General features: G+C 35.2%; 1 protein-coding gene and 1 long non-coding RNA gene across 5 annotated transcripts; one reads left to right on the top strand and one right to left on the bottom strand.

Annotated features, from left to right (window-relative positions):
* Window positions 1–146,554: 146,554 nt before the first annotated feature.
* LOC139076976 (uncharacterized) lies at window positions 146,555–221,974 on the bottom strand. Of its 2 annotated transcripts, XR_011529063.1 has the most exons (5): window positions 221,840–221,974; window positions 219,885–219,982; window positions 176,821–176,892; window positions 150,334–150,437; window positions 146,555–147,326 (listed from the first exon to the last, which is right to left on the bottom strand). It is a non-coding gene; the product is annotated as an uncharacterized lncRNA (long non-coding RNA). The 2 variants fall into 2 exon arrangements; XR_011529064.1 differs by lacking the exon at window positions 176,821–176,892.
* BCHE (butyrylcholinesterase) lies at window positions 221,927–287,510 on the top strand. Of its 3 annotated transcripts, XM_008521813.2 has the most exons (5): window positions 221,927–222,055; window positions 227,697–229,221; window positions 272,969–273,135; window positions 279,065–279,181; window positions 287,187–287,510. In XM_008521813.2, the coding sequence occupies exons 1-5, from the start codon at window positions 221,941–221,943 to the stop codon at window positions 287,192–287,194; spliced, it is 1,932 nt and encodes a 643-aa protein (XP_008520035.1). In that variant the 5' UTR covers window positions 221,927–221,940; the 3' UTR covers window positions 287,195–287,510. The 3 variants fall into 3 exon arrangements, with proteins under 3 accessions (XP_008520035.1, XP_008520036.1, XP_008520037.1); XM_008521814.2 differs by lacking the exon at window positions 287,187–287,510 and having other exon boundaries at window positions 279,065–279,975; XM_008521815.2 differs by lacking the exons at window positions 272,969–273,135; window positions 279,065–279,181; window positions 287,187–287,510 and adding an exon at window positions 241,831–244,378.
* The last annotated feature ends 848 nt before the right edge of the window (window positions 287,511–288,358 follow it).

The following is a 288,358-nucleotide window of genomic DNA, read 5'->3' as shown; positions in this document are numbered from 1 at the left end:
CACTTTAATAAGATTACTAAAAAATTGCACTAATGCTGGAATCAGAATGATAGAGAATGATAAGTGATAATCAACTGTGTCATATAAATAAAGGTTGTTGATAAAAAAGAGAACTGTTGGGTGAGGGAGAGGCTTCATCTCAGTCTTAATTTTCTTGCGTTGCTCAAGTTCATTAGCATTCAGTGCACCAGTAACTACTTCTCTGATAATTTGACAACACTTGAAGTGTTGCTGTTGAAGTTGTCTTAGAATCATTGATCCTGATATCAAAGTGTAGATGGATTTGAAGGGTTGTCATATGAAAGAAGAAGTAGACTTCTCTTTTTACTCTAGAGCACAAAAGTAGAATAAATGGTTGGATAAATCAAGGAGATAGATTTTTATCTCCATATATTGAATAATTATCTAACAAATAAGCCCATTACCAGTAATATTTCAGCAAAGGCTACATACAAAACTGATACTGAACCTCTTAATCTCAAGTTTGCATGCTCAATGCACAGTAAGCCAAACACTGAGACATCAGTTCTTGGAGATGGAGAAAGGTTTATCCAAGTTGGCCAGAATGAGGAGGTGAGAGCATATGTTCTCTCAAATTCACCTTAACAAAGGAAGAAAATGGGTTTTTATAGAGCTAAGGGGTGTGGCAGGAGGAGTTTTCCAGAACAAAGGGCTAATCTGTGTTTTTTCCCTTCGAATAAGCCCCTGGGCAATCTGACTTCTGGGATCAACAGCAGCTAGGGGCTGTTTAGCTGGTGATCCTTGAAGCCATACTCTTTCTTCTGTAAAACAAGCTCATAAATCCTTGTGACCCTTGAGTTAACTCTCATGTTAAACAGGAAAACAGTAAATTGACAAGATTAACTTTTCATAGCGAAGTAGATAGGTAACCTTATTGGATATTTACAATAACCCTCAGATAGCTGTCTTCATGACCATTTTCAACCACATTATATAAAGTAGGTTCTCGTTTTACACAAGAAGTCTCGCTAGCAATCATTAGTGTCCATTCAAATCTAAGACTGTAATATTTTGATATTTGGTAGGGAGAAGCCATTTATCAAACAATTTTTTAATGTACATTTAATTATTTCATTAATCAATTAATCACAATAATAGGCTTTTTGGTAAAACCTGAATCCATTGACTCTTTAGTCTCTTTATTTTCTGTTTCTTCTCTTTTCTTCTGTACTACATTCAGCAAGTGGCTACTGTTAGAATTGATGTTATTTTTCTCTACATGGCCAATACCTGGCACATAGTATTTACTGACTCAGATCACTCTGTTGAATCAGAGATGACAAAAGAAACTTTGAACCCTCAAAATAAATCTATACTCTTAAAATTTTTACCACCAGCATCATTTTGGATAAGATAGTTCCTGAACAATAATGATAAAGTACCTATTTGACTCATTAAAAAAACACATGAACTCATTATTCATGGGTTAATTCACTCATGCAGCAGAAATTGGGCCCTGATCTTGTTAAATTTGAGGGTTGTAGAGTAGAATTCATTCCCTAAGGAAGGCAAGGGCAGTCATGGTAACAGTGTTGGGGCCTTTCTTTGGCTAGGGTGCTGTTAAAAGTTACGTATCTAGTTAAAGTTACTGATCTAGTAGGGAAAATTGAGGAAAACTTAGTTTGCTTTATAATTTTGATGCAACCTTGTTTAGAAAAATTAGCAAAAGTGGTAATTTTTCTTACTGTGGTAAGAACAATTAACATGAAATCTACTATCTTAAACTTTAAGTGCAAAAACAGTATTGCTAACTGTACACACAGTGCTGTACAGTAGATATCTAAAAGTTATCCACCTTGTATAACTGATATATTATACCTGTTGAACAGCAACTCTCATTTCCCCCTTCCTCCAGCCCTATTCACCACCATTCTACTCTCTATTTCTATGAATTTGACTGTTATAGGTGCATCGTGTGAATGGAATCATGCTACATCAATCCTTCTGTGACTGGCTTATTTTACTTAGCATAATATCCTCCAGATTATCCAAGTTGTGACATATGACAAGCTTTTACCCTTTTTAAAGTCTGAATAAGATTCCATTGTATATATACAGCACATTTTCTTTATCCATTCATTTATTGATGGGCATGTACATTGTTCACATATGTTGGTTATTGTAAATAATGCCGCAATGAGCAAGGGAATGCAGACATTGCTTTGAGATCATGATTTCAATTCTTTTGGATATATATCCAAAAGTGGAATTGCTGGATCATATAGCAGTTATATTTTTATTTCTCAATTCTTTTGGATATATATCCAAAAGTGGAATTGCTGGATCATATAGCAGTTATATTTTTATTTTTTTGAGAAACTTTCATAGTGTTCTCCATAGAAGCTGCACCATTTAGCATTCCCACCAACAGTGTATAAGGGTTCTAACTTCTCCACATCTTCACCAACTCTTATCTTTTGTTTTTTGAAATAAATACACATGTATACAGTTAACTAATCTTCAACAAGAGTGACAGAAATAAACAATGGGGAAAGGACAATCTCTTCAATAAGTGGTATTGAGAAAAATAGATATCCATATGTGAAAGAAAGAAATTGGATCCTTATCTTATCCATACACAAAAATTAAGTCAAAATAAATTAAAAAATGTAAACATAAGACCAAAACCTGAAAAACTCCTAGAAGAAAACATGGGGGAACGTTCCTGACATTGGCCAAGGAAATAATTTCTTGGCTATGAGACTAAAAGCACAAGGAATAAAAGTGAAAATAGACAAGTGGGACTGCATCAAACTAAGAAGTTTTGCACAGCAAAGGAAACAATCAACAGAGTGAAATGGCAGAAAGTAATTGGAGAAAATCCATATATTTGATAAGAGGTTAATATTCAAAATATATAAGGAAATCCTAGCACCCAATAGCAAAAAATCAAATAACCCCATTAAAGAAAAGGCAAAGAATTTGAATAGACATTTCTCTAAAGAAGACATCCAAATTGTCAACAGGTATATGAAAAGATGCTCAACATAACTAATCACCAGGGAACTGCAAATCAAACCACTATGTTATATCGCCTCACATCTGTAAGGAATGAAATTATCAAAAAAAATTTCTTTTCACTTAGGATTTTTTAGTCACTGATATTTAATGGAAAGAATTTGGACACTTTCCCTTTCTAGTAATTTATCCCTCTGTAATTGTTGCCTTTGCATTCTGTTTGCTCTACACACACAAAACTTATGTAAGTATTAATATTTTCTCTATGTCAAAAAGGATTTGAAAGTGCTTACAATAAAGGGAGCATGGCATGGTAGTTACAAGCATATGATCTGGAGCCAGAGTGCCCCTTTGTCAATGATTGCTAAATATCACTTCTGTTAGTCAAACTTTTGCTAACAGCTGACTGAAAGATAATTCAAGTGTAGAGTTTTTGTATATGTTACCAATGGAGGGAATCAACATAAACTTTGAAAATAAGACAATCAAAACCTATGTTACAAGATCTCTGAAAAAACAAATAACTATTCTTACGACAAAAAGTATTATTGGTTTTTCACATAAAAATATGCATGGCTTGATAAGACTCAACATACTACTCACTCAGGGTTTTATTTTTAAATATTTTATTTTATCTAAAAATAGCTGCTAACTTGCATTGAACATATTTATAGCAGGCACTATTCAGAGAAATTATCTTTAACATAACATACATAACAACAAAACAAATGAAGCATTAACCTATGGTTAAAGAGCGAGTAAGTCACAGGGTGAGTAAGTGGAGGAGTCAGGGTTTGAAACCAGGCAGATTCTCCCCCTAGCCATTGCCGCTCATCACAAACTTTGTAAAATAACCCAGATGCTTCTCAAGACACGGGCATCTAAAAACTAGAGCATCATAAAATCTTTAAAAAAAAAAAGGGGGGCTGGCCCCGTGGCCAAGTGGTTAAGTTCGCGCGCTCCGCTGCAGGCGGCCCAGTGTTTCGTTGGTTCGAATCCTGGGCATGGACATGGCACCGCTCGTCAGGCCACGCTGAGGCAGCGTCCCACATGCCACAACTAGAAGGACCCACAACAAAGAATATACAACTATGTGCCGGGGGGCTTTGGGGAGAAAAAGGAAAAAAAATGAAATCTTTAAAAAAAAAAAAAAAAAACTAGAGCATCATGTCCCAAAGTGTTCTTTGCATATTAATCCCTCAGAATATTCCATGAGTAAAAGATTGTGTGATCAAACATATTTGGGATCCAACAGAGCCTATGTTCCACATGCCCTTGGAAAGTCACAAGACACATTACATGTAAAAGGGTCTGAGAAGTCCTGAAGGAGAGAAATCCTTTAAATGTGTTTATCCATGCGTATCCCAAACTTTATTCAATAAAGTCCCTAGAATCATATCTACTAACCTGCTGAAAAATTAGCCACAATATCCAAGACACATTGTAGCATTTTCATCTATGAAAGAGTTGGGAAAATCTTTTGGAGTGAAGTCAGAACGTTTCATGTAACACTGCATAGGCAAAAGCCTTTGCAACCTGTAAAATAATCTCATTTGAATAGCAATTTATAATCTTGATGATCTTCAAGAAAATGTTCCTCATTCCAAACCTAAGAGGAAAATACTTTCCTCTATTTTTAGGTGAGACAATAATCTCGGCAAAATAGAGTGATACAACAAAAATCCCATAGCCTGTACTGCTCGTTCCTCCATGTTATTATAATGGGTAGTGTATCATCTATAGAATTGCTATATTTCTAACTTATGTAAGGTGAGAAATTTTTTTTCTTTTTTAACCAAACCCTCCCCTGCAGAAGTGTTGACATTTTAAAGCTGCTCTAGTTCAATCCCATTTACTGCAACAGTGCCAATTTCTCCAATTAGTCTGACAACACATGTAGTCTCAGTAGTCAAGTTGTCTTGCAATCATTGATCCCAAGACCAAGGATAAGTACAGCTGATCTTTGTATCAGTGATCAGAATGGCCTTCCTAATTATGGCTGTCCTCTCTCCTGTTTATCTGTAGGACATGAACATTCTTAACAGACTTGAGTCATCTGCCTAGAAGCAGTTGTCATTACTCATCAGAATTTCACATGCAAAAGGTGTAAACAAGTCTCCTGGTTTCCATTTTTATACTAAAAATCCTTAGGAACAATTTCTTTTTTCATATTGCTAGAATTAAAATTGTCTTTGTCATTTTATTTAATTTTACAACTTGCTTTGTTTCAAAGTGGAAATTAAATTCTTTTACTTTAATTTTCATCTTTCTCTACAAGTTTTCTGAGCATATTTTGATCCCTCATCTAAGTATCATGACACAGTCATTTAGGAATGATGATAATTTAACAATTAAATTAATCTGCCAATAGGTATGTAATCTAAGTACACCATTGCAATACAATTTTTCTAGAGTTCTAAGTAAATAGATATTGAAGAAAAGTGCTGAAGTGGTACACTTCTTTTGTTTCTGTGCCCAGATTTACTTACTTAATTAGACGTGATATAACCATTCAGATACTAGTTATGTTAAAATCCAAACTCTAGGCATGGCTTTCTTTCAGAATGAGGTAACTTGCATGTATCTGCTTCTAAGATATTCAGAGTTCTCCAGTTCAGTGGATTATCAGGATATTATTATTTCTCTCTCTTGTTGCCTTACTTTTGGCCTTGGTAATGCTCTTTCACACCACCAATAAAGGATGAACAGAAGAAGTATTAAACTTAAATTAGTCTACTTGTTAGTCAGTCACTGAGTCAGCAAGGACCTGCTGGGAGTCCACAGCATACAAATTATAGCAATTTTCTCTTTGGTAATCGCTTAGTGAGAGGGAAGTTGAAATTTCTTCCTCTTTTGTTTTTTAACTATACTGAATTTACTATGGCTTTTATGAATTTAAACTATATATACTCTCTCTGTTCCAGTGTTTATTGGTTGTTATTAATTTTTATTTATATCACTATGTTTAAGTATAATTTTATCCTATAAAAAATGTCATCCTATGGAATTTGAAAAATAATAATTTAAGTTCTGTATAAAGATAGCATCAGACTAGCATTACTTTATAATATCTCGCACTATTTTCTTTTAAAATACTGATAAAAAGTTTTTTTGAAAAGCTTAAAATTTCACCAGAATATAAATAAAATAGTCAATAATTTACACGAATATTGTAGGACTTCTTGTAACTACTGCAACCAGCAGTACCATGATTCAAAACACATAATTGTTGACATATTCTTCATTCTGGGGCACAAGAGTTTGCATTGCTGGGAAATGTATGGGAAATGTCTGTTCATTACCTTACCCAACCCACGCTCCACCTCCAGTGTTCAAAGTCTCTAGAGGCATAATTCTGATTCACTGACCAGAGAATCAACCTCTGTGACTTGTGAGGTTCCAGAGTCACACTTCATTCATTCTGTCAAATGTGAATGGCTTTATTTCTACATTTATTCAAAGACAGTATAGTAGGGCTCGGTGGAACAGGCAGTTCCCTAATATAAGGGAGAAAAAGAGCCCATGGAACAGAGTACACATTTCTAAGTCCTATATTTGGTAAAAGAAGAAATTCCCCTTGACCAACTGCAACTGGAGCAAAAACTACCCTTCATGTAGCCAGATACCAGGCAGGAAACAGGATCTGAGAAAACCTTATTTCAGTCCAGCAAAGCCTCACTAGTTAGTCATATATCGGACACTGGAAAATGCAACAGGACATCTTCTGGCAGCTGCCTTTCAACTTTTATTCACAAAGAAAAATTCTTCCTCTACCCACATAAACAGTAAATAAGGGCAAGAAATCTTCAAAGTGTATTTGTTTACAAAGGTCAAGTTTGGATGGAGTTCACCTTGATGGAAATACTAAATATATTTTTAAGACAAATAAAAATAACATTAGCCTATGTGTAAAAAAATAAAAATTTTCTTCCTCCTTTCTCTTTCTGAATTTTCTATAAGATCTGTGTCTACAGAATACAACTTGTGGAACCCCCTGAAGTGCTCAGGAAAACAAAAAAATTCTTACACTATTAAAAACCTCTGTCTTATGACCCCTATAGGAAAGAAGATAATATTTCTTCTATGACTCAAGAATCGAAGGTCTGAAAAAGAAGGTTTAGATGTTTCGGAAAGTGTGTCTACAAGTCAATCTGAGGTGGGTGAAAGTGGTAAAGGAGCACATATGTATGGTGATGGATAAAAATTAGATAATTGGTGGTGAGCACCATGCAGTCTACACAGAAATTGATAATAGTGTACACCTGAAATTACACAACCTTATAACCCATTATGACTTCAATAAAATAACTGAAAGAACAATCACACACACACAAATCTGAGGAAGTCTGAAAACAATAAAAGGATTAATCAAGTAGTCTAAGGTAGGCTTTCCTTTATTGTCATTTGTTTGTAAGAGGAAGAAGTCATAAGATAATTTTGGACATATGACTTCGAAATATAGGTTGAAACATTATATTCTTAAAACTTCACTTACAAGCACCACAACATAGATTACATCCCATCGATGGTAAACAGTTCATTAAGCCAGTTATTACTACCAGGTGCCTTAGAGGAAGATGCACGCCTGCTGAAGTGTACAGTTTTTTTGTTTGGTCAACCTATAAAAAAGGGAAGACTTCATTTAAACATCCAGATTTTCCATCTCTCTTGAATAATGAGAGTTTCTGACAGTCTCAATACTGGATTCACATTGCCACAAGGCGGCCATCTAGTTGAGCTGACTGGTATGGGCCTGTAGATGACTCACACCCACTCTCTACTCACAACCTTTCTCAGAAGTCTCTTACACTCTAATGGGTTTCGCTCATTAGAAACCCACTTAAATTTAAATTTCTAGTCTCAGTTCTATTTTAGCATAACGTAGTTTCACGGCAATTGTGTATATATTAAATCTGTAGGTCTTATTGTTTCTATCATATTGCCATGTACCTTCAAGTCATAAAATGAATCAATGATTTAAATAGTTTCTTGAGGCGTAAACTCTTGAAGAACTTCTAAGGTACAAGTTCTGTTAAGCAAAAATTAAAATATCTAGGCATTTATTTTGATTTCCTCCAAGATTTGGTCTGAACGTGACACCAGTTCATGCTGGAGGGAGTCCTCTTGCCTCTGATGGATTTTTATAGAGAGATAAGGAATTTAACGGTAGTTTACAACCATACGGCAAATCCTAAGTCCTCTGTTCTTGTCCAGTTGAACATTGAGCTAAGGAAACACGATTTGCACTTTGTTAAGGATTAAATGTCCCATAGGGGCCAGCCCCGTGGCCAAGTGGTTAAATTCGCAAGCTCCACCTTCCGTGGTCCAGGTTTTCACTGGTTCAGGTCCTGGGTGTGGATATGGCACCACTCATCAGGCCACATTGAGAGGGCATCCCACATGCCACAACTAGGAGGACGCACAACTAAAAATATACAACTATGTAATGAGGGGTTTGGGTGAGAAAAAGCAGGGGGAAAAAAAATATGTCTCATAAATCAACTGGTCGCATTACACTATGCACACTGGTAATCTTGATGTGCTAGATTTTGGGCGATTTTGCTTCCTTAGAAATTTCTGCACTTCGCCAATTTTGACAATGAATATGTATTCATTATGTAATCATACAAAATAAACATTATTTCTCAATTTTATCACTATATACCATATGTTGAAATATTTTTGTGTAATTGCCTAATCAAATTTTATCATCTAAAAAGGCAGTTGTATTTGCTTGATATTTTTTGAAATTAGATAAACTTAAAGTCAGATGATCTCACTTGTGCAAAATAATGTGATTAATCTGAAATTTCCTATTTTTTTAATCAGTGAAGGAGAATAACTAAATAGAATTTTCTGAAAGTTTTTTTAAATCTTGCCATCAACGTCAGAAAGAGCCTAAAAACGCTTGGGACGCTATCTGTTCTTCTGCTTTTATAATTTCATTTAATGGTGTAAAAAATATTTCTTTGTTAATAGTGTGATTCAATATAAGCTCTTTCTTTATCACTGAATCATCATTTTCAAGAGAAATTGTTTGGTTTCCACTTATTGAGTGATTGGTTTAACTTAAAAGTTTAAAAAAATAATTTTACTATTTATAAATAACAATATATTTAATTGTCTTAATGTTCAGCATGAATAAACAGAAAAAAAATTTCTAATCCCTACATAATATAACAAATGTGTTTTGTGGTTTTACTTACTTAAAATATCAAGTTTTAAATATATGTAAGCTATCGACATGCTATCAAATTTATCATTATAAAGCATACACATTTTATAAATATATAAATGTGTACTTTATAAATATGAAACATTTAGAACATTGAGGAATACATCATAAATAATGCAAACACTCACTCCTAAATGTATTGATAGAATTTTATTACAGTAAATCAATACTGAATACAGAGATACACCCTCCTTCACAACAGACAATTGATTGGATTTGTGCTTACTTAACAATGACATTCCGTGGCCTTTCCAGCAATAACCATTTGTGCTAATGTGGCAGCATGTGAGGACAGAAAGCCAGGTCATCCTGAAATAACACCTGCCAGGATAACAGGGTTGTAGCAGAGATAAGGTCACTCTCTCTTCCATCCATCTTTGCTTGCTCCATTCTCAGTGTCCATAACTTGTGAAGAAATGTCTTTCTTTTCCCCTTTTCTCTTAATGGTCCTTACTGTCATTAGCCCTAACATTTCACTCTTTAATAGGCTTTAAAAGGCTGACAGCCTTTACTCTTGGATAAAAACCCTCTAATTTTATTTTTAAACCCGTTTAGACTTAAAAAATGGTTGAGAACAATACAGAATCTTCTTGGCTTGAATAGGTTTTCCACTGATAATATCCTAGAAATTATAACAGAAATTTATAAATGTATTTATTAATTCACTTTCAACAATAATGTGTTAACATAAAGAATATAGTTTATGAAAAATAATTATATTTTGAAAGAAAAATGGAAGAGTTGCATTGCTTTGCATTTCTGCAAATCTCCTCAATGTCTGACTTCACAAATGACAGCTGGAATCTCACACTTGCTTATTTCATCAATTGCCGTCTCTTACATCTTGTGGTCCCCGGAAAACACCACTGTACACTCATGAGAAAACAAGAGTGACAAGTTTACACAACATCTGGGTAGCATTATGAAAACCATCTGAGCTTACAAACCTCCTGAAAGAGTCTTGGGCACTCCTAGGCATATCCACACCACATTTGAGAACCACTAGCTTAGATAAATCTGGCTCAATAACTTTCAAAGGATCAAATTATACATATTAAATTATACCTATACAAGTTAGACTCTTGAAGGTTCAACTCCATAAAATAAACTCATCTGCATTCCTATGAGTAACACGAGGACTGAATAGAAAAAGAGGGCTCCCCAATTCTTCCAATATTCCCTAGGGCCATTTTTACCACCATCAAAAGGACACAAGAAGCTGGCCCAGTGCTGTAGTGGTTAAGTTCATGCACTGCACTTCAGTGGCCCGGGGTTTACAGGTTTGGATCCGGGATAAAGACATACACACTGCTCATCAAGCCATGCTGTGATGGCAACCCACATACAAAACAGAGGAAAAGTGGCATGGATGTTATCTCAGGGCCAATCTTCCTGGCACACACACAAAAAAGTACACGAAATCAGCTACCTGTTTTACAGTAACGTAAACAGGATACATGAATTAACTGATAAATAAATAACAGCCACTACTAATTGTTGGATTTGAGAGACAAGGGCTTAAGCACTTTAAAAATAGCAGCTTATTGTCAACAAGGCAATGTTTTTAAAGGCAAAGATGCTAAGAATCAAAGAGACTATTACTGAAGGTGATATGGCTAATAAATGGCAGACCTGAGAATTGAACCTCAGATCTTCCTGATTCCGAACCTTGCCTTTCATTTTCATTGTTGTAAGTGCCTGCAGTCCAGTCCGACTCCTAGTGGCTCTGTGTACAGAGATGCTGAACCCTGCCCAGTCTTTTGCTCCATCCTCTCACCTTCCCATGCTGTATCAGACAATGCTCCACTGCTATTCATAGGGTTTTCATGGCCAATGTTTTTGGAAGTGAGTGGCCAGGTCCTTCTTCCCAGTCTGTCTGAGTCTGGAAGCTTAGCTGAGATCTGTCCCCCATTAGAAACCCTGATATTTGATATACCAGTGGCATAGCTTACACAGCCACCACCGTATGACAACCACAGCCTGGAAAACGACTGGAGCTGCGGTGGCGAGTGTGGAATCCTAACCGCTAAAACACCAGAGCTGGCTGCCTTCCATTTAGGGGAGACCTATCTATCACTTAGTCACATTCCAAACAGGACTGTCTGATGCCAGCCAAAGTGTTGTAATGACATAACTAATGAATATTCACTTACTGTAAAATACATTAACATGTCGGAGTCTTAAGGAAGAAATGTAATTGTACTTAACAAGTACTCACAGGCTGTCAAAAGAAGCTCACCATCTTTTTTTTTTTCTGATGGTGTATAGATTTCTGCAGAAAATGGGGAAAAACTCTAATCCTGAATCTAGGCCTTGGCTTGAGAACTTCCTCTTCTTTCCCATCAGGTTTTGGGAAAACAGCACAATTACAACCTGTGGTGTTTTGCTCAGGTCTTACAAACCTGGTTTTTGTGTAAAATCACATTTGATTTCATCTCTGGAACTAGAGATTCCATTTTTAATCAGAGAAATATACAAATATCAGGCAAATAGATTAATACAGCTCAGGTAATAGTATGCATGTTTAGAAAGTCTAATTCTTCAATTATAATAATTTAAAAATTCACAACAGGTATTTTTACCTTTTGCAAATAAATTGGAAAGGATAGACTATGTTCTTTTCTTCACTTCATCTTAAATTTATTTTTCAATTTCATATTAATTCTGTGACTATAAGTATATTACAGTATTTGGCAACCTCATAATCTTTTTGAGAAGGTCTGAAAATTAGTGATGTACATTTTACAATTATAGCTTTTTGAAAATTTCCATGTAAAATTCAAAACAAGAAAAACACAATAACGTAAAACAAAATACTTTTCTTGGTAGCATTATTGCATTTATATTGTTCTACAAAATGCTTACATTAAACAGTTTTATAGTTTGTTTTGAGTAACAATCTTTATAATTCGAATCATTAACAGTATATAGATTAATTTTTTAATTAATATTTATAACTGTTTATAAGATCTGTTTGCCTCTGGTCCCCCATCCACTCCTATGTACATACTTACCTTATTTCAACACCATGGATAATAAAACAGATCTGTGTTCCCATATCTGCTTTACTTTTTTCTCTAAAAATAGTTTTTTAAAAGAAAAACAAAGTAGTTAATTCATGAGATAGTCTGTAAGCTTCACAATGTAAAGATTGCGATTCATTCTTTATTATATTTATTTTTGTTTTTGAGATTCCCTTTGATTTGACATTCAAAGCTTGCTTGAAAATAAATAATTGCATATGTTAGCCTATTTTTTAAAAAGTGGTCTATTTATGGTGGACAATGTTGAAATATAAATTTCTTTACAAATTCAATTTCAGTGGATTAAATTTTTATATTCACTACTTAAAACATTTTAATTTTTTTCTCAATCAGCTAACTATAATCCTACAGCTAAAAATAATTGATATTTTGAAATGTAAAACCATTAAGAACACAATGATTTAAGCCACAAGGAAAAGAAATGATACCCAAATATGAAATATTGGTCTGGACAACTATTGTAATGCAAAATAAAATTAGAAACCATTCACAGGATTGCTGTTGAGTAGATCACTACTAACATCTTTTGTCACACAAATTATTAGATAAGGCAAGTGGTCTGCAAATCACCCTTGGAAAAAAGTAGCATTTGTAGACTGAGTCCAGAACTATGGGAGAATGCAGGCCAGAGACCTACAGAAAGTGGACACTGAAACCTGGGGGCAGTTCATTCTCCATGGTTTCAGCATGTATATCACTCCCTTCACTAGCAGAATGAGGAATAGTTCTGTAGATTATGATGAGGAAGCCCATATTAATATTTATCATAGCACTTATGAAAAGAGTATGACCAGAAAAACTGAATACACAAAATATTTTTTCCACTGAATCATAACTTGTATTTAAACAACAGGAGACCTTAGTATACAATATTAAAAAAGAATTTACTATACTAGCATTCTAAAACAATAAATTTAACTAATAAAACAAGGATTACAAGAGAGAAGACAGATATCTTAAAATATATTCACAGTCCAAAGATAGTTTATGAGTCAATGTTAACATCCTACAAATTATACTTCAAAGTGAAAAACAGTTATTTAGGACAAAGAATTTTATTGCCTAATACCCACTTACTAAGAAGATATAAAAATCCTTGATTGTTATGAATTTAACAATACAGTTCCAAAATATACTTCTTATTGCATTATGCAAAGTAAACATAAAAGTATATAAATAATATTACATTTTTATGAACATATACATATGCCCGTACATATAAATATGTTTAAATATTGAAATTTAATGAAGAAAAAGTAATGTAGGGAGTAGATTTTCGTGAAGACATTAAACTTTATTTAGTCTTGAAACTTAGATCTGGCTATGATTTTTAAAAAATGAGTAGAAAGGAAACTTATTTATCAATGTCTACATCATGGTAGGTGGTTAATTTAATTAATAACCTTTATAATATGCATTCTCATCACTGATGAAATTGTTCAAAGTGCTCTTTATGGATGAGTTGCAATAATCTTCAAGACAATGTTTCTCATAATTTTACTGATGAGAAAACTGACATCTAGCTAGGATAAAATGACCACATTTCATACAATCATCATTGAAGATCTTCAGGATGAATATTATTGGTCAGAGAGTTCAAGCAAGTTGGCCAAGGACACACGGCTGGTAGGTTGTAGAGCCAAAATTTATTTCAGACTTTACTCATTGCAACATCTTGCGCGTTTTTCAGAATGTTGTGCTACGTGCACAAGCAACACAGCCTGAGTAAAAATGAGTGCAATGTGTGAGGTCTAGGGAGAGAATCATTTGTCGGAAAAAGGACCTTTCCTGGGGGGACATTGAAGTAACACTGTGCTTGTGAATAGGAAATAAAACATTTTGGAACCTAAGCTGAATTTGTGTCTGTGTGTACTTTCAATTTTATTTTATTTTTAAAACACTTAAATTTTGATCTTAAAGCTCTGATGTTCCTCGTTAAAATTAATATTTAAACAGAGAGATAAAATAATAATCCTCCATTAAAGAGTATAATTAACCCCTAAATTGTAATTAATTTATGAGATGACTTAATCCCCAAACAAGTGTCAAAGGCAGTGATTCCCAAATGTTTTGGTTTCAGGACCTCTTTACACACTTCAAACTTAAAAACTTCAATGAAGTTTTGTTTACAGGGAATATATGTATTATAGATATATATATACATATTTATATAAATATATATTCTACAGTAGACATTAATAATGAGAAATACTCAAAATATTTATTAATAATTACTTAAAATAATAGTAAACTTATTACTTATTAATATAATATTTCTTTATAAAAATAACTTTATTTCCAAAACAAAAATGCAATAATAAGAGTGGCATTGTTTTACATTTTGCCAAAACTCTTTATTATTTGGCTTAAGAGAAAACAGTTGAATTCTCTGCTTCTACTATCAATCTGCTCAAAGAAAGTGACAAGATCATAATTAAAATAGCTGAGTGAATGATACAAATACAACTAGTTGACATGTGATACACTGGAAATGGGTGTCCTGGAAATGTTTTCAGACCCAATTCATCCTTGGGCCATGTCCTGTGTTAGCAAAATAAGAATTTTATCTTCACTAGTCCACTGTAAATACATCTTCATTCATTTGAATTAAATAACATTGACAACAGAAACTCATTTGCATGAGGTCTGGTATAATAAGCCCATTTTTTGTTTAATTTCAAGGATTCCCTGAAAAATGTTCAATCTTCTAGAAAGTTTTCTAGCAAAAAATTAAAAGACAAAATTTGGCTTTATTTTCTTATAAATAAGAAACCGTATTTTCTTAGCACCCATAGAGAGATAAATTAATAAAACTTCCTATTTCAAGTTTTCTGATGCCCAACCCCCTACTTTTTATGTACCTCAGTTGAAAGTACCTTTTTGTGCCTTAGTATTCTCACAGTACTTTATCTCACCATTTTTTGGTGTGGCATGCTGCCCTTAAACAAATAGACAGCTAGTTATTTCTCCAGGAAAAATAAGTTTATTTGAGATCAGCAAAGAACTGCAATTTGAGTTCTGCAGGCGTGGCAAGCCACGTGCAAGTCTCCTAACAAAGAGGTAGAAGCAACTCTTTTACAGAGGCAAGAGGAAGCTGGGAGGGCTATTGTAAACAAAGAGTTAAGAGGTGGTGTAGTGGCTTTTCATTGGCTGAGCTGTGACAGTCTCTCATTGTCCGAGCTTCTTGATGGTTAGTAAGAGGAAGTCTTTCTTCTTCCTATTGGTCTCTACTACATGAGAGGTCCCCCGTTTGGCCTCCTGACTCCAATTTAATGAGCTGTCTGTTTATTAATTTGACAAGCATTTATTTTCTACCTTGTAATAAAGTGTTTCAATGTAAAAATGATCTATATATCTTCTATCACAAGGAATCATGAAGGTGTAGAACGAGCATCTGCTGCAGGCCTCAGGCAGTGCTATGACCAAAGTGGGCACTTAGTCTATTTGCAACAAGTGAATTAAAACATTTATTTTAAAATAACTTTTACAAAGCTCTTTGATCTAGTATTTGAGCAGTAGTCATCATACTGTTCTCTAAGGAACATTTTGTTGAGTACAGAGGAAAAAAATCTTAAGTTTACAGATAAATGTATTTTTCTCAGTTTTGATGTGATCTTTCCTTTCCTTTTGGAACTTCACATATTGTATATAATGAAAAACAGACTTCATAATGGAGAATAGATTTATTCTTCCAAGTTTATTTCATATATATGAGATTATGTTTGTTTTTGAAAATATGTAATCATAGAAAGTTTCAATGTGATTTTCTTTTTCTTTGAACATTTTTTCCTACAAGAAACTAAATCCTATTTCAAAATATAAGCTCATAAAAAGGATTTTATAGATCAGCAATAAAATGTGTTTTTTTGTTATAAAAATATTAGGTAACAATCTAGTCTATGCGAATCATTATACCTAACATGGAAAAGAAACATACAAGTAAAAGGCTATATATTATTGAAATTTTTTGAAAATATTCTGTTTATTTTTGTTATAGTACTTAAATATCAAGCATCCCAATGACAAATAACTTTGCATTTTAATTAGAAAAAGGTAATTTTAAAATGTACATAGTGATATAAAGGATGTATACAAGAGCCTGTTCTCTAAGCCTGTTTTTTCATCCCTCCCCTCACCAAAAGCTGTATTCTTAGAGATAATGTTCTAATTAAACAGAATGAATCTTACATATTGAGCTCTGAGTTTGAATGCAAAGTGTCATGACAACCAGCTGAAGAGATTGTGTGGTTTAGTGTGTGCTGAGGTTGGTTAAAAACAAACTCATTGAGAAGAAAATAAAATAGTGAGTTCTCTTAAAAAGGTAAAGTTTGAACTAAATTTTTTTCTTCTGCCTGAATTGATGATAAAAAAATAGTTTGAGTGCCAGCCCTGGAGGTCTAGTGGTTAAGTTCAGCGCGTTCCACTTTGGCAGCCTGGGTTTGGTTCCTGGGCATGGACCCACACCCCTTTCTGTCAGTGGCCATGCTGTGGTGGTGGCTCACATAAAAAAAAATAGGAAGATTGGCAGTGGATGTTAACTCAGGATGAATCTGTTTCAGCAGAAAAAAAAATAGTTTGAGCATTTCTGTTTCACTCTTGTTAGCAGAAGTGATAATAATGATATAACCTATGTGTTTCTTGCTTTCTTTGCCAGAAGCAATACTCCTACATGTGAGAAATTTACAGTAAATCATTGAACATTATTATATTTTATTTTTGTTGAAATACTCTTTATATGGCTATCTTATTATTTAAAAGAATCGTTGTCTTACTCATACATGATTAATAATATATAACACTTTACTTACTTATTTATTTATTTATTTATTTTTGAGGAAGATTAGCCCTGAGCTAGCATCTGCTTCCAATCCCCCTCTTTTTGCTGAGGAAGACTGTCCCTGAGCTAACATCCATGACCATCTTCCTTTTATGTGGGATGCCTGTCACAGCATGGCCTGAAAAAAGGTACATAGGTCTGCACCCGGGATCCAAACCTGCAAACCCCAGGGTGCCAATGCAGAACATGCAAACTTAACCACTGTGCCACCAGGCCAGACCCTATAACACTTTAATGTAAATGCAAAAGAACTTGCCAAACCCTTTCTCAGCATAACATTGTAAATAAATTCGTCAATTGATAAATAAGAAATAAAAGGAATATGTTTACTGAAACTTTCAATGATAGTTCCTGAAGCAATTTTAAATAAAATATAACAGCTTGCATTTTAATGGAAATGCAATTGGTTGTTTTATGAGTCCCCGAGAATATGACTCTAAAAATATAACACATTTGTAAATGTAAGTATGATGATACTTCTATTTTTATTCTAACTTCTACTGGAATAAGCTAAGTAATACTGTGTAAAACATGGCAGCTAAAAAATAAGAATAAATTAATTTTCACATAGTTTCCATTTACCAATATAGAAAAGTGCATATTTGTCAAATATAATGTGCATTTACCTATGTTTATTCAGGTGAAAAAGTTTGGTTTAAAATGCTATTTAAAGTCCTATACGACTAGAGTTTGTTAAGTTATTGCCAATCGATGAGGAATTATTTGCTAGGGATGTTTATTCATTGATTTAATATAAAAGCTCTCGAAGCATCATTCCAGAAGTCTATGAGTTGTTATGCCTCTAGTGAAAGAAAGAGTTGAAGAAAAGGAACAAAACACCAAGGCTGCTGTCAACCTTCTTGGTTGGTGTAGGGCCTGGAAGTCACCGTGTTCTCTGAAAAAGCAATAAATAACAATATATTAACAAAATGACTCTCCAGCATTTTGTATTAATCACCAGCAGTGTGAGTTATCATTAAAAATTTGGCTTCTGTTGTCGGCTTGCCTATTTGATTCCTAGCTCATGACTTTTGAGCTATGTAAGAAAAGCCAAATGTTTACCCTTCTAAGTCTTAGCCTTTTTCATTCTCAAAGTGACGATAAGAACAGAACTACCCTGATGGAGGATTTCATGTCACAATGCATGCAAAGCATTTAGAACATTGTCTGTATATTAAAAGCCCATAAAAAGTGTTAGCTATGATCACTAATTAGATATCTCATGTGAGTCCAATATGGAAGAAAATGTATAGACAGATTGAGGGAAAAAATAAAGCAGAAAACCTCAAACATGGTTAAATTCTATCTGGTAATTTCATTTGGCTATGGATGAGTGAAATGCCACTTGTATTTTAGTGGCAAATCTTTTTCAGATAAGCACAGGTGATTTGAATGCAAATGCATCCTTCCATTTATGAGTGGCTCCTTTATAGTGACTTTACATTTCATAATGGTAAAAGGATTTATCCCACATTAATATAAAGTATACTCATGTGTTGCTTAACAATGGGGATATATTCTGAGAAATGTGTCCTTAGGCCATTTTGTCGTTGTGCAAATGTCATAGAGTGTATTTACACAAACCTAGATGGCATAGCTTAATACACATCTGGGCTATGTGGTACTAATCTCATGGGGCCACCATCCTATATGTTATCCATTACCGATCAAAATATTGTTATGCAGCACATGACTGTGCACAGAAAAATCAGAGCTAAGGGGTATAAAAATTCGATAGTGATTCTGAATATTTTCAAAGTAATTTTTGTTGCAAAAAATTTTCTGAATCCTTAGGTAATAGGTGTTTAATTCTTATTATTCATGAAGACAAAAATCAGGGGCCAGCCCGGTGGCGTGGCAGTTAAGTGCACATGTTCTGCTTCGGTAGCCTGGGGTTCACCAGTTCAGATCCCAGGTGTGGACATGGCACGGCTTGGCACGCCATGCTGTGGGAGGCGTCCCACATATAAAGTAGAGGAAGACAGGCACGGATATTAACTCAGGGCCAGTCTTCCTCAGCAAAGAGGAGGATTCGCAGTAGATAGCTCAGGGCTGACCTTCTGCAACAAAAACAAAAAAGACAAAAATCAGATACAATAATATCAACATTTTAAAATTAAGGCATTATATTAATTACAACAGCATCTACATGTGTTTCAAAAATAGTCAATGAAACATTTGTGAAGCAGCATTAATTAAGGCAATATTTGGTACATACAGGAACTTACAGGTCCCTCTCAGAAGTCCTCATGACTCTAGCTTAAAATATAGGAGTATCAATAAAAATTTTAGTGATGGAGGCTATCTCTCTTTTGTTATAAATTAACTCATCTCTCAAGGAGCACTCCTGAACACCCACACTCTTGTCTATGCTTCCTCTTGGGACAACATACAAACATCTTAGTGCTTTTTTGAGAAATAAATCCACTTTAAGACAATTAAGTAATTCATTTTAAAACATTATATTACAGGCAAAAGTCATTTCAATCGTAAATTAATTTGGTATCCTCTTTGTGGCAGAAGGATCATTGCATCATTGCCTCTTACTAACAGTTTGCTCATCTTAAAGCCCACCGTGAATTGTAACGACAGTCTTCTCCTTTGTCATTTGTTATGTCAATGGCAATGTCATCTATTTCAAAGGTTCTTTTCTTTATCATCCAACTTCTTTTTGATCTGACTTCCTTTTAATAATCAAAAAAATTTCTAGAAAATGTTAATCGTTTTATTTCACTTAGAAATGGTGTTAGTCATTTAGAAATTTTGTTTGCTTCATTCTAATGTTATCAGCAATATCCAAGACCAAAACAGCTTACTTCTACCACAAACCATCAACCAACACTAGTTGTCTAATCATTATATGCAAAGATTTTTTTTTATTTATTCAAAAATTTTAAATCTTGGGGCCAGCCCGGTGGCACTAAGTTCACCCATTCTTCTTTGGCGGCCCAGTGTTCACTGGCTCAGATCGTGGGTGCAGACATGGAACCACTTGTCAAGCCATACTGTGGCAGATGTCCTACGTATAAAGTAGAGGAAGATGGGCATGGATGTTAGCACAGGGCCAGTCTTCCTCAGCAAAAAGAGGAGGATTGGCAGCAGATGTTAGCTCAAGGCTAATCTTCCTCAAAAAAAAAATTAAATCTTATTCTTATATTAAATTTCATGCCCTATTTTCTTGAGCTTTAGATTTCAGTGTTCCCCTTTTTTTTCCAATTAATCATGTAGTTTCTTGCCAAATATAAAATATTCTTTATTTACCCAGAAAACAAAGTATTTTACCTCTTGAATTCTTTTAATATTAAAATGTTTCTTTAGGATGCTTCTCATTTAAACTAGCATGTACTGTTTCCACATATGTACAGCAAAATATTAACAACTTTCACTTCTTAAGAGTGTGTGCAGGCACACATACACACATAAACATACATTTTGTACTAGTTGGTAGCCAATCTCTGATTCATTCTTGCAGCAATGATTTTTTTCAGGATTAAAAAAAGAGGAAGAAAAACCAGCCTAAGAGCAGAATTTGTGGTGCTTCTCATCTTCTCTCATTAAGTCCTGTGATTATTTCGTTGGTGAGAAGTGTCTTGTGAGAATGGTAGAAAGGATTGCTGCCAAGAGTAGCAGAAAGAAGTAAAAATCTCCATACAGATAGAACCAAGTGTTCAGAATTTTCAGGTTTTAAGGGACAACTTAACTTTTCATGGGAGCACTACAGGTAGGTCATAAGGCTCCAGAAGGGAGAGCCAAAAACTGTAAAATACAAAGTGAGCCCCAACAAATACTCCCATTCCCCTGCACGTCCTGTACAGCCAGAGCTGCTCAACTGTAAAGACCATGCAGGTTGGAACATGCAGGTGACCCGGAGGTGACCCACCAAAAAGAAGATCCCTATTTTTGTAGTTGCAAATACTCTGGGCTTTTGCATAGTCCCAGGGCTCAGGAATTACCACTGCTGTGGCTGCTACTACTGCTATTAGCTAGAAATTAGACAATATTTGCTGAGAACTATTTTAAGCACTCACCATTAACTCATTATTTCTTTATCTAACTTATTTAATCCTTAAAATAGCCTAATACAGTAATGTAATATAAACTTGTCCAAGACTGAGATCCTGCAAGTTGACTTCATACGAAATTGAATGGGAACTGGCCATCACCAAGTGTTCAAGGCATTCATTGTCAGCAGAGTTCTGAGGTGGCAAATCCAGTTGCCCTTTTACCACGCTGTGTAAGCTGCAAGAGCAAATTTTGGACCCACATCCCCTCATTATGCCAGAAAAAGAGCTTGCACTCTCCTAATCGTGAATGTTGAACTGAAGCCTAATTTTGTCATTTCATACAGTTCTTGGGGCAGGGGATGGTGCTTCTTAAAACATTCAATTTAAAAGCATCAGAGCCTAATGGAATCCATCTCCTGGAGTCTGACACCTGTTGAGCAAGATCGCTGCCTGCTGCAATAGAAAGTGACAAGAGACTTGCACACTGGGTGTTCCCTCTGTCTCCAAGAATTTCCACAAGCAGCTCAACTGTATCAAGTTTGCTGTGTGCTACCCAGTATCCACCCGGTTTGCCTCAGAGGCAACTGCTATTATAACCTCTGTTTTCAGAGGAGGAAACTGAGCTCTAAGGAGCATAAATATTTGCTTAAGTTCATAGATATTGTAAGTGATCAAGCTAGGATTCATACTGAAAAGTCTGGCTTTAAAATTTATGCCTTAATTGCTTCACATACTGTCTTGCAATTTTCCAGAGTGGAATAGGACAGGAGTTATGGAGCTTCACAGCTCTAGGGCCAAAATGGATTTTGTTACCAGCCTAATGAAAATGTTCTTCAGAGTCAAATTTACACCGGTTTTTAAAAGATAATGAAACGTGGATTTTCATGAACACCTAAGTTTGTGGACTGAGATTCATATCCACCCTAAAAATTATTTTATGTAACTCTAAACTATTAAAGGAATTTTTATTCTGATTCATCCCAACGAGGAAGTTAAAACTCAGAGGTATTCTGTAATTTCCCTTAGTTATTTGAGGTGGGAGGATTCTAAGTTATGTCTGATTCAACTTTTCACAGAGACAAGATAAATATGACTTTTCAAAAAAATTTAAGAAAACTAGTTTACTCATACTCTTTATCAGTGTACCAGATTAAAATGTTCCCCGTCGTCATCTCCCATATAAATCTTTCTAGTACTTATTATATATTAAGTAGCTTCTTTTGTGTATATGTATCATCTCTCCAAACACACAGTTATTTATTCATAGGCAGAGATTGTATTTTGAAAAAATTTGAGTTTCTTTTATGATTTTTAAGGCATATAGTCATTTATTAATTGTGTGAATGTGGCAAGTACCGAGTTGCACACAGAAAAATACAAGGATGAATACCATATAGCTTTTTCCAATAAGAAAGATTATAAGAAAACTCTAATAAAAAAACTAAAGAAGTTAAAAATGAGAGTAATGCAATATAAAAGATCTTTTGAACTAAGAGATATAAATATGTGTAGTTGTTAAAGGAAGGGTGGGATGAAATACATTTGAATAGTTCAATAAAGGACAAATAGTTTCTTAAGAAAAACATCAGGATAGTGTTCTAGGAAAATAGAAGAAGGAAGAAGAAGAGAAGAAGAAACAAAAAAGGAGGAGAAAGAGAAGGAAGAGGAAGAGGAGGAGAAGAAGAAAAAAGAAGGAAAACAAGTGAGCTTCTGAAGACATCAAAGATGCCCAGGAAAATTTAAAGTTTTGAAATTTAGGATACTAAAAATTTGTTCATTATTTCATAATATTTTCTGCTAAGATGTTTCCCTATTTTAAATTAAAATATTTAATATTGCAAAATACATTTCACTTTTTTTGTGTGTGTGAGGAAGACTGGCCCTCAGCTGACATCTGTTGCCAAGGTTCCTCCTTTTGCTTGAGGAAGATTGTTGCTGAGCTAACATCTGTGTCAATTTTCCTGTTTCATGTGGGATGCTGCCACAATGTTACTGGACGAGTGGTGCTAGGTTGGCGCCTGGGATCTGAACCTTTGAACCCCAGGCCACCAAAGCAGAGTGCATGAACTCAACCACTACACCACTGGGCAGGTTCCATACATTTCACTTTTTGAAATAAAAAAGCACAATATTATCATTAGCAGGGATTTTAACCCAAAATAACAGTGTTGTTTTTAGAAAGTGAAATTGGTTCTTTTACATGTGGTGAAATGTCTGATACACTTTGATTTTATTTTTTATCTTCTTTGATTATTAATTTTTAAAATTAATAGACTTTATTTTTGAGCAATTTTAAGTTGACAGAAAAACATGTGAAATGTACAGAGAATTCCAATATATCCTCTCACCTACCTGCCACTCTCATTTTTCACTATTATTGAAATCTTGTATCAGGTGGTACATTTATCACAATCAATGAGCCAATATTGACACAGTATTAACTAAAATCCATAGCTACTTTAGACTTACTCTTTGTGTTGTAGGTACTATGGATTTTGACAAGTGTATAATGACATGTAATCCCCATTACAGTACTGTACAGAATAACTTTACTGTCTTAAAAATCCCTTGTGCTTCACCTCTTCATCTCCTCTCCTTCCCCGAGACCCCTTAAAACCACCCATCTTTTTACTCTCTCCATAGTTTTGTCTTTTCCAGAACATCGTAGAGTGGGAATCATAGAGTAGGTATGCTTTTCACATTGTCTTCTTTCACTAAATTGCATATATTTAAAGCACCTCAAATTTTTTTGTGGGTTAATGGCTCATTTCTTTCTATCACTGAATAAATATATGGATGTACCACAATTTGCTTATGTGTTCACCTATATTGAAGGACATTTTGATTGCTTCCTGGTTTCAGCAATTCTGAATAAAGCTGCCACAAATGTCCATGTGTAGATTTTGCGTGGACATGTTTTCAACTATTTTGGATAAGTCCCCCAGAGGACAATTGCTAGATCATATGGTAAGAGTATGTTTAGTATTTTAAGAAACTGCCAAACTGTCTTCAAATGATTACAAATTTTAAATTATTATTGTGACCCTTCCTTTTCTTTTTTTGTTTAACAAATTTCTGTCACCCTCTTTTCACATTAATCCAAAGGAGATGCATATATTGTTTATAAAAATAAAATTCTTTTCCACTAAGATACGCTACTTTCCCACCACAGTGCTCTTATTTGTCCACAATTCTCTGCTACATTTCTCTTGGTAGTGCAAGACTTTACAGCACTTCTATCTCCTATACCACTCCATTCCCCGCAAACCTAGGTCCTAAATTTTATTGGTATTTTAGTACTGATTATAATCCCCCCTATGCTATTTCTCTTTTGGCTCAATAATTCTACTTTGAAATCATATTATACGTTCCCATAAAGAGAGCCTTTGACTATTCTATAGTTGTATATCAGTATTTGCTCTAATATCCATTTCTCCCATCTCTCAAATGTAAGTCAAAATTGTAAGTTATCTGTAGATATCCTCAGCTATCTTCCTTTCACCTTGAATGATGATGTGTGTGGATAGAGGATCCCACTGTGTTCAAGCTCCAGTGTCACATATCACAAGTCCAAGGACCAGTTGGACATCTTTGTTCTTTCCATCTGGAAATTTGCAATATTTTTATCTTATTTATAGTGGAGCAATCTTACCAGAATTTGTTGTCTCTGCATGTTTTCTCATTAATTTACCCTGAATAATGATGACACTTTTCAAAGTATAAACTCAGATCTTTCCTACTAAGGGGAAACTTTCTTCTGTAAATTAAGTGTTGCCTCTCTCACATCTGTTCCATTTTCTCCTTTCAGATCAATCTTTCAAAGTTTATTTAAAATTGTTTCCTTCACGATTCCTTCACTTCAATGTTCTATTTCAAATATATGTTTAAGCCCCAGGGAATATTGTTTTTGTTGTAGATGGATCACTGTGTGTGCGTGTGTATGATCAATTGCTTTTTCCTTCAAATGTTGCATTTCATTTGGCATGCATTTTTATTGTAATACTTCTCTCTCTCGTAGTTTGAACCCATAGATCGGCATTATCTCTTTCAGTGGGCTCCTTGTGAGCTCTCTGGTCCAGTTGTCTAAATATTTTCAACGGTGAGCTCCTGGAGTAGGCAGGCGGAAGCAAGTAAGGGTCTCACCCTATCCTGTACTCTCTGGAAGTACATACACAATGTCTATCTGCTTGTTGGTCTCCTTCACTATTCCACCTCAAAAGTCTAGAAGATTCAGACCATTAGTTCAATTCTTTCCTGAACTTTAAATGTCTGGAAAGGGGGCTGGCCTGGTGGCACAGCGGTCAAGTTCGCACGTTCAGCTTCTCGGAGGCCCGCGGTTCACCGTTCGGATCCTGGGTGCAGACATGGCACCGCTTGGCACACCATGCTGTGGTAGGCGTCCCACATATAAAGTAGAGGAAGATGGGCACAATGTTAGCTCAGGGCCAGGCTTCTTCAGCAAAAAAGAGGAGGACTGGCAGTAGTTAGCTCAGGGCTAATCTTCCTCACAAACTAAATAAATGTCTGGAAAAAGTCACACGTTTGTGTGGCACTGATACTGAGTTCCCCTCAGATCTCTGTGAGGGGGACAAGTTCCCCGCCGGATTCTTCCGCCCTCCTGCTGTCCTGCGTGGTTCAGCTCATCTGTATGTATGTCATGTACATGGGGAAAGGAGTCAAGACCGTCAATAGAGCCAGAGGCCTATTTTCACCCATTTGTTCCAGCAGCTGCCTGCCTCAAAAACGGCTTGGAGTTTGAAATGAAAGCAGTATCTCAAAGAGAGTCAAGCATCAGGACATGAATGACATGGGACATGTGTTTGCTCCCCGGGCTGGTTTGTGCTCTGGGGAGATTTGGTCTGGAGTAAGATAAAATATTGATTTAGTGGAATAATTATGGATAAGTATTTCATTTTGGATCTGTATAATACCATTGTTTCATTTATATGAAATAAAAATGTTAGTGCACAATGTAGAAAATAAAAATCACAATATTTATGTAGTGGATGCTACTCTGCACTCAACATTTCCCAAAGATGTATTTTTGGGAAATATATTATGATCTCAATTTTACAGATTAAGAATTGAGATTAAAAATCTTTAAATAACTCCAAAGTCACACAGGTGATCATTTCTGTGCCCCTCCTCTTTATTCACTGACACACTGCCCCATATCTCATACATGTAAAGCAGCTTAACAAAAATCTGACATAATAGATACTCGATAAATATTCTCTTTCCCACATATGCCTATAATGCAAAGTCTACATTCCATTGGTTTCTCTGGTTGTTGGCTTGTTTAATTCGATTGATGTTTGCAAAAATTATTTTCAATGGACAGAACTAAAGCAATTGAAGCTTATATTGACTGTCAAAATAAAAAAAATCCAGATGCTTGAGAGGTAAGAGACTTATTTGCAGATGCTTTTATGTAGGAAATGCCTCATATTATTCCTGCACTATGGGTCAACAAATAAATGTAACTTTTGCAAAAAAGAAAAGTATTTTCTGTCATTGGCACCTTTAGCATCCACAAAGAAGTCTCAAAAGAGGAAATTTTGCGCAGATTTCAGAAGCATGGACTTTTGCACTTATTTTTGGTAATAAGAATATACTGACACCTGTGTGAGGATTTTCTTCTTTGTTTCCTTTGAATATACAAGTCAGTACTAAATTTTTGTTCTTTACTGACAAAGCTATAGAAATGTAAGCATCATCTATGCTCCATTTTCTTATTCACATACTGATTTTGATATATATATTGCTTTTGGGATACTATTGAAGTTTATATAATTATATGACTCACTTAAATCAATTTAGAAAGTAAGCAGACAAATCCTAGATAGGTGTCTGCTGGATAAGAAGCATGGAAAATACACATGATGAGGCCCAGTTGATAGAGAAAAAAAAGACTTTTCTCTCTCTTTTGAACAAGGGAAAGATGATTGTACTTTAAAGCAACCCAGCTGAATCTGTTTTAATTGTTATTAATTTAGGGATTTTATTACAGAAAAGACATTTTTGGGAGTGTGAGCCTGAGAGGTGAGAAGAATAACCTTCATTCACTCATGAATTTAATAATTCAGTAATATTTGAGTATCTACCATTTTCGAGCCTTTGTTTAGGTGATACGGATGAAAAGGACAGGAAAACAGCTCCCTGATCTCATATGAGTGAAAAAATAAACCTTATAGGGGCTGCCCGAGGGGCCAAGTGGTTAAGTTCCAGCTCAGAGGCCCAGGGTTTCACCAGTTGGAATCCTGGGCGCAGACAGTGGCACCGCTCATTAGGCAATGCTGAGGCAGCGTCTCACATGCCACAACTAGAAGGACCCACAACTAAAATATGCAACTATGTACTGGGGGGATTTGTGGAGAAAAAGCAGAAAAAAAAAAAAAAAAAAGATTGGTAACAGTTGTTAGCTCAGGTGCTAATCTTAAAAAAACAAAATCAACCTTATAGTCAGAAAGGAGGTTTTTGTTTTTCCTTTGTTTTCTCTTTCTCTCTTAAATTCTATTTTTGATCATGAATGTGGAAATTAAAAATTATTCATTTGTTTTTCTTTAAAAATGTTAAAATGAGAATTTCCTCAGGTTTTCATTAACTAATATCCAAAACAGAAGTGGTACTTAAATTTAACAAAAATTCAAATAATTAACTTGCAATTCAAATAAATATTAGAATCATCTCATTTGTAGAATTTTTGTAACACAGTGAGATAAAAAAAAATTTTTAAGATCGTATAAAAAGTGAAAGATAACCTTGATTAGAAAATCAAAACTGATATTTCTCACCCAATTGTAGTAGTTTCTTGGTTATCTTAATATATTATGTGCTATTTTTAGTCTTTTGAACCTTTTCCATTGTTGCAGTTATATGTAATATTTAAGAAAAAACAACTATTGCTTGAAAAACATAAACACACACTAGCCATCAGCAGTTTTAAAAATCCCATCATTTCACACTCGTAAAACCTGAGTACAGACTTCTGAGATTTAGGAAATTCAAAACAATCCTTCTAAATCTAAACCGTGGTTCAAAGTTATGTTTTAATTAACCTTTAAATAATAGGTGTTATTAACATGCAAACAGCTAAATAACTGTGTGTACTATTTATTGGCTTAAACTTTTGCTCTATCATCGCCTGATTACATTTCATGTTGAAATAGGAAACTTAGAAACAATACTGTGAAAAACTTCTAGTTTTCTTTAAACACACACACATGCATGTGCATAGACACACTCAAGTGAGAACAATATTAGCAAATTCACATAATTTCAGAGATTAAGGATCTCATTTACCTCCTTACTTTTATATATAAGGTAAATAACGCCTCTCCTCCCCTCCTTAGCTTTCTTGCCAAAGTTATACTTATCAGTAAACCATTCCATGAAGGTCAGACCAACTGACTCTCACGCATTCCTCTCATTAAAACATTGGCACACAGGCTGTACATTTTTATCAACACCAATGTTGCCAGGTACGTGTAGGAATGTGTGGCAAAGCAGCATGATGATTAGAAAAATACTAATTTTTTTAATCAACTTAACATTAAAAAAAACTGTATGACTAAATCACAGGCTACTTTGGAATAAAAATAGATTTGCTGTAAATTTTTCAATTGAAGTGTAGTTTGATGAAATAAAGAAAAGCAATATAAAACTGTCTCTAGTGATGTATTTTTCTCACTGTTTGATATAAAAAATGCTATGCCCACTGCTGTGAAATCATATTTTAATAGGCATCATTTTCTTAATTAAAAATATCCATATTGATTTTTGTTTAAATGACTGGTCATAAACACATATCATAAAGCAGTTAACAAATTATGATCAAAAAGAGTAAAGCCTAGAATTGTAATTAAATATCTTAAATAAAATATTATAGGCATTAGATAAATAAGGTGACTAAAATATAATGTATCATGATACTAGAATTTAGATGTATCCCACTAAGGAACAGATAATGAATGTGTTTGTAGTGAAAGATTGTTTTTTAAAACCTTCTTAGTCAGTGATTTTGTAAATATAAATCCTCAGTAGCATTAGACCTATGGAATAATATAAGTTGAACATATTTAATCAGATCAAACAATGTCTAATTAATGAACATTTTTTGAGTATGCAGAATCCTGTATCAGAAGCTGTAGAGATATAAAAAGAAATAAAAGAATGTGAATTTCGATTAGCTCAGATTTTAGCAGGAGAGTCAGAAATAGACATAAGCATGCACAGAGCACCTTGAATATAAGAAAACAGTAATAAATATCTGTTCCCTAACTGTGACTTGATCAAACACTGACAAATTAATGCGCTGCAGCTTTTGGTGCCACTAGGCTTGGTGTCAGTTACTGGCAGTCTGGTTAGATCAATTAACAACCTCTGTAAACCTGGGTTTACTCTTAGTGATATTAGAATAATAATGCCCTGGTCCTAAGATTGTTTTGAGGATTAAATGATATAAGACATGAAAGATTATGTCTGTTCAGGTCCATAGTTAGACACTCAAACCATGGTAGCAATTATTATTATTTTATATAGACCTATGTAAAATATTTTCTAACGACTGCATTCCTAGGTGCATAGCAAAGAAGTTACCCATTGGAGAGCATATCTTAGGAGAAGTGAGTTTTCATCCAGAATATCGTAAGGTCCTGGGGAATCTCAAATTTGTCAAAAGGAGGAAAATCCCGGTTGCAAAAGTGGCGTATACTTAGACGTAATAGTAATAAGTTATGTTTCTGGAATTGCAGGAATTTTGTATGAGCATTTTGTTTAGGTTGATGTAATTTTGTTGTCTCAGTTGTATACTTTGGAAATTCCTCTTTTATTATTCCCATATTCGTGTCATCTTCAATGAATCCACATAAGTAATATTTTAAGATCAACACTTTTATTCACTGTGGCTCAAATGCTGATCTAAAAGAAGTCATGTCATCATAACTGAAAGCCAATTATTTCTCCAAAATTTTGTCCACAATTTGAGACTAATTGGTCAATGTTTTTACTGCAAAAATGGAGCTTTCATTCTATCTCAATACAATGTCTCAGAATTCCATTAAAAACTAAATTCTCTTTAATCCTGAAAATGTTTTGAGTTGCTCTTTTGGATTATGACTTTGATGTGATTGCGTCATCTACTTTAAGTGGATTTTATTTAATTTTGGAGAATTTTGACCATCCTGTGAGTTTTCTGGTTTCAGGAAAAGATCTCATTCATCTCTACGTCCTGAGGGCATACAGTAGCTATAAAATATTTTAATAAATACATTAATTAAAATGATCATGAATGTTATTCTGTTGTTTTACCCAAATTTAATATCTCCATTCAACTTTTGACTCCAACACGTGTCTTAAAGGCAGACAATCAGACAATTGCTTTCAAATTCTTTGTCTTTTACCAATTAATGTATAGATATCCACATGGTCTAACATACTGCATATTTTACCTTTGTTGTTGACCTTGTGGCGGAGAAAGTTGAAAACAAAATACATTATCTTTCACAGTAGGACAATTGTAGCTAGACATATAGTTGCTCAAGTGGAGATATATTTCAGCCATGTTTACAACTAAATGTGGCCATGGGACTAAGGCTTTGCTAATAGAATGAAGGAACATGATGGGCGCCACTTCAGGTTTGGGCATTAAAACATTGCGTGGTCTTCCTCCATGTTCTCTTTCTTCTCCCTTACACAGGAAAATGAATATGCATGTGAACCATGCATATCAGGTCAACACCTTAGAAGAGGACAGAACAACCAGAAAGAAAACAGTTTCCCAGAATGACCACAAGGAACAGAGTCAATCACCAACCAAGATTGTCACCCTAGATTTGTTACATGGTAAGTCAATAACATTTATTTTCTTTAAGCCACTAAATTTTGGAACCTCTGTTAACTCATTTGCATTTTAGCATTTGCCTTAACTAATATAAATGATTTGCACACACTCAGAAGAAAACAAATATTATCAATTTCTTAGTATTTTACCAAGATGCCGTACTTCCACACCACTGTTCGTGAAGTAATCTCACAGAAGATGGGGCATAGTTACAGTGGATACTGTCATTTTTATCTCCAAAGGAAAAGTTATATGTTTAGCCTGTTAGCAAGCAAATAAACTTGACTTAAACAATATACATTCTTGCTTTTCAGTCTAGCATATAGAGTGTAAGGATAATTTTCTGATAAGAATAATCAGGCAACTGATTTTCTGCTTATAGATTAAATTATAGGTGCTTCAACTAAAAAACTATGTAAATAGAATCATTTTCCCTTTGTATGACCTGCATTAATTCATATATTGCAACAAAAGCATGTTTATTTGTATCTGTAGCTGCTAAATATGTTCACATACTCTGTCATCCTAATTAAGAACATAATTTGAATGGAAAGCGGTAGTAGGCTGAATAGTGCTCCACAAAAGATATCCACGCCCTAATGTCTGGAGCCTGTGAAAGTTACCTTTTATGACAAAAAAAGGACGTTGCATTGTGATTAGATTTAAGGTCTTGAGATAGGAGCTTATTCTGAATTATCTGAGTGGGCCCTAAATGCAATCATATATATCCTTATAGAGAGGAAGAAATGGAGATTTGACACACAGAAGGGAAAAAGCAATGGAACCCCATAAGCAAATATTAGAGGTATGTGGCCACAAGCCAAAGAATGCTGGCAGCCACAGAAACTGGAAGAGGTAAAGGAATTAGTTCTCTAGAGAGAGTATTGACCTGCTGAGTTCTTGTCTCCAGAACTTAAGATAATATTATATCTAATACATTTATATGTTATATATTTTATACTATATATTTAATAAAAGTGACATGAAAATACTAATTATAATTGTAAAATTGGAAATATAATGTCAGCAAATTTAGACCTGATCAAATTAATTTTAGAAGTTACTGTGTTTGTGAATTTTCATAATTTTCCATTACAATCTCTTAGAATATATATATATATTTTTTTTGCAAGGAAAGATTTGCTCTGAGCTAACATCTGTTACCATTCTTCCTCTTTCTTTTTCCCCTCCCCAGTGTATGGTTGTATATTCTAATTGTAAGTCCTTCTAGTTCTTCTATGAGAGCTTCTGCCACAGTGTGGCTACTGTAAGACAGATGCTATAGTTCCACTTTGGGGAAGTGAACCCGGACAAGTGAAGGGGTGAGAGCAGTGAACTTTAACCACTAGGCCATCATGGCTGGCTCAGAATATTCTTGATATTAGAAACTCTAAATAGGTATTATCCTAATTTTTGGCAGACCTAAAGTAGGTTAATTATAGGATACTGAATATTTTCAGGGCATTTGCTGTTAGAATGCACGAGAAGTGGTGCCTGAAGGTTGTAAGTTCTCAGAATCAATTAGCCAAATATAACAAGTAAAGGATTATATAAATTTTGGGATTGCTGAAATGTTTACCCCTTTATATAAACTATTTTGAATATGGTGCCTGCTTACTTAAATTTATTACATACTGAAGGAACGATTGATTGGATTCGTCTCCCAAGTCAGCAAATTCACTTTTTTAGTCCTACCTAGGCATGGAAATTAATGGTGCTCATTAGTGAATTGTATTTGAATTGAGTGTTTCAGCCCAGTACTTACTTACTGGAAACGTTTCTAAATAAAATATCCTGTTCCATGTGAAATTCTTCTTATGGTTTTCATATAAAAAAACAATTTATAATGCATTTTGCAGAGATCTAGAGATAGAATAATTATAAAACCAGTATCATGGGAAATATTTTATAATCCATTGGACATGATGAAACAAATACATGAACAACACTAATTTAAAGTAACATTGACTAAGTATTGTGTGAAGTACAACCAAACTGTTTGGAGTAGGAGAATGCTAGTTATGGCTGAGATGTAGCAATTTTAAGTGACTAGAACTAGGTAGAGTGTAACCAAATTGTAGACAAGGTAAAGAGAGTACTTACCTAGCAAAAGACCTAAGTTACCTGTATGAAAAGAAAAAAAATAAAGTTTCCAAAATAGAAAGAACATATTACATCAAAAAAGGTGAAGAGCTAAAAGCTTTTCCTCTAAGATCAGGAATAAGACAAGGATGCCCACTCTTGCCACTTTTATTCAACATAGCATTGAACATCCTAGCTAGAGTAATTAGGCAAGAAAAAGAAATAAAAGGCATCCAAATTGGCAAGAAAGAAGTAAAACTGTCACTATTTGTAGATAGTATATTAGATATAGAAAACCCTAAAGACTGTTAGATCTAGTAAACAAATTCAGTAAAGCTGCAGCATACAAAATTAATACACAAAAATCTGTTGCATTTCTTTACACTAATAATCAACTATCAGAAAGAAAAATTAATAAAACAATTCCATTTACAATTACATCCAAATGAATAAAATACTTAAGAATAAATTTAACCAAGAGTTGAAAGACCTATATATAGAAAACTACAAGACATTAATGAAAGAAATTAAAGAAGAAATAAATAAATAGAAAGATATTCTGTGTTCCAGGATTGGAAGAATCCATAGTGTTAAAGTGTCCATACTCCCCCAAGCAACCTACAGATTCAGTGCAATCCCTATCAAAATTCCAATGGCACTTTTCACAGAAGTAGAACAAATATTCCTAAAATTTGTATGTAATGGAATATTATTCAGCCATAAAAAAGTATGACATCTTGCAATTTATGACAACATGGATGGATCTCAAGGGCATTATGCTAAGCAAAATAAGTCAGACAAAGAAAGACAAATACCATATAATCTCTCTTATATGTGGAATCTAAAAAAAAACAAGTTCATAGATAAAGAGAATAGATTAGAGGTTGCCAGAAGTGGGGGGTGAGGAGTAGGAGAAATGGGTGAAGGGATCAAAGGATGAAAAAAGGGGGAGATTAAAGAAAGAATAGTCTGATGTAATAAAACTTTTTACCTGTAAAACTGGAAACTAGAAACTAAAGAGATATAGACACTTATTTTGGGTCAATGGTTTTTAAACATATTTGCACTTTAGAATCATCTCAGAGTTTTAAAGACAATAGCAATGTATTCAACCCAGAATTTCTATGAGTAGATTAGCACAAAATACTATTTAGAATATCTCTGAGTGATTCTAATGTGCAATTGTTTCAAAGTAACTTCCCAAAGACTATTTGAGAAAGAACTGCAAACTAACAATTCCATACCCAGCAAAGGTACATTTCATGAGAAAGGATTCTAACTAAACAATACTTTTCAAGCTATTTCTTATGATGGGGAGAGCCTAACTGGAGGGGGACCTGGTGTGCAATGAGGCTTGCATAGATACAGTTATATGTGAGCAGAAAGGATGAGGAATGTGAAATATAAGTGGTAAATAATGACTCAGAATAAAAGAGACAGTAAGAGAATGCTCAATTATTTAAAAAAGGAGATGAAAGCATAAAATGCCAGAAAAATCTGGAACTTATGCCAGGGAGAATGAATAAGTAAAATTGAACTTTCTATCTTACTGGATGTAGGCTAAAGTAGTTTTGGAAGTAAAGATGGGAGATTATGTTTAATATTTCCTGAATTATTTCAGAAGACAAATAAAGATGAAGTTTTCAGCAACCAAGCAAATAATTTATCAGACAGTACATTATTTATAGATTTAAACTTTTGTAATTGACATATTACTTTACATTTTATAAAAAGTATTAAAAGATTCATGTGATGATGATGCACGAATATTCTGACAGGAAAGACTCATATGTCTTAATTTAGTTCTGGGGCTGCTTGTCCCATAATCAAATTTCCATTTTTATATGCAAAAGGCTAGACCTTTAAAGATTACTACCCACCCCAAATCCCATATGATGCTCAGTTTTTTCTATCTTGGAACCAACAGATTAGCAAATAAAAACCCCAATCCTTTTTTTTCTTCCTCTTGTTATTATTTCTCTGCAGTGAAATATTTTAGACCTTTCACCTACATTTGCCACTTAAGCCATTCTCATATTGAAGTGTTCCCATCTTGTGTCAATTCACGTTACAGATATTTCTTATCCAAAGCCCTTTTGAATATTCCCGAATCAGTTTTCATTATTAAGTAGCTTATAGGTAATATCTTCTACACTGAAATCCAAAAAGTGCCAAGCAACTCTCATGCAAGACGCTTTCATTTTCCTCCCTTCCTTCCTTCCCTCCTTCTCTCCTCTCTCTGTGCCTACCTGCTTCCTTCCTTATTTACTTCCTTCCCTTCTTCATTTCTTTCCTCCTCCTCCTCCTCTTTCTCCTCCTTATGCTCTCCATCCCCTCGTTCTCTGCCTCCTTCTTCTGTCTTATTATTGTCCACCTTCCCTGAGACAATTTCTAAAAATATTATAAAAATACTGATTAACTTTCTCCATAAGGAAAAGCAAAATGAGGAAATAATACTGTTATATCCATTGAGAAAACGACCTGACAAGCTAAAAACTAAAAACACTAAACTATTATAACATTAAAAGCTTCCTGTTGCAAAGAATAATCTCTGACCTTATACGGTTAAGTCATTTTATGAGGCTACCTACTGCCAGCAACTGTAGCATAAGGAGGGACAATTCTAGTAAATGAACATGTGACACAGGCCATGCCAAATTCAAAAAAATTTATTAACTATATTTGAAAGTCACCTAAATAAAAATTTAGTAGTATTAAAAGACCCTTTTAACAACCACAACAAAAAATTTAATCTACAACTGGTTTTAAATCATGGGCATTAGCATTTCAATCTGGGAGTGTTAATTTTCTAATCAATAAAATAAGAAAACTTTCTTTCCAGAGATAATGTTTGTGTCAGTCTCAACAATTACAAAATAAAACTGAACTTATCTTCTGAAACAAGCATATTCCTTTTTATATATTGCTTTAATTTTCTTCCCAAGAATCTAAGCTGCAATTTTTTTGTTTTTACTTTTGCTTTACTTGTTTAATTAGATAAGGAGCATAAAAAGGAGTCATTATAGGTTTGTTCCATCACAAAGCTCATCCAGAGAGAGGTATTACCTAAAGTAGAAAAAACAGCACACCCTTTTTTTCCCCCACAAATAATTGGTATATTGTGCCTATGGGGCTTATAGTATCAGTAATTAAGATGTTAACTTAATTCATTTTGGTTCATCACAAATTTTAATGTGATGTGCATAAAATATATAGAGAGAATTTCTGGAATAATGAAAAGCAAGCATTGATGTATTGATCACTCATTTTAAGGAATAAATTATTGCCATTACAGCAGAAGCCCCACAAGTAACCCTTTCTGAACATGAATCCTGACATTTCCCATAGGAACTATTCAGCTAATTTCTATCACAATCATACCATGCTTTTAATTCTAAATGTATACATTTATAAACTATGTATTCATACTGTTTTATATGAGTTTACATAAATTTAATATATAAATTTAATTATATTGCATGTATTTTTGCTAAATATTGTTTGTTCCATGCATATTGCCTATAGCTGTATTTCATTTATTTTAATTGCTATGTTTTATTTCTGTTTATACTCTACCAAAATCTATTTATCACTGTTACAGTTGTTTCTAATTTGTGTTAAATTTTGGCAATAATAATGTGTCTGTGAACCTTCTTGCACATGATCCTGGCACACATGTGCAAGAAATTTTCTAAGAGTGGAATTACTGATGTGCGGAATTTGTGCATCTTCCATTCTACTGGACAACACCAAATAGTTTTCCAAAATTCTTGGACTATTATACCCCCACAGTCAGTGTTTATGAGTGCATGTGCCCTGCTCTGCTCTTATGTTTAGGATTTTTATAATTAAAAGCTTTTGCCAATACATAGGGAGTGTAAGATACCTAACTGTGGCTTTAGTAGACTTGTCTCTTAAGACTAACATACTTTCAGATCTTTACCAGGTATCTGTATTTTCTCTTCGTAATATGATGACATCTCTACTAAATTATTTGATGGTGTGGTATGTGTGTTTTTCCTAGTTATTTTGATTAATTTTTAGGAAGTTACTTTTTTTGGTAGTTATATTTCCTATAAGTACGTTCTCCCATTTTGTGCCTTGTCTTTTCACTCTCATAATGTTATTTGAGGAACAGAAGTCTTCCTTTTTTTATGTAGTTAAATTTATAAATCTATTTTAGTGTTTATGCTTTTAGTGTCTTGTTTAATATGTTTTACCTGTCTCAAGGTATTTTAAAAATTACCTATATTTTGTCCTAAAATTTAGTAGTTTTTGTTTCACATTCCTTAAGCTATTTGCATTTTTTATGGTGAAAAGTGATAGTTGAATTTTATACTTTTTTATATAGCTATTTGATTTTCCCAGAACTCTTATGAAAGCAAAAAAAATTAACTCACTGATCTGAAAAATATTCCTTGTATATCAAATTAACATATATGTGTGGACCTTCTGGGTTTTTTTTATTCTGTTAATATATCTATATTGATTCTTGCAAAGCAAATCCTACTTTTTTTTCTTTTCATCCAGGAAGATTTGGCTAGTCTTCACACATAAACATGGACACACAACACACATGCAAGCACATGAGCCCACATGCAGCTGGCAAGACCTTGATTTAAATGCCACTGGAAGATAAATTGGCAATATTGTGTATCTGTATATTTGATTCTTGCAATCTATGAATATAGTGAATTTGGTATGTCTCTCCACTTATTTAGCCTTCTTTAATGTGTCTCAATAAAGTCACATAATCTTCCTTAGCAAAAAGAAGAGGATAGGTGGCAGATGTTAGCTCAGGGCTAATCTTCCTGAAAAAAAGGGATAATGACTGGAAATTTATACCTTTTGTACAAACTTTCAGCTATAAAATAAATAAGTCATGGAAATGTATTGCACAGCATGGTGACTATAGTTTCATAATACTGTATCATATAATTGAGAGTTGCTAAGAGAGTAGATCCTAAAAGTTCTCAGCACAAGAAAAAAATTTTTGTAATTATGTATTGTGATAGATGTTGACTAGACTTATTGTGGTGATCATATTATCAATGTATACAATTATAAAATCATTATGTTGTACACCTGAAACTAATATAATGTTACCTGTCAATTATATTTCAATAAAAAACAAAAACACCATAAGAAAAATTACCCAATATTTTAATTGCCAACTAGGTATGAATTAATGTGCATGTAAATAGCCTTAATATTGTCCTAATCAGGAAAATGTGCAGACAATAGTGTCTGCCCAGTTGTCCTATTGGAAGAGTGAATGAAATTGATTTTGCAGCATCATCCTCCACCTAAAAAAAAAATAGATAATGACTTTTAGGACACATACTTTCTACATCTATTGAAATAAATATATGAAATAAATAAATATATGAAATAAATATATTTTTTTCCTCCTTTGATCTGTTGATGTGGTGGTTTACATAGTTTTTATGTGACCCAATCTTGAATCCCAGGGGCAAATCCTATTAGTTGATAATATATTATCCACTTTTTACATTGCTGGGATTGATTTGATAGTATTTGTTTAGAATTTTTGGACCTTTGCTCATGAACAATAACATCCTATAATTTTCCTTTCTCAAGCTGCCCAAGATGTTAGTATCAAATTTTTCTAGTGTCATCAAATGTGCTGAGAAATGTTCTCTCATTAGTATTTTGTTTAAGAATTTGTGTTAGATTGGTGTTATTTTTTCTTGAATTTTTGGTTTAATTCATTTGTGAAGCCATATGTTACTATAATTTTATATGTGGAGGAAATGTTATTGCTGTGATGGAATTTGGTAAGTTTGGTAAGTTATATTTTCTTATATTTATATATTAATCTTCAAATTAGTTACTCTGTGCTTTCTCTTTTTTTTCATTTTTACTCTCTTTGGAGGTTTATTGACATTATTAATATTTTTAAAACTCTTTGGGTTTGGTTGATCCTCTTTACTTTTTGATATTTTCTTATTATACTAATTTCTATTCACACGTGTTTTTTCCTTTTTTCTCTTCTCTTCAAGTTTATTATGCTGATTTTTATGCGCCTTTGTTGGATAGATATCAAGCTCTTCAATTTTAACCCTTCTTTTATAACGTTTGCATTTGAGGGTAGATATTTCTCTCTGATAACTTTTAGATATAAACTACAATTTAAAATATGTATTATCTACCATATAAAATGATTCAGATGGAAACTTTCATAATGGGCTTGGCATGTCGATTCTCACAGGCAGAATGCGTTTCACAGATGCCTTTACCTCTAGATGTGGCCATGTGATTACGTTTTGACCAATAGATTGTGATGATGAGTGATGCACACAGCTTTTGGAGTATTGCTTCAAAAAGCTTCCATTCTACATTCCCACATTATTTAAGAAGCTCCCTCTATGTTCTTGGATGGACATTGGAGGCCTGCTAAATGGTAAAAATGAGATTAAGAGGACTATATTTCCATCCAACCTTATTTTATCAAATGGCCTTAATCAGCCAAGTGAAAAGATAATGTGAAGGGTACAGAAGGCAGTAACCAAAAGGTCAGTGTTTTCTTAAAAAATAAAAATAAAAATAAAAAATCTGTCATAATCTGACCCCTAGCTGTGCTTATTAGCATTGGGAGCTTTCTGCCAACAAATTGGTAGTCCTCTCATATTTTTGGGTAATTTATTACCAGTGTTTGACTCTTACAGGTCCCTGAAGCCCAAATTTGCCTGCAGGAAAGATGGGCTGCAATATTGTACAACCTTAGGAACCATATTCTCCAAGACTCACATTACATTCCTCCAGAATTGCTGCAGGAGATCATATCAGCATTCTTGCTAGGCTTTAAGCCTAGGAAAAATAAATTCCAAATGGGTGGCTGGGAGATATGTGACCTGCTGACTCTCATAATTATTATAACAGATTGCTTGTGCTTTGGAATCCAAGGCCAGAGGGGAGTATGTTATCGAGCGTGAAGGCAAGGGGCTCAGGAACTCCGGGCCCTTGCAGGAATGGAACACCACCTGCATACCTTGCTGATTGTTCTTAAGATACTCCCCAAGGGAATGACCTGGGATAGGACTGGTGTGCTTTGGGGGGATGAAGAATAGAACCTTTGGGCTTTGGCTTGTGTGTCCCTGCAGGCATGAGTTCCTGTTATTGTACATGCTTGTGATTCTTTACCCATAAATAAATATGTGGCGATCAGAAGGACCTCACCTCAGTCCATGAGGCTAAAGGTCCCCTGTCCTATTAAATATATAGATTGTGTTCTGTCTGTTAATTCTGTCTACTCCTTCAGCTCGCTGTCTAGCTGGTCTTGGCAGCACATAATAGACAATGGGCAAGAAATACCCTTCAGAGGTCAAAGCCAGGGACCACTGAGAACAATGGACAAGGACAAGATCCAGACTGCCACATAGGCCAATCTATTTTCAATGTTTAGACCAAGAAATTCCCATAATTCCTCTAACTTAATCATTATCATGGGCTAATGTTTGATTTATGTTTCCCATTATCTCCTCTATAGAGGAAGATTTTAATGGTCATCATCTGTTTGCTAATCCATCATTTTATATCTGGTTTTGAAGGCAGATAATCTTCTTTATGTAGGGGATTCCCCATAAGCCAAAGATCCTGACTTTGAGGAGGATAAAGTAACTCATTAGGACATGTCATTGTCACTGTCTCATTTGGAGAGTGAGGGAGTGATAGAGAGTGAGGGAATGAGAAAAAGTTTATTTGACTGACCCAACTGGTAAACCTTGGAAGAGACTGCAAGTTCTCCTCCAATACTCATTTTCACCTTATCATTTTAAATAAAAGAGCTTCTGTGAGTTTAAATGATGTCATAGTAGCTGAGACAAATACTGCATGTTGTAGCCTCCTTTGCAGATATATAATATATATATATATATATATATAACTATGTTCTCACTGACAGAATGTGAGTGATGTGCACACCTTCTTGACTCAGATTTAAGAAAAGAGATTATGATGTCCATTCATTTTCTCTCTCCTTCCTGCTACCAGGAATGCCGGTATTGTGGGAGATATAACATCTATTTCATGCAAAGGGATAACAACCCTATGTGAAGAATGGCAGAGCAACAATATACAAAGTACCTGTGTCCCTTATATAGTACGACCAAGATAACAGCCCTGGACCACCCATGATAAAACTCTTAATTGACAGAGACAAACTTCTATCTTGTTTAAACCACTGTGGCCCTTTATTACAGCAACTGAGCTTGTATCATAACTAATAAAGTTTAGTAACTTTATATGGGTGCTGCTACAATGAATACACAACATGTATATTATTGCCTTAAGCTGTATCCTAAGTAATACACCCTTGCCAATCAAATTTTCTTCTGTAAGCTGCTATTTTATAACCATTGTAAAGTAGCCTCTGTATATCTCCTAAATATCTTTCAACATGATTCTCCCTGCCATCGACACTACAAAAGCTCGGCATTGTACTTAATCTTTTATATGTATTATTTTAATTAATTTCCACAAGAGACCATTATGAAAATACCATTTCATCCCATTTTACAGGTTAGGTAAAATGTGTAGGAAACTTTCCCAACATGTATAGGTAAACCTAGTAAGTGCAGAGTCAGAATCCTCTTGAGATAGCTGACTGCAAAGCTCACATTCTTAATCAACACACTATCATCTGCTAGGATATGTTACTTCTTTTCTAAATGTTAGACTGTAAGTAGAAAGAAACTTATACTTTGCTACTAACTCAGAAATAAAGATTTCTTCTTTTCCACTTGTAAGAAAGTAAACTGACCTATTGAAGTTGGCTGTTCTATCCAAAAACTCTCTAGTGAATTGTTATCCTTAGAAGTGTATTTTTAGCTATGTCCATGTATAGTTCCAAGTCACTCACTATAACATTTTCCTGAAAAAAGACAAAAATAACAAAAATCAATGGATTCTATATATTATCTCAGCAACTAGAGCAAGTGGGGAATGAAATGAGCAGTTAATATGTATAGTTTGCTGCCGAATAGAAGCAGATGGATAACCATCTGTCAAAAATATTATAAGAAGAATTACATCACACAGTGATAAATCGGACTGCAAAATATACAGGAATGTAGGGTCATTTCATGTCCTTACATTTTGTGATATCTATATCTACATCCATATCCATATGTATCTATTTAAAGAGATAGATTTGAATTGTGGATTCCTGTGGTTGTGGTTACCATCCTGGTAATCTATAACTTTAGTTTTAACATCTATGTGAGCATAGTAGACTAAATCCCTGGGCTATTGTCAGGCAGAGATTTCAACTGGAATCCTACTTAAAAGTGGAAACTTGAAATTGTACCCAGAATAAGACATTAAACTAAGAAAACTATTCCTTATCACTATAAAGAGACAATTTAAAATTATAACTGATCTCTGTTTGGGCTCTGAGTAGAAAGTATTCTCTCAGAAGTAAATGTAATCAAAACCTGTACTTCCTCTGAGATTTGGTTTGAATTCCCACTGCCTCAGTAGAGAAACTTCAAAGTTGCCTTAGTTATATAATATAAGGAGGAAATGTAAATAAAGAATATTTAAAAACACAAAAACATTATTTGTGATGATATTCCCCCATTCAAACTAACAAGGGGATCACAGAGTCAAAATCTGTCCTTCTCAAAGAAGCTTACTTCTTAATAATAATAATAATAAATATTTATATTCTTAATAATAATAATATATAATATATTTTAATAATAATTAACAATTGTATAGCTTAATAATTACTATTTTAATTGAAGTGTAATTGACATCACATTATATTAGTTTCAGGCTTGCAAAATAATTATTCAATATTTGTATATATTGCAAAATGATCACCATGCTAAGTCTAGTTAATGTCTGTCCCCATACATAGTTATGAAACAATTATCAATTATTAAATACCCACATAATGAATTAACCACAAGTAGTTCCATGCCCTATTGTATTATAAATTAAGTGTGAGGTAAATATGTATATTTTCATATTATCAAAATTGAAAATATATTATTCACAGCTATTCATAAAATTCAAAGGAAGGATGTATTTCTAAAAGAAGAAATTGGAAACCAGAAGGAGGAGATGATGAAACAATCATTTTATTTTTAGAAAAATATTAAATCTGTTGGCAAATATTTTTAAGAAATTAAAAAAACTTGAAATCTTAATAAGATTTTGGTTTTAGAGTTTAAAAACTTGTTAAAATAAGATAACCAGCACTATAGCGTGTAACTAGAGAGGAGATGAAATCAATGTTAAAATACTCAGTCTCTTATTATTTAAGAGTAAGGTAGAACTCTTTATTAACTTCAGACCTTTCTAAGGCAATCATGCATGCTACAATACTAAAGGAAACTATCCAAATTATATCCTTAAATATATACCTTCTAAGGGGGAGGGGTAATAAGAACTTTAAAATACAAACAGAAGAAGGAGTAAAAGAGAATACTTTTTCTTTATAAACAAAGGATAAAGCACAGTAAATACAAATCAAAAAGAAAAAATAAAATAAAAAATAAATTTAACAGGTTCAAATATAAAAATAACCACATTATACTTTTGCTTTTCATTATGATGGAATAGCTTGAAACAATCCAACTCTCCTACTGAGAATAATTAGAAAAACCAGAAAAAAAAATTTAGCATCCATTTAAGGACACAAGTGAACTTCCAGGGAAACTAGGACCAGAGTGGCCAAGAATCAGGACCCAGGAAAATCATGTGGAAGTGAGCTGATATTCTGCAGCCATTTTATTCATCTTGTGTGCAAGACATGGGGCTGAGAATAGGAGGCTTTGATGAGCACAGGGAGATTTCTCAAGGAGACAAAAGCAGTTGAGCTTTTAGTGGCCTCATTGGTTCAGGGAGACAAAATTAAAGACTTTGAAGAATACAGGCTCAGCAAGAAGAGTGAGATGAAGAACTGAACACGATACATGCTTCATTTTCAAAAAGACATCTGTTAAATTCTGAAACTGCATGGACAGAAGCTGAAACATTTAATAACCACACAAAAAACACAATATGAAATATCCTACAATCTCACCATGCTGAGTAGACAAGAATTAGAGTTCAGAATTTGCAAGAGGGTGAGGCTCAGTGAACATACCAGGATCTCAGTTGGACAGTCTGGAGTGGGGAAGATTCAGGAGCTGAGACTTTCCAAAGCTGAAAATAAGATTTGACTACATAATTTGTATTCAATAAATAGTCCTCGAAAAATACTTAATCAATATAGAAAAAAAAAAGTGATCTGATCCCTACCTCACACTATAAAGAAAATAAATTTGAGACAGATCAAAGTCCACATTGTGAACATAAGAAGAGTAAAATAATTAGAATCCAATAGAGGAGAACATCTAATGATATAAATTTCTTAAGAAACTAAGAGGATAACACTTAAAAAGAAAAAAAATAACATGATCTGTTATAAAATTAATATTTATCAATAACAAAAGCCACTAAGCAAAGTGAGTAGACAAATGTACCACTAGGAAAACATATCTCCAGGCAAATAACAAACAAATTTAGCAGTCATGACAAGAGCTATTACAAGTTAATAAAAAATAATAAACAATCAAATAGAAAGAGTTCGATGTCTGTGAACAGACAAGTAGTCACCATGAAGCAAACCAAAAGACTAATAAAAATTTGAGAAAATGTTTAAATTCCAGCGATCAGGTAAGTGCACATTAAAACAATATATTACCATTTCACAACCATCACTCAAGCAAAAGTTAAATAATAATACATAGCCATTGTATAAAACCTTAGTAAGATTATTGAGTAAGAGACCATTTAAATTTTTCCAGAGATAGTTCAAAATTGGCACAATTACCTAAGAAAAGCATGTTAGCAATTCCAGAACTGTTGATAATATAGCCCAGTGTTGCTTGATCAAAGTTTCTACTCTAGAGGGAAGTATGACATGTGCACAAGGAAATGTGTACAACAATACTCATTTTGAGTAATATAATAATATTGGAAATGATATTTTTTCTGAAAAAGAATAGTGCCTAAACAGGAGAATAACTAAAGTATGCTTTAATCTTTCAATAAACTCTCATATTATAAATGAATGGATTGACATGGATAAATCCCAGAATATAATGGTGAGCCTAAAGCAAACTGAAAATGACAGTTTCACCATGATGCCACCATTTATGTAAATTATTAAAATGCAAAAAATCATTATTTATTTATTGGCTATATATAAATATATATGTAGACAAAATGCAATTACTATTGCAAAATTTTTATATAAATAAAATAAGTATATAAGATAATGTGTAGGTAATGCATTTAAGTAAGACATAACGTACCATTAAAGAGATTATATAGATTTATTTGACTTACTATTCAATATATACATATGTTATGAAACTATAGTGAATATATTTGCATAAAATGTTGATAGGTTTTATAGCAACATATTAACTTTTTATAATTGTTTTATATATAAAATATACACTGTATTATAAAATTATATATTTATATAAATTATATATGTATTATTAATTTATACTTATGGGTAAAATTACTTTCTGCCTTATATTCTTCTATAGTGTGGTTGTGTTAGTTTTAGATCAGACAAAATAATAAACTAGAATAAAGAACCATAGAAGGTGTATAAATATATCAAGAGGATATTTATAGGGAATAGGGTTGCATCTAAGTCTTAGATTACTTTCTTTTTTTTTTGGACAAAGAGAGTCAGTGTTTGCTCTCCATGATTTTTTTCTTCCCAATTGAGTCCTCTTGTTGTTATAACTTATAGGTAGGCTGTGTGTGAGTTTATAAGATGAATTTAGAAAAGCTACTTTAAGATGTCAACATAATCTCAGATTTTGTTAAAGTGTAGAAGTTTTCTGCTGTTGTCACTTTTCTTGTATGTGTACCATTGGCTTATGACAAAAAACAGAAAGAGAAAAAGAAAAACCACTGTGGAATGTATAGATTATTAGGTTAGTAACATATTACAGTATGAACTAGAAAAGCTTAAAAATTTTGTGAAATTTACTAAGTCAGAACCAACATGGGTGGAGATCCAGCAATGTCATTTGAAAAAGGTCTCCAAGTGATTCTACCCCATTACCGGGTTCTAAACCATTGTACTGGAGTAATTGTTCTCAAACTTTAGTGCCTTCAGAACTCTTGGAGAAGTTAAAACACAGCTTGCTGGGCCCTACCCCACCCCTGAGGTTCTAACTGTTTAGGTCTGGTATGAGGCCTGAGAGTTTGTATTTCTAACAAATTCCCAAGTGACACTGATGCTGCTGGTACAAGGACCACACTTCGGAAACCACTGTATTTGAGGTTTCCTTAAAACATTAAAATGATTATGATAGAGTAAATTTGTATAACACTTTTGTTTGGTCTAATATGCTTTAATTTATGGTGCGTATTTCCCAATCAAAAGTAAATTTTTGAGTTATTGTCATCAATGTTAAAATTCAAAATTTGTGATTCCAGTAAACCAATCCATGCACACAAATGTCCTTTGTTCTCCCCCTTCTATAGAAAGCTCATAGACCACATTTTGATTAGAAAAACAAATCAACTGACTATGTTAACTCCGCTAAATAGCTATAAACAGTCTACTGAACATTGTTCTGGGAAAAATAAATGAATTCCAAATAAAACTGCTTGGATCTTTTTCATTTTTTCCAACAAAATTAAAATAATGCCAATGACAGAGAAAAATCACATTATGAAAACAAACAAAATTTTATTTTCAAGTACCCATAGGCCTTTTAAATCCTGATGACATGTACATTTCCTTAGCTAATTCTCTTAACTTGTCATGCTGACATTGTCTTTGTATGTCAACGTCCTATCATACTTCATGGCACTCTTCAAGATCTTTTATAGTTTCTCAATTCTGAATAAGTATAAGGAACCATTAACATTTATTTTCCTTTTAGTAACTACTTCAATTAATATCTGGTCCATTGATTCAATAAGCTAAGTGAATTTGATTTATTTTATACTATAATATTGGCACAAAAATACTTTAGAATACATATATATCTATAAATTATGTCTATTCAAAAAAGCCAATAATATTTTTAAATAAATTATGTTTATATATACATATATAAATAAGCATAATAATATTAGAAAATTTTCAAGTTGTATTGTTTAAAAAGGCCATGTTTTGAAGAAATCATATATATAAATTATATTTATCAATTATGTTTATATATATTCTATAAATAATTTATATAAAAACAGTAATTAAAAAATATCTTTATTGATTTTCTTATATTTATTATGCTATTTTATCATTTCTACAAATAATTTCTTGATGTAGTCTATACATATTATTGAATGTCTGCATAGGTGGTATCACATTTCTTTACATTTGAAAAATGATTCCCTTTAAATGAAATGGTACCCCCCTCCAACTGCTATGACCAAAATAGTCTATTGAACATTTAGCAAATTGAAGTAACACTGCCATCTGTTGGATAGCTTTATCAAATTCTTATTTGTTGGTAATGAATGTGAGCATTATTTGCACTTAAAATTGAACAAAATCATGCAATATCTTACATTCGTTGATATACACATATCTAGAGTTCCTTTTAAATTAATAAAGTACAAATTCAAAGTAAAATCAGGCACATTAATTTCCATGAAACAAAGTGATTCTACAACAGAGTGTTCTTCTGCCAAAGAAGAAAGTCTAAACTGTTTTAGAAATCATTGGACAACAGTGACATGACTCACAAGCAACATAAACATGAGTATTCACCTTTTTTATCCCACCAGCCATGAGATTTATGACTGAATAAATAAAAGTTAGATGAAACCCGCATCACTGCTTTAAACTTGAGAGGATGTCTTACCAGACCTGTCACCACACATTTCTGCTAAGTGCACTTAAAACGGTAACAGACACCTGACAGAGAAGGAAGACACCTGACTTCTTTTGCTTTGAAAATAGAATGTTCTATTTTGAAAAAGAACACTATACATTCATGGAGGGATCCTGATAAAGCCAAAGGGTGAGGGCAGTGTTCAGGCACATCCTTAGCTCCGTGAGGGCAGTGAACATCTCCTTCAAAACACTATATCCTAGTTTCTAGCTATATTCCTCACATGATATAGGATATTACTGATTGCTAATGAATGATCAAAAAGTGACCGTAAGAGGCAGAATGTTTGGGCAATAGGAATTCCTCTTAGACTGAGTATCCACAACCGATTGAAAGCCCTTTGGTGTTTGGGTGTCACAAACATAAAGAACATCAGTGGAGGTCGTTTTCCAGAGAGGAGTTACTACAGCAAAGAATTATTTTTAGGGCTTTTACCTAAAAGAGCACAAAAATGAAACATGTTGAAGTTATGTAAAGACATAATAGGTCAAAAGCCAGGGTGTTCTATTGTTAATAAAGGAGATGTTTCCACAAAAACACCTCCACTGCATAAACCCAACAAAATTTTAGAATATTTTTTATTTTGTCCTCCAGATTCAAGAGGATGTAGCTTGGCTATAAAGCCAGAGCAAGTGGTCATAAAGAGAAAGCAGTCTGAAAAGATGGGAAGAATTTTCTTTTAAGTTTGATGAACACGATTTTGTCAAGTAAGCATCAATCTACTGAAAATCGCAGAAAAATCAACTCATGGCAATTGACAAATTAATGAAAAAAGATAATTACAAGAAAATATAAAGCATTTGACAGGTGAAGAAAATTCAATCTAAGAACAAGACAAAGCAGAAGAGGAAATTCACTTCACAGCTGAGCTCTGTTTCTCCTGCTTGGGCAAAATCTAAAGTAATGCCTTTCTGGCTCTCTTTCATGAGTTGATTCTTATGACCCGGAAGACATACTCTCAAATACTTGCCTTACAAACTGTGGAAATGCAAAATACCAAAGAGCCACCTTTATTCCACTTTGATAAATCACTTCATCAGTCTCTCACCCTTTCTTAGTTGTCAATCAAACCATAGCTCAAGGTGTCTCCCAAAGTTCAGAGAAACACAAATTAAGCTCTCCATGTGGTCTACTTAGAGACTCTTTTGGTTCAATTAGGGTTGGAATATCCCACCACCACTCACTGCTCCCCATTCCCTCCAAGGGACTCACAGCACAAGCAACACAAGCCCCAAAGATACCTACAAATAACTAAATCTCACCCTGGGGAAACTCTCGATGTGAGTGTGGTGAGGCGCTCCGGTCATTTATATTAGGTGCACTACTACTTTTAAAAATCATAATCTACCATATCATTATAACTTTTCATCTAATTTGTTTCAGCAAATATTTTTAAAATTGAGTACACATACCACTAGACAGAATGTTCTGCATTCTACACTGATTATAAGTTGGAATCTTTATAATTCTAGAATTTTTAAATTGAATAAATGGAGCCGAGTTCACTAGAGCAAAGAAGACAACAAAGAAAACCTAGAGCTCAGATTAGAAAGCAAAAAATAATACTGCATTAATGATGACTATAGTAACATAAAAGCAAGAATCTAAAAAAATAAAAGATGATTGTCGTAGGACCAAGCTTGTGATGCATCTCTCTCTGCATCCTACTTCACTCTGCCCGCTGGTATCCTTGCTGATTCTCAGACATATAAGCCATGCACTAGTGTTCCCTTTGGCTGAAACAACGGAAAGCTGTACATTTTCCAAGCCTTTGCTCAAATGCTCTCCTTTCAATGAGATGTTGTACTGTACCACTCTCTTTGAAATTTCAACCAAGTGTCATCCCCTACATTTCCAATTTCCCTCACGCTGGTCTGTTCAATTTGTTATCTTTGGGACTTACCCCTCTGACAAAGTGCATATTTTACTCACTACTATGTTAATTCTTTATGGTGTGATTCTTGCCACTAAAATCTAAGAGCCATGTGGCAGATTTTTTGTAAATTTTCTCATGGTTATTTTCATTGTGGTTAAAGTGGTAAGTGCCATTTAATAGACAATATTTATTTGTTTGTTTGTTTGTTTTTGAATGGATGTGAAATAGAAAGATACCTGGCAAGCAATTTGTGTTACTGTCCCTTTGGTATATGCCATATAAGCAGTGATCTTTAGTGAAACTTCGAGTACATAAAATACTTTTGTTAAATAGAATTTATTTTTTTAGAACAGTTCTAGGTTCACAGCAGTACTGAGCAGAAGGTACAGAGATTGCCCAAACACTTCCTGCCCGCACACATGCATAGCTTCCTTCAAGTCAACATCTCTCATCAGAGTGGTACATTTGTTACAATTAATAAACCTACATTGATTGACACATCATTATTACTTAAAGTCCATAGTTTACATTAGGGTTCACTCTTGGTGTTGTACATTCTACGGGTTTGGACAAGTGTATCCATCATTATAGTATCATACAGAGTAGTTTCACTGCCTTAAAAATCCTGTGTGCTCTGCCTGTTTATCCCTCTTTCTCCCCTAAACTCTGTAACCACTTATCTTTTTACTGTCTCTACAGTTTGCCTTCTCCAGAATGTCATACAGTAGGAATCATATAATATGTAGCTTTTTTAGATTGGCTTGTTTCACTTAGTAACGTGCATTTAAATTTCCTCCATGTCTTTTCATGGTTTGATAGCTCATTTCTTTTTAGCACTGAATAATATCCCATTGTCTGATGTTATAAAATACTTTTTTATTCAAGTGATTCAAGTGATAGTATCTTTAATATCTACTTTTTGTTCATTCACTTCCTAATAAATATGTGCTCATAACACTAAAATGTATGTAACACAAAAACGTACATGCACCACCTAAACTTTTTTTTAAATCTTGAGTTTTTTGAAAAAATCCATATGGATTTTCAAATAAATAGTCTAATACATATCTACAAATGAATTAAAAGTTCTTCACTCTGTGTCAAACCTCTTCTTGTTTTTATAGGTCAACAAAGAACCCACCACACATGAAGTTATCAAACACACAGGCAAGAGCATCAACCATGATCTCTGTCTCCCACACTCCCCAAACAAAGAATTTACTAAGTCATGTCAATTTTGGTTCCTCTATATTACTAGCACCTAACTACTTGGTTCTGGATCCACTGGCACTTAGTTTATGTCACTATCATTACTAAACTAGACTAAAGCTATAGTTTTATTTTTATATTTAAATTTTTTATATTTTTATATTTACTTGTAAATTTATTTATATAAAGCTCTAATTTATTCATTTCTCTGGAGCTTAAAGTAATCTTTGAAATATTCAACATCGATCCTTATGAATTCCTGTAATGGCTTCTTTTTGACCATTTCCATTCTCTTAATAAAAAATATAAATCTTTTGGCAAAGTCGACAAGACACAGCAAGAGCTGATTTCTGCTTACCTTTCCAGATGTATTTGTGAACACTACCTCCTCCTATAATATACTCAAGCCAAAGTGAGAGTCTTCTGGCATCCAGCTCTTCTTTTAAAGTTTTTGCATGTGCTATCACCAATGCTTGAAACATTCTTCCTTCTGCCTACCACAACTTAAACTTGCTAAGAGCTGCTCACCATTCATGTCTTAATGCAGAGTTTATTTTCTCCCAAGAGCCTTCCCAGGTCTTCCTTTGATTATACTGGATGGTAATTAGCAGTGTTCCAGTGCTATACATATTACCTTACTTGATCCTCATATATAAAATTCCCGTGAGGTCGGTGGGTTGGGTTCATCCACAAGGAAGCTGACTTTGAGATGCAGATTAGCATGCAGGAGGTTTATTAATGATTGCTTCTGTGAATAATACCTGTAGAAGGGAAAAGAAGGAAGTCAGATTGGGCAGAGGGAGGAATCAAGTTGTAATGTAATCTCAAGAGACCCATTAGCCTACCACACGGGGAGTTCTGAAAATAAAATGACTGTGAGAACTGTGTGAGTTGAGGTGACAGAGACTTGGGACTTTATTTCCCTGTGTTGATCAACCATTGGGTGCCAGACACATCAGGGAAGGGAATGAGTGAGGCAGCTCTCTGCAGCTGCATCCCTCCCTGAAACAGACTGACACCTAAGGACTATCTGTTGACACACTTCTAGCAGCTAGTGTAATGTGTTACATAGTATTATTGTCCCAACTTTACAGAGGAATAAATGAATAAACTTTACAGATGAATAGGGACAAACATGTTGAGTAACTCACCCTGCTTACACAGCAAATTAAAGGGTCGAGGATTCAAACCAGGGAGTCTGGTTCTCTACTTCACAATGTACACAAAATCAATTCCTGATGGATTAGAGGTATAAATACAAAAAGTAAAAAAATAATGTTTTAAAATAAAATTTAGGAGAAGAACTTAAGGTTTTCCTAAAACCTTAGGAAAACCTAAGGGGCATTCTAATATTTTTAAAAACAAGACTCTAAAGCAGTAATCATAAAGAAAATACTTGCTAATTGGACTACATTATATAAGACATCATCAAAAGAAACATAAAGGGATTGAAAAGACAAGCCACAGAGTGGGACATAATATTTACAACAAATAACTTACCAGAGTCCTTGCATCCAGAATACAAAAAGAATGCTTAAAAAAATACTGAAAAATCAATTTTTAAATAACTGACAAAATATTTGAACAGGTACTTCACAAAAATGGAAATCCAAATGGTCTATAAACATCTGAAAAGGGCTATACCTTCATAGTCATCAGAAAAATGCAAAATAAAAATTCACTGAAATGCCATAAAATACTCTTCAGAATGGTTCAAATGGAAACCAAACAACTAAGACAAAACACAACAAGGCAGAGATAAAACAAATAAGTTGTGGTAAGGATGTGGAGCAACGGCAAGTTTCATCCACTGCTGGCGGAGAGTGAAAATCAGCACAGCCGCTTGGGAAATCTTGTTGGCAGTGTCTACTAAAGATTAGCATATTAATATCAGCAGTTTCCCTTCAAATAACCCAAAAGAAATGCATATATGTTCATCAAAAAACATGTACAGGAATGCTTATAGCAGCATTATTAGAAATGGACCCAACCTGAAACCTATCCAATTGCTAATGAACAGTCAAGTGGATGGATAAATCATGACATATTTACACAATGAGATACTATTTATCTATGAGAAAGAATGAGTCACTATTATATTCAACAATATGAATTGAGCAATAAAATCTAGGCACAAGAAAGTACATGTTCTATGATTCCAATACTATATAATTTATAAATGGGCAAAACTAATCTATGGGATTAGAAGACAGCAATTACTGTGGGGGGCTGGGAGAGTAATACTGGATAAGAACATGGGGAGAGCCTCACAGAGGCTGGTGATGTTTGGGTTCTGATCCAGGTGCTGGTCACAAAGGTAGGTTCAACTGATGAGAAGTCATCATGCTGTACACTTATGATTTGTTCACTTTTCTTAGTGTACTTCAATTGTGCGCTTCAATTCAAAGGAAAAGTAATCCCAGGCAGTCTGGCTCCAATGTTCATGATCTTAAGGACAATTTTCATTTGTCATTTTATATATTGCTGGCAGGAGGGTAAGTTGTTATAATCACTGTGGATCACAAAGTGAAATCATATGATAAAGTTGAAGGTTCAAATATGATGCATTCATTCTGTTCGCAGGTATGTATCGCAGAGAAATTCTTGCACATATCCAACAACACACAAGTATAAAGATGCCTAGACCTGAATTATTTGTTAAAAAAAAGAAGACAAAGAAAGACAGAAAATATGCCAACTATTCATCAACAAGTCAACAAATTGTGGCATAGTAAAACAGTGGAATACTATACATCAGTGAATACAAATAAGCCAGAATCACCCACAACAACATGGAATGATTTTAGAAATAAAATGTTTAGGGAAAAAAGACGTCTTAAAAGATTATAGAAAGTATAATAAAATTTTAATGAATTCTCAAACAATAAAAACTAAACAATGTAACATTTTGTCATGTATATAAATATAAGTATTGTTTTAAATTCAAGGTACTAATAAACACTAATTCTAGAGAGGTTATACTTGCAGGGGAGAGCAAGGGTGTAGGACATGAAAGGAACACATAGTAGGGGTGAAATATTGGTAATGTTGTAGCTCATGGGTTATGGGATGGATTTACAATTGTTCATCTCATTATGATTATAACACACATATGTTTCATATAGTTTTGTATGTATTTAATATCATATTTTAAAGATCTTGAAGTAAAAATAATGTGGACTATCCCAAAACATCTTGGCTGTGATGGGAAGGAGAGAGATAAAATGAGAAAAGACGGAAAAGAGAGTATAAGGAGATTTGTCTGCATCCATATGCTTAAAAGGAAGAGCCAATATAAAGATAAAGTAATAAAAGATTCTTTCATAAAAGAATGTAAGTAGTCATCATGAGAGATTTCTGGGGTCATCAGAGTGGGCTGCCAAGGATCTCACCTAAGCCAGACCAGGCAGGCACATTAGATTCTTTCTTCCTGAGCCCCACTTGCAGGCTCCTTTGATTTGCCTATAAATTATCCTTTACCTCTCTTGTGATAGATCTGAATATGTACATGGTTATAAAAATATTAAAAATAAACTAAAAACATTTTAGCATTATAATTCTGCTTATAGAACCATGTTCTCTCATTGTCAGATGATTTTATTTACTGTGATATTCTTAGTATCCAGCATAAATCTCGGCACGTACTACATATTTTAAAAAATCTGTTAAACTGATGAGCTCATAGAAATAGAGAGTAGAATGGTGGTTTCCAGGTGCAGTGGGGTAGGGAACCTGGGAGAGGTTGGTAGAAGGGTACAAACTTTCAATTATAAAGTGAATAAGTTCTGAGGATCTGATGTATAACATGGTGACTATAGTTGATAACACTGTATTGTATAAGTGAAATTTGCTAAGAGAACCTAAATGTTCTCACTAAAAAAAAGATAAAGACAAATATATGAGGTTGTTAGATGATGGATGTGTTAATTAACTCAATGGGGGGAATCCTTTCACAATGTATATCAAATCATCATGTTGTACACTTTAAATATCTTACAATTTTATTTGTCAATTATATCTCAAAAAAACTGAAAATATCTGTTAAACTGTTATCAGTTTAACTGGTAAATCTCATGTTATCATTAGGTTAAACCACAAGAAATTATCATGTTCAATAATTTCTGATCTACGTAATGGCAACTTCATATGAATCATCCTTTTATTAAGAGAATACCATCTCTTCCTAAAAGACTTGCATTAGCTTCCAAGGCAATGACTTCAAGTTCTATTACAACAAAGAAGAGGAGAACTGCTGATAATAGTAGTTAGGGCTAGAAGACGGTCTGAGGTTGAAAATATCAGCTGTAGGGCTATCTTACATTTTGGAATAATACAAAGTAATCCTTCAAACACAATCTTGAACTCCGAACACTTGTCTTATATTGATGCTATTTCTTAGAGGGAAATTTTTTGGTGTAGTCTAGAAATAGATTACCCAAAGAAGTCAAGATCTGACCAGAATTTAAATAATATAAAAAAATGGAGGGAGTATTTGAAACATAACTTGCTGGAAGAAAATATAGAAAGTGAAGTTACTTTATTAATACATAGACATAAACATAGACAACCTTTAGATTTGAGGTCAAATTTCTACTTTTTTTTACTATTAAACTGTGAGTAGAAAGGTCAGTTGACAATCAATCAATCAACAGATACAGTAACGAATCTTTTATTTCAAAAATGTTAAAAGATAGGCACTAAAACTAAAATCTCCATATAAAATGGCATCTATTTTTTGCATCTCTGTAACATTCTCATAAGTAAAGTGATTAACATAAGAGAAAAAAGTGAACATAACTTAATGAGTATCTTCTTTGTTTTAATAAATAAAAATTATTATGAAATAGAATGACTTTATTAAGTATTTTCCTCTTCTTCAGATGCCTTTGAATATTGTAATTTCTATTTTGTGTAGAATTCAAATCACTATCCAGGGTTTGTGAAAAGAAACTGAAATCTTTTCACAAAGATATATAGTTTAGTAACAGTACACCAAATTCTGATTAACATTCAACTACTAAGCAAGGGACTCCAGCCGCACATCAATTCCCATGTTTTAATTGCAAGGTCTGTACCTAAATAGCTGCTTAATGATCTGCGACCCTGGCTTCCAAACAGACAACATTTCACTGATAACTGATTTCTTGGTACTCATGAAATTTTCATGGGTTCATGACTACAAGTCAAGTAAAACTTTGCGTATTCTTCTATGCTATGAGATTGATGCTACATCTGAATTTTATTGAGAAAGTGTATGTAGTGCTAGGCAATCACATTTAAGTAAATGGATCATTTCTCTCTGATTGTATTAACTTGATCCCCTGCTATAACTTCAGGCATTTCACTTTAATTCATGACAGTTGGTAGTAGGATACTCTGTATTTTGTGTGTTTATTACCTTTCATTACATTAGAGAGATTCTTTTCTCCATTCCTTTTAAAGTAAAGATTCACTCCCTCACACGTCAGTGTTTGAATGATTGATTTTTTCTATTTTATCTTGTGTCCAAATCAATGACTAATGATCTGGAAGTCTGTCAGGAGTTCTTTTTTAAACTTTAGGAACTACATCAAGATCTCTATGGAAATGTGCTACTCAAATGCCAACAAAAATTAGATTCCTCCCTCTTTCTCTTCCTTTCCTCTTGTCAGTGCATGATTATCAAACTAAAGTAGAAACCAACAGCATGAAAGTTACTCAAATTTTGTTGATACCGTTCCTACATGGGATACAATTAATTAAATGCAACTCAATAAACAATTACGTATCACATAGCATGAAAAGCACTATGAATTCAATAGCTCTTCATTGTTCATCAGTAACGTACCTGACAAGTTGCTATACGGCAAAAAAAAAAAAAAAGGAGAGACAGGTAGGGTCTCTGGAGGTTTCTTTTATCTTTTATACGAGTAGATCTTAAAAGTTAGTATGCATCAGAATTATTTGGAGAACTCGTTAACATTCAGATGGCTGGGACCCACCCCCAGAGTTTACTATTCAGTAGGTCTGGGTGTGTTACCAGATGGTGCGGATGCTGCTGGCTTAGGAACAGTGTTTGGAAAACCACTGATTTAGATGAGAGCCTGTATTCCAAATGTGTCCATGGAATCCAGTGGCAACTTTGTCTGTCAAAGTATTCATTTATTTTTGACTTTTGTAGCTGCATTACCTGTATTCATACCAGTAAGCACATGGTTCACTTGTTGAAATGATAAGGAGGTGAGAGAATTCATTCTGGGTCAGAATGTTCCTTGAGGCATCACCCGTAACCATTTAAGATTGTTAAGAATGCTTGCAAATTCTGATAATGCTACTGTGGAATAAAGTGAAATCAAAAAGACTCCTCTCTTGCTGAGCTCCACTACTTTGACTCCTCGGAAATCCCTGCCCCATCTCCTTTCCTGAACCCAATTCACTTCCCTCACTAATAGCACCATTCAAGGTTCAAACTAACACTGCAGTAAACACTGATGGACAGGTCATTTATTCTCCTTGTACTAAACCTGAATTGCTAGCCTTAGTTAAAGATGTCCACAATCCTAAAGTTGATTCCTTTGAATTCCAACACCACTTTAGCCTTATGTTTAACACTTACCAACCTGGCTTCTCCAACCTTTACTGATCAGTTCACCTGCTTGTTGGAAACGTCCTTACCCAAGAATGGATAAAAGCAGCCTAATGGGAGAACTCCTTAGACTATTTTAATCTAACTATGGTCCCAGGCCTCAAACAGGCCCAGAAACACACAGCTAGATTGATCAAATCCATTCCTTTAATCTTTCCCCCCTAAGTAAACTGGAAGGCCATCCACTGCTGCATCCAGAAAAAGGATGAACCGGTCCTGGGTTTTTAGGATAATTCAGCAAAACGTTCCAGCAGAACTCTGGTTTAAAGGGCCTCACTGATGAAATCTTAAACCTGTTTAACTCTCTTTTTGTTGCTGGCCTGCAAGACACCCTGGCCAATCTTTTAAAGGAACATGAACTTAATTGGCTTGCTAAATGTCCACATGAACTTGCTTCCTTGGCAAACCAATTATCTAAGACTTTAGAAAAAGATAAAGAGTAAAGAGGCTTACATGCCCCCAGTTGCCAAGAAAAAGCAGCAAAATTAATGGCTTTATAATTGCAGCAGTTCCAAAAACGCTGCTAGGTACCCACCACCCAATTAAGGAAAGACTTATTTTTCTGGTAAAAGACCAGAGCGTTTCAAAAGGGAGCGCTGGATATACAATGGATGGCTCCAACAGAGCCCCCACAAGTCCACCTGTTCTTCAGCCCTTCCATGACATCAAGATTAGGGGGGCTCCAGGGACTTAAGAGGGGCATTCCTTCTTCTCACTGCCAGCCCCCTAGGAGAGATCAATCCAAGAATAGGGGAAGACTTGATCATAGCTCTCATTGATGCAGAGCTCCCTTGTCTTTCCTCAATCACGATAATTTATCTGTGCCCCCTCCCTGGAGTACTCAGAAAATCTGAATCTTTGGGGTCTCAAATCAGCCTATCACAGTTTTTAAGTCCCTATGCCCTTCCAATTGGGTTCCCTCTCCAGACAACACTATTTCTTTTAGTAACTTGAGCCTTGATTCACCTATTGAGAAAAGACTTCCTCCGAGAGCATGAGGCACATATTTCCTTTTCAGAAAAGGGGTAACTAATGCTTCAAGTCTCCAGCTGTTCCTCCAGCATATCTGACCCCTAGATACTCCCAGACCCGTAGGTAGTCTGATTGATTTCATATTCTCAGCCCTCCAGAATGGAGGACATAGTAGATAGTCTTTGGGCCAAATCCAACACAGCCGTGGGGTGCATACTCTTAGCCCTGTCCATAAGGATTCAGATAGATAATAATAACAGCCCTCTCCCAAACACGGAACAATATCCCCTAAGTCTTGAAGCCCTTGAAGGCATCCAATCCATCATGGAAGACTTCATGCATAACGGGGCTAATCATTCCCCACACCAGCCCTCATAACACCCCCATCCTTCCTCTGAGCAGATCTAGCCAATGCAACTTTCTCTCAAGGTCCCACCCTACTCCAATATGTAGATGATCTACTTCTCTGTTCTTCTTCTCAGGAAACCTGCCTCACTGACTCCCTACGCATTCTTTGAAGTCTAGCCTCTAAGGGCCACAAGACATCTAAAGACAAGTTACAATTTTGCAAGCCCTCCATTAAGTTTCTAGGATATCTTTTGACTCCTGAGGGACTTAACATAGGTCCCTCTTGGGTCACAGGAACACTTACCTTCCCCCTCCCCAAAACTGAAAGATGTCTCTGAGGGTTCATGGGACTCATCGTATACTGCTGTAACTGGATACCAAATTTCCCATTACAAACTCAGCCTCTCTACAAAATGCTAAGAAATTCCTCTTCTGATCCACTCATTTAGGACACCCCTAATAAAGAAAGCTCTAAAAAATGTTAAAGCTCAACTGATGCAGCCACCAACCCTAAAATATCCCCATTATGACCTTCTCTCTCAGCTTTTTGTTCACCAACATGAGGAAAATGCCCTTGGAGTTCTCACCCATCCCCATGGGGATGTTGTTGCCCCTCTAGGGTACAATAGCACCCGATTAGACCTGGTGATTCAAGGCTCGCCCCCTTGCCTACATGCACCTGCTGCTGCCTCTGCCCTTACCAAAGCCACTGAAAAGATAATGTTGGACTCACTTCTGACTGTTATCATTCCTCATTCTGTTAAGGCTCTCCTGGATTGTTACCACATCCAGCATGTTCCAGCTAGCTGTTTTACAACCTATGAACTGTAATTCTTCTATCCATACTGCTGTTGCCTGCTACAACCTCCTCAGTCCTGCTACCCTGTTATCCTTACCTGACCCAGAGGATGCACCCCATGACTGCATTTCACTAACCATCTCCTGACACCTTGCACTGACTTACATGAGATCCCCTTGTCCAATGCTGATTTCAACTGGTTTACTCATGGGTCTTATCTCAAGGACTCTGAGGGCTGATACTGTGCAGGTTGTGCAAAGTCCTTAGAACAAATTTATTGAATCTGCCCCCTTACTGGAGGCCACTTCCACCAAACAGACCAAAGTACATGCTCTCACTCGATCATGTGTACTGGCCACAGGGAAGAACACCACATTTTCACTGATAATCACTACACCTTCAGAGTAGCCCATGATTTTGGCATGCTCTGGAAACAAAGAGGGTTCCTGACCTCATCAGGGCAATAAATTAAAAATAAAGACCATGCGCTAGAACTCATGGACACCATACAAGCCCCTAAGGCTTTGTCTATAATTATAGTCCAAGGAGCTCTTCTGCTGATACACAAGAGACCAAAGGAAATCAATTGGCAGACACAATGGTAAAATCAGTCACCCTCCAAACTCCTTTCCTCATTATGTCACAATCCTAATCTGCCTTTCTTCATAGGGAAACACCTCATAGAGGCACAAACTAATATGTCAGAATCTGAAAGGGAGAAACGGAGTCAACAAAACTATCAGGTAGACCCCCAAGTCAGGCCTTGGATAGGGCCAAACTCCTGCCTGGGACTTCCTGATAGCCCTCAAAGACCATTTTTAACCTTCCTCCACGACCTAACCCACTGGGACAGGTGAAATGATGCAATGAGGAGAACAATACTGTTGGAAACTCTCCAACAACTGCTCACCAGGTTTACAAACGTTGTAGGATTTGTCCTCAGTTTAACACTGGAAAACCCTTACATAATGCTATCGGAAAATTCCCTCTTCTTGGTGCCCCCTTTGAAGTCTGACAAATGGATTTTACCTAACTTCCTCCATCTCAAGGTTATAAATATATGTGAGTACTGATCTGTTTGTTTTCCATCTGAGTAGCGGCTTTCCCCTGTGGACAGGCAATAGCCGGGAGGGTGGCTAAATTTCTGTTAGAGAGAATCATTCCGACTTGGGGGATGCCTCTGGGACTTCACAGCCATCGAGGAACCTATTTCACAGGGTAAATTGTCCAAAATATCCACAAAGTTTCTGGCTGCTCTAAACACTTGCCAACAGTATTTTTAGCCTATTCGTTTTGCTTTGTTTGTTTTTCGCTTTAGCCATTCTGGTCGGTTTGTATAAAGTTTAGTTCCTTTCAGATGTGTACTGCAATGTAGGTAGTAGATATCCTTATTTGTACAAAGCCTTCCAAAGTCTTTTTCTTATATATTGTGTTCTTTTTCTTATTTATTTATCCAAAGGAGCCTTCAAGATATTAAAAAAAAGTCTTCTCCCTCTCTACCTTACTTATCTTATCTTATCTCTATCTTATCTTGATCTCCTTTTCTATCTTACTTCTCTCTTGTGAAATATGAAGGTTCTTAATTTCAGTGTATTCTATATTAATTTTTGTCTCGGTTTACTGCTGTTTAGGGATCCGTTAAGAAAGTTTTGCCTAATCCAGGATCATGAATCTATTCAGTCAATTTTTTTCTAAAAGATTTATCATTTAACTTTTGGATTTAGATCTGTAATTCATATATAAAGTGTTTGTGTGTAGGTGTAAAGGAGTAAATGATTTATTATTTTTCCAAAATAACATTTCTTGAAAACGCTATATTTTACCCCCCACACAATTATTTCTTTGGTCATAAATCAAGCGACTATGTGTGATCCGCTTCTGGACATTTCATTCTATTCTATGGGTGTATTTTTATACCCTTGTGATAATATCATACTATTATGATTGCTATAACTTGATAATAATCTACATTTATTAGTATAAATCTTCCGTCTTGGTTCTCCTTCAAGACTGCTTAGGCAGTCCTAAGTCCACTGAATTTCCATAAGTATTTTAGGATCATCATATCCATTTCCAGAAAAACAAATACAAACAACAACAAAAAACTGCTGTGGTATTATTGAACAGGTAAAATTGCAGTTGGTCTATTTTCAAAGTTGTTGTTCAATTTTTCAAGATTAATAGTTTGCCATCAGATTCTCTTGCTCTTTATTTATACACAACCAGGCTGTAGTTTTATTTATGTTTATAGTTTAGATATTAATCCTTTTATATATATTTTTTCTTGTTGCACTGGCTAGGAAATACAGTAAAACACTGAAAAATATGATCAGAGCAGGTATCATTTTGTATTTTCTATTTCAAAGGTAAAATTTCAAAATTTCACTATTAAGTACATTTTAGATATTTTTGAGAAGTTAAGGATACAATTCCCACTTTAAGTTCCTGATGTTTGTATTGTGAATAAAATGTTAACACTAATCAACTACTTTTTCTGCATCTGCTGAAATTATCATAAAAATATAATACTTTTTTCTGCTAATATCTCAATTTATTTCCAAGAGTTAAACTAAACTTGTTTTCTTTTTCTGTGTACATTTTTAGAGTTTTTTCCCATAATTTGTTCATTCTCTTACAATTCTTGTCAGTTGTTACTGCGAAGTATGTGATGAATCAGTAAAATTTGTCTGTTTCATTTAACTTCTCAAAATATGGGTGTAATGTTATTTAAAATATTTTACAATTATCTTTTCGATGTTTGCAGGACCTATAGTAATGGATGCTTCTTTTGTTCTTAATATTGATTTTTTTCTCTTAATCACTCTTACGAGAGGGTGATTAATGTTATTCACCTTTTCAAATAAGAAATTTGATTGATTTAGTTAATTGTATATTTGTTTTCGATTTTGTTGATTTCTGCACGGCTTTTTTCTTGTATTCTAACTTGAGGGGAGTCTCATTTGCTGTCCTTTTTCTAGCTTCTTGAGATGGAAACATATATTCTTGGGCTTTCTTCTTTTCTAATGAATGCGTTTAAAATTATACATTTCCTTCTAAGACTTTCTTTAGCCCTATCTGATAAGTTTTGACTTGTTGCATCTTCAGAACCATTCAGTTCAAAATGTTTTCCAATATTAGGCTATAAATTTTTTGTTTTACTATGATTTATTTTAAATTAGAAGTGGTAATATATATTTTTGTCTTAATTTTGTTCTTTATTTCTGTGTGAACTGAGGGAACACTTTGGATAATTTCAATCCTATTTCCTGAGGCTTTATTATCCAGCATATAACAAATATTATTAAATGTTCTATGAGCACCTGAAAAAAAATTTTCTTTGTCTTTGTGGGCAATGCAGTATTCTATACGTATATCAATTAGGTCAAATTTGTTAAGTAATTCATATCTTATGTATTCTCCCTGAATTTTTTCTACTTTTTCTATCAGCTAAACCATAATCGTAATTAGATTATTCTCTACTTTCATCAAATTTTCTCTCATTTGTTTTTGAAATTATGTTACTTGGCACATGGAGACTTATGATTATTATATTCTTTTTAAGACTGCCCAATTATCATCATGAAATATCCTTTCTATCTCTAGCTATGGTTCTTTCCTTCCAGTCTTTTCTTGTCTGATTTTGGTGTCCCTACAACAGTTTCTTTTGTTTCCTGTTACCTAACATATTATTTCTTTCCCTTTATTCTAAATTTCGTATATCCTTATGTATAGTATGGCTTTGTAAACAGTATAGACCTGTGTTTTGGTTTTTATGCAATCTAACAATCTGATACATAACTGGGTTTATAGTTGCCCCATCAGTTTTATTTTCCTTTGTTTCTCCTCTCTTACCTCATTAGCTTTAATCACATATTTTTAGATACAGGCATAACTTGTTTTATTGTGCTTGACTTTATTGTGCTTTGCAGATATTGCATTTTTTACAAGACCCTCCACCAGCTAACAGATTAGGACTACTGAAGGTTCAGATGATGGTTAGCAATAAAGTAGTTTTCAATTAAACTGTGTTCATTGTTTTCTAGACACAATGCTATTGAACACTTAGTAGACTACAGTGTAGTGTAAACATAAGTTTTATGTGCACTGGGAAACCAAAAGATTTGTGTGACTCATTTTCTTGACATATTCGCTTTATTTCGGTGATCTGGAAACGAATCCTTAGTATCTCCGAGGTGGCCTGTATTACATTGTCTCACTCTATAATCTTTCAATATTTTTAGTGGTTACCCTAGAAATTACAATGTTCATTCTTGACTTTTTATATTTTAATACATAGTATTATTTCAATCGCTTTCTTGAAAATATTAGAATCTTAGAACCCTTCACGTTCACCCCCATCCTAGTTAGTTACACTGTTGCCATATATTTTAATTATAATATATTTGAAATCCCCAAAGTACTATTACTGTTGTTCTGTATAGTCAGCGGTATCTCAGAGTCAGCTTTTGCTAGCTCACAGGAAGAAATTTCGTACATTTTTTTAAAACTCTGCATTCATGACATTACCTTGGTAGCTTGAAGTTGATCATGACAGTAATAATTATATCAGGAAAATGCACAAATGTGACAAATCAGGATTTTTTAAGAGAGATTATTGTTAAACATTTACCAGCATACATTTACGTACAGCCTATTCAATGAAATTTGTCCACATCTTTACTTTTCCAATTCTTGCCTTTCATCCCTGCTTCCTATGTTTCTCTGGATTCATTTTCCTACTGCCTTAGAATTCCTTTTACTATTTTAGCATAGTCATGCCAGTGAGGCTTTCCCACATTTGTAAGCTATCTTTATTTTACTTGCATTTGTAGAAATTATTTTGACTGGCTATAGAATTTTAATATTTTTCTTTTGGCAATTTAAAGATGTCAGTTTTTTGGATCCTTGCCTTCTTCTTTGTTAGTGAGAAGGCAATTGTCTATACTTTTGTGTAGTTTTGGGGGGAGGTCTTCTTTATCTTCCATTCTTTTTTGTTAAAACCACTTCATTGATGTATGACTGACATACAATAATCCGTGCATATTTAATGAACATAACTTGATGAGTTTGGAGATGAGCATACACTTGTGAAACCATCACCACAATCTATGTCATAAACATGCCCATCATATCGAAAAGTTTCTTTTTCCCCCTCTTTATTTATTATGTTTTTTATGATAAGGACACAATATAAGATCTAACCTCTTAGAAAATTTTAAAGTATTTAATACAGTATTGTTAACTATAGGCACTATGCTGTAAGTAGCTCTCTAGGACTTAATTACATTGTATAATTCAAACTTTGCATTCCTTGACAACACCTCCCTGTTTCGCCCTCTCTCCTACCCCCTGGCAACCACCATTTTCCTCTCTGCTTCTATGAGTTTGACTAATTTAGATTCTTGATGTAAGTGTTATCATATAGTGTGTGTCCTTTTGTGTCTGGCTTATTTCACTTAGTATAACGTCCTCCGAGTTCATCCACATTGTCACAAAAAGCAGGATTTCCTTCATTTTAAATGCTGGATCATATTCCGTTATATGCATGTGTCACATTTTCTTTATCATTCATCCATAGATAGACATATAGATTGCTTCTGTGCCTTGACTACTGTGAATAATGCTGCAGTGAACATGGCAGTGCAGATATCTCTTTGAGATCCTGATTTCAATTCCTTTGAATATATACATAGAAGTGAGATTGCTGGATTGTATGGTAGTTCCATTTGCAAACCATATATCTAATAAAGGGTTAATATCCAGAATATATAAAGAACTTCTCAATTCAATAGCAAAAGCACAAATAACGTGATTAATAAATGGGTGAAGAAGTGAATAGGGATTTCTCCAATGATGATATGCAACATATGAAAACTTGCTCAATATCATTAATCATCAGGAAAATGCAAATCAAAACTACAATGAAATATCACCTGATACCTCTTAGGATGGCTATTATCAAAAAAAAGAAAAGAAAAGAAAGTAAGACAGAAAAGAATTGGCAAGGCAAGGATGTGGAGTAAAGGGAACTGGAGGGAATATAAATTAATCCAGCCATTATGAAAACCAGCACGCAAGTTCTTCAAAAATTCTTTTTATTTCTTTATTTCTTTCTTTATGTTGCTTAAATCTCAGAATTTTAAAATAATTTCTGATTGTCCTTGTTTTCACAGGAGCTTTATTATAAAGTGCCCAATTTTTTCCTTTACTTATTTGCTTGATAGTCACTTCACTTCTTAAATATGGATTGTGATTTTTCATGGACCTTAAAAATGTTTGGTCATTATATCTTCAAATATTATTCTTCCATCTCACTCTCATCTCCTTCTGGAAATCCAATTACATTATTCAAACTCATTGCCTGTATCTCCCGTGTTTCTTTTGCTTTATTCTCTATGTCCTATTCATTTCCATCTGTGTGCTTCAGTTTAGATGTTTCTAGTGACCTAGCTTCCCACTCACTAATCTTGTCCTCTGCTGGTAAACTCATCTATCGAATTGTTGATTTCAGTTATTATGTTTCATTTCTGGAATTTTTATTTGATTCTTTTTAATTTATTCCAATACTCTGATGCAATTTTCCATATTTTACTTATTTTTTTCATTTTAAACATTTTATTAAATAAGTGACTTTTAATTAAAGTGTTTGTCAGTTAACCTCAATACCTAGAGAGCCTGTGGTCCTTTATTGTTTGTACGTCTGATTTTGTTTTTGTTTTGTTTTTCATCAAATAGCCTTGTCACTGGACTTGCCAATTCATCTTTAACTAAATGTTGGAAATTGTGTATTAAAAACATGGTAGAGGCTATAGATAATGTTGCTGTTCTTCAAAGAGAGTTGATCCCTTCTTCAGGTGGTCATGTGGTAGGGAGACTGATCATACTGATTCAATCAGGAATAAAACTAAATCAAGTCTGGTTTCAGTTGTGATTGGTCGCTAATCATCCCTCTCCAGTCTAGGGTCCAACCCTCCAGGGCTTTTAGTTTAGAGGTGGCACACTCACAGAGTTCCCTCTGGGAGTTCAGAATCCTGGTCCTTATCTCCTCAGCACCACAAGGCTGCCAGAAATCTCTCCTCTCCTTGTTATTGGCATTCTGATCCATTTTCTCAGCCTCCATTCCACACAGCTTCAAAATTCAGTGAAAACATTTTGAAAGGAAAATATACTTGTGGCCTCTAAAGTCCTAAATTTCTAGTTTACTTTAGCAGATTTTTATAGCAAGATAACATATTGAAGAAGAAGAAGAAAAAGCAACAGTATCTGGTTTCTGTCCCTCAGTCCTAAGAATTGGCCAGTGCCCCAGGGAGAAAGTGGCTTACCGTTGTCAGCACTCATCTCTGTCTCCCAAAATCCTGGACCCTCTCCTCCTTCAAGCAGTACCGCAATGTCTTTAAACTGATGATTTTCAGTTTTGATACAGCTTTTCTAATGGCTTTTGGTTAAAGAGTTGCTTTTGGCTTTTAGTGAGAGTCTGCAGTTATTTTAACCTACGCATTTCTCCAACTTTCTTGAAAAGTTAACTATCACAATACTTTTCTTTTACAAAAAACTGTTCTATACTCAGGTAAAATATAAAGAAGAAAGTGAATAAGGAATACCCGAATCTATTAGAGTGATATTTATGTCATGGTATTAAGACAAATAAAAATAATATTTTAACATTATCAATGTTAAATATATTTCTAAGTCATATTATTTTTCTGTCAGTTTAAGGTAACAATGAACTAATTAAAAAATAGTGAACAAAATAGTAAGGAGCAATGAACTACTTTAAGTAGTAAACAAATATTCATAAATAATACTAATAATATATGAATTAATTCAAATTATAAACTACACAGCTACATATTTGAATCTTCTGTATTAGCTTAGAAAGTGATGGCCATTGCTAACACAATCTCCTTTCTGGAGGCAATTTCTAAAAACCTAAAAAGACAAAATTATTCATTTTTTTAGTTGAAAAAATCCTATCATTTTCACGTCTTCTCAGTTTGATTTACTGTAACTATTTGCAATTATATAAAAATTGGGAAGAGAAGAAATCACATTTTAAAGGTAGGTATATGAGTTTGAAAGGAAAATATAAATGTTTCAGTATACTTGCTCAGATATAATGCCATTCTTTGGAAGATTCACAATGGGTTTCAGTGTATATTTTGAATTATATATTATCTTTTTTTCAGTATTATTTTCATCTAATAAAATATTAAGCTTAAAATATAGTACTCAGAGATACAATATTCTTTTGTATTTAGTCTGAACTACTGTTAATATGAAGATTTTCTTTCTAAATAAGTCTTAGAGTGTAGCCCTTTATTGCATCCATGATATTTTAAAAATCTGTTTTATTGGAAAGAAGAGTTATTGAATTTTTCCTGTTATAAAGTTTTATGGCCCATTTTTGAAAATGAAAATGTATCATTATTGAACCATAGTAGAAAAGAAGACTTTACGAGTTAAATTACCTGTGACTCAGTGCTGTTTTTTTTTTCCCTCCAAATTAGTTTTTGGCCTGCCTTTTAAAATAATTATCCACTGCCAAAGCAGCTACAGAAACTTTACTCTGTTTTTTTCTAAAAAGTGACTTTGTATAAAAAAGGAAAGTTTTCCAAGTTTTCTAAGATCATATCATTAATTGTTAAATGTTTGATATTAGTTTTATGTCCTGAATTACTTATAGTTTCCATTCTATAATTCCTATTAATGTCTTAATTTGTCACACTTTATTATTTAATACTTAGCTTTGAAATTTCATTAAGTACTAACATTTCTTTCAGATAAAATAAGAATGAAGTTTAAAAACTATACTGATTTTTTAAAGTTATCTATGATAAAAATTAGTGAAACAAAGTGATTGCACTATTTTATGCAAAATGCAATGTACACATTTCTAAAATCTAGTGTTTCAGAAAAATTAAGAGAGAAGAAATTATTCAATTCCACTCCACTGAATAACACGTACAGAAAATAAAGTTATTTTCCGTTATCCTTACCACTCAGATGTTTATTACTTTCTTTTAATGGATTATCTAGTTCTACAAAAGAATCACATTATTCAATATGTTTTTCTTATTTAAAGGGTGGTCACAGTGCAGAGTAAAGTGTCAGACAATTTATTTCTCAGGATGACAATTTACACTATGAGAGCAGAAATGCATTATGAATGTTTAAATGTGGACCTGTGCATATTAAGTTTATGAACACTTGGGTATCCACCATGAACAAATAACAGTTGATTTTTTTATGCAAGAAAAACTTTGTAACCAGGAATATATTTACTCAGGTGTGTTTATATGTAAGTATGTCCTGAAAGTATATAAGTATGTGGGAGGGGAACTTTACTCCAATATAAAAGTGATATCATTCACCAGTTTCTTCACTGTTGTTTAAAGAAAACTTTTAAATAATCGTAAATATGGAGTGTGTGTAATAAATGCATAGCTTAATCAGGTATCATCAGATAAGAAAGAAGTCAGTGAAACTTTGCTTTCATAGTAAAGAAAAGTAGTGGCATGACTGAGAACTCAGTTTATGTTATTTCTATTCCATTTTATATATGGGGTGCTTTAGTTTCAAAACCTCTGCTTTTTTGGAATTTTCTTCTGGAACTCTCCTCCTTATTTTGACTAAAAAATGATATTGAATTTCAAGGTTACAAAAGCTTACTTTGTGCTGGCCCGGTGGAATAATTGTTAAGTTCCTGTGCTCTCCTTCGGTGGCCCCGAGGTTTGCAGCTTCACATCCCGGGCACAGACGCAAGCACAGCTTATCAGCCATACTGTGGCGACATCCCACATAAAATAGAGGAAGATCGGCATACATGTTAGCTTAGTGACAATCTTCCCCAAGAAAAAAAGAGCTTATTTAATGAGGAGTTATACTGCTTCTTAAAATATATGTGTGGTTTTGATATCAGTTGGTCTCCAGTATATATACTTCATTTTTTACTGTAAGTTCCATTGAAATCACATTCAAATTAGAAAAGTTCAATATTAATGATTTTAATACTCTATGAAAAATATTTGGGTAGAAATATAAATTCATATGATCTGGTTGAAGAATAAAAGATAATGTGTTCTATTGTGTTCATTCCAGCTGCTTCCTGTGGAATACTTAACAATGAAATATGTGAGTCAAGGTTCTCTGGAAATGGAACCAATAGGATATATAGAGATATAAATATAGGAGGAGATTTAGTTTTGGAATTATCTCATCTGATTCTAGATGCTGAGAAGTCCCATGATCAGCCGTCTGCAAGGTGAAGACCCAGGAAAGCCAGAGGTGTAGTTCTATATGAGTCTGAAGGCCTGAGAACAGTCAGTGCCAGTGTCAAGAGTAGAAGATGGATGTCTCAGCTCAAGCAAAGAGAGCAAATGTGCCTTCCCTCCACCATTTTGTTCTAGTCAGTCCTCAGCTGAAAGGATGGTGTCCACCCACATTGGTGAGAGCTGTCTTCTTTACTCAGTTTACTGATTCAAATGCTAGTGTCTTTAATAGACACCCTTACAAACACAGCCAGCAATAATGTTTTACCAGCTATCTGGGCATCCCTTAGCCCAGTCAAGCTGACACATAAAATTAATCATCACATCAATTAAAACTCTGAAAAACAAGTTTAACCCACTTTATATTAAATGCATTTACCAGGAAGCATGTGAGATTTGTACGAGGAGTTAGGAAAATGTATGATAGTCACACCAAAACCTTGAAAATTCACATAAGACTAAATTCCATCATCACTTTTTGTCCTATAATTATGCATGATGATAGTTTCTACACGACTTGCAGGCTCTGAGAGTTCCAATGGGATATAAGGTATATAGGTATACTACCTTATTCAGAGCACCACAACTCAGTGACACAGTCATTCCTTGTGTGTGGTTTCACAGGCAAGTGTGGCTTTCCCCAATTTAGCCGTAGTTGATACTCTTTGCTTCGGGTTTGATTTTAACTTGCAAATTTATATTTTCCCCCCTTTTTGTCCAAGATAGGTTAGTGGCTTATGCTAAATATCAGATGTCCTTTGCCTCCCTCTTTTCCTATTTTTCAGGACACAGGAAACAAAAGGAAAAAAGAGAGGAGGACAAACCACTGTTGCCACTCCACTGCTGTTCTTTTCTGGCTTCTTACCTTGACTCTTGTCCTGGCTTAGTGATAGAAAAACCCCGCTACAGATAGTGGGACAGTCCTTGTTTACGCCCCGTTTCCACTCCAGAGATCTGAGATTGGACAACACACTCTGTGGTCACCTTACCTATGGAGAGAGACTGTGCCCAGGAAATCTTTTGAATTCTTGGTAAATAGATGAAGAGTAAGTTGACCCCTTCTGCGTTTTGTACTCACTTATTCCAACTGCAGATTGAAACCCATTAAAGAGTTATAAAATCAGTTATTTGGTCACAACTATATGCTATTTTTATTTATTCATTTGTTCATTCATTTATTATTACTTTTAAGAAATAGAGCCAGAAAAGCTAGAGGCAAAAGCTTGGATTATTTTTTCCAACTACTAGACACCTAGAGTAAGCGTCTTAAGTCCTTATCTGACTGAATGACCCTAACTTTTTTCTGTAATTTAGATCCTTGTCTTGGGTAAATGTTTAAAGTTTGGTATTAAATGTCACTACTGTCAAACAAGAGGTAATTATACTACAAAGTGTTCTGTATATTTATAAGGGAGTGGAGAATCTAATAAGTAAAAATTATCTCTCTAAGAACTTTCCTAACATTATCTTTTATCTGACAGTCTTTCTTCAAGAATGGCCCTTAGCTGAAAGATGTTTCCTTGAACAATGTTACACTCACTCCCTGGGCAGCCTATATCCAATGGCTGAGTAGTAACGAGATAGATAGTTCTACCAAGCTTGTCTCACTTGTGATAATTTTTTTTTCTGAGGAAGATTGGCCCTGAGCCAACATCTATGCCAATCCTCCTCTATGTTGTATCTGAGATGCTGCCACAGTATGGCTTGGTGAGTGATGTGTAGGTCCACACTTTGGATCCAAACATGTGAACCCCTGGCAGCCAAAGTGGAGCGCATGAACTTAACCACTACACCACTGCTGCAGGCTCTCACTTACGACAATTTTCAAGGCACATTCTAAACTCCCTGTGGGATTAATTGCGTCTTTGATTGGAAGTACATCACAATTCAACGACCCCCATTCCCAGGTCTACTTCTCCAGAAATATTCCCAATAAACCTTCTTTTATGCAGATCTTGGAATCCATTTCCCAGGCAACTAAAATAGTTTTTTCTCTCCATGTTTAGTGCAAAAACAGGTCTTAGGAGGACAAGAATATCAAGAAAATCAAACATGCAAGGTCATTCCTGTGATATGAATTCACCATTCATATGAACTCTGTGAGTTCACGAGTTCATTTATATGAATGTCTTTTAATAGGAGTTTAAGCATTTTTTAATTTATTTATCATATCTTTAATATTGACTTCTTCTGAGTTAGGTGCCTTACTAGACTTTGAGGAATGTGCCAAAACTGATGTCACATGAAATTCAAGTCCACAAACCTTAAGTGGATCCTTGGCTCTCCTTGCAATTATAGTATATTACAGTATATTTTATTGGTTCATTCATTCTTCTTCTTTCTTAGCCTGTTTCACATTGTCTCTTCTCAGATCAAATTTCCAACATCTCTCTCCCACCTTCATTTTTTTCTTACATATTTCCCATCTCATACAAATTTAATGTAATATTTTCTCCCGTAAAAAAGAACCTCACTTGCATTGTATCCCCATTTTGTCTCCAAATACTTTCCCACTGTTTTCTCTCAAACTCATTCCATACACGTTTTCACCCATCAAATTATCTAAACCAGTCTTGTTAAGGTCATCAATGTATTCCATGTCACTAAATCCACTATTCAGTTCTCAGCCACTCTGGAGCTATCATTGATATTTGCATACCTTTTTACTCTCTTCTACTGAAAATAAAATAAAAATAAAATAAAATAAATCAAACAAAATAATTCACTTGGTGCCCAGGACACCACACTCTCTGTCTTGCTTTTATCTCTGTCTTGGTCACTTTCGCTCAGTCTCATGGTGGTTCTTCTGCATCTCTCTAACCTTTTAATGTTGGAGTTCTGAGACTTAGTCGTTTGCCTCTCTTCTTAAAAAGTCTTTAATTGATTCATTTCCTTGGAAAATGTATACTCTCGTATGACTTTAAACACATCTAAATACATCTAATGGCTCAAACCCAGCTATATCTCCCAAACTCCAGTTTAGGATGCTTAGCTGCTTTTGTGACTTTCCACTTAGATGTTTAAAAAGCAACTCAAACTGAACATGTGCAAATTTAGACTTGTGACTCCCCCTCCCTCAAATCTGTTCCAGCTCAAGTTCACTCCATCTCAGTTGGTGACAATTCCATAGTTCCACTTTATCAGACCAAAACCCCTGTACTCATTCTTCCCTCCTCTTTCACATCACATTAAATCAATAAGGAAATTCCTACCTTCAAAACATATACAAAATCCTGTGATTTCTCACCATCACCACTTTGATCAACTAGATTTGAGCTGTCATCACCTGTCATCTGAATTATTACAATCCGAGATATAGTCCATTCTCAAAAATGCAGACAGAGTAATTCTATTAAAAGTAACTCAGACATATCATTCCTCTGCTCCCAAAATTCCATTGGATCCCTGTTTTAATAAAGGGCATGCCTAATTCTTTAAAATACCTATAGGCCCCATGTGATCATCTCCCCCATCGCCCCACCGTCACTACCTCCAACTTCATTTCTTACCACCATTTCTCATTTCATTCTACACATAATGCCCTCCTTGCTTTTCCATGGACAGGCCAAGGTCATTCTCACCTGGGGAATTTTACACCAGTTTTCCCTGCAATGTACATTCCCTAGGAATCTTCATGGTAACTTCTTCCCAGACCCCACTTTCCAGCCTACTCTATTTGTCTTCTCTTTGTACTCACTACCTTCTAACAAATTACAACATTTTAGAACTATACTTATGTGCATAGATTGTCTCCACTACTAGAAGATTATCTCTTCTATGGAATTTTCATAATTTTTACTCACAGATGCATACTAGAATAATACCTGTAACTTAGTAGGCACTCAATAAATACTATTGAACAAATTATTGAAACAAAGAGATCATTATCTTACAGTAAGTAAGATTTCCATAAAATATCTCCATTCTCAAGGTTAACACATAATAAATAACACCTGGCCTGTGAATAGAGGATATGCTGTTTACTAAATATTTTACAATTGAATATATTAGAATATTCTTGATTATTGTAACCTATTACATTTTCCACACATGAATATAAGACTGTCATAGCATTTAAACATAATACAGTTTTGTTAATGTCTTTAGACTAAAGGTCAAAGTGTGGAATAGTCAAAAGATGATTTCCAAGATTAGAATAAACATCAGTAAGTGATATTACAAAGATCCGTATAATTTAAATTTATAGAGTAAAGAAAATAATCCTAAAAATGTTAACATATAAAAGAAATTTTCCTCTAGTGGAGGACAGTTTTCATTCAAAATTTTAAAATTCACTTTTAGTTGAATGTTAAGAAAGAAGAGGACTTTCTTTTTAAAGGGTTCCTGTAAGACATGTGGATTATTTAAATTGAGCTCCCATTTCCTAGGTAAATCTGTTTTCCAGGACGTTTAATGAAGCCACTGAGGCTAAGCCCCCCAGACGATGTTAAATCAGCTGGGGAAATGTAAACTTTCAGTAAGAACAGATCTCATGCATATTTCATTTGTAGAAGAAAACTATGCGAGGTAATCACTTGCCCTTTCCCTGATATTTCAAGCAGCAGAAAATAAAAGTGGAGAAAGCATAAAAGACGGGCCCAAACAGCCTTTTGAAAGCACAGCTGGTGAGGTTGGAAGAATGCTGCAGTTTTTGAATATTGTTTACATATTTATAAGCTGAGTGTTTCTCAAGATGGTAAAAGATACAAGATTCTACTTTTTTATTATTCAGATATTGTCTTTGGGGTCTAAACATTTCATACCTTGTAAAATAAATCAATTTTAAAACAAAACCAAAATGCCTTTCAACCTCTTCAAACAAGCTGTGAATGTTTCCATGGCAAACTATGATGGCTGTCAATCTTGGCATCTGTACCCCCAACCTGCCAATACTACAGTCCAAAACACACGCAGGAGCAAGGAAAGTACCTAATTGTTAAACCCATTAAAGATCATCATTGTGACCCAAGAACATATCACAATAAATGTTTTTCTTTCAGGACAGGCAGGTGGAGGATTTGCTCCCCAAATAACTAGATGAGTTCTGTGTACTTGGTAAATATATGTTTAATTGAATTAAATGAAAATGTGTATTTGGTATAAGCTTGATGACCAAAACAGAGTGATACTTTGTGAGAAAATTCTGAAAATCACCCTGTTAATCAGGGACTGGGACAAGTAAGCTGAGTTTCACCCAGACTGGTAGCACTAATTGCCATAAAACTAGGAGGCAGCCATGTTGCATTTTGTAATATCTTTAGATCCAATTTCATTTCTTTTTCTTTTTTTTTTTTTTTGAGGAAGATTAGCTCTGAGCTGCTGCCAATCTCCCTCCTTTTGCTGAGGAAGACTGACCCTGAGCCAACATCCACGCCTGTCTTCTTCTACTTTATATGTGTGATGCCTACCACAGCATGGCTTGCCAAGCGGTGCCATGTCCACGCCCAGGATCGAACAAGCGAATCCCGGGCCGCCGAAGCGGAATGTGCGCACTTAACTGCTGAGCCACCGGGCCGGACTCAGAGTTCAGAAGTGATATATAAATTTCCTCTAGAATGAGTTTTATTTAGTTTAAACTCACCAGAGGTGTAATTTCATTTTTATACTTGACCTATCTCTATAGGTAACAGCCTATACGTATCCCACTATTAATCTTATAGTATTTCTTGATTATTTATTATCATATATATTCAGTTATCAATTACTGTTTTCTCAATACTGGCATATAAATACTCATCAAATTCTCAGTCATTTCTTTCTCTCCCTCTCTGTTGCAAGCTTCCATTTACTGTTTTCAAATGTGAGAGCTGAAAGGACCTTTGAGGTCATGTAAAACATCTACTCTTTCCTAGAAAGTATTTAGTGTTCAATGAGTATTACTACCAGCTCTACCAAAATCAATTGTTCAAATTCATATCTAGGAGTTGGGAAACTAGGATGAGACTGTGAGTAAATGATTCTCACAACCTAGCTTTTTCTCCTAGGCTAGATTTGATTTTCTACTTATTTCAGTCACTTTAATGTAATAGATATTAACCTGTTTGCTACTGCTTTTATAGTGTCTTATACTCCCAGTAAAATTTTAAAGTGAAATTTACCTGTATATATTTAATTCAATTCAGTCCTACATTTCCCGTAAATACATTTCCTTCCTATTTTCTAGCGTAATTGAAGCTTCTCTACATCCCAGCTCCAGAGCCCTTCCTACACTCTTCTATATTCATGCTGTATTTCTAAGTCAAATCTCCTTGGGGCATCATCTCCCATCTTTCGTCTCCTCTGAGACATCATAAGATTAAGTGTCATGCAAAGAGAAAACGGCCATTGATGCAACTAAACTGAGGTGGATTTTAGCGTATATTCTGTCTTAGAAAAGCCAGAAAGCTAGCTCTCAATTTGAAATGAGAAGGCAAACATTTTACATGATGCCCAATTTGGCTATGGAGTAAACTGTCAGCACAGATAGATTTCTTGTTATACTTCCTTGAGCTGAAAGCAGCAACAATACAGGTCAATGTAATCTATGCCATTCAGCTATAATTGTAAATGTGCACACATATATGCTTATGACTGAGGAAACACTTGGACACAGAAGTCAAATAAATCAATATATATGGTTTAAGGCTTTATCTAAATTTAATAGCATAAATTATTAGAAATATATGTATATGCATACATATATATTTGTAAGTATCAATTTTTTATAAACATGATAAAGATGTATAGTACAAGTGACTTGAATTATATATTTGTAATACTCTATTTTTAAAATAAAACATTATAAAAAGAAAATGCAAAAGAATATTAACTTATATATAATGCTTAGCAATCAAATTGGCATGTTAAAAGGAGGATGTCAATAGGATCTCTTCTCTGAATCCATATAATAGATATAATTTATCTCAATTATTATATTTATGTCTTCAAGTGATTCAATTAAGAAACTCATCACCAAGGCAATTTATCTCTATTTTCAACTGCTATCTCTGTTATTCTAGGAAGTATTTCCAGAAATAAGTCCAAAATAATAAACGAGCAATAACTAAGACGTGAAATCTGTGTACTTAACTACTAAGAACAAGTAAATGTAATTGCTTTCCTTTTAGCAATAGAAAAATGCAGTGAAGAGGCCGGCCCGGTGGTGCAGTGGTTAAATGCGCACATTCTGCTTCAGCGGCCCAGGGCCGAAGTTTGCCAGTTCGGATCCTGGGTGCAGACATGGCACCGCTTGGCACGCCATGCTGTGGTAGGCGTCCCACATAGAAAGTGGAGGAGGATGGACACGATGTTAGCTCAAGACCAGTCTTCCTCAGCAAAAAGAGGAGGATTGGCAGCAGTTAGCTCAGGGCTAATCTTCCTCAAAAAAAAAAAAAAAAAATGCAGTGAAATATGAGACATTATGTACCTATATAGAATATATGTTGGTGTGCATAAACCTTGTCAATTATTAGATATTCTTTCATGTGGATCATTAATAGTATATCCTTACTAACTCTAAAGGGAAAAAGACTCTCTTTAGATTACACAAAGTTCCTCCCTTATATTATTGGACTGGTGGTTCCATAGCTTCAAATTAAACCTTCTTTAACCCTTTTTCTCTTTTCTCACAAGAACTTCTCTGAAAATCCATTAAATCTGCAGCAAAGCTGGACTTCATCAACCTTAGAGAAGTTTCTTGGGCTACACTGTCCTAAAAGCCAGTATTGTCTGGAGACATAAAGTGTTTCTGACAATAAGTTTCAGCTATGAAGTGATTGGTATTAATTTTTTATGTAATACACATACTCAATATTTTACATTTATGAATAAATAACTAAAAATTACTTTAAAATTTTATCTAGCATTCTTCTTGCCCTTCTATTTATTACTACAAAAATCCAAATATTCAAACTACAAGTATTAAGAACTTTGGCTACCCTATAATGCTTTCTTTATATACAAGTAATCTCCCAAATTTCAGCTATAACGTACGAGTGTTTTCAGATTTTAATGTAATCTAGAATCTGGAATCTCATTGTAGTAACTCTGATTTATCATTTGGCATTAAATATGGTCCATAGAGAAATACAAGGAGACTTGGAATTTATTATAAAATAATAGTCAATATCCTTGGTAAGTCAGTGTCTCAAAGCTATATATTAACTTTCCTTGTTATCCAGAATGATACATGGTGCTCACTCCCTCCCACTCATGCACCATTTTCAGTGTTGCACAAGTTAATGACCACGCTCATTTCTGTCTCGTCAAAAAAAGCACCCTAGAGATTCTCAGGAGTTGGAGAAACCATCTAAATCTCGAGGCCAAAATTCATAGTTCTGCACTATTTCTGAAATATAATTTTTGTTTCCTTATATATGTATCTTTTCCACTCTTATGTAGCAACCTATGGTTAAAGCATTTTTGTTCAAATTCCTACTAATATTCTTTCCACAGGGGTGGATTCTGGCCCCTAAGCTTTATTTCATGGTCTTGACTCCATGAAAACAGAAGAGCAGAGCTCAAAATCAAGAATCACTATACCTTAATAAATTGAAATGACTAACATTTTTTTCTCTCTTTCTGTAAGAAATGTTGATATGCTGACTGGAGCAGCGATATCCTAGAAATTGAACTGACATATCTGGAAACAGCCAAGTCGTGTTTTGAACCCTCAACTCTTCGGTCTCTCTCTCCAAAGCACATCCAGTTGCATTTCTCCTTTGTGAAAGTAATTGTAACTGCAATTTTATAACTGATTCCACCATTAGAAATAAACTACAGAATAGACACAGAAGCATTCTTTAAAATATTTGAATTGATACTCTACAGGCAATTCAGAACAGCAGCAAATTATGTACAAATCAGTAAATAGAATTCAAATTTTCTTCCCTACCCATTCTGAGGAAGTGATATTTATTGGAAAAGAATATTTTAAGTTTAAAAAGGTTATTTATTTATTTTCCTAACCTTGAATCAAATTGTTCAATCAAAGGTAATATACTTGAAGTATATGATTTTGGCTGCTTAACAATAGTCTTTGATTAATTGTATTTTGCATCAATCATATCATCTATTAGCACAAAGTGCTATGAGAAGTAGATGTTAATTTGGATTCCATGGAGAGAACCCAGATTCTGAAACATCAAACTCTTAATTTCTACTGAATATGTTGAGAGTTACCCAAATCTGGTTTAAGAAGAATATTTGTAGAAGAGAAATTCCATGAAATGTGAAAACTATAATAATTAAAACTAATATATATTGCATATTGGCTATTTGATATTTACTTTAAGTTATTTTCACATAATATTTTTTTTTCAATTAAGGAGAGGATACAAGCTCAGAAAGCTTATGCAAATTTGCCAAGGACATGTAATATTTGAACCAAGTCTTTAGTCATGATATAAAACTACACACATCTGATCCCAGAGACCAATCTCTTATCTCTTATACCGTACTGCTTGTCATCTTTAACATGTGTTTTTACTAGCTAAGATTGATTCCAAATATCTATGTAGGCACTATCCTGGTGGCACTTTATGTGAAATGAAAGATTCTTTTCTTTCTTCTTCTTCTGAGCTCCATCGTGACTCACATTTAGTAGTCTAAGTGGAGAAAGAGAAAGGAGGGAGAAATGGTATATCACTCTTTCAAATATTAGGAGATCTCAGCTCAGTTATCAGATCTTCCATATGGACAATTAAATCCAAAGAGAAGTTATACAGATAAGAAAACCTCAGAAAATAATTGCTCCAGAATAACGGCTTAATAATTTTTTTGTCACTTCTATTTCCTCCTAGTAGACACTACAGGCCCTAGTTTCACACACACACACACACACACTTTAGCTAACAGCAATTTAACTGAAATAAATTGTAATAAATAATGTTCTTAATAGTAGCAAATACAGTATTTATTTTAAGACTCACTTATCATGTGCCAACCACTCACTTATTAACTCACGGTGTTTGTGATTCAATAAGGTATGCAATGGTGTACCCATGGTGGGACAGTAGCAACAGAAGTTCCCTTATGCAGGCAGTAAAGGAGTGTATTGTCAGTAGAGAATTTTAAAACAACAATAATATCAACAAAAGACAGTTTGCATTTTATCACTATACACTGGCAACTCTAAACACTGTCAGTGAAAAAACACTCCTCCTGCAGAAGCAAACTTCCTACTGACACCCAACCCCTACTTCCCATGCTCCATCTCAAAAATAAAGAAACTGGAGAGAAGAGATGTCAGCATCACACAGGCATAAGAGGTCCCTCAGTTTTGTCCCCACTTTGACATCTGAAATGTATTTGTATTTGGCATTCCTCACAGAATCTATCAAATGCTGCTACTCTCCCAAGTGTGTACTTAAATTAATAACTGACAGACCTGGTGAAGGCCCTTATACAGTCACTTAACGATGGGGACACATTTTGAGAAATGCATCATTAGGAGATTGTGCGAACATCAGAGAGTGCACTTGCACAAACCTAGACGGCATTGTCAACTACACACCTAGGCCACACGGTACTAATCTTACAGGACCACGGTCTATCCATAGTCGGTCCTTGATCAAAGTCTTTCTGTACCACATGTGACTGTATACAATTGTTTTGGGGGACTGTCATTGGAACAGAGGAGCACATTGTGGACTCTCAAAAAATGCTTGTTACTTTGTCACCTGTTATATTGAAAAAGGATTATTAAAATGGAGTGCAACATTTGCTTCCAAATTGTTTTGCTATACTTGAAAGGATATATTGAAAAAAGATTCTATCTACAGCAAAGTATGCCTTACTGTTGAGGGGGAATGTAGATGTGGGTTATCACCATAATTATCTTTCTGATGGTAGACTTAGGTCATTTTTCAGATTGTACTGAGGAAATCTGCTTAACATGTGGCCACATTCAATGCCGTAAACGTGTTCAGCTCATTTCCACCTCACTTGTTCAGCCCCATCAAGAAGGATCGTCCCTCAGATCTTCACAGGTTCACTTTTCCTTCAGCTCTCAGCTCTCATGTGATGTCCTGAGAAATACATTCTCTTGAGAAATTCCCTGTACCAATACTGTACCTCCTGCAACTCCTTTGTATTCTCTTAGCTGGTTTTATTTACTCCATAATACTTATTAAGATCTAAAATTACTACATTCAGTTGTCAGTCACCACATCTGTGATGTAAGCTCTCTGAGGGCAGGGAGTTTACTGCTGCATTTACAGCACTTAGAAAGATGCTCAGTGTGGAGTAGAGTTTACCAAATATTTGTAAATGAAGGAATGAACTGAGGAGAATAACCTATGAGCCGCACCTCTGTAGTAATACAAATTGTTTCATGTTGACCCGGGATGCCCACCGCCCTTGAGTTCATGTGATGTAAACATAGCAGAAAGAGTACATTTGAGAGAACACAAGTTCATATTATCAAAAAGTATGTTTAATACTTGTAAGAAAATTAGACTGTTAGCTCCTAATTTAGATTAGAAAATTAGCTCCTAAAAGACAAGTCTTCTTACTCCATAGACCGATGTTCATAAAATTCTGTAGAGAAAATTTTAAATTTTCCATTAACGTTCATCTTAAGGTTAACAAAATAAAGATCAATTTTCTTGCATCTCTTTCTAAATTGTTTCCTGTGCTTACCTTCTTAACAATAATAACAAAGAAACTAGAAATAGTCTTTCAGATTTTTTTCTGTTTTTGTCACTGCATTTTGCTCATTCCTAAATAACACTGTTTATTCTGTTGTAGGACATCTCGTATCTCAAGTTCTCAATTAAGCCCCCAGAGCAACCCTTTCTTTACTCTGAAAGCATTTGGTAAAGTGCAGGTCTCTGTTCACAATGCTGTCTGCAGATGCCAGAAAAGGATCCTAATACGAAAAGATCTATCACAATAAATCAAATTAAAATTTCCCCAATTCACAATCTTGACCCTGTGTGCCTCTCATGTTTGCTCACTGCAAGGTACATAAATATTTGTGCACAGTGAACTGCCATCAAAAAGAAGGTACAAGAAGCACAAAACCGTGGTTCACTCCTAGGTCTCTGCTGTCACTTTGAAGCACTGCATCACAGCATCTGATTAGTTCACTAGAAAATGGCACTGTTCTACCATTAAAAATTACAAGAGGTGGAAATATATTTTTTTCTCTCAAATATTCACATATGTGATTATGTGACATAATTTCCCCTATCTAAAGATCTCTTTCAAATGTCAACACAATATACCAGTTTTTGTTTTATTTGAGAATCACCAAATTGTGCAGTTAGCCAAATATAAATGGGAAAAAATATATATAAACTAAATCAGAAACTAATGTTCAAAATCATTAAGTAAAGATTTCATTTTAATCACTAATTAGTATCTGAATTAAAACTTTAAAGAGAAGCATTCATGTTTGAATATAGCAAAACTGCTGGGCATACAAGTCACTTCTGAGATAAACTGAATACTGTAGGTTTTTGGTTTCCATTTTTTATTTAAGACAAATATTGCTGAAAGTAAGAACATAAAATAGGAATTATTTTAACCATTGTGGAGTGGAAGAGACTCTATGCTAATTAAATTCATTGATATGATACCGGTACTCCAAAATATAAATTATAGATTTCCTGAGGTAGAGTAAATAATAAAGGCAGAACCACATCCACCACAACTAAGGAGCAAATTCCAAGTCATATTTCTTCTCCACCAAAGTCACCTTATCTTGGGGCCTGCTGCTGGCGCAGTGGTCAAGTTCGCACACTGTGCTTCCATGGCTGGGGTTCGTCAGTTCAGATCCTGGGCACGGATCTATGCATTGCTTATCAAGCTATGCTGTGGCAGGCATCCCACATATAAAATAGAGGAAGATGGGCACAGATGTTAGCTCAGGGCCAGTCTTCCTCAAAAAAAAGAATACCCTGCCTTTAAACGGTCTAATAGTACTGTTAATACTTGAGCCAACAATGCAGGTATTCATTTACTGTATAGCCAAATGTCACAAGAGGCGCTTTATTTGTTGTCTCTCAAAATATCTTCCAGAGGCCTATCCTTTTCAACAATAAAATGGTTTTTCCTTACCCAAAAAGCATAACAAAATATTTCACTATTGATTTTTTCTCTAGAGTTTATTCACCAGCTATTAGCTTCATAGTTTCCTTGAACCTGGTGAAAGAAAACAAATCTTGGTTACATCTCTCCTGAATTGAAAAAATAAGAATACGTGGCATTTAAATAGAGCTTTACAATTTTCCAAATGCCTGTAAAGAAAAGTATGAGCTGTTCTAGGATTTTAATAAGGAAACTAAGATAATAAGAGAAAATGAAACTGAGTTTTGTGGCAACAAATAAGAAATAAAAAGAAAATTCTGATATTTTTGGTTGCAGAATGAGTTTTCAAATAGTGGCATTATCTTCAAGAAACAGAAGAAATAACCTAGAGTAAAAGTTAAGAAAATTTGTCCTTATTCTGTTAAGCTTTTAATGAAGGTTTAAAGTGACTCAAGAGGCAATCAAACACGGATGAAGTGATAAGACAGATTCACATTTTAAGAACTAAATGCATTCTTTATGGAATAAGAACTGATGATTTAAGAAGATGGTTGATTTTCCTATAATAACTTTGCTATGTGGTCCCTGAAGCTTTTGTTTATTAGAATTGTAACTAAATTAACAACAAAACTCAAAGCATATTTCCACAATATCTTAATTATAAAGAAACTGGTACATGTTTGCCAAGGAAATATTTAAAGTTATAATTAAAGCTGATGAAAATGAATAAATTATTATAGCAAATCAAATTAATATTTTAATGAGCACTCGTTTTATTTGAAGACAGGGTAACCATTAAGAAACTGGTATTTTCTTAGATATATTTTATAAGTTTATTGCCTATGTTGGTTCATCTGGAAGTTGAATTTCAGTTACTCTTCAATTCATTTTCTTATTTGGTTTTACCATTAATAACAGTAACAACATTAGGAAACCATACACTCTTCTTAGATCAAATTGAAACATTTGTGTAACTAATTTAATAACTTGGAAGAGATTCCACTCACTCTGATATAATTAAAAAATAATGTCTCAGATTTAAATTCAGTTATCTTCTGTAATTCAAGTTTGTGTTGATAAATGATACATGCTACAGAAGCCAAGATCTGAAAAGCTGAAGTAAGATTCAATGGTAATGATATTCCTGGCCAGTTTTTTAAGGAAACAATTTCTCTCCCCGGAGAATAAAATGCCAATCCAAAGAGAGAGTCATTAAGATCAAGAGATCTAGCAGTTTTAGATACTTGAAATACCTGTGAATCGTGCTAAAATTTGAGATAACTTAGTAAGATCCTAGTTAGTCCAGCTAGTCCCTCTCCTTAAATGTTAATGCTTTATCTGGGTCTCCTAATTCTAGATACTAAGCATGAATGTTCCAAACTTCCGAATTTGGACATGATGGAGTACCTGTTAGCAAACAAATGACTTCTGAGAACTAGAGAAGCTGGATAATATGAAAAACAACCACTTTGAGTGCACCAATGAACTCCCAAGCCAGCCACGACTTGAGGGGCCAAGACTTCAGAGAGAGGGGCGCCTCATTGACAATGAGTCAATATCATGTGCCTCACCTTTGCCCTCAGATGATTACAAAACACTATAAATTTTAGCTACATCTCACAAATTTTGTGTTTTATTTTCGCTAACATTTACTTTGAAATATTTTTAAATTTCCCTTGAGATTCTTCTTTGACTTATGGGTTATTTAAAAGTATGTTATTGTAGTTCTAGATAGTTGAAAGTTTCCTTGGAAAAATTGGTATTGTTCTGTATCTATATCTATTATCAATCTATCTATCTATTGAATTGGTGTCAAATAGATAGGTGTTGTTATGGTTCTAATTCAATGACCTCCTTGTCTGAGGTCATATTTTGCATGATTTAAATCATTTAAAATATATTAAGACTTGTTTTTGTCTTATGAGCCAGCATATGGTCTATCACGGTGAATATACCATGTGAATTTGGAAAGAACGTATATTCTGCAGCTGTAGGGTGAAGTGTTCTAAAGTATCTATTAGCTCAAGGTGGTTGATAGCATTATTCAAATCATCTAAGATAACTGACTTTTTTCTCTAGTTTAATCAATTGCTAAGAGATTTATTCAAACTTAATAGTTGCCTTTTTTTGTCTGTTTAGTACTAATATACGTAACATTTATTTATGTAATAGGCTTCAGTATTAGGGCTTAAGGGAAGGGAAAACAAGGAAACAGAGAAATAGCCAAATTGGCTCATACAAACATATTGGATTAATAGTGGTGATGCCTCATAATCTGCAGCAACGGAAGAATATGACTCACCCTATGTAAACTACCTATAGATAATAGGGGTGGCAACCCTATTTTATATAAAATTAGAAACTGAGAGTTTAGGAGAGATATTTTACAATTCAATTTTAGGAGAGAATAAAAGAGCTAAACATTTTACAGAGCTTTGGTGTTATATTGCTTTACCTCTGCTGGAGGAGCGGAAAAAATGTTACAGGAAATATAAGTTGGTTACTTCTGTCTGTGTCTGGTTCAAGGATTTGAAGAAACTACCATTCGCACTAATGTTTCACTTGAATTGTGACAAATTCAACTATACGATAAGGTTTTTGATATATAATAAACATCTTTTCCTTTGAGGGAAATCAAACACCTTACCTGTTCTGTTTACTCTGACTTCTCAGAGAGCTGAGCTAAGAGAATAGAACTGCTTTTAGATGAGTGTGCCTAACATTTTTTTTAACTCATTAATGAAGGAACCAGTCATATGGAGTTGAATCAATGTGAATTTGAGAAGCTGAGCATATATGGAGACTGAAAGAGTCCTAGAGTAAAATTTCTAGGTCAGATACTAAGCTGGTAAAGAAAAGTAGGACTTTTGATGGGCCACTGGACACCTATAAATTGGGGAATGAAAATGAATTCTCATTCACATTTATCTCTTCTATTTAACCTGCTATGTTATGGTTTTATCTTTCCTTCTGAGGAAACTGCCGTTTCCTCCTAGCCTTTGCACACCTGGAGCAAAGACTTCCCAGTAATGCTCACTCCCTTCTAGGGGAGAGAGAGGTCTGGTCTTCCAAAAGCTCATATAAAAGTTCTTAATTAGAACCTTTATTTGAAAGGCACTGATAGACTAATTTCATAACATGATGTACATGTGTCATAATGGCTCCTAAGTGCTATCCTTGGTAGAATCTTAAAAATTAATAATATTTCCAACCTTCTTATCAATATGTAAGGTGTTCTATTTAGCAACAATTAATTTCCTAATTTGTAAAGACCAGAGCAGTCTAGATAAGGATTATCACACTCGTACGAATTACATGTGTATGCACGCACATACATACACATTCACATATATATATATATATACACACGTAAAGTTTCTTAATACCTAAAAGCTACAAAAGTTACAGACCTAAGACTATCTAAATTATGTAACCACTATCTAGAAAGAAGCTATTCCAGTAGGCACACCAATTGGTTTAAATGGTGAAAATAATGGTACCAACACTGACTAGGTTTGCAGAGTGAAACCGTGGAGCTTTGCACCGTTATTATTCTCAGATGCATTTTATTTTCAAAAAAGCAACACACAAACACACAGTTTATGAAGTTTGATGAGCTCCGCTTAACATGATCTCTCACATGTTGAGCCTTAGTCTAGGAGGTTAATTTTCCGTAATCAATATCATCTGTGTTTCATCGCCAGCGTGCTCTGTAACAGACTTTAAGCTGTCGCGATGCAAGATATAATACAAAAGCTCACATGCTAGGAACTAAAAGCAGAAGAACTCATTTAAAGTCATTCCTAGCTCCTCTGCAGGGAGGACTGGTAACAGAAATATCTACTTTTATCCAACTTTCTTTTAACACATTTTTGGGCCTGCTGATTCCATCTGCTAAAAGGAGTACTATTTTCAAAATTATGTTCTAATTTAAACGTACTGTGTGGCTATTTTTATGATGGTAAGCTTCCACCCTATTCTTTTATAACAGTGTATTCACATCTGAAATAGCAAATCAGACTTAATATGAACGTTCACAGTGATGACCTGCCCAACAAGATCACTTACTGACCTCGCTGCAATCATTGGCAGCACATCTTATAGCAGGATTTGGAATATTTTGCCCTGTAATCCTCCACAAATGTTCATTCAAATCTAGAGATTTCTCCAGAAGTGGGTAACATCTGGAAGATAGAAGACAGGAGCAACACGATAGCTCTTGAAATACCGTTCAGTGTGAGCAAATAGTATGAACAAATAGTGTGGCTCTGGAGAGTCAAACTAGGATTGTGGGTTAGAAATTACTGTGAAGAGGATTCAATTCTAAATTAGGGAAACTTATTGGCAATTAGATTAGTCAACAACTGTGAAATAGGATGTCTGCAATGGCCGCTGCAGGGGGAAACCTGCATTGCTAGTGCGTTCTGGCAGTAGCAATGCACAGACAGGGCTGAAACCTGAAATTTCGATTAGAGATTTAGGTCTGCCTTTGTGAATTGTGTGATCTTTAGGAAGTCTCTTAGCAACTCTTGGATATAATGTCCTCGGATAGTAAATGATGACCAATACACGATTCTCTACATCAAAGGGATTATCATCTAATAATGATTTTCATAAAAGATTGTGAAAACAGGATTTTATTATTAAACTCCCAAGTTCTATTTCCTGTTTTAGACACTAGGCCTCTAATATGCTTATGTTCAAGTAATTGTGAAATGGTTTGTACCAACCGATTCTCATGAATTATCTTAAATTAATCTCCTCTAAAATACTGTAACCAATTAATTGCCGTCTTCATTTAGACATTTGAAAGAGAAGTTCATAGAGATTTTACCATTTGCTCAACATTGCTAAGCCAGCAAATTATTGAACTGGAGTTTGAATCTATTCCTGTTTGATCTCAAAGTTGATGCCTATATTTCTTTTCAAGGTAAATCTTCTAAGGTTAAAAGTAGGGAACAGAAAAGGACACACACTATTTTGTTGAAGAAAGTGTATTTATTGCTCTGAAAAACTTATGCCCGTTAGAGATGGGAAACTCACAGTGAAGTCTGAAATTTCAGAGTGTGTTTGTAATAAAGTCATTGTAATGGCAAACACAGCTCTCTCAGTGGCCTTCCCATCACTCCGGTGCTTCTAAGCACTAAGCATAGATAATTATAGCATTGCAAAATGTTGGTGAAGAAACGGAGAAGGTATGGGAGGAATAGCAGCCAGGGCTATCGTCATTAATTTCATATTATTAGCTAAAACTAGATTTTTCAGTCATTAGGTAGTTCAGTTAATTATGGCACAGAGATAGCAAGGTGGATTTATATTAGTGACATTTGCAAGTAATACAAGGAAATCAGAATCATGCTGTGATTAATTATGTTTTACTTTTTATCTCAAATAAAATTAACTGCTGTTCACTAGTCAATGATATTTAACTCTTTCCCAAACTTAAACCCACACCTAAGTATGACCATTTCACAAGTGACTTTACAAATCAAGATTCAAGGCATATGCATATAAAACCTGTGCTTTAGGCAATAATGGAGACATTGAGAAAGTTGAATTAGACACAGGCAAGACAGGAAATTAGGAAACCAATGAAAAATTTACTGTGGGAATTTACACAGGAGGAAATGAAGGCTCAAACTGAAGCATTGGTAGTAAGAGTAAAGAGGAAAAAATAATTAAGCGGAAGATACAATAGAAGTCAGTGATCTATTTGGTAAAAGGGGATATCAAGTTAATAATAAATGTTAGGTTTGAGAATTTGACATTTAATGAAAAAAAAAAATTGTGCCATCAGCAAAAAAGCAAAGAAGAGAGAGAGATAGAAATAAAGAGAACATTGTAAGGAGGGAATTTGTATGTGTATGTGAGGACGTGTTGATGAAATAATGACATCAAATATGCATATGGTATATTTAAGTACTTAGGGGAAACTCAGATAGAAATTAAAAATGGTGTATGTGTGTGTGTCCAGGAGCACAGTAGACAAGTATTGGCTAGAGATACGTTTTTGAAATAAGAAGATCTAAACCAGCTTTCAAGTATTTTTTAATCAATCAATTAATTAATTTTGTGTGAGGAAGATTAGCCCTGAGCTAACATCTGTGCTAATCTTCCTCTACTTTATATGTGGGATGCCTCCACAGCATGGCCGATGAGTGGAGTAGGTCAGCACCACACCCAGGATCCAAACCTGAGAACCCAAGCTGGCGAAGTGGAACACACGGAATTTTAACCACTCAACCACCAGGCCAGCCCCGCTTCCAAGTATTTCTAAATAATAAGTGCATCACTATAATTAATGATGTAATCTAATAAGGTCACTATTTTTTTTAACATTTAAAGATTGGCACCTCAGCTAGCATCTGTTGCCAATCATTTTTCTTCCTCTTCCTCTCCTTCTTCTTCTTCTCCCCAAAGCACCCCAGTATATAGCTGTATATTCTAGTTGTGAGTGCCTCTGGCTGTGCTATGTGGGACGTTGCCTCAGCATGGCCTGATGAGTGGTGCCGTGACCGCGCTCAGGATCCAAACCGGGGAAACCATGGGCCACCCAAGCAGAGCTCGTGAACTTAACCACACGGCCACAAGGCCAGCCGCCTACGGTCACTATTTTGAATTGGTAGCAAACGTTTGGGTTTGAGTTCTGTGATTTTGTTATTAAAATATGGTTCTGATGACCATATATTCTTTTTCTTTTCTTTTCTTTTTTGAGGAAGATTAACCCTGAGCTAACTGCTACCAATCCTCCTCTTTTTGTTGAGGAAGACTGGACCTGAGCTAACATCCATGCCCATCTTCCTCTACTTTGTATGTGGGACGCCTACCACATCATGGCTTGCCAAGCAGTGCCATGTCCGCACCCGGGATCTGAACCAGTGAACCCTGGGTTGCCAAAGTGGAACATGTGCACTTAACCGCTGCACCACAGGGCTGGCCCAAGACCATATATTCTTATTTGAGAGACAGATACACATTTTCTCTACATTTGTCCCCCAAATGTTTTTCTCTCCCTTCGTCTTATACACTTATTTTATTTTTATATTTTAATGTTTTTAAAAGATATCATAAATTGAGTTAAAAAGAAAGCACTTCACATTAGCCTCTAAAGATAATCTAAAAGTAAATATAACAAGATAATTTCAAGAGCTCTATAGAAAACAACTATACAGTTTTTTATCAGATATGAAGAAGACAAAAGGAGACTAATTGCATGATGAGACAGAGGAAAACTATATCATAAGATAGTATGGTTTTTCTCCAATTAAACTACAGATTGAAAGAATTACAATCAAAATAACAACAGAGATTTATGGCAATTGATAAAATGATTCTAATTTTTTTGTGGGAGAGTCGAGTATCAAGAATAGTCACAACACTTCTGAAAAAAGAGGAAAAATGAGGATAGATATGTGCTGTCAGGTATCAGAATTTATTAAACCATGACAAACTTGACTAAGTAGAATTCAACCGATGACCAAGGAAATGGGCAGGGATGACAAGAAACAGAATTACATGTTTGAAACTTTCCTAGATGACAGAAGTGGTGGTTTTGATCAGTAGCTAAAAATTAAAACTTCAATAAATGCAGACACAAAAATAGTTCTCCATAAAGTAAAGGGTCTAATAAATCATTTTTTACAACACGTATAAAAATAGAAATCAAGTAGATTATCACTGAAATGTCTGTTGGAGGACAGAACAATAATCTACATAAGATACTAAAAATACTGGCTCTAAAAGAAAATACTAATAAACTTAACTATTAAAATTAAGAAACTTTGTTTATCAAAAGACAGTAAAGGAAGTGACAAGATATTGAAAATTGGAAGACGGTATTTGCACCATACAAAACTGACACAAAATTGGTAGCAAGAATATATAAAGAACTCCTGGAAATTAATATCACAAAACAACCCAATAAAAACAGGCAAGAGATGTGAACATGGATTTCATAGAAAAGAACATACATGGCCAATTCATATTTAAAAAGATGATTTGACTTCAATAGTGACCATGGAAAGGCAAATCAAGGCCAAAATGAAATGCCATTTTAAACATAATTGATTGGCAAAAAATAAATATTCTGACAAAACCCACAGCTGGAGATGTTGAATCCTCAGGTCTTTAATACATTGTTGGTGGGAATACAAACTGTTACAATTCCTTGAAATATTGTAATGGACTGAATATCTCTGTCCCTCCAAAATTCACACATTGAAATCTAACGCCCAAAATGATGGTATTAGGAGGTAGTGCCTGTAGGACGTAATTAGATCATGATGGCAGAGCCCTCATAAATGGAATCAGTGCCCATATAAAAAGAAATGAGACAGCTAACTTGTCCTGTTTTTGACGTATGAGGATACAATGAGAAGTCAGCAGTCTGCAACCTGGAAGAGGGCCTTCACCAGAACCTGACCATGGTGGCACCCTGGTCTTGGACTTGTAGCCTCCAGAGCTGTAAGAAATAAATTTCTGTTGTTTTTAAGCTGCACAGTCTATAAAACTTTGTTATAGCAGCTTAAACTGATGAAGACAGGCATCTTCCTCATAGCTGACCATTTCTATCCTTGATGATACCTAACTTCTACCCTAAATATATATCAAAGTAAAGCTCTTATACTTTTCCCAGAAATAACATGTACAATAATTGTTATTGCAGTCAATATTAACCACATTAGCAAAACAACAGGCAGCAACTCAAATACCTACCAACATTGCTGATCAAAGTTGCTGACCATGCCAGACAGGAATATGAGTGAATTCCTGGGCTGCCTTTGGGATAGTCCCACTGTGAGCTTTCAGGCAGTGGAAAGAGAGAGGAATAAATTTTGGGCTAGGTTGCTGATGGATCAACATATGTTTTTCAACTGCTCGATGAAGGGAAGAGAGTGGTGGTGTTTTCTTTCCTCCAGAAACGTACACTGTTTAACAGGAGCCAGCTGGGAAACACTCACTTTCTAGAAGGCTTCTGCTTGGGTCCTCCAAAATGTAGGTTTGGTGGATCATCTTCATTGAAGGCAGGTCCAATGTTCGCTCTTCTTTCCCACTCCATACTACCTCCCCCTCCCCAGAAAGCCCAGCTCACCATAGTTGTGGCTTGCAGCGCCTTGTGGAATCAGTAGAGATAGAATAGGGTTAGTTCATTAATTTATCTTTCAATGTTGGGGACAGCCCTATTCTTTTTATTGTTCTGGGGCTCAATAAAGAATAAACCTCCTTTTCTTTTCTTTTCTTTTGAGGAAGATTAGCCCTGAGCTAACATCTGCCGCCAATTCTCCTCTTTTTTCCTGAGGAAGCCTGGCCCTGAGCTAGCATCCGTGCCCATCTTCCTCTACTTCATATGTGGGATGCCTACCACAGCATGGCTTGCCAAGGGGTGCCATGTCGGCACCCGGGATCTGAACCTGCGGACCCTGGGCCACCAAAGCAGAATGTGCGAACTTAACCGCTGGCCACCTCTCTGGCCCCCAATAAATCTCCTTTTAATGAAAAAAAAAATACAACATTACATTCAGAACATGTGGCATATTTACACAATAATTATTGATGGCCGTCAAAATAAATGAATCATGCTATTATGCAACAGTATAGTATTATCCAACCTGGAGTCAAGTTTTGACATTTTATAATATAAAATTGTTATTTATAAGAATATGCATAAATAGAATTAAATCATATAAAAAAGGAAAACAAGCAAATGACAAACAGTGTTCAAGGATGGTGGTTAACTCTGGTAAAAGAGTTAATTGGGGGAAAATCAGGTTGTCAGATAAGGTTATTGTTACATAACTAAACAGTATCTAGGCATGTATGGATCAATGATTAAAACCAAAGATTATACATAAGCTCATTCTGTGCACCTGAGATCTAAAGAGGAAAAATAAAGAACTTGTTTCTTTATATGAAAATATAAACAAGCTCAAAAATTAGTGTAAGTCATTTGAAATATCTGAGTGTCCATGAGCATAGTGATTTTGATTATGCTGCTGACTGCATTAGTAATTTTGGGCAGAAGGACATGAGAAAAGTGCTGTTAGCTAAAATATTGTAAGTAATTATTTACTTTCACTTCAAATTACAAACTATTGAGTGAAAACAAAGTAGGTACTCAACAACTATCTAATGAATGAATACCTGAATATATGAAAGTTTACTTATCCGTTAATATGACAATTAAATCCAGAGTTGACTTCCAACACCTAATGACAGATTTTTAAGAAATTGAATCTTAGAAAGGATTTTTAAATAATATTTCTTAACAGAAATGGAAGGTTTCATTGAAAGATTGAAGATATAGCTTTTTTTTTTCCCATTCTGTTTCAATGAAATACTTCAAGGTAAGTGCAAGCATACAGGCATTCTGCTTGATTTGTTATGACCAAGTTCACAGTGTCTTGCATTCTCCCCTACAGTATCAGTTTGTTTTTCTGAATACATTTGTTAAAAAAAAAAGATTCCATGTTTCATTAATATTAATAAAACACACATCCAAGACTCAAATATATGTATTACTAATGCTCCTGTTTCAGAACACAAAGGTATATAGAGTTATATTTAACAAATAACCTCCTTATATATGCAAAGTTATGAAATAATTGTGGTGCTTGGCATGAAAACACAGGTTGATGCAAAACGGTAATGAGTTAAAAAAATTCTAGAAAAGATTTCCAGGAAACATTGAGAGGTAGGATTTAATATGATCTGGTCCCTGAAGAATTTCAAAAGCCACTGATTAGGACATTGGGGTCAGAAAAGGGAAGGTAGAACCATGGCAGAGAGTGAGTAGAATGGGGCAAAGTGTACGTGAACCGTGAGCACTGGACATTCTTGATTTGACTGAAATCTAGGTTGTATGTGCAACTTAGGGTAAGAAACCAAGAAACGCTATGGACAGGTAAAGCTGACGAGGTAAAATCTAGTCATATGGTTAAGTGCCTTGAAGGCCACACCAAAGAGTATGTACTTTATTGTGTTGACAATGAAAACCCAGTGAAATTTATTGACGATGGGAATGACACAATCAGATACAAATCTGAAGATTTCCCCTGGATTATATCTATTTCTCTTTTAAAAATAATAAAATATAGACTCAGACAGTAGGTTTAGTATAAGAACTATTTTAAAGAACATACATTACTTTGGAAAAGAAAATTTTAATTTTTTAAAAGGTTCTTTACTGAATGGTTATAAATGATTTTCTTTTTTCTTAGTTGACAATAAAAATCTAATCTATACAAAAAGAAGCTGCTATATGGTTCCATCTTAGTTTCTTTTTTACTCAAAAACTATACAAAGCACCCAAAGATGATCTAGAAGTAAATAAAATCCTCATTTCAGAGTAATGATTGCTGTGATATACCGCCAGATTCCCTCCTCATGATAGAAGCGCTCATTCTTCTCGCAGCCAAGAGTGCTGGCTGCTGATGCCTTTCAGTTAAGTCCCTCTGGGAATTGCCACTAATCAGAAGAAATTGCCCTGCCCAAGGTTATGTTCCACACTCGGGGGAAACCAACATCCAATGACTGGACATAGCAGGAATATAAACGCTCGCCCCATCTTCATTATTTCAGGCTGCTATAACAAAAACGTACTGCGTGGCTTAAACAACAAATATTTATTTCTCACAGTTCTGGAGGTTGGGAAGTTCAAGATCAAGGTTCAGGTAGATCCAATGTCTGGTGAGACACTGCTTCCTGGCTCGTAAACTGCATCCTTCTCCCCGTATTCTCACATGGCTGAGAGAACAAACTCAAATCTATTTCTCTTCTTATAAGGACACTAATGCCATCCTGGGGGCTTCACCATCATGGCCTCAACTAAACCTAATTACCAGCCAAAGGACCCATTTCCTAATACTATCCCGTTGGGAGTCAGGCTTATAACATGAATTTTAGGGTAATACAAACACAAACACTTAAGTAATCTTAAATTCTGCTCAGAGCAATTCAGAAGGACCACCTCCTTCAGGTCCAGAGTTTGCTATATGATTGGATGAAATGTCTGTTGCAATTACCATATACTTTAACTTTTCTCTCTGCCCAAACCTACCTTTTTTATTCCCTTAGCATATAGTATTTGTGCAAGAAGGGTGCAAGTGCTCCCAAGAATACTGTGCTCTGTACAGGACATGCTGGCAAGCTCACAAATACATGACATGCAGAGAGCTCAGAGCACAGCCAGTATGTCATTGTTCCCTCTGTATAAGGCACGTGTAAAAACTCTTCTTGGAACTGCTTAACTGTGCATGCATCAGTGACACTCAGGCACGCCTCCAGCTTTCTATATTTCCGACCCCAAGGAGCAAGGATGGGGTCTTTCTACGGCAGCATAAATAGGGTACATGCAGCCACTCTGCCTGCATATGAGTTACAGAATGAATCCAATAGCCACAGGGGACTGACACATTGCAAGGGGCAGGATCTTGTGCACTCTCTTTCTTTGCTCTTGTTGTAAGTAAATGCTGTCCCACTTGAGCCTAATATGTATATTGTCCATTCTCAGTGACCTTGACTCATGCACTGGTCTCTTCCCTGGCCGGTACTTATCTGCCTTTTGACCTTGGCCGTACTCATGTTATATTCTATCTTGTGGCACAGCCCAGCCACCTAGTGAAATGGTATTCCCAGGAGCATTCCTCAAACAGCCTCCTACATGGAAATATCCATCACAGGGCCACTTTCTAAGAAAATTAACCTAAAGCAGTTGTCACAAGTTCTCATAGGAAGTAGATTCTAAAATGTGATTTTGGAGCTGGATTACCTCTCAGCTGGAGGAAAAAAATGGAACTAGCGTCAAATTTCACTAGTGTCAAATAAAGCATTGCTAACCCTTCAAACATTGAGGTAGCACACTTGTTAACATTTCACTGGTGGCAAATTGGAATGAGATATCACTGGAGGAAAATGCAGCCAGGGACATGCTAGATCTTCTAGGGGATGAAGGAATCCATACACTAATCCAACTGTACGGTATAGTCAACATGAACCAGCATCATCTCCTAGAGAATTGTATGGAATTATATTTTCAGTGTTTATGACCAAGCAAGAGGTAAGACAAAATTGGATAAATGAGAATTTATTAATATAGGGGCATTCTCCTGTGATATAGAATTTTATATACTGGCAAGGACCCCAGGACAGAATGCTAATAAGCTGCTAGTTTGGCATCTGGAAGCATGTAAAAAAGGGTGGCCCACACTAAGTGAAGAAGAAGTGTTAAAAATAACATAGTAAGTGGTGAGACAAGGGATCAAAATGATCAGCATATTGGGTATGCTACAGTGGATATACTATGTAAGGCAGAAAACTATGTCTGACAGGAGGGCCTAGAGGGCATTCCGTTTAACCAAGTGATAAGAAATGCACTATTGAGATTAGTAATTATTGAGCCTTTTAGTGATGGGAGATCCCTGTAGACCAGGGTTGATGGTAACCCAAGGTAGGAAATATTATTACAGAATTGGACTCCCTGAAAGCAATGGGAATGTAGAAACAAAAAATAATAGAGGCCAGTGTCAGTGCTTAACATTTAATTATAATAAGCTACGAAGGTTACGTGGCACTAAGAGGGGCCTAGCTAACTCACAGAGAGCTATGAGGATGGTTGTAGACACAGTGTTCCTGGGAGCAAGAAAGATGCAGAGCCATGAAATGTATGACACAGTTTGTATAACTAAAGGAAATCAAGGAAAGATGATTTGATGACCATAACATCAAGATCCATTTTCCAGTTTCTATTTGAGCCAATTCTCACAGGCAATCCCGTCAAACTGAAATAGAAACTGGGTCTCAATGAGAAAGAGACCCTCAGAATATCATGACAACTGGATAGCAGTGATTTTCCCAGTTCTTTTCCAAGTTGACCTATGACCATTTGTTCAGCTGATTCTGAACAAGGAAATGGGGAATACATAAACATTTTAAGGACTGTTGGATATGCAGTCAAAGTTGACATTGATACACAGAACCCAAAGTGTCACCATGGCTCGCTATTTTAATTGGGGATATATAGGAGCCAGGTAATAAATGACATATCGTTAACAGTGGGTCTGCTGCTTCTACAGAAGTAGGTGGTCATTTTCCTGGCCCTTGAATATATAAAGGGAATGGATATTGGTCATTGACAGAACCCATACATTGATTCCTTGGCCTATAAGATAAGAGCTTTCATAGTGGATAAGGCCAAGTGAAGTCTATGGAACTGCCTTCTTATTTTGGACCAGATGTTAGATTAAAATTACTGCACCTGGGGAAAGAGCAGAGATTAGCACATTCAAAAAGATGGAGGATGCAAAATTAGTGGTTCCCAACTGCCCCTATTAACTCCTCATATGGATCCTGGTGGATAACAGTGGACTACATCTTCTCAACCAAGTAATAACCTTATTTGTGACATTATGCCTGATGTATATTCCTTAGAGAAGACTAAAACAGCCTCAAGTATATGATATGCAGCCCCTGATTGATCAAATACATTCTTTGTCTCCCTATCAGTAAGGAAAATCAAAAGCAGTTTGCATTTATATGGAAAGGATACCAGCATACATTATGTTTTTACCAAATGTCTGTGTTAATTATCCTGTTCTCCACTATACTAATGGTATTAAGTTAATCAGAGTAGTTGAGTGAAAATTGGCCAGTATGATATAGGCCATGATAATGCTTTGTGCTCTAAGAAATTGAGATATAAACCCTATAAAGATTCAAGGCCAATAATAACAGTGAATTTCGGGGTCGGGGGGTGATCTAGTGGCTTGTTACATGCTGTGTATCACATGCCAAGTAAAGAACAAATTATTTCATTTCAAACTTCTTTTCATGAAAAAGGAATCATAATGCCTGGTAAATGTCTTTGGGATCTGGAGGTTGTATATCTCATATTTGGAGATAACATTCCAACCCATTTTTGGGGTGACACAGAATGCCATTAGTTTTAAGTGACATCCAAAGATGGAGAAGTTTTTTGCAGAGGATTCAGGTTGAGATGCAAAACAACCGTGCTACGTGGGCCATATGACTCAGCAGACCCTAAATCTAAAAGTATCCATGGGAAGAGAAGACATTCTGTGGGGTTTATGGAAAGTTCCAATAGAAGAATGTAGGTTCTTAGGATTTTGAGCAAGGTCATTTCACTGGCAAACTTCAAAGAATGGAGTCATTGCACCATTTGAAACAGAGCTCATGGTATGCTACTGGGCCACAGGAAATCAAATGGCCATAGAGTTGAACTCCCCATCATGACCTGTGTAATAAGGAATCTAACTCCATTTTGTGATGTATGAGGCCAGTTTTTAAGCCTCAACCCCTCCCTCTTCCCCATGTGTCCTGCAGCTGGGCAAGCTGATAAGAAAGCCCAGATGCTTCCTCCTTTGACACCAGCAGGAACCCTTATCCTGGCCCCATCCCTTAATCACAATGAAAACCTCAAGCCAGCCTCCTTATTCTCTCTCTCAATCCATGTTTGAACCTGCTAGGGAGCCTCTCTGGTCTCCACAGAAAGCCTCATTCTGTGTGCAATAAACTTTTTATATTCTCTCTCCGTGTGGATGTGTGCATGGCATCATCAGTCTGGACATTCAGACCAAATTTTGCGTGGGAGTCCATTACATTTCTGAAGAGTGTCCACAACAGCGTGGGTTCTGTTGGACTTATTCATCATGTCATATGGGTCCAGTAACATGGTCAGATGGGTCCAGTAACAATGCATAGTAAAATGGAAAGAGTACATTTATGATCAGGCAAAAACAGGACCAAAGGGCAGATTTCAATTTCTTCCACTACTGCTGCACAGATTGCTCACCCTCAGTCCACAACTAGGACAGCATGGTACCACACTTGTGATCTGCTGAAAGAGGTGGAAAAAAGCTGAATTTGTTTCAAGCATGAGTTAATTTGATATGTAAGTGCATGCTAAAATCGGACTGCTACTGCAATAGAGCTCTGCTTCACCATGGCTGTGGTGAGGAGGGGATATCCTCCCAAGGGCAGAGCTTCAGGTGGAAAACCAGGTTACCTACATTTTTGTGCACAGGGAGGTAATGTCAAATGAATTGACTAGTTGGTCAGTGGCCTGGAAATTAAAAAAAAACTGGAAGCTGGGAGACAAAGAAGTCTTTGGAATAAGTGTGTGGATGGGCCTGTGGGAGTGGGTACAAAGTGTGAAGAGCTTTGTTTTGTATGGCAATGCCCAGCAGAGACCATCCACATTGTTATATGAACTAAAGACTCAGGTATACAGAATAGCTGAGTCAACAATCATCCAGCCATTGTTACCAGCCATCACAGTACTACTCAGTGGGCACATGAATCTTGGTTCCCTTACACACAATTTTAGGCACTATGAATGTTTAGATTCTGGTTCCCAGAGGGAGAGCTCTTTCACTAAGGACAGAGTATGTGTCTCATTTCGCTTTATACTATGGCAAACCATCTAGTAACTTCTAGCCTCCTTTTGTCAAGAGATGAGGAGACAATGGAAAGTGTTACCAACCTGGCAGGAATAATTAACACTGATCACTAGGACGAATTTGGGTAGCTATTATTCCATGGGGGCAGCAAGGGATATGTTTGAAACACAGCTGATCTGCTGGCATATCACTTCGTACCTCTCTGCTCACTGTTATTGGCAAATATGACAAAAGTATTTCTCATTATCTCACAGACATAATCCATCACATACTCCACAGTTCAAAAAAAAATCTCCGTTGGCTCACATAAAGTCATGTCGCTGTGTTCTTCACATACACACTATATATGCATGAACCCATTGGCCAGTAAAAAATAATCTTAAGGCACTGGGTGGGGATGGGAAGCTGTGAGAGGAGAAGTTGTTATACTCATATGTAAATAGTTTTCCCTTTCACAAAAATATTAGTATGTGTGAAAGCCAGTGAAAGTCTTTCCATTTTCATATCTGAAGAAGTCTAAGCAGAGGTAGCAATGGCTTTGTGTACCCAAGCAGTGTCCAGACACTAATTTAGTGTGGATTCTTGATATGTCTTCTTCCGTGTTAGCACAGAGGATTGACAAGGTGTCTGGCAGCTTCATCTTAGCTCAGTAAGTAGCTGGCTACTCCCTTTGAGACAATGATTGCCTCAGCCAACCCTCTGTCAGAGAACGGTGATTATACTGCCAGGGAATTTTGGAGTCAATATTAGCAGATGGAGCCATCCAAGACAGAATCTGCAAGGAAAGGCATTGCTGAGCAGTGGTGCCCTAACAGTGGGAAAGGATTATGTCTCACTGAGCTTGATGGGCTGGTGGTATATGGTAGCATCTGGAGAAAATTATTTTATATTTTAGTAGTCACGTTTTAATGTTGAAATTATATTCTGGTAATTATTCAATTACTGCTGTACAAAATTCTAAAGAAATATTTTATTTAAAAATCTAAAGTCCTTTCAACAGCTCCTTTTCTAAAAGTAAAATAGCTTCCATGTCAGGGAGGTCAGGTAAGTTTCTTATGTAGTTGGTGAAATTTACACAGTGCAACACTTTTGTTACATAGATCCTCATATCTTGATCTAAACATGTTTTTTAGCTTCCCTATTAAAATGTACATTTAAAAAAATCAAGTTTGGGGGGCCTGCTCCATGGCCAAGTGGTTAAGTTCATGCGCTCCGCTGTGGCAGCCCAGGGTTTGGATCCTGGGCGCGGACATGGCACTGCTAGTCAGGCCACATTGAGGTGGCATCCCACATCCCACAACTAGAAGGACCTGCAGGTAAGACATACAACTGTGTACATGGGGGTTTGGGGAGATAAAGCAGAAAAAGAAAAAAGGAAGATTGGCAACAGTTGTTAGCCCAGGTGCCAATCTTTAAAAAATAAATAAATAAATAAATAAAATTTGGGATCTTGGTTGAATACTGAAAATCAGTATCTTTTATTTGAAATTTGAACATCTGTGATTTTCCTCTACATCTTCACATTCAAGTGTCCTATCATCTATGGTCCTGGTTTATTCAGAGCATCACGTGAGAAGAGAAAAAGTCCTGGGACCTAACAAAGGACCCACGCATGAAGAGGGGCCATGACTGAGTATAAACTTGTTCAGTCAGCTACAGAGGTAAAACTTAGAAATACTGATAGACAATAAAGGATGAATAAACAACAAAAATACTTCAGGGTAGTAGAAAGATCATTTCACATAATGGAAAAGAACCTGTGCTATTGAATAAGAAAGAATTAGGTTCAAGTTACTTCAGACGTGATGTGTATGATGTAGGCAAATTACGTAACCCCCCAATCCTCCTCATGTGCAAAACTGGGACTGTAACCAAACCTCTCTACGGCTTATTGTGAGTAGAAATGAGGTGAGGTATGATGAATGAATAGAGCCTAAAGATAAGAAAAACACAATAAAAGTTATAATGCTATTATATGTCAATATTTCTATTTGAGAACTCAGCATCCTGGACTCTGCTTTACAATTTGACACATAAATGCCCTATCATGAATTGTGTAAGTTCATTCAAAGCAGAATTTGAGGGGGGGAAATCTGAAAAATAACACAGGGCACATATGGACATGTAAACCTCTCCCATTCTAATAGCTATTTTGATGGTGATTCGTGAAGAAGAACATAGTTTTGTTTTAAATGGTAGAGGTGTATCTGTTTAAGGAGACTAGTATCCACCTGGAAGTGAGGTTTAATCCTAGACCCTAATGTTATGTTTATTATTTCCTTTTGTTTCCATTTTTAATTAGAAAAGCAATCAAATGGGAAAGATAGAAACTATTGAACAAAATTTATGTTTGAAATTGATTATACATGTGGAAAAAGATAAAAAATGGATCTGTTTCTAATACTATACACAAAAGATAAAAAATGGATCTGTTTCTAATACTATACACAAAAGTTAACCCAGAGGGATTAAGGACAAATGACACAAACAAAATTTTAAAACTTTTGCTATAAAATATAGGTAAATATCTTTTTAAACTTTGGGGTATAGAAAGAGTTCTTAAACAAGACGCAAAAGAAATCGACTTTAAAAGCTACATTTTACTATATTAAATTTAAGAACATTTTTTCATCGAAAATCACTTATACAAAGTGTAAATGGCAAATTACAAACTAAAGGAATCATACTTACAGTTTACATGTCAAAAACGTATAAATAACACAAATCAATAGGAAGTGAATAAAGTACCCAATGCAAAAATGAGCAAGATACATAAATATTTTACAGGAAATAAAATGCGTATGATGAGCAAACATACAAAAAGATATGCAATATTATCAGTGATCAGAAAAATGCAAGTCAAGACCATAATGAAACATTGTTTACACCTAATTAATTGGAAAAATATTGAATGTATGAAAGTAGCTAAGTATTGAAGATGTCAGTCACAGAGTCTCTGCTGCATTGCTGGTGGGAGTGTAAACTGAGACACGTGCATTGGAAAACAGACATTTTCTCCTGTAGCTGAGTATTTCATGCCTAGGTATATATCTGCAGCAGAAAACACATGCAAGAATTTTTATAGGAGCGGTTCATAACAGTGAACACTTAGAAACAACTCTACTGCCAATCAGCAGGAGAACAGATTAATATACTCTCGGAGATTCATAAAGCAGAATATTTAGCAAAGTTAAAAATTGAACTATAGCAACGTTCCAAAACATAAATGAATATTAGGAATGTAATATGAAGCTTAAAATTGTCCCCACATTTTTTATAACTTGATACCCTTTTTATAGTATTAAAAAACATATTTTAGAAATACATACATGCAGACAATAAAATGATATAAAGAAGAGAACAAGAAAATGATAAACATAGGAGTTAGCATAGCAGTTATTTCTGCTGGAAGAAGGTAGATAGCATATGATTTGTGTTGGCACCATATAGCTAAGTGTTGTTTATTGTCAAGTTTCTAGCCTTGGTTTGGGGTTTTGAACAAATGGGTGCCCATTTTATTATTAAAAGTAACTGATCAGCTAATTAACTCGAGCAGACTCTACATGACCAGTAATTACCATGTGTCATGATCTAAGGTGAACCTAAGACATGCTAAGGATATAAAAGCATAACGAACAATCAAAAAAACACATAAACACTCCAATTGGTATACAAGTAAAAATAAATAAATAGATAAAAGTGTTGATGAAAACACATGGAACTGAAGGTCTGCCTGAATTGTTTGCTTTTCCCTGAATGCTCAGCGCTCCACTCCCGCATCCTGACTTTAGCACAGAAATTGTCATTCTTAATAATTTCTTCATAATTCTAGGCAATGCTTATAAGTGTATGTCTCTACACAGAGACTATATAAAATTCATACACTCACAGATATATAATATATATAAATTCTATATTATTTTTATGCAAATGATGATTTCTGGTCCAAAGGATATGTACATTTTATATTTTACAATATGTTCTAAATTGTGCTTTACAACTATTTTATCAGCTTATCGTCCTAGAAATAATTCACGAGTGTGTTTTCCTCTCAAATCACAAACACTATTAACAATATATGCCATATTATAAATAATATAAAATTATAAATATTGAAAATTATAATTATAATATCATTATCAATTGTTATAGCAAAACTACCAATTATTGATATTATCAACATTGTATTATCAATTTTATAAGTTGATTATCAATATTGTAAAATCATATGTCCATCATATGTGGTAGATTTTCCTCATTTAATTTGCTTTTCATTTTTATTGTGGAAAAAAATCATCTCAGATATTTGTAAGTTCGTGTGTGTGTGTGTGTGTGTGTATTTTCTGTGAATTATCTTTTGGCAACAGAGTCTTTCTTTGTCTTTTGGTCTTTAAGAATTCTTTGTTTTCTGTGCATTAATTTTCTATCTAATAAAATGTGATAAAATCTACTCAACACCGTGAATCTTTTGTGAAATTTATTACCTTGAATATGTTTCTATGTCTAAAATTCCTGTCTCCATTCCAAGTTTAGCATTTTAAAAATCCTTATTTTTTCTTCTAATAACCTTCTGGTCTCATTTTGACATTTAAATATTTGATCCATCTGGAATTACTTCTGCTACAAGTGGTGAAGTTCCAGGTTATTTTTGTACAAATTGCTGGCCAGTTATCATAATGAATTTCCCCCAAAATTATTTGAAATGTCTTTTTTTTAACCTATGTAATTATTACATATATTTGGTTATATTTTTGATCTTCCAATTATATCTAATTGATATATTTATACTCATTTCTCAAAGTGAAGTTGGTAATAGAAAATGAAAATATCTCATCTCCTGCTGTTCAGTCCAATTTGGGTGCCCTTCATTCTCCATCACACTCTTAAACCTTTTAATTCAAAGTAAATAGTTGCTGAACGGTTCTCCCATTTCCTTTACTTTCTTGGGAAGCAAGCAAAGCTAACACACCTACACACACATGCTCTTACAATCACTTTTCAGTTTCATTCAAACTTTACTGTATCTGGCAGAGGTGTATCATAATATCCAGTTTTGACTAGTGTGGTTGTCCGAGTTTCATGGGAAAGATGTATTTAATCTTTAAGTTGTTTTTGGTCAGTTTTAGAGAAGGATTAGAGTCCTTTTGTAGGCTGCCTATGAAAAAGTTTCACACTGGGATATAGTTCTTGCCTCTAAATAACAAAATATGTAGTGATCCACTTTTCTATAAAAACAACACCAACAAAATTTTTTAGACATTAATTTTTCAGAAATTAACTCAATGCATATTAGAAATACTTATGAACTGTGTGTTCTTATCTCCGTTTACCAGACAACTGAAGATGATAAAGTTAAGTAATATTACACAGCTATCTGTCATAATCAAGATTTGAAAGAGGGTATTTAAATTTCAAATCCAGCGCTTTTTCTGTTCTCCTGTGCTGAATTCCTCTGTTTCCTTGTTCCATGTTTGATATTCTTAATCCTGAGCTGATCCAGAGTTTTCACTGAACCCTCAGGGGTAATTCATGAATATCTGAGTCCTGCATTCATCATTACAACACTGATTACCTCCAAGTGTTATTTCTGTTCAAGTCAATAATTAGAATTAAAAACAGAAGTTAACACAACAATAAAAACAACACAATAGAACTTACTAAATTACTGAAAGTATTCTTCTGCTTAAAATATCACACGGAATTTGTTTCTAGTTCTGGCATTGCTTGTATTTAGAAGTACTAGAAAATAGCGAGTTGCTTAAAATGAAATTCAGGGCATTTATTATAATTATTCATTGAATTCCTCTTTCTCAGTACCAGAGATAATATTAAGAAAAGTAGCTAAAATTTTTCAGCACTTACTTTTACCAGGTACTTTTCTAAGTGCTTTGCATACATTAAGTAATTTAATCTTCAAAAAATAGCATGAAGTAGATACTATTATTATGTCTGTTTTACAAAGGAATTACAGCATAAGGATGTTAAACAACTCATCCAAGTTCAGTAGTTGGTAACAGTTGGAAATAAAATTACAGCTCAGAAAGTCTGACTCTAAAATGGTAAAATATTAGAGATTCATTTTATTTCTGGATTTTCTAAATAGGTCGAAATCAATTAAAGATCATATTAATACATATGAAACTTCAACAAGAAATCAGAGTCCTTTAGAAAAGTTGGTATTAATACCTCAAAATAACTTTGCAAGTTAAATTTAGCCATGGATAAACTTTCAACAAATTAATTTAATCCTATAAATAAAGTCAACCACAGTTATTCCAGGTATTCCTACAGATTGCAGAATAAATACAGAGCCAAACTTGTCCAATAATGTCCAGTGAAATAATCTAATCTAGTTATAATAGTTCACAATGAAAAGGGTGAAAATAAACTAAGCCAAAAGTTTTAAAAACAATATCCTACACATGTCAATTTTTAAAAATATCTTTTCTTATACACTTGCAAGTTTTGTTTTAACATGATTATCCAGCTTCATTTGTTATAGCCTCTCTTAAAAATCAGAAGAACAGAAGTGACATCAGCATCCTGGCTGAGTGAGCTCTCCCCTTAAGCTGTCCGCACTAAGATACAATGTAACAACATTCATATTCCAACAGAGGACATATACACAGCACAAGAGATGTCGGAGAGACCCACACAGCCATACATCTGAAAGTGGAGGTGTTGGAGGCCCAGGTAAGCTTCTCCTCCTTCCAAATGGCAGTGACACAGGGACTGTGTGCAGCTCCAAGAGGAAAGGGAGGAGAAGGAGCCCTCCAAGGGAACACCAACGCACTCTGAGGTCCCTCACAGCCCGGGGGAAAGCCCCACACAGAAGTGATTAGCTGTCACAGGAGTGTCTTCATCAAGCCAACATTCCAGGGGAGTAGATAGTGAAGGCAGAGCGAGAAGCCTCTGAGATCATGCAGAAGAAAGAAAACACCCCTTCCCTCCACCCAGTGCCCCAGTTAAAAGCAGTGGCTGGGAGGTGAGCTGAGAGTCATAGCAGGCTCAGAATATGCAGCTCTTGATCTGGGCACAGTGGCGACAGGTGGAAGTAGTGATCAAATACTATCACTATGCAAAAGCACAAATCCATGCCTTCTAGTAGTATGAAAAACTATATTAAATCTCCAGCCCAGAAGGAAAATGACAAGTACCCAAAAATCAATCCTGAAGGCACATAAATCTATACTCTAAATAAAAGAGAATTCAAATAGCTATCATAAAAATACCTCAAAGAGTTACAAGAAAATTCAGATAGTTCAGTGAATCCTGGAACTTCTTCATGAAGGAGATTGAAACTATAAAGAATCAACAGAAATATTGGAGATGAAAAACACAATGGAAGAGATACAGAAGAATATGGCTTCACTGAACAACTGAGCTAATATTATAAAGGAGCAAATCAACAATATTGAGGACAGTAATATAGGAATGCTTCAAATGGAGGAGGAGACAGAACTATGACTAAAAATTCTCTGAGAAATTTCCAACTCATTTAGGAAATGCAGCATAAGGATTATAGGTATTCAAGAGGGAGAAGAGAAGGTGAATGGGGAATAAAGCTTGTTCAAAGAAATAATACCTGATAATTTCCAAACCTGTGGAAAGAGCTGGAAACGCCAGTGAAAGGAGACAATAGATTTCCTAATTATATCAAGGTAAAAAGACCTACTGCAAGACATATAGCAGTGAAGCTGGCAAAAGTCAATGACAAAGAAAAAATACTAAGGGCAGCAAGGCAGAAGAAAATAACTTACAAAGTAACCTCTATCAGGTTTTCAGGGGGTTTCTCAGCAGAAACCTTACAGGCTAGGAGAGAGTGGAATTATATATTAAAAATTATGAAAGACAAAAACTGTCAGCTAAGAATACTCTCTCCAGGAAAAATATCCTTAAGATATGATGGAGAAATAAAAACACTCTCAGATAAACAAATGCTAAGGGAGGTCATCATCACAAAAACTCCTATAAGAAATCCTAAAGAAAGCACTCATGCCTGAAGAAAAAGAAAGGACTTACAAAACCCTGAGTAAGGAGGTACATAGGTAGAGGAAATCATACAATTGCAGCTATCCATCAGAACAGGTTAGCAAACAGTTCATTATAACAATAAAGATTAAGGAAAGGAAAACACCAAAAATAAATATAATCTTGTGATTTTTAATCACAAACTCACAACACAAGATGGAATAAAATGTGACAACAGCAACTTAGGAGGGGAAGAGGAAAGGGACGGAATTGCCTTTGTCTAAGGAAATAAGAGGTTATCAGAAAATAGACTACCTCATCTGAGAGATTTTTCATACAAACTTTGTGGTAACTGCTAAACAAGTAGAATAGAGACACAAAAATAAATAAGGCGAAACCCAGGAAATCCAGCATAGAAAACTACATAACCAAATTGGTAGTCTGAAATAGATGGGATGAGAAACAAAGGAAATACAGAAGAACTGGAAAACAAGTAATAAAATGGCAGCATTAAGCCGTTGTATATCAATAATCACTGTAGTTGTAAATGGATTGAATTATCCAATCAAAAGACACAGAGTAGTGGGCTGGATGAAAAACAGGACCCAACAGTATGCTGCCTCCAGGAAACACATCTCAGCTCCAACAACAAACACAGGCTCAGAGTGAAGGGATGGAAGATGATACTCCAAGCTAATGGCAAACAAAAGAAAGCAGGTATTGCCATACTTATATCATAAAAAGTAGACTTCAAGGTAAGAGAGGCAAAGAGAGACAAAGAGGGGCAATATACAATGACAAAAAGGACACTCCACCAAGAAGACATAATACTTATAAATATCTATGCACCCAACAGAGGAGCACCAAAGGACATAAAGCAACTATCAACAAACCTAAAAGGAGATATTAACAACAACACAATAATAGTAAGGGACCTCAACACTCCACGTACATCAATGGATAGATCATCCAGACAGAAAGTCAATAAGGAAACTGGAATTAAATGAAAAACTAGAGCAGATGGACTTAATAGATAGATATAGAAGACTCCAACCAAAAACAGAAGAATACATATTCTTCTGAAGTGCACATGAATATTCTCAAGGATAGATCATATGTTGGGAAACAAGGCAAGCCTCAATAAATTTAAGAGATGGAAATAATATCAAGCATATTTCTGACCACAATGCTATGAAATTAGAAATTAACTAGAAGAAAAAAGCTGAGAAAGGGACTAAGATGTGGAGACTTATAAAATGCTACTGAACAATGAATGGATCATTGAAGAAATAAAAGGAGAAATGAAAAAATATCTGGAGACAAATGAAAATGATAACATACCAATGAAAATGATAACATACCATACCAACTCATATGACATGGAGCAAAGGTGGTCCTAAGAGGGAAATGAATTGCAATACAAGCTCACCTTAACAAACAAGAGAAATTACAAGTAAACAATCTCAAACTACATCTAAAAGAATTAGAAAAAAAAAAAGACAAGACAAAGCCCAAATTCAACAGAAGGAGAGAAATAATAAAAATCAGAGCAGAAATACGTGAAAGTGAAACAAAAATGATAGTAGAAAGAATCAATGAAACAAAGAGCTGGATCTCTGAGAAGATAAATGAAATTGATAAACCCTTGGTCAGACTTACTAAGAAAAAAAGAAAACTCAAATAAATAAAATTAGAAATGAAAGAGGAGAAATTATAATGGATATCACAGAAATACAAAAGATTATAAGAAAATAGTATGAAAAACTATATGCAAAAAATTGGACAATCTAGAAGAAATGGCTAAATTCTTAGACTCTTACAACCTCCCAAAGCTGAATCAAGTAGAAATAGATAATCTGAATATACCACTCACAAGTAAAGAGACTGAAACAGTAATCAAAAACCTCTCAAAACATGAAAGTCCAGGACAAGACAGCTTCTCCGGAGAATTCTACCAAACATTCAAAGAAGATTTAACAACAACCCTTCTCAAACTATTCCAAAAATTTGATGAAGATGGAACACTTCCTAACACATTCTGTGCAGCCAACATCACCCTGATACCAAAGCCAGACAAGGACAACAAAAAAAGGAAATTTACAAGTCAATATTGCTCATGAACATAGTTGCAAAAATCCTCATCAAAATATTGGGAACGTGAATAAAGCAATACATCAAAAAGATAATATACCATAACTTAGTGGGATTTACACCAGGGACACAGGGATGGTTCAACATCCACAGATCAATGTGATAAACCACATTAACAAAACGAGGAACAAAAACTACCTGATCATTTCAATAGATGCAGAGAAAGCATTCCACAAGATCCAACATCCATTTGTGATAAAAACTCTCAATAAAATGGGTACAGAAGGAAAGTACCTCAACATAATAAAGGCCATATATGACAAACCCACAGCCAACATCATACTCAATGGGGAAAAAGTGAAAGTCACACCTCTGAGAACATGAAGAAGGCAAGGGTGCCCACTCTCATTACTCTTATTCAACACAGTAGTGGCGGTTTTGGCCACAGCGATTAGGCAAGAAAAATAAATAAAAGGAATCCAGATTGAAAAGGAAGAAGTGAAACTCCCACAGTTTGCAAACAACATGATTTTTTTTAACTTTTTATTAAGATTATGATAGTTTACAACCTTGTGAAAATTTCAGTTGCGCATTCTTCTTTGTCAGTCATGTTGTAGGTCCACCACTTCACCCTTTGTGCCCACTCCCCAGCCCCCCTTTCCTCTGTTAACCACTAATCTGTTTTCTTTGTGTACATGTTTAACTTCCACATGTGAGTAGAATCATACAGAGATCGTCTTTCTCTATCTATCTGGCTTATTTCACTAAACATAGTATCCTCAAGTTCCATCCATGTTGTTGTGAATGGAACCATTTTTCCTTTATTTGTGGCTGACTAGCATTCCTCTGTATATATATATATATATACCATATCTTCTTTATCCAGTCATCAGTTGATGGGCACTTAGGTTGCCTCCACGTCTTGGCTATTGTAAATAATGCTTCAATGAACATAGGGGTGCATGGGACTTTTGGAATTGCTGATTTCATGTTCTTTGGATAGATACCCAGTAGTGGGATCGCTGGGTCATATGGTGTTTCTATTTTTAATTTTTTGAGAAATCTCCATACTGTTTTCCATAGTGGCTGCACCAGTTTGCATTCCCACCAGCAGTGTATGAGGGTTCCTTTTTGTCCACAACCTCTTCAACATTTATCACTTTTTGTTTTGGTTATTTTTGCCATTCTAACGGGTGTGAGGTGATATCTTAGTGTAGTTTTGATTTGCATTTTCCTGATGATTAGTGATGATGAGCATCTTTCCATGTGTCTATTGGCAATCCTTATATCTTCTTTGGAGAAATGTCTGTTCATGTACCCTGCCAATTTTTTGATAAGGTTGTTTAATTTTTTGTTGTTGAGTTGTGTGTGTTATTTATGTAGTATAGAGATTAGCCCTTTGTCAGATATATGACTCGCAAATATTTTTTCCCAATTTACGGGTTGCTTTTTGTTTCAATCCTGTTTTCCCTTGGCCCGAATAAGCTCTTTAGTCTGATTAAGTCCCATTTGTTTATTCTTTCTATTGCTTCCCTTGTCTGAGAAGACAGGGTGTCTGAAAAGATCCTTTTAATACTGATGTCAAAGGGTGTACTGCCTATATTTTCTCCTAGAAACCTTATGATTTCAGGTCTTACCTTTAAGTCTTTGATCCATTTTGAGTTAATTTTTGTGAATGGTGAAAAAAATGGTCAATTTTCATTCTTTTACATGTGGCTGTCTAGTTTTCCCAGCACTGTTTGTTGAAGAGACTTTCTTTTCTCCATTGTATGCCCTCAGCTCCTTTGTTGAAGATTAGCTGTCCATAGATGTGTGGTTTTATTTCTGGGCTTTCAATTCTGTTCCACTGATCTGTGCACCTGTTTTTGTACCAATACCATGCTGTTTTGATTACTGTACCTTTGTAGTATGTTTTGAAGTCAGGGATTGTGATGCCTCCAGCTTTGTTCTTTTTCCTCTGGATTGCTTTAGCGATCCAGGGTCTTTTGTTGCCCCATATGAATTTTAGGATTCTTTGTTCTATTTCCATAAAGGATGTCATTGGGATCCTGACTGGGATAACATTGAATCTGTAGATTGCTTTAGGTAGTATGGACATTTTAACTATGTTTATTCTTCCAATCCATGTACATGAAATGTCTTTCCATCTGTTTATGTCATCATCAATTTCTTTCAGGAAAGACTTGTAGATTTCATTGTATAGGTCTTTCACTTCCTTGGTTAAATTTACCCCAAGGTATTTTATTTTTTTTGTTGCAATTGTGAATGGGATTTTGTTCTTATTTTTTTGTTAGTTCATTGGTAGAGTATAGAAATGCTACTGATTTATGTATGTTGACTTTATACCCTGCAACTTTGCTGTAGTTGTTGATTATTTCTAATAGTTTTCCAATGGATTCTTTGGGGTTTTCTATGTATAATATCATATCATCTGCAAGCAGTGAGAGTTTTACTTCTTCATTGCCCATTTTGATTCTTTTTATTTGTTTTTCCTGCCTAATTGCTCTGGCCAAAACCTCCAGTACTGTGTTGAATGAGAGTGGTGAGAGTGGACACCCTTGTCTTGTTCTTGTTCTCAGAGGGATGGCTTTCAGTTTTTGCCCATTGAGTATGATGTTGGCTGTGGGTTTGTCATATATGGCCTTTATTATGTTGAGGTACTTTCCTTCTGTACTCATTTTATTGAGAGTTGTTTTCATAAATTTTCTTGAGACTTTTTCTTGAGGTTTTGGATTTCTTTTCTTAAAGATTGGCACCTAAGCTAACAACCATTGCTAATCTTCTTTTTTTCCTGCTTTTTTCTCCCCAAATCCCCCCAGTACATAGTTGTATATTTTAGTTGTGGCTCCTTCTAGTTGTGGCATGTGGGATGCCACCTCAACATGGTCTAATGAGTGGTGCCATGTCTGTGCCCAGGATCCGAACCCTGGGCCACCAAATCAGAGAGTGTGAACTTAACCACTCAGCCATTGGGTTGGCCCCTAGAGATGCTGAATTTTGTTGAATGCCTTCTTGGCATCTATTGAGATGATCACGTGGTTTTTGTTTCTCATTTTCTTAATGTAGTGTACCACATTGATTCACTTGCAGAATTTGAACCATCCTGTGTCCCTAGTATACATCCCACTTGATCATGATGTATGATCTTTTTAAGGTATTGCTGCATTCGGTTTGCCAGTATTTTGTTGAGGATTTTTGCATCTATGCTCATCAGTGATATTGGCCTGTAGTTTCCCTTCTTTGCACTGTCCTTTTCTGGTTTTGGGATCAGGGTGATGTTGGCTTCACAGAATGCATTAGGAAGTGCTCCATCTTCCTCAATTTTCTGGAATAGTTTGAGAAGGAAAGGTATTAAGACGACATGATTTTATATGAAAAAAACCCTAAAAAATCCATCGGAAAACTATTAGAAATAGTTAACTACTACAGTAAAGTTAGAGTACAAAATCAACTTAGAAAAATCAATTGCATTTCTATACTCTAATAATGAACTAATAGAAAGAAAACTCAAGAATACAACCCAATTTACAATTGCAACAAGAAGAATAAAATATCTAGTAATAAATTTAATCAAGGAGGTGAAGGACTTAAACGATAAAACATTACTGAAATAAATCCTTGATGACATAAAGAAATGCAAAGATATTCCATGAACATGGATTGGAAGAATAAATGTAGTTAAAATGTCCATACCACCCAAAGCAATCTACAGATTCAATGCAATCCCAATCAGAATCTTAATGACATTCTTCATGGAAATGGAACAAACAATCCTAAAATTCATATGGGGCAACAAATGACCCCGATTAAAGCAATACTGAGCAACAAGAACTAAGCTGAAGGCATCATAGTCACTGACTTCAAATTGTACTACAAAGCTATAGTAATCAAAATACCATTGTACTGGTACAAAAACAGGCACATAGATCAATGGAACAGGATTGAACGCCCAGAAATAAAACCACACACTTATGCACAGCTAATCTTCTACAAAGGTTCTGAGAACACACAATGTAAAAAGACAGTCTCTTCAATAAATGGTGTTTGGAATACTGGACAACCACATGCAAAAGAATGAAAGTAGACCATTATCTTATGCCGTAGACAAAAATCAACTCAAAATGGATCAAAGACTTGAAGGTAAGACCTGAAACCATAAAACTTCTAGAAGAAAATATAGGCAGTATACTCTTTGGCATCGATCTTAAAAGGATCATTTTGAATACTATGTCTTCTTGGACAGGGGAAGCAAAAGAAAAAATAAACAAGTGGGACTTCATGAGACTAAAGAGCTTCTGGAAGGCAAAGGAAACCAGGATCAAAATAAAAAGGCAACCCACCAATTGGGAGAAATTATTTGCAAATCATATAACCGACAAGGGGTTCATCTCCATAATATATAAAGAACTCACACAGCTGAACAACAAAAAAACAAAAAACCTCATCAATAAATGGGCAGAGGATATGAACACACATTTCTCCAAAGAAGATATACAGATAGTCGTTAGGCACATGAGAAGCTGCTCATCATCACTGATCATGAGGGGATGCAAATCAAAAGTACACTTAGATATCACCTTGCACCTGTTAAAATGGCTATAATCACCAAGACAAAAAATAACAAATGTTGAAGAGGTTATGGAGAAAAGGGAACCTTCATATACTGCTGGTGGGAATACAAACTGATGGAGCCACTATGGAAAATGGTATGGAGATTTCTCAAAAAACTAAAACTAAAAATACCATATAACCCAGCTATCCCACTACTGGGTATTTGTCTAAAGATCTTGAAATCAACAGTTCAAAGTGACTTATGTACCCCTATGTTCATTACAGCATTGTTCACAATAGCCAAGACATGGAAGCAACCCAAGTACCCATTGACTGATGATTGGATAAAGAAGTTGTGGTATATATACACAATGGAATACTACTCAGCCATAAAAAAGACAAAATCATCCCATTTTATTACGTTAAGTGAAATAAGCCAGACAGAGAAAGACAAACAGCATATGATTTCAATCATATGTGGAAGATGAACAAACACATGGACAAAGAGAACAGTTTAGTGGTTGCCAGGGGGAAGGGGGTTGGGGGGTGGGCACAAAGGATGAAGGGCTCACTTATATGGTGACTGACAAATAACAATGTACTACTGTAATTTCACAATGTTGTAAACTATTATGACCACAATAAAAAAAAATCAGAAAAACAAGTTGCTAGAAAAAAGTTGCTATTGTATTATTTTATAACTTTGTATAGTATATTTGCAAACCACTATTATAAAATTATAAGAAATCCCGCCAAACATTTCTCCCCATATATGCTATATTTTATCCTATTTCCCCTAATTCTCTCAATAAATTTTTGTGATTCTTTGACATTTTCATCAAAAAAAAGAAAATTCTTTATAATTGCACATTGTGTTATACCACCCCCAGATAAAAATTTATCAGTACGTCTGTCATAGAGGAAAAAAGAAAAAGAAATTACGATGAACACTAACCACCTTTTATGAAAGTGTGCTGAACTGTCTTCACTACAAGTTTTAGTCAGCCTATGGTTTTGTTATTTTGGGGGTTTTTTGTCCACTATCTCTTTACTTTTATATCACCATCTTTACAAAAGTGAAAAAGTCAGTCTAGGTATTTTTTAAAATATGAAGTCTTTATTTTTAAATAAACTATTTTACTCAGATATAGAATATAAAAATGGGAAATAACCAGACCATATATAAAAAGAGAACACTGACCCACAGTCTGAAGCAACCAATCCAAGAAACCAAGCCATTCTTTACAGTAACCAGGTCAGGAAGACACTTGCTTTCTGTAAGTCAGACTTGTAGCAAGTCAGGCTGTTATCTCTAGCAAGTGATCCAAAAAGCCAAACAATAACCTCTGTAGTAAATGGCTCCAAATGGCCAGAATTTGAAAATAACTCACAGCTTTCCTAATTTTTGACCCTGCTATAAACTGAGGGCCAAACAGCAAAAGACAAATCCATACCCCAACCAATCACATAGGATGGCCCACTTCTCCTTAGCCCACTTCCAGCTTCTGAACACCCACAGCTTCAGTCAAGGCACACCTGATGTGCCTTCCCATTTTCTACCATAAAGGCTTTCCCACTCCTCCACCTGCCTTTGTGTCTGACAACACGCAAGAGATGGTGGCTGGATCGCCTGCTTTATAGCAAGCTCTGAATGAACATCCTTTGTGTGTTCTGATTTGGTTGACCTTCGTTTAATTCCACATTATATATCCAAATTCATATAGTATCAAACCACTCTACTGAACCAAAAATATGTGATAAATATATGTCAGACCATATGGACCATTTTTATTGGTCCACAAATATGTTGGGCCATATAGGGAGTTGAAATTGCATTGTGGAAGAGTAGACAAAGCCAGATCCCAGTTAACATGGAACATGAAAGAAAGGGAATAAATGGATGGATAAGCCTTAATTAAAGCTTAGTAAGCATGATAAATTTTTGTATGTAGGAATTTTTTTCTTTTGAGAGAGAAAATTTAAAAGAGAATAACAAAAATAATTCTAACAATACTTTTTGAATCCTTATGTTAGTCAATGTTTCAAGCTCTTTATGTATATTATCTCTCGTAGTCCTTACAGTAACACAGTAAATTAAATATTTTTATAAGTGTGAAAACTGAAGTTCAAAGAAATTAATTTTTTCTATGGTCACATGCTAGAATATATGTGAGACACGGACAGAAATCCGTGCGACCCCCAAACTCTTGCCTTTAATCACTCTCTTATAGTGTTCCCGTTAGCTGAGTGCTACTGTGCACCATCCACTCAGAGGTCAGTGATGTGTTCGAGGCCAAGAGCAAGGAAGATATAGAGCCAGAACCCAAAGTTAGTTATACTAGAGCCACAACCTGTGCTCTTTTCACTATATTATGCTTCTTCTCACCACATGAAATTATTCACTTATCTCTGGCTTATTTTGTTCATGAAGTTGTGCACTTATAGTTGCTAAAATTACCTAAGGAAAACAGGCGGATTAAGATAGTGTAAAAAGTAATTCTAATTCAGTGTTTCTCAAAGTGTGTCCCCTGCCCAGAATTGTTGGTAGTATCTGGGAATATCTTAGAAATGAAGTCTTGGGCACCAAGACCTACTGAAGTAGATAATTTTGTAGAGAGGTACAGCAATGCATGTTTTGATAAGAGAATTCTGGTGTACGCTAAACCACGTGAACCAGTTGACTAATGTACGAACACCTAGAGAAACCACTTCTCATATAACGTGATATAATTATGGTGTCGTAAGTTCTGATTGTCTTTCACTAGTTGATCCTTGATATTAATTTATAGTTAAACTTTTAAAAACATACCGTGTGTTACATAGTCTCTTCTTTCTTTCACTTACCTGTTTATTCAGCAAATATTTATTGTATGTCACATAGATAGTCATGGTCCTTGACCCCTAAAAGTTTACAATAGAATGGGTGAGATACACAAATGAGTAGGCCACAAAAACAGAGTGTGCTTAGTGCTATATGGAACGAGGAAAGGACAAACAAGTTGCTTACATCATGCTAGTTACTGTATTTCTTTGAAAACTTTGATTGCAGCCCAGTACATACAAATTAAACTCTGAAATCCTTCCTCAGGTGCACAAAGCCTAACGCCGCCTTCTATTATCCTAGGGAAGCTCCTACTTCAGCCGCTATCCTTGTACACATTCAGCAAATCCTTTTCTCTTCTCTGGTCTTTTTCCCACACACTCCCTGCTAATTTAATTCCTACCCATCAAAATAGATCCATGATAAGTGCAAAAACTGTCCTTCTCTGATCTTCATATTCCATACTTGACATCATTTTCTGGTCTTATCTTTGTCACATCTCCCTTACACTTCCTATTCCATGGCCTCAATTATTATTTTTTTAATCTTCAGAAGATTTGTTCATGTTGTTCCTTTAGCCAAGCCAATGACTTAGTTGATCATGACTACATAATAAAGCCTCCATAAAAATGTAAAAGGACAGCTCACCTGCCTTTTTGTTCAGAGAGCTTCTGGGTTGGTGAACACAGAGAGGGGAGAGTAGTGTGGGGAGAGTAGTGTGGCCCAGAGATGGCATAAAACCTCAGTGCTCCTTCCCTTGTACCTTGCCCTATGTGTCTCTTCCTTCTAGATGTCCATCTATGTCCTTCATCATATCCTCTAATAAACTGATAAACATAAGTAAGTGTTTCCCTGTGTTCTTTCAGCTATTCTACCAAGTTAACAGACCTGAGGAGGGGATTGTGGGAACCTCCAATTTACAACCTGTGGGTCAGACATACAGGTAACTCGGACTTGTAATTGGCAAACTGAGTTGGAGGGGGCCATTGGAACCTTAAATTTGTAGCCAGTAGGTCAGAAGCACAGGTAACAACTTGGGACCTGCGACTGGCATCTCAAGTGGTGGTGAGGGGGGCAGTTTTGTAGGACCGAGCCCTCAATCTGTGGAATCTGACACTATCTCCTGGTAGATAGCGCCAGAATTTAATTAAGTTCTCGGACACCCAGCTAGTATTCAAGATTTCCTTGTTGGAGGTATGGGGGAACCCCCCATTACACACAGGCTTTGGAATTGTGTTCAGGAACCCTTTGCAATCACCTTTTCCATGAAGCCTCCTTATCAGAAAGCATCATCCCAAAGAAGTTCCCCCAGCACTGATGACTTCTAATACACACATAAAATCAATCATATAACAGGTTTAAAGTTTGTGGTAGATTTATGTACAGAGCTCACCTCCTGTACTAAATGGTAAACTCCTGGGGGCCCAGCCTGAGTTTTTATATCTTTAAATTCTTTATATCACCTAGAAGCATTTCTTGTATATGGATAAGTTATGAACTTTAATAATTACTTATGCTATTTTGAAAACTTATCTTTCCTTTGACTCTTTGTAAAAGGGTAATATTGCTGCTGATTACAAAAAATGTGCAATTGTAGAAATACAAATACAGAAAAAAATAAAAATAAAAGGATTACATGCGATGCCACCAGCAAAGGACAAAAACTTGTTAAATTTTGATGTATCTCCTTCAAGTTTTTTTTTTTCTGTGCTTCTTTATATTGAAGTCTGTGGATTATCTTATACATTTTCACAGAAATTTTTGTGTTAAATTTTTTTTAGTACATCAGTAAATATCCATTGGGAACAAAGTTGTAATGTACTTTCTTCAATGCATCTTTTTCTTCTTATTTATAGAGTTTTTTCCCATTTAATTTCTTAAAATGATGTTGTCTCCTGAAATTTTATATCTCTAATTGTGACAAGAAGAATTAATTATATTAAGACTTGATTGCTCTGATTCATTGACAAAGGCTCATCAAAGGCTTTGAATGAATGCATCAAAATCAAGTTCATTATTAGCGGAGAGGGGAACCATTTTTTAAGACTCTTATTGAAATATAATTAAAGTACCATAAACTTCATCCCTTCAATGTTTTTTTGTAGTTATTCACAGCGCTGGGCACTCATCACTGAAATCTAAATTTAGAATATTTTCATCACCCCCAAAAGGAAAAGTCCCATCTCCCCTCCACCAGCCCTTGGCAAGCACTAATCTACTCTTTGCCTCTATGGATTTACCTATTCTGAATATTTCATATAAATGGAATGTTACTATATGTGTTCTTTTGTGACTGACTTCTTATAATTAGGATAATGTTTCCATGTTCATCCATATTGTGGCATGTATCAGTACTTCATTCTTTTTAATGCCTGAATAATATCCCATTGTATGGATATACTACATTTTGTTTATTGACTCATCAGTTGATGGACATTTGGGGTGTGTATACTTTTGGACTATTATGAGTAATGATGCTATGAACATTTATGTACAAATTTTAGGTACAGACATATTTTCACGATGCTGGGTAGAATCTCTGAGCCACTATTCTGCAGTGGTGGGTATGGACAGTGGCTTACTTCTCTCAGAGTGATACCTGCTTTAAAAGCAGAGCTCTGATTGGGAGCAGTAGCCTCTGGTCTTCTCAGCTTACCTGTCTTGACTTAAAAATTTCTGCCATAAGGGTGAGCTGGGGAGAGTATGATTGGGGGCTCTTAGGTTCTTAGCATGTGTTATCTGAATAGAACTTCTGTCAAAGAGTGGGGCCTGAATGGAAGAAGAGAGGCCCAGATCTCTCACGCTTTCTTGCCTCTAATAAGAGTTCTCCAACATGAAACTGGGGAAAATGCTCAATTAAGAGCTGAGGGAAGAGAGAACTGTGTTTTTGGTTACATCTGCCTGTAACAGAGCTTCCATCATTTTGAGCTCAGGGAGTAAGAAGAGTTTGCCACAAATTCTCACTATTCCTACAAAGATTTAGTACATTTTATAGAATAAATGTTTTCCCATTTTCTTTTTGCCCTTAGGACAATTTCCAGAGACTCTAAGTGATTGCTATATTTTATAATATTCTTCACGTAGGATTGTTTTTCTGGGGAGAGGGTTTGCAGAGCTCCTCATGTCACTATTTCTGACATGTTTCTACAGAGTCACCACTTTTTTGGTTATTTACTCTTTCTAGAAACTATGTAAACTCTTTATGTGAGGAAGTACATTAAACCCTTCTGATATAACTATTAATACACATTTTACAGAGAGAAAAACAGACTTGTTGAAGGACACATAATTCATAAGCATTAGTGTTAGAATTTAAATCCAGTTTCATTTCAATCCAAAGCTCATGTTCTTAAACGCCATGTTAATATACAGAGAAGAGAGTCATATCTAGAAGATTAGGACCTGGTCAGCCTTCAAAACACTGACCTCAGGAATATTAGGCAACTGGGGAATGGTATAACCAGGTAGAGAGAAAAGAAAGTGATTCTTGGTAAGTAACCAAGAAAACTCAACTCATTTTCGCATTTTTGTCAGGGCTGCCTGCTTCTAGCAATTGCTCTGGGCTTACTGAAGTGGAATAGAAAATAGGCAAAGGCATGTAACTGATTATATAACAATTTTCAGATTCAGCAGAGCACTTCAAACTGCCAACTAGCCTGAAAATGACTATGAGTATATTATAATCTGTAGGAGAAGCCCTTAATGCAGCCAAAACTTTTCACTAGTAATACAGCAATTAAATCCATCAGCCAATTACTGTTATTTCTTCATGTTATATCAAATGATAGACAAGGATTTGGGGGGAAGAATTGAGGCAGCTATACACACTAAAGAAGGATTAATTTACAGATTGGAGTATACTTTCTACAGTATTAGCTCCAGAGTAATTAGCATATAAACATTTTGAAATCTGGTTCTCAGCCACTTCCCACACCAACCCCCAATGACCGAGTTGGTATCTGAAACTAGATCCCCAAATTGAGAGTATCCATTGATAAGACATATTCAACAGTGACTCATTATATTTTATTCTACGAAGTTACTTTTCAGTTCCTTTTAAAACAAATTTTACAATAAGGCTCTCTTCTAATCACTCCCTCAGAACATTCTCACCAACTCCTAGCTGGGTCCCAATACTCTTTTCAGGGTCTGAAATGACAAATAAAAAATATGAGCAGTAATTTTGCCTAAAATACAATCAAGAAAGTATGCAGAAAGGGAACCTATATGTTGATTTGTTTCTTTGTTTGGTTTGTGTCATTACTATATTATAGTATTAAAATTATAACAAGACTAAAGTATAATGCAAAATACTTAAACCGTGCCCCTGGAGAAGCATTTATTCTGGAGTTTAATCCTAAAATGATACTCTGATACAGAATAATAGTACTAAAGGAGGATTAACATCAATCTTTATTATCTTTACCATGTGCAAGCTACTGCATCATGGACATTATGTCTGCTCCTTGAAACAATTTCATGAAGTTGACACAATGCTATTCTTCTTTTGCAGATGTGAAACTGAAATATTAAAACTAGTGAGCAGTAGAGCCACGCCTCAGAGTTCCATCTCCAAAATCCACTACTTTTATCTCTGTCCAGTCCCTGGTTCATGGCAGCAGATGACATAGTAGGCTACCTTAAAGTGACTTATAGCCCTTATTTCTGTTCCTCCTCACATACCCATATTGTTATGTCAAATTAAGCACTCTTTAACACCAAGTAGTTAAAAGAGGGAAATGGTGACTTATTAGTTCTATGGAAGAGAAAAAAAAAGAATTGTACCAGTCACTCTATCCCAATCCCTTCATGTGCAAGATGCATCTGTCTTATTACAAAGGTGATATCAAGAGGCCTTTGCTTGGCTGCCTAGGTCCTCATAATAACAACCTCCTAAAAATCATAGAACCAGGGGTGGTTCTAAGGACGTCTACCTAAAAGGATGGGTGCAATGCTGTAGAGGCAGTCTGTGACTAGGGGTCAGATTGCCTATGAGGTTCCTCTCAATTACTTGTTGTCATAAGAGCAAACTGGATTGCCATTTCCCTATTGCAATTATATCAGAAATCACAGGGGCTGTTGCTGAATCCATTAGGTTATCTGACTTAAGGAGACACATCTGATAACTCAGAATATATATTTTTTTCTATTTGTGCTTTGTTTAGTAGTTCAACATTAACTTGGTTTACAACAAATTTTTGACAATAGTGTATTTAGTAATTCAAACTGTCGACTATTATGAACTGAAATATGTCCCCTCAAAATTCATATGTTGAAGCCCTAATCCCCAGTGTGACTGTATTTGGATATAGGACCTTTAGGAGATAATTAAGGTTAAATGAAGTCATAAGGGTGGGCCCTAATCCCATAGGACTGTTACCCTTATAAGAAGAGGAAGAGACACCAAAGAGCTCTCTCTCTTTCCATGGGTGAGGAAACAGTGAAAAGGCAGCTGTCTGTGAAGCAAGGAGAGAGGTTTCACCAGAAACCAACCCTACTGGCACCTTGATCTTGGTCTTCCACTCCAGAACTGTGAGAATATAAACTTTTATTGTTTAAGCCACCCAGTCTGCGATATTTTGTTATGGTCACCCTAGCTGACTAATACAACGGCTAAGGGCAGTTTTAAGCTTGCAGCAATTTGTTGTGGTTATTTGGCTAGCATCTATTTAACTAATAATAGTAATAATTTGCATTTAAACACTTTTAGACCCAGAGCTCAATACAAATTCTATATTTTAAAACACTTCAGCTTCTTCCTACCTACCGGTCGAAGAAGTCATTTGAACTTACAATCTCTAAATGCAAAATGCTGCATCACTTTCAAAGGGACAAAAAAAACTTTATGAATCTTTATTTATTTTATCTTTGTATCTGTCTGGTGTCAATGAAACAACAATAAAAGTTTTGATTATTTGAAAGAAATTATTTTGAATTGTGAGAGAGAGAGAGACTAATGTAGGTATACTTTTCAGAAAAAGCGTCATAGAAATGGTATGTCTTCAGGGAACTCTTTCAAAGGATGATAAAGGAGAAATTAGGATGATTCAAAGTCATCCACAAGGCATGATCACTACCTAAGAAAAATAAAAACGAATTCCTTTACTCACTAGAAGTGTCAGTATAAATAAAAGCAATATTGATAAAGTTGGAATAAAGACTCATTTTACACTCATGCATAAACTTAAAAAAAATTATACTTTTGAATTTCTTTTGGATTGTGATCACCTAAGAATGAAACTTAGACCACTAACATAGACATCCTTTAATAGAGGCACCCTACAACCATGAAAACCACAGGCATAGTGCAGTATGATTAAAAGAGCCACCTGGGTCTTACAACTCGAAAATTTTTTTCTAACTTCTACTTGAATTTGCACAAGTTACACTTTCTCAAGGCATAGGCAAACCACCACAAACAGATCCGCCTCTCTTTATTTGATGGAGCTATTATTAACAGAAATGAGTGGATGTGTTGTGTAGTGCTTGAGATTTCTTCTTGAAAGTCTTGCTATATTTAAGAAATTATATTTAGAACTCAACTGTGAATATTCCATAATGAAGAGAGGCACATACTCTTGTCATTCATCCCACATGTTGCACTGTCATCAGAACAAATAAATATACATTGGAATGTGAAGCGAGCCAAGATAAACGTGGAAGTATGTATGCTAATATTATAAGAAATGCAGTCTTGCAGCAGTCACCCCACTGCTGCTGGCTGAATCCTACAAGAGAGCACATTCCCCATTGACTTTCAAGAGCTCTGTGTCTCAGTCCCCAAGAGAGAAAGAAAATATAAAGAAACCTTAAGAGAGGTGAGAGTCTAGTTCACTACAAAAGCCAATCAGAAGAAAGTCTTTCCTCAGATATACACTGATTACTGGCAGAGCAGATATTCTTGTCAGAGCTGAAAGGTTAGTTGTCCTAAATTATATGATGAAACCAACAGTATTCTCGTTAGGTTTGCCAATCATGAGGTAGCTCGTAGCATAGGGAAAAGTTAAAATCAGAAGTGATATCGACTATTTGGAGTGGGTAAAACAATATGCACAATGCTAAAATTCGTATGGCTAATCCTACAATTACAATTACAAGTTGAGAAATTAATTCTCATAGAACAGAATGCAAGTGGTTGGTGTAAGTGTAACTACACAGAAACACACATCTGAACCTAGGTAGGAAAGTGTAATGCTAATCATCACACAGAAAATAGCATTGAGAAACTCTGGTTATTCTTTTTCTTTTAATATGAATTGATCAATCTAACAATACAAGACCATCATTTTTACATATTACAATTTTGATATAAAAATAAAAATGTAGAGACAAGAATTTAAAAACTCCACAATTTCCCCTCCCTTAAGCTCCCAAATTATAAATATTAGAATAAACATCTACAAAAATCAAAAAAATATGTTTTTCTTAAACATAAAATAAGGAAATCTTTAGTACATTCTAATATATAGAGGGACACTATAGGTATTTATCCATTTCAGTAAATATTTATCCAAAAACTAGATTATAACCAAGACAATAGAATCTCCATAGGTAGTGTGGAAAGAGTAGAAAGAACATGAGTCAAAAATAACCTTTCGGCTCCTTCATACACACCATATAAGAGATCTTAAAGGTATTTAATTATGAAGATTATAGCATTATTTTAATGTTTGAAGTACTGCCTATATTCCTGCTTATCCTCTATATAGCTGTTTATGATTGCTTAATTTTTATTTCCATTTTCTTCCTTATTCCAATTTTCTTTCTTTCTTCCTTCCTTTCTTTGTTTCCTTTTCTTTCTTTTTTTTCAGAACCCTGAGTCACTATATATTCTGTTCTTTTTGTTTATTGTGGTCATAATAGCTTATAACATTATGAAATTTCAGTTGTGCATTAATATTTGTCATACACTGTGTAAGTGTGCCCCTTCACCACGTGTGCCCATCCTCCTCCCTCCTTCCCCCTGGTAACCACTAAACTGTTCTCTTTGTCCGTAAGTTTTTTTATATTCCACATATGAACGAACTCGTATGGTGTTTATCGTTCTCTGTCTGGCTTATTTCACTTAAGATAATGCCATCAAGGTCTATCCATGTGGTTGCAAATGGGACAATTTTGTCTTTTTTTATGGTTGAGTAGTATTCTATTGTATATATATACCACAACGTTTTTATCCAGTCATCAGCCTATGGAGAGTTGGGTTGCTTCCACATCTTGGCTATTGTGAATAATACTGCAATGAGCATAGGGGTACATAAGCTTTTTTGTATTGTTGATTTCAAGTTCTTTGGATAAATACCCAGTGGTGGGATAGCTGGGTCATATGGCATTTCTATTTTTAACTGTTTGAGAAATCTCCATATTGTTTTCCACAGTCGCTGCAACAGTTTGCATTCCCATCAGGAGTGGATGAGGGTTCCCTTTTCTCCGCGACCTCTCCAACATTTGTTGTTTTTTGTCTTGGTGATTATAGCCATTCTAACGGGTAGACAATGATATCTAAGTGCAGTTTTGATTTGCATTTCCCTGTTGATTAGTGATGTTGAGCATCTTTTCATGTGCCTATTGCCCATCTGTACATCTTCTTTGGAAAAATGTCTGTTCATATCCTCTGAACACTTTTTGAATGCGTCGTTTGATTTTTGGAGTTCATTTGTGTGTGTTCTTTACGTATTATGGAAATTAACCCCTTATTGGATATATGATTTTCAAATATTTTTTCCCACTTGGTGAGTTGTGTTTTTCATTTTGATCTTGGTTTCCTTTGCCTTCCAGAAGCTCTTAAGTCTGATGAAATCCAATTCATTTATTTTTTCTTTCGTTTCCCTTGTATGAATAGACATGGTATTTGAAAAGATCCTAAGTCTGATGTCAAAGAGTGTACTGCCCATATTTTCTTCCAGACGTTTTATGGTTGCAGGTCTTACCTTCAAGTCTTCTGTCCATTTTGAGTCTATTTTTGTGTATGGGGATAAACAATGGTCTACTTTCATTCTTTTGCCTGTGGCTGTCCAGGTTTCCCAACATCATTTATGGAAGAAGGTTTCCTTTCCCTATTGTATATTCTTGGATCCTTTGTAGAAGATTATCTGTCCATAGGTGCATGGCTTTATTTCTGGGCTTTCAGTTATGTTCCATTGCTCTGTATGCCTGTTCTTGTACTGATATCATGCTGTTTTGATTACTATAGTTTTGTAATATATTTTGAAGTCAGGGATTGTGATGCCACCAGCTTTGTTCTTGTTTCTCAGGATTGCTTTGGCTATTTGGGTTCACTTGTTACCCCAGGTGAATTTTAAGATTCTTTGTTCTATTTCAGTGAAGAATTTCATTGGGGTTCTGATTGAGATTGCGTTGAATCTGTACATTGCTTTAGATAGTATGGACAGTTCAACTACGTTTATTCCTCTAATCCATGTGCATGGAATATCTTTCCATTTCTTTATGTCATTATTGATTTCTTTCAGTAGTGTCTTATAGTTTTCTTTGTATAGGTTTTTCTCCTCCTTGGTTAAATTTATTCCTAGATACTTTGTTCTTTTTGTTGCAATTGTAAATGGGATTGTATTCTTGAGTTCCTGTTCTGTTAATTCATTATTAGAGTGTAGAAATGCTATTGATTTTTTTATGTTGACTTTGTACCCTGCAACTTTGCTGTAGTTATTATTCTAATAGTTTTCCAAGAGACTCTTTAGGGTTTTCTATATATAAAATCATGTCATCTGAAAACAGCGAGAGTTTCACTTCTTCAGTGCCTATCTGGATTCCTTTTATTTCTTTTTCTTGCTTAATTGCTCTGGCCAAAACCTCTAGTATTATGTAGAATAAGAGTGGTGAGAGTGGGCACCGCTGTCTTGTTCCTGTTCCCAGAGGGATGGTTTTCAGTTTTTGCACATTGAGTATGATGTTGGCTGTGGGTTTTTCATATATGGCCTTTATCATGTTGAGGTACTTTCCTTCTATACTCATTTTATTGAGAGTTTTTATCATGAATGGATATTGGATCTTGTAAAATGCTTCCCCTGTATCTATGGAGATTATTATGTGGTTGTTGTTCCTCATTTTGTTAATGTGGTATATAACATTGACTGTTTTGCAGATGTTGAACCATCCCTATCTCCTTGGCATGAATCCCACTTGATCATGTTGTATGATCTTTTTAATGTATTGCTGTGTTCGGTTTGCCAATATTTTGTTGAGTATTTTTGCATCATTGCTCATCAGTGATATTTGCCTGTAATTTTCCTGCTTTGTGGTGTCGTTTGCTGGATTAGGTATCAGGGTGATGTTGGCTTCATAGAATGTGTTAGGAATATTTCTATCTTCCTCAATTTTTTTGAAAATTTGAGAATAGGTAATAAATCTTCTTTGACTATTTGGAAGAATTCTCCAGAGAAGCCATCTGGTCCCAGACTTTTATTTTTTGGGAGGTTTTTGATTACTGTTTCAATGTCTTTACTTGTGATTGGTCTATTCAGATTCTCTATTTCTTCTTCATTCAGTTTTTGGAGGTTGCAAGAGTCTAAGAATTTACCCATTTCTTCTAGGTTGTCCAGTTTGTTGGCACATAGTTTTTCATAATGATCTCTTATAATCTTTTGTATTTCTGTGGTATTTGTTGTAATTTATACTCTGTCATTTCTAATTTTATTTATTTGAGGCTTCTCTCTTTTCTTTTAGTGAGTCTAGCTAAGGGTTTGACAATTTTATCATCTCAAAGAACCAACTCCTGGTTTCATTGATCCTTTCTACAGTCTTTTTTGTTGCAATTTCATTTATTTCTGCTCTAATTATTATTATTTCCATCCTTCTGTTGGGTGTTGTTTGTTCTTCTTTTTATAATTCTATTAGGCATAGTTTAAGATTGTTTATTTGAGCTTTTTCTTATTTGGTAATGTGGGCCTGTATTGCTATAAATTGCCCTCTTAAGATTGCTTTTTCTGCATCCCATATGAGTCGGTATGGTGTGTTTTCTTTCTCATTTGTTTCCAAATATTTTTGATTTCTCCCTTTACTTCTTCAATGACTCATTGGTTGTTCAGTAGAATGTTGTTTAGTCTCTATATTTTTGTTCCTTTCCCAGATTTTTTCTGGTAATTTATTTCTAGTTTCATAGCATTATGATCAGAAAAGATACTAGATATGATTTAAATCTTCTTAAATTTGTTGATATTTGCCTTGTTTCCCAATATATGGTCTATCCTTGAGAATGTTCCATGTGAACTTGAGAAGAATGTATATTCTGCTGTTTTTGGATGGAGTGCTCTATATTTATCTATTAAGTTCATCTGTTCTAGTTTTTCATTTATTTCCACTACCTCCTTATTTACTTTTTGTCTGGATGGTCTATCCATTGGTGTAATTGGGGTGTTGAGGTCCCCTTCTATTGTTATATTTTTGTTGATACTTCCTTTTATATTTGTTGATAGTTGCTTTATGTACTTTGCTGCTCCTGTGTTGGGTGCATACATGTTTGTAAGCATTATGTCTTCTTGCTGGAGAGTCCCTTTTATCATTATAAACTGCCCCTCTATGTTTCTCTTTACCTATTTTATCTTGAAGTCTAGTTGTCTGATACAAGTTTGGCAACATCTGCTTTCTTTTGTTTGCCATTAGTTTGGAGTATCATCTTCCATACCTTCATTCTGAGCCTGTTTGTCTTTAGAGCTGAGATGTGTTTCCTGGAGGCAGCATATTGTTGAGTCTTGTTCTTTAATCCATCAGTCCACTCTGTCTTTTGATTGGAGAATTCACTCCATTTGCATTTAGAGTGATTATTGATATATGAGGGCTTAATACTGCCACCTTACCACATTTTTTCCTGCATTTCCTTTGTTTCTTGTCTGGTGTATTTTGGACTACTGATTTGATAGGTAGTTTTCTATGTTGACTTTCTTCATTTTCTCCTTGTTTATTGTATATGTTTCTGTTCTAATTATTTGTTTAGTGGTTACCATTAGGTTTGTATAAACACTCTCATGGATGAGATAGTCCATTTTCTGATTGCCTCTTATTTCCTTAGACTATATTGATTCAGTCCTTTTCCTCTTTCCCTTTTAAGTTATTTGTGTCATATCTTATTTTCTCTTGTGTTGTGAGCTTGTGGTTAAAATGATGATATAATTTTTATGTTTGTGTTTTCCTTTTCTTTATCCTTGATGTAAAAATTAAGTGTTTACCAACCTAATCTGATAGAAAGTTGCCATTTTCTCATTATTGCCTACCTATTCATCTCCTTGCTCAGGGCCTTTTAGCCCCTTTCCTGTTTATTTATTTATTTTTTTTAAGGTATTAGGGCCTTCTGGGGGACTTCTTGTAGGGCAGGTCTTGTGGTGATGAACTCCCTTAGCTTTTGTTTATCTGGGAAAGTTTTTATTTCTCTGTCATACCTGAAGGAGATTTCTGCTGGATAGAGTATTCTTGGCTAAAAGATTTTGTCTTTCAGGATTTTGAATATATCATTCCCCTCTCTCCTAGCCTGTAAGGTTTCTGCTGAGAAATCCCCTGAAAGCCTGATGAAGATTCATTTGTAAGGTATTTTCTTCTGCCTTGCTGCCCTTAGTATTTTTTCTTTGTCATTGACTTTTGCCAGCTTTACTGCTGTATGCCTTGCAGTAGATCTTTTTACATTAAGATAGTTGGGAGTTCTGGTAGCCTCTTTCATGTGGATTTCCATCCCCTTCCCCAGGTTTGGGAAATTCTCTGTTATTATTTCTTCGAACAAGCTTTCTGTTCCATTCGTCTTCTCTTCCCCCTCTTGAATACCTGTAATCCTTACACTGCATTTTCTAATTGAGTCAGATATTTCTCTGAGAGTTTCTTCACTTTTTTGTAGTCTTAGTTCTCTCTTCCACTCCCCCTGAAGCATTTCTGTAGTATTATCTTCTAAGAAAATTGTGATTTCAGTCTTCCATATTATCAGTTTTCTTGTTTAGGGAGTCCATATTTTTCTTTATTTCGTCCATTGTGTTTCTCATCTCCCACAAAGAATCAATCTTATTGATTCTTCTTTATAGTTTCAATCTCTTTTGTGAAGGATCTCTTGAGTTCACTAATTTGTCTTTCTGTATTTTCTTGTAACATTTTTTAGATAGCTATTTTGAATTCTTTGTCATTTAAGTTATGGATTTCTGTGTCTTCAGGGTTATTTTCTGAGTACTTGTCATTTTCCTTCTGGTGTGGAGATTTAAATACTTTCTCCTACTGCTTGATGGTGTGGATTTTTGCCTTCATCTGGTGTTATTATATATTCACTGATGCCACATGTCTCCACTGGGTGGGGATCTGACACTGTGTATTCTGGTCCCAGCACAATCAGGGGCTCCCCAGCTCTGGCCACTGACTGCTTTTCTCACTGTGTGATGCTCTGGGCCATGGCAGATCTGGAGCACTGGGCAGGGGAAGGAGTAGTCTCCTTCATCTGTGTTTTCCCCAGCCTCTGCTTCTTTCTTTGTGTGGAGCTCTGGCTGATCACAGGACTGAACTGCCAGGAGGGGAAAATGGTACTTTCTTACACCTGTGTTCCTCCCCTAATAGCTGTCTTTCTCTCCACTTGTGCTCTGGGTGCTCATGGGGCTCCATCAGCTGCCACTTCTCTCTCTGCACTGTGCTCTGGGCAATCGTGGGGCTGGAGTACTGGGAAGGGATGGGGCACTTCTCCTCAGCTGTGCATCTTGCCCAGCCAGCCCTCTCTCTCTGCACCATGCTCCTAGCTATCATGGGGCTGGAATGGCAGCCATTTTCCTCAGTTATTCATCTCCCCTAGCCAGCCCCTCTGTCTCTGCACCACACTCTGGGCGATCATGGAGCTGGAGCACTGGGTGGGGATAAGGCTGCTCTCCTCAGCTGCTCACCTCCCCCAGCCTTGGCCCCTCTCTCACTGAGGAGCTCCTGCCAATCAGCTTCCACTTCCCCCAGAAGATCCAGCTCCATCACCACCTTCAAACATATGGCTGCATGGGTTTCTCAGACAGCTTTTGTTTTGTGTGTATGTCCTCTGTTGGTGTATGAATGTGCTTTTGATTGTATTTTAGAGGAGAGAGTCAAAGGGAAGAGCTCACTCAGCCATGATGTGACATCACTCTACTATATTTCATTCTTAAAAGACTTAGTATGTTGGATGAAACAGCATTGAGCTTGCATTACATACCTCAAGAACCTTGTTATTGGAAACTAAAAATGTTTAATAATTTATATTGTATCTATCAAATATTCAATAAAAATCTAATAATTTCACCATAGGTAAAGCACATCACAAAAAAATGTCTTTATAACTTGCTGGGCAGCAATGTGTTTAGACATATCTAATAGCTTCTATTTGACAATTTATGCTATGACAGCTATGGGATAGAAACTGCTTTTGTATTGAATTTTAAAACATGAATGTTCTTCTCTTCACCCTAGAGCTTAGAGACTTTACAGAAGTAGGCCAGTATGAAGTATTGCCACAATAAACTGTTGTTTAACTTCGCTTTTGTAGAAAAATTAGAATAACATTGCAATGCTATTGGGTCCTAAAATATGTTAGCAATAAAACAAATTCAAGCTATCCAGTTTATTTAATTTCTACTGTTACCATCATTATTCAGAGACATCTTTAAAGTCTTTCATATATCTGAAAGTAATTTATTTGGAAAAAAATATATCAAAGTTGGAATCACAGATTTTTTTCAAAATGCTCAGTTATAAACAAAATCATGCCTCATAAAACAAAATATAAGAAAATTATTTTACTTGTTTCACTGAAGAAAATATTATTTGAAAATAATTTTCTTTCAAAAACATTAATCCCAATGGACGTGCTTTGACAATATGCTTGGTATCTTTTTTAAAATAATAAGCTGCTTTTATTTGCCCTCATTAGATCATGACCAAATGTATGGAGTAAATCTGTGCTAAGTAATTAAATGTACAGCAACAGAGTTGTCATTACACTTTCCTCCATTCAAAATACACAATTGTCAAAATACAAAAAAACAAACCTTAATTAATTGTAATTTTTATCTAATATACAATAATTTTCCTATTTTAAATATTATTTGCAATAAAGTATATTATAGATAAGTGTCGATTTTTAATTGATCCAGGTTAGAAGCATTATAATTAGTGGCAATGACAAAATAAAACTATAAAAGAAACAATCTTATAAATTTAATCAATTGTTTTAAAATTATTAAAATGTCATTATCCAAATGGTTTTACAAAAGACTTTAATATTCTATGAACTTGTTTCTAATTAGCAAATAAATAAATTTGTATAGGTTTACAAACCACTACATGGAAAGCATACAGAGGCTTTACATTATATATCACCTGGTGTTCTTCAAAGGAGGAATTATTCCAAAATAAATGGCACCCTGCATTAACTTTATTTTGCAAATTCCTGATATCAGAAATTATTTCTGAGTCTCCCTGGAGAGTTAAATAATTTTACAGAGGTTCTCCAGTTTATCAAGGATCAAGGTGGAGAACACATATTCTAAAGAATCTCACCACTCTCTCAGCAGATGTGAAGAATGCTCCAGTGCAATGATGTAAAACTTCACCCCGTTGTAAGGACAAAGGAAAGGTTGGCAGGCTGAAAGTATCATCTAGCCTCCCCAGAACTTCTTAAGTCCATAATAACAGTCAAGATAGAGTATACACAATCAGAAGTGGGATTTCTTTTCCCGCAAGAAGAGTTACAAGAGAATTACTATAGAAAACAGTATGGAAGTTCCTCAAAAAACTAAAAATAAGACTACCATATGATCCAGAAATTCCACTTCTTGGTATATATCCTAAGGAAATGAAATCACTATCTTGAAGAGCTATTACACCTCCATGTTTGTTTGAATTATTTACAATAATTCAATTACTCCATGTTTACAGAATTATTTACAATACCCAAGACACAGAAACAACCTAAGTGTCTGTCAGTGTAAAGAAAATGTGACATATATTACCACAGAGTATTAACTGTGGATAATTTCATAAAATAGAAATTTTGTGACTAAGTTTTCATTCCATAATCACTATGTAAATAACACATGCCTATCATCGTCATTGACCAATCATGTCACTTCTTTCAAAAGTACTAGTGATTGATGAAAGTACATACTTTACACAGTTCAGACACAGACAGCAAAGTGTGCAGTTCTGCTGCCTTCTGGCCAACCAGTAGTAAACCCACATCACATTTCAAAAATGGATAATCAAAAGAGGAAATTGGCCAACAAAGATGAAAGTCCAACAAAGAAATGAACAGTTAAAATGTTGAATACAAAATTGAATGTGTTTAGAAGATAAAGGCCTGTGGAAATGTTGAAAAAGCTTCTGTCTGAGATACCCGATATGCAGCCAGAGGAACTTAGTGAGGGCAAACTTACCCACATAGATGAAAAAAGTGATTGCGTGTGTTTAAAAGGATGTAGATGTCCTGGAGAAAACAAGACGAGCAACTAATTTCACATTAAAGTAACTCTTGGAAATATTTCATAACATTGAAAGGACAAACGACAAATGTTGGAAGCTCATCCAAACTTAGAAGTAGGAAATTTCTTGAGAGAAAGTGCTTACTTCATATTGCAGTAACATCTTATTGTGATAAGATGAGAAGGCAGGTGGTGTTCAACTACTTGACAAGTTTTTTACAAAGAAATAAAACATTTTAATTCTCAATGTTTCTAAAGTTTAAATTATATTATACTAAATAAGTATTCGTTTTACTGTTTTCCTCTCCCTAAACGTTTATAACCAAGAATAAGAGAGATTTTAGTGTTTTGATCAAAATTTTAAAGGGTAAAGGAGCAAAGCAATTTTTCACTTTGAATATTAAGTATGCTTAGCACAGTTTCAGTTTACACCGTCAGTTTTGTGATCCTAAGGTATCACGCAAAGTAGGGAATACATATATATGCTTTCAGACTTTCACTGAACTCTTATTTCCCAGATTGGTTTTCTACTTCTGATGTGGGTAACCTACTGGAGAAAGTGACTCAAAAAGATCTATGTAAATATTTACCATCAACCTTACCTCCCTGGAAAATTCCCTTAGTCTTTACATTGAAATCATGTCAAAAAGCAGTAGGAGTCCCCAATTAAAGTAGACTCCTCAAAGAATTTTGCCACTGTACAAGCCAAGCCTGAGATAGACAAAGGGTTCAAATCCCACAAGCCCTCCCAGAAAGAAAACTGACTGTGGCTGTTGAGGCAAGAGGCTTTGAAAGTTGAAATAGATGGTATCAGACATGGTAAAAGTTTTACATAGGCTGAAAACATTAGAAGTTCATTTGGAAGAGCCATGAGATATTGCCATGGCACTTGAAATACAAAGTAAAAGTGAAGCCATGGCATGGATCCACTCTCCGCATGAAGGCCCTCTGCCCCCAATCCTTATCCCTCTCTCCCCCAACAACATTTGCTTTGAGGTGAAAGAAAATTGAAAGCAGAGTCTAGTTCTCACCATCCTCAGAGGAAATTGAAGGCCTTTGGGGAAGGAGGGAATTGAACTTTACTACTCTATTGGAAAAGATGTGCAAGCCACTATCCTACACAGACACGTGGGAGGAAAATTTGCTGGATTTAGTTAATAGAGTTAGGGCAGTGTTTACAGAGGGAAAAGGAAGCTAATCTGGTGTTTAGGTGGAGCTCTTTGGACCAAATAAATATGCTGATGTTATCTCTTCTATATCTGAATTAATGGTAGAAATGTATGTCTTATATTTATGTACTTCTCTCTCCCATAAGTGTCAGAGGGGAGTCTCCCAATTGGGAACAACTGCATAAAGAGAAGAGTTATTGAGACAGCTCTAAATCTCTTCCTAACACTTGTCACAGCTTTAATGACACCTTTGAGATATAAGTTTCTGTAATGGGTGATTTCTTCAAAGCTTTAGGACTTCACCAAAGCTTTAGGATTTCATCAGAACTTTTAGGAACTCACCATTCCTTCTGCCTGGAATATTCATCCCCAAGATTTTTACATGGCTTCTTACCAATTCTATCTTAGTTCAAATGTCATCTCTTCAAAAATGAGTGCCATGATCTCCATTAAATATTGGCTCTCCATTTCCCCCATCTGTGATGTTAGTCATTTTCTGTAGTATCCTGAGGAATTATTTTATGATAACATATGAACAGAGAGCTTCTCTGCAATGTTTACTTCTGTAGTAGAAGATCCTTGAGAAGTGTCCCACACAAGATAGGTATTCACTAAATATTTATTTAACAGATGATTGAGGGGCTGACCAGTGGTATAGTGGTTGAGTTTTCGCGCTCTGCTTTGGTTGCGCACATTCAGATCTCAGACGTGGACCTATGCACCTCTTATCAAGCCATGCTGTGGCAGGTGTCCCACATATAAAATAGAGGAAGATGGGCATGGATGCTAGCTCAGGGCTAATCTTCTTCTTCAAAAGAAAACATGATTTAAAGAATAAACAAAGAATAACACAACTTGGGCAAAATGAAATTATCTCATTTGGGATACATAGTGTGGAAAAATTCACTGAAGTAGTAATAATAGTAAGCGTAATAACTATGGAAGATTGTATTTTCCAAAGACAGTGGTAACAAAAATTCTCCTTCCCTATGCTCCTCTGAAGTGTGACCTTGCCACTTCCTCATCAAGAAGAAGAGTCCGTTTCTCAATCCCACAGAATCTGGTTGAACCCTGGGATTGCTGTGTTAGGTGCAGTCTTAGCCCTGAAACTGGCCTGACATTTTCTACTTTCTGGTTCTTGGAATCCAACAACCACGTTAGAAATGAGACTATTTTGAGACCACCAGCCTATGAGAAAAAGCTCCATAGAAAGTCCAAAGGATGAAATGCCACCTGGAAAGAGGGAGAAAGGATGTCAAACAGCACCAAGGTGCCAGACATGTGAGTGAAGAAGGAAACTTCAGGGATCTTCTGGCCCCAGCTGCCCCAGCTGATGCCACATGGAATGAAGTCATCCCACCCACCTGAGACCCTCCCAAATTCCTAATGCACAAAATCATGAACAATATAAATGGCTGTTTTAAGGGGCTAAATTTTATTAGACTTTCTTAGGCAATAACATAAACAAAACAACAACATTAAATAGCATTGGGCTCTGTGCTAAGGGCTTTACAGGATGGCATCATTTGTTCTTTTCAACCTTCCTAAAGGTTAGGTTACTGTAATTTCGCCTTTTTACCCAAGAGCAGAAGAATCAGAGTTTGAACTCGGAGAATCTCATTCCATATTATGCTCTTACCTCTGCCATTTATGAAACAGCAGCTAATGAAATACATGCAAGAAAATATCCAGTCCGGGTGCCAAATGTGTTTGGATGACGTATTTGCTGTTTATCTCCAAGATTCAATAAGTGTGGAAATCACACATGCAGCTGATGGATTTCTACATATCTTCAACCAAACGAAGAAAAGTGTTGGGAAGAAGTAAGGAGATACATACAAGGGGAAGGAAAATAAGATGTAAGTGGTTTCTACTCTCCATCTTCAAAAAATCACAGATTTATTAGGGACTCTTACAATGTTGTCTCAAGAAAGAAGAGAAGTACATATTGTTTGTTAACATTTTTGTAGGAAGAACAGTACAGTCAGTCTTTGGGGCTGTTTTTACTTGTCTTTCTACTGCTTTCAACAGATCTTACGTTATAAAAGTCTACCTCAAAATGTGTTTGAATTACTCCTGAAAATTTCTTTCTGAACCTCAAACTGCAAATTCTCCAAACAGAAAAATTATATTCTAGTAATCCCCTACTGACCAACATTTTGGTCTGAGAAATAATTATATTAATAATAATAGTACAAGTTCACTGGAGTTGATGGTAGGCATTCCGATAACTCTTAAAGGGTACCATGAGAATCTAAAGCAAACTAACCCATTCCTGCACTCTTGCTTTTCACAATAATATTCTCCTTTAATGCTATAATTTCATTTGTATTAATAACTTACCACTCTAGGATAAAGTAGTTTACACGTTGGCAGTAAAATGCGAAGGCATACTTAAAGTGACTTCGCAGCAAGGCGTTTAGTATAATAGTTTACAGGCTAGTCATTCAATTCATGAATTATAGAATTTAAATTTTGATGAAACTCCCCTATTTTTCAACTGCCTTAAATTGCTGTTTTTGTTGTTGTTATTTTCTTTGGGGAAAAAATAAAAATGATAATACAAACTCCAAGAGCAAGGTTTAGGAGGTTTAGAAGTCTTCAAAGTACCTTTGCCCTCTAACTTAGTTTAAGCCAAATGCATAAAATGTAATTTTGTGTCTATCATAAAGATTTACATATTTCATATATGAGTACAAAAATCTGCTAAAACATATGTAAAATTATAGGTCTCCACAGTAAAATATTTTGTTTTTGTTTTTTTAATGAAGTGCATTTGACATACAATATTATGTAAGTTTCAGGTGTACATCAGAGTGACTTGATATTTATATACATTACAAAACAATAACCATGATAAATCTAGTTACCATCTTGTCACTACACAAAGTTACTATAATATTATTGACTATATTTGCTATCCTGTATACAACATCCTCATGCCTTATTCATTTTATAACTAGAAGTTATACCTCTTAACCCCCTTCACCTATTTTTCCCACACCCCAGCCACCCCCTACACACTGGTAACCACCAGTTTGCTTTCTGTATCTATGAGTCTGGTTCTGTTTTGTTTTATTTGTTCATTTGTTTTGGTTTTTAGATTCTACACATAGGTGAATTCATATGGTATTTGTCTTTCTCTGACTTATTTAACTTAGCATAATACCATCTAGGTCCATTTGTGTTGTCACAAATGGAAAGATTTCATTCTTTTTTGTGGCTGAATAATATTCCATTGTATATACGCACCACATCTTCTCGTCCATTCATCTACCGATAGACACTTAGGTCACTTCTATATCTTGGTTACTGTAAATAATGCTGCAGTAAACATAGGGGTGCATATATGTTTTGAAAGTAGTATTTTCATTTCCCTTGAATATATACACAGAAGTGGAATTGTTAGATCATAAAGCAGTACTATTTTTAATTTTTTGAAGACCTCCATATTGTTTTCCATAGTGGTGGCACCAATTTGCATTTCTACCAACAGTGCACAAGGGTTCCCTTTCCTCTATATCCTTGCTAAAGCTTGTTATTTTTGCCTTTTTGATAATGGCCATTCTTATGAGTATGAGGTGATATGTCATGGTGGTTTTGATTTGCATTTCCCTGATGATTAGTCATGTTGAGCGTCTTTTCACTTGCCTGTTGACAGTCTGTATGTCTTCTTTGGAAAAATGTGTACTTAAGTCCTCTGCCCATTTTTCATTTGGGTTGTCTTTTTTTTCTTGATACTAAGTTGTATAAATTCTTTATTTTGGATATTAACACCTTATCAAATATATGATTTGCAAATATCTTTACCCATTCAGTAGATTGTCTTTTTATTTTGTTGATGGTTTCTTTTTACATGCAGAGATTTTAGTTTGATGTAACCCTATTTGTTTATTTTTTCTTTTGTTGCCCTTCACTGAGAAGACATGGACAAAAATATATCACTAAGAGTGATGTCAAAGAGTGTACTTCTTGTGTTTTCTCCTAAGAGTTATATAGTTTCAGGTCTTACATTCAAGTCTTTAATCCATTTTGAATTCATTTTTGTATATGGTGTGAGATAGTGCTGCAGTTTCATTCTTTGCATGCAGCTGTCCAATTTTCCCAACACCATTTATTGAAAAGACTTTTCTACATTGTATATTCTTGCCTCCTTTGTCATAGATTAAATGACCATATATACATGGGTTTATTTCTGGGTTCTCCACTCTGTTCCATGATCTTCATGTCTGTTTTTGTGCCAGTAGCACGCTGTTTCGATTAATATGGCTTTGCAGTTTAGTTTGAAATCAGGGAGCATGATGTCCCCAACTTTGTTCTTTCTCAAGATTGCTTTCTCTGTTCAAGGTCTTTTTTCGTTCCAAACAAATTTTGTCCTAGTTCTATGAAAAATGCCATTAGTATTTTTATAAATATTGCATTGCATCTGTAGATTGTTTTAGGTAGTATGGCCATTTTGACAATATTAATTTTTCCCATCCATGATCACAGTACAGATCATTTATTTCTATTTATTTGTGTCATGTTCAGTTTCTTTTATCAATAATTTATAGTTTTCATAGTACAAGTCTTTTACCTCCTTGGTTAAATTTATTCCTAGGTGTTTTATTCTTTTTGGTGCAATTGTAAATGGGATCATTTTCTTAATTTCTCTTTCTGATAGCTTGTTATTAATGTATAGAAATGCAACAAATTTCTGTGTATTTGTTTCCTGCAACTTTACTGAATTCACTTAATAGTTCTAATAGTTTTTTGGTAGAGTCTTTAGAGTTTTCTATGTAAAGCTTCATGTCATCTTCAAATAATGACATTTTTTCTTCTTCCTTCCAAGTTTGGATGCCTTTTATTTCTTTTTCTTGCCTAATAACTGTAGCTAAGACTTCCAATACTATGTAGAATAAAAGTAGCAAGGGTGGGCATCCTTGTCTCATTCCTGATCTTAGAGGGAAAGCTTTTAGAAGCAAAGCTTCACCATTGGGTATGATGTTAGCTGTGGGGTTTTCATATATGACCTTTATTATGTTGAGGTACATTCCCACTATACCTGCTTGTTGAGAGTTTTTATCATAACTAGATGTTGAATTTTGCCAAATGCTTTTTCTGCATCTAGTGTGATGATCATATGATTTTTATCCTTTGTTTTGTTAATGTGATATATCACATTGATTGATTTGCAGATGTTGATCCATTCTTTCATCCCTGGGATAAATTCCACTTGATCATGTTGTATGATCCTTTTAATATATTGTTGGATTCAGCTTGATTATATTTTGTTGAGTATTTTTGCATCTATGTACCTCAGGGATATTGGTCTGTAACTTTCTTTTTTGTGGTGTCTTTATCTGGTTTTGGTATCAGAGTAATGCCGGCCTTGTAAGATGAATTTAGAAGCTTTCCTTTCTCTTCAATTTTTGGAATAGTTTGAAAGGAATAGGGAAATATGTATCAACAATCTTCAGAGGAATTCACTTGTGAAGTTGTCTTGTCCTGGACTTTTGTTCATTGGGAGTTTTTTAATTACTGATTCAATTTAATTACTAGTAATCAATCTACTAATAACCAATCTATTCAGGTTTTCTATTTCTTCATAGTTCAGTCTTGGAAGATCGTGTGTCTCTAGAAATTTCTCCATTTCTTCGGGATTGTCCAGTTTGTTGGCATATAATCATTTGTAGTAGTCTCTTATGATTTTTTGTTTCTGTGGTATAAGTCATAACTTCTCTTTTATTTCTGATTTTCTGTATTTGGTTTCTCTCTCTTTTCTTGATGAGTCTGGTTAAAGCTTTATCAATCTTATCTTTTAAAAGAACCAGCTCTTACTTTCATTGATCTTTTCTGTTTTTTCTTGTTTTTTTTTTTTTTTTTTAGTTTCTATGTCATTTATTTCCACTTGATCTTTATTATTTCCTTTTTTGTACTGACTTTGGTCTTTGTTTGTTCTCCTTTTTCTAGTTCTTTGAGGGGTAAAGCTAGTTTGTTTATTTGAGATTTTTCTTGTTTCTTGAGGTGCTCTATGAAGATCCTTCTTAGAACTGCTTTTGTTGTATCCCATAGATTTGGAAAAGTTGTGTCTCCATTTTCATTTCTCTTAAGATTTTTTTTATTTTCTCTTTGATTTCTTAATTGACTCTTTGTTTAGTAGCATATTGTTTGGTCTCCACATATTTGTGTTTTTTTCAGTTCTTCTTGCAATTGATTTCTAAATTCATACAGTTGCAGTTGGAAAAGATGCTTGATATGACTTCAATATTCTTAAATTTATTGAGACTTGTTTCATGGCCTAACATGTGATCTATATTTGAGAAAGTTCCATGTCCATGTGCACTTGAAACGAATATATATTCTGCATTTTTTTGGATGGAATGTTCTGTATATATCTATCAAGTCCATCTGGTCTTGTGTGTCATTTAAGGTCAATGTTTCCTTGTTAATTTTCTGTCTGAATGATCTAACCTTTAATGTAAGTGGGGTATTAAATTTCCATACTATTACTGTATGTCAATTTCTCCCTTTATGTCTGTTAATATTTGCTTTATATATTTAGGAGTTCCTATGTTGGGTGAATAAATATTTATGACTGTTGCATCCTCTTGTTGGATTGATCCTTTATCATTGTAAAATGCCCTTCTTTGTCCTTTGTTACACTCTTTGTTTTAAAGCATATTTTTCTGATATGAGCATTGTTACTTCAGCTTTTTTTCATTTTCATTTGCATGGAATATCTTTTTCCTTCCTTTATTTGTTATTTTTTTTTGTTGAGGAAGATTGGCTTTGGGCTAACATCTGCTGCCAATCCTCTTCTTTTTGGTTGAGGAAAATTGTTGCTGAGCTAACATCTGTTCCAATCTTCTTCTAGTTTGTATGTGGGGTGCCGCTACAGCATAGCTTGGTGAGTGGTGTGTAGGTCCACACCTGGGATCTGAACCCACGAACCTTGGGCTGCCGAAGAGGAGTGTGCAAACTTAGCACTACATCACTGGGCCAGTCCCCTGCAATATCTCTTTTTATCCCTTCACTTTCAGTCTATGTGTATCTTTAGATTTGAAGTGAGTCTCTTGTAGGCAGTATATAGATGGGTCATTTTTTTTAATCCATTCAACCACCCTATGTCTTTTTATTGGAGAATTTAGTCCATGTACATTTAATTATTAAAAGGTTGTTTTTGTTGCCATTTTATTAATTGCTATCTGAATGTTTTTGTAGCTCTTCTTGGTTCCTTTCTTCTTCTCTTGCTCTCTTCCCTTGTGGTTTGATGATTTTCTTTGGTATTATTTTTGGCTTCTTTTCTCTTTATTTTTTGTATGTCTATTATAAGTTTTTGTTTGTGTTTACCATGAGGTTCATATATAACAATCAATATAGTAGTCTATTTTACATTGAAAGTAACTTAAGTTTCAATGCATTCTAAAAGTTATGCATTGTAGGCCCCTCTCAGTTTATATTTTTGACATCATATTTTACATCCTTTTATTTTGTGTATCCCTTAATTTCTTATTGTAATTGCAGTTGATTTTACTACTTTTCTCTTTTAACCTTCATTCCAGCTTGATAAGTGGGTGATCCACTACCTTTACTATAGTTGCCTTTACTAGTGAGGTTTTTTCTGTCATGTATTTTCTCAGTTCTAGTTATGGTGTTCTGTTTTTTGCTTAAAGAAGTCCCTTTAACATTTCTTGTGAGACTGGTTTTGTAGTGGTGAACTCCTTTAGTTTTTGTTTTTCTGAGAAACTCTTTATCTCTCCTTCAATTCTGAATGATAACTTTACTGGGTAAACTGTTCTTAGTTGTCAGAGTTTTCTTCTTTCAAGGCTTTGAATATACTGTGCTACTCCCTTCTGGCCTGTAAAGTTTCTGCTGAAAAATCAGCTGATAGCCTTATGGGGGTTCCTTTGTAGAGGACTACATTTTTCTCTTGCTGCTTTTAAGGTTCTCTCTTTGTCTGTAACTTTTGACATTTTAATTTTGTATCCAGTGAGCAATTGTGAGGCCAAGGGGATGTGCAAGAATGGTGTCTCCCTAGGAGTGCCTCCTTAGCCTCTAGATGTGTGAGAAATCTTAAACCTGTCCCTCAGGGTGAAGCTCCAGGCTAAGTAAATATGTCTTTTGCCCAGGAAACTGGTTACATTTCAATCCTCTGTCATTGCAGTGCCCAGGGGGTGGTGGCCTGCCGTGAATTGTCTTTCTGATTGTTACAGTTCCCTGAATCACAAGAATGCCAGCACCCCTCGCCAGGCCTGGACCATCAAGTGGTGTCTCAAATTGATTGTGTGTACCTGTCACCTTTAGCTAGGGAGCTGGAGAGTATAGGGGGCAGGACTTACACTCTGGCTTCAGAAGCTGGGGGATGACTTGAAGGGGTGAACCTGCAGGATTCAGCAATGTAGCAGAAGAATGTTGTCTGTGCTCTTGCCTTAGTTTTAGGCTGAGAGTCAGAGAATGTTGCAACTGCTCCCTCCTCAGCTTCAGCCTGGGGGCAGGGCAGTGTTGCCTCTGCTTTAGGCTGGGAGTGCTCTACTGCTTGTACTCTCCAGCCCCAGCCAAGTGGAGCAAGATTACTGCAGCCACCTATACTTTCAGACTTTAGCTAGGGAGCAGGAGAATGCCGCCATTCTTTTGTGACTCCTGCCCTTGCCAGAGAAGGGTGGGGACAATGCGCTTTTCAACCACATATGCATATGAGCCCTTTAAAGGGGAAATCTCAGTTTCCTATAGGACTTTGGGACCCTTGGCCATCAGCCCTGTTGGGTTTCTAAGCCAGATGTTTTAAGGGCTCAACTCTCTGGTGCAGATGTCAGGGGTAGGGATGCCTAATATAGTCACCAACACTTCTCTTCTCCAGGAGAAGCACCTGTTAGCAAAACCAAAATGAGTTCCCTCCTGGTGAGTTAAATCAGACTCTGCACCAGAAGTAGTTGTCTCACAAAGTAAAGTAGCAGGAACTTTTATTTTGGATGGAGAATGAATATTCAAAAGAAGGAGGTGGATATTCATTTGTGCAGGCTCACATGGAAAACATGCTTCCACACCCCCTGCAGGTTATGGTAATAAGACCTAAGCTCCTCCTGGAGAGATCTTAGATATTAAAAATAAGGCAAAGGTCAGAGGCATAGCTCTCTTAGTGAGGCTTGGTCTGGTTCAAGGTGGTTGGTGACTGCATCTCCTGAACATAGCCAAAGGAAAAAGAACAATTTGGAAAAACAATTTAAATATCCAAACTCACCCTTGCATTCCTCAGGGTAACTAGATGGTGACACACTTATCTGGTGAGATCCCTCCCTATCGTGTGCCACCATGCTCGGGGTGGAGTATTTGGCGAGAGCTTTTGTCTGCCTCTCCTACCCTTCCTGATGTGGTCATTTTTCTCCTTGGTAGTGGAGCAAGTATTCTACTAGCTCTCCATCTTTTTCAGGGGGAATTGATCCATGTGCAGTTGTATATTTATTGTGTCTGTAGGAGGAGATAAGTCCAGGCCCTTCCTACACTACCATCTTGAATCCCCAACAAGAAACACACAGTAAAGTATTTTGAGTAATGTCAAAGAAAAATTGAACTGGGCAAAGTTAAGCAGGCAAGGCAGACTTTACCCAAAACTATTACAATGGGGAAGAGAGACTACCCCACTGAAACAAAGGGCTGGAGAGTTTAAAGGGCTGAGTTAGGAGAAAATCTTAGGCGACCTGTGCTTGCTGATTGTTCTTATTCAAAGGAAAATTATACTTTCTCATATCTTCAAAACAGGAGGTATTTTTATAACTTGGAGGGAAGTACCCACCGAAATTGGGTTTCTAGCCTCCCATAGAAACTGGAAGATAGGAGCTCTATCTTCCTTGATGATTACATTTCAAAGAGATGGTTCCCAGGTACTTGAGAAAGACATTCTCTGTGTCATAAAACTGTCAAGAGGTTTTATGGGGATTTATGTACATTTCAAAAGGCAGAGGGAAAGAATTTGCAATTACAAGTTTTCTAAAGTAAATGCTCTAAGAAAAGAGAACTATAGTCAAGAATAAACCTGTTTAAAGTTTAGCCAAGCTGAGGGGAACACTAAGGCCGTCATGATCAGTAATATATTTATTCATAATCTTTGCAATAGAAAACTAAAGTGTCCATTGTTCCTTTTTTCTAATAAAGAAAATACCTGTGTGTGTGTTTGTACCCTGTATGAGTGAAATGAGAAAAATATAAGGAGGGAATTTCATTGAACTAAAGAGTTTGCAGCTGTAACCAGGCTGGCTTAATTTTAATTAAGGACCATCTGTATTTGGAATACAAGCCCATTGAAAACTTAACTGCTGTAACAATGGTAGAGATACCCTGAAAGTTTTGAATCCTTTAAGAGCAATTAAACCTTATATTTGTTGGTCAGTGAGCTGACAGATCAGAATAGAGAAATTTTAAAGCCTTTTTATGTAGTTGAAACTACATTTAATGCCAACTCATAACGACTATGGTTTTCCTTTTGGGTTTTTTGGCTGTAAAAAAAAAGGGGATTCTTAATGCCACGGGCTCTCCAGAGCCTCTCCTGTGCCATTCTGTTCACTTATAATTCTGAATAAAGCATTTCTTCTTAATGGCTAATTAGGTCTATTATCTATTGAACTCATGGGAGAGCAAGGGACAAGCCAGTAGTTTAATCCCTACTAAACCTTTCACTAGATCTGTAAACAAAACTTCTTGAATTAATTGAGTTCTCTGTTCTATCCCCTTGTTGTTAAAAGTGCTAAAAGACAGAAACTTGAGTAAAAAAGTGAGCAGAAGATATGTGAGGCAGAATAAATGCAAAAATAAAAGTATTTAAAATACCTGTATTTAAAAACCTGAACTTTGTAAAGAAAGAGTCATCAATAAGTAGGCTTCTTTCAATGTACGGGCTTAGAATAATTGTTAAAAAGTAAAATTACTTACAAATTTTCATTTCCACACACCTACTCACTTTCTAGAATCTCACACTCTGGAATCTTCCATTCTATATTTGAAATACTTTGATTCACCTTTGATATCATCTAAAGTTGGATGATTTTTAAAGAAAATTTCCAAATAATTTTTCCCCATTGGTTTATCCCTCCTCTCTTAAGTAAATCTGCATACATATCTTATGTAATATTCTAACTCTGCAATCAGTGCAATATTCTTTGTAATACAAATATACCAAGTACATTGAGAGAGACATTCTTGCATCATTGTTAAGAACAAGGAATTGAAGAGAAAAAATCAGTGTAATTGCCTCCTCAACATTTATTCTTTGTGTCACCTTTGGAAATTCATTGATCTTCCTGAGAAACACAATTTCTTCCTCTCTAAAATGGTAAAAAACATTAGCACCTTCCTTGTAGAGCCATTGTGAAGACTGTAGTTGATAATGATGAGGATTTTAGGCTGGTTAATTTTAAAACTTCAGATGAGAAGCAGGCTCCGAGGAGTGGAATTTGCTTGCCCTTTGATCAGAGACAGTTGCATTTGTGAAGGAAATCTCCATGCCTCCCTCTCTGCGCCAGGAGGAAGGGGGGATGGCCTTATCTCTGGAAACTCTTAATGGGGAAGGCAAGAACTTAAGTTGTTTACTGTCTGGCAACCTCATGTAGCTGACCCCCCACACCAAAATCCTCCTTTGTCTTTAGCTGAAAATAATATTTGAGCGGTGACTTCTGCCATTTACTCAACCCGGTTTGATTCTTATCTAAAAGTTGTGGGACCGCCCAATGGCCGGACCCTACCAGCACTGATACCATTTTAACTTTTTTTCATGTTCTTTCCTTGGTCTTGTAAAGAGATGACTCACATATCCATGCCTTATAAAATTAGCCGTAAGCCTCAACTCGGAGCAGCAGCAGTTGCTCCTCCTGCCTGTGGGCCCTGTCCCCACGCAGCAGCAGTGGCAGCTCTGCCTGCCCATGGGTCCTGTCCCCATGCTATTCCACACTATTCTCTAAATAAAAGAGCACTACTGCCAGATCTTGAGAGTCCAAGAAATCTTTCTTTCGACTCCTTGGATCACCGACCACGCATCAATAACACATGAGAAACACTTGTTATCAAGGTTCTGGAAAATAGCACCTCCCAAAAAAGATTCACCATTATAAATGAAAAGACTCATAAGACTTGGAACAGATGGATTTCAACGTATTTTTATGTCATTTTATTAAACTATATGTCATTTTCCAAACTACCTCTTTACACCTTGGTTCTTCTAAGAAGCAGTTTCCTTTTAGAAATTAGAAGGCTTTGTAAAAGTAAATAGGCATTATGAGACATTGAAAATAAATTCTTTCTCTACTAATGATAACATTTTGTTCCTGTGTTGCTTACTGTATATGATTTAATATTTAACTGGAATAATTGCAGTATAAAAGTATGGGGGACTGGAATTAGCCACCCCAAGATATGTCTCCTTGGCATGAGGATTATTTTGGGCTGGTTACTTGTAAAAACTGCAGAAAGGAAAGAAACTGAACAGTAGAATTTCCTTACCCTTTGTTAAGATACATTTACATTTGTAAGGGAAATCTCCATCTGTAAAGGTGTCTCCCTCTCTGTACCAGGAAGAAGAGGGGCTGACCTTATCTCTAGAAACTCTTAATCAAGGCAGAAGGCAAGAACTTAAATCTGCATAATAAGCTTACTCCTGTTTACTGTGCTTGTCTGGTAACCTCCTGTAACTGACTCCCCCCACCACCAACATCCTCCTTTATCTTTAGCTGAAGATGATATTTAAGGTGGTGGCTTTGGCCATTTTGACGAGTTGCTCAGGTTGCCTGAGCCTCTCCCATGTATACATGCTATAAAGCTTTGTTTAATTTTCTCCTGTTATTCTGTCTCATGTGAATTTAATTCATTCTCCAGCCAGAAGAACCCACAGCGGGTAGAGGAAAGGTCTTCCTCTCCTACAAAAGTAACAGAATAGCATAAAATCAGTAAAATCAAAATGAGAGAACGATATTCTCATAAAAATCACCCTATGTATAATTTGTGTTAAATATAATCATAACATTATACAATTTCGTATTATTTTCAACCTACATTTCTGTCAAAATCCTTTTCCATATTATTTTTATAAAAATGTCTAAGAAAATCCTTTGGTAAAATAAACTGGATTAATTATGGTTCCAGTAACTTAATAAGACAGATGCATAAAAAAGAAATATCTAAAATTTGGTTTCAAGAATTTTTTACATTTTCTAATAATAAAGATATGCAAATGTCTAAAAAAAGTCATTTGTTATTCTCTTTCATTTTTTTAAATAATCATATATGTTTTGTTCTTGTACGTTTTTTTTTCTGTTCAATAAGGTAAAACATGCAAATGTTCTATGAATCAAAATGGTACAGAATGGCTTAGGATGAAAAGCACAATCTTCCACCTCATCTTTCCTCTCTTCTGATACCACTCCCCAAAGAAGTTACTCTCTCATTGTTTCTGGTTAGTTTCTCTGAGGGTTACATTGTAGCAGATTTAATTATTGTCCCCAAATCTGCATCTTCATCTTTACCATATGGTTTTCTATTTCTTATCATTTTCACTTGGACATTTGACTTGCTCTGGCCAGCAGAGTACATAAGAATCAGAGTTTTTGTGCTATTTTCAGAATTAGATCTTAAGAGCTTTTGTGTATTTTCCCCATGCCTTCTGTTTCTGCCATCACCATAAGAAGAATTTACCCCAACCAGAGTGCTGGTCCGAGGAGCATCAGAGACGTGTGAAACAGACATAAACCAAATCCCCAGGAGAAGCCAAATCTAAGCAGACGTACTGCTTGAAATACTTCCAATAAAAAGAGCAGTAGTTGAAATTTGCTTTCTTTCTTTTTTTTTTAATCCTCTGCCATTTAAATGTATTGCTAAATTTGGCAATCCGGTTCTGTGTGACTTGATGTAAGGACAAGAACCTATTCAGACTACGGAGGTCATACTAGGTATTAATTCTATTAATTCTTCCAGAATCCTGGAAGCTAATGGGCTTGCAAGGATGGCAAACTTTAGTCAATCAGGAGCTGCTGCCCAAGAATTTGAGTTTGGAAAAAATGTGATACAAAGGAGAAGAGGCAGTTGAAATTGGCTGCTAGATGTCTCCTGTATTCAATATTCATTGGAGTCATCATCAAGCAAACATTCAAACCAGACTTCTCCTGGTCAGATAGGCTGAGTTCTTAGTTACTTATCATTTAATAAATCTAATTTCTTTTACATTAGAAAGAATCGGTTTCTCATGCTGGCAATTAAGTTCTTTGACTAGTATACTATTCTGAAAGTATTTTATTCTTAAAATCTTGGTTGTTTAATCTATGTATTGGACATAAATTTTCTTATGCAATCTCTACATTTTAATCTCTACATTGAGTATAAGATCAGCTATATAACAAACAATTCTGATAATTATTAACTTTCTGTAAAAGATGAATCATTTTAGCATTTGAAAAATTTCACAACTAAATTTTGGTATACTCAGGAACTGAATTAGAGCTTTCAATTATTAAATATTTGTTTTTGTTGTTTTTATTTTATCATATATTTTATTTATTTATTCAAATTTTTAAGGAAAAATAAAATAGCAGTTATCTCACCAATTTGCAGAGGCTATTCTCACATTTAGAAAGACCGTCAAACCCTCTAACAAGAATTTTCAGTTTTTCTGTTTCCATAAGTGATTTAGGAAAGTATATCCGTTATAATTCCCCAGTAAATACACTCAAATTATTGAAGCGTACAAGTCATGACCTTTGAGGTTTTAAATCAGTTAACAATGTAGTTCAAAATATCAACAGAATATTGCTAATAGGGAGAGTTTAATTTTTAGACAGACTTACTAGACCTCTGTAAGTCACATTTATGAAGCAAGAAAATTTTTCCAGTATTATTGCTCTTTTACTGAAAATCTTTGAAATTTCTTTCTTGGGATTTAGTTCAAGGTCAGTTTTGTGAGCTGACCATGAAGTTATTCATATTACTTTAGTTACGTTGTTTTTCTTTTATTTAAAAAGTATCTTCCAACTTAATCACTCTCATATTCAGCAAACTTGGTTCAAAGTTGGTTGTGTGGTTTCCAAAAATTGAATCCACCTTTAAATGGTAAACATTTTCCATGACAGATAATATTGAAAAGAATGTGCTGCAGCCTCTGAGAACAATCTCAAAAGAGAAGATCAAGAAATATTTTGAACATAGCAGGAGAGCATTTGACTACAGAGATATTTTGAACAATGTCAGCATACTTAGGAAAAACGTGTGGTCTTGCATTGTCACTATTTACCATTCTCTCTACTTTGTGAATGTTTGATTATTTTAAGGACACATCTTATACATCTTTCATAATCACTGCCTAAATAAAACAAAATTCTTCAGACTTAATTTACATTTAATATTAACTTTCAAAGGAATTTTTTACCTTTGTAAATTCTTTGAAATTAACGAAGATGTACTTTATATTTTTCTTAGCAATTTGCACATATGGAAACAAGAATATGTTATTTGAAAAGGACAGGGAATTTTATTCATTTTGAGTCTGAGGTGATAGTTTGCTATTTGCTTACTCATTTGTTTATTAATATTCCTATAGATTCCCAGGAAATTAGCCCTCATGACACTATTTTTTTATTTTATGTTTTCAGTTCACAATTGTTTATTCTATGATTTCTAATGTCAATAATTCTGCAAGGTGACCATAGTAGACATAATGTTTTTCCTTACTGGAGCGTGTGTTTTAGTGTAGAAAAGAGACAAAAAAATTAAACAAAATATTTCTTCATGCTGATGAGTGCTCTGAAGGAGATAAACAGGGTTAAAAATGAGGTTATTGCCCTAGAGATTCTGGTCATCAAGGACAGAAACTACTTGATTCTTGGAGAACAAGAAGATGACGATCAAGCATTCCAGGCAGCAATAGAAGAATGATACCTGAGTATTTCAGAAAAGGCCAGTATGGATTGACCACAAAACTGATGAGTGGGAAGTAAAATGGTGTGATTCTGTAACAAGCAGAATCTAGACCATGCAGGATCCTGTAGGAAAGAAAAGAATTGAGATGATTCATAGTGCTCTGTTTTATACAATCTTAAGTATTTTGGTGGTTTTTAATAAAATTGCTAAGAAAGGTGAAAAAAGACATTGTACAGAGAGGCAAAAATAACTTCATTTGTTTTGGACCTGTTAAGTTTTTGAGATTAATGTCTTGACATGCTTTATCTATTTAAATATATATATATATATACACACACACATATATACACACATGTATATACATAGATTTACACACATATATATATAAAATATCTTTTGTGTGAGTGAATGTGTGGTTTGTGTGTAGACAGCAGATACAAACACATATGTATATACATACATCCTAAGGACCCAACAACAGAATCTAAAAATATTCATTTGGAAAAGAATTCAACAGTAAGATCACAGCATTCTAGGATATATCAATTACCTTGATGAAAACTATAAAATCATTTGCAACTTGGCACACAGATAACAGAATAATTTTTGTTTGATACTGTCTACTTTCCACATGGAGATTTATCAGTTCCCTAAGCTTAAACTCTTAATTCCTTATATGTCTCAAGTTCATATCTTGCATGGCAATTCGGAACCAAATAAGAAAAAAAATCATAGCTCATTTCCCTATAACAAATCGATATGGATCTCACATAGATAAGCACAATTTAAAATGTCTTCCAGAAATATATATTAATTCATTAATGTATATTTATTCTTCGAATTTCAGCATATGAAAAGCAGAAGAAATTTATTTACTTTTTTAAAGTATGAAGGAAGAAAAGAATCCAATAAATGTTCTAAGATCTATTCTTATTGAATTTCTAAACTAATATCATTACCACAACCTTAAAAAAAATTGCATTTGATCCCACAATTCCACTTCTAGGTACATAAATGAGAAAAATTAAAACAAACTTATATAGGATTATTCATAGCAGTATTATTCACAACAATGAAAAAATGTAAACAACTCATATACTAATTAATGGATGACTGGATAAGCAAAATTTGGCATCTACATACAACAGAATATCACTCATCATAAAAAGAAATAAAGTACTGATGCATACTACAACAAAGATAAGCATTGAAAATATGACACTAAATTTAAACAGCCAGATGCAAAAGGCTACAATTATCTTACTACTTTTATATGAAATATCCATAAGAGTCAAATCTAGAAAGAGAAAAATTAGATTAGAGTTTGACTAGGCCTGGTGATAAGGAGAGAAATAGAAAGTGACTGCTAATTTGTACTGGCTTTTCTTTTGGAGTGATGAAAATGTTCCAAAATTAAATTGTGATGGTGGTTGTACAACTCTGTGAGTATATTAAAAACCATTGAATGATGCACTTTAAATGGAAGAATTGCATGATATGTTAATTACATCTCAGTCAAGCTGTTAAAGGATTTAAATTCAAATACGTAAAAGGTAAATAAAGGAACACAGACAAATATAATTTCATACAATTTTATAAAATAAATTTGGACATTTAGATAAAAATGTTAGTTTTCTAAGAAAATGTGAAATTCCAAAATTAATTTTAGAAGGTTTAGAAAACCTGAAGAGCACAATAACCTCTAAATAAAATGAGTATATTGTTAAAAATTTCACCCCATTTCAATACACTGTGCGAAATTATTTCATAGGTGAGTTCTTTCAAATTGAAAATATAAAAAAAATGCTATTCAAATGTTCTACTACATAGGGAAAGAAAATAAGCAAGATGTACAAGGCAAAATTTAAAACAGGATGATGAATATAGAATAAACACACACACCCATTTATGACTAGTGACATAAATTATAAAGTATTATTAAATTTCATCTACCTTATATTAAGAATAATAATATATTATGACTAAGTAAGTACACTGAGAAGGCAAGGATGGCTCCCTAGTATATTTAGCAAATTAATAAATCTAATGGCTCCATGAAGGAACAAGCTTATAACATACATATAATATAAGATGAGAGGAGTGACGTCAGAATTATGGCAGAGAGAGTTGTTTGCTTTGTCTCTCCTCTCTAAGTTACAACCAGTAGGACATCCACAGATCAACAAAGGATTGTCTGCACAGCATACCCAAAAGCCTGAGAGAGCCATACATCTGTACATCTGAATGTGGAGGCACTAAACCTCATGGAGGTGGCAGAACCAGGGGCGCAGCATGTGGCTCCCAAGACTGGAGGCTCCAGGAACCAAGGTGGTACACACCGTTAAAGGCTCCAGAAACTGCAGTAACACCTGCAAATAAAAGCTTCAAGAACTGAGACAACATCTGCAAACAGAGGCCCCAGGAACCACCATGGAACCCACAAATAGAGGGTCCAGGAATTGCTGAAGTGCCTGTACCTGGAGTCTCCAGAAACTGCAGTGGTGCCCATAACCCAGCCTATCTTCCTCCCCTGACTATGGCAGCAGTGCCTGCAGACCCAACCCTCCCAGCAATGGCAAAAGCATCCAAGACCCTGGTGTCCCTGGCAGGGGTGGCAGCACCTGCAACCTGAGGTTCTGGGAACTGTTGCAGCATCCAAGACCTGAGGCTTCAGGAACCATCAGGGTGCCCACAATGAGAGGATCCAGGAAGTGTGGCAGCACTTGAGTCCGAGACTCTCCCCATCCCATAGCAGTGGCAGCAGCACCCAAGAACAGAGGCTCCAGGAATTGTGGTGGTACATAAGAGCAGAAGGTCTGAAAACCATGATGGCACCTGTGACTGGAGGCTCCAGGCAGCACACGCAACCCAGATATCCCTCTCATGGCAGTAGTGGTGTCTCTGGGGACCCTAGCCTGAAGCAATGCCTGAAAACCCAGTACTCTGGCAGTGGTGGTGCCAGAACCCCCAGAAATTTTGGAAGTAGCAGCAGAGGCAACACACATGACTCCAGCCTACTGGCTGCAACAGCACTCAAGGCCACAGAAAACTGGGTTGCAGTGGTGGCAGAGCCCACAAACCTGGTTCCGTCAAGCCACAGCAGCATCTGCAACCCTAGCCCCCCAACCAGTGGTGACAGAGCCTGTGAACTTGACAACCCTGGATGTGGAATTGGCACTCACGATCCTAGCAATAAAGTATCATGAACCTCAGAGGCACAAGTAGTAAAATGAGGGCACCAATGATACCTCTGGCAAAGACAATGGAAGGTAGAAAGTACTAGCTCTCAAATAGAATCAGAAATAATTCAGGTGGAAGAGGAGAGAGAACTAAGATTTTTAAAAAATGAAGAAATTCTACAAAAAAAATCCAAATCAATTAGAAAAACTCAAATAGAAAAAATATGAGGAAAATGGGTATCCCAGAAGAAGAAGAGAGAGAAGGGAGCAGAGAGTTTATTGAAAGAAATATTAGCTGAGAGTTTCCCAAACCTGCGAAAGGAACTGGATATACAAGTCTATGAAGTTGATTATCTCAAAGCAAAAAGACTTTCTTCAAGACACATTATATTAAAAATGGAAAAATTCAAAGACAAAGAAAGAATTGTAAAGGCAGCCAGAGGAAAAACATTAGTAATCTACAAAGGAAACTCCATTAAGCTATCAGCAGATCTCTCAGCAGAAACTCTACAGACCACGAGAGAGTGAAATGACATATTCAAAATAGTGAAAGAAAAAACTGCCAGTCAAGAATACTCTATCCATCAAAGTTGTTCTTTAGATATAAAGGAGAAATAAATGCTTTCCCAGACAAACAAAAGTTGAAGGAGTTCACCACCACTAGATCTTCCTTACAAAAAATGTTGAAAGGAACTCTTCAACCAGAGGCAAAAGAACACAAAACTATGAGTAAGGTGATAAATAGAATCAGAAAATTTCAAAACTTTCACAGAATAGGACGTTAAACACTTTATTATAGCATTAAGGTTAAGGGGGGGGCATTAAAATGGTGTGAAGTCACTTCAATATGGCAATGAACTCACAATATAAAAAGGGAAATTTGTCACAACAAAAAGAGGAGGAGGAATAAGATGGAACTCATATAGGCAAATAAAGATAAGATGCTATCAGCAAATAAAGGACTATTTTATCTGTGAGACATTGTATAGAAACCTTACGGCAACTAATAAACAAAAATCTGGAGGAGAGACACAAAACATAAAAAGAGAGGAAACTGAGAAAAACATTATAGAAAGCCACCAAATGGCAAAAAGAAACACAAGAGGAAAGAAACAATGGAGATATAGAAAAACCAGAAAATAAAAGATAAAGTGCAAGTAGTAAGTCCTCCTATACCAATAATCACTCTAATGTAAATGGATCGAACTCACTAATAAAAAGGCAGAGAGTGGCTGGATAGATTAAAAAACAAGATCCAACCACACGCTTCCTTCAGGAGACTCAACTTGGCTCTAAAGACAAACATATGCTCAAAGTAAAGGTGTGTAAGGTGGTACTCCAAGCAAATGATTGTCAAAAGAAAGCAGATCTAGCAATACTCATATCAGGCAAAATAAACTTCAAGCCAAAAATGGTAACAAGAAACAAAGATGAATTATATAGTCATAAAAGTGAAAATCATCAAGAAGGCATAACATTTATTAATATATACACACCCAACTTAGGAGCACCAAAATATACAAAGCAACTGTTAACATACCTAAGAGAAGAAATTTACAGCAATACAATAAGAGTAGGAGATTTTACCACTCTACATATATCAGTGGACAGATCATCCAGTCAGACAATCAACAAGGAAATATTGGCCTTAAATGACACAGTAGATCAGATGGACTTAATAGATATATACAGAACATTTTACCCCAAAGCAGCAGAACACACATTGCTCTCAAGTGCACATAGAACATTCTCAAGGATAGACCATATGTTTGGAAACAAAACAAGTCTCAATAAATTTAAGATGGAAATCATATTAAGCATCTTTTCAGACAATAACAATATGAAACTAGAAATCAACAAGAAGAAGACAGAAAAAATTCTCAAATATGTAGATATTAAACAATATGCTGCTGACCAACTATTGGGTCAATGAATAAATCAAAACAGAAATAAAAAAACTACAGGGAGACAAATGAAAATATGACATTGCAAAATCTATGTGATTCAGCAAAAGCTATAAGAAGAGGGAAGTTTGTAGCAAAACAGGCTTACCTCAAGAGCGAGAAAAATCTAAAGTAGGCAATATAAATTTTCACCTAAAGGAAGTAGAAAAACAATAACAAATGAAGCCCCAAATCAGTATAAGGAAGGAAGTAATAAAAATCAGAGAAAAAATAAATGAAAAAGATTATAAAGATAATAAAAAAGTTCAATGAAATTAAGTTCTGGTTCTTTGAAAAATAGACAAAACTGACAACCTTTAGCTAGGCTCACCAAGAACAAAAGAGAGAAGTCTCAAATAAATAAAATCAGAAATGAAGAGAAGAAGTTACAATGGATACCACAGAAATATAAAGGAGGATAAAAGAAAATCTAGAAGAAATGGATAAATTCTTAGAATCATACAATTTTCCAAGATTGAACCATGAAGAAATAAAAAATCTGAGAGGACCAATCACTACAAAGGAGATTGAAATAGTAATTAAAACCTCGCAAAAAACAAAAGTCCAGAAGACTTCACTGGTGAATTATACCAAATGTCCAAAGAAGATTTATCCCTATCCTTCTGAAATTCTCCCAAAAATTGAAGAAGAGAATATGCTTCCTAATTTATTTTATGAGACCAACATTACTCTACTAAGAATATCAGCCAAGGACAACACAAAAAAAGAAAATTGCAGCCAATATCTCTGATGAACACAGATGCAAAAATTCTCAACAAAATATTAGCAAATTGGCTCAACACACACAAATCAATCTTTGCGATATACCACATTAACAAATGAAAGGATAAAAATCATATAATCATCTGAATAGTTGCAGACAAAGCATTTGATAAGTCTCAATATTCATTTATGATAAAAACTCTTGATAAAATGGGTATAGAAGGAAAGTACCTCAAAATATATGACAGACCTACACTAACATCATACTCAACAGTGAAACACTGAAAGTTTTTCTCTAAGATCAGGAAGACAAGGATGCTCACTCTCGCAACTTTTATTCAACATCATACTAGAAGTCCTAACCAGAGCAAATAAGTAAGAAGAATTAAGAGGCATTCATATTATGAAGGAAGAAGTGAGTCTGTCACTATTTGTGGACAACATGATTTTCTATGTAGAAAACCCTAAAAATTGCACCAACAAACTATTACAGATAGTAAAATAAAATTTGCAGGGTGAAAAATCAACACACAAAAACCTATTGTGTTTCTATACACTAACAACAAACTATCAAAAACAGAAATTAAGAAAACAATCCCAATTACAATTTCAACAAAAAGAACAAAATACCTAGGAATGAGTTTAACCAAGGAGGTGAAAGACCTGGAGACTGAAAACTATAAGACATTACTGAAAGAAATTGAAGAAGACAAAAAGAAATGGAAAGATATTCCGTGCTCATGGATTGGAAGAATTAACTGTTAAAATGTCCTTATTTCCTAAAGAAATCTACACATACAATACAATCTCTGTTAAAATCCCAATGGCATTTTTTTCACAGAAATAAAATGAAAAATCCTAAAATTTGTATGGAACTACAAAAGACCCTGAATATGTAAAGCAATTCTGAGAAAAAACACAAAGCCAGAAGTGTCATGCTCCCTGATTTCAAACTATACTACAAAGCTGTAAGAATAAAAACAGCATGATGCTGGAAGAAAAACAGACACACAGATCAATGAAACAGAACTGAGAGCCCAGAAGTAAACCCACATATATATGGATAACTAATTTACAACAAAAGAGTAAAAAACACACAATAGAAAGGAAAGTCTTTTCAATATATGGTGCTGGGAAAACAGGACAGCCACATGCAAAAGAGCGAAAGTAGACCACTGTCTTACGCCATACACAAAATCTAACTGAAAATGGATTAAAGACTTAAGTGTAGGCCCTGAAACCACAAAACTCCTAGAAGAAAATATATGCAGTATGCTTTTTGACCTTGGTCTTAGCAATGTCTTCCTGGATATGTCTCCTCAGGCAAGGGAAACAGGAGTAAAATTAAGCAAACAGGACTACATCAAACTAAAAAGCTTCTGCACAGAAGGCAAACTGGCAAGAAAATGAAAAGATAACCTACCAAATGGGAGAACATATTTGCAAATCATATATCTGATAAGGGGTTAATATCTATAATATATAAAGAACTCATACAATTCAACAGCAAAAAATACAAACAACCTGATTACAAAATGGACAGAGGATCTGAATAGATATTTTTCTAAAGAAGACACACAGATTGCCAACAGGTACATGAAAAGATGTTCAATATCACTAATTATTAGAAAAATGCAAATCGAAACCACAATGAGATATACCTACATGCCCATTAGAATGGCTATTATCAAAAAGACAAGAAATAACAAGTGTTGGAGAGGATGAAAGGGAATCCTTATACACTGTTGGTGAGAATGTAAATTGGTGCAACTATTACAGAAGACAGTATAGAGATCTCTCTATATAAAGCTGAAGACCATAACTACTATATGATCCAGCTATCCCACTCCTGGGTATTTATCCAAAGAATACAAAAGCACTAATTTGAAAAGATATATGCATTCCTGTGTTCATTGCAGCATTACAAGGAAACAAACTAAGTGCCCATCAACAGATGTCTGGATAAAGAAGAGGTGGTCTGTACATACAATGGAATACTGCTCAGTCATAAAAAGATGAAATCTTGCCATTTGCAAGAACATGGTTGGGCTTTGAGGGCATTATGCTAAGTGAAATAAATCAGACGGAGAAAGACAAATACCGTATGATTTCACTCAGGTGAAATATAAAAAAGAAAACGAAAATAAGCTCACAGAAGCAGACAATAGATTGGTGGTTACCAGAGGGGAAAAGCGGTGGAGAAAGGGTGAAATGGGTAAAGGTGGTCAATTATGTGGTGATGGATGCAAACTACACTTCTGGTGGTGATTATGTTTTAGCATATACAGATGCTTAATAATAATTTTGTACACCAGAACCCTACATAATAATAAACCAATATTATCTCAATGAGAAAGAAAGAAAGAAAGATTAAATTATAGATAAAAACAACCAGTTTTTATTAACTTCCTGTAAATATCTAAGAAAACAAGCAATATTTGTTACTATATCTTTATATAACTTTATGTCAATATCAATTCAAATTAGCAGCCAACATCTTGCTCAATAAGGAAACACTGAAAACATTCACAATAAAAACACGGCATTTTAATAATAAATTTTGACAAGAGTGTGAAATAGTTGTCAGTGTTAGAAATAAAGAAGAAAAAATGGATTGGTCTTTAAAAACACTGGCTCTGGAGTCATTTTTACTGTATTAGAATCCTAACCTCTGCTTTATCTCACCAAATACTGGTTAAAAACTTGTGACATTTATGTTTTGGAAGCCATAAATATTTGCACATGTGGAGGGAAGGGAATGGGGAGGAAAATGGAAAAATGTCAAGCTGGTGTTTTAATTTGTCTGGTGAATGCCTGCTGAAGTCTTCCTCAATCTACCTTGGTCCCAGAAATGCTTTCCCTCTGAGCTCACTGTTCTTGCTGCTTTAGAGATCCTTGCACCTAATGTAGCATGAGATCGGATAACTGATAAGTGTCTCCACTTCTGACATGTATTCCTATCAACTAAAGACTTGAATATACATCCTAATCACTGTGTGTGTGTTTATTTGAGAATTACATCTATGTATTACTTCAGTAAACACCAGAAAAATGAAAATATTACAAGGAAGAAAAATGTTGAAATAAATATTTGATATTTTAACTCCACAAAAACTGTCTTGTTCCAGAGCAACTATTACTTTTTCAGAGAAATTCAGTGTGACATAATGTTCTTGATTTAACATGTTGTGATGCAGTAATTTGAAGTTCTGGTCCTAAATTTGCTTGAATTGATCCCATTGTCACACTTGAAAAAAATAGCGCATGAACATACACAGAAATAAATTACTGAAGATCGCCATTGGCTGTTCTTAATAAATATTATGTTTTTTCTCAATCTTGTCTATCTACTTTGCCAAGGTTTTGGTGAATTCAGCTGGTTGGTTTTCATCTTCCCTTTGGTTGTTCTTGTAAACTAATCAAAAGTTGTTATATTTCTCCAAGTTCAACAAACAGATTCAAATTACACTGAAAATGCAATTAGAAGATTTTTAAGCAGGTAAGAAAAGTTATATTTTTAAGTTTTAATGTGAAAATACTGTTTCTATAGATGAATATTACATCATTTTAAAAGTGGAATAAACAGTAATGAACATATTTCCAGGTATTTATTTTCAAAAAGTTTTGTCCACAGTAGGTGTCACTTTGAAAAATGATTGCTTTCTCATGTATTTTTGAAATTAATCTTTTGTCTCAAAGAGTATTTGGTCATTTCTAATATCTGCCTAGTAAACTACTATAGACAACATTTTAGCTATGTGATATCAAGGAAATTGTCAGAAAATTTGGAACATGTGAGTTTTTGTAGCCAAAAAATATATAACGCATTATGATTTAAAATCTTTGTTTGACTATTCCATTATAAGATAACATGTAAATCTCTGAGTGATAAAAAATAGTTTTGGTTATACCACATCCTCTTCCACAGTATTATAAATACTCTACTATTAATCTACTTGTTCATGTAAAATTAACTATCCATGGCTTTGGGTCGACCATGAACTAAAAATGGCTAAAATATACTAAAAGGAAATGAGTGAATATGGGTACTCTTCAGTGTTACTTGAAGATACTTGATATACTGCACTGACACATGGCTGCCTATTTAAGAAAAGGTTTTAAAATAAAAACTTAGAAATTATAACATGCACACTCCAACTTTGGGGACCACTAAACTTAGTAGTTTTTCTAAGGAGCTGAATTTCTACTTGCATCTCCTTCTGAATGTGTCTACTGCAGACAGATGTCCATTGAGCAGAATCCTGTTTTCTATACCTGAGTTCCAATCAGGTATAAAACTAATTGAGCTCATAGAAAAGAGGATAATAATTGACTATGCAAATATTTAAATCACCTACTCCCTTCTTCACAACAAAAGTTTGTTTAAAAACGTTGCTTCTGCAAAGGATTACTGCAAGTACTCATTCAGATACACATTGCTACAACTTCTTTTGCACAAACTCAAATATGCATTCACTAATTGATGTAACAAACACTCATTGAGTGCCTCCTTTAAAAGCATCACTATTTTAGACATTGTAAATTTATAATAGGTGACCCCCAAAGTCCAATCACTGATGAAGCTTATAGCCTCTGGTATTTTTCAATGGTTTGTTTTTTTTGTTTATGTTTTCTGGTGAGGAAGATTGACCCTGAGCTAACATCTGTTGCCAATCTTCTTCTTTATTTTTTTTCTACCCCAAAGCCCCCCAGTACATAGTTGTATATCCTAGTTGTAGTTTCTTCTAGTTCTTCTATGTGGGATGCAGCCTCAGCATGGTTTGATGAACAGTGCTAGTTTGCACCCAGGATCCAAACCAGCGAACCCCAGGATGCTGAAACGGAGCATGAGAACTTAACAACTACGCCACAGGCCTGGCCCCTCAACAATTTCTAATTTCTTTCTTCAACCCTAAGTCAGCCAAATTAAGCTATCTTGATTCTCAGGCTTTTGTAAATGATATGTATTCATTTAAAGATGGGTGAGCAATGGTAAAAATAGTTACAACTCTGTATTATTACAAAAGTTCTTTTTGCCACCTAGTTCTTTGAATAGTGTATTTCCTGTGCAAGCTTGTGGGAACTCTAAATCCAGAAACAAAATAGTGGATGAGATGGAATGAACTTTTTCCAGCACCATCTTAACCACACTATTCATTGCTATTTGTCTGGATAAAGCACAAGACTTCAGTTCCAGGGCTCAGTGGATTCACTCCAGAAACATCCTAATACCCTGGCAACAGCAATCTCGTGCTGCTGTCATATATGTCATCATGGCATATATGTCATCATGACACAAATGCATATGTGTCATATATGTCACCATGCTATAATAGAAAATTACATATAATTTTTTGCTATGTATTGGAAATGGTGGGGAGGAGGTGGAGGCTATAGTCCCTAACGCATCAGATTAGAACTCCTGAGGTTCTCTACCTGTTGATTCTTTTTCAGCTCCTTCTTTCATAAGAGAACCTCCCTCTCAGGTACATTTTACAACACAAAATCATAAGTACTATGAAACTTTGGACATATTTTGCTAATACTAGCTATGCCAAGAGTAAGTTATTTAATGGGCCATGTGAAAATAATCAAAAAGCACAGTTTAGTTATCTAAGCTAATTTTATTTCACACTTCATGAAGTGGGCAGTCTCCACTCTCAAGAGTCTGGAGATCTGCAAAGCAAGGAAGAGGGCTGCAGCTTTCAAAGAGGAAGACAATAGGGAATAATAATAGAGCATTTGGCTTAACATGTTTAGCCAGGATTGCATATCTGACCTTATTTAGAACAAGGAAATCGTTACAGATTCTTGGCAGTTGGGGATTGGTTTGCTGGATACACTCTATTTCTCGTCAAGTGGCACATTTACAGGAACACGAAAGTTATCCAAGTTTCAGCTTGCTGACGTGGTGCCTCGGGCAGGAGCCGCTCCATCTTGGGCCTAGAAGTTTATTTCAGCAGCTGTTTGAATTTCCCTAACACCGTTTGACATTTAAGTTAAGGGCAACTGATGTTTCCATCACTCCACCGGCGAGGGAGACGCTAGTGGAGAACAAAGACCATACAGTCTATTAAATATATGTGAGTGACAAAATTAACTTTACCTCATAACATAACATGGGATACAAAATGCAGCACACAATCTCCATCCATGAGGTGCTTATGATCTAATAGTGTATATTACTCTTAGTCATAGATAACTAGTGAAAAAAGTAGGGAAAATAAATTCCATGTGAGAGGACTTTGTGAGTTCAAACACACTACTTCAGAATTACCTTTGGCACTGTTGTGTTAATTAGAAAGAACAGCGATCAAGTTAAACTATTAAGTCTTCAGCATTGGATTCTATATGAGAAAAAGATCATCTGCTAATATTAATGCTACAAAATAGGATCACAGCTCTAGCTTAAACACTTATATACAGTTAAGAGGTGGGACCAGAGAAATGAAATCGTATGTTTGGCTTAGTGAATTTCCCAAATCCCAGATACACTCTCATTCAATAAACACAAAGCAAATTACAAGCACTATTTCTTTTCTAGTAACAATATTATTATCCTATTCTTGGATTAAATCATTCTCGTATTGGACTGGCTTAGATCACATGCCTAGAGTTAATCTTTATGCCTAGGGAAAAGAGATGCACTGATTTGTTAGGACTGCAGTAACCATTAACCTATGGATGGAGAGTGAGAGAAGATGAATTGCCAAATGAGGCAATTGCAGGTAGAATGGATAACGGATGCCCAGGAGGAAACAATGAATGCAACATGGTAGTAAAGGAATAACTTCAGGAAGTCCCCTTACTGCCTTTTATCATTTAAGCAGTCCTCTCAGTTAATGTTCAACCTCTCTAGAAAAAATGCCAAGTCTCCCAAATAGCCTCGCTCTTCCCTGATTTCCTCCAAAGATGAAGGCTGAGGGAAGTTGTGTGCAAACATAAGTTGGTCGGACAAGTTGGGAGTCCTTGGTGCTTTGTCTATTGAATAATCTGGTCTCCATCAGCTTACGTGCCTGCCTCCATCTCATTTTCCATCCCAGAATTCTTTTTACCATCCCCTAATATCACCTACTCTTCACTCACAATAAAGAAAAGTTATGGTCTCAAGAACTGAGACAGAAGTATCTTCACTATCATACTATAGGGAGAAATCTATGTTGCGACAACATATGTCTGGCAATACATACAAATGATAGCAATAACTAACATTTATAAAGTACTATCTATCAGACAGTTGTAAGCACTTTACAATTATTAACTCATGTAAGTAAATTAATCACCATAGTAAATCATGACCTCACACTCCTTTCATTCATTCTGTAAAGAGCAAGAGACTATACCCTGTCAGATATGTTCTTTAGGCCAACTAGGATGAAGAGCCTACAATCAAAAATGTCAAAGTGAAAATCACATTAATAATTCCCCCAGATTTTCTCCTCTACTGCTTCCCCTCCTTTGTAGACATAAAACCACACTGTTGTTTTAATTACAAAGTATTTGCATAGACATTAATAGTATATATTGCAGAATATAGTAATATCAACTCTGGTTTGCTTGACCTTCTCAGGAGCTAACATGGTCTCAGAGCAGAGAAAAGAAAAAGAGAGAGACTTGAAAAGGCAAGCAAACCAAAGAAGGAAGAGACAGGAACATACAACAATAATATATCTAAATCCATCCTCTCAAAACAGAATTGAGGATTTATTTTGATCTACTTCCTCTTCCTCAGCATGATCTCCCAGATTTGCAGCATAATTCTCACTGTTCTTTTGTTCCAGAGCAAAGGGAGAAGCAAAGATTTTGAAGGGAAGGGGGTAGAAATGGAGAAGAAATGGATTGCTGGCCTGGGGTAAATGAGAAGAATACCCAGCTTAGATGGCTTTCCCTGGCTCATCATGCGATATAGAAGAGACATAAAAGAACGTGTGTTTTAGTTTAATTGGGCTGAAGTTACCCGTAATGGCAAGCAGCACAGCATTATGAAAAGATCAAGCAAAGGAAACTGAAAGACTTGGCTTCTGGTTCCAGCTGCTATCAGCTCTTTGATCTTCGGCCTGTCACAATTCTTTGGGCTTTATTTTCCTCTTAACGGTCTGAAACCTAAATACTAATCATAATCACACAAATTCTTTTAAGATATCATATTTCCGTGCCTTACTTAAGACCTATTAAATCAGAGTGTTTATAAAATCTATATTATACAGAAACCTCTTCATGTGATTTCAATAATCAGCCAGTTTGGAAACCACTGGGCCAGAAGATATCTTAATTCTACTACAGTTTAAATGTTCTGATTTTAATTTCTTTGTAAAAAATATATAATCCATATCCCATAAAATTCTCTCTATAAAAGTGTGAAATTTGGTGGAGTTTTGTACATTCAGAAGGTCAACCAGTCATTGCCACTATCTAACCCTAGGATATTTTCATCATGCCAAAGAGAAACTCTCTACCTATTAGCAGTCACTTTATTTTCTCACAGAGATAAAAAATTCAAAATGTGAGAAATCCATTCCATTTCTAGAACAAAAAAGTTAAAAGAAAAACATTAAAGAGACTTAAGATCATTAAACAAATACAACATATAAAACACTTTAGAATCTGATCTGAACAACCACATAAAACTAAGTTGAATTTTTTGTTTCCTGTAGATATATGTATTTCAGTATTACAGGAAAATGATTTCATGTCTAGTATTTACTTTAAAACAATCTGTTGTGAAAACAAGGGGGAGAGAGAGAGATGAAATAATATTGGACATATATTGATAATTGTTAAAGCTGTTTGATGGGTATGTGGCAATTTATTATATTATTCCTTCAAACTCTTAAATATGTTTGAGAATTTCTACAATACAAAATTAAAGCAATAAAGCAAAAAAGTCCTCTTTTTCATGATGCAATCTACTAAAAGACTACTAATGCTTCTTAACTATTTTTATATATGTGTTGGTATTATTGAGAGATATCTCATTTTCTCTTCTTAGGCAACTGGGTAAAACTAATAATGATTTCTTTTGTCCCTAGTTCCCAATTCAAGGCTACATTGCTATTGATACAATCAAGGAGAAAACCCTGTTTTTTAAGCTAAGCTTCTTTCGAAATCTTTAAAGACTGTCTACAATTTCCACATGGTGAAAATTTGCCAAAAAACATTGAGTGGAATGAAAATAGTTGGTTCTAAGCATTGATGGAACACTTGAGAGGTGTAGTTTGTCTGACTTTAGAAGACGGTAGCCACACAGGGAGATATTATTTTCTGTATGGTATCCATTAGCATTAAAACTTATTCCAACATGTGATGGGTGACATCAGTGAAAATATCTTCCTAGTTGTCCCCTAATCCTGTTGGAGGAAGTATTCTATCCATATTGCTATTCTGGAAGCTTTGAAGTTGTTATATGACCTTATGCTCTGGCCACATTGATCAGAATAGAATTCATCTGAACCAAGCTATATTAGCGACTCTGGAAGCTGAGATTCTAGATAAATTCTTCCTCATTGGAAGTAATAATAGCTAAAATCTGGGAAGTATCAACAGTCTTGTTTCCTGGAATACAGAAACATAGATTGAGGGGAAAAAAAACATAACCTATACATGGAGAAAAGCAGAGATAGGAGTTGAAGAGTCCTTGTGGGTTTTGAGTCCCTGCTTTCAGTAATGACTGAAGTCCAGCTGTGTTCCTATCCTTCTTGTAATTTGGTTATTTAAATCACCTTTGGATTCCATAACCCCAAAATTTCTTTTTATGTTCAACTGGTTTTCATTTTATTTTAGTTATTTAGAAACAGACAAATATACTTGCCTATTGCTGTGAATATAATCATTGAAACAAAGGCTTTAGATTAGCACTTTGATCAAGAAGTGGAAAAAGACTGTGAAGTTTTACATACATGCAATACTAAAGGCTTTCCCAAGGGTAAGACCAATGAGTTTGGTTCACTATCAGTTGAAATTTCGCTGTTATTATGAATAGAAGAAAGCCACTCTCAGAACTATTTGACAAGAAAGTGCTCAATAAAGACTTGGAACATCTTTCCAGGCTTAGAAATAAAATGAATCTTCAATTCAATGCCCTCCAGTCACTATCATGGATGCTGCTGAAAAATTATGTTTTCTGTAGGTCAAAGTGGCAGCAGAACCCTAAATTAGAGGCAGGCACATATACAAATTTCTCAGTGCTGGAGGAATTGATTTTCTAGGTTGGAGTAAAAAATCATAAACCTTGTTTCTTTTAATGCAAGCCAAAACTTACGGGCTTAGGAATTATAATACTCTTTTTGAATCATGCTTTTGTTAAACTGGCCATAAAATTAAGTCAGGCTCATTTTTGCCAATACATCATCCATAATTCAGCCTGAACCAAATGTAATCCCATTAACGTGAAGAAAAAGAGAGCAATATATATTCTAACACAAAATTTCTTTGAGAATCTAGTGATTCTTAAAACAAGGCTATGGTTATCTGGAAGAACAAATTATAGGAGTTCTGATGCTAATTGCTACTATGAGTAACTTTAAGTGAGAGATTTCATCACTTATAAAAGTGAAAAATCAAAATCAACTGCATAGAAATGATCACTTCTAACTTGCCATGTAAAAGACTACTTGACATTTCAATTTCTTATGCAAACCAAACTATGACTGTTTCTTCTGGAAATTCACTTCTGTGCAGAAATAGAGTTTACTTTTGATTTTGAGAAGTTTTTTAAATTTATTTACTTCTCCAAAAGTAAACTTCACTTTAGCGTGAAAGACAAAACCGAGAGAGACATAATACTTTATAAGGATTGTTTTCCTATTCTGTCTATGTGAGGGAAATCAATTTCCAACGCACCAAATTTTGTAAAAAATATCTGATGAATAAAATTATGTTCATTCTTCTGGACAGAAAATCTCACTTTCATTAGTTACTCAAAGGGATCTATGACCAATTCTATTCTAAGTACCACAGATTTTAAACAAATTTATATAGTCTCATGTATTGAGCATTGTAGTAGAGCAGAAGTTGCCACCCCAAAATATGTCTCTCTGACTGGAAGATTATTTTGGGCTAATTTTTGGGGGTTTTTTCTGGGAAAGATTTGCCCTGAGCTAACACTTGTTGTCAATCTTCCTTTGTTTTTTCCCTCCCCAAAGATGCAGTGTATGGTTGTATATCCTGTTTGTAAGTCCTTGAGTTCTTCTTTGTGAGCCACTGCCATAGCTTGGCAACTGACAGATGGGTGGTATGGTTCTGAGACCAGAAAACAAACTTTGGCTGTTGTAGCAGTCAGAGTGCAGAACTTTAACCACTAGGCCATCAGGAATGGCTCTGGGCTAACTATTTTTAAGAAGAAGAAAATCAAGAAGAAACTTGGACCTTCCCCCTAACTGCCAGGAAGGAGCTATCACCATAGATAAGTACAGTATATTTTGAACTAGGTGTGGTAGAGAGGGAGGGACTTACCAAGACCCCTTTGACCAAAGTCCTCTCTGTGTTCTACTGTCTCTAGATGGCCCAATAAACCTATATTTACCAAACGTTAACATTAACTCTTTTCATCTTCCTGTAAATTGCCTCCTTCCCCTTTGAAGGCCCAGGATCCTGCCCCCTTCTCCTTAGTCCAGAATGACATATATATTTCATTTTGCCTTACTGTCTGGAATTTTTTATTCCTATGTGAGTTCCTCATGTGCACATAATAAACTTTGTTTGATTTTCTCCTGTTAACCTGCCTAAGTCATTTTAATTATTCGAGGAGCCATAAGAACTGATGAGGATTTTAGGTTGGTTAATTTTAAAACTGCAGATGAGAAGCAGGCTCCAGAGGACTGGAATTTGCTTGCCCTTTGATGAGAGACATTTGCATTTGTGAAGGAAGGGGGGATGGCCTTATCTCTGGAAACTCTTAATGGGGAAGGCAAGGACTTAAGTTGGTTAATATCTGGCAACCTCATGTAACTCATTTAGGGTGGTGGCTTCTGGCCTTTACTTAACCCAATTTGATTCTTATCTAAAAGTTGTGGGACCACCCAATGGCCAGGCCCCACCTGCACTGATACCATTTTAACTTTTTTACATGTTCTTTCCTTTGTCTTGTATAGAGATGACTCACATATCTATGCCTTAAATTTAGCCTTACTCTCCACCCATGTTTGCAGCAGCAGCTCCCCATGCCAGCAGTAGCTCTGCCTGCCCATGAGTCCTGTCCCCATGCTATTCCATACTATTCTCTAAATAAAAGAGCACTACTGCCAGACCTTGAGAGTCCAAGAAATCTTTCTTTTGACTCCTTGGCTCACCGACCCTGCATCAAGAGCCAAGAGGGGAAGGTGATAATTTCCCCCTCACCTGTAGGGTTCTCTCTGCTTTTGAGAAATTCTAATTATTCGGATTTTACTTACCATGAAAATAGTGGGTTTGGGTAATTTTCTAGCTCATAAGAGAGAACCTAATTGGCATCTTTCTTAAGAAATAAAGAAAAAAAGAATGGTATTGAAAATAAACCTAGAATACCTATTTATATAAACACAAACAAGATTTATCTTTTAGCATTGAAATAAAGTGATTCTGAGATACTGTTATAGTCAAATTGAACAAAGATATACTTAGAAACAAATGACTTTTAGATATTCTTTACCATCAAAAGAAAGGTTAGGTAAAGATTAATAGATTAATAGAGGAAAAATTAGGTACAAGATAGAAGGAAAGGACTTAGAAAAAATGAAACAGTATACAAGCACAATATTCAAGAGCATGTTTAAGGAATCACAGGCTCCGAGACCCTTTCGGTATTTTTTCTCCTGTGTTCCGGGGTTGCACATCATGACAAACGTCTCCAGGCTCCCCTTTCATGCTTTCAAGGAAGAATAATGATGCTCATTTTGATCTAAGGATTTTTTTAAACTGCCAATCAATTAACTATAAAGTATTGAAGAAAGATAATAAAAATAACATTAGAATATTTATTTTATAATACTGACAAATTGTATTTTCAAAATATAGTTATTTCACTGCACTGCTCAGAAAAAGTCTAACTCCATTCCTTAAGCTCATTTAGCTCTTAGTTTTTTGCTTCAGGCACAGCTCTAAATACCCGGCACTTCTCTTCCTTTTCTTCGGCCACATGGAATGATTTCCATTTCTCCAAATGTGCTATCTCCATCCTTTTTTTTAGTATTTCCTTCAAAACATGGAAAATAGTTTCTCTCTTTCTCACTTGCTCTACCACGGGCTAAGTTAGGGAACTTCCTATTGAAACTGATCACCAGGAGGAGATAGAGCTGCTGTGAAACCAGTGGCACAGGGGAAGTACTTGGGGAACTCAAATAATTCCACTTGGGTGCGTCTTAGTATTCTCTTACCCAGTTGTAACTACAAATGGGTGAACAGAGCAACCCTGGCTTGAGAAGCTTATGATTTTGTTTTTTTCCCCCTTTTTCTCCCCAAAGTCCCCCGGTACATAGTTGTATATTCTTCGTTGTGGGTCCTTCTAGTTGTGGCATGTGGGACGCTGCCTCAGCGTGGTTTGATGAGCAGTGCCATGTCCATGCCCAGGATTCGAACCAACCAAACCCTGGGCTGCCTGAAGCTGAGCGCGTGAACTTAACCACTCAGCCACCGGGCCAGCCCCCTTCAGAAGCATATGGATGCCAGGGGTTCAGGTTTCTTGGGAATAAAGATTTGGATCACATCAGCAAGAAAATCACCCAGACTTGTAGAGCTGATCAACGAGGATGCGGGAGTCGTAGAATTGATGGTGGAGAAGACAGAGGATGAGTACAAGTCATGGCCCTGGGTTGTTTTGTGTACCCCCAACCTTCTTCTTCTAAGTTTGCCTTCATAAGAAGGAGGTTCCTAACAATGATGGATGAGATACTTTCTTAATGATGGGGAAATAGATGTCCTTAGCACAAGTGGTAGACTGTGGCAGTCATGGAATTCTGCCATTCAGATCTCCCTTCAAGAAGAAACCTGCCATAAAGTGTGAAGTTAGCTGTTTACATGTCATTATGCAATGGTGGATACATGTTACTGTCCAAACTCATAGAACGTATAACACTAAGAGTGAACTCTAATGCAAACTATGGACTTTGCGTGTAATGATGTGTCAGTGTAAGCTTGTCGATTTTAACAAATGTGCCACTCTAGTGAGGGATTTTGATAGTGAGGTAGGCTGTGTGTTGTGACTCTAAAACTGTTTTAAAAAATAAAGTCTATTTTAAAAAACTGAGTTACAAACTCAGTAAAACTAACAAAGCAAGTAAAAAAAATTAAGTTACAAGCTTCACTTTAGTCAGATCCCTGCTATTAGAAAATAGGCCTCTTCGGGGTACCTCTAAGTCCCTCCAATTATGTATCTTTGTGTATAATGACAAGCCCAGTAGGGTCATTGAGTGAAAGGTCAAAATTTTATTCTAAAATCCCTACTAAATCCCTAAAAACTCTATCACAGGTATCTGCTCAATGTCAAATCTTTCATAAGCACATAGAGTCTGGTTTCAATTCTCTTAGAACTATCTCAACCTTCATATTACCCTGATATTGACCTAAATAAATCCAACTTACTGTCTGGAAGGCCTTTAAGTACTTTCCAATTGGAAACAGGACCGTTAGCTTACGGCTGTTAGGTTAAGTGTTGTGCCTTTCCTATGTTGAAATTACTTTAAGCCAGTCCTATTTTACCTGGCTCCAGCAGAAACTTACCAAAAGAAAATTTCAAGTCTAATTCCTTCTTGCAGTCCAGAACCAAAAGATTTCATATTACTGAGGCTTGATTAAAGCCAATTTTGTCATCCAATTAACTAACAACTGTTTTAAATCTCAAAGAAAGATTCTCTCTTTATTTTCTACATTATCATCGTTGTTCCATACAATGCCCCGTCTTGTTTATTATTTGCTAGTTTGTTTATCTTTTACCCCCATACTCCTCTTCCATTTTCCTTCCCAATCCATACATAGCCATTTAACTATATTTAACACATAACTTTTTGTTGTATGTCTTCTTGAAAAATCAAATTTTTTTTATGTCCATGTATTTTTTATGGAGTTTGTATTGTTTTTTATATTTTATTCTGGTTCCTTGTATTTTCATTAAGCTTTTTGTTAAAATTCATTTTAACATCTATTCATAATGCTCTTACCCTGCAATGCATCTATCATATTTACTTATCCACTCTGTTAGGGTTAGGTTACCAGGTTGCGTTTAACTGCCTGACACCACAAAGAACACTGGAACGAACTATCTAGTTCATATTCCCTAATAGGCTATATACACAAGAGAAGATTTGCTGAGTTATAAGAATATATTTAATTTGACCAAATGGCACCAATTTGCTTTCTCATATGGCTTCACCAGTCTAAAGTCTGTCTAGTAGGTACCATATATTCTCACATTAACAATATTTGACTACCCAACTTGATTTTTTTCTCAGTAAAATAGGCCTACAGTGATATTTTATTATTGCATTAATTTGCATTTTTCCAATTATTAATTATTTTAACCTCTCTTCATAGGCTTTCTAGATACAGGGTTTCCCCCTTTGGAATTTACCTGTTCACAATCCATTTTTTGACTGGGATCTTGCATTTTCTTGTTAATTTGCAGAAGCTGCTAGTATGTGCTAAATATCCTCTTTTGGTTTTGAATATTATAAATAAATCTTCATGTTCTGTCAGCTATATGTCAACTTTTTCTATGTTGTCTTCCACTAAGGATAAATAATGTAATCCGATTCACAATACTTTGCTTTCTGTTTTGTGCTTTTGAAAAATTTTAGGAAGTCCTTTCTTGCCTCTAGATTAGTAAAGATATTCACCTATTAAGTTTATTGTTTTATCTTTCCAATTTAGGTTTATAATCCAGGTCGAGTTCACCTTTCTACATGGCTTTAGGATATATTTGGGTTTTTATGTCCCTACCTTAGCCCAGTTTTCTATACTATCTAAGAATCTGCCTTTTCCTCCACCGATTTGTGCTGCCTTCATAATGTACTAAATATCTTATAAATAAAATGTTTCTAAGCTGTCTTTTCTCTGTCTGCTGCTTTTCTATTATTGTGTCTTTGAGGCATGTCATATTCTAGGCCAAATAACTTCTTTTTATTCCTCTTTTTAAAATTGATCTAACTGTTCTTGTACAGTTTTTCCTCCATATAAATCTTAGAATGAATTTATCAGGTCTCTGAAAAAAATCAAGTTGAATTCTGTTGGTAGCTGACTTGAATTTATACATTAACTTGGAAAGAATCGAATTCATTTAGGTTATTATGTATTTCCCTCCAGGAACATGGACTATGTCTCTTTATTTAGGTAAGCTTTAATGTCCTTTATCTCATTTACAAACTTTTCTCTAAAGGAGTCTTTTATGTTTTTGGAGAAGTAGTTACTAGATACTTTAAAGCTTTCCGACATTAAAAATCAACTGTTAGAAGCATAACTTACATTTAATAAGATTTATGGCTTTAGTGTATAAGGTTCAGACATTTGACAATGGTATGCAGATGATAACTATCATTATATGTACGATCTTCATGAAAGCTGATATTTGTTTTTACAGTTTATAATGATTAAGAAAAATCAAAATAATAATAATATTTTTTGACATGTGAAGTGACATAAAATTCAAATGTCAGCATCTGTAAATATTTATTAGAACACAATCACATTCATTCTTTTACTATTGACTATGGTAGCTTTTGCACTACAGGACAGAGTTCAATAGTTGCAAAAGAGACCACATGACCTGTTAAAGCTAAAGTATTTACTATTTGCTCCTCGGAAAAAGTTTGCCAATCTCTACTCCAGTTGATTCATGCCTCTATTCTACTGTACTACAATTAATTATCATCACCTTTTCTCTCAAACCAACAACACATCTTACATATGTTTACTCCCAGCTCATGACATTGTGTTCTAGTTTAATAAGACAAGTTTAACAATCAGAAGAGAACTTGACTTTTTATTAGAATCTTATCAATAAATTTACTTGTCTATAAGCATCTCAACCTACACGATATGTCTGCTCATATTTTTTCCATAGATTAACTCTTAACTAGAAGCTCTTAACTAAAAGCCAATCTCTCTCCTTGTGCAGTAAATTTTAAAATTTAAACCAACGTAAACTTTAAACTGCATTTCCTCTATCTTTTTCCTACAGCATCAACTTTTCACTTTCCTCTGGATCAACAAATAATATGCTATTATGTCTCTCATTCTTTAAAAATAAAAACTTCAACTCTATTTGTAATAAGATACCAATACTCAACTATTAGAATGGTTCTAAAAATAGAAACAAAGCAATATCTGACAATACCAAGTGCTAACAAGGATGCAGAGCAACTGGAGCTCTCATATACTGCTAGAAGGAATGCAAAATAATACTAGCACATTGGATAACCATTTGGCAGTTTCTTTTAAAAGTAAACATACTCTTAAGATACAACCCAGCAATCTCACGGATAGGTTTTATCCAAGGGAAATGAAAATGCGTATTCATACAAAGACCTCTATGTAACTAATTTTAACAGCTTGTTAAGTAATTAACAAAAACTGTAAACAACACAAAGTCTCTCACTTGGAGAAACAGTCTGTGGCATATCCATACAATAGAAGACTCAGCAATAAAGAGAAATAAACTACTGATATATGAAGTATATATTATAATTTAATTATGGCAAGTGAAAGAAGTCGTATCTAAAAGCATACGTACTGTATGATTCCATTTATATGACATTCTGGGAAAGACGAAACAACACAGACAGAAAGTACATCAGTTGTTGCTAGAGAATGGGAATGAGGAGAGTCAAACATGAAGGGGCACATGAGAAATTAGAAGTTGATGGAACTTTCTATATCTTGATTGTGTTGGTTGTTACACAACTAAGAGCATTTATCAAAACTTACAGAATTTTACATTAAGGGGCCAATTTACCACATGTAGGTTAAACCTTAATGATAATACATTTTTTTTTTAATGAACAGAGTTTTCAACTGAAAAAATTGTTTTAAAAGGGCTAGAGTATATGGCAAGAAGCAATAAGAAATGAAACCATAAATAATGGCAGGAATCAATGAAACAGTGAAGAAGAAACATACTATAAAAAATTAAACCAAAAGCTGGATCTTTGAAAAGACTAATTAAGTTAGATAAACATCCTGGCAAGTTGAATCAAGAAAAATAGAGAAAAGATACAAACAAAATATTGAATGAAGCAGGAAAAACTACTGATTCAAGAAAAATATCACAACAGAGAGCATTATGAGCTAATGTACAATAATAAATTTGAAAACCTACATGAACTAGCCTTTGAGGTAAATCACATTCCCAGTGAGTTTTTCTGCCAAGATAAAGCATCAGCCTCCTGAAACAGCCGAGGATGGAGGTCCCCAGTCAGCAGGCCAGTGCAGGCTGGTGTGCAGGGGAAGGTGAAGAAGTGTGGAGGACATTATGCCAAGTGAAATAAGCCAGACACAGAAGGACAAATGCTGCATGATCCCACTTTTCTAAGGAACCTCAAATAGTCACACTCATAGAACCAGAGAGTGGAGCAGTGGTTACCAGGGGCTGGGGGAGGGGGAAATGGGGAGATATTGTTCAAAGGGTACAAAGTTTCAGTTACACAAGATGAGAAAGTTCTGGAGATCTACTGTACAAAATAGGGACTATAGCTGACTGTGTCCTATGCTTAAAATTTTGCTGAGAAGCTAGATCTTATGTAGAGCACTTTTACCACTGAAGGAAAAAAAAATTAATTAAAAAGAAAGGGTGGCAGGAGGAAATTTTTGGAGGTGATGGATAAGTTTATGGCCTTGATTGTAATGATGGCTTCACACATGTATACTTATTACTAAACTTATCAGGTCATATACATGAAACAAGTTCAGCCTTTCATATGTCAATCTTGCCCCAATAAAGTGTTGCTTTTTTTAAAGTGCTGCTGTATTCATTCTTGTCACTGTTGAGTGGGGGGCCTATAGTCAGTAGAGTCACCTGGCCTGGTAACCTTCCTGCCCTAACCATTATGCTCAGTTACTCTTGTGTCGCCATAACAATATTATGATTTTCTATGCATACTAAGCTATGAAAAAAGATTGGGAAGCACTGCTTTCAAGCAGTGTCAAAACAATAAAACCCTTTGAGACAACAAAGGCATTTTTATTTATTCTCATTAGCCATTAGTATTCAATTATTTCTGCTCTTCAAATCCTGTGCTGAAAACCACTGGCTTCCTCATAAACACCCCAGGGCATTTTGAATTCAAGACATATTGTGACAATTTATTAATAATATCCCTATTCAGATTACTATGCTCTACCTACAGTCATGTAATTTATTACATTTTTTTAATGGACTTCCATGATGAGAAGGCACAAGGCCATGGAACTCTGGGAATATGTAGTATGTCAGCATGTTTTCTGTGCTCTCACAAACTATTGATTTCTAAAAGCACAGTAGTTCCCTAAAGGGTCAAACACCTTGCAATGTTATTTTATGTCACTTGCTCTGAGCACAATTCAATATAGGACAAAGCCTTCTGTGACCTCTCCCTCTTGGGGGTATCCTGGAAATAGAATTTCTCTGGACTGGGGACTTCGGGGATGATCATTGTGTAGAAACCTAGGAAAAGGGCAGGGATAGTGTCATTTTTCTTTGTTACACTTCACTTTCTGACATCTTCTATCCACAGAATGTAGATGGGAATAACCTCTAGTGCTTCAATAGCTATCGGCTGCCCGAAGTCCTGGCACTGTACTTCTTAAAAGTTGGAGCATGTCCTAATCATGTCTAGCAGTCTTTGCATGAGCCCTTTGTCTGGACATAATAACACATAGTAACAGCAGGAGCTGACTCTTCTCAGAGCCACCATGTACCTGGGGTGAGGATCGGCTTCAGTATGTGAGCTCCCTAGCAATGATCCAATCAGCAACTGTCATGGGGAACGCTTTTCATAAAATAACTTGAACGTATGGCCAGCTGCAGGCCCCTCTCCAGATTCCCTAGTGCTTCTATGTGCACTACTTCTACCCTGTTGGCCGCCCTAACTCCAGGGCATTACGATATCTAGAGCAAATCTGGCACATGCTTGAGGCCCAGGAATAATGCATGTCTGTAACCCTTCTGACATTTCTGACTTGCCCTTGAGATAACCTCCAACACTTAAATATTTCTGGTATCACAGATATTTGCCCTTGTGCCAGATGACAATGGCCAGTCTTACATTAAAGGATGCAAGCATTGTTTATACTGGAGCCAAATGTTTAAGGAAAACACTCTCCATACTTCCAATACTTCCTTCTCTTCTGCTTAGACTGAGCTTTCAATTTTGTGTTTGCTTTTTTTTTCTAAGTGACTATCAGCATCTTGAGAAGAGCAATTATTGTGAGTCCTTCAGTCTCTAAAGCGACTGCGTGCTCTTTCCTCTTCTTCCTTTGTTACAAACTTCAGGATGAGATATAAGTTACAAAAATCACATTTAGTAAATACTTCAAATAAATTCTAGCTAAAAGGAAAGTTCCTTCTCAGTATGTCTCAGAAAAACAAATAATAAATGTGATCTCTATAAAAGCAATATTTTCCATTTACTTCTTAATACTCTTTCTTAGATGATATCTGGAAGCCAAAACTTCCTCTTGTACACCTCTTTTATTCCAGAAGCAACTTGTCAAACCCTTACCTTTCTGTCTTTATGCCGCACTGATCTTTTTGTCCAAGAAGACTATTCTTCCCAAGACTTAGTCCCAAAAGTCTATTAGGGTGAAAAAAAGCAGATGAAGACTATAGGTGAGCGTACAATTTTCAGCTCAGAATGTCCATTCTACAGGCATGGCCATAGTCTGAAAACACATGTGAATATAGTTAACAAAATATTTATCACTATTATATTATAATGCATCATGTGGCCAATGACATTACATGATATGTTAGCCATGTTGTCCCTTATTGTCAATGCATAACACAATGCACCGTGTAAAAGTGCAATAAACTCAGTGCACTAGCACTACGTTCCCTTCACTCCCTGAGTTGCCTCAGATGACTTGTGTCTCTGACTGTCACTAAATAAATGTGTGCCTTTAGCATACCACTGAAGGGATTCCATCTGTTAAAGAGAAAACCATGAGTAATATCTATGTGTTTGGGCTTTATGACTAGCTATATAATTAATTCATAAATTACGCACTGATGAAAACTTCTCCTTACCACTGGAGAGCAGTTGAGAATAAGCCAGAGAGAGTGGCTGTCCTCAGGGAGTAGATTATGTAGAGAGAATGATTGCCTGTGAGATGTACAGAGAGGAACACTGTGATATAAGAGCATACATTGGGGAACTTCAACCTGGTCTACGAAGTTAGGGAAGACGTCATACCAAAATGACATTACGCTCAGATTATAAGGAAAAGTAGACATTACTGAAGTGAAACTAAAGAATTAGACGGGTCAGCTCAATCTAAACAGAGGATGTGGTGTATGGGAAACACCAACTAGAATGAAAATGAGGCATATTTGAGGCACTGGAAAGAAGTCCAGAATATTTGGGTGCCGAGTAAGGTGAATTGGGTCTGGGAAGGAAGCTAAAGCTTCGTGGGGAGACCCTTATAAACCGTATTAACTATTTCAGATTCTATAGCAAGAGCAATGGAAATTCATTGGCAAATTTTAAGAAGAACTGACACAGCTGGAGTTTTATTTGGGAATAATGTTTTGGAGTAGGACAAGTGGATGCAGGGAAACCAACAGGAGATTATTGCAGTGGTCGGGACAAAGATGTGGTGAACCAACCTAGTGGCAGCATGCTGAGACATCAGTATATGGTTTAAGAAACATTGAATAGATAGAATCGATCAACTGGATTTGGTGATTGTCATATGCAGTGGGGGACAGAATAAAAAAAAAACAGGGGTATTTCCAGTGTTGAGTAATTGTGGATTATTTAATGAGATAGAGAAACCTGGAGAAGGGGCAAAATTTGTGAAAAAAAAGGTGAATAAATCTAATTCTTGACATTCTGAGTTTGAGGTATAGGAACTGTCCATCAAGCATATAGAGGATGAAATTAGGAAATTATCTGTTTATAGATGATAACTGAACCTTTGGATTGAATGCATGCACATGAGTGTGTGTTCAAATGCTTGATTGCTTTATCCTTTCAGATGGAACCAGTTAAAGCGTGTCTAAATGTGGTTGAGATAGGACCAATGAAGGAAAGACTTTAATATAGGACTGAAAAGGAGTAATTTTGTAGGTGAACAATTTCTTGGATATTTGTAATTATCCATTCTTTCTAAGGAGAGTGGTTTCTGATAGTAGAAGGTCTTTAATCAATTGAGTACAAGTCATTATTGTCAATAGAGTGGCTTTCCCCATAGCTGAGAAAAGTTTTAAGAGATGAAGCAAGTATTCATTTAAGAGAAATTTGAATTAGCTCACTTTTCCTGCATGAAAAAAAAAGTGAGAGAGAGATTGAGACCTAAAGGAGGAATACCTGGGAGTGGGAAAAGTAGAAGCAGAGTTACTGGGCTCTTTACAAGTGAAGGAAAGAAAAGGGACATAATGCGGGCAACAATCTAAAGAAACTGAGGGATAGACAATAAACAATTTAAATTGGGTTTTTCTGTTTTTCTTCTTTTTTTTTGAGGAAGTTAGCCTTGAGCTAATGTCTGCCACTAATCCTCCTCTGTTTGCTGAGGAAGACTGTCCCCGAGCTAACATCCATGCCCATCTTCCTCTACTTTATATGTGAGACACCTCCCACAGCATGGCTCGACAAGTGGTGTGTAGGTCCACACCCGGGATCTGGACTGGTGAACCCCCAGGCCACCAGAGCGGAATGTGGGAACTTAACTGCTGCACCACCGTGCCAGCCCTAAATTGGGTTTTTGAGTGAAATTCTACTCAGTGTTTGACATAAAACCACTCTTCAATTCCCCCAAAAATCCTTAGTAAAATCATCACTTCTTACCAATACCCTAATGTAAGTTGATTCTTTGTATTAAACGTAAAGAACAACGTGTTTTCTATCAAAGAGGCCCTTGGACCAGTCAACATATGCATGAACATTTATTGCACAAGGTCTTTTATGTGATGATAGAGAAGATGGGAGTCAGAACACAGGTGTAAGAGTGGCTCTTAGGGTGAATCACACCTTTCAGTTATAATAGGTAGAAAAATTTTTAAAAAATGAGGGTGGATGAGCATAGAAAATTCTCATAGCAAGGTCAGTTGCTGAAATGGATGGGTGAGGTGAAGTTATTGCCAATTTAATAATGGGGAAAATTAAAATAATTACAATGAGATGTTGATGTAAAATTGCCAAAAAGCATTAAGAACAAATGTGGGTGCCAATCTGCCCTCCTACGAGGTAGGCTCCATAGGCAGAGCATAGCTGTGGATGAGAAGATTGGCTGAATTCTGCCTAAAGACTGGCATTTTCTCGTGATGGTGTGATGAAAGGACAAGAAGGCAAGGGAGCCCACCTACTGCTTTGACAATTTTTATTCCTAAGAGTGTCTCCTCCAGAAGGTGACGTTCTTGAGATGTTCCATCTCCAGTATGTTTAAAATACTATTTCCATTATGCAGAAGAACAAATCTTTTTTAAAAAACACTAGCTTTCTAATTCCTATTTTATGCAAAAAAGGTCAAAACCGGACAAGTTCAAATGGATTCCTGTTAACATCACATATGACTCACAAGATGTACTCTTATTTACCCAGCGTCACCAGTAAAAACATTTGCTTTCCAGCTCCAATTTTTGAAAAAAAGAAGCCATTATCCTGCTTTATTATCTGAGGCAGTAGGTGGTAGTCTTGAACTCGGAGCAACAATTTATTTGATCAGACATAGCCCATCCAAGTGTTTTAACCACAACAGCTAGGAAATTCCCAAATACAAACCGCAGATTTGGAAATGCTGGCCTGTGGGAGGGACCATACACTGCTGCAATGTCTTAAGCATTCCTCCACAAGTCTTTACAATGGTTTATTAGCAACAGTCACATTAACATTTAAATTATAAACGAAAAACCCAAGTGAATACTCTTTAGAAGGCACCAGTCCAAGAGCAGTTACATGTTTTTGGGCTTTCCCTTTGTCTATTTGTTTAACAGGATGAGTAACGACATTCTGAAAAGCCTGGAAGGAGGATATAAAAATATAAAGCCATCTTAGAAAACACAACCCAGACGTGACCCTTCCATAACTGTAAATCATGATAGCAAAGGAAATTTCCTTCTACGGTTCCTTCCCTCAGGCCTCTCACCTTTTAAGTAATGGCCAACCAGAGACAATGTTTTCAGTGTTGCCCACTTGGAAATTTGTAATCTGGAAATATTTTCATCTACTGCCTCTACTGAACAACAAAGTAAAACGTAAAAGTAGATATTCATGGAATGAAAAGACGCATTATTTAAATGGCATTGGTTTCTACGGCCTTCATAAAAATAATCCACGCTTGTGTTTTTATCACATGGCCTCAGAACTTTCTTTTGGCATGCAATAAGAACCTCTCATGTTCTGAGATGTCTAGCACATCTACTGACCATTGAAGAATTCATTCCTAACCTAAAAATTTGCCTTAACAGCAATAAATACTGTGGTACTGTCAAGCAGGAAGAAACATTATTTCTTCAATGTTTTTAATGAGGTTCTTATAGCAGCATGCACAATGGATATAAATGCAAGTGATATTTAAAAACATAGATCATTCATCCTCATGAAAGACCAATTAAATCAGAAATTCATGGTAGAGGGGTCCAGATATCAGTCTTTTAAAAAAATACCCTAGGTGATTCAAATGTTCAAATGAGTTTGAGAACCACTGACATGGACCAACAATCTGACTGATCCACACTTTTGTTTTTGTTTGTTGGTTGTTGTTACCTTTTATCAGTGTTGATCGGGGTGCAGAGAATCATTGTTTCCTTCCAGACCCTTAGCCTTTTTGGATGCCATCAGGCCTATTGTGTGTTCAAATTTAAAATATACATCATAACCAACTAAATCAAACTCTGAACAACAAACATCAATGCAATTACTCAAACACTTCAGCTACTGAGAATTGTGCTTTAATTCACGGCTGTGCTGCCTGTCCCTGAATTAGGTCAAATTAGATCAAATAAAATTAGGTCAAGTAAAAAAAAAATGTCATAAAATGATCCTTTGTCATTAAGAGTCAGATTGTTACCACAGCTAACCAATAGTTATAAAATATTGGTCCTGGAATGGCCCTTGGAGAATATGTGGTTAAAACTTTTAATTTTCAGAGCAGGAGTTCTATTTCATATAGAGAGTTTCAGCAAATGAGTAGCAAGGATAGAAATTCCATGGTTGATCCCTCACACACCAAGCACCAATTTCCAGCTATTTGATCACAAACATTTAACTTCTCTGAATCTCAGTATCCTCACATTAGAATGTAGTATTGGTGTGAGAACTAAATCATATCAAGTACCTGGCACACAGCAAATCGTTATTTGAACCACTTCCCATCCTTACTTACAGTGAGCATCTTATCATCTATTGTCTAGTTTCAAAGACAACAGCATTCAAGAGAGACCTTGTTTTCAAATAGTCACTGTTATTTTCTCACATTTGGGGTTAGGTGGTTTGGGTTGACATGAACATATTACTTCTTATTACTTCTCCATCACTAGAGCAAGAAATGTTCCAAAAGAAGGCTTCATAAACCAAACAGAATTCTTTCTTTTGCTTGCTTTCTTTCTTTCTCTTTCTCTCTTTCTCACTTTCTCTCTCTCTCCCTCTCTCTCTCTCTCTCTGTTATGATATGGCACATCAATCGTGTAGCAATAGAGAAAGCTCGGATTTAGGCAACATGCAAAGATGAAACTTTCAATACCAAGCCAAGAAAACCATGAACAATAAAGCCTTCTGAACAGAGTCAAAATGTAAACGCAACACAGTTCTCTTCCTTTGTGAGACTTCAGTTTTTACCTTGAGTACCACAATATTTACTCATGTTCACATATAAGCATGAAAAAGTAAATTTACATTTATGCATAAGTATAAATTAGATTAAATATTACTTTATATTTGTTGATATTATTTCTCCATATCAATACTTCCTTATACTGACAATAAATGTTGACAATAATAAAAATAAAATATGTTTTAATGACATCTATCTACACTCACCAAATACTTTGCATATACATATTCATCAAATCAATTTTTTTCTTTAAATTCAAAGTAAAATTCAGCGTTTAAATATTTTCCCTTTAATTTCCATTCTATTGTTTTCTCCCTAGCTCAGGTAGGTACTGAGACTTCCTGACTTCACACCATGTGCAATAGTTACCTGGAATTCTCTCTCACCCACATCTTCACCACAGCCTTCACTGTTACACTATTGGAAACTCAATGATTACAGGTGCAAACAAAATCTTTTTGCCAGACTTTCAAAACATTCCACATTTTCTCCAAATCTAACTTATGCCCTCTATCTTTTCTCTTAAGTGAATATTCTGCTTCTACCAGCCTGCTGAAATACCTCTCTTTTGAACCTATTTCTTCTTCCACATCTTTGCTAATGCTGTTTTCTTCTCTCCATGCTCTCTAGAATTAAATCCATTCTCTTCTTTAACAATATAATCCTCATATAACCTTCACAATTATACTCAATTTGCTTCTCTTCTGTAAGGACTTCTCTGGCAGGCCAAACCCACAGGTTTTTCTCCTGCTAATAAATTCCCATGACAAAGCCTTCAGTAAAAGTGTTTGTCAAGTAGTTTCTGGAAATTTCATTATGTGAGGTGTGGTAGGTGGAATAAAGCTCTCCAAAGATATCCACTTCTTAATCCGCAAAACCTGTGAATATGTTACGTCACATGGCTAAAGGGACTTTGCAGATGTGATAAGTGTCCTGAGATGGGGAGACTACACTGGGTAGTCCAGGTGGGTCTAAGGTAATCACGAATGTCCTTGTAAGAGGGAGGCAGGAGAGTCTGAGTCAGAGAGAGCTGGAAGCTGGAAAAGGCAAGGGAATGGATTCTGCCCTAGAGCCCTGCTTTCAGAAGGAATGCTGCCCTGTCAACATCTTAATTTTAGCACTGCAGGACTCATTTTAGGACTGCCATCCTCTAGCACTATAAGATATATATTTCTGTTGTTTTAAGCCACTAAGTTTGTGGTAATTTGTCACAGCAGCAATAGGAAACTAATACATGAGGTAACCATATACAATAGTGAGATGGGTACTTCATTGTAAAGATGCACATGGAAAGAGAAAGGACAGAAGTGTCAGCCACAAAGCCTCATTTTGTATCATGGTATCCAAGAGCAGGAACATGGCCAGACCCCACAGCTTGAATATAAACTGGCTCATGGATTGTCAAGTATATTTCTAGCATCTCCACAGTAGTTGGAACATGTTATATATCATCATTATAATCGAGTCAGTTCTTTTTTGTCTCTACCTATACCCTTCCTGTGGCTACTTTAACTCTTCACCCCTTACTCTGCACATCATGTCTTTTGCTTAATCTTAGCTTCTGTCTATGCATGACTTGCCTTACTCCCTTGTGGGTTTGACTGGTGCACATGTCTGTGCACTGCCATTTCTGTTTGCCTTTCAATTCTGCTAAGTAATGCCTGTCCCGCACTCCAGATCAATTTCTGGAGGAAAAGAATTCAGGTGGTCCAGATAGCACCTGGTGCTTCTAGTTGGATTTAGCTTCCACATCAGGCCTCTTTGCAGGTTATAGCTGGCGGACAGTTTTACTGGCTTGATCCGCTCTCGCACATATTTTACTGTCAGTTCACTGTACATACATTTACATTTGCTTCTAAAACTTGACTACAAGAACTTTAACGTCTGGGACCAAATATTATACTGTATTTAATCTACCATCACACAGCATACGGACCAGATTATCTAGGTTTTAATTAATTATTTTATGAATTGAGTAATGAAGATTTAAAGAATTACCATCAATTCTATTAATGAAAAAGAAAATTACAATCTACATTTCTGCCAAATTAGTTACTTCTTCAGCGTAAGGTAGATGATGAGTATGACAAACTTAATTCTTAAATATCATAATTTTTCAAATATGTGCATATATAACATATTTATATGGACACATATATGTGCATATATAATATATACATATGTATACGCACATATATGTGTATACATATGTATGTATGTATATAAGTGAAAATATATACATTGATACATATATATACAAATGAAAGCATGTTCTACAATTTTTATAGTGTTTAAGGTTGAACAAATATGTATATTCTCACTGACTACCCAGTTAAAATATCTAATCAGTTAATGCTTTGTTAAGAATTTTAATTTAAAAGTATCCATGCTATTAAAAGATATTAATTTTTCCTATAGAATAAAAGAATCTCTCTAAGTTTACACTTTATCCTATGGTCTTATTTATTTTAAAATAATGACAACATGTTTAATCATATATCTGATAAGGGATTAATATCCAAAATATACAAAGAACTCATACAACTCAACAACAAAAGAACAAACAAGCTGACTAAAAAATGGGCAGAGGACCTGAACAGACTTCTTTCCAAAGAAGACATACAGATGCGCAACAGGCACATGAAAAGATGCTCAACATCCTTAATTATTAGGGAAATGCAAATCAAAACCACAATGAGATATCACCTTCCACCTGTCTGAATGGCTATTATTTAAAAGAGAAGAAATAACAAGTATTGGAGAGGATGTGGAGAAAAGGTAACACTTGTACCCTGTTGGTAGGAATATAAATTGGTTCAGCCACTATGGAAAACAAAATGAAGATTCCTCAAAAAACTAAAAATAGAACTACCTTATTATCCAGCTATTACATTTCTGAGTATGTATCCAAAAAACATGAAAACACTAATTTCAAAAGATACATGCACCCCTATGCTCACGGCAGCATTATTCACAACAGTCAAGACTTGGAAACAACCTAAATGCCCATAAATGGATGAATGGGTAAAGAAGATGTGGTATATATATACAATGGAATATTACTCAGCCATAAAAAAGATGAAATCTTGCCATTTGTGACAACATAGATGGACCTTGACCATATTATGCTAGGCAAAAGAAGTCAGACAGAGAAAGCCAAACACCATACGATTTCACTTGTATGTGGAAGATAAAACAACAACAAACAAACACATAGATATGGAGAACAGATTCATGGTTACCATGGGGGAAGGTGGGTGGAGGAGAGTGAAAGGGGTAAAGGGGTAAACATGGATGGTGAGGGGTGGCAACTAGACTTTTGGTGGTGAACACAACGTAAGCTATAAAGAAGTCAAATATAATGATGTACATCTGAAATTTATATCAAATTATAAACCAATGTTACCTCAGTAAAAATAATTGAACATATAATAAACAATTTAAAAAAATATTGACAACAGGTTGAAACACTGTAGAAAGGGATCTAACATGATTACACTGATATAGACACTGACATTTATTTTTACTCTATAGTTTTACACTCATGTTTTATAAGGTCCCATTACATAGTGCTTTCAGTTTCACTAACAAATAAATGATTGTAGTTTCCAAGACAATGCATATAGCATTCAACTCTAGTTCAATTCATATGTCTAAATATAAGTTTTATTAAGAAAAGTGAAACAGACTCCAGGATAAACTAAGATTTCTACTTTACCATGGCAAATTTTATGAACCGCACTGGAGAAAAATAACCTGTTTCACAATAGACATATTTTACATTCATGTATAATAAAACTTAAATTTTGTCTACCAAATTTTATTTTTGCCAGAAAAAGTGTATTAATTCATATAAAGCACCCAGATTAGGAATGTCTTTATTATGGAGAGTTTTACATGGTAATGTATTTCTCTTGTTATTTATCAAGAGCGAACCTTTCCTCTTATAGAGCTCAAATACCAGTACAGAAAAGCACATTTTGTAATATTATACATATAGTTCACTTCTTTCTTGGCAGGAAATTCTTCCTGAAAGGGGTTCAGGTATCTTGTTATGCCCATATTTCCTTTTTTTCAGTCATGTTATCATTTCATAAAAAAATTGGTTAATTAGAATATAGAGCAAATGAGAGGTCTAATCTAAAGGATGCATGGAGACTGGAGATATCCCATCAGCTTTAAAATAAACCAGATGAGGCAATAACCTCCACAGTTCTTTCAAGTAAGCAGTGCAGAAAGTGAAATCAAGAGTGTTCTTATTACAGCATATGGGCCATTATTTTCTTTAAATGTGATTGGTCCATACCATGAACTGCCTTCTATCCATTGTTTAGGTAGTAAGAATAAAATTACCATAAAAAAGAAAACTACAGAGAAACAGTCTGAAGATAAGATATAGAGCAAGTTGTTTTCTCCAAGTCCTTTTTTATCCTTTTCTGATAGAAATACAAGAATAGGGGACTCAGATAAGTTGCAAATTGCAAATAAGTAATAAAGGAAAATCACAGATTTGTTGCAAATCCTCTTGACTGTACTGTCCGGCTTCAGTGTTTGTGGAGGTTAAGAGCCTTGTGCCACTGTTCACTCATTCTACAAACAGACAGGAGTCGCTCACTGTGTCACGTCCCTGTTCCTTAGCGTATAGTGCAGCTATTCTTAAGGGGTGCCATTTTTGTACCTTTTCAGTCACCGAAAATCTAAATCTTGAGTCTCAACAATATTGTTTGTCTACTTGGTCCAGATTTACTGCAAAATTAACGTAAAATTAGTAACTTTTTTAACTAGTTAACTTACAAAAGAAAATACATAGTTTAAATTCTAGCGGTATTGTATTAACGTATGGCGACAACCAAAAATGGAAGAATAAAAGCAAAAGTCTCTACAACTCGCGTGTTTTGTCTCTATCGACTAGTCAATTCTATAATCAGCAATTATAACACTAACAGCTGCTAATATTTGATTAGAACTTGTTAGCAATCATGATAATAAACATTTACATGTATGTTTCCATATAATTCTTTACATAATTTCACAAGATCTGATAAACAAAAGCTTGGGAAAAATTGTGTACAATTACGGCTTTTTAATATAATTGGAGCTGTGTGAGCAGAGAGAAAGGATAGTAGTCGAGGTAGGGATGAGGTCGAAGAAGTGGCTGCTGCACTAAAAGTAGACTGAGGCAGAACAAGTGTGAAGTAGAGAGATCACTGAGAAGGTTCTGCAATGATCCAAGTGACAGATGATGATAGCTGGGACATGTGACACAAGTGCGAAGACACTGGAAATATTCTGCAGGCATCTCCTACAGGAGTTACCAGTAGTTTATATGAGAGAAGAGTCAAAATGCCACTATTTTTGCCCTCAAATAATTGGAAGGATAGAATTGCCTTTTAGTTAGATGGGAAAGACTTTAGAAGGAGCAGATTTGTGAAGACCGGAGTGTCTCTGGGGTTCTGAGCTCTAAAGACGGGAGCTGCTAATGTTTGCTGCAATGTGGAGAAAGCTGCCTGAAAATGAAACCAACAGAGAGGACAGCAGAAGCATGAGATGGACAGAGGAAAAACCCCATTAGCTTTCACAAAAATCACAAAATTATCTTTCACTGGGGTCTCTTCCTTGTTAGGTTCCAGTCACACTGACCTGCTCCTTTTTTCCAATGGGTAAATATCTATCTCACTTCAGGGCCTTCTCACTTTCTGTTCTGTTTGCCTGAAATGCTCCCCCTCTTCCTTTGGCCAGCTTTTGCTCACTCTTCAGATATTAGCAGGAATAGTAACACCCAAGATCTATGTTCCCTGACAATCCAGTCTAAGGTAGAACACTCTTGTCTGTTACTCTCACCCTCTTCGCCTTATAGTGTATACTACACACATACATATATACAGGAATATCTGAATATATAATATATATATTTATATGTATATGATTATTTTATAAATACATTTGTTATATATTTGTTTATTCATTCAATTTTTGTTTATTATTTAACTTTGAGACCAGGAGGATAGAATTTACTGCTGTATTTTCAAAAATTAGCATAGCTCTTGGAATATAGAATATATGAATCAATTAATTCATTTGCTTTGATGATATTCTCATCTTCCTTTAGTAACCATCTTCCACTTTACTCTTTATTAAAGGAGCTTAATCTGGTCAACCAGACCTGGACACTACCACCTTTTTTAAGATGACTCAGCATAACTCTGCTCTGATTTTGTATATTTAGAGTTTACCATTTTACTATAGAAGATAATTTTCTTTTCAATATCCAAATTTATGAAAACACACATACCAGTCATTTGGAAATCAGACATCTAATGAAGGCCAATTCTATCATCTAAATTTTAATTCAACCTTGTTAAATGTGACTAAAATCTTGAACACACTGTCCTCACTCTAGCATATTGGGTGTATACTGGTAAAACATTGGAGTGAATAAGTACATCTACAATGCAGATACTTTTTTTTTTTGAGGAAGATTAGCCCTGAGCTAACTACTGCCAGTACTCCTCTTTTTTGCTCAGGAAGACTGGCCCTGAGCTAACATCCGTGCCCATCTTCCTCTACTTTCTATGTGGGACGCCTACCACAGCATGGCATGCCAAGTGGTGCCATGTCTACACCCGGGATCTGAACTGGGGAACCCTGGGCCGCCAACAAGCAGAAGGTGCGAACTTAACCACTGTGCCACTGGGCCGGCCCCAGTGCAAATACTTTAAAATAGTCCAAAGCATGACTAAATCTTTATTGGTAAAATTACCTAATTTACCACTAGAGTTATAGTGATTTTTCTCTAGTGTAGCCTTGCTGATTAATCAAAGACTAAAAAAATTAGGAGCCTAGTTGAATCTAAGTTTCTGCCTCTAATGAGAAGAAAATTATATTCAATTTCTTTTTATTGGTAACTATTTTATTGTTAATTCTTTGAAAATTGAGGATCACTTCAGTTAATGACAATATTCAATGCACAAGGGCATTATTTTCTTTACATCTCACACTTGTCCCCATATTAGCCAACTATTGGGAATTCATTCAATTAGTGTTAACAATTATGAAGTCCTTTATAAACCCAAAATAAGCTATATAGGAAATAGAAGGGGGAGTAAGACAGACTCTCAAGTCTGAGTTTTAGATGCTATAATTGACAAAAAGGGGGGAGAATATGAGTACAATATATTTCAGTAAAAGGCAGAAAGTAGTAATATGTTGAATGAATTAAATGAGTCAAGGGACCAAAAAGAGAAATAAATTATAATTAAGATAAATGGGAAACTTTAACAGTGATAATTTTATTTAGAAATTCCATAGTATGTCTCTTTTTCTGGTATTCAGAGAGGACATATAGAAAACTACCAGTATGAATGCAGTGAGCTCTTATTTGAGCACCAGCACCAGGAAAGTCTCCCACTTCAGTTTTTCTTTCTAAAAGAAAATAATCCCTGCTCCTTTTTACTCTGGAAATATTTATGTTTAAATAGAATTTTTCATTGTTGTTTCAGCACTCATTGAACATATTTCCAAATTATATCAAACTGCATTTCAATCTTTGTAGGTAAAACTCAATAAATTTTATTTGTATGCTATAATTTAAATTATATCAGTATCTTAGGTTCATATTTTTTAACAGTTGTTAAAGATCACACTCTGTATTGTTTAGTAGATTGACTGAATGCAAAAATATTCTGTAGTATTGGAATCAAAACTCAGCTAGCTTTATTAAATTTTCCTTGACAGTTCTCTTCTAGTCAAAAAAAGAAAATTTTATTTAACCGAAAGGTCTAGTTGTTGAAATTTAATAATTCAAAATATTAATGCTAACAGAAATGTTAGATCACATAATTTGATTTATAATTTTTCAGTTAATATGAAATGATATTGATTATTTGTATGTCATCAGCTATTTCCATAGGATGGAAATATAATTTGAGATCATGAATATGTAAAATTTCAGTCTAATTTGGGTTTGATAAATGAAGTAATAAAGCTAGATTAATAATATTTGACGATATTTACTTAAGTTATTTACTGAGTCTGTCTTTGTGTTCCCACATCTCTTGTCTCTGAAGTAGGTCTAGAGATGTGAATCTCGCCCAGAGTTCTTAACTTCGGCCTGGTGACCTGATGGCAGACACGTAAAAGCATGGTCAGGTGAGACATCAGAAAGTTTACTACTTCAGCCTCCTCTCCCTTCCCACCCCACATAGCCCCTGACATCAACACTGGTACTTTATCATAAAACCTCCACTAGCAAGACCCTTAATAAAAAATAAATGCCATTCAGGCTCTGTTTGAAAATGTTCTAAAGGAGAGCTGACTTCATATTAAACTGGATGACCCACAATCTTATGTTGGAAACACTTTCAAATGATGCACTTAGAACTCTATAGCAGAAGCCTAGCACTGCTCTGGTGGGGCACACAGAAAAATGTCTACACTCTACCTCTAACTCCCCATATCCTAAATTACAATGTTCCCTTCCTCAGTGGGTAACCTAAGGCTGAATCCTGATTGCTTTAGTTCTGAGATGCTCAGTAAAGCCTATGGGTGCTTCAGGGGACATGCTTATATTTTCCTTTTCTGTTTCTTCTGTGCCTTGCCTGTAGTTGGTGACGAATATGTGTATTAAATAATCTCAAAATGTATGGGAAAGAAGACACTTGGAAAATCTTAATGTAGACATATCCAAATGAGAAAATGCTTCTTAATTGTTTCTGCTGTTGAGATGAATGTTTATGACAACTATAAATGGCCTAGTTTTCTGATGTGGCTTGTAGAAACCACAGGTTCTGGCTCTCCCATGGTTTATATCATGGAAATGGAATATCTGTTTTCGTAACCTCTCTGCTCAGGTCATTTATGGGAAGAGCAGAAACAGAAAAGTATAATTTTTTAATCAAAATCTACCACTGTCAAGTTTCTATGCTACCACTATGGAAACAAAGATGTACACCATGACTGTACCTTCAAAGAGCTTATAGTTCAGTAGGGTTGATAAAAGATGCTCACAGAGAGCTGCAATACAGAAAAGATTTCAAGGGCAATGTGCTGTATAAAAGTTACAAAGAAAACGATGGTTCCCGACACTCTGTTGTGACAATCCTTGCACTCCTGTGGAGAAGTAGAGCCATAATTATGGAAACATGTGGAGTGTATCCATTTGAGGGTATTTTTTTTGTATTCAAAAAATGCTTGAAATTTGATGACAAAAAGTAGTTTTTTTTTAATATATCACTATTTTCTGTAGACCCAACAAAAGGAAAAGAGTTAATACGTCAATGATGTATTCATGAATATATAAAACTCAAGTTCCCAAGTAGTGACTCAGCCTTCATAATGACAGCTTTTTAACATATGGATCATTACTGATTTGATCTTAATTGATATGACAATTTCCTTTACACTGTGTAGCAACATTTGGCATTGTGGTTTTATTCAGAATAAATAACTCAAATATCTGACATCTTGATTTAGGGACATCTGTCTGTCTAAACTAGAACTGATTATTGATTTTTCAGCATCAAAATATTTAGAATTTATAGTGATATATTGTAAAATAATCTCTGAAATAATTGAATCATTTTCTATAATTATATTTTCATGTCAAAACATATGGTATGTCTGCATGGACAATATATTATAAACCTCTTTTCCTTATAAATATTGGCTACAATTTTGTGTTGAAATAATATGCTTTTTCCATCATTGAAAACAAGTAATTTTTTGATCCTCCTATAGTGCAACAAGATAAAATGGACTCTCCTCTTGGCTAGTTTCTGAAAGTTTTATGGTTCAGTTGGTATATGTGATGTTTGATCTACAAATAAATATTGTTATGAGTATTTCCAGTAATATATTCTGTGATTTTCTTTTCATCAAGCTTCAAGATAGCGCATTATTGAAATTACCAGCAGCAGTGGTTAGAAAAATGACATCAAGGATTCTCAGCTAACTGGGGTTATATCAGAGTGATCTCAGGAGAATCTTTAATAAACTACTCCCCTCCACCCCAACAGCATTCTTTTTCACACGCACCCTATCCCTTCCTCCTTTTCCATCATCATTTTAGTTGGTCACTCTTACTGACAGGAGTGCATTTATTACTTAGGTGTGTGGAGGGACAGGCAAATGGTTGAGAACCATTAGATTATAATCCATTAAAAAGAATTTCATATTTATTTAGTAAAAATAAATCATTCTCTTTTGATGTTGTTATATTTAGGCAATTTTCAAAGACAATGAAAGTAGACACAAATTATTCTAACCCATTCTCAAAACTGATTCTATAGATAAAATGATTCCTTGTATTCTTTCTTTGTCTTTGCAGATATGCTGGCTGTCAGGAGAGCATATGCACTGGAATTGTGTTTTAAGAATTACCACGAGGTTGGTCAATTTTAATTATTGGCGTTGGACATGCACATATAAGAGTTTACATGAGGCCAAAACTGCTGACTCCGATGTAAATGGCTCATGGCTCAAACTTGGAGAACCATTGCCATAGGAGTTGAGTTCAAGGTCTTGGAAGTCATACTGTTTGGTTTTCAATCCTGGGTCTGCCATTTTTTAGTTGGGCCATCTCAGGCATTACTTATTTAATGTAGCTAAGTCTGTTTACTTAACTGAAAATAAGGGATAATAATGGTGCTATTTCCTAGAGTTGTGGTGAGGAAGCAATGAGGTGAAGCATGAAATCATTTAGCTCTGAGGCTGACACCAGGAGGAAGCCATTAACTTCTGCTATCATTTTTGTCATCATCATAATTATCATCGTCATCATCATCACAGACATAGTATAGCACTCTGTATTAAAGATACTTAGAAGAAACTTCCCTTAACGCTGTTTCTTTTGATAACACACTATTAAAATTTCATTTAATTTGCATTTACATTTTGTTTGAGGATTTTTTTTTGTTTTTTGGTTGATCGTTTTGTTTTCCAAAGACGTAAAATCTTTAGAAACATTTTACTACTGCTTCTTGCATTTTTGTAAATGTTGCAGATTGCTAAACCATTTTAGGGGATCAAAAAATAAAATATCAATTTATATCTAGCTGGAAAAATCCAGCTGAAAAGTCTTGAAAGAGTGAATAATTTGTTAATCTTTAGGAGTGAATTTATAGTTCCTTCCTCATGATAAAAGCAAACATCCCAATATTATGCTAAGTGAAATAAGCAAGACACAGAAAGACAAATACTGTCTAATATTGTTTATATGTGGAATCTAAAAAAAACAAACTCATGGAAACTGAGAGTAGAATGACGGTTGCCAGGGGCTGGGAGGTGAGGAAAACGGGGAGATGTTGGTCAAAGGGTACAATCTTCCAATTCTAAAATGAATAAGTTCTGAGGATCTAAGGTACAGCATGGTAACTATAGTTAACAATACAGTATTATATACTTGAAAGTAGCTAAGAGAATAAATGTTCTTGCCACAGACGCAAAAAAATGGTAACTATGTGAGATGATGGAATGTGTTAACTAACTTTGTAGTAATCATTTCAAATATATACATGTATCAAATCATCATGTGGTACACTTCAAATTTACGCGATGTTATACTTTAACTATATCTCAATAAAGCTGGAGAAAGGAAAAAGCAAACATCCAGAGGCTGGTATAAGGTCTTCTGCCGAGAGGACCCACATAGATAACTCTACTCACTCATTATGCCACACATGAGAGACAGCCAATAATAGGGAGAGTCACCCTGATTATTTAGCTAACCTGCATCTATCCATCAGTTTGGTCTAGCAACAAGTCTGGAGCTATGCATCTGTTGCAGGAAACGACGTCTGCCTTCAAGTCAATAAATATGTTTAAGATTAGTGTTTCAACAAGGGATATTGGTTGAGAAACACTGAAGTAGGTGCCATGTTGTTTCTGGGGGCATGTTTCATTAAATGCTCCAGGTTTTTCATCCATTTTTTCCACTCTTAATGCAATCACTTGCATAACACACTCTCATAAGTAACACTCTAAAGGTGGAGGTAGGTCGTACACTCCCTCACTCCCCATAGGATTTATGAGGTGGGATGCTTTTTTGGACTCTACTTAATCCTGGATATCCTGATATTCTTCTAAATTGGGTCTTTCTCTGCTTCTGCCCCTACCATACCGCTGGAAAAACACATTCTGTAAAAGTTACTTGAAGCTTCCTGAGGTAATAGAAGGGTTTCTATCTCGACTGGGGTGTTGGCTCTATAGGTGTATGCATTGACCAAAACTGATTTAATTATACAATTATGATTCATGCATAAATTCCTTATACGTAAATTATCCTCAATTAAAAATAGAATGACCTATGTTGACATTTTTGGTGGCATTTTAAGATAGAGTTTTACATTCATCATTTGTTGTTGTTGCTATTTTTGTTAATACAGAGACATAAATTGTATGCCTACTTCTTCTAGCTCAGTTCAAAGGGGTTAAACCTTGAAGTCTTGAATATGTGGCAACATTGTCACCTAGTAGCAGTATATTAACATTGCAAGAATGAGATTTAGAAGGAAAATTTCAGCACAAAGCTCAAAACAATGCAAAATCATGGCTTCTCAATGATATGCCCTTCTTTTAGTTACCGTAGTTCCATATTTCTTATATCTTGATACCAATGTAACACTTTAATCTAAAAGAGTATCAAGGATTTGAAGAAGCCTGATAAACATCCCTGACCACTCCCAACATTCTTAGCAAATTGAGAAAAAGCCAAAAAAGGCCAAAATGTCAGCTTTCCAAGGCTACTTTGATGGATACAGATTAAAGGTGAGTTAAATGGACTGACCCTCAGTCCAGGCCTGGGACAGCCCACGTGGGGAAGATTTTATGTCTGTAGAGCAAACACTCTCATTCTGTTCTCTGTCTTACACTGGGTGGAGATGAAGATGGAAGAAGAGATAAATTCTTCAGTGCTTATATCTTTTGGTAGATTAGCTCAGTCAAACAGAAAAATGCATGACAGTGGCTTTCACTCAGCCACCAGATAATTGGTTACACCTACGTGAGTAAAAGTAAGTGACAGAGGAAGAGGAAAGAAATGTTTAGGGAACATTGAAATCAGAGTATGAAGGAGGGTGATTCCCTATGTAACAGAGTTAAAATAAATATACAGAAAACATGAAATCAGGGTGTGGTTTGTAGGCATCACTGGCCTCAGTCCTAGAGCTGATGTAATGCAGATCACTATGATTGGATTTTGGTGACCTACAAATTCATCAGAAGTGTTCCTCACAGACTTAGACAGCTGTTTTAATGTTCCTACAATACCAAACTATCAACATAAAAAATAAACAAAATTATAGAGCACATGTGTCAGGTACTGCTTGGTTAAAAGGGTATTTGTCAATCCCTGTATATTATTTCCCAAACCATGTTAAAAGAACACAAGTGGTTATCTGCTGCCAGAATTAAGGGCAAATATAAGGTCAGGAGATTTCTGTAAGTCTGAAAGGTTTATTAGTATTTGGAGGTAGGAAAGAGTAGACAGAAATCAGTCACAAGGAAGGACACAGAAGCCTGCTTGTAGGTGAACATAAGACTAATGAAATCTCCAGGTTTCCTGATGCCTGTCTAAGCCCTCCAATGGCTTCTCATCCCACTCGGGGTAAAAGCCAAAACCCTGTTGATGGCCTACAAGGTCCTATGTGATAAGGTCTCACATTACCTGTTTGTCCTCATCAAAAACTACCTACTCACCCCCTTGTTCGGTCCACTCCAGACACATTTGCCTCTTTGCCATTCCTTAGACACAGCAGTCATGGCTCCACCTCAGAATGCATCTGTTTAGCTCACACTTTCACTTCCTTCAAGAGTTTGGTTAAATATCACCTTTTCAGTGAACAATATCCAATAATTAATTCCGCTCTCTGAACTTCCTTACTCTGTTACCTGTTTTCTATGGGACTAATCTCCTATCACTATGTAACATACAGCCATGTGTCACTTATCAATAAGACTATGTTCTGAGAAATGTGTCCTTAGGTGATTTTGCCATTATGTGAACATCGTGGAGTATGAGTACACAAACCTATATGGTATGGCCCACTACACACCTGAGCCATACTTTATAGCCTATTGCTCGTAGCCTACAAACCTCTACAGCATGTACTGTACTGAATAGTGTAGGCAATTGACACAATGGTAGTATTTGTATATCCAAACATATCTAAACATATAAAAGTTACAGTAAAACTACAGCATAGTGCCGGCCCAGTGGCGCAGCAGTGAAGTGCGCACGTTCCGCTTCTCCCCAGCCTGGCGTTCGCTGGTTCAGATCCTGGGTGCGGACATGGCACTGCTTGGCACGCCATGCTGTGGTAGGCATCCCACATATAAAGTAGAGTAAGATGGGCACAGATGTTAGCTCAGGGCCAGTCTTCCTCAGCAAAAAGAGGAGGATTGGCAGCAGATGTTAGCTCAGGGCTAATCTCCTCAAAAAAAAAAAAAAGCTACAGTATAAAAGATAAAATAATGCTCCTCCTGTACAGGACAGTTACCATGAATGGGCTTGCAGGACTGGCACTGCTCTGGGTGTGTCAGTGAGTGCGTGTGAAGGCCTAGGACATTACTGTACACCGTGTAGACTTTATCAACACTATACACTTAGGCTTCTCTAAATTTATCAAAAACTATTTTTCTTTTTTCAATAATAAATTTACCTTAGCTTACTGTAACTTTTTAAATTTATAAACTATTTTTTAACATTTTGACTCTTTTATAACAGCTTAAAACACAAACATGTTGTACAGCTGTACAAAAATATTTTCTTCGGTGTTGGGTCCATGTTTTCAAACTTTTTAAGGAGCACATTGAGATTTGCTAAACCCGTCACTGTGAATTTTATTGAGAGTTCTTCTTTTTCTTCTCCTACAGTTTCCTTTTCTCTTGTCTCTTCTTCAGCTATGCATCTTGTCCAGTTCTAACAACTGCTCATTGGACAATTCCTTGGGAACCACCTCTAGCGGCTTCTCAATTTTAACCCCATCCACGTCCAGGTTAAATTGTTTGCCGTCTCAACAGCCTTGTTAATTTTTACAACCTCCTCATCCTTGGCAAATGCTTTGAAGTTGTGGACAAACCTCTTGTCTTCTTCCAGGTGCCATTCATATATTCCTGGGTAACATCACCCCAAGCCCAAGCTAGATTTTTGATGCAGTCGTGGATGTTATAGTCCTTCCAGAATTGCATCAGTGTCTTCTCAGTGTCTTCCTCAGTGGCAGCAATAGCCTGGACAAAGGTTTTTCTCATGTAGTAGGCCTTAAAAGCTGTTATAACTCCTTGATTCCTTGGTTGGATCAAAGAGATGATGTTTAGAGGGAGAAACATTGCTTTGATATTGGGGCAAAGATTATCAATACAAGGAGGATGTCTGGGAGCATTATCAATAATAAGCAAATTCTTGAAAGGTATGTTATTCTCCAAACATTACTTCTTTATTTCACTGGCATAGCAATGCAGGAGGGCATCTTGGAAGAGAAGCTGCATCATCCATAACTTCTTACTGCTCCTGTACTGCCCTGCAGTGTGTGCTTATTGATATGCTTGATGGCCCTGGGGTTCTCACTGTGCCAGATCACAGAGGGTTTCAGGTTGTAGCCTGCAACATTGCCCCCAAGTGAGACTGTTATCTTGTCCTTAAAAGACTTGAAACCTGGCATTGACTTGGTCTCCTTATGGATGAAAGTCCTTTCAAGCAAACATTTCCAGACTAGAGCGGTTCCATCTATATTGACTATTTGCTTTGACAAGTAATTTTCCTCTATAATCAGCTTATCTAGAGTTTCCAAAAATTTCCTCAGCTGCCTTCACATCAGCCCTCACAGACTCACCACTCTCTTTCATGTTATATAATGAATAATAATTCTTGGATCATTTAAACCACTCAGAGCCAGTAGTAAATTCAACATTGTAGTCGGGTCCAGCCCTTTCTTTCAACATCACAAACAAACTTTTGGCCTTGGTCATGAATGTCATGGTGCTCAGAAGGATATACTTCTGTGTCTGGTCTTGAATCCATTAGAAGTTTTTCCATGTCTGATATAGGCCCTTCTCAAATTTTTGTTAGTCTCTTTGCCCTCAGTGAAGCAAATCCTTTAACAACGTCCATCGTTTTGCTCTTGTTCTTCAAGATTGTAGCTACGGTGGAACGGGACATGTCTGACTGGCAATCAATAATTACCACTGATCTTCTTCCTTCTTAGTCTTTAATCACTTTTAATTTTGTTTCCAGGTCAATCACTTGATGTGGCCTCTTACTGGCAACATCAGCAGTGGATTTTCTATGCTTAGGGGCCATCATGAACAAAACATGAGATTAAATCAAGCACAAGAGAAAATGATGCAATCAAGAGAAGCGGTAAATGTGAGAAGAATGAGGCTGCTGCCAGCTTAAAAAGGCATACTTATTTATAATAAAATATTTTTATAAATAGAAAGAGTACACTCTAAAATAATGATAAAAAATATGGTATAGAAAATACGTAAACCAGTAACAGAGTCATTTATTATCAAGTATTATGTACTGTACTTTATTGTATGTTCTATACTTTTACATGACAGGCAGAACAGCAGACTTGTTTAGACGAGCATCACCACAAACACGTGAGTAAGGCACTGCACTAGGACATTATGATAGTTACAACATCACTAGACAATAGGAATTTTTCAGCTCCATTATAATGTTATGGGACCACCATGGTATATGAGGTCGTCATTCACTGAAATGCTGCTATGTGGTGCATGACTCTACATATTTATGATGTTACAATTTGATTCCCCTGACTGGAATATAAGCTCTACAAATGCAGATATTTTTGTCTCTTTTATTTACTGCTATAGCTGATGAGTGAATGGGTAGCCTCATGTAGGCTAACCAAAGCAAAAGGCATTCAGGATTTCCAATGCTGCAGGACACATTCTTCTGTCTGCCAGAGTCTGTTATACTCCTGACACATGCAACCAGCTAACTGAGCTGCAAGGAATTACCCTCAAGCACAAACTAGTTGTTAGATGTTTTCCCAGAATAACACTCTGAAGCCTTAGTGCTTTGCCGTTTCTCTGATCCTGTCTCCCTGGCCCCTGGCTTCATACTCCAGGCTTGTACTTCAGTTTCTAGTCCCTCCAACGTTGATGGTTGGTTGGGCTCCAGCTGGACTTCTTGCCCTTCCATCCAAATCTCTCTATTGCATCCTTGTTCACCATCCATCCAGGATCATCTCTGTCATCCTTCCCAAAGGAGGAGAAATAGACAGCAGCTTGCTTCACTTTTACCCTTTCGAAACATGCAGCAGTTAGTAATTTGCCACCTACAATTTTGTACTTTCGGTCATGTTTGCCATATTTAAAATCCAAGATATAACATGCAGAACATAAAGAAGAGAGGTGTTTTTTTTTTTTTCATTTTTCTCCATTTTAATCATATGATTTTCTCTGTTCTTCAGTTGATTTTTCTCTGCTTTCTATTGAGTTATTTTATTTTCTACTTGCCTTGGGTCTCTGTTCCCAGACGGTATCCTAGGGGCCTATTTTCCATGTTTTGCCTCTCTGTATGTTAAGTTTCAGAAGCAGGTGTGGAGGGCAGGCAACTGAAACACATCTTCTGCCAATAAGGTGCAGTGGGGAGCACTGAGTGGAGGCTAGGGATGAAGCTGTGATGGGCATTGGAGCCAGGGTCGAGCTGGTTAATGATGCTGAGATGTGGAATAGAAGTCACGGAGCTAAGCCAGAGAGCCAAATACAAACTTGTCATCATATTGAGGTTTTCATTCTGGGAACAAGAAAGATTTATTTTTAAGTCTTAGTGTCATAATTTGCTAGTGGTGTAAGATCTGAGAGAAACTTTTTCTTCCACTGTTTTTATCTAGGGCTGATAAAACTTTTCTCTACTAACTACAGCTGACAGACTCTAAGTCCCTCTGCTCCTGTGCCATCATCCCAGTCAACAGGTTCATGCTTTGGTGTAATACTTTCCATTTTTGTCTGGATAGGACCTGTGACTTGCTTCTAATCAATATAATTTGGCAAAGATAGGTAATGGATGTCACTCCTGTGGTTATGTTACAGTAAATAAAACTCCATCTTGCTAGCAAACTTGCTATAGAGATTCTCCGTGCTTGGTTTGATGAAGTAAAATGACATGTCAGGAAAGCCAGCATGGCTAGGAACTGCAATAGCCTCTAGGAACTGGGTGGCCTCCAGCAACTGAGAATGACCTTCAACCTCTAGCCAGTAAGGATCTGCAGCGCTCAAACCTCCAGCTACAGAGAATTGAATTCTGCCATAACCTGAGTGAACTTGAAAACAGATTTTTTTCCAGTCAAGCCCCTAGATAAGAATGCAGCCCCAGCTGACCTTTACTGAAGCCTTATGAGACTGCAATAATCAATTATTACATTGTGATAAGCAAATAAGTTATAAGAAGATAAGGAAGCTAAGCTGGGCCAGGCTCCTGACTCACAGTAACTCTGAGATAATAAATCTTTGTTATTTTTAAGCCTCTACATTTGCGGCAATTTGCTACGTAGCAATAAATAACTAATACACCAAATTTGCAAACGCTGGTGGTTTCCTCATGCAAAAACACTTACTGGATGCTATCATGTCAACAGGCCCTTCAACTCTGATTTTACCAGTTTTCCCCTATTTCCCAGCCACATTTTACTATACTAACATTGGGCAATTGCCAGTTCCCAAGCCAAGAGATGTTATGACTTTGGTAATCCTGCTTGCAAATTGAACTGGGCCAATTAGATTTCCTTCATGCAGTTCACACCGAGAACTGTCTTCAGTGTCTCACAGATTTGGGGAAGAGGATCAAGTTTGAGAGCATAAGTGGATGTGTTTACTATAATATTCAGCTCTATCAACATATAAGGTACTAATAGTTTATTGTTATTATCATACTTTTTAAAATAAAAGGAACCTAAATTTCAAGCCTACCAAGTTACAATCAATAAGAATTTACATTTACCCCTGCCAACTTGGGTTGTTATTTCTATTTATATGTATTTAAAAAAAATCTTTGGTGGTGAATCCAATTTTTTTTTATTAACTACTCTCTAGTGAGAGACATTTAAATTGGAATTCTTTCTGATGGGAAGGCACAAAGACACCATGGGGTCCTCAAATTTAGTGAAATATAAAAATGTGTTATTAGCAAATGAATGTTTAAAAGTGGGTTGAGAGCATAGAAAAATACATTTCTAATTTTATTATGGTTAGCCAAAATCAAGTTTCCTTAATAGCAGTCACATAGTGTGTATCATTTATTGTTTTTAAAATAACAGGTGTTGAATAGTATCTATAATAGAAGATGATATGTGCTACTGATAATTGGTGAATAAGACATAATACCTTTCATCAAATATTTCACAGCTAGAGGAATAAATGTTCTATATCCCAAATATATTTGATTCAGGCCTGATTAAATGTCGACATCAAAAGCCATATGCTTCAACTAATAGTAAATGAGAAAACCTTGAACGAAACTCTGATATTAGATCTTATAATGTAATATTGGGTAGACATTACTTTTTTTAACAAAGAAAGAAAAGAAACGTTAACAAACATAGTTGCCATAGCAAAAGCTACACTTATTCTCATGACGCAATTGAATTCTATCTTACTTCCGTTAACAAAATTGCCAGGGACAATTCCTAAAAGTTGAAAGGTTTCCTTTCATAGTTCCAAAAATTTTTGAGTTAGTACTTTGATGGTATCACTACTTGTTAGGGGAAACTAAGTCTGTTAGAATATTTGTTGTAGAAAATAATGTTGATTCACTTAAACTTGTAAACTCTCACAGAAAATTGGCAGAATTGAAATACATCCAAGTTGCTTTGGGAGCAGAGAGGAAGGGATCCAACAGAAGATCATTATAAGGGCAGGAGATGGTTAAGCTTTGTTTTGGAGAATAAGCATCAGTTACAAAGCTGAGAAAGAATGGCAGAAGTAAAGACAGAAACACAGAAGAATGTTTCTGACATGTACCTTAGTTAAAATATTTTATCAAGTCTATTCAAGAAGGTTTCTTTCAACATGTTTGATTTGTGGTGCAAACGCTTTATTTTTATTTTTATTTTTATTTTTTTACTTATTTATTTACTTATTTATTTTGGGGACGATTAGCCCTGAGCTAACTGCTGCCAATCCTCCTCTTTTTGCTGAGGAAGACTGGCCCTGGGCTAACATCCATGCCCATCTTCCTCTACTTTATATGTGGGATGCCTACCGCAGCATGGCTTTTGCCAAGCAGTGCCATGTCCGCACTCGGGATCCAAACAGGTGAACCTCGGGCTGCTAAAGCCGAACTTGTGAACTTAACCACTGTGCCATCAGGCCAGCCCCTGCAAATGTTTTAGTAATACTTTTAGCCTAATAAACTAATGTCCTTTTTTCTTTCAAAATACATCTACAGTTAAGATCACATATAAATTTTATAAGCAGTGTAAAAAATTCTAGACAAAGATATCTACTATTTATATAGCATCCTAAAACTGGTTATTTAACTTAAGTAGACATCTTTGTTCAGTTGCTAGAGAAGTCAGGTAATTATCATATTTTTTTAGAAATGTACTTTGTAAGTGTAATTTCATACTGAGTTCCTTAAAGAGAGAGTGGTGTGTAATAAATACTTGTGGGAGGAAATATGTAAATACCCACACAGTTCTTCACTGCTAATAGAACATTGAAGGTGTGGTATATATATTAGTGTGATGGATTATAAATATATGTATAAATATAAATTCTCCTAATGGTCCATTTCTCTGGAGAACCCTGACTAACACAACTATGTCTGTCACAATGAATACTTTACCACTGTGAATAACAATTTCACATCCATAACATCAAGAAACTGGACTAGATGACTTCAAAATCCCTTATAGCCAGAATTTATATAAGCTATAATCTAAGGTCATTTTCTCAAAGAATTGTGAGATATAACAGCTTGGATGAGCTGCATTCTATTTCACTGTTGATCACTTACAATATAATCTTTAGTAAGTGCTAAGAGGCAATAGTTTAATTACATACAAATTAAGTAACCATGGATATATACTCTCTTTCTAAGGAAATATATTCATGATATGATACCAGCACTAATAGTCAGAGAGAGTGAAAAAAATCTAGATAGACAGATTTTTGCCTTCAAAAGTTACCACTTTGTTATTTATTTCACACATTTTTTCGTGAACTGACCAGAATAATTAATACTTGGTTATCATTTTAGTTAAGAGTTATTGCTTTGATTAGAAATATATTTATTTTCAATAATTATTTCATCTTTGCAATATTATTTTGCCTTTAAAAGCTAATGATCTATGCCCAATTCACATGCATATATCATCAAAAGAATTTACATAAAGACAAAAAATAATTTATTTTCTTGATAATCCATCCATGTTGGCAACTATGTTTTTTAAACAGATGGCACGATGATAAATGATCCAATATGTGGGATCGTGGCATGAATCTGGAAGCTTTGCACAGATGCTTATGACGAGCTGTTCATGATCACATACCACTTGCACATTCAGAGAATGACAGAGCCTTCTGTTGTGAAAGACATTTATATGGTGAGGTTTCTTTTAGTAATGTTTAGTGATGCTGCTTTGCTTTATGGCTGACATAGTCCCTAGGAAATAAATTTATTATATTTAGTAATTTCAATCTTTAAGGTAAAATATTTCTAAAAGAAATTTTTGATGGGAAAGATCAATTTAGAGTTTATTCATTTCAATAAAAGAAGTTGAAAATACTCTGGGTTTCAAGCTGTTTACAAAACTAGCTTTCTGGATCTCAATATGATTTTAATTTTCAACCACAGAGCTCTCTAGGCTGTCAAGAGAAAAGCTTCATTTTGTTATATGGAGACAATATTGTTTCAAGTGAAAAATAAAATGTGGATAGCAAGATATATGAATTGTGATGCTGTGCTAATTCTCCTTGAAATTCAGGATACAGAAAAGGAGGTAAAGTGGACCATTCAGGAAAAAATCTTTTATTCCAAAGGCACAAAGCTAATCAAGTTGAGTTGTAAAGGACTTTAAGATGATATTAATAGGGAGCTAGTGACTTGGAATTCTGAGTGATGATTCTCAAGGAAGGCAGATAAATCACTTGACATAATATGAATACAAATAACTGGTAGAAAGATGAATCGTAACAAGTATTTCCCTGTTCTTTAATACTGAAATATTTAAGTTTCTAATATTTCAATGTCTGAGTCTCAATTCTGACCATGAATTCTGAGTTTCTCTGATTTATATATGGAGAAAAACACATAGATCCTAGCATATTTTGGGCCCTAACTTATTTATATTTACTCTCTGTGTCTCTCTGTTTTGGTGTGTGTCTCTCAGACACACACCACCATGCACATACATCACACTTTCTAAAATTCAACGGAGCAGATGTGAGACTATAAGAAACATACACAAATATTACTAATTATTTTAACTTCATTTTGGACTTGATGTTTCTCAATTATACATAAGAAGTTCTCATCTGTCTACATATTTATTATATTGGCAGCCATTATTGAATTTTAATTCTATATACCAATAGTGATGAATTACAACCCAAATTATGTGCCACTTGTCTTTTGGTTTTACATTTCTAAACTGAATTATGAACACGTTTTACCTAGGTACATTTGAGAACTACTTGAATGAAGAACAAATTTTGTTGATGTACCAAAAATTTTATATCTCTACTATGAAAATTTTAAATATTATCAGGGACTTTCATTGAGACAAGCTGTGATAGTCATTTATTAAAACTAGAACTTACAAATTCTACAATATTTTATTTCTATGTTAATCCTAAACTGTCATTTTCTGATTAAGAGGAATATAATAATCCCTTAATCAGTCAAAAAAAAAAATGTGGGAGCTACTTTTTTCTTCCTTCAGTTTATACTTTAAGTTAAACATACTTTGGTTAAGGAAAAATCTTAAAAATACATAGGAAAATTTGTAATGAAATGAATTAAATAGACATAAAGAGAAGGAACAGTTTTTCCCCATATATTTCTTAATTTTTCTCTTTTCACTCTACTTTTACTTATTTTTCTTAAGTTGAGATATTGTGTTTAGTGGCTATAGCAAAACAAGAAAATTATCAAGAAATGATTAGGCCAACAGTTTTCAAAATATGGTCTGGGGATCCCTGGGTTTCCATGAGACCCTTTCAGGGGTTCCATAAAATTGAAACTATTTTCATAACACTGAGACTTCATTTGTCTTTTTCACAAGCATTATCTCATGAGTGCACAGTGGAATTTTCCAGAGGCTACATAACATATGACATCACAACAGATCAAATGGCAAAGCAGATATGAGAATCCAACTGAATTCTATTAAGACAGACACTAAACAAATTTTTTAAAGTGTTACCAGTACTCTTCTGACTAAATCGTGATCTAAAAAATCAAGTTATTTTGCTTGAAAATTTACTTAAATGAACCGTTCATGGGTACATTAGTATTTTAAGTGAATTAATAAATAAATATTTTAAAATTTTCTCTGTTTTAAGTTCTAACACTATGAATATTAATAGATATAACTCACATAAAAAAGCTATTTGGAATTCTCAACAATTTTTAAGTGTATAAAATAATTCAATGTTCCAAAATTTTAAGAACCTTGGCCATAAATTAAAACCTAATATTCGCTGAGATTATTGCCATTTTCCATATGAATGTAAAAACCTAAAGTGATAAGGATCCACTAGCATACACATCCTCCTCTTCTGTTAACCTATTCAGTTAAAATAAATTCAGATTTTTAATATTCAAATTACTGTGCTAAACACTGAGCCTAGAGTGATCAATAAGACCCTGTGTCTCTCACAAAAGGAAGCACTGTCCTGGATTATCATGTTCTCACAACTAAAAGGGTTGTGTCCTCTTGTGAAATTGCAGCATGTAGCTGATATGGAGCATTTTTTACTGAATACTGCGTTTGCATTTTTTATACTATTATTATGCTTTAGCTGTTCTTTATTTGGAATTACTGTAATGAATCAAGGTGACTACTTTCCTACACTTAAGGCACTTAAGGTGCCTTAGTTACACAAAGTCCAGACCACACCTGGGCTATGTACACCGCCTCAAGACATTTTAAGTTTGTTATGGCAAGGATGAAAAAAGAAAGAAAGAAAAATATTCTTACAATATAGGCTTTTGAGATTCTATTTCAAAGTCAAAGCTTTTGATTTATAAAAGTTGGGCTTTGTTAAGGGAACAAAATATTCTTGAAAAGCAAAAGTGAAGGCACTTAACACAGCAGAACATATGCTCATCTCACAACAAGAACTGGAGGGACGACAGAGGAGGACATAGGATTTGGCCCCGGGAAGGTGTAGCTCATCTGGCATGGAATGGGGTTTAGAAAAAGACGCTGAAACCTGCAATAAGAGATGACACTTATGGAGGCTGTGTATGGAGAAGCAAATACAGCATCATAAGCCTGGCCAGCATGGGCCATACCACCATCATAGAGCTACACGGGATCCACACCAAAGCTTGAGGCACATCAGTTCCCACGTGCGCGTGGGCCTCACGTGGTGCTGGCTTGAGGAGTCACATCGGTTTTCTTCTCATCATTGCCTGGTAAGGGCTTTCATCAGCAATTTCCTGCAGGTTGCCCAAGAATCATCACACAAAAGTGATTCTCACCTATGCTGCAGGATTTTTCAGAGCGCCATATAAAATGGCCAGTGTGGGTGCCTCAGTATTTACTTCCAGACCCATCTTCTGTATGCCTTTTGAATAACAACAGAGAATTTATGAAGTTAGAGTGATATATAAGGGAAATATCTTAGCTACTTGGATATAGAAGCATAAACATTCCGGATCTGTCACTCATGGTGATTTACATCCATACCACAGAGCTGTTACCAATCCCTAGAAAAAAAGTAGATGCCTAGTCATTTGAACTCAAGGTCATGGCCCTTTAGGGAAAAGAACATCACACAGAGGAAGAAACAGGTTATTCAGGAAAAAAAAGAAAAAAAAAAAGGAAGAACATAGGAAGTAACCTTTAAAGCTTTTTGCTTGGGGCTTTGAACTTTTAAAATATGGAACCTCTTTTCGGGTACAGAATACAAATTTCCACAGCACAATCCCTAAGTGCTGTGGCCTAGAGAATGTTTGAGGAGCTGGAATTTGTAGGAAAAGACTGATCTGTAAATCCAGGCCAGAAAGAAAATGTACAGGTGATAATGTGGACATTAAGTCACTTTGGAAACATCTTGGGAAACCAGAGAAGAGTCTTGTCATTATTTAGGATGTGAGGACACCTGAATCCCTTTTGAATCAGATGCAGTAGTGACTCACAACTAGAAAATGATGCACAACCGCTTAAAGACAGCTTTCCCTGTGCTGGTGGCAAAGCTACCACTGAAGGAAATGAATGTTGGGTCCATGGCAGACCTACTGAGTCAGAAGCTCTGGGAGTAGTACCCAGAGGTGATTCCCATGCATAATTACTTTGAGAACCACTGTTCTAGGGTAAGAGATAGTATCTTCTAGTGTTCAGATATTGGAGAGATGGCCAATAATAGAAAAATCAAGTTTGAGAATATTTAGCTTTCAGCTTCTAGGGTGTAATGGCATCCTTACATAAGATTAAGTGTCTTTTTCAGGGAAGCAATGTTTTACTGGGGTAGGATGCAATTGAGCTAGTTTTTTTGCTGATTAAAGCAATAGAATTTTATTCCCAATAATCTCAATTGTACCCAGCTTTCCATACCCATTGAAATAATGGTAAACCTTGTACCAGAGGAAAATCAAATATCACCTAAATAAAGTATTTGTTGATCAATTTTGGGTTTCCAATTTTTTTTTTTTTTGAGGAAGTTTAGCCCTGAGATAACATCTGCCACCGATCCTCCTCTTTCTGCTGAGGAACAGTGGCCCTGAGCTAACATCTCTGCCCATCTTCCTCTATTTTATATGTGGGATGCCTGCCACAGTATGGCTTGATAAGCAGTGCATAGGTCTGCACTGAGGATCCCACCTAGTGAACCCCAAGCCATCAAAGCAAAGCATACAAACTTAACCACTATGCCACTGGTCCAGACCCAAATTAGACATTTTTTTAATCTGCAAGAAGATAATACACCTTGTTGTTAATTTCTTTTTACATTTAGAATCTTCTTTTCAAATATCAAGGTAAATTTAGAGATCTGAGCCTAGTTTTTGCCAAAGCCAAAGTATAGAAAGGAGCTAGTATATAAATGATTATCAGGACAGCTTTACCGTGACTTAGAAAGTAAATGAATGTGTGAGCAGTGACAGGAATATAAATATATAGAAGGCTTGCTAAGATATTGAGTAGGCATCTGATAAGGAACCACAGGTCCCACTTGGGTCTGGAGAAAAGATAAAATAAACACAAGTTAGGGCAAAGAACTAGCTGAAAGAAAACCTGGTACCTGAGACACCTTATAGTCACAGAAGAGTGGAAGTAGGAGAGCTGGAGATGCTGCCACAGGGATCTAGCTCAGAGCTTGCTTGAAGAATTCAAGAACTACAGGGGCTGGCCCCGTGGCTGAGTGGTTAAGTTCACGCGCTCTGCTGCAGGCGGCCCAGTGTTTCCTTGGTTCGTATCCTGGGCGCGGACATGGCACTACTCATCAAGCCACACTGAGGCGGTGTCCCACATGCCACAACTAGAAGGACCCACAACTAAGAATATACAACTATGTACCGGGGGGCTTTGGGGAGAAAAAGGAAAAAAAATTTTTTTAATTTAAAAAAAAAGAACTACAGAAGCTCTTCAGCACTCTTTGAGCATGTGGCAATTCTGAGGACTTGTGACCTGCAATGTGCTCCAACTCGGAATAAGGGAGTAGCTGAATCTGGTAATCCTGTGATCTGAGGCAGTGGGGAGCTGCCCAGTTATCATCAGTGAGTACCAGCCTGACATTCTAAAACCAGGCCAAACCAGGTGCACTTGAGCAGACATCGGTTCAGGAGTGATTGTCAAGCCAGAGTTCAGGGAGGACAAGAAGATGTGTGGGCAATGCCTTCCATGTAGACTAGAAAGATTCCCTTGGGACCAAGGTAACCAACTGGAAAGTCATGGTGAGAAGAGACCCTTAGAAGCAGAAAATAGTCCTGATAGTATGCTTACTTAAACTTTATATTGACTGAATGTTTAAGTGAAAGCAACTAATTTAAACAAGAAGAGATCAAATTATGTTTAATAAGCAAATCTAAGTTCCACTCATCTGACACCACCATCAACAGGAATGTATGCTCCAAAAGACAATGAGGTCAGCCAGAGATAATAAAGTTATATTTTCAGAGTTAAAATATGTAACCAAACACAGGAGAAATCAGGATCCATGAACTTCTCTTTTCCAATAATCTTCTTGGATCTCCCAAGTGAAGTCCTCCCTTGCAGCAAGTGAGGCATTCAGGTCACATCTCAGATAAGTAGATCAATTTTATGTTCAAAGTGATATTATATTTGCACTTAAGTAAATGCTCACTCTTTATCTGAAACAACAGTTACAGGCAATCCATGCATTGTCTAAAAGCAGCAATAAACTGTGTTTGTTGAAGTAAAATTTTCACTATCATACTAGCATCTCTTCAAATAAATTTGAGAAGAAGTTACAACAATCAAGAAGTTTCCCAGGAATATTTTTTAAAAATCAATATGACTTATTTACCAAAGCTAAGCTGAATTACCTGGCATGAGTGTTTTTCAAATATTGGCATCCATTCTAAGGCCATCAGATAGAGTTTATAGCCAAGGTTTGAATGCTAACAATTCAAGATATGCTACATAAAATGATGCCAAATGTGGTAATAAATGCCTTCTATAAAAACAAGACTTACTCATAAAAGACATTCTTTGTGGACAGATAACTCATACTGACAGCTTGTGAATTCCAGAATTCTTCAGGCAATTCTTCTATTTCTTCTATTGGCCATTCCTTCTGGCCCAAGTTTATAATGTTAACTGATTATCACAAAAAGGAAGCTAAGGATACATTTTAAAAAGAGAGTTTGGGTAATTTTGGATTTTGGATTTTCAGTGGCAGACAACAAAGAGCTTTATTATGTTATATTGTTGTAGATGTGTAGACAAGTAAAGAGGATTAAGCACTTAAAAAAAGAATCCAGCAAAACGTGCATGGTTATATAATTAAGATTGTAGCCTTATCTTGTAAACAGAAGTTTCCAAAAAGCACACACTTGAAAAGTGCAGCCATAAATCTACTTAAAAGGCTTCTTCATTCAGGACTGCAAACATCGCATTGTCTTTGTCAATTTGTCTGTAGTCTGTTCTGGTAGGTGACATTGTTCTTGAGTACTAATCAATTGATGTCTCCGTGCCATCTGGCATTCTGTTGCTAAGCACAGATGCAACACTGTAAGGTGACGTGTGAGTGGCAAGAAGCAGGGTTTGTGTTCATCACAATGTCACAGTCCAGACCACATAGTCAATAAATCCTTCGTATGTCAAGCTTATCCTACCAGGTGAAGAAATGTCTTGGCAATACATCGAAGAAAATATGATGAAATGTAATCACTCCAATGAGATTTTGAAGATCTTGTTTTGTTTATTGAATGACCTCATAAGAAAAGATACTGTTCTTTACTTGGATTGAATATATACAAGTCGTTAACAGCTATCTCATTATATAAAAAGATGGTACTGAAAACTCTGAGTTCAGATTTATGCTTTACCACTTAGACGTATGTATAATATTTCTCATTGACTCATTTTCACCTATCAGTAGGAGCCTATATAATTTGTCTTTAAGTTTCTGAGAGTAAAAGGCAACGCTATTAATAATTATGCAGAGAAAACAGGCATATACCAGGAGTATCCCAGACAAATATAGTATAAGTCCGCAATTTGAGAAAGCTGAGTCCAATTAAATATTGTAAAATTCAAGTAAAAACTTAAGTTCTCATCAAAGTGTTATCAAAATACTATTAATGGTTTGCTTTCAAAACATTGTAAATAGGGACTGGCTCCGTGTCCGAGTGGTTAAGTTCGCGCGTTCCACTGAGGTGGCCCAGGGTTCGGATCCTAGGCAGGGACATGGCACCGCTCGTCCCACATCCCACAACTAGAAGGACCTGCAACTAAGATACACAACTGTGTACGGGGTAGGGGGGTTGGGAAGATAAAGTAGAAAAAAAGATCGTAAATAATCAGCTGTCGTTAAGCTTGGTTCTGGTGAAATTTTACAGGATACTTCATTGAAGCAAGAATAGTAAGGTGTAGATTTCAGTTATAATTACTGATGCCTAAGAGCTATAATCATAGTGCACCTATACATTCCATGAAGTTTCTCTTTGCCATCGTACGTCATGACTTCCACAATCAGCATAACCCACCCTGGGAATGTGTGTGACTAGTTCAAGAACATATTCCTGAATTTGATATTCCAGATCTTATGTTGCATTCCTTAGATAAAAGCATGTCTAACCTTCAAATAAATGACTTCATTGAGCATATCCAGCTGGAATAGAACTGGTTCAGAAACACCTTGGGGAGAGGTACTGACAAATCCCTGTCGTAGATAACCACCTATGACAGATGAATGCTTTCAAAAGAGATCCACAGAGACCACAGTGATGAGAAACATTTCTTGTTTTTTTAAAAAATGTGCTTTCTCTAACAATGAAACTCAGAGAAATAGGCACACTGAACATTTAAAATAGTTTCGAGAAAAATGACCTACATTTTTTATACATTCACTTATATATTCAAGCAATTACCAAATTTTCATACAGTATCTACTATGTTCCAAGGAATTTGCAAGGTGCTATGAATACAAAGGTAAACAAAATTATGTCCTTTTTATAAACTCAAATACAAGGAGGTGACACAAGAAAATGAACACCTAAGTCATTATGGTGAGATATGTACTCTAAGAGCACCCCCTCTCTTTTTTCCTCCTCCCACCTTCCTGGGCAATTCAGATGTTTTAACTGAAGTAATAACTGAGGACAGCATTTACTTCAAAATGACTATTCATTTGAGTGATGCAGCTCAAAAGGAGGAGAAATAGAAACTATCCTATTTTTTGCATCCTTGCTTCAAAAGTAATGGATTCTTGTGATATGACCATCCTTCCTCAAATGGTTGTGACTGCCCTTAATGTGCCTCTGTTTGCTCTCATGTTTTGTTCTTGCTGCTTTTGGACTCCTCCATCCACAGGCTGCTATAACAGAAGCGAGGACACTCCTCACTTCTCTACGACCAAGTGAGAAGAGTGGGAGCCTAGTCATTATTGGCCCTACAATTTCATTGTGCTTTGGGAAACAGTACGATTGACAAGAGAAACCAAAATATTTTCTGGTTGTTCATATGTATATAAAGATATATATGTATTTTTGTACATAAGCAATTTTGTATGTAATGACATTATAATTTATTACAAGCTTTTCCATCCATCACTGCATGTGATTTTTCCCAAAATTTAATGAAACACACAAGGCAGAACTACACATTCTCTCTTGAGGGCTCTTCATGCCTTTTCTAGGTCCACTGATACAGAGTTACATAAGCTTATACATGCATAGTTTTAACAATTACTGCATAAAAATAAGTTAGATATGTGTATCTATTTGGAGAAGAATACTTTGTGAGGTCTAAAAATAGGTTGCCATTTCAAGTCATGTTTCTTGGGGTTTGTAGCACTAATCTACGTCTTCTGTCATGTGGATCATTTCGACAGTCAGAAACCTCACACCAGAAGAATGACTACACGGAGAAGGACTGATGTGCCATGTGATGGCTCTGAGGAGGAAATCAAAGGTAGAACCATTTCTTGGAGGCAGCAAATTAACTTAAGCCTTCTCATGGCCAGTGAAAGAAGCTTCTCCATATTTAGGAATGTACTCTGAGTAAATTTCCTTTGTATGAAAAAATCACTCTGTGAATGTGATCACTAAATTTGAACAGACTGAAAAACAACATTAAGATACAGATTGTACTAGGACATAGCAAGATTAATTATTAATTGCCTGATTCTAGTTAATAACTGCAGTAACGCACCAGCAGTCCAGTGCTTAGCTAAATGTCAGGCTATTTGGCATTACATTTATAATCCAGTTGCAAAACAGAAGTGAATCTCAGCAGTTCACAGTTTCTACATTGTGGCTTTTGACTCTGTTTCTCCCTACTCTCCTCCAAAATAAGATTTAAATTTTGGCATTTATGAAGTCATCCTGAGTTAATAAAAATAAAGTTTCAGAGTAAAAGCAGAAAGAGGGATATCTGGAAATATCGCAGAGAGGATAAAAGGAAAGAAGACATAGGCGACAGATTGTCAGGGAGAAAAGAAACTGAGGAGAGATCACCCCTGGAATTAAGGCAAGAGGCTGCTGGGTAAGGTGCCACCGGGGGCTCTTTTTTAACTGCTGTCTCAGAAGCCACTGTATGACTGCAAAATGTGCTCTTATAATGATCAGAATTCTTCTATGAGAAGTTTATTTTTTATTTAAACATGTTACACGTGAATTAGGAAGTATTTCAAATTATAGAAATGGAGAAAGAAAGCAAAATATTACAATTCCCAACTCACAAATATAGTAGCATAAAGGTTAAATTTTATACTACATAAATCTCTGTCTATTTTCCCTGTCGTCGGCTCAGCTTTGCGTGTTTTTGCAGCCAATGTCTCTTTAGCATGAGCGCACACACACACACACACACATTTGCTCCAGAATCATTAGAAACAGCGTCAGTCTCTAGGAATGTGTCTGAGGCTTCTCAGGAGGGATTTACACCCCACGATAGACACCACTCCTTCCTAAAAGTCCTTCGTACACATGTAACTCCCCAGCATTTCTACTCTTCAGGGAGGCTCCCCAAATCACTCCCTTCTCTTTAACGTGCATCTATCTGCCTCTTACCTTATTTACCTTGCCCCATCCTAAAATCTCTTTGCTCCAGCTTCTTCACACTCCAACTTCTCCATTTCTTTTCATTGTTCTTAACTTGTTTTGCCATGAAGTTTACGTCATTTTAGTAACAGCATATGGGCAGCTTTGCCTCTTCCCAATTCTTTGTTTTTTTTCTTTTTTGAGGAAGATTAGCCCTGAGCTAACATCTGCTACCAATCCTCCTCTTTTTGCTGAGGTAGACAGGACCTGAGCTAACATCCATGCCCCTCTTCCTCCACTTTATATGTGGGATGCCTGCCACAGCATGGCTTGACAAGCAGTGCCATGCCCGCACCCGGGGTCCGTGCTGGCAAAGCCCAGGTCACCAAAGCGGAACGTGCGAACTTAACCTCTTAGCCATTTGGCCACTCCCTCCCCAATTCTTTAAAACAATTAACACAAGATAAAAATCTCTTCCTAGATCATCTGAGAGTGAAGTGTAGGGTGACATTTTTGACTGTTATTCATTTAAATTTGACTTTCTATTTGGGTATGTATAAATAACGATTATAGGAACAGTATAATTGCATTACCAAAAATTGGAAGACAGAGAGAAGCCAACATTTAGAAGTAAATATTTTATAGACTCAGTATACAACAACAGCCACTGTAACTATCTTAATGCACATCCTTCCAAATCTTTCTCTTGGGGTGTGTGTATAAGTGTGTGTTTGCATTCCACACTGCGATCATATTTTTTATAATGTTCTGCAACTCAATTCTTTTAATTGAGAATTTTCGCCACAGTTATTCTCACATAACCTAATACCCAGAAGTTATTCAGATTTCCAAATTTGATGCCCAAAATATCTTTTCTGATATTCAAACCCCTTTCTAGTCTGCACCATGCCCTGCATCTGATTATGCCCCCTATGTGTCATCCAGTCTTATAGAGAAACTTTCTTGACTGTTTTGTTGAAATGACCAGGCCACGATGTTCCACTTTTAGGAGTTGTCTGGTTACTTCATTGTGATGTAATTTTTTTTGTTCACTTATTTTCTTTATTTCATATAAAGGGTAAGTCATGTCTTAAAGCTTGATGATAAAAAATTCAATTTAAAATTTTTAGGTAGACTAGGTGCTATTGTGTGCCCAATATTCCATTTATCCCACCATCTATGATGCTGAATTTGATCCTCTGCTTAGATTATGAAATTTTGAATGTAACCTGTGTGGTTTCAGGAATAGCAAATATCCAGTTACCTTCCAACTGTACCCCTAATGATATTACTACCAATTGTTAATTCTTGCCTGACTCAATACTTTCATCATGGTTTGTGAAATTTTTGTTTCTAACATATTATTCCTTCCACATATATCAGCTGTCCTTCTTCATTAAATTAGAGACGGGCCTCAAGAACTGGGCTATTCAGTTTTATAGGCTATTTATCAGACCACTGACTGAAATCACTCATATGTACAGCCAAAGAGCACGTGGATTTCCACAGATCTTACAGGAGTGCTTAGGGATAAAGGAGCATAATGCCCGCAAATAACATTGAAATAATGCATAAAAAAGTGATAGGCACATATAGGTACATATAGATTATCATATGCATATATAGGAAGAAAAAGAGAATGATATTGAAAATGGGTCAAAATATTAACAGGGGGCAAATATGGGTAAAGTTATATGAGAGTTCTTTACAGTGCTTTGAAACTTTTCTATAAATTTGAAATTAAATGTAAATAAGAAGTTACATTTCAGGAAACTAATAAACACATGATAATGTGGTTGATCACAGAAATAAGCATTAAACATAGAGTCATATTTTATCAAGTGGAATGGGAAAAGATGCAATAATCAGTTGTCTTTTGAGCATAAAAAAACATACACTTTCTTAGATTGCTGGTGGGAGTATAAATGGACAATATTTTGTGCAGGAGGCTGGCCCTATGTGTCTTAGCCATAAAAGTGTACATACTTTTTGAACAATTCTGGTTTAGGGAATTATTCCAGGAAAAATAAGAAATGCATAAAAATGTTTACATTGTTGTATCCATTTTTATAGTGCTATTTCCATGATAAATCTAAAACAATCTACCTTTACAACAAAAGTAAGTTAGATAAATTATAGTGTATCCAAAAAATGATTAATATACAGGCAATAAAATTGAATTGAAGAAAAATATTTGATAGTATCAGTTATATGAAAGTAGAATACAAAATATATTTGAAACATTTCCAAATTAGCTTAAAGTAAAAGGTATAATTGCACATGCATAAATAGGAGAAAAAAGATAAACCATATACATGATAGGATAACAATTTCCTGAGGAGCCAGGGCGCTCGACTTTGCCTCCTAGAGTGTGGTCTGTGAACTTTCCAGATCAGTCCCTCATAAGAGGCTCATTTAAAACATACCACCCCAGGAATTCATCAGACTAAAGAGGTTCTTCAAGGCAAATGAAAACAGGATTGAAACAAACAAACAACCCACTAACTGGGAAAAAATATTTGCAAGTCATGTATCTGACAAAGGCTTAATATCCATAATATATAAAGAACTCTCACAACTCAACAACAAAAAAATCAAACAACCCAGATCAAAAAATGGGCTGGAGACATGAACAGACATTTCTTCAAAGAAGATATACAGATGGCCAATAGGCTCATGAAAAGATGTTCATCATCGCTGATCATCAGGGAAATGCAAATCAAAACTACACTAAGATATCACCTTACACCCATTAGAATGACAAAAATATCTAAAACTAATAGTTGCAAATGTGAGAGAGGTTGTGGAGAAAAAGGAACCCTCATACACTGCTGGTGGGAATGCAAACTGGTGCAGCCACTATGGAAAACAGTATGGAGATTCCTCAAAAATTAAAAATAGAACTACCATATGACCCAGTTATTCCACTAATGAGTATCTATCCAAAGAGCTTGAAGTCAGCAATTCCAAAAGTCCTATGCACCCCAATGTTCATTGCAGCATTATTTACAATAGCCAAGACATGGAAGCAGCCTAAGCGCCCATCAACAGATGAATAGATAAAGAAGATGTGGTACATATATACAATGGAATACTACTCAGCTGTAAAACAGAACAAAATCATTCCATTTGCAATAACATGGATGGACCTTAAGGGAATTATGTTAAGTGAAATAAGCCAGTTAGAGAAGGATAATCTCTGTATGACTCCACTCATATGAGGAATTTAAAAATGTGGACAAAGAGAACAGTTTAGTGGATACCAGGGGAAATGTGGGGTGGGGGGTGGGCACAAAGGGTGAAGGGGTGCACCTACAACACGACTGACAAACATTAATATAGAACTGAAATTTCACAAGATTGTAACCTATCATTAACTCAATAAAAAAAAAAATAAAAGATACCACCCCATGTTGTTGCAAATGGGACGGTTTTGTCTTTTTTATGGCTGAGTAGTTTTCCATTGTCTTCTTTCCATTCATCTGTAGATGGGCACTTAGGTTGCTTCCACATCTTGGCTATTATTAATAATGCTCCCATGAACATAGTGGTGCATAAATCTCTTTGGATGATTGATTTCAAGTTCTTTGGATAAATACCCGGTAGTAGGATAGCTGGATCATATGGTATTTCTATTTTTAATTTTTGAGAAACCTCCATATTGTTTTCCATAGTGGCTGCCCGAGTTTGCATTCCCACCAGCAGTATATGAGCATTCCCTTTAGGGTATGATGCTAAGTAAAATAAACCAGACAGAGAAAGGCAAATACTGCATGATTTCACTCACATGCAGAAGATAACAAATACATGGATAAAGAGAACAGATTAGTGGTTACCAGAGGGGCTGGGGGTTAGGGGAGTGGGCGAAAGGGATAAAGGGGAAGGTATGTATGGTGATGGATAAAAATTAGACTACTAGGGGTGAGGACAATGAAGTGTATTCAGGAATTGATAAACAGTAATGTAGACCCAAAATTACAAAATGTTATAAAACATTATAATCACAGAAAAATTAATTGGAAATAAAATAAAGTATAAAATTCAATGGCAAATAAATAAATAAATAAAAGATACCACCCCAGATTTATTAAAGCCAACGCCCAACGAAGGGGCAGGAATCTGGACTTTTAAAGAGCACTCTGATTGATCTGGTGGCATGCTAATGTACAATTTTTCTGAGAGTAGAATTCTAAGACTAATCAATTGTTTGCAAGAGGAAATTTGAGTCAATTCAATAAATTAGAGTATAAACAAAGAAGGTTGCTGCTTCTCTCTTTAAAAAAAAAAAACAAAAAAAGAAAAAAACAAATGAGTTTATCCTTCTTTGCTCAAGCCCGCAGAGTTTATTTTCTTGCTCTGATCCCCCTGCCTTTGCAAGTTCCATGAAAATCGGCTTGGTACCACATTCCCTCAGAAGTTGTGGCTTTTTCTTGATTAGTTATCTTAGAGAGTATTGTTGTAGAATCTAGCCAATTTGTTAGTGCCTACACACCCCTTTCCAGAACTCCTTTACACGAACTACCTGTACCGCTACAATGGCACAAGACTGCCTGAGCCTCCCCATCATTCCTTCTCCCTTCACTCCCAAAGATCTTCGCTTTGTCTCTACAGACACCACTGCCTGCAGGCGCTTCCACAGTAGCTGCCACCATACAGTTAAAGAATTTTCTTCCTAGCGGGGCTGGGCCCACTTCTAAAATCTGTCGAGAAATCCACTTTTAAACATCTGCCACACCTAGGTATGAATGTCTAGTCTCTTGGTTCCAGAGAAGTGTTCAGATTTATTCTGATAAAGAACATTTCCCTTTTTTGTCAGAATTGTTGGAAACCTCTTCTTATTTGACAGTCTATGAAGAGTGTCAGTAGATGGCAAAAAAAAGAACAAACAAGAAGTCTACTTTGTACTAGTCGATTTCAGTTATTCCACTTCCTGGAAAATAAATTAAGAAAAAAAGCAAAAGTTGCACCTAAATATCTACATATAAAAATGCCAGTTGTGATAGTGTTTATATTAAACAAAAATTAGAAAATACCTTTATTACCTGTCTGCTTTTTGGCACATTGCTTATACCTTTTGTGGCTAAATTTTCTCAGCCATAAAATTGGAATAATAATAGTACTTACTTAAAAGTGGTTTTGAGTTTTAAATGAGTTAATATATTCAAAGTGCTTAGAACAGTGTTTTCAAATAGTAGTCATTAGCTGAAATTATTATGATCATATAAGTAGCAAATGGTGCAATAAATTATGGTATACTCATTGATAATATGTCACACAGTCATTAAAATATTGTAATAAGAATTAATATCATGAAATAAATTAAAAATAAGAAGCAAAATTATGCTAACAACCTGTTTAGCTATTGCTATATATATAACTCTGTAACTCTAACTATGTACACGTATTTAAAGAAAAACTAGAATGGAATACATCTAAAGATCTTTTCCATATCCGTGATATGTAAAATGTAGGAATATACTTTTTTTGCAATCCATATTTTCTTTAGCGATGACATTGCTCTTATAAAAAAATGTATTAATAAAAGATTAGGGTATTTGTGTGATATCGGTATGCCTGAAGAAGACTAATGTAAAATATGGGATTACTATTTCCCATAGCGTCTCAAATCTCCTGGAATGTTGTTAACTAGATAACAACCAGCCCAGTGGTACTAAGGCATAATAAAACCTTAAAAGCAAAAAGTCACCACAATAGGCTAACGGAAAATGGTCATAGAGCCAAGACTATGATGATTGCCTTGCTTGTGCTTCAGCATATATGGTTGCAAAGTCTGAGCAGTGTTAATGCTGTGTCAAGTGTCTTGAGATATTTCAGCAGTGCCACTTACAAGGCACACTCAACATTTAACAGCATGATCGTTAATCAAGGCTGTCAGGTCACAGAACAGCGCTTGCCTGCTGATCCTGACATGAGACTCACTGCGTGTGACGTACATCCTCCTACTGGATATGTGTGAAAACACAATGACATCACAGAACTGAAGCAGCTGCCGTATGTCGAGCCACAAAGGAAGAAACCTTCAAATAAGACAGGAAGAAGAAATGCACTGAAATAACGCATGAAGCAACCGGGCATAGCTGAGAAATCCTGAGAGAGAATGAACGAAAGGGGCAGGAGCCACAGGTGGTTCACTGAAGCAAAAGTGTGGAGCAGAGAAAAAACTGTCAGGTTTAATAGCCAGTTCATGTTGCTGCTCAACCAGTTTAAACGTGTTAAAAATGAACATCTGCTTGCAACTGATTATTTTACTGTTTAGCTTCAGGTTCAAAGATGAGAATGAAGTACGTGTAGATACATGATATATTTTGCATAGTGGTGAGTGGATGTTAAGACCATGCAAAATGCTCTGCTGAATTCTCTCACATCAAAAACATTCCTCAACAATCACAGGATTTGAGAATAAGACCCACCACGTGCTAGCACAGAAAACAATACAGTGAAGCTGTGTTGGAGAGAAGAATTTAGACATTTGGATTAAAAATCACATATATTAAACCAATGAACTCTCTTTCGTGTGAGTCACCAAAAATGACTACATTTTAACAGAAATGCAATCACTTTCCAAACTATTACATGATTGTCAGTGTACTACCTTTTAAAAACCCTTTCCTCGTTTTGGATCGATCATGTATTCTGTAACTTTTGTGTAACTAGATTGTCGTCACATAGACTATATTCTAAATACATCAAAAATCATTGTGATTGTTAAGTTTATTATAGAATATACTCCTGAGTAGCAATTTTCCCAGAAAAGATAATTTTGAAAGAATAAAATGGCTATTATCTCAGAAACAGTTGACATGAAATGGCATTAGACAAATCTGTTAAAATTCTGATCTCAACAACTACTAGTGGTAAGATACATAGCAAGTTTCTGCTCTTTATAAGCCTTAGCTTCCCCATCTGAAAATATGGTTAATAATATTTAACTCATATATTTATTGGAATAAAATAAAATAATTTATGTAAACTGTCCATAATAATAGCTGACACAAGGTAGTATCAATAAAGAATAACAGTTCTTATATTTGCATATTTGAAATTTTAAACACCATTAAACAAAAATGGGCTTACCTACAATTATGGGCGTACTGGTTAGTCCATAGTAAGCCCAAAAGCTGGAGATTTAAAAGTGAAAGTGATCCTTTGCAGGACATAAAGAAGGTAATTGTATTGAGAAGTCAGGCATTGAACAGTTCATTAAAAGTTTTGGGATTTTTTTTTTTCCATTTTCCCAAATATCTAAGTCAAGGAAGAGAACCCTAAAAGACATCAAAACATCCTTGAGAGCTTGCACACTTGCAGCTTACAGAATTTGGGGACGATCATTCTTCATTGTATATTCCTTATCTTGACCAGAAAATTGTGGCTTCTCATTACACTTAACTGCCTGCAGGACCCCTGACTAGGAAATTACCAGAGCTGAGATCTGACTTAAATAAGTGTTGTTGTGTGGGGGTGGAAAGGACATTCCTGTCAGAGACATTCATTCAGTTAATAAAATTAATCTTTTTATTTTCATAGTTTTATCTACAGAGCAATTATTTTGTTTCCTATTTTATCTTTTACACTCCTTTCTAACTACACAATTGGCACAGATTGAAGTTACAAAGATTTCAATAGCAGCGTTTCTTCAGAAAAACGCGTACATCTTTAAATCTTAAAATGAGCATAAGAAAAGTGTATAGTCTATAAAAGAGGAAAATACCTTAAAAGTTCTGGCAGTGTTAAAAAAAAGTGCATTTTCTGTGCATTTTCAGCTTCAGTTAAAGAAGCTTCTACATCTTTTTTTCTTCGCTCTTAAATGAGTGCCTGCAATCGTAATACATTTACCCAGTAACGCTTTTGTAAATGAATTACTATGGCATTCATACCTTCAGTCTCTGAACAGAAGTCAGAAAGTAAAGATTGGCTGCCTCTAGATCAAGTTGCTGCTGCCAACTCTCGCGAGCTTTGTCAGGAACAGTTGATTGTAATGTCAGTGCAGTCCAATTTACAGGCTGGAGCAGCAGCTGCATACTGCATTTCCCTGAAGTGTTACATGATTTCCACTCCTTGCAAACTTTATCATCTTTGTTGCAGTGAGTCGGGTAAGTTGCTCTGAATTTATGTCTTCCTTTAGCTGCAAGTTACTGTGAAGCTCCTTCTGTAGGATTGTGTTCCCTTCACGTGTTTGCTGTGCCCCTTTGGTGCTCTGTGGGGGACAGTCGTTGCAAATGGGACAGATGAAGCAAGCGAGCAGCCACAAGCATCAGATCTGCCTGTTATTCAGGGAATGCAGACTGAGTCCATTTAACTGCTGGGGAAATAATAGAATTGTTCAATTTTGTACAAAGGACGGTGGCACTTGTGGAGTCACTGTGATGTCTGTTCTCTGTGCACTCCCTAAGGGGAAACATTCTATCTGTTTTACCCTTAAATGTGCTGTTTAGGAAATTTCTCCTTAAAAGAGTAACAAAAGTGATCTTTGATCAGTCTTACTTTATTATTTTTTTCTTTTTTCTTAAACGGCATGAAGTGAATAGATCTCTTATTGTCTGGCTTGACAGAACACTTTTCTTAATAAACATTTTGCCATCTAAACTTTATAACAATTGGCAAAGCAAAAGTCTAAACTTTTTTTTTATCTAAAAGAAAAGTCTATTTCGTAATTTGATTTCCCAACTTTTGTCCACTTTGCCCTGTTTATCCTCTTTCTTTTAATGTGTGTGTTTAAATTATGTCAAAATATTTTATATTTTTAAATTATTTTTATTATATCAATAAGCCAATATAGACTTTCTGTTGTCCTACATCTTCTAAACCTATTTTTATTTTGATGATATCAGGCTCTTGCTTAACCTGAGGATTAAGCATTGAATATAAAAGGTATGAATATTTAAACGTAAAATGAAATGTGAACAAAATTGTTTCATTATTTATGGTTTCTATTTGCAATTTTTTTTTATCTTGAGTATGAATTTCAAATTTTTGTGAATATATTGCATGATAATAAACCTAATTAGGAGTTACTATCACTAGTTCGTGTAATGTCTCTCATAATATAAACTATCACATACTTATGATAAATATAATTATATTTCACTTATATAGTTACTCGTTTAAGGTTAAACACGAGCTTTTAAAGAGTGGCTTTATACTTTAAATGAAAATCTTTAGAATTCTCTGTGAATTTGAAATAACATGGCCTTTGGATACCAAATAAAATTTCTAATTGCATTTGCAAAATTCTGTTCTATTCTCCTTGATTTGTTGTTGTTGTTTGTTTTTAGTGTCCTGTTTTTTTTTTAACTGTAAGGAAATGTTTGGGATCTGCTCCACATTTTAGTTTTTATAAATACAAGCTAATGATATCTTAGCAAGTCTTATCTTATCTATAAATTTTGTTTCTGCTCTGATTCATCTCTTGGTAACAACTAGTAATACATATTTAAATTGTATGTTGTCTTCATTTTAATGCTTTCATGACAAAATCTGCTCATTCTTATCAAAACTGAACTGTCCCAGATGTTAGAGAATTATAATTGGATAGATGTCAACCTAAGAACAGATTCAACTTTCAAAGACCTAAGATAGTTCTCTAATATTAAATGTTCAAATTATTCCCACAATGAAAAGTTTAAGAATCTTCCCGATTAAGGATAGATACAGATCTTATGCTTCTCATACTTAATATAGTGTCTTCTATCTGTACATCTGTATCCTTTTAGTGCCTAGTGGGTATCGGAAGGATCCCTGAAAGACAGTGATACAGTCTATTTATAAACAGACTTCCTCAACTCCCCACTTGACTTAGCCTGCAACAAAACAAGCTTTCTAGGTTTGGTATAAAGGCTTAGTTGTTTTAATTTGACCAAATACATTTTAGTGGCGCTTGTTCTAGATCATATTATCTAGATGGCTCTTTCCCACCATTTTAAAACACTTTATTTTTATGCAGAAATATATATTCTATTTAACTTTTTGAAAGTCAGGAAAATTACTCTACCTTCAAAAGAAAAACTGTCAATATTTGCTTGACCATCCTTTAAGAAGTCCTTTGGTGGCTAATGATTTTGAATATTTCATTGATATCCTACTATGGCAAAACTATGGCAAATGAATAGCTCTTTATAACAATCATTTTATTGTACCCATTCTTGTAGTAAAGATATATTTCTTCTTAAAATTGGTTGAGGAATTTTGATGTTACTTTCAAAATTGAATTAAAAATGCAAAAAGAAGGAAATAATTTTTGCCTTTTTTTTACTTTGAAAGTCATATTATTAAAAATTTAGAATATTTTCCAAAATTTCCAGTAGATTTTGATATTCTAGAGCTTTTTATAAACTTGGAGCATCAGAGTATTCATTGTATTTCAGGTTTTCCACCTTCCCACTCCCATCGTTTGTTTTCTTTTTCACTTCCACACAAAAACTTCTGCCTTTCTTTCAAATATTATGAGAATAAGTTTAATCGATCTAAATTTGGATACTCAGTTATACTCAATATGAAAATTTGCCCCATTCTTTATGATAAACATCTTATGTATTCTCAGTTTGAATTGTTTATGTAATATGCCAGTAGACAATTTGCACCAGAATTTATAGGAGGAAAAACAATGAAGTTTTGCTGAATATTTTAATTATTAATAAAGATTGAGATATAGACTAATAACGTTTTCTTAGTCTCCTTTATTTATTTCTCTTTTGATCGTTTAATCATGTGATAACTTATAATAAAAATGTAAACATCTCTTAACAGTAAAACAGCAGAGCAGCGTATTAAAGAATACCAGACTAGGAAAAGGACAAAATAATAATTAGTTAAATAAAGTGCTGTAGCTAAACACAAAAATATTAACCTACACTAATAAGTATGTGAGCATATGCATATTTTCGTTTTAAAATCTAGATTTAATAATATGGTATATAACATTCTCCAACAGGTAGCATAACAGCGCGTTAGGATTATACTGCCATTCTTGCAATGAAAGCATGCTTACAATGATTTTTTGAATGTTATTAGTTGCATTTTTACAAGTTGATGACTCACAGATATCATTGCTGAAAAGGCTACTTTATTATTCATATAAATCATTACATATAACATTAAAATTCACTCAGCACAAAATATAATTAAAAACATATAAGAAATACTTATGTAAATCAAAGTGACATGTGAATGATATTATAATCTTTTAGCTGTTGTGGTAGCTATTATTTAACATATGCAATGGAAATTATTACATTTATTAATTACATAAGGAAACAAAATATTCGGTAGTAATTATACTTGCTGTGCAATAAAATTAATAAACTGTAGAACAAAAGTTTGAAAATTATCTCAGACCAAAAATCATTAGCATTTGGTGTTTGGCTTAAAAAGACAAAATAATATTTATATAAAACCAAGGGGGAAAAAAGAGGATCTTAACATTAGCCTCAGAAGAAGACTGACTGAGCTGGGCCAAAGGTCGGAACGACTACAACCAGAGAGCCTGCAATTGATCTGTTGAAGTGAAGTTTAGAGTCTGCCAGCTTTGTGTCGTAATTCCTTTTTCCTCTCCAAAGCGGATTTTAAAAAAGAAAAAAAAAGTCATCATAAGACTTTTTTCTCCAAATGTCCACCTCCGTTTATTTAAAGAAAGGGTTTAGAAATCATCAGAAGGAAAAAAAAAGACTACGGGAGCAGCGCCTCTAAAATTCCTAAACTTTCAAAAATATAAAGTTTCATTAGTGATTGTCAAGTCCACAAGAAGCTTTATATTATTACATTTTATTTATTTATGATTATTTATAATATAAGAAATTGCATTTATGATTGTAATAATCTCTGAATATCATAATAGTAAAGAAATTGTGTTAAAATATTATATACTTCAATAATATATTTTATTGTTCTTAGCAAAAATTCAATTGTATCGAAATCGAGAACATGAAAAAAATCTTGTGGTTTGATTTTTTAAAACTTTATTATTATAACAATCATCATATATAGATATATTTGCATATTTGTCCATATACATATAGACATTGATAGAATTAGGTAGACAAGTATAGATATGGACATAGACATAAGTATAGACAGAGTCAGAGACAGAGAGAGAGGGAGAGATACCCATAAGTACTGGACACTAAACAAAATACTGTACACAATGGATTGGTTTATTCAAATATTTTGGGGGGATCAAAAAATACTTGTTGATCACCAGCTATTGTATGAGCAGCAGTGAAGAGGCTGATTTAAAATGTGAGTTCCTAAAGCTGAGACAGTTATCAAGATAGTGCCTTATTCTCTGCCTTCGAAGACAATCTAAATAAAAAAAAAATACAAATTCTCAAAGCTCACAGGATTAACTTCTTGTACATATAGGTTGGATTGACAATTACGATATAAAAAAATAAAGAAAAGATTCTGTACATTTATGGACCTTTGTTGTTGATATGTGGATGTGAATGAGTGTTTGTATTTGTTTGAATCAGGTTTCCTTTCAGTTATATCATGATGTTCTTTTAAACGGTATTTGCATTACATTTTTCTCTCTCTCTTTGCCACATGGAGTTTCAGTATCTGATTTTTAAATTTTATTTATTTTAAAGAAACTCAGGTGTGCATTATGATTTTTTAATAAAACTTTGATCTCCCAATCTCTTCATGTCATCAAACAGATATCATTTAATAAAATGCCAGATAGTTATGATTGTAGGTCTCAAAAATTACCTTTGCTTCCTCCACTTTTCCAAGTAATTTCTCAGCTTTACTCCTATTTCATTCATTTTGTCCGCTATCAGAATACAAGTAAATCTGACCATGATAACACATTTAACCTCACTAGTTGCATATGCTTTAATCAATTAACAAATTAACAGATGTGCATCGAGTAATTCTTGGGTGTAAAATTCCTTTGAAGTCAGCATCTTCTCTGACACATTGTATTACTGCCTGTCGGTTCTCCCCATTTACATTGTAATTCAGGTCAAGAAGCCCTTCTTGGTTATTCAATTTCAGGGAAATTCTCTAGTATATATCTGTAGCCCTCCCTTTCCAATTTTTCCCATAGGTCTTTATAACAGTAGCAGATTTATTAGTTTTCACAATCTGTATGATAAATGGCAACTACTGTGTTTTTGTTACTTAACATTCTATAGATATATTGTCCAAATTCTTTTCTGACCATAGACTGTATAAATTTTATCGAGGAAGAAACTACTAGGCAAAAAGGATCACAGAAGGACATGGAGACAGAAAAAGATGATAATAAAAGTCTAAGGATCCTTAAAAGTTCTTAAGAACCATTCACCCATGAATAGAAGTGTACATATTTCAGAGAATACATGAGCTTGTATTTCCTCCTCTAACCAACGTAGAAATTATATTTTGTCAACGTAAGTGGACAACCGCTTAATACCACTTTCTGTGGGGCTGTGTGTGCTAGAGAAGTATATATATTTATATACACCCCGCGGATAAACTTTCTCTTTAAAATACTAAATCTTCCTTACAAGCATTTGATAATGAATCTCTCCAAAGTGAAATAATTTATACTTTTCCATGTCACTTATTTATTTTCTACATTGAAAACTGAAATATCTCCAACCATTTTTTATGTTTTTATTCATAAGTGTTTATAGTGGTAGCAGATTTATTAGTTTTCATTATTTGTAGGATTAATAAGAACTATGATATTTTAGTCAAGTATAACGTTAGAAACATGAGGCTGTTAAAACTTCCTCCTCACCTCTCTTTCAGAAATCAGTATGCAGAGCTGGGGTACAATCATATGCATTCGAATTCTCTTGCGATTTCTTCTGCTCTGGGTGCTTATCGGGAAGTCACACACTGAAGAAGACATCATAATTACAACCAAGAACGGAAAAGTCAGAGGGATGAACTTGCCAGTTCTTGGTGGCACAGTAACAGCCTTTCTTGGGATTCCCTATGCACAGCCGCCTCTTGGTAGACTTCGATTCAAAAAGCCACAATCCTTGACTAAGTGGTCCAATATTTGGAATGCCACAAAATATGCCAATTCTTGCTATCAGAACACAGATCAAAGTTTCCCAGGCTTCCTTGGATCAGAGATGTGGAACCCAAACACTGAACTTAGTGAAGACTGTTTATATCTGAATGTGTGGATTCCAGCACCTAAACCAAAAAATGCTACTGTAATGATATGGATCTATGGTGGTGGTTTTCAAACTGGGACATCATCTTTGCCTGTTTATGATGGCAAGTTTCTGGCTCGGGTTGAAAGAGTTATTGTAGTTTCAATGAACTATAGAGTGGGTGCCCTAGGATTCTTAGCCTTATCAGAAAATCCTGAGGCACCAGGGAACATGGGCTTATTTGATCAACAGTTGGCACTTCAGTGGGTCCAAAAAAATATAGCAGCCTTTGGTGGTAATCCTAGAAGTGTAACTCTCTTTGGAGAAAGTGCAGGAGCAGCTTCAGTTAGCCTTCATTTACTTTCTCCTAGAAGCCAGCCTTTGTTTACCAGAGCCATTCTGCAAAGTGGATCCTCTAATGCCCCTTGGGCAGTAACATCTCTGTATGAAGCTAGGAACAGAACATTGACCCTAGCTAAACGTATGGGTTGCTCTAGGGACAATGAGACTGAGATGATCAAATGTCTTCGAGACAAAGATCCCCAGGAAATTCTTCTGAATGAAGTATTTGTTGTCCCCTATGATACTCTCTTGTCAGTAAACTTTGGTCCAACTGTGGATGGCGATTTTCTCACTGACATGCCAGATACACTACTCCAACTTGGACAGTTCAAAAGAACCCAGATCTTGGTGGGTGTTAATAAAGATGAAGGGACAGCATTTTTAGTATATGGGGCTCCTGGTTTCAGCAAAGATAACAACAGTATCATAACAAGAAAAGAATTTCAGGAGGGTTTAAAAATATTTTTTCCAAGAGTGAGTGAGTTTGGAAGAGAATCAATCCTTTTCCATTACATGGACTGGTTAGATGATCAGAGAGCCGAAAACTACAGAGAGGCCTTGGATGATGTTGTTGGGGATTACAATATCATATGCCCTGCCTTGGAGTTCACCAAAAAGTTCTCAGAATTGGGAAACGATGCCTTTTTCTACTATTTTGAACACCGATCGACCAAACTTCCTTGGCCAGAATGGATGGGAGTGATGCATGGTTACGAAATCGAATTTGTCTTTGGTTTACCTCTGGAAAGAAGAGTTAATTACACAAAAGCTGAGGAAATTTTGAGTAGATCCATTATGAAACGCTGGGCAAATTTTGCAAAATATGGGTAAGTGCCAATTTTTGTAATTGTTCTTTTTGGTCTTGCTTGTTTTGTTTTGTTTTGCTTAGCTTTGCTTAGTCTCTGGTGTAGCCTTCATTAAAGGCACAGAAATGTTTTAGTTATTTATTCTCTTTGTACCTTAAGCTAGTTTTATTTTTTTAATATGTAGTGAATATCGATTCCTTGCATCAGAGTGTTTAAAACAAATCATCAAAGAACTTTTTTGAAAAATATTTTATGATTTAATTTCCAAAATTCTGCAGAGTACTTTAACAAAGTTAGCCAAAGTTTGTATGGAAATGGACGTTTACCTTGAGAACTAAAATTACCGTGACCATGTTTTTTAACCTGAAAATTTTAGGAAAGAGTAGGAATATGTCTTCTCATGCTCTTAAACGGTGGTACAGTGGTACCTGATACATGAAGAAACACATTCTTGCTCAGGAAAATCAAAGGGCAAAATGGTGATGGGGTTACCCAAAATACAGAGGCTGCCAATTTGTCCATTTTTTTTCCCTACTAGGTTTGTTCAGATCTTTGAGGTAACTTGTGTAGGACCCGAGTTACAAGGGTCCTTATGTTTAGCTAAGCTGTTCCCTACGTGTGCAGTTAGATGGATGACGTCATATAATCAGAGACATTACAAAAGAGCATATTTTCCCTCGTGTGTTATAAATATTGTGATACCATGGCCTCAATAGTCAGAAGAAAATAATCTGTTACAATATGTTTTCATATTCGTATATTTGTATGTGTATAGAAAAATGGTTTTGGACCAGCCCAGTGGCACAGCGGTTAAGTGCTCACGTTCCGCTTTGGCAGCCTGGGGTTCTCAGTTCGGATCCTAGGTGTGGACATGGCACTGCTTGGCAAGCCACACAGTGGTAGGCGTCCCACATATAAAGTAGAGGAAGATGGACACGGATGTTAGGTCAGGGCCAGTCTTCCTCAGCAAAAAGAGGAGGATTGGCAGCAGTTAGTTCAGGGCTAATCTTCCTCAAAAAGAAAAAAGATTTTTTTTTTTCTATACATTGGAATAATTTATATCAATGAGAACACTTAAAAAGCAGAAATTTGGGCATCTACTTTCAAAAGGAGTGCTTACAGAAACTCACAAATTGATTGCCGCTTTACTCAATCTTTCATACTGTCTTTTATAATTGAAAAGAATGTTGAGAGTGATGCTGTTACTCTTTGGTCTTCTTTTCCATCCCCCATTTGGAATTCATTGCATTCCATGTTACTGTATGTATCGTTCTACAAAGTACTTGTATGAAAGAATTCTTCTCAAAATTTTTTAATACTTATCCATTGTGTATAAAGCTAAAATTCTTCTATCTGGCATTAAGAGGCCTCTATAATCTTCCTGCAACCCATATTGCCCAAGAACACCTGGCTGCTTGGTAGGCCAGTTATCTCTTGAATGCCAAAGGTTTCAAGCTTAGCTGCACCTTACAGGCTTGTTCTTGCTATGTGCCCTGTTGAGGACATTTACCTCTCTCCTTTGTTTTTGGTGAGGAAGATTGGTCCTGAGCTTACATCTGTTGTCAGTCTTCCTCTATTTTGTATGTGGGATGCCATCACAGCACGGCCCAATGAGCAGTATGTAGGTCTGCACCCAGGATCCGAACCCACAAACCATGGGCCACTGAAGCAGAATGTGCCCTTAACCACTATGCCACTGGGCCGGCCCCACCTCTCTCCTTTTTAAAGACACAAATCCCAATATTTTTTAAAGGTCCTCACCAACTAAATGTTTCATACAGCATATCTTTCATTCCTAGAGTTGTAATTGCTTCAGACCTCCTTTTCACTCTCTCAGAAGTTATTGATTGAGTTTTCTATCTGCTATCTTTCATTGTATGCCAAGCCTCCTAAACTAGACTAAACTAGCTTCTTGAAGGAGAAACTATCATTTTATTGGATACTCATTAAGGTACTACTGACATTGGTATATATCATACTTAACAAATATTTGATTAATGATTGAATGAGAACAAGTAAAAGCTAATATGAATAAAAAATATAATTGATTCAAGATCCATGGGCTATTATATTATCTGCCACCGTGCATTATCTTCTACCGTCTGAGCATCAGCCTAAATTTCTACTTAAGAAGGATCATCTTATTTCAGAGCTGCACTAAAATTGCTTATGTCTCATTCTGTTCTCTCTCCAAAGGCTATAGCCATAATAAATCATTTGAATATGTTTTTAATTCTTTCTTACAATTCTAGAGATTGTAAATAACTTAACGGGAAATATTTCCTAAAGTTACTGATGCCTGTTATTTTTAAAGGACTTCGTATTTTGCATATTGAAATCATCAAGGAATTTACATTTTCTCATGTCCCCATAGAGAACATTGAGAATCAGATGTGGTAAATATCTTGTTTATGATAGACAGACGGCAACAGATCAAAGAAGAAAGTCTTTGACACTTGATAGAATACTTTGTTTAATCTTAATCTGTTTCTATGATTAACATATGTTAATGGGAAATAAATGAAGGTTGACACATTTTAATTATACTGATAAATTCATATAAACAAGATTATAAACCATAAAGATTAAAGTACACTTTTTAAAGTAATTTAGTTGTAACAAGATGTCATGGCTAGTCATTTTAGCTGATAAGCTTCTTTACAGTCCATATTGGTATAGCTGAACAGAGAAATAATAATACATCATATGCGTTGAGAGTTGACTTGATGGCAAACCTAGTGTTAATCTCCTGGTGTCCATTGTCTTTTTTCAAAGTTTTTATTTTTATTTATTTATATATTTAAATTTACATATTTATTTATATTTACCTATAAATAAATATAGACACTTAGAATGGGCTAGTCAACTCCAATAGAAGGGATGTTGGTGTTAGATTTGGAATTCACCCACATTCGTTTGACCACAGACGTGATGTTCTAACTCTGTGGTTCTCGATCCAGGAAATCCTCCCTCTTCCCCCCAACCTGGGACATTGAATAATGTCGGGAGCTGTTCTTGAATGTCACACTAGAATGGGCACGCTACTAGCACAGTAGAGGCCAGGGATGCTGCTAAACATCCTACAATCCACAGGACAGCCCCCACAACACAGAAGTCTTCATTCCAAATGTCAATGATGTCAAGACTGATAAACGGCAGGTTTCTACTTCCACATAACCCAAAATGACACATTAAAACAGTAAAAAATGTAGAACCAGGAGTCATAATTATCCTTCAGAAAAATGTTTCCAAGTTTATGGTTCATAAAATGTTTTAATAAATTCTTCTCCTTCTTAAATAATAAATTTAGTGTATGTTGTATTTTTTGTTATGATTAAGTTCAAAATAATTTTGAATTTTTCTTGGTGATTTTTAATTTTGTCAATAGGTTGTTTAATAGTCTATAATTTAACTTCCAGATATTTGGATCCTTTCTGGATATCTTGTTGCGGATTTCTAATTTAATTCAGTTCTAGGCTGTACTCTGTAAGATTTTCCCTTTTGAAATATTTTGAGCGTCATTTTATGCCCCAGCCCCCAGCGTATGATGTGCATGGGGAATTCTTTTATGTGCTTTGGAAAGAATGCATGTTCTTCAGTTGTCTGCTATGGTGTTTTCTGTAAATTAATTAGTTCATGGTTGCTCAGGTCTTCTATTATTCTTCCTAATATTTTTGTCTACCTGTTTCAAACACTGAGAGAGGGGTATTAACATTTTCAACTATAATTGTGGTTTTATTTATTTCTCCATTTAGCTTTGCTAATTTTCCTTTTAGTGTTTTAAATATATGATATTAATTCCATGCACATTTAGGATTATGTATTCCGGATTAATTGGCTGTTTTATCATTATGAGATGTCTCTCTGTCCTGACGTTGGCTTTGTCTAATATGAAGATAGATACATCATTTCTTATTCTTATGATTACATCATACATTTAGTACTATCCTTTTATTCCAATTCACCTATATTTTTTAAAAACCTTTCCTTAAAGTTAGTGTGATTAATCCATTTGACATTTAATGTAATTATCAATGTTTTTGTTTAAGCCTACCATCTTATTATTTTTTAGTTTGTCCTTCCTATTGCTCCTTTGCAGCTTTTTTTTTTGCATTAATTGAATGCTTTTTATTATTTCATTTTATTTTTATATAGACATTTTAGTTTGTCTTTAACTTTTTTTCAGTGGCTATGTCAAGTCTAACAATTGTTTCTTTAACTTACAACAATCTGCTTAGAGTTAATACGGAACCACTTGGCAGTTTGCAACTGACATTTGCCAATTTCTTCACAATCCATGTTTCCCCTTTCCCATTTCACTCTTACTACTTCACAAATGTAAGAAATTAACAATACAGTTGCCTGCATTCTCCTCCATATTTCTATATTTTTGTCATATGTCTATACAATATATAATACAAAATCCCTCTTAATATATCATATGTTTTAAACAATTATATTTATGCAAATTTATAAAAGAAAAGAAAAAAATAATCTTTCATATTTACCCACATACTTACCTTTTCCAATGTTCTCTACTCTTTCCTGTTGATCCTAGTTTTCATCTGGTATAAATTCTCTTTATGCTGATGAACATCCTTTAGGATTTCTCATTGTGCAGATTGGCTAGTTACAAATTCCGTCAATTTTCTTTTATCTGAAAACACCTTTATTTTACTTCAATTGAAGGATACTTAAGAAGCTAAAATCTAATTTGATCTTTTCTTCTATTCCTTTCAATGGTTGAAAGCTGTGTTCCATTACCTTCTTTATCTCTTTAGATCTGATGTGAAATGCATCTCTATTCCTGATTTTTCCCCTGTATTCCATCCTTTTTTTTATTTTCCTCTGGTTGATTTCAAAATTTTCTCTTTTTTTTTTTATATTGTCCATGATGTTTCCAAGTGTGATTCTTTTTTTTTTTTTTTTTTTTTTTTTGGTCTAGGGTTCACTAAAATTCTTCTTGTTGGTTTTTTTTTTGAGGAAGATTAACCCCAAGTTAACGTCTGCTGCCAATCCTCCTCTTTTTGCTGAGGAAGAACAGCCCTGAGCTAACATCTGTGCCCATTTTCCTCTACTTTATATGTTTGATGCCTGCCACAGCATGACACACCTTGACAAGAGGTGTGTGTAGGTCCCCACCTGGCATCTGAACCTGCGAACCCTGGGCCCCGAAGCAGAATGTGCAAACTTATCCGCTACGCCACTGGGTCGGCCCCCTTGTTGATTTTTAATGTCACAGTTGAGAAATTTTATGTCAGTATTTTACTAAATATTCTTTATGCTCCATTCTCACCCTCTTCTCCTTCAAGAACTCCAATTATACATATATATTAGCCTATTTAATATTGTTCCACAGGTCACTAAGGTTCTGTTCACTTTTCTTCAGATTTACTTCTGTTCTTCAAATTAGATACTTTTTATTGATTTCTCTGCAAGCTCATTGACGCTTTCTTTTACCTTCTCCAATCTTTGGTTAACGCACCCAATGATTCTTTTTATTTCACTTATTTTAGTTTTCAGATCTAAAATTTCCTTTTCTTTTTTTTTAGTATTTTCATTTTTTTTTTGCTGATAGTCTCCCCTTGTTTCTTATTTAAATATATTATGCTTTAAGTTCTTAAACATATTGAAAATGGCTGCTTTAAGATTTTGTTTGCTCATCCAATATCTTGTTCATGGGATCAGTTTCTGTTTTTGTATTTCTTTGCATGCTTAGTAATTTTCAAATTTATACTAGACTTTGTGGGTGATATGCAGTATAAATTCCATATTATGTTATCCTCCTCTGAAGAATGTATGCTTCCACTGAAGAATGTTTTCTTACTTTACTAGGCAGTTCAATTTAGGGATGTTCATAGACTTGAATTTGTCTCAGATATGTATAGGCTTGGTTTTATATTTTGTTAGAGTGAATCCACACAAGGGTCAAGATATTTTATAGACTATGACTTGGCAAGACTTAAACTCTAAAGTCTGTTTTTACTGAGGATACTGCAAGTACTTGGTTTAAGTGTCTATTGGGGTGGGGATGGACTAGGTCTCCTTGTATTCTCTACTGCTGAAATATGGTCTTCCACTCAGCGGGACACAGAGTATCAATGAGGAATTAATAAGATGTAAACAAAGTGTTGGCAACATTATGATAGTTACTCACTCTCCAGCATTTCCCATCTCCTTTCTCTTCTCAGCCCTGCAGCATCTTCTCTCTGGCCAGCCTCTCATACTCTCATCCCATATATATTCAGCCCAGGTCTCAGCCAAAGATCTGCAAGGAACCCCTGCAGGGAATTCTAGCCCACTCCCTTTGCTAGACCCCTCTTTTCTGGAGTACTGCCACACAGATTCTAGTTTCTTCTATATCCCTGAATTGTTCTGTCTTTTAACCTCAGTGAAACTACTGTGCTCTGCTTCAGCTCAAGCTCTCTGCATCTTGGACAAGAAATTATCCTCATGTGAGTAACCACAGTAAACATGAACTCACCTTTGAGTCCCCCTTCTCTCAACTGTCATAGACTCATGCTGCCTATTATCCAGTTCCTGAAACTCATTGCCTTGGGGGTTTTTTTGGTCCATTATAAAATTTTTTTTTATGAAGGGAGGGTTAATCGAGTTTCAGTCGCTCTGTCATAGATGAAGATGAAAGCCCAACCTCTCCCCCATTTGTATTTTAAGAGAATCTTAACCTTTATATTTCCCATTCAGTTTATGAAACTTGTTTTTTCAGTTACTTTAAAAGATCTTATCAATTTCCAAGATATATAAAGAAACTTTTTAATTTGACTTCTTTGTAAAAATAAAGAAAACATTATTCTGTGATAGCAGTAAGTGGTATTCAGATTTGGTATCTTTATCTGCAATGTTTGAGATTCCTTATCAAATAGAAGGCACCGTGTAATTTATGCCTTTGCTAACTGAAATCACCACCTGTATGTCCTTTGCTTGCTCCTGCTTTTCCCTTAATCTCATCTCTCAAAATGAATTTGAAACCTTACCCAAATAGCACACAGTTCCATATGTGCCTTACATCCAATATCCTATAATAATATGTTGAAATATCAATATAACATATATATCCATCAATTATTCATCCAAGCAATAAATTGATGGCCAAAAAATTAAATTAACCAGCACTCAATGACACGTTTTCAGCCCTATCCTAGTGATACAAGAAATTTGTGAAATCAAACTCGATTTGTCAGAGACCAAAACAGCTAACAAAAGAAAATAAACCAAAATACAATTAGTAGCATAATGTAAGATAGAAGAGGATCATTATTCCAGGACCCCTCCAGTTGCCTCCTATTGTTGCAGATGACCTTTTGTTTACTACATCCTCTCTGGGTGCGATATTCCCAGCTACCCCAGTGTACACCTTCAAGGGGAGCCATTCGCAGTGCAGGTATACGATCCTCCCCGTTGTACATGACAGCCTTGGTGTGTCCAGTGTTAATCTTTCTATAGATCCTTTGTATATAAAACCTTAGGTAAGTTACTTAAAATTCCCTACTCTTTTTCCTTGTCTGTAAAGTGGGGGTATAAACATACCTCCCCTACTGACATGTTGAAGTATACTTTATCATTGACAGAGAATTCCATTCCTCCTTTTCACTAAAAAAATTTAATTTTTCCTCTACCAGGCATAAACTACTTTAATCTATTCTCATCTGAGGGTGAACTTGAAATCTCTCCCAAAATGTATGATTGTTTAGCTTCCTGGTTCAACATGAATTAATCAGCTATTTTCAAACAAAGAAAAGGCAGTTGAGGTGATTGTTGAGGCAGTTAACTTACTTTTGTCTTTTTGGTGATCATTTACTCATTCAGAGCCCATCTAAAGTAGTCAATGTTGCCTAACTCTTTTCTGCGAGAAATAAATGTTTTGACGCAAGTCACTTTTACTTTGTCCTATTTTGATATAATGAAACAGAAAGTTATTTAACAAAGTATTTGTAAGTAGCTTCACTGTAGCCTGCCTGCTGCTATTCTCACGTGTTTTATTTATTTATTATTTATTCTCTTTGATTGTAAGGAACTTTATCAGAGAAGGAACAACTTAGTAAATGGGAACAAAAATATATTGCTAAACTTTCAGTCCCATGGTTTACTGATCCATAAAAGATCAATAAGAACAATGTTTGACATTTGTACTGGGGAGCCAGCGTGCATTGAGAACAGATGAAATGCTAAGCTGTAATTTCTTAATGCATAAGAGTTTGTGAAATAAGTGGGACAATTTAAAATAGACATGCTACTGTGCACTAAATCGTAATTATAATCATCAGAAATTACAAATCTGCCAGATTTCTAAAGCAATGAACTTTGTTTCTGATTTATATATATTATATATATGTTATAAATATATAAATATTTTTATATCTGTATATATCCATGTATACACACACACTAAAGGATAGAGCCTGATATACATTGCTGGAACCTCATTACATTAGTAGGAATGCAATCAATAATAATGTATTTTCCAATGTTTGTAATTTGAAGTTGATTTAGTAATATTTAGTGTTTAGTAGGTACATTTCTATCTTGTTTACTTACATATGATAAAAAATAAAGTGATTGCAATAATATTTCAACCCCATTTATTTTTCAATTGGACGTGTTTTCTTTGCGTGTTCTTTTTTTCCTCTCCTGGAGTCATTTTATGTTTTCAAAAGCTCACAGAAAACCTGAGGGAAATTCAAAGTATAAGTGGAGAACTAGGGCTGAATAGGAATTTAGCATGCGTCTGCACTCATTATATGGAGTTTTTGTGCAAATCCCTCACCAAGAACTTAATTTTCAAATTATGCTTGAATTTATTTTTTATTATGTTTTTCAACTTAACAAAACAAATATTCTAGAACTTCAGTACAACACACTTCTTAATAAGCGATGTCTTAAATATACCAAAAGGTTAGTAGTTAAAGATAGTTTTAATGTGAATGATACCATTACACTGACAAGGTATGAAGTATATGGATTCTATTATTAGAATGAAAAAATGCCAAAATGATGACAGTATCCAACATTTTCTGAGGAGAAAAGTGTAGTCCATAGAAGAAAAGTGAATTGGAGCTGGTAGGTGACAGAACAAAGATTAACTATGACTCAGGACTATTAGCTTTCATTTCCCTGTATTACCCATTCCCCAGGCTGTCTTCACGCTGAATTATTGAAAGCAGTTATTAAATATGCTTAGGAAATGCATCTGATGGCAAACTTATGATTTTAACACGTTAGCATGCTGATACCTGCTTGGTCAATGTTACAGAGGTAAGGGCAGAGACCAGACTATAATTAGACATCGTGACATACAGAGACAAGTTCAAGTTTGTGAAAGACAGTCATCTGGCCATCTAGTCCAATTATTATCAGGCTTATAATTAGATTTTCTGACAGATAATAGTTCATACGGCTTCCAGAATGAAGAGAAAAATTCTTACCCTCTGATTCTATAATTATTTGTGGTATATTATCATAATTAACCTAACTGGAACATTTTGATGACTTTGCAAAGGGTCAGGGTTCATATCCCCTTGGATTTATTTTATTGCTATCATGACAGCATCAGTGTTCTATCACTTCAAAGTCTTTATCCCCCTTAGGAATTAGGTGAGAAATTACTCAGTAAGGAATAAAACAATAAATGTTAGCATCAGTGTTGCTATAAAGTACCTTAAGTTTAACAGATAGAATATAAATGTAGATTTAAAAAAAAGTGTATATATATGCATTCGTGCACCTTATTTGAAAAATAAGAATTATATAGGGGACAATTTACCATGTATGTAAGACCACCAGCAAAACCATTTCAAATGCAGCAATATTTTATCCTCAGGACAGTGGAATGAGAAGGATAAACCAGATTCCCCAAAGGACTACATCCATGAAGACAGTGATAAAACTAAAATGTGTTCAACTTAGTCTTTTGAAATACTTTACCACAGTGAAGTAGGGAAAAACTAATACTTCTGTAGTTTAAGGGGGCTCAGTATTCATGGTATCCATTTACTTAGAAATAACTTAATGTGATTTGTTCTCTATGTTTTGCTTTTGGAAAAATTATAATATTCAGTCCACTTATAAATCTTAAGTTCAGTCTGAAATTAAACTTAATCAATTATTTTTTTAAATCAAAGTCATACTTTCAGGAATGTACATATAAATGCAATACTTCAAAAGACTTGTCAGATACAAAAGGATAATTTTGAATTTCACAAAGTAACAAAATACAGTAACCAAATGTGACTTTAAATAGTTTACTGCATAGAATACTATGTTTTTCTGACTGTTGCGCAATCAGATATGACTAAACTGTTTTTGGTCAGAGTGATGAGTTCCTAAGAAATTATTTTTGCTCCAATTTTCCTTCCCAGTCAACAACACTAACTCAACCCTCTTTTTTACTTTGTATGTGTTAATATTTTCTCTGAACTCCTACATATTAGCATCTTAGGTGCAATTAACCTGCTGCAATGATCTATAGATTTATTAGAAATGAAATGTTAATGTTAACTTATCCATAGACCTCTGTTATGTAAAATCTAGTGATTATTTATCTTGTACAAATTAAGTTGACTTACTTTTGGTGTATCAGTCACTAAAAATTGATATCAAAATAATAGTTCTTTTGTGACTTGAGTTAAAATATTAATTATAAAAATATATTTTATCTAATAAACCATTACAAATTAAAATAACCCAATAATGTCACAAGTGTTAGAATTTCATGTTTTGCTTAAGCCATAAAACCAATCAATATCAGCTTTTGTTGGTTTGATAATGTTTCTAGAAGTATGAGAAATTACACATTTTATCAAACTCTTTGAAATAAAAATCTATGTTTTTTTTATAGAGCATTTGCTAATCATGTTATATTTGTTTGCATGGATGAGTTATATGCGATGGTGATTTGTTTATTCATTCTTCCATTTAGTCATTCAATAAATATATTTGAAAGTCTTTATGCACCAAGCCTTACCTATACCAAAATATACCCAGAGAAAGAGACAAAGAACTGAAAGGAAACAGTGTGTATGGGGGGAGGGGGCGGAGCGGGGTTAACAGAAAATCTCTACCTTCAGGATCCTTACAATCTAATAGAAGGAAAGAAAATAAACAAATAAATGTATTTTATATCTTACAGTGATCAAAGCTCTGAAAATCTATTAAGCATAGTGAGAGGCATAGAGCACGATGTGAGTGGGACATGCTATCTTTTGTAGCGTGGCCATGAAAAACCTCTGACAAAGTTCCTTTAGAGTGGAGTGACAGGGCTCATCATGTGGAAACCCAGGAGAAAAATACCATGGGGATATCTTGGGAAAAATTTCCTCAGAAGAGAAAGCAGCAAGGACCTACCCTATAAGTAAAGTATTTAGTATTTTGCAGGAACAGCAAGAAAGTTCATATCTTTGAGGAGTAAGTGGTAGAAGCTGTCAAGTCGGAGACATACAGAGGGTCAAGATCCATACGATTTGAAACTTTATAAGTGTTTGGAATCTATTCTGAGTGAAACGGCAAGCCATGAAAGATTTGGGGCAGCTGAGCGGCATAATTAGACTCAAACTTTATAAACATCTCTCTGACTGGTAGGTAAATAAGGGGGAAGCAGAGAGAAGATCTAGCAGGCTATTTTAGCAATCCAGCTAAGAATGATGGTGTCTTGGATTAAGTATAAGTGGAAAGAAATGGTCAGATTCAGGATAGACTTTGAAAGAATATCTGACAGGATTTATAGATTGGATGTGAGATATGAAAGAATAAGTGGAGACAGGATGCTCCAAGGTTTTTGACCTGAGCCTTCAGAGGAACAGAGGTACCATGTTCTGAGATAACCATGACTATGAGAGGATATGGTTGGGACTGTGTAGTCAAAAATGCTGTTTTAAATGTTTTAAGTTTAAGGTTCCTATTTTGCAGACATTTGGAGCAATCAAATAGCTAATCTGACATTGAAGTCTGAAATTCAAGGAAAGGTAGGGGTCACAGATAGAAATTTGGTATCTAACAGCATGAAGATGGTATTTAAAGCCATCAGACAGGATTATCTTATTTATGGAGGATGCAGATGTTTTAACACTCGAAGATTAGAGATTTGGAGGAAAAGAAACAAGCAGAGAGAATGAGTAAACAATGAGTTGGAAGGGCAACCAGAACAAGATATCTCCCCAAGACCAAATAAAGAAAGCATTTCAAGAAGGAAGTGAAAATCTGTATCAAATATAGGATGCGTATAATGAAAACTATGTGAAACTGTTTATCAAAGGTCCGTGGGTTTGGAAGTGTAGAGGTTACTGGTGGCAAAGCCTTGTGGTATTTTGATGGAATGGTGAGAACTAAAACCTTAATGGAGACTCAGAAGAAAATGGGGAGGAGAATTAGAAATTGCAATTTGAATCACCTTTTTCAAAGATCTTTACTATGAAGTGGAGCAGGGAAATCCAATCAGGGGACGTGCGGACAAGAGAGGGCAGGAGGTTTGTTTGATTGTCTTTGCTTTTTTATGAGAGATTGCAACATATTTGTGTGCTGAATGGAATGGTACAGTGAGCAATGTGACTAATTCGGTTTCGTGTCAGCATCCTACTCATCTACCTAATTTAATTCATCCATTTATTTTCTTTTTAGAATACAATGCATCTAAATACATTGCAAGCCCTTTGGTTAGAAGTCAGACTGTCAGTACCTTGGATTTTACAGAGCACAAACTAAAGGAATCAAGAGATGAAAAGCAAAGGGAAAATAAACAAAAGCACTACCTAAATATTCTGAACATAAAAAAAAAACGTATCATGAAATATTTCTTTGATATTTACTCCACAGAAAAGGTGGTATTTCATCATTTGGAACCTATTGATTTGTAATGTGCCCTAAATTCTGAAAGAATTATTCCTTTAGTTTTGAAGATGAGAGACAAATCAGAAGCAGCAGTTTTCTGAGAGCTGAGGCAGGAAGCAAGCAACTTGACAACAGAACTGAGAGGTCACAGACTAAGGCAAGACAAGCAGCTGGGGAGTGTTTGTAGGTGGGATTAACCGCTGATAAAGGAGAGTGTAAGTGGTGACAAAATATTGACCCTGAGACCACAAAACATGTTATGTAGTACCTTCTATGTGTCCCTTAACATTCAGGGAAGTACTATGCAATGTCTGTTTGGAAAATTAATTTGTTGAAATAAAATGCATGTGGTTATAATAAAAATAACTGAGCCCTTAAGGAATATGCTTCACGTGTAACCTATAAATAATAATTTAGCTTATTCTGTGATCTGAATATTGAGAAAGTGCTGAGCAAGTAGCCTTTGGATTAGCAATGTTAAGCCTATAGAATTGTTTGTATTCATAATAACATCAGTTAAGGTGTATTAACTGCTGACGTGTGCCAGCTCTCTGCTCAGGACTGCACTTCCATTATGACAGCTCTTTAAGGAAGTATGATCCTCATCAACAGGTGGCGATAAGGATACTAAGGCTTAAAGAGCTTAAGCTGCTCCAAATTCCACAGCTATTAGTAAAAACCAGAGCTCCAGTCTGAACCCTGTGGTCTGACAGAGGAAGCCAGGTACACCATCCCTATACTTAGCTCCCACTCTGTTAGAATGTTTGTGTACCAGTGGGAAAGGGAAAGAGGAAGTAATTGAATCCCTTTGCCCTTGGTTTTCTTATCTTTAATATATGAGGGTGCTAATACCCACATCCTGGGTTGTCATGGAAATTTGAGAAACTCTATGTAGAATACCGGCCATATTTCCAGACACAGAGTACAAGTAGGGTTGCCAGATGAAGTACAGGACACTCAGTTAAATTACATCAGCTAAACAACAAATATTTTTCTTTTAGCATAAGAATGTCCCATAAATTTGCATGGGGTATACTTATACTAAAAAAAATTACTTGTTGTTTAGCTGAAATTCACATTTAACTGGGTGTTGTGTTTTGTTCCGTTTTTGCGAAATCTGGTAACCCTGACTGCAAGTCAGTCGGATGGCATACAGAGAATGGGAAGTAGCGCCTAGGAGTGGGTTTGGCAAAAGCTGAGAAAGGTGTAGAGGGAAGTTCAGTGAAGGGCCCACAAGTTGGCAGGAAGAACAGAAGGAAAAAAAGGACACTGAAATGAGAGCTGGTTGTCACAAGTGGACCAGGCCTGCAGGGATTGGAGAAGGGAGGCTCCCAAGGAACTCGGCACTCCTAATGCCCTGGCTGCATTTCTCAAGATTGGCTGTGGGACAGGGCAGGGCTCGGCTTGCATGTTTAGGGTTTCTATTAAGGGTTAATGCGCTGAGGAAAGTACAGATTAACATGATAGGGGCAAAAAATTGATCTAAATATTAACATTATGATAGAATTAAGGTTTCCTTCCCCCAAGCCTGAATCTTCAGAGCTCTGAATATGCGTTTGAGATTATTTTATTGTTTATGTTGGATTTTTTAGGTTTTTTTTTCTTTTTTACTTAAATGATAACCTCTGGGAAATGAATGTTTCATAAAATGTATTCACAAGGACTTTTGAATTATATTAATGGACCTTGAAATAAAGAATGAGGGAAAAATAACATAAACCAGAAAACATGTTATTTGTAGAATCTTCAAACTGATTCTATTTATAACACTAGACTTTACAATCTCAGATTTCACTTTCAAATTATTACAAAAATAACTAATGACAATGCTTTATCTAATTATCAGTTTGAATTATTAGAAGTAAACTATAAAGACTTTCGAATATAAGATGTTTTATTACGAAGTAACCATTGTGGGAGTCAAAGAAACCTAACAATTATAAAAATGAGTAAAATTCAAGGGTGTACAAACCCTGATCTTGTCTTCTACATCAACTTTGAGTTTACATATTCTGTTAGTTACTTAGGTTTATAATAGACTATGTGTAAATTAAGACATGTTTTTTGAATCTCTGCCTAAGTTATTGTATAGACCAGATTATATAGAGAAAGTTTCATATCTTTCTCAATTTAGTTACATTCTTTTTTTTTACCTTTAGTACAATGGAGATCATTTCTACATAGTGAATAAGTGATATTAAAGTGGAAAAACATTAACTTCTAAATATAAAATTGAACTTCATCTTTACAATTGCCCTTTATCATATGGAAACTTTTACATAAAATTTGCTCAACTCTGGTAAATTTGTATTTATTGTAGTCAAATGAAAAAAAAAAACAATTTAGCAATGTGTTTGATGTCCTTTATCCAAGGGGAACAATCCATGGACTAGGGGAGCACAGTGCCTCACGAGCAATGGAGCACTCTTCCTAAGGGATGTTTGAGCAAGACCGAGTGTCCTGCATGGAGTGTTACATGCCACAATGGGAAACAGGGCATGACTGGCTGGGGTTACATATCTGACCTTATTTAGAAAGATCAAGGAACAAGGAAACAAATATAGGGCCCTGACATGGCTTGATGTTTGGGAATTGGCTGACTGGATATGCTGCATTTCTGCTCGAGTGGAGCAATTACAGGAAAATTATGTAAGTTTTGGTTTGCTGACATAGCACCCTGGGCAGGAGCAGCTCCATCGTGACCTAGAAATTTATTTCAACATTGTATTTTAACTTTTTTCTTCATTTTTTGGACTAGGGAAAGATTTTGGTGTAAATAAGTAAATCTAAGAGGTGGATTAACTATGGTTTAAACAGAATATGCTCTCAACCAACTCTTCAACGTGGTTAAGAGTCAACAACCCATATTTCATAAAATAATACTGACTTTACAAAATATTAGTATACCGTATATAAATTGTCCCATTGTGAACATGCTCTAGAAATAAACGTAACCAGACATCTACAAATGGAAAATAACAAGGTGATGAAAAATCAAAATTAATCTTCAATCTTTAGTGAATTGAAGAACTGAAAATTTTTCATAAGGAAGAAAAACAGAAAAGAGAGTAAAAGATGATTTTAGTAAAATAATCAACAAAAATATTTGATAATTTAATACCTAAAAGAACATAAAAATTATCGTTCAATATCAAAAGATTCCATCTTTTAAGTTTTATTGGTAAATAGTCAAAGTGAACTTATTTCTTGTTTAACAGCATACCATAGAGCATTGATTTAGTATAATTCTGTAGTTTGTGTTGTTTAATCCATAGTAGTTTCTCTTTTTAGCTTTTTCTTTTTCCTGGTAAAAAAGTTTTGAATCATAATCCTGACAAAAAAGTTCTGCAGACAACCCTCTTGGAATGAATGAAAGTAAAGATGATTGAGCAATTATAGAATTGTAGAAACCTGATAACATTATGAAGGTCATCATGAATATTTTTAGTAGCTTGAAATGGTAGACAAGAGAGAAAGGAGTCTAGAAAAGAATCGGTAAGAAGTAATGCCAATGTGCAAAGTTTCAGAGCGCGGTCCTTTAATAACTAGACAATAATTCCGTATTTAGAAGGCACCCCTCCCACACCCACACACTATTAAGGAGTGTGCCTGTTCATAGTATTATGTGTCTTTCTATAGGATATTGGTTAAACATTTTCATCATGCGAAAATACCACATTAAAGATAGACCAAATAAATAATAATTATACCACTGGTAACTAGCAAAAAAAATTATGGAAAAATGTTTGTAAAATATTTAATTTTCTTTTTATTTCTCTGGTGTTCTAGAATAGTTCAGTTGTAAATATAATATCAGGCATAAATTTAAAAGGAAATGTATTGTAATCTACAAAATTAGAAATGGCAATCTAAACACAGTTTAAAAATTGAACATATTGGTGCCAGCCCAGTGGTACAGCGGTTAAGTGTTCACGTTCTGCTTCTGGCAGCCCGAGGTTCGCTGATTCGGATCCTGGGTGTGGACATGGCATGGCTTGACACACCATGCTGTGGTAAGCGTCCCACATATGAAGTAGGGGAGGATGGTCATGGATGTTGGCTCAGGGCCGGCCTTCCTCGGCAAAGAGAGGAGGATTGGCAGCAATTAGCTCAGAGCTCATCTTCCTCACCAAAAAAAAAAAAAAATTGAACATACCATTTATTTGAAACTACGGTAGTTTTACAGTTTTCTTATGTCTAGCTTGTGAAATGAGTAGTTAGATTATTATGCCAACAAAAGCAAATTAATGTTTTAAACATAGAGTATAAATGGTGTAAATACCTTTTTTTCTTTTTCTTTTTCTTTTAAGTCTTGTACTAGAACCACAAAAAAGTGAAAAATTTATGAGATCCAATTTTTATTCAGTTGTGGATTCATTTCTAAGAAATCTTTGGATGAGGATGTTATAGTATTTTTTAATCTTTTCAAACTGTTCACCTATTAGTAAAATTGTATATTTTAGATCTGTTAACAAAGTGTTAAGAATAGATAAAGACCAAAAATATTTATTTGTATTAATTTCTGTTTGTTCCTGATAGAATTGAGGTGGTCCCTTATCTGTTCTTAAAAGCCAGTATTCACAGTCTTCAGGACCCAGCCTGCAGATGTTCTGAACTCTTGAACTGATCTGCACTAAAATGAATCTAGAGAATGAAGAATGAGAAGGAGAGAAAGGAAGAAAGCAAAAGAGGAAACTTGACCAAGTTTCTAGCTTTGGACTAAGAGCTTTCACATATATTAAGACATTTAATTTTCATAACAAATTTGCTTAGACGGTATTAGCTCCACCAGATAGATGAAGGAATAGGTTGAGCCGGGCAAAGTCAAATGGCTTGACATAGTTCGAAATGGGTTTCTAAGTCTTTCTGACACCAAAATCCATTTCTTTCCATTAGATCACCTAGCCATCTTGTCACTCTAGATTTTACTAGTTTTATTATTTTTTATTTATTTATTATTTATTATTATTTTTTAGTCCCCACTGTGTTCAGTACTTACTCATAATTCTGGTTTTAGGCTGGAACTCCACGCATTGGGAAGGTACAACAATGGTTGTCCATGTGCCCCATGGTCTTGCTGAGGAAATAAGTCTAAATTATCAGATTAAATTTTCTGTACTTGAAATTTCCAAATTAAAAATTTAATGCTGAAAAATAGAAATCCATAAATGGAATTTTTGGAGAGAAAATCAGATTAATTTCTTCTGTCAGTTGAATTTTCTGTTTTTTTGGAAGATGAAGAGAATTCAGTCATTCTTGAAACATTACCATTGTCTGTTTATGCAAGACTTTTCTCATGTTTAAAATTATTTTCTTGTTTTTCCATTTACCCCAATTCTTGCATCTCCCCCCCACACACACTTACACTCCTCTGTTAGGCATGTGTGCACAAAAATGGGGGTATCTGTTCCTAACATATGGGTAGGTATGTCTTCGCTTATATTTCAGACTGGTGTCCTTTGATTTTAAATGGAAATTTAGATAAGAGAAGAATTAGACCTCCACCTGCGTGGGCAGAATTATTTCTAATCTCACCTCTCCGTGAAGATCATAACAGCATATTAAATGCAATATGAGTCTTCCACTTTTGAGCATGGTTGTTTCATTTCTTGGGCTGTGATAGTCCACAAATTAAAATTTAACATTGCTGCTGTTTTCATGGCTGATTTAAAAAATTAAAGACTATTGTATCTATTTCAGCTATCAGTTGTGTACTGAAGCTTCGTTTTTATCATTGCTTTGAAATAAATTTCAGTCAATTTAACTTATAACTCTTAAGTAAAATTACAAAAAATTCTTCACTCAACTCCATGTTTTAGTCCAAGTTTTAATATACTAATCCTGAATCAGGAGTTTCTGTTCTTCCAGAAGATTCCTCTCAGTCTTATCTTCTGCTCTTGCCATAATTTGTCCGAGTTGAAAGCACCACACCAGTTCTTCATTTAATGGCATACTAAAGAGCAAAAATTTTTAAAAGGGATAAAAAGAAGAACAGCTTGTCTCAAATACTGCTAAGAAAACCAATGTCTAACATTTCCTAATAATTTCAAATAGAGGAACTTGATTCTCCACATGGCCACCAAAGCAGCACTGATGAACACAATGCATCCTTACTCCCAGCGGCGATTTGACTAGTGATGTTTGTTTGTCCCAATATCACAGCCTAGCCTCAAAGTGGAAAGCTGGCAACAAAACAAGACACCCAAGGACACAATGGGAATAAATATAAAGTGATAAAGCTATGCAAAGTATTCAGTAAATCTCTTAAAATGCAGCATTAGCACACAAATGAAGGAGATATAGGTACTAGGAATCTGCTTTCTTCCAGGACACTATATATGTATAGTGTATTTTGAGTGGGCATAATCTTCCTAATAGGGACAACATGGACAATTTTCATAAGCATTTTCTCCATGAATTTGAATCTGCTGCTAGGAAATCACAACCTAAAAAGAAAAATATTATCTAAAGCTCATGTTGAGTATAACTATAGATAACAAAACTAACACAACTCATCTCATTGTCAGACATCTATTTTAAGAACTTCAGTAAGCAAGAATATAGCCTACCTGAAACTTACTATTTTTGTCTCCCCAATACATAAATAAACTTCTATATTTGCTGTGAAAATAGAATGTATTTAAATCAATTAATGCAATGTCTATTACACACTAAACATGATAGAGAATAGTAATTTTGAATGATATTACTAATAATCATAAACATAAAAACTATCCTAGGAATGTGTAAAACTCTACTGACCTCTATAAAATACCAAAGAAACAGGGTCATTTTCCAGTAAGTCATGATAATAAAATAATGGGGTTTTTTTGTGTGTGTGTGTGTGAGGAAGATTGGCCCTGAGCTAACAACTGTCGACAATCTTCCTCTTTTTGCTTGAGGAAGATAATCATTGAGCTAACACCTGTGCCAATCTTCCTCTATTTAGTATGTGGGACACTGCCATAGCTTGGGTTGACGAGTGATGTGTAGTGCTGCGTCTGGGATCTGAACCTGCGAACCCCTGGCGCCAAAGTGGAGTGCATGAACTTAACCACTACACCACGGGGCCGGCCTCAATAATTCTTTTTTTGATAACACTTTTTCTTTAAGTTTGACAGTTAAGGAAATTTAACTAAGGTCCATGCTCTCCTAGGCATGCTTAAGTGAGCATTTACTATTATGAGTTTAATAATCATAAAAACTACGCCACTTCTCTTAGGATTTGTGTACATTATCATGTTATGTACTTTACCTTGGAAAGTACGGCAATAGGAATGTGTGCCAGGCTTGGATTATAAAAATGCATGGTAATGTGGGTGAGATAGTTAGAGGGGACCTTACCTGACAAATATTTGCCTTAAGGCAATGTTGATAAACATATGTTAAACATGAGTAATGAATCTAAGCAGTTATGCACGTGAGATTATGTAGACACATACATAATAGGAAGTAACATATTTTAATGCATCTTGAATGCTAAAAAATCTTTAAAATCTACCCGTGCATCCTAAATTCTTATTATATAACAGTAAAAACATGAAATGTGCCCTGTAAGTATTTATTTAGTGTATCACACAAGAGACCTACAAACATTCAAATTTGGCAATAGTGTTATATCTTGAAATAAAAGTTGAAAAATTCTCATGAACTTTTACAATTGAAACCACATGGAAATTGAGTTTAGCTATTTTTTGTACCTGGACTTCAACATGTTCACTTATCATGTCACTTGTGACACTTCTTGCTTTACTTATCATGACTGTTATTCATCCAACCTTGCAGATAGCCCACATGAATTAAAGATTAAACATTTTTACAATATAGGAAATGAAAGTTCATAACAATTTTGTCTTCCGTGAGCTAAACACTAAATAGTACTGTGGAAAATAATTACGCAATATCTTCACAAATACATATACGTCGTTTACTTTTTAGATATATAAGGTAAAAATAGTCCTTGGCTTTCTTAGTGTTGAAACTTAACATTATATTTAAAGTCAAAAGGAATAAATACTTTTATCACTCCATAACTGATGATAGTTTTCTTTTTTTCCTACATTTCACTTTCTTAACTTACCCAGAAATAAGATTATATTCAGCATTTTTCTGTAGTATATGTCTGTTTTGTAGCTATGAATGGCATTTTGGAGGTGTATTCTTAGCAGTCCAAACGCTACCCAAAATTGGCCTTCTTGAGTTGTAGCAGAAATAAATTACCACAATATAGTCATAACCTTCAAAATTAAATATTGATTTATTATGTTTATAAAAGAAAACCAAGTTGGTATTTAATTAAAATGGAAGATACTTCCTAAAGACAATTTTATCACAGTCGATGGATCATACAGCCATTGGTCATAAAATATCACTGGAATATAACAAATCAAACATACCAAAAGTTACTAAAAGGAATATGCAAACTCCTTTCATTGTTTCCTTCTGGTGGATGTAACTGGTATACTATGATTAGGTATGTATTTGACAAGTCCAAAAAAAATTCCTTGAAATCTATTTTTCATCAGCGTATATGAATTCATAAAGAGCATCTGACATATCTATCACTCATTTTTTAATAGCTGGTGTCAGAATATTTAATATTATTTAAAAAGGGCAAGACTATACTAGGTCATCAGTTTTTCTTAATGAAGTTTAATTCAACAAAATCTTAACCATAAAATTTCACTATGGGTAAAATACTTTTTACTTTAAAAATCTTAGTAATAAAATGTGTCCATTTTGATCTCAATCATTTTTTAAATGACTATCTCAATGTACTTTGCAAGGATAGGTTTTAAAAACAACTGTTACTGTTTTAAGTGTATTAAAATATTATTGTGTTTCAGGTAGGGAGAACTTCAATTCTATTTCCTAAGGAAACTTATTATAAAATAAACTTCTAAAAAATATTAATAAGCTTTAAAAATTGCCTTTATCATGAAAGATTGCAGCAAAAAAAAAATCTTGTATGATGTCAGAACAGTAGACAAACATTATAATTCAACTATGATTTACCACAATCTGGACAATTTTTGTTTTTAACTTATAAAAACAGATGCTGGAAAATCTTAATAAATTAAAGTGAAGAACCTAAGGAAATATTTTTGGTTGTTCTGTAATATTTACCTCAAAAAACAAGAAAGAACTGAACATCATGCACAGTCATCCCTTGGTATCCAAGGGGATTGGTTCCAGGACCTCTGCTGAGACCAAACTCAGAGAATGTTCAAGTCCCTTATGCAGAATGGCATAATATTTGCATATGAGCTACACACATCTTCCCATATACTTTAAATCATCTGTAGATTACTTATAATATGTAATACAATATAAATGCTATGTAAGTAGTTGTTTTACTGTATTATTTAGGGAATAATGACATGAAAAATGTCTGTACGTTCAGTACAGAAACCACCGTTGTAGACCTTTCAATCTGTGGTTGGTTGAATCCATGCACGTGGAACTCACGGATATGGAGGGCCGACTCTACTATTTGTTTTTGGGTCTTTCCTTTTGAGGAAGATTAGACCTGAGCTAGCATCTGCTGCCAATTCTCCTCTTTTTGCCAAGGAAAACTGGCCCTGAGCTAACATCCGTGCCCATCTTCCTCTACTTTATATGTGGGACACCCACCACAGCATGGCTTGATGAGCGGTGCATAGGTCTGCACCCAGGATCCAAACCAGTGAACTCCAGGCTGCTGAAGTGGAATGTGCAAACTTAACTGCTGGGCCACAGGGTAGCCCTGGGCCAACTCTACTGTTTGAGTTTCTATCTCCATTCCTCCAACCAAAAAAAAGAAAAAAAAATGTAGTAACTTCTTAAGGAAAATATGATAGATTATAGTTGTTTTAAAGTAAAGTGGGTTTTTTTAATTGAGGTAAAATTGCTATATAACATTATATAAGTTTCAGGTGTACAACATTTTAATTTGACATCTGTATACATTACAAAGTGATCACCACCAAAAGTCTAGTTAGCATCCATCACTATACAATTGATTCCCTTCACTCATTTCGCCCACCCCCGCAACCTCTTTCCCCTCTGGAAACCACCAATCTGTTCTCTGTATCTATGAGTTTTTTGTTTTTGTCTTGTTTGTTCCTTCATTTTTCTTTTTTTTAGATTCTATATATGAGTGGAATCATATAGTATTTGTCTTTCTCCATCTGAATTATTTCACTTAGCATAATACCCTCAAAGTCCATCCATGCTGTTGCAACTGGCAAGACTTCACTCTTTTTTATGGCTGTGTGGTATTCCAATGTGTGTGTGTGTATTTGTGTGTGTACATACACCACATATTCTTTGTTCATTCATCCATTGATAGATACTTAGCTTGTTTCCATATCTTAGCTATTGTAAATAATGCTTCAGTGAACAGAAAGGTGCTTGTCTTTTCAAATTAGTCTTTTTGTATTCTTTGGATAAATACCCAGGATTGCAATAGCTGGATCGTATGGTAGTTCTATTCTTAATTTTCTGAGGAATCTTCATACTGTTTTGCATGGTGGCTGTGCCAAATTACATTCCTACCAGCAGTGTATGGTACAAATACACTTTGCTCCACATCCTCTCCAAAACTTATAAGTACTTGTCTTTTTAATAATAACTATTCTGACAAATATGAGGTGATATCTTATTATGGGTTTGATTTGCATTTCCTAATAAGTAGCGACATTGAACACCTTTTCATGTGCCTGTTGGCCCTCTGTATGTCTCCTTTTGAAAACTGTCTATTTGGGTCCTCTGCCCATTTTTAAATCAGCTTTTGTTGTTATTGTTGAGTTGTATGAGTTCTTTATATATTTTGGATATTAACCTGTTGTTGGATATATAATTTGTAAAATGTTTTCCGTTCAGTAGGTTCCCTTTTCGTTTTGTTGATGGTTTTCTTGCTGTGCAGAAGGTTTTTAGTTTGATGTGGTCCTACAGTAAAGTTTTAATAATATCTATTTAACTATCCTCCCCAAAACATAGCATTATTGTTTACAGTTGTTTATATAAGATTATAGTGTTCCAGTCAAGCTAGATTTTCTCTCTAATTTAACAACTGAATTTTGCATAATGAATCAACACAGCCACGGGAAGTACCCAATTTGGTCATTGAAACAATCAGATCAGTATTTTATCCATTTTGACTATTTCAGGCAGATTAAAATAAACTACATAATTATTATTATAAAGATGTGATTATACCATTATGTGGGCATCTGGTTCTAGCCCCTTTTTGTTTTATACAATATTATGAATATAAATGATGTTTATAAAAGATCAAATGTTTTATATTAAATTTTACCTCACATCTCTATAATATTTTATAATTTCATTCATTTAACAAATATTTATTGAGCATCGATTATGAGGCAAGCACTGTGCTAAACGTTATGAAGTCAGTAAAAATATAGTGCAGAATTAAATGCAAACCTACCATCAAGGAGGTTATCACTTCTGCTGGAGGAGTGCAGCGAATAAGCAATTCACTGTGCATAGTGATAAGGACTAACTATAGACTTCTGTGGAATGAAACATAGAAGAGCCTCAATCCAGTCCTATAGTCTAGGAAACCTTTCTCAAGGAGACAGAGTCCTTTAGGAAGATAAAATAGTATTTGCAAAGACCCAGAGGTGATAGACAGAGAAAGAGAAATTAAGAAGGCAGGTGTGGGGAGACATGAATCTGGAGAAGTATGCAGAAACCAGGTCGTAAATTTGTAAACCCTGCTAGTTTTGGACTATATCCTAAGGGTACTATGTGAAAACATAATATGGTAACATAGAATATTTTGTTTTATTTGTTAGTTTTTTTTTTAAGTCAGGAGAGAACGCTAACACATTTGAATTTTAGTAAGATCATTCTGTCTGCAGAGGAGAGAATGGTTTAGAAATGAGCACGAAAGGTGACAGGGTGAATAATGTAGAGATATATTGCAGTGGTCCAGGGCAGCAACAGTAATGGCCTGTATTAGTAAAGTTACATTAGGAATGAAAAGACAAGTCAGGTGATGGATTTGAGAGGTTGATTGGATATAAGTCTTAGGGTTAGGTGATTACTTAGATAGTTATGGGGAGTGTGCGAGAAGAAAGGGAAATCAATGAATGTTACCCAGTTTTCTCACTTAACCAGCCAGGACCTTTTACTGAGTTAGGATCAGGTGGAGAACAGGGTGAAATTGATGAGAATAGTCCTTCATACACTGAGTTAGTGCCTATGAGACGTCTCATGGGGATAGGTGCACTAGGCGCTTGGATGTAATTGGTAATTTAATCAATCAAATTGGGTGTGATCACTAAGATATTTTGTATATAATGAGAGCCTAACAGGCTTAGGAAACCTGACAAGACCCAGTGTTAGAAGAAATACAAGGAAAAGGTGTCTAAAATTCAGAGTAAGAGGAGTGCTAGAAAATTAGAGGAAAAAAAAAGAGAAGAAAACAAGAAATTTGTGATGTTTCTGAAGGCAATGGAAGTAAGTTTGTCAAAAAGAAAGGTAAAAAAATTGGCAAAATAAGCACTAAAAACATGACTTTTATATTTAGCAATTTAGGTCGTTGATGTCATCCATCTGTGCTGTATCTTAGATCTTCCAGAATCATATGAAGAGTTATGTGTCTCTCCGTCTACCTATATACATCTGAGTGTGCAAGCATCGTTAGATATTTCAGATATGTAACAAAACATCTTATGCCTCTGAAAAACATAACCTTATGTTTAAAAATCCCTTTGGAAATATGTTTGTGTTCCTTTAATAATTTATACTGAAATACATACTAATCATATTTCCACCTTTTCCAAACATCCAAATCCCTTCAACTGTTCCTTCTAGGATTCCCAGTCTGGCAACAAAATTCATTGCAGTTTCTACTTCTGAACATTTCCTTCACCCTTTGGCTTTAACTGATATCTGGCAGATCCTGAAGGTTTCATCACCTTCAGCCCATTCAAATGATGGCTGTTATTATTCCACTATTTGTGTACCACAGAGTTGTATACATATATCTTCCTCAGTGCTCATTGTCATTTCCAAAACGTTATTCCTCCCTCAGAATAATTCATCTCACTGAAGCAGATTCTATCAAGACTATGCTATCCATTCCTCATTCTTAGTATAGTCATGTGGTGAATCTTACTCATTGATTGGAGATTTTTAGCATCTAGCTTACTTTCCTTCTCTCTACCTAAATCACGTATTTTTAATTATCTCAGTGTTCATACCAATAATCCATCCAATGCTTTGACTCCTTTCTCTCAATCTTGCTTACCTGCAGGACTTACAGCCTTATTTATATCTAACTGTATAATTGCAACAAAACAACTTAATGTGCCTGTAAACACACACACACTCACACATGCACGCGTGCGCACACACACACACACACACACACTGTGCTAATAAATTCAAGACCTTAAACTCAAGATCTTTAATGTTGTATTAAATGTTGCTAGCCAATTCATTTCTCCAGCTTTTCTAGAGAATATTTATATTTTCTCTCTCCTCAAAGCTTAAAAATTCCTCCTCCGGGCACACTTTCAGTCATAAACTTGCATTTTACTTGGGGGAAAAAACCCTCAAACCCGAGTCAATCAGCTCACCAAATAAACCAACCTATAAAGATTCACACCTATGCATTCCACCTTCCTCGTCCTGCAATGTGTATTCTGTCTCCCATCTCTGCTGCGGGTCAGATTCTGCAGAGCTCATCCATTCATGACTATGAAAGACCTTAGCTCTTAAAATTATTTTCCTACTCTCCTTTATCATCATGTTTTTCCCTCTCTATTGTCTCATTCCTATTACTTACTAATATATAATAGTATCTCTAATCTTAAAAAAAAAAAAAACTAACATTGTCCAATAGCTACTTCCTCATTTTCCTGTTCTCTTTGACAGCAAAACTCTCTCATATGACTTACCTCTACCAATTGCCTACTTTCCCCCTCTCCTTAGATATGTAAGCTATTCCACTATCCCAGTCACCTCATTTTGACTACTCTCATAAGGGTCAGTGGTTACTTCCACATTACAAATCATGTAATCATTTCTCAGTCATCTTACTTAGCCTGTCATCAGTGTTTGACCTTTGTGCCTTCTCTCCTCCTTGAAGCATCCTTTTCAGTTGGGTCCTGGGAACCCAGCAATCACCAGGTTTTGTCTAATCTTTGCAAACCTGCCATTTTCATCTCCTTTGCTATTTCTCCTCTTCCTCTCATCTCTGAATGTCATAGTGTTCCAAAACTCAGTTCTTGGACATTTCTCTTTTCCATACATATTCATTCCATAGGTGACCCCATCCAGTTTCATGCCTTAACAACAATCTACGTACTGGTGGCTTCAGTTACATCTGCAGCCCAGACCACTCCCTGAACCCCCAGACCTTATGTAGATATCCATTTCGACATCTAGTCAGTTATCATGACCTTTAAATATCCATAATTTTCTTTTAATATTCTCCTCACAAGCTTCTCCATCTCAGCTAAAAGCAACCCCATTCTTCTACTTGCTTATGCCAAAAACCTTAGAATCAACGTTGCTGCCTCCCTTATTATCATTCTCCACATCCAGTTTGTCAGTAAATTCTGTCAACTTGACCTTTGAAAAAATAACCAAGCCAGAATTCTCTTCAAGAGTACGCCTTGCTTATTATTATAAATATCCATTACATATCTTTTAATCTACATATCTTTTAATCTAAAATAGTCATATATGCAGTCTGGGCATTAGGTGATATCAAGAAATTATTGTTAAATTTATTAGATATGACAGTGTTGTTTTGTATAAATAAGAATATGTCCTTTTTAGGGGAAAGGAGATGCATACTGAGATTCTTAGATGAAGAATGTGATGTCTGTACCACAGCATAAACAAATAAATAGAATAAGTTAGAGAATATCCAGAATTTAACCACTCTTGACCACTTCCACTGCTACTATTTAGGTTCAAACCACCATCTCCTACCTGAATTTTTTCACTAGCCTTCAGTCCGGTGTCTGTGTTGTCTGTGTTTGCTCAACTTCTGCAGGTTCTCAACATATCATCTCCATTCCGCACCCGCCACACTGTTTTTCTTGCTGTTTCTTGAAGTTACTGCACACATTCTCATACTGGGTATACTCAGAAAGTTTGCACTCAGTCTCCCTTGCTGGTCCCTTTGCCTTTTTCTCCAGATGTTTGCATGAGTATATCCTCCATTTTCTTCAGGTCACTCAAAAGTCACCTTCACATTGGAGCCTTTCCTGACCACATGAACACATTTTCAACTTTCTACACACTTAACATTTTCCTTCTCTTCTTATTTTTGTCCTCTTAGCATGTATGATTTAGCACTTTGATCTCATTCATCATCTTTCTCCCACCAAAATGTAAGATCCAGAAGAACAGGTTCTAGTTTATTTTGTTTAGCACATAATAAGTAGTGAACGAATAATAAGTTCAATAAGTGAGTAAATGAATAATTGAACAAATTCTTCTCATCTTCCCTACCTCTAAAGCTCTCCAGAGCTTAGTTCTTAGATCTCTTCTCTTTTGTTTTCCAGTACTCTCCCCTAAGTATTCTCATCCATTTCTATGATGTTAAACACCATATATATGCTCACAAATTCCACTTATATCTCTATATGTCTCCCACATTTACAAGTTTCTCAAAACCTGAAACTTTCCTATTTTTAAATCCTTACTTTCCCCATTCCACATCAGCAAATTCTTTCAGCTCAACCTTCAAAATAGATCCAAACATAACTTAGATCTCACTATTTTCAGATCTAAGCCTATTCTATGCCATCCATATATCTTTTCTGATCTACTAGAATAGCCTGTCTCTGTGGTTCCACCTTTGTTTCTCCATGGTTTATCCTCCTCACTGTAGTTGGAATTATCTTTTCAAAATGTAGGCCAGATCTTTGCCTAGAGAGTAGGTCTCCAGTGATTTGTTATTTTATGTGCAATAAAATCCGAATCTCAGCATTATCTACAAGGACCCATATGACATGTTCTTTGGCCACCTCTGTTAAGATTCTCTCCCTGCTCACTATACTCCAGCCAATCTGATCTTGAGACCACCTATTAAAAATGTGTGGATAAACAGACCCTGAGAAGTTGAATAACTCCATTCAAGTTCAACTAGTTTTTAGTAATAGAGTCGGGTTGCAAAGCCTGTGATTCCAAACCATGTATTGCAGCCCCTCAGGGTGTAAGGTGATACCAGGAACAGGTTGAGGACATGAACTGAATCAGAGGACACACAAAGTGTATGATTTTGTGTAAGTTAAATATGGTGTGGTCCCATAGAGACAAAGAGAAAGCAGAATGATAAATATAGGTGTACATGCAGTGGCTGGGACTTGATGACTAGAGCCCAGGAGGGTGTTTTAGATGAAAGAATATGGAGAGAGACATATGAGTTCGCCATTTACAGAATAATTAAAGCCGAGAATGGATAAGTTTGTCAAGTGAGTGGATAGAGGCAGAAAGAAAATTTGAGTCAATGTTAGGCCTTGGGAACCCAGAATCTGAATTGCGGTTTGATTTTTTATTTATTACAAACATTTGAATAACAAGGTCTTATTTGCCTCTGGAATATTTGGTCACAATGACAGTGATTTTAAAGGTAAGGACTAAGACATATATCTTTATCAAAATCTTTAGGTAGGCATGTGCAATTTTAAAAAGTCCTGCAAATCAGTCTGACATGACCCCTCAATAGATGTGTCTCCTTATCACCTCCATTTTCTGCTTATTCTTATTTCCCTTCCCATTGAGAATCACTGATTTATAGCATAGAAAGCAGAAATACACCTAAAACGTCTTTTTTCAAATTACACAGACAAAAGAGCAGGTTAACCGCATAAAAGAAAATAATGGTAGTAGCAAAAGAGACAGCATAAAAATAAATACGTATTTGAGTTAAAAGCTATTATATGGATAACACTCTCATCACTGTATGGCTAATATAAATTACTGGTAAATTCATGTCTGAAGGAATGTGTTTTCTAAAAAAGAGTTGGGATGAAGATTTTTAAAATTACAAACATGCTTAAAAGATGAAATACTATTTCATTCTTATTACTTTTTAATCCTAAAGATATTGAAATAAATCATGTTAAAAGTTGAAAACTTAAGCACACTTAAGCATGAATTTCTTGGTTTTTCTTTCACCTCCACAAAACAAGCCTTGTTTTTTTATTGAACTTCCAACAAACTATGAAGCATCAGAAAGAGCATGGCTCCTGGAGGAAAATATGCTTGATTTTGAGTCTCCTGTTTACCACATAGTTGTCAGGGCAATTAATTCCTCTGTGTCTCTATTTGCCCTGTGAAACCTACCTCACATGCTTGTTGGGAAAACTTGTCTAGTGAGTAATATGGCTCCTATCGTGGAAAGTCAGCAAGCAGCAGCCAGAATGGCCTTGGTGGTTATAGGACAGCATCACTGTCTACACTGTCACTGTTGTCTTCCTCTTCAGCTTGATAGCTTTCATTTATTAAATATTGTATTATGATCCAGGCATGGCTCTAAATATTCTGCATAGGTATTTCACGTATTCTTTACAAACACTTTATGTAAAATGCGTTAATATCCCTTTTTTACAAATAAACTGATGTTTGAAGAGTTCAGGCAAATTACTCAAGCTCACACAAGCAATAGCATTTTAAACTAAGACTTTTTCCATCTTATGTCTTGATATTAAAACTGTTTTTAAGTTATGATACCTGAAATAACACTTTAGAACTCCTGGTATCAGGAAAAACCTTTAAAACATAAGATGGATATATTTTTGGCATGAATACTTCTAATCTTCTTTATAAAACCACCACTCTATGTACAGAAAATAAACTTTTATCCCACCTCTCAGATTAGGGACATTTTAAGATTTCTAATTAAAAAATAGTATGTTTATTAATCTTACATATTATATTTTATAATTTCTATTTCAAACTTCATAAGTATGTATCCATATAAAATGTTAAAAATATATCTAATCATAACAAGGCAAATATTTTTGTAAGTCTAAGCATAAAGCAGTATGCAATTTCATAGAACATCTGTTTTTAATTTTTTAGTATTACCTCAAATATTTTTGCATAAAATTCACAGAATAGTGTCTAAGGAAGACTGCCTTTAAATTGACAAGTTATTAAACCCTACTTTCTGGTATAAAATAATTATCTTTGTAATTTTTATTATGGTCCATCTGCCTTGGACACAAGAAGTAAAATCCTGTGACTGACTTAGCTGCAATTAGCAAGTCATTCGGAAGTCACATTCATCATTGTCACTAAAGAAGAGTCTGGAAGGAATTGCCTGAGCTGTATTTAGCATTTATGAGAACAGCAAAGTCCACACTGTTCGTCCTTCTCGTATTTCTTTTTCTAGGTAAAAGCCAGAAAGCCGTAGCCAAGAAGCTGTGCAGGAAGTAAGCTTTGCTTTCAATACCCTTGTTCAGTTCATCTCACCATTCTTCGCCATGACTCAATAGCCAATTCTGAATTACCGCATTGTCTATAAAGATATTTGGTTATCCTGCTAGTCTTTTCTCATAGACTATGGTAGTACCTCAATTTTTAACATCTATTACTTTATTTATTTGTTGTCTATCTCCACAGATTAAATTGATGGAGCTCTGTGATCAGGGACGTTATGGGTTCTGTTCACTGCTGTAGCCCTTGCCCATAGAGGAGAGTTCCTGGCTCACACTAGGCCATAAAATTCAATGAATGAATAACAAACAGCTTCCTGAAAAAAATCAGTTCAATATTTCATTGTAGATTAAAAAAATCAACAGGATACCGGCTATCATGTGATATATCTCCAGACAAGAATAACCTCATAGTCTTACAAATGAAGAGCTTATCTGTAGTCTGAAGGACAAAAAAAGACGTTTGTGTGAAGGGGTGAATGGATCTGGCCTCAAGAAAAACAAAAGAGTCATAAAAGAAAGTTTAGCTATATTCTAAGTGGGCACAGAGAACCTACAGGTAAAATTCATAGAGAGACCATTTTTAGCTTAGTAAAAACAAAACCAAAACATATTTCTCTTTGAGAAAGAATAAAAGATAGCCTCAGTGCCTGGAATTCTAGTAGAGCCTGAATACAGGTCTGTTGTATCAACTAGAGTTAGTAATGAATAAAGTTGTCAGGGATTGGAATGACCTGGTCCAGAATGTGACACACATCTCATTACGGAAAGTGAACAAACAGAAGCTAGAATAACTTTATGCTGATATTCTAGAGAAAATGAAACACTGAATAGGAGATTAGACAACATTACTTCAATAAAACTTCAACTTTATTTAAATAGTATAATATTTATCTTTGAGTAAAAAAATAAAAATTATTTAAGTAATAGAAAAGGTGGAAAAAGTATCCAGAAAAGATTTAACTGAAACAATTTAAGAATCAAAAAATGTTTGATTATAAAATATTTCCAACTACATGCTAATAAAATACAAATGGGACATCATAAAAGTTTCAAATAATGGAAAATATGGATAGGATAATTTTTAATTTACTAATTGCTGGTCAAATAATTAATATAATAGAAGAATTATTGAAACACAGCATTATATTTTATATAGTAGGTAGCAAACATATACGTACTGTTATCTCTCCGATGTTAATATAGATTTAATATCTCTTGGGTCAGATATTCACCAATTAGTTAAATTATAAAAAATTGGTCATTTAAATGAAATAAGATTATTTTCTATGTGTAACCATTTTACTAATTAGAAATTTAATATGCTTGAGTGCTCACTTTGGAAACGTCATTAAAGTGGCGTGATTTGGGGCTTCATTCTGTACATACGTGTATTTCAATAAAACTTCCTTAAAAATATTTGCCATGTTAACAGGTTTCTCAAAAAATAGTGTCACTCCTCTCTATGCACCTTAACACGGCACATTTTTTTCTTTTACCTTGCTCCGCCTAGACACAGTGTCCTGTAAATGTACAAATAAAATCAAATATACATAGGTATTCTAAAAATTTTAGTTTGCAATATATTCATCCCATTGCCTAAATTGTTTCTTTGCATTTTGGAGATACTTATATTTACATGTGTATACATAAAATTGCACTGGGTTACAATACAATCAGTCTAATGGTTTATTTACTTAAGCAAGAGCTCTGGTAGTGTAAAACCTTTACCAAGAAGCTCTTATTGAGCACTGACTGTGCTAGGCTAGAGGAATGAACAAAACAGGCGTGTTCTCTGGTTTCATGGAGCTTTCCAGTCTAATGGAGGTGATTCGTCAAATTAGAGACTTCCAGTAAATAGTGTTATAAAAAGTAACTTTGAATTCAAGGAGAATTATTTGATGAGTTCAAACTACCCATTAAAGGAAAAAGTCGCAATAATTAAAGCTTTGTATAATTTTCTTAGAGCATTTGATTTCCCAAGTCCCTTCTAATGTTCCCTTAAAGTCAAGCTATTTTAAGACTTGTGCATGCTCCTACACAACTAAGTTTCCAGGACTTTTTCTTGGCATTTCCTAGGCTTATTCCTGAAACTGTAGGCTTGCTGCCATCAACTTGATGGCACAGACTAGAGAAAACCGACATGAAGAAGAGCAAAACTGATAGGATTTGGAAGACTCAGAAGAGAAGCCAATTTGTTTCAAGTTTGGGATTATTTTCTTATCCATAATTAATGCTACATCTGCCCCCTTATTAAAATAAGTGCTCTAGTGCTATTATGTGGAAGTGCATTCGAACTTTCTACAGCCCCTTGGGTTACAGCCCCTCTGGGATCCATGTGATTGCATCCAATTAATAGCAGTTGCTCTACTGTCACTAGAAAACAAAAATAGGTACAAATAGAATGCATTTTCACATTAAGAAATTAGGCATGATATCTGGATGCACTTGCCAAGCTAATAAAAAAGAAAAGAAGGAAGGGACAGAGAGAAGGAAGAAGGAAGGGAGGGAAGAAAGGTTTCCACTTCTCTCTAAATCAATCTGGTATTCAGCCCAGTTCATTTACTGGAGAGCTGGAGGCGGCTAAATGTGGCCTGGTATCCCTCTTTAACTTTCCAGCTAATTAAGCAAACCCTTCTGTCCAAACAATGCAGAGGAAAGAAGGAAGAATAATCTTCCAGACCACGAAAGCTTTGTTCATCCATCACAGCAACAGTGCAGTAAAGACCGTAGAGATCTTTTGTCTGGCGACCTCGTGCCCTTTGAGCTAAGGAAAAACTGAAGCTGTGCTATGCAACCTAATTGCTAATGAGAACTGTGCACTGGGAATCCATTTGTTTGCATGACTGTATCCAACTACTTTAGCAAAGTATCTGGGAGAGTGGGTTAAGTACAAAAAACTCTTTTAAATACTAATTAAGATTTAAATGTTTTTACAAAACTTGGAACGTGTGCTTTAAAGTGGGCACCTGATTCCTAGTTATAAATTTAGAATAAAAAGTGCTACAGCTCAGCAAAGGTGAAAATATGTTGGAAGATTTAGATTTGGATTAAAAGGGGGAAAATATTTGTGTGTTTAAGACAGTTTTCACTCCTCTTTTTTTTTTCTTAAATATGATTGGGTTCAACAAAACTGATTGACAATCCGTACCGGGTTCTTTGTTACGTGCTAGTAATGAAAAAAAAAAAAAAGATTAGACAAGGTGCCTGGTACAAAGGAGCTCTCAAGAAGTCTCACCTTATATGCAGTATTAGCTTTACTTTTTTGAGTCATCCTTTACACTGGATGTTTCTTTCTTATTAGCCAGGCATCCACTTTCATAGCACATGTCTAGCTATATTATATCAAAATTGGCCTTTGCTTACTGCTAATGCTGAAACCTCATCCCATATTCCGCATGCCTCCAGTTACTACAGTTGCTAATTATTCTTAAAGTTAGAAGATGATGTGCAGCTAAATATATCTCATCTTCTTAATGGTATTTGTTTAACAGAAACGTAATTTTCTCCTTTTTATTAGTGATGAGTGAAAATAAATCTTCCTCTTTTTTTTGCTCCTCCCCTGGAAGGGTTAGCCCATTGAGGTATTTTGCCTTTCCAGCAAATTTGGTAACAGTATCATACAGTTTATATATTTCCTTTGGGAGTCTTCTCTTTCCTTCCCTTCCCTTCCTTTCTCTTCTTTCTGTGATAAAGATCTGTATTTCTGTTTCCCTGTGAAGTTAAGAATGTATCCCAATCCACTAGTTAGGAATGATGAAATAATAAAACTTTAATAACCAATTGACCATGGACGCTACTTAAACAGTATATTTAGATCCAAGAAGTCATTGTTAGAGACTCTCTGAATTATTACAAACTTATGCAGCATACTAATAAAATCCTGTCCCTCTGGGTACCCAGATTCCTGCCTAGAAAAACAAACTTGTTGAAGTAGGGAGGAAACTTAACAAACTAATGAATCTGGGGAATGGTTCTTCAGTAATTACTTCCCTCATTTCCACAGTTTGCAATGGAAGCGTCAGGAGATGGGAAAAAGCAAGTAACAAAAGTGAACTAGATTTAGATATTTGCATTAAATATAATCTAAATTGCAAATAATCCACTTATAAAAAATTCTCTATGCACAACTACATTATTATACGCTCCATATTGCTTTAGTAACTAATATTTTTGCCCTTATTACATCCAGAGGGAAAACAGTACAGTCATAAAAACCTTCCTAACAAACAACAGTGAGTCTAGACGGAGGACATAAGTGAGCTTTGGAAAAAAGTAGAGTTTCAATTTGTGAACAGAGAAATGCGTGCACATTGTGATTCATCGGCTCCTGCGGGACTTTGAAATCAAATGTGCTATTGTTTTAGGCACCTGAAGAATCAATGTGAGTTTTCAAATTTTTAATCTCAGAAGAGAATATTTACAAGACTTTTTTTTTATCTTAATGCATGAGAATAAAGTGAACTTCTCTCTTCTAATACTAGGAAAATTAATATTTTATAACTGATACTGAATTAATCTAAAAGATATCTAAAGTTCTGAAGGCTGTTCTCTTAGTTCTCATTTCAACAAGCATTTATTGAGCATATACTTTCTGTTCAGGCTGCTGATAGATGCTGAGCATGCAAAAATAAATCAGATATGATTTGCTCTGAAGCTCCAAATACAGTTGTTATTTATGTAATTTGTCACTGTTACAGTGAGTTACAACAGTATAGTATGATACAAAATAAATGTTTATGTGAATGATATATGTTCAATTGTTTTTGGTACCCCTAATATTCAAGTTGCAGGATACACACACACATATATGTAAATATGTAATACACAGGAATCGGGAGTCAGATACACAGAATGTGAATGTTTCTGTGTGTATGTGTGTCTAAAGGCAAAGAAAAATTGTTCAAATTGTTCCCTTTGTCTTTAAAAATTCATCTTGGAAGCTTGTAGAAAATTATGAAGTGCAGTATAAGAAGTTTTATTAAGATAATTGAGCAACCTAGGGTATAGCCTGTAAATTAAAGTGGGCTCAGTATGATTGAAATATTGGAAATGCATTTATGAATTAATACTAAGTTGCTTTAGCAGAACTCAGGGAGTATTTAACTCATTTTAGTTGGTTATATAATTAAGAATAAATGATGAATTAATTATTTAGTTTAAGAAAGCTATCTTTGGGTCAGTTTTAAAGATTGCACAGATTTTGGAATACTTAAACAAAATCAGTAATGGAACTTGGTCAAATTTATAAATACGTTACTGTCCCAGAAAATTTCTCCAGAAGGAATCAAAAATTACTTCAAAATGTATTAATGTCTATATTTACCCTATGCAAAGAGAATCAGAGACTGTGATCTTAGGAGAAATAGGATTTTATTTACCCTTTGCTCTTTATTAGTGTCACTGTTTTACCCACGTCTCCATATATATTTTTTTTTTTTTGAGGAAGATTAGCCCTGAGCTAACTACTGCCAATCCTCCTCTTTTTGCTGAGGAAGACTGGCCCTGAGCTAACATCCGTGCCCATCTTCCTCTACTTTATATGTGGGACACCTGCCACAGCATGGCTTGACAAGTGGTGCCATGTCCACACCCAAGATCTGAACGGCGAACCCCGGAACTCCAAAGCAGAACACTTGCGCTTAACCACTGTGCAACTGGGCTGGCCCCCACCTCCATATTTTTTGAAAACATTATGTTATGAATTCATGCTTATCATCATATACTTAATATGAAGAGTAATTTTGTTTACATATGAAAATTGCTTTGTCTTTTTTATATAAATATGTCAAAATAATAGAAGCAACTTGTGTAATTTTTCATTTGCTGCTACCACTACTAATCATGATATGAACTAAATGTCTCCTTTTTCTTTTCTTTTTGATCCATTTCGCTCAGTTGGTTCCTAATTTTTTCTAAAGGTACTAGATCTGAATACCTTGCTTTTTAAATGTGGATCCTTTAGGCACAGGTTATATGTAATGTTATCAATTATTTTTATTTAAAATTTAAATTATCATGGTAAAAAGTAGTTTACACATAAGGCACATGTTAAAACTGTCCCACAGTGTCTTGTAGCCATAGTAAAAACAGAATTTCACATTTGGCTCAAAATAGTGATTTTCCTGAAATTGGAGAAATGGTCATCTGTGGAATATAATTTTCTATTTGGTGGTAGTTTCTAAATGTGAACATTTACTATAGTTAAAGGAAAATGAGGTAACTTGAACTATCAGTTGTGCTGTTTCCTACTTATTCTAGTCCTATTTCTTGCTTAAACACTATGAGTCTGGCACAGTTCCAGGTTGCAATCAAAGCAACCAATTGATGTTTTGCATGGAGCTTGCCCTCTGCCTTGGTCCATTTAGGCTGCTAGGACAAAATACCACAGCTTAGAAACAACAGAAATGTATTGCTCACAGTTCTGGAGGCTGAAAGTACAGGATTAAGGCACCAGCATGGACACCTTCTAGTGAGGACCCTCTTCCTGATTCATGGGCAACCCCTCCTCTCTGTGTCCTTACATGGTGGAAGGGGAAAGGGATCCCTCTGGAGCCTCCTTTAGAAGGACACTAATCCCATTCATGAAGGCTCTGCCCTCATGGCGTAAGAACCTCCCAAAGGCTCCAGCTCCTCATAACATCACCTTGTTTGGGGAGGACACAAACATTCAGATCACAGCACTCTCTAATGAGAGAAGAGGGAACAAAGCACAGTTAAAATAAATTTTACAATATGAGGAAATAGAAACTATTTTAATTCTTCCATCAAGGAAGTCCTGTCTGAAGAGATGGTAGGATAAGCACAGGACAAGGAGCTACCATCTGGGAAGGGACAGGTGCTATAGTCTATGAATTAATTTATTGCAATATGTATATTTTTCAATGTTATTTCTGTATTGAAGTTTGTACACTGAGTCACATTTTTAGTGCTCTAGGGGAAAAATATATTAAAGAGCTTATAAATTCATTTGAAATGCAGATTCCTTCAGAAAATAAAGGTTAACCACTATATTCCAACTGCCTACTTATGATCTCTATTTGGATCTCGAATTTAACATGCGAAGAGCTGAATTCTTCATATTTTCCTCCAAACATGCTCTTGCTGCATTTCCTGTCTCAGTAATGGAACTCCATTCATTCTGCCAATTTCTCAGGCCAGACTCCTTGGATTCATCTTTGACTGTTCTCTTTCTCTCCATATCTAAGCCATTGGCCAATTGCAAGGGCTCTATCTTCAAAATGTATTCAAGATTTGACTGCTTCTCTCAACTTCTACTACCACCTCCCTGGTTCCAGCGACCACTATCTCTCACCTCAATTATTCCAGTAGTCTCCTAACTGGTCTCCTGCTCTGGCCTTGGATTCTCTGCAGTCTATTCCCAGAACTGCAGCCAGACAATCTTTTTAAAAATACAAGTGATACCTTTTCCTTTCTTTGTGCAATCTTTCCAATTACTTCTTCTCTCCCTGAGAGTAGACGTAAAAAGCTTATAAGGTCCTACAGGTCACTAAATCAAGTGGCTCTCCTGTCACCTCTCTGACCTCACCTCAGACCTACTCTCTCCCTGGCTGGCTCCACTCTAATCACACTCTGTTACTTGCTTGTCTTGGAAAACTCCAGGCACACATCTGTCTCATGCCCCTTGCTTTCTATTCCTTCTGTTGAAATGTTCTCCCTCCAAAAAATTGCACGACTTACTCCTCTCCTCCATCAAGTTTTTACTCAAAAGTTTCTTTCCTATCAAATATTGCAGAGTTTCCCTGCTCAGAGTTAAGCAAAGTCAAGGTTAAGAGCTCAGTCCTTAGACTTCCAAATTGCCCTAAGATTTCTGACACCAGTTGTAAGTTCAGGGTCCCCAGGACCACTCTCACTTCAGACTAGCTGGCTACAAATTTGGGGTCCCACAAACTCCCTCAGATTTGTGAGTTCACTAGAATGACTCACAGAACTCAGGAAGTGTGATCATTACAATTAGAGTTTAAATAAAACAAAAAGACGTACATCAGAACCACTCAAAAGAAGAGATACGTAAAACAGGGTCTGGTACTGACAGGGTTCCAAAGGCAAAGCTTCTGTATCCTCAGAGATAGTCTACAATGTGCAGATGAAGTATTGCCAATCCGATAAGCTCATGTGAGCTTGAGGTCCAGAGTTTTATTTGCATTTCATTATATAGGCATAATTGATTGAATTATCAGCTATATGGTTGAACTCAATCTTCAGCCCCCTCCCCTTCTGGAGATCAGGCTGATATCAAGTGGCTCAAAGTCCCAACCCTCTAATCAAGTGGTTGGTCTTTCTGGAATGGCCAGTTCCTTTCCTAAGATTGTCAGTGTGAACAGTCCCACCCTAAGTCTTGTCATTAGCAAAAGCCACCAGGTGCACACCATGAGTGACCTTGTTAGCATAAACTATCAGTTATGGTGCAAAATTCCAAAGATGCAGAGGTTATCTCACAGGAACTGTGGACAAGAGCCAGTCAAATTCATTTTCATACACTCCCTCACCATGCACACCCTAATACTTGCTCACTAGTCATTTCCTATTATCCCCACTCTCCATTTTATTATCTCCAGCAGCTGTTACTGTTGAACGTATTATGTATTTTATCTTGTTAATTGTCCATCTTCCTCATAGAATGAAAAATATAAGAGGCAGGAATTTTTGTCTACTGTCTTTGTTAAATCTTCTGTGACTCAAATAAGCCTGATGTGGTATGCACTCAATAAATATTTGTTGAATGAATGAATGAATGGATTTCTTCTCTAAATTCAGATCCTCTTATACCCTTCCATTCTTTAATTTAAGATACAATTTTATTTGTATACCATGCACAGAATATGAATCCTTGAATATTTGCATATTTAAGAATTATCCAATGTAAACTGTATCCGCTTAGTCTTCTTATGACAGTGGAATACTTCAGGTGAGCTTTCAATTTATAACTATTAATTATGGCTTCATTTTACTAGTTATAAAGCATACTGAAATATACTCACTTTAAAATCACTGTATAGTTTACTTAGAAATCGTAATCTCTGATTTTTTAATCTAATTTAATTTTTTATCCCCAAAGCCCCAGTAGGTAGTTGTATATCCTAATTGCAAATCATTCTAGTTCCTCTATGAGGGAAGCCACCTCAGCATGGCTTGATAAGCCATGCTAGGTCTGTGCCCAGGATCCGAACCAGCAAACCCCGGGCTGCCAAATTGGAGTACATGAACTTAACCACTTGGCCATGGAGCTAGCCCATGAATTTTTGATTTTTAATTTAATAATCAAAAAGAATCAATTCTTGTGTAGCACTGGGTAGGCAATATTGGGATATATAACCACAAGAAAACTTGATGCATGAAGCCGAATGCATACTGCTTCTTCATATCAGGCATCCTGAGTCAGTTACTGTCGTTTCAAAAAATCCATTCATAAAATGAATTATCAAATCTGTCCTCAAATATCAATAACAAGCAGGTAATTTCCTGAAATACGGATGTTGGGAAGATGCTCTCTGCCTTTTTCGGCTGAATAAGCTGTGTCTTAAAACTTTTCAAACCTACATAAGAGGAAAACTATAATGGATGATTTTTAGACAACTTTTCTATACCACAAAATAGAAAAAGCACCTGATACTCAAGTAAACTGAAGAACTCAAGTAAAAATAAAGCATAGGTTTCTCCATTTCTTGTGAAATTTTAGGTATTATCAGTTTGAAGTCTTTATTTTATGACAACAGAAAATATTTTTGAAAAATAGCAAAGTCAAGATGTTTAAATTTATCTTATAATTTTGAGATAAATTATACAGTGTTGCAGAATTGTCTATCTGGGAAATATGTTGTATTTCACAAAGTTTTTATTTGATACAGATAGGAAGAGAATTATATCTAAGTTTTAAACTCTTTGGAGATTTCTTCAAATTATAGAGTAAATGCTCCATCACTTCAATCACTATTTCAATCACTTTTTGAAAACTATATCTGCATCCATAGGCAAAGAAATTTTATTATCTCTGTATTACAATTTGGAATGTCATGAGTTGTTTCATAGGACAAAGGTTGTTAAATGAACACTGGCAGTGCCATTAGTGCTTTGCTCTTGAACTCAAGTACATGTCAGCTCTGTTTAAGTCACCATTTGCAAAGCCAGAAATGAATGTGCAGTTAAAATGGTGCCATAAGTTAATTAGAGTGGAATTAGAAGAAAAGTGGGCAATTTAGGAACATAAGAATTGCTGTACCGAATCAAACCAATGATTCCCCTGGTTTAATATCCAGCCTCCAGCAGCTGTACTTGTTAGTTTCTAAAGCTTTGAAAGAAAGGGAAAAGACTACATAATTCACCTAGACAACTGTGCCTTCTGTGATCTGGAGAAATTTTCTTCAGGACATCTCTCAAATAATACCCTAAAGCAGGAGGTTTCAATCCTACCATGATACTGGTTTAGCTTGAATAGCTCTGGTTATTAATAATTCTTATTAAATCATCCAATTCCGACATAAAGTCAACTAGTCCATTGGGAAGCTATTTATCTCTAAAGCTCCTGAATCCATGGTTGAACATGTCTGCTCTCTGATAAAATATGAATTTATGGTACTTATTCGATACAAGTTCTTGATGTAAAATCTCCCCATAGATAACCATACTGGATAAATGCCCAATTCTCTTTCTAACCTTTTTTGGGTTCACACCAATTCTCTTTCCAAACTTTGTTGTGTTCACACCTTTTGGCAAAAAGAAGTCTTGTATATCCTATCACTACTCCCAATTTCCTATCCCTTAATAATCTACAGAAGCTATTTCAATGATCAAGAATTTTGTGTCCTGAACTTTTAGAAAAGTTCAACTGGAGTTTTTCGTATATGATTTTGCTTAAGTTAGATGCATCTAAGAGAAAGGAATGAATTACTGATTCTTATCACTTTAGGCTTCTGGTTTCTCGATTATTTTAGACACCACCTCCATGTCAATATTTCTAAAATGTTATGTTCACCATAAGCCATTTAGTCAAAAATCCCTTAAAAATAGTAAATGCCTACAAGCTAAAGTCTAAACCATTTTCCCAGGCTGTCAGAACTTAATGTGATAACATAAAGATCCTAAAGCTATAACTCTAATAGGATCTCCTCTATCCTAGAATCCAAGAAAGCTAGTTTTCTCATTGTTATTTGAATTAAGATCAACACTCATTATTTTTGCATATGTTAATTTTCTTCCCTTTCTCTCGCTTTCTCAACTTTTCTTTCTGGCTCAGGTCCTTATTTCCTCTTGTTACTTCAGCTAGAATCTCATTCCTTCAGGTAATTTCCTTTCAAATGTAATGACTGCTCCCTTTTCTGAGGATTTCTGTCTCTTGGTTTACACATGATTTATGTTACAATATGTTGTTGGTTCTTTGTTTTCATGGATGTTGTTGCTTGTAAATTCCCTGAGGGAAACTACATTTCCCATCTTTATTTGTATTTCTAGAGCCTAGTGCAGTGTTTGACTCATAATAACAGCATAAAAATATGTTAAAGAGAAATCTATAGAATCACCAGTGACCAATTAGTTGGAGCCACTTTCAAAATGTTTAGTCTCTGAGTTTTTGTTTGTGAAACCTAGCCAGTAATATATTATTGAGTGCTACAAAGGTATAAATGAAATGAAAACTATAAAATTCTGAAAAATAGAGCCCAGTAATACTGATTTAAAAATCACAATTAAAGATATGGAAAATAATGTCTCAGAAAGAGAAAATGAAAGTTCTGAATTGGCTAAGACCCATGATGTTGGGAAATGAAAGAATTCTGAGGAGAAGTAATAGGAGGCACAAAGGCAAGGAAGTGAAATAAGGAACTGCCACTAATTCCTGTTGGTTGGGTCATAAAGACAATACCTGAAAATAAGCTTGGAAATATGAGTGCACCATTTTCTTTAACCTTTATTTAAACCCACTGGGGAACTATTGAAAGATTTTTAAGCAGTGACCAGATCTAAAAGAATGTAAGGATAACTTAAATGTGAGACTGAAGGCAGTTTCCTAGAGTAATGAGGCTATTGCGTAATAAGGACATGTGTAATAAATCGGTCCCAAACTCAGGCAGTAATGAGAACAAATAGAAGGAAATAGATGTCAGAGATGTTGAGTAGATGGTATTAATGTTCACTTCGAGGAGATTGGGACTGGGATAAGGGAAGAAGATATAACAAAAGTAACACTGCCACTTTGAGCATATTTAAGTGTAAAGAAAACGTTAGCATTATTGAAATAGAAAAAAAAATTTTTCTCCCTGTACATTGAGCAGAAATGCAAGTAAAAAGTTCTTCTCTAAATTTTAATCCTACAATCTTAACTAACATACTGCTTCAAGGTACTGAAAACACTCAATCCAGTTCATTTATGCTTGACATCATCAAAACAAATCTACAATTTTTTCTGACTTTTTAAAAGCTCTTGCTGGTTTTTGAGAACAGTATTCGTTTTTCTAGCAATGACTTCAGTCGAACCATAATGTCTCTCTTTAATCTTTTAGAAATCCAAATGGGACCCAGAGCAATAGCACAAGATGGCCTGTCTTCAAGAGCACTGAACAAAAATATTTAACCTTGAATACAGAGTCACCAAAAGTGTACACCAAACTACGAGCTCAACAATGTCGATTCTGGACACTATTTTTTCCTAAAGTCTTGGAATTGACAGGTGTGTGTTATTTAGTATTTGGTTAAATGATTGGTGGTGGATTATGTAAAAGTGGAAAAGGTAGAGCATTCAAGGCATGGTGATGGTGTTAATCTGTGACTTCACAATTGCTTGATTCCAATGAGTCCATTCTTTTAACTTTCCTCCAACAAGTTTAGATATGCTTTGAGGTCTTAGTATATGAGCCACACTTTAGTAGTTAAATAAAATTAAAATAGAAATTTTCCCCTAGAGGAAGATAAAACCTAGTAGTGAAACTAAAATAGAGCCCTACTGGTTATTCAGGCACTTTTTGTGGAATTAATTAACGGATAAATGAATAAATATATAAAATAAGCTATAGAACTAAAAAATAAAAGTAATAAAATATAGAACTAAATATAATTTATACTCAAAAAGAGATAAAGACAAATTTATTGATTCATCGTAGAACCCTTGCTTTCTAAGGGGGAAAGAAACTCCAAAATTTATATATTTAATAACACAATCCAAACATTTCTAGATATTCTGAGTTTGGAAATATTTATCTAACACATACAAATATTACATAATACAATAAACAGATAGTAATTTAGTTAACTAATCTTCAAGAAATGATTACTTAGACTTATGTAAGGAGATACTAAAAAAACTGGTTCAGATTATCACATTATTTCAAAATTAATTAGTAAAAAAGTGTAAATCAACTTGAATGATCACATCTTCTGTGAGAAAAATGAAATACACATCCAAATCACTGCCTGCTTTTAAAATGCCCAGCTGTTTATAACCCATATGGCTCCTGAAGTCTATTTTCTAGCTTTATTTTTCAAATAAAAGTTCAAATACAGTTTCAACCATCAGACATTTTGCTGGCCAGTTCCTTTAGACTTCACCATTCTGTTCATCATAACACTCTGCCATTTTCATGCTGTGCATTAGATATCACAGTATAGTAGATTTTTTAGTTTCTTGTTTAGAGAGGTTAGGGGTTAGTTTCAGGAAAATATGGGCATCTCAGAGCTATATTTGATTGTTTAATATGCCTTGTGATTATCAGACATTACTCACCAAAATTATAATTATGTCCTCCATCTGTTTGGGAGATGTTCCTGGTATACCAGTGCTCTGTGTATTACCAAATGTTCTGTGACATAATATATATCCAGAGATGGCTTCTGCCGCCCTTGGCAGAGCTACAGTGCTGCCCTTGTGTCCTCCGGGTGTGAATAACAATGAGGTAACGCATTCAGTCTGCCAAGAGATCAGAAGAGGTGCCATTTAACATACCACAGCCTACACATTCTTAATCTTTACTTACTGGTTTTTTAAATGAGAGGGTCGTAATTGAGGGACAATAAGAAGGGAGTGAAGAGGATTTTAAATAACTAATTTATTACAAGCCGAACTGAGTCTTTCTGGTTCAAGCACATATGGTTTATTGCAATTTATTTGTTGATAAAATAGAATTTGAATATCAGTAATTTTTGAAGATGTACTTCAAAATCTTTATCTCTAAATACGCAACTGCCATAAAGCAGGTTGTATAAGTGTTTGGCTAGTTTTGCTGCTGCTTCTGATGCAGTGCCAAACAACTTACCAGCTCCAGCCATACTCAGCTGGATGGAAGTATGATACATTCCTTGCTCCGGGTTAGTATCATGCTCTGGGATAGTTCCAATGTGTCTTGAGGACAATTTTATATTTTAGCACTATATTTTTTTTCAGATAATTCCCCCCTAAAAGTTGTATTAAAATTATTTTATAAATTTTAAAGTAAATGCAGGATATGATCGTTGTAACATCAATGTTTTCATTAATAATCAAAAATTTTTAACATTTAAACAAACAAAGCCAGTTTGAAGTTAGGTTTGGGGAAGTTTTATAAGTAAACAATGTAGGGGAATTAAAAAGATCAAGAACACATCTTCTTACCATACCTTATATTTTTCAAAGTGAAATTTTCACAAAACTTCAAACATTTCAGTCTTTAATGTTTTGAAAATTTATTCAGATGACTTGGGCTGAAGTTTTTTGGAAATAATTTTTTTAATAAAGGCAGCTCTACAAGTAAAGGAAAATTTCAGAGAATAACTACTGATTAGATTGCCTAAAAGGGGAAATGTTCAACTCACTCAAGATGGAGCCCCAATAAGCTTTATAAGTAACACTGAAGGAATACTTTACATTTGAGCAACAAATCTTCTCAAATAAAATGATCCTTAAGACTTGTTTAAATACATGAATTCCAGCATTTAACTTCCATACTATACTTCAGCACATGCCTGTGCTGTTACTGCATGCACCTGCAAGAAAAAAAACGTGCAATATTCGTTTCAAATCAAATTCAGATGTTTTCCTAAGAATGTAACTGCACAATATCTCAGAATCATTTAAAAAAGAAAGAAAAAGAAATAGAAAAATGACCCATTCAATGTAAATAAGATATCAATATTTTTCACTAAAAGTGGAAGAGCAAATTTATTTAAAGGAAAATCATCTTTGACCTTCACGTCTTCCCAGTGAAGAAAAAGAGATCCAGTGGTTTCTCCTTTGGCATTTGAATAAATCATGAAACATTGTTGCTTGCCAAAACTAAAGAAGACTAGATATAAATCTAAGAGCTGAGATACCTCTTGGATTGGTCGCTTGGGAAAATCATTTACTGGTATTTGCTAATCAGTTAGCAAGACTGGCAGCCAAAGATGAGTGAGCGGAATGGTGGTTAGGAGAAAAAAACTGTTTTGCTGTTTTTGTATTTGAATTTTCCATTCCTCACTAAAAGAAAAACAAAACAAAAAAATAAACAAAAGGCTTTGGGTAACTTGATAATCAAACCCAATTATTTTTTGTTTTACTTTAGAAGTGTATGTGGGCTGGCCCCATGGCCAAGTGGTTAGCTTTGTATGTTCTGCTTCCCCAGCCCAGGGTTTCGTCAGTTCAGATCCTGGGCACAGACTTAGCACCGCTCATCAGGCCATGCTGAGGAGGCATCCCAGATAGCACAACCAGAAGGACCTACAGCTAGAATATACAACTATGTACTGAGGGGATTTGGGGAGCAGAAGAAGAAAAAAAAAGATTGGCAACAGATGTTAGCTTAGGTACCGATCTTTAAAAAAAAAAAGCGTATGAACCGTTCACAAAGCCTAGCTTGAGTTTGTAGTAGTTCACTCTATCTTACCCCACACTCAAAATAGTAGCAGGACAACTAATAAGTTTGTGATCTACAGCATAAAGAATTATACATTACTTGGTAATTTTAATAATTGGTCAACAAATAGGGAAATAAGCAAATAATGCGGACGGGAGAGATTTTCAACAAACTCTCAAAGTATATGAAATATGGTGGTTTTTAAATTATAATGCTCAGCACAATACAATGTTAATTTAATCTCTTGTTCTAACTTTGTCTCCATTACGAGTTTTGGGTTGAGACACCTCTCCTGTGTTCCCTCCTAACGCTCAGTCTTGATTAAATAGACTCGGCTCTGGTGAAATACTGCTCACTCTTTTTTAATTGCAACACAAAAACTAGTTTTATTATTATTACTCTTTCCATAGGGAAGAAAGCCTGACTTTCTTTTTTCCAAATTAGACAATAATGTGGGCAAGGCAAAGCCCTGAAAATGTTGTGTCCGTTTGTTTATGAACTACTGGTATTGATCTAGCTGTACAAGGATTCAATAAAGGGCAAAGTTAGGAATAAATTTTTGTAACAAGGGCAGTAACTCCATTAGTGTAGCTCTGATAGGTGCATAGAGCTTGATAATGTACACACCATCTGATTTGTCCTTCACAGTAACACTGCAAAATGGGGATTACCAATCTCATTTACACTTGGAAAAGTATTTTCAAAAGTTAAGGATTTTTTCAAGGTCAAGCTGAAATTTCAACCCATGGCTCTCCAAAGCCTATAGTGCTGTCCTTTATTTCACACTGCAGTATCTTGTTAAGTACAGAACAAATAGAGCTACATCTCATAGATGATAAATCTATAACCAGTTAAGTAGCATTCTAGTTTTGGAGGAAGAAGAGAAAGAAAGGGAGGAGAAAAATTTCTAATTTTGGCTTTGATTTGTGTGATGGGACTCACAATTTTTATTATCTTTTTACTATGATATATTCAGTTCCTCTGGATTCTATTAGAAAATAATCAAATGTTTCATATTTTATTGTCTCAATGTTCAGTACTTTTAAGGGAAGAATGTACTCAGGTTTACTAAGCATTTGTACACTAAAAAGTAAACTATTTCAATACACTAAATTGTATAGATGTTTGATTATGACACATATGGAAATAAATTTACATTTATATGAATCAATGGATTTGGTATTATTCCATGAACAAGAAAAGAAAATCAAATCTAGGACCTTTTCCATAAGTATTAAAATTCATGATCTAAATGCTAAATTACCAATCATTTATTTATTATATCAAAATTTTGTTCTTTCTGAACTTTAGAGGCTTTATTTTGCATAACATTTAAAACAGCATTTAATTATAAAAAAGAATGCAATAGTGAATCATTTGGCATACTATTTAGTGTCTTTCATCCACATCTAAGTTTTTTGACTCTTTAGAAAAGTTCTATTATTCACAAAATAATTATAGTCATTGACCTTTTAAAAGCCATTTTTACATAAAAATGGGACATTTTTGCATATATTCTCAAATATTTGTCCAATGTCCAAGCATTATGAATATTTCAAACCTAAATATATCCTAAATTACAGGGCATATTTTAATGGCTGTACGAATGTTTTAAATATTTTGATTTTCATGTAAACTAAAAATGACTCATTGAATGTGCTCCATTGTTAATAGTGTGAACGAAAAGAAGACATTTTTTCATGTATACTATAATATAGTATGAGACCACATGAAGTGTCTTCTCCAAATTAATATCTTATAAAGTTACAATTAATTTCAAAAATTCCCAACTGAAAAATGTATATTAAAATAATTTTATCCTTGTTTACAGGATAGTTGAAGTAACTTACAATTTTGGCTTTAATTCAGTGAGTATAGCTCAGCATCCTAAAATTTTAAATAGTAAGAGAATTACAAATGTATGAAATACTTATAGATTTAAGTAATTTAAACCATCTTCTAGCCTTACCATATCTATTTATATTAGGAACATAAATATATGATCTTTAAAAGTTTGTAAGTAAAGAGTTTTTATTGTTCACAAACTTTATTCTTTAACATAATACACTTTCAAATGAATCGATAATTCAAGGTTTTAGTAGTACGCAGGCCTTTTTTTGTTCATTGCCTCCCATTATTTCTGGCATAAACACTTCTCTGGCCTGACACATACACACACTTTGCAAACTACTGGAAAGCAGCGATTGTCTCTGTCATCCTTCTAATTTGCAAAGCAATTAATGAACTGCTTTTGCGTAGTGGTTTCAATAAAGTGCTTTCAATGACTACACGTTGTTTGGAATTAAAATATATGGATATAGGATGAGTGTAAAATTTATGTAGAATGCCAATTGCAAAGTTATCCTTATGCATTAATATTCATTACAAACATTTTCATCAGAAATAATAGCCTGCTATATAATTATATGTAAATGAGATGCATTAAATGAGATTTTTGTTATGTGTACAGAGGTCAAAAAAATAGAATAATATCTATATATCTTCTTAGAAACTAAAGTAAATATAAAGTAATATAATTTGGTATAATACATAAACTGATTTTTGCGTTTTATGTTATGTACATTCTATACATATATATTATTTACATTTTCATATAATGTATAAAATTTTATTAGAAGATTTTCAGTTAGTGAAAGAACCTAGTAATAAATTATGAAGAATAAAAAATTGCTGTACACTGTACTTAGAGAAAATGGATCTGTAATCAAAGTTATTTTTCAATTAATGTAAACAGATTAAAAGTTAGATTAATGCAATTTATTCCATGTTTTACAGGAAATATTGATGAAGCAGAACGAGAATGGAAAGCAGGATTCCATCGCTGGAACAATTACATGATGGACTGGAAAAATCAATTTAACGATTACACTAGCAAGAAAGAAAGCTGTTCAGGTCTCTAATTAATAGATTTACCCTTTATAGAAGGTTCCTTGTCCTGTAGATCAAGGCAAAAATATCAGTAGCTTTCTCACACACCTAATAGGAAAGTTCTTATGTAGCCTAAACAAAAATGCCAGAAGGATAATATCGATTCCTCACTTCTTTCATTTAGTGTTGTACCTAGCATTTCAAAATCCAAATGGCTAGAACGTGTTTAATTAAATTTCACAATATAAAGTTTGACAATTAATTGTATGCATATTAAAATGATTTGCAGCTTCTAACTCTCTGTTTCCCGAATAACTTTAAAAAATGTTTCCCCTGAAAGTATCTACATTCTGGTTTTAGTTGCATATATATTTTCATTACCACTCATAAAAAGGTATCTTTTTAAAATGAATTAGGTCTTGAAACACTGGCCACTATAATCTACAGTACTGCTTCTTTTAATTTATAAATTTAATGTCAATATGAGATATTAAAATGAACGGAGAAAATAAGTGGCCCCTTTGTTTTTTATGTAAAAGCATGAGAAAATCTTAAAATAAAACCTCGGTCACTTGGAAACACCTTATGATAGAAACAAAATGTTGCTGCCAAGAGACAAAATGTAAAAGAATGGAATTATTTCTGTTTCGTATTTTTAAAAATATGTATGCTTAGAGTCCTCCAATTGTATTCCTTATTCTTTCAACTGTTCCCTTTCCTCATCTGCCTGCTTCTAGACTCTCCCTAAACGTTTACATATGTAAATTACTGTTTCTGTGTCTCAAAAATAAAAACTATAGATGAGCAGCAATCTAAAATCAGATGTCATGTACCATCTGGGATAGGGGAAAACTTGGCTGGACTCACAAATATTAAGATTTTAATAGGGAAATTGTTCACTTCCAGGAGAGAAATGGTTATACCTTCTGCAGACAAATGATAGTATTTTTATAATTTAAAAACTTACGAGGATGCATTTACTAACTTGCATGGCATGGTAACACATCCAGTGACTAAATTCACTAAGTAATTCACTGAAAGGGAGAAGTTGAAGGATTTTAAGTTCCAGAAAAGGGCATACTTATTGATCATGCTAATTACGCATTGAAAACTAGCACTCAGGATAGGACAAAGTGAGTCTATAGGTCTCTGGAGTGTTGGTTAAGGCATGCACCATTGTTCCTTGGTCCAAAGTATGTCTATAGTTAGATCCAATATGGGTCTGCCATCCTCATTCAAAGAGTCACTCAAAGATCATGGTACTTTCTCAGTTTCAGCTGGTTACAGAGAATTGCTATACAAGCAAAGTTAGTTTTGATATTACTTCAGTGCTGCTGTAAATGGACATTTTGCTTTACAGTTCTTTCCTCCTCCTGAGATGAAACACACACACACACACAAATGACTAGAGAATTATCAGGCCTCCCATTCTATACCACGATCTTGGTTTCAGGTGCCATTCTTCCAGAATCCATTATGTTTTTCTGAATCACTTGAGCCTCCTTTTGAAGCAAGCGCCTCTGACATATGAAACAAGAGGATGATGGCTGTTCAACAGCATTAAAGACCCTTTAAAAATACTCTTGGGGCTGGCCCGGTGGCATAGTGGTTAAGTTCTCATGCTCTGTTTTGGCATCCCGGGCTTTGCCAGTTCGGATCCTGGGCATGGACCTGCACACCACTTAACAAGCCATGCTGAGGCAGTGTTCCCCCATGGAAGAAACAGAAGGACATACAACTAGGATATATAACTATGTACTGGGACTTTGGGGAGAAAAAAAAAAATACTCTTGATGAGAATAATAATTAGGAAAACATAACTAATGTTTGCAGAATACATGTAACCTTCCTCACATGACAAACCCCAGTCATATAAAAAGATCTCATCAACTACTTGTCCCACCTTGGACAACTAGTTGCTTTGTTCTTGAATGTCAGCCAGACTCCCTTCACTTACTCTGAAGCTTTTACCCAAAGGCAACAAGAAGTGTTAGCCAGCACATAAACCCCTCTGAGGTTATTCTTTGAATAAACTAATGTGAATCCACTGTGTCCAGCATCGCTGCAGGAAGTCAGGTTAAGGCTTTTTTTAAAAATACACTCATATAATAGAGTCTATATCATTTCCCTTATAATTTCTCTTATGGTTGTCATTAAAGGGCAGTTTAAAAGCAGGATTCTAATTCAGGGACCCCAAACCAGGGAAGGAACTTATGCATAAAGTAAGGGAAATCAGTATCTCTGACTTCTTGGAAATTTGCGTTTCAGGAGGCTCACAGATGAGAGAAAGTTTGGTTACGCGAGATATTAACGATATATAAGTATTAAAACCTCAAAATGGCAGAAAACCCTTCCCAGAAGGCAGAGTGTGGGGAGCTGTTAACTTATCATGTGTACCCAAAGCCACAGAGGTTATGAACTAATTTTCGTAAATTTTTTAGGTACATTTCTAAAAAACTTGAGGGACAGTTAAGGTAAAAGTTTACAACAGAACAAATGTAATTTGTCCAACCAGTGTCAGGATACCTAGCTTAATCAATTATTTCAGTGAAAAAGTGTTATTATTTCTTGTGGTGTGGCACCATCTGTAAGACTTTACACTATATATCCTTACTGAAAAATGATTATCCCTTATGGTTTAGTATCCATGTAATATTTATAAGGATTAAGGTAACAAGTCACATATCTTAAGAAAATACCATTATAACTAGTTTTGTTTTTCCAAAAAAAATGTCTGCTGAATATTATTAGCATGCAGGGTATAATTTTTAAAAGTAAGGCAATTAATTTCTGCCCAATCAGAAATTAAATTTCATGGATAAACCTTAACATAATTGCAGCTGTGACATTTTTATCAGAATATTCTAATAAATGGAACCTTCCTGACATTACTGAAGAAGGATGACAAACTCAACTGTTAGAGTTTCCCTTTGCAGCTGTAGCCTTACTGAATTCAGCAAAAGTGTTCTCATTACAAATAGTTTGTTTTAAAATTAGGGTAGTAAGAAAAATAAGAAATGTAAGTTTTTTGACTAAATGTGCTTAATATAAATGTAAACCAAGAGTGCTGTTTATCAACACAATCTTGGTGAAGCTTTAGACTGTCAGAGAATAAAGCAAAGACTACCAGAATTAAACACAGGTACATGCGCATTTGCCTTCATATATACAGCCAGGAGTCCAGCAAGGGATCACAGTGAAGAAATTCATGGAATGGTTCGAAGAGGGTGGAATAAACAAGGGTTTTGGAGTGTTCAAAAACAAGAGTGTGGGCCAGCCTCAGTGGCCTAGTGGTTAAGTTCAGCACGCTCCACTTCAGTGGCCCGGGTTTGGCTCCTGGGTGTGGATCTACACCACTCTGGTAGCAGCCATGCTGTGCTGGCAGCCCTCATGCTAAAAAATAGAGGAAGATTGACATACATGTTAGCTCAGGGAGAATCTTCTTCAGCAAAATAAAATAACAAAACAAGAGTGCATACGGCCGTATGATGGTCACATGGTCATCTAATCAAACATCAAAAACTAAAGTAAGATATAAAATATATTTCATAAATACAAATGCAGTATATATTTATTGTGCATAAATATATAATTATAAAAACAATGTTAAAATATATAAGACAATATATATTATATTAGGGCCAGTTGTGATAAAAGAAAATAGACATTTTGGTATGTCATTGGTAAGTGCTGCTGTAATGGGAAAACATTTTATTTACAAATTAATTGAACAGACAGATAATAGACTGAGTATATGTCAGTAACTGAGGAACATTGTCAATCAAAATATGAGGAAGGCACTGCAAGGAGCAGAAAAGATAAAACCATTACATATCCATGCAACAAGTTTAATGCTATATCCAAATGTGAACAACATCTAAAATTCAGAATTTTCTTGGAAACAAAGAAAGACAGAGAGGCAGGGAGGGAAAGAGGGAGAGAGGAAGGGAGGAAGGTAGGAAGGAGGAAAGAAGGAGCGAGAGAGGAAATACAGGACTGGGAGAAGGAAGGAAGGAAGCAAGGAACTTCCTTTCTCAATTAGGACCCAACTTTCATGAGTTTAGCTTGCCTTGTTTTGTCTTATCCCTGGTCCAAAATCTCACTATGAGAGTTATCAATTGATGACCTAATAAGGCAATATAAGTGGCATATTGATTTTAGAAGTGAATGCTAACATAAGTAGCCATACGTGCACAACACAAAACCTCAGTTATCTCACAAAAAAAGGCTGTTTTTCCCTCCAGATATTGCCCATTTTCTTAGCCTAGTTTAATCCTTTATGGATTTCACATGAAAGGTGAAAAACACGAACTGTCAACGCCTTGATGTTCACCTCCAGATTCGCCCCTGGGTTCCCAGCCAGGAGCCGCTTGCACAATGCCACCACTCTGGGGATGGTGCTTATTGATTGAGTAGGTGAATGGGAGGATGACATACAGCAGAGTCCAGTTTCGCCGTGTAGGAGAAAATTGCATTGTGAGTCTTTGGGGGCCCAGGAGGGAGCATGATAAAAAAGTAGAAAAGAAGACGAAGAAGAAAAGGAGGAGGAGGAGAAAAGGGAGAGCCACCACTGCCAGGCGCTGGAACTGAATTTATCCAGATGAGCTGTCCAGGCACTTGAGAGTTTCAGGGTAGAAGAGGTGATGAGATATTAACAACCTCTGACCTTGACTACACGTTAGAATCCCTGGGGATAACTGTGGCCTGTGCACAGCAGGCCAATTAAATCAGAATAGCTAAGATTAGAGTCTAGACATCAGTATTTTTTAAAAGTGTTGCAGGTGATTCTGATTTCATCAGGTTGCGATGTGCTGATTGACTTCCCTGTGATAGCACTGCTTGCCTTGAAAGGCTTAAGGAGGATGTTTCTCTAGAGAAGAAATTATAGATCCTAGATTAGGAATTTCCAAACTTTGTCACATGTTAGAATCACCCAGGAAGTTATTAAAAATCCTAGTATCCATGCCACACCCCATACCAATTAAATCGCAATGTAGGGGTGGCAGCCAGGCATCAGTGTTTCTTTCTTCTGCTGCCAATCCTCCTCTTTTTGCTGAGGAAGGCTGGCCCTGAGCTAACATCCATGCCCATCTTCCATCTACTTTATGCGTGGGATGCCTACCACAGCATGGCTTGCTATGAGGTGCCATGTCCGAACCCAGGATCCAAACTGGCGAACCAGGGGCTGCCAAAGCAGAATGTGTGAACCTAACCGCTGCGCCACCAGGCAGGCCACAAGTCAGTATTTCTTAATGATCCCTGATTGTTTCCAGCATACAGCAACGTTTGGGAACCAAGGGCTCTTTCTACATGGTTAATTGAAAGAACTGGGAGGATATTCATATTGTTTTAGTATTCATAAGCAGATAACTATAAAATTTGAAACTTTGTGTGAGAAAGAAATGTACTTATTACTGATATATGAGAACCTAATAGTTTTTCTCTGAACAAGGAGCTGCAACAGAGATTCCTGAATGTGTAGAATAAATTTGGGGTGCGCACATTTTTCTAAGACCTCTACACTGGAAAATTATCTTTTCAGGGTATCATTTTTACTGATAAATCTATGCTTTGGGGAGAGGAATGTTTGAAAAGTAAGAACGAGTAAATGAAATATATATAATATTTTACACCGGTTTGTATAATAGCAGTTATTAAGGAAGATCATTGTTGGCTTTGAGCTAACCCAGAATTTACTCACTTGACAATAACTGATAATAATAATTCAGAGTTAAGAAAAGGAATTTTAATTCAGTTTTTCCATTGCACATTTCATGTAAAAAGTATCGACTGTCCAGTGAATTCTCAAAAATACAAGTAATCATTCTTGCCAGGCTCATAAAGAGGTATTGTCGGGCTTAATTACTTAACGATTATTAAACTAGGTAGGTGAGTACTAAGAGTTGATTTCCCCTCAGAAGAATTAGCAGAAGTCCTTTGCTTGAAGCAATTACTTTTAACTTGTTTTTCTGAAGTGAGACCTTCCATTCTCTTTTAATTGTTTTTTATCTCCTTCAATGGTTCAGGGAGAAAAAGGGAAAAAATATCTTATCAAAGAAGTCTCTGGGGAATAAACTATAAAAACGTATTTAACAATGTTAAGCATTCTCAAATTCTTGAAATGAATATGAGAAGAGAATATCGATCAAAGGATCTGTCTATCTATCATCTATGTATTTATCACCTATCTAGGATAACCGCTGCCAATTTTAGCCTAAGGGGGAATGAAAACCAGAGGAAAACCACATACTAATATGTCTGATCCAGCCGGAATGTAAATTCAAAATCGTTGCCTTGACCAGCATAGTCTTAACATTCCCCTGCACTTGCTTAAACTTTCGACAGATTTCTTCCTGACTATATGCCTCTGACCTCTTGTTTTTAGAGCATTTACTTCAGAAGTTTTGCAGTTGTAAATTCTTTCTCTGCCCCTTTAAAATGTATGTAAATCTCCCAGCCTCTTGCCACTTTTACTATCTAGGAAAGGTCTTTCTCAAGGATCTGGGAACTATCACTTTGAAATTAAACATTAAAAGAGAGTGCCTCCGTCTCCCAGCTCTGTGGGAAAGTAGGAGCCGAACTTCAGTGAGAGCCAATTACCAAGCACAGGTGGCCTAGTCTCAGAGAAAAACATTTGCAAACTCAAAAATAACTCTATGTGCTCAACACATCCCATTGGCCAACCTGCTCCCAAATGTCCACCAGCACTTTGCCACCAGTTCACCTCAGCGCTTAAGAATCCTCACAGCTGTTGCGTCAGCAGCAGGGTTGAGTTCTGTCTCTCTCCCCTATCTCACTGGTCTTGAGTGAAGTCTTCCTTGACTGTTGAACTTTGCCCAGAGCAATTTTAACTTTAAAAGCCTAAACTAAAATCCGACACTCCTTACAGTGCATAGGGCATCCTCAAATTTCTGCCAATTTTCTATTACCATATCAGCAAAGTATACATATTTTTCTGGTAGCAGATGTCCTTCAGAAAGAGTGATTCCCTTGACAATCTAATGAGGAGAGTGGCAGGACTGGCATTATGAGGTGTTGAATATCCATTTTTTTCCCAATATCTTTTAGAGCTTAGGCAGGTAATAATTTCCCTACCTGTGTTAATCTCAATTTTTTGGCACTTTTTACTTTTAGCATTTCTTAACGTTTTAGAGTATTTTTTTCTTCTTTCTTTCTACATCAAACTTATTTTCATGGTCATATTATTTTCCTGATAGAATTGCTGTCAAGAAATGGATTCTCTTTTCTTGAAATAGGATTTTTTTAGTTTCCTTTTTTCTGTCTCTCCTGTCCTCGTTCTTTTTGCTTTTTCATTAATGCAGACAAATAGCTAAAGATACTTGTGCTGTGGTCTAGGACTCACTGGTGATATAAAGAAGGACATTTACATCTGTAATGCATATTTTCATTATACTGTTAAGCCTTTGGGAACAGACCTTAGAAAATAACCTTTTCCCAGCGAAAGATTTATCGTGAAGCTAATATAACTTAAACTTTAGGAATTCTCACTTTCAAGGACTGCTTTGAAAGCACCATATGTAATTTTGCATTATTATCCTTAAACAGGGTTCTTAGAAATACATAAGTTTCAGAATGAACAAAATTTTGTTTAGCTGTTGATTTTTACCACATCAACATAAATGAGCCTTTAGTCTACAGCTCCAGGCACAAAACAACATTTTTAGTCCAGGAGGACTCCTCCTCTCCCACTGCTCTTAAAGATATTTCCATGGTTTTCTTTAGCTGAAATGCACTATCTTTGTTTTACAACATTGTAATATGCTAATTTCAAGTTACTATCTTTGTGCAAAGTAATAAGTGAGTGAAAAACTCAAATGCTAACATCTGCTGTGGTATTTCAATTTTAAACCAAATGTGTGTATAATATTCTCTTTGGTAAGTGAATTAACATTTTGACATAACCGTGAAAGATAAAATTTTAATAATCTCCTTTGGAGTTGTTTCTTTGAAGTCATGTGCAAAATATTAAGCGAGAATTCTAACAGAACACCATTCCTTCTTTCTTTAGATTTTTGAAGATTTCAAAGACGGCGCGTGTGTACCATGTTCTCCATCTCAGTTCACCTGGTGTTACAGCCAGTTAGAGAGGAAGCTATGTACTTAATCTTCAAGTAGATGGAAGGCTACCAAGGAATGCCTCTAATTCCAGAGCACCTAAGCTCCTTGATGGTTCACTGGCCCTGCTATATGGAATTCTACCACTTCATATACACTTTTCAGCACCTGAAAAACATTCTAACTTTTCCTAGGATATTTTTCAATCATCTTTTAAATCTCTTTTTGACCATCACCATCCCTTGGAAGAATAAAAATTTGAACTATTATATGCTAATGTCCTAATGAACAGTGTTTGATTTATCCCACTACTATTACCAGTCCAATGCATAGGGTGTAAATTTCAGTAAAGTGAGTCTGGCTTGGATCCCACCTAAAGAAATTCAGTGGTGAAATGTTTTGGGACATTATCCCATTTAAATTTAGGCAGAGGGAACAAATGAGAAGGCCCTGGGGAGAACTTCTCCTCGCCTACTGTGTTCAGGGAACAGCCCGGAGGCCTAAGCTGCTGGAGGAAATAAGGCAGGGTGGTAGGAGATGAGGCTGGGAAGTTAAGAGAGGGGCCGATTAGAAGGCATCATAGGGCTTTGAGCAGATGAGTAACATGATCACAATCATACTTTATCTTAGAAGGATCACTCTGGTTCCTTGGAGTCTAGACTACATGAAGGCAAGAGTGAGTGTAGTTTAATTCTCCCATGCAAGAGATAAGAGAGGCGTAAGCTAGGTAGTAAGTACTTAGGGGAGTAAGAGGTGTTATGTTTCTTATATTTCTAAGCAACAGACAAGAGGATTTGCCAAAAGACAGAAAGGAGTAAACAATAAGTACAAGATTTTTTGCCTAAATAACTGACTCAATGGATTTATCATATTCTGAGACAGGGAAAGCTGTAGGTTCAGCAGGTCTAAATAGAGAAATTAGGGTTTGGTTCAGGACAGGTTAACTTTCAAATGCCCATTAGATATCTAAGAAAGAGGCAGAGATGACACTTTGTTAAGTGACAGTAGAGTTGAGAGGGGATGTCTAGATTAGAAATATAAATTAGGATGTTTCCAGCATAAAGATGGTACATAAAGACATAGGACTGAAGGAGAATCGCTGGAAATTGAGTGTAAACGTGGACT

Source organism: Equus przewalskii, chromosome 18 (genome assembly GCF_037783145.1).
Source record: "Equus przewalskii isolate Varuska chromosome 18, EquPr2, whole genome shotgun sequence".
In the NCBI taxonomy this organism is placed as follows: Eukaryota; Metazoa; Chordata; class Mammalia; order Perissodactyla; family Equidae; genus Equus; species Equus przewalskii.
This window is presented reverse-complemented; position numbering and strand designations above follow the sequence as displayed.

Excerpts from the sequence above, each read along its gene's own strand:
- BCHE (XM_008521813.2), top strand. The coding sequence starts at position 221,941 with ATGTCAGTGCAGTCCAATTTACAGGCTGGAGCAGCAGCTGCATACTGC. Across the intron at positions 222,056-227,696 it reads TCTTTGTTGCAGTGAGTCGG|AAATCAGTATGCAGAGCTGG; the intron begins GTAAGTTGCTCT and ends CCTCTCTTTCAG. Across the intron at positions 229,222-272,968 it reads GCAAATTTTGCAAAATATGG|AAATCCAAATGGGACCCAGA; the intron begins GTAAGTGCCAAT and ends TTAATCTTTTAG.